The following is a 260,545-nucleotide window of genomic DNA, read 5'->3' on the forward strand; positions in this document are numbered from 1 at the left end:
ACGGCAGCACTGCAGAGGTGAGGACCGGCACCTGTTTGAAAGAGACAAATACACACAAACACACACAACAACAGACGAGAAACAAACACAGAGAGAGGAAAAAGTGGTTATACAGAACTTGAGGACATTACCTACATGTAAATATATAAATAATTATAAATTTGTTGGGTTTTCTTTAACAATGTCAGAAGGAGAGAGGCACTGAGGCACCGTCTTCCGCCCCCCGACGCTCCTGCTGTGCCTCCTCCTTCTGACAGGAACTGCCTACAGAACAAGTATGAATGATGCCTGAGTGGACACACACAACTCACAAGTTCCTGGCTCTGTCGGCTCCTCTGCAGAGGGTTTCCCTAAGAAGGTGGACCTAGCAGGGTCACCGGGGGACGGGGAGCTGTGCCTCACGGCCCTCACTTCGTCGGAGAAACCCTCATGCAGAGTTCAGAAACTTGTGTGTTGAGTATGTCGCTGTGAGCCTCCACCATTTCCTGGTGGGTGCAGCCTGAACTGTCTAGAGACAGACCAGACCAGCTGCACAACACAGACACTTCAAACCTGAGGACAAATCTAAGAGAACAGAAAAAGGAAAGGAAACTTAGCTTAGAACCATGCAGCGCTACAGGAGACGGCAGCACTGCAGAGGTGAGGACCGGCACCTGTTTGAAAGAGACAAATACACACAAACACACACAACAACAGACGAGAAACAAACACAGACAGAGGAAAAAGTGGTTATACAGAACTTGAGGACATTACCTACATGTAAATATATAAATAATTATAAATTTGTTGGGTTTTCTTTAACAATGTCAGAAGGAGAGAGGCACTGAGGCACCGTCTTCCGCCCCCCGACGCTCCTGCTGTGCCTCCTCCTTCTGACAGGAACTGCCTACAGAACAAGCATGAATGATGCCTGAGTGGACACACACAACTCACAAGTTCCTGGCTCTGTCAGCTCCTCTGCAGAGGGTTTCCCTAAGAAGGTGGACCTAGCCGGGTCACCGGGGGACGGGGAGCTGTGCCTCACGGCCCTCACTTCGTCGGAGAAACCCTCATGCAGAGTTCAGAAACTTGTGTGTTGAGTATGTCGCTGTGAGCCTCCACCATTTCCTGGTGGGTGCAGCCTGAACTGTCTAGAGACAGAGCAGACCAGCTGCACAACACAGACACTTCAAACCTGAAGACAAAAACTAAGAGAACAGAAAAAGGAAAGGAAACTTAGCTTAGAACCATGCAGCGCTACAGGAGACGGCAGCACTGCAGAGGTGAGGACCGGCACCTGTTTGAAAGAGACAAATACACACAAACACACACAACAACAGACGAGAAACAAACACAGAGAGAGGAAAAAGTGGTTATACAGAACTTGAGGACATTACCTACATGAAAATATATAAATAATTATAAATTTGTTGGGTTTTCTTTAACAATGTCAGAAGGAGAGAGGCACTGAGGCACCGTCTTCCGCCCCCCGACGCTCCTGCTGTGCCTCCTCCTTCTGACAGGAACTGCCTACAGAACAAGTATGAATGATGCCTGAGTGGACACACACAACTCACAAGTTCCTGGCTCTGTCGGCTCCTCTGCAGAGGGTTTCCCTAAGAAGGTGGACCTAGCAGGGTCACCGGGGGACGGGGAGCTGTGCCTCACGGCCCTCACTTCGTCGGAGAAACCCTCATGCAGAGTTCAGAAACTTGTGTGTTGAGTATGTCGCTGTGAGCCTCCACCATTTACTGGTGGGTGCAGCCTGAACTGTCTAGAGACAGACCAGACCAGCTGCACAACACAGACACTTCAAACCTGAGGACAAATCTAAGAGAACAGAAAAAGGAAAGGAAACTTAGCTTAGAACCATGCAGCGCTACAGGAGACGGCAGCACTGCAGAGGTGAGGACCGGCACCTGTTTGAAAGAGACAAATACACACAAACACACACAACAACAGACGAGAAACAAACACAGACAGAGGAAAAAGTGGTTATACAGAACTTGAGGACATTACCTACATGTAAATATATAAATAATTATAAATTTGTTGGGTTTTCTTTAACAATGTCAGAAGGAGAGAGGCACTGAGGCACCGTCTTCCGCCCCCCGACGCTCCTGCTGTGCCTCCTCCTTCTGACAGGAACTGCCTACAGAACAAGCATGAATGATGCCTGAGTGGACACACACAACTCACAAGTTCCTGGCTCTGTCGGCTCCTCTGCAGAGGGTTTCCCTAAGAAGGTGGACCTAGCAGGGTCACCGGGGGACGGGGAGCTGTGCCTCACGGCCCTCACTTCGTCGGAGAAACCCTCATGCAGAGTTCAGAAACTTGTGTGTTGAGTATGTCGCTGTGAGCCTCCACCATTTCCTGGTGGGTGCAGCCTGAACTGTCTAGAGACAGAGCAGACCAGCTGCACAACACAGACACTTCAAACCTGAGGACAAATCTAAGAGAACAGAAAAAGGAAAGGAAACTTAGCTTAGAACCATGCAGCGCTACAGGAGACGGCAGCACTGCAGAGGTGAGGACCGGCACCTGTTTGAAAGAGACAAATACACACAAACACACACAACAACAGACGAGAAACAAACACAGAGAGAGGAAAAAGTGGTTATACAGAACTTGAGGACATTACCTACATGTAAATATATAAAAATAATTATAAATTTGTTGGGTTTTCTTTAACAATGTCAGAAGGAGAGAGGCACTGAGGCACCGTCTTCCGCCCCCCGACGCTCCTGCTGTGCCTCCTCCTTCTGACAGGAACTGCCTACAGAACAAGCATGAATGATGCCTGAGTGGACACACACAACTCACAAGTTCCTGGCTCTGTCGGCTCCTCTGCAGAGGGTTTCCCTAAGAAGGTGGACCTAGCCGGGTCACCGGGGGACGGGGAGCTGTGCCTCACGGCCCTCACTTCGTCGGAGAAACCCTCATGCAGAGTTCAGAAACTTGTGTGTTGAGTATGTCGCTGTGAGCCTCCACCATTTACTGGTGGGTGCAGCCTGAACTGTCTAGAGACAGACTAGACCAGCTGCACAACACAGACACTTCAAACCTGAGGACAAATCTAAGAGAACAGAAAAAGGAAAGGAAACTTAGCTTAGAACCATGCAGCGCTACAGGAGACGGCAGCACTGCAGAGGTGAGGACCGGCACCTGTTTGAAAGAGACAAATACACACAAACACACACAACAACAGACGAGAAACAAACACAGAGAGAGGAAAAAGTGGTTATACAGAACTTGAGGACATTACCTACATGTAAATATATAAATAATTATAAATTTGTTGGGTTTTCTTTAACAATGTCAGAAGGAGAGAGGCACTGAGGCACTGTCTTCCGCCCCCCGACGCTCCTGCTGTGCCTCCTCCTTCTGACAGGAACTGCCTACAGAACAAGTATGAATGATGCCTGAGTGGACACAAACAACTCACAAGTTCCTGGCTCTGTCGGCTCCTCTGCAGAGGGTTTCCCTAAGAAGGTGGACCTAGCAGGGTCACCGGGGGACGGGGAGCTGTGCCTCACGGCCCTCACTTCGTCGGAGAAACCCTCATGCAGAGTTCAGAAACTTGTGTGTTGAGTATGTCGCTGTGAGCCTCCACCATTTCCTGGTGGGTGCAGCCTGAACTGTCTAGAGACAGAGCAGACCAGCTGCACAACACAGACACTTCAAACCTGAGGACAAAAACTATGAGAACAGAAAAAGGAAAGGAAACTTAGCTTAGAACCATGCAGCGCTACAGGAGACGGCAGCACTGCAGAGGTGAGGACCAGCACCTGTTTGAAAGAGACAAATACACACAAACACACACAACAACAGACGAGAAACAAACACAGAGAGAGGAAAAAGTGGTTATACAGAACTTGAGGACATTACCTACATGTAAATATATAAATAATTATAAATTTGTTGGGTTTTCTTTAACAATGTCAGAAGGAGAGAGGCACTGAGGCACCGTCTTCCGCCCCCCGACGCTCCTGCTGTGCCTCCTCCTTCTGACAGGAACTGCCTACAGAACAAGCATGAATGATGCCTGAGTGGACACACACAACTCACAAGTTCCTGGCTCTGTCGGCTCCTCTGCAGAGGGTTTCCCTAAGAAGGTGGACCTAGCAGGGTCACCGGGGGACGGGGAGCTGTGCCTCACGGCCCTCACTTCGTCGGAGAAACCCTCATGCAGAGTTCAGAAACTTGTGTGTTGAGTATGTCGCTGTGAGCCTCCACCATTTACTGGTGGGTGCAGCCTGAACTGTCTAGAGACAGACCAGACCAGCTGCACAACACAGACACTTCAAACCTGAGGACAAAAACTATGAGAACAGAAAAAGGAAAGGAAACTTAGCTTAGAACCATGCAGCGCTACAGGAGACGGCAGCACTGCAGAGGTGAGGACCGGCACCTGTTTGAAAGAGACAAATACACACAAACACACACAACAACAGACGAGAAACAAACACAGACAGAGGAAAAAGTGGTTATACAGAACTTGAGGACATTACCTACATGTAAATATATAAATAATTATAAATTTGTTGGGTTTTCTTTAACAATGTCAGAAGGAGAGAGGCACTGAGGCACTGTCTTCCGCCCCCCGACGCTCCTGCTGTGCCTCCTCCTTCTGACAGGAACTGCCTACAGAACAAGTATGAATGATGCCTGAGTGGACACAAACAACTCACAAGTTCCTGGCTCTGTCGGCTCCTCTGCAGAGGGTTTCCCTAAGAAGGTGGACCTAGCAGAGTCACCGGGGGACGGGGAGCTGTGCCTCACGGCCCTCACTTCGTCGGAGAAACCCTCATACAGAGTTCAGAAACTTGTGTGTTGAGTATGTCGCTGTGAGCCTCCACCATTTACTGGTGGGTGCAGCCTGAACTGTCTAGAGACAGACCAGACCAGCTGCACAACACAGACACTTCAAACCTGAAGACAAAAACTAAGAGAACAGAAAAAGGAAAGGAAACTTAGCTTAGAACCATGCAGCGCTACAGGAGACGGCAGCACTGCAGAGGTGAGGACCAGCACCTGTTTGAAAGAGACAAATACACACAAACACACACAACAACAGACGAGAAACAAACACAGAGAGAGGAAAAAGTGGTTATACAGAACTTGAGGACATTACCTACATGAAAATATATAAATAATTATAAATTTGTTGGGTTTTCTTTAACAATGTCAGAAGGAGAGAGGCACTGAGGCACCGTCTTCCGCCCCCCGACGCTCCTGCTGTGCCTCCTCCTTCTGACAGGAACTGCCTACAGAACAAGCATGAATGATGCCTGAGTGGACACACACAACTCACAAGTTCCTGGCTCTGTCAGCTCCTCTGCAGAGGGTTTCCCTAAGAAGGTGGACCTAGCAGGGTCACCGGGGGACGGGGAGCTGTGCCTCACGGCCCTCACTTCGTCGGAGAAACCCTCATGCAGAGTTCAGAAACTTGTGTGTTGAGTATGTCGCTGTGAGCCTCCACCATTTACTGGTGGGTGCAGCCTGAACTGTCTAGAGACAGACCAGACCAGCTGCACAACACAGACACTTCAAACCTGAAGACAAAAACTAAGAGAACAGAAAAAGGAAAGGAAACTTAGCTTAGAACCATGCAGCGCTACAGGAGACGGCAGCACTGCAGAGGTGAGGACCGGCACCTGTTTGAAAGAGACAAATACACACAAACACACACAACAACAGACGAGAAACAAACACAGAGAGAGGAAAAAGTGGTTATACAGAACTTGAGGACATTACCTACATGTAAATATTTAAATAATTATAAATTTGTTGGGTTTTCTTTAACAATGTCAGAAGGAGAGAGGCACTGAGGCACCGTCTTCCGCCCCCCGACGCTCCTGCTGTGCCTCCTCCTTCTGACAGGAACTGCCTACAGAACAAGCATGAATGATGCCTGACTGGACACACACAACTCACAAGTTCCTGGCTCTGTCGGCTCCTCTGCAGAGGGTTTCCCTAAGAAGGTGGACCTAGCAGGGTCACCGGGGGACGGGGAGCTGTGCCTCACGGCCCTCACTTCGTCGGAGAAACCCTCATGCAGAGTTCAGAAACTTGTGTGTTGAGTATGTCGCTGTGAGCCTCCACCATTTACTGGTGGGTGCAGCCTGAACTGTCTAGAGACAGACCAGACCAGCTGCACAACACAGACACTTCAAACCTGAAGACAAAAACTAAGAGAACAGAAAAAGGAAAGGAAACTTAGCTTAGAACCATGCAGCGCTACAGGAGACGGCAGCACTGCAGAGGTGAGGACCGGCACCTGTTTGAAAGAGACAAATACACACAAACACACACAACAACAGACGAGAAACAAACACAGAGAGAGGAAAAAGTGGTTATACAGAACTTGAGGACATTACCTACATGAAAATATATAAATAATTATAAATTTGTTGGGTTTTCTTTAACAATGTCAGAAGGAGAGAGGCACTGAGGCACCGTCTTCCGCCCCCCGACGCTCCTGCTGTGCCTCCTCCTTCTGACAGGAACTGCCTACAGAACAAGTATGAATGATGCCTGAGTGGACACACACAACTCACAAGTTCCTGGCTCTGTCGGCTCCTCTGCAGAGGGTTTCCCTAAGAAGGTGGACCTAGCAGGGTCACCGGGGGACGGGGAGCTGTGCCTCACGGCCCTCACTTCGTCGGAGAAACCCTCATGCAGAGTTCAGAAACTTGTGTGTTGAGTATGTCGCTGTGAGCCTCCACCATTTCCTGGTGGGTGCAGCCTGAACTGTCTAGAGACAGACCAGACCAGCTGCACAACACAGACACTTCAAACCTGAAGACAAATCTAAGAGAACAGAAAAAGGAAAGGAAACTTAGCTTAGAACCATGCAGCGCTACAGGAGACGGCAGCACTGCAGAGGTGAGGACCGGCACCTGTTTGAAAGAGACAAATACACACAAACACACACAACAACAGACGAGAAACAAACACAGACAGAGGAAAAAGTGGTTATACAGAACTTGAGGACATTACCTACATGTAAATATATAAATAATTATAAATTTGTTGGGTTTTCTTTAACAATGTCAGAAGGAGAGAGGCACTGAGGCACCGTCTTCCGCCCCCCGACGCTCCTGCTGTGCCTCCTCCTTCTGACAGGAACTGCCTACAGAACAAGCATGAATGATGCCTGAGTGGACACACACAACTCACAAGTTCCTGGCTCTGTCGGCTCCTCTGCAGAGGGTTTCCCTAAGAAGGTGGACCTAGCAGGGTCACCGGGGGACGGGGAGCTGTGCCTCACGGCCCTCACTTCGTCGGAGAAACCCTCATGCAGAGTTCAGAAACTTGTGTGTTGAGTATGTCGCTGTGAGCCTCCACCATTTCCTGGTGGGTGCAGCCTGAACTGTCTAGAGACAGAGCAGACCAGCTGCACAACACAGACACTTCAAACCTGAGGACAAAAACTATGAGAACAGAAAAAGGAAAGGAAACTTAGCTTAGAACCATGCAGCGCTACAGGAGACGGCAGCACTGCAGAGGTGAGGACCGGCACCTGTTTGAAAGAGACAAATACACACAAACACACACAACAACAGACGAGAAACAAACACAGACAGAGGAAAAAGTGGTTATACAGAACTTGAGGACATTACCTACATGTAAATATATAAATAATTATAAATTTGTTGGGTTTTCTTTAACAATGTCAGAAGGAGAGAGGCACTGAGGCACCGTCTTCCGCCCCCCGACGCTCCTGCTGTGCCTCCTCCTTCTGACAGGAACTGCCTACAGAACAAGCATGAATGATGCCTGAGTGGACACACACAACTCACAAGTTCCTGGCTCTGTCAGCTCCTCTGCAGAGGGTTTCCCTAAGAAGGTGGACCTAGCAGGGTCACCGGGGGACGGGGAGCTGTGCCTCACGGCCCTCACTTCGTCGGAGAAACCCTCATGCAGAGTTCAGAAACTTGTGTGTTGAGTATGTCGCTGTGAGCCTCCACCATTTACTGGTGGGTGCAGCCTGAACTGTCTAGAGACAGAGCAGACCAGCTGCACAACACAGACACTTCAAACCTGAAGACAAAAACTAAGAGAACAGAAAAAGGAAAGGAAACTTAGCTTAGAACCATGCAGCGCTACAGGAGACGGCAGCACTGCAGAGGTGAGGACCGGCACCTGTTTGAAAGAGACAAATACACACAAACACACACAACAACAGACGAGAAACAAACACAGAGAGAGGAAAAAGTGGTTATACAGAACTTGAGGACATTACCTACATGTAAATATATAAATAATTATAAATTTGTTGGGTTTTCTTTAACAATGTCAGAAGGAGAGAGGCACTGAGGCACCGTCTTCCGCCCCCCGACGCTCCTGCTGTGCCTCCTCCTTCTGACAGGAACTGCCTACAGAACAAGTATGAATGATGCCTGAGTGGACACACACAACTCACAAGTTCCTGGCTCTGTCGGCTCCTCTGCAGAGGGTTTCCCTAAGAAGGTGGACCTAGCAGGGTCACCGGGGGACGGGGAGCTGTGCCTCACGGCCCTCACTTCGTCGGAGAAACCCTCATGCAGAGTTCAGAAACTTGTGTGTTGAGTATGTCGCTGTGAGCCTCCACCATTTCCTGGTGGGTGCAGCCTGAACTGTCTAGAGACAGACCAGACCAGCTGCACAACACAGACACTTCAAACCTGAGGACAAATCTAAGAGAACAGAAAAAGGAAAGGAAACTTAGCTTAGAACCATGCAGCGCTACAGGAGACGGCAGCACTGCAGAGGTGAGGACCGGCACCTGTTTGAAAGAGACAAATACACACAAACACACACAACAACAGACGAGAAACAAACACAGACAGAGGAAAAAGTGGTTATACAGAACTTGAGGACATTACCTACATGTAAATATATAAATAATTATAAATTTGTTGGGTTTTCTTTAACAATGTCAGAAGGAGAGAGGCACTGAGGCACCGTCTTCCGCCCCCCGACGCTCCTGCTGTGCCTCCTCCTTCTGACAGGAACTGCCTACAGAACAAGCATGAATGATGCCTGAGTGGACACACACAACTCACAAGTTCCTGGCTCTGTCAGCTCCTCTGCAGAGGGTTTCCCTAAGAAGGTGGACCTAGCCGGGTCACCGGGGGACGGGGAGCTGTGCCTCACGGCCCTCACTTCGTCGGAGAAACCCTCATGCAGAGTTCAGAAACTTGTGTGTTGAGTATGTCGCTGTGAGCCTCCACCATTTCCTGGTGGGTGCAGCCTGAACTGTCTAGAGACAGAGCAGACCAGCTGCACAACACAGACACTTCAAACCTGAAGACAAAAACTAAGAGAACAGAAAAAGGAAAGGAAACTTAGCTTAGAACCATGCAGCGCTACAGGAGACGGCAGCACTGCAGAGGTGAGGACCGGCACCTGTTTGAAAGAGACAAATACACACAAACACACACAACAACAGACGAGAAACAAACACAGAGAGAGGAAAAAGTGGTTATACAGAACTTGAGGACATTACCTACATGAAAATATATAAATAATTATAAATTTGTTGGGTTTTCTTTAACAATGTCAGAAGGAGAGAGGCACTGAGGCACCGTCTTCCGCCCCCCGACGCTCCTGCTGTGCCTCCTCCTTCTGACAGGAACTGCCTACAGAACAAGTATGAATGATGCCTGAGTGGACACACACAACTCACAAGTTCCTGGCTCTGTCGGCTCCTCTGCAGAGGGTTTCCCTAAGAAGGTGGACCTAGCAGGGTCACCGGGGGACGGGGAGCTGTGCCTCACGGCCCTCACTTCGTCGGAGAAACCCTCATGCAGAGTTCAGAAACTTGTGTGTTGAGTATGTCGCTGTGAGCCTCCACCATTTACTGGTGGGTGCAGCCTGAACTGTCTAGAGACAGACCAGACCAGCTGCACAACACAGACACTTCAAACCTGAGGACAAATCTAAGAGAACAGAAAAAGGAAAGGAAACTTAGCTTAGAACCATGCAGCGCTACAGGAGACGGCAGCACTGCAGAGGTGAGGACCGGCACCTGTTTGAAAGAGACAAATACACACAAACACACACAACAACAGACGAGAAACAAACACAGACAGAGGAAAAAGTGGTTATACAGAACTTGAGGACATTACCTACATGTAAATATATAAATAATTATAAATTTGTTGGGTTTTCTTTAACAATGTCAGAAGGAGAGAGGCACTGAGGCACCGTCTTCCGCCCCCCGACGCTCCTGCTGTGCCTCCTCCTTCTGACAGGAACTGCCTACAGAACAAGCATGAATGATGCCTGAGTGGACACACACAACTCACAAGTTCCTGGCTCTGTCGGCTCCTCTGCAGAGGGTTTCCCTAAGAAGGTGGACCTAGCAGGGTCACCGGGGGACGGGGAGCTGTGCCTCACGGCCCTCACTTCGTCGGAGAAACCCTCATGCAGAGTTCAGAAACTTGTGTGTTGAGTATGTCGCTGTGAGCCTCCACCATTTCCTGGTGGGTGCAGCCTGAACTGTCTAGAGACAGAGCAGACCAGCTGCACAACACAGACACTTCAAACCTGAGGACAAATCTAAGAGAACAGAAAAAGGAAAGGAAACTTAGCTTAGAACCATGCAGCGCTACAGGAGACGGCAGCACTGCAGAGGTGAGGACCGGCACCTGTTTGAAAGAGACAAATACACACAAACACACACAACAACAGACGAGAAACAAACACAGAGAGAGGAAAAAGTGGTTATACAGAACTTGAGGACATTACCTACATGTAAATATATAAAAATAATTATAAATTTGTTGGGTTTTCTTTAACAATGTCAGAAGGAGAGAGGCACTGAGGCACCGTCTTCCGCCCCCCGACGCTCCTGCTGTGCCTCCTCCTTCTGACAGGAACTGCCTACAGAACAAGCATGAATGATGCCTGAGTGGACACACACAACTCACAAGTTCCTGGCTCTGTCGGCTCCTCTGCAGAGGGTTTCCCTAAGAAGGTGGACCTAGCCGGGTCACCGGGGGACGGGGAGCTGTGCCTCACGGCCCTCACTTCGTCGGAGAAACCCTCATGCAGAGTTCAGAAACTTGTGTGTTGAGTATGTCGCTGTGAGCCTCCACCATTTACTGGTGGGTGCAGCCTGAACTGTCTAGAGACAGACTAGACCAGCTGCACAACACAGACACTTCAAACCTGAGGACAAATCTAAGAGAACAGAAAAAGGAAAGGAAACTTAGCTTAGAACCATGCAGCGCTACAGGAGACGGCAGCACTGCAGAGGTGAGGACCGGCACCTGTTTGAAAGAGACAAATACACACAAACACACACAACAACAGACGAGAAACAAACACAGAGAGAGGAAAAAGTGGTTATACAGAACTTGAGGACATTACCTACATGTAAATATATAAATAATTATAAATTTGTTGGGTTTTCTTTAACAATGTCAGAAGGAGAGAGGCACTGAGGCACTGTCTTCCGCCCCCCGACGCTCCTGCTGTGCCTCCTCCTTCTGACAGGAACTGCCTACAGAACAAGTATGAATGATGCCTGAGTGGACACAAACAACTCACAAGTTCCTGGCTCTGTCGGCTCCTCTGCAGAGGGTTTCCCTAAGAAGGTGGACCTAGCAGGGTCACCGGGGGACGGGGAGCTGTGCCTCACGGCCCTCACTTCGTCGGAGAAACCCTCATGCAGAGTTCAGAAACTTGTGTGTTGAGTATGTCGCTGTGAGCCTCCACCATTTCCTGGTGGGTGCAGCCTGAACTGTCTAGAGACAGAGCAGACCAGCTGCACAACACAGACACTTCAAACCTGAGGACAAAAACTATGAGAACAGAAAAAGGAAAGGAAACTTAGCTTAGAACCATGCAGCGCTACAGGAGACGGCAGCACTGCAGAGGTGAGGACCAGCACCTGTTTGAAAGAGACAAATACACACAAACACACACAACAACAGACGAGAAACAAACACAGAGAGAGGAAAAAGTGGTTATACAGAACTTGAGGACATTACCTACATGTAAATATATAAATAATTATAAATTTGTTGGGTTTTCTTTAACAATGTCAGAAGGAGAGAGGCACTGAGGCACCGTCTTCCGCCCCCCGACGCTCCTGCTGTGCCTCCTCCTTCTGACAGGAACTGCCTACAGAACAAGCATGAATGATGCCTGAGTGGACACACACAACTCACAAGTTCCTGGCTCTGTCGGCTCCTCTGCAGAGGGTTTCCCTAAGAAGGTGGACCTAGCAGGGTCACCGGGGGACGGGGAGCTGTGCCTCACGGCCCTCACTTCGTCGGAGAAACCCTCATGCAGAGTTCAGAAACTTGTGTGTTGAGTATGTCGCTGTGAGCCTCCACCATTTACTGGTGGGTGCAGCCTGAACTGTCTAGAGACAGACCAGACCAGCTGCACAACACAGACACTTCAAACCTGAGGACAAAAACTATGAGAACAGAAAAAGGAAAGGAAACTTAGCTTAGAACCATGCAGCGCTACAGGAGACGGCAGCACTGCAGAGGTGAGGACCGGCACCTGTTTGAAAGAGACAAATACACACAAACACACACAACAACAGACGAGAAACAAACACAGACAGAGGAAAAAGTGGTTATACAGAACTTGAGGACATTACCTACATGTAAATATATAAATAATTATAAATTTGTTGGGTTTTCTTTAACAATGTCAGAAGGAGAGAGGCACTGAGGCACCGTCTTCCGCCCCCCGACGCTCCTGCTGTGCCTCCTCCTTCTGACAGGAACTGCCTACAGAACAAGTATGAATGATGCCTGAGTGGACACAAACAACTCACAAGTTCCTGGCTCTGTCGGCTCCTCTGCAGAGGGTTTCCCTAAGAAGGTGGACCTAGCAGAGTCACCGGGGGACGGGGAGCTGTGCCTCACGGCCCTCACTTCGTCGGAGAAACCCTCATACAGAGTTCAGAAACTTGTGTGTTGAGTATGTCGCTGTGAGCCTCCACCATTTACTGGTGGGTGCAGCCTGAACTGTCTAGAGACAGACCAGACCAGCTGCACAACACAGACACTTCAAACCTGAAGACAAAAACTAAGAGAACAGAAAAAGGAAAGGAAACTTAGCTTAGAACCATGCAGCGCTACAGGAGACGGCAGCACTGCAGAGGTGAGGACCAGCACCTGTTTGAAAGAGACAAATACACACAAACACACACAACAACAGACGAGAAACAAACACAGAGAGAGGAAAAAGTGGTTATACAGAACTTGAGGACATTACCTACATGAAAATATATAAATAATTATAAATTTGTTGGGTTTTCTTTAACAATGTCAGAAGGAGAGAGGCACTGAGGCACCGTCTTCCGCCCCCCGACGCTCCTGCTGTGCCTCCTCCTTCTGACAGGAACTGCCTACAGAACAAGCATGAATGATGCCTGAGTGGACACACACAACTCACAAGTTCCTGGCTCTGTCAGCTCCTCTGCAGAGGGTTTCCCTAAGAAGGTGGACCTAGCAGGGTCACCGGGGGACGGGGAGCTGTGCCTCACGGCCCTCACTTCGTCGGAGAAACCCTCATGCAGAGTTCAGAAACTTGTGTGTTGAGTATGTCGCTGTGAGCCTCCACCATTTACTGGTGGGTGCAGCCTGAACTGTCTAGAGACAGACCAGACCAGCTGCACAACACAGACACTTCAAACCTGAAGACAAAAACTAAGAGAACAGAAAAAGGAAAGGAAACTTAGCTTAGAACCATGCAGCGCTACAGGAGACGGCAGCACTGCAGAGGTGAGGACCGGCACCTGTTTGAAAGAGACAAATACACACAAACACACACAACAACAGACGAGAAACAAACACAGAGAGAGGAAAAAGTGGTTATACAGAACTTGAGGACATTACCTACATGTAAATATTTAAATAATTATAAATTTGTTGGGTTTTCTTTAACAATGTCAGAAGGAGAGAGGCACTGAGGCACCGTCTTCCGCCCCCCGACGCTCCTGCTGTGCCTCCTCCTTCTGACAGGAACTGCCTACAGAACAAGCATGAATGATGCCTGACTGGACACACACAACTCACAAGTTCCTGGCTCTGTCGGCTCCTCTGCAGAGGGTTTCCCTAAGAAGGTGGACCTAGCAGGGTCACCGGGGGACGGGGAGCTGTGCCTCACGGCCCTCACTTCGTCGGAGAAACCCTCATGCAGAGTTCAGAAACTTGTGTGTTGAGTATGTCGCTGTGAGCCTCCACCATTTACTGGTGGGTGCAGCCTGAACTGTCTAGAGACAGACCAGACCAGCTGCACAACACAGACACTTCAAACCTGAAGACAAAAACTAAGAGAACAGAAAAAGGAAAGGAAACTTAGCTTAGAACCATGCAGCGCTACAGGAGACGGCAGCACTGCAGAGGTGAGGACCGGCACCTGTTTGAAAGAGACAAATACACACAAACACACACAACAACAGACGAGAAACAAACACAGAGAGAGGAAAAAGTGGTTATACAGAACTTGAGGACATTACCTACATGAAAATATATAAATAATTATAAATTTGTTGGGTTTTCTTTAACAATGTCAGAAGGAGAGAGGCACTGAGGCACCGTCTTCCGCCCCCCGACGCTCCTGCTGTGCCTCCTCCTTCTGACAGGAACTGCCTACAGAACAAGTATGAATGATGCCTGAGTGGACACACACAACTCACAAGTTCCTGGCTCTGTCGGCTCCTCTGCAGAGGGTTTCCCTAAGAAGGTGGACCTAGCAGGGTCACCGGGGGACGGGGAGCTGTGCCTCACGGCCCTCACTTCGTCGGAGAAACCCTCATGCAGAGTTCAGAAACTTGTGTGTTGAGTATGTCGCTGTGAGCCTCCACCATTTCCTGGTGGGTGCAGCCTGAACTGTCTAGAGACAGACCAGACCAGCTGCACAACACAGACACTTCAAACCTGAAGACAAATCTAAGAGAACAGAAAAAGGAAAGGAAACTTAGCTTAGAACCATGCAGCGCTACAGGAGACGGCAGCACTGCAGAGGTGAGGACCGGCACCTGTTTGAAAGAGACAAATACACACAAACACACACAACAACAGACGAGAAACAAACACAGACAGAGGAAAAAGTGGTTATACAGAACTTGAGGACATTACCTACATGTAAATATATAAATAATTATAAATTTGTTGGGTTTTCTTTAACAATGTCAGAAGGAGAGAGGCACTGAGGCACCGTCTTCCGCCCCCCGACGCTCCTGCTGTGCCTCCTCCTTCTGACAGGAACTGCCTACAGAACAAGCATGAATGATGCCTGAGTGGACACACACAACTCACAAGTTCCTGGCTCTGTCGGCTCCTCTGCAGAGGGTTTCCCTAAGAAGGTGGACCTAGCAGGGTCACCGGGGGACGGGGAGCTGTGCCTCACGGCCCTCACTTCATCGGAGAAACCCTCATGCAGAGTTCAGAAACTTGTGTGTTGAGTATGTCGCTGTGAGCCTCCACCATTTACTGGTGGGTGCAGCCTGAACTGTCTAGAGACAGAGCAGACCAGCTGCACAACACAGACACTTCAAACCTGAAGACAAAAACTAAGAGAACAGAAAAAGGAAAGGAAACTTAGCTTAGAACCATGCAGCGCTACAGGAGACGGCAGCACTGCAGAGGTGAGGACCGGCACCTGTTTGAAAGAGACAAATACACACAAACACACACAACAACAGACGAGAAACAAACACAGAGAGAGGAAAAAGTGGTTATACAGAACTTGAGGACATTACCTACATGAAAATATATAAATAATTATAAATTTGTTGGGTTTTCTTTAACAATGTCAGAAGGAGAGAGGCACTGAGGCACCGTCTTCCGCCCCCCGACGCTCCTGCTGTGCCTCCTCCTTCTGACAGGAACTGCCTACAGAACAAGTATGAATGATGCCTGAGTGGACACACACAACTCACAAGTTCCTGGCTCTGTCGGCTCCTCTGCAGAGGGTTTCCCTAAGAAGGTGGACCTAGCAGGGTCACCGGGGGACGGGGAGCTGTGCCTCACGGCCCTCACTTCGTCGGAGAAACCCTCATGCAGAGTTCAGAAACTTGTGTGTTGAGTATGTCGCTGTGAGCCTCCACCATTTCCTGGTGGGTGCAGCCTGAACTGTCTAGAGACAGACCAGACCAGCTGCACAACACAGACACTTCAAACCTGAAGACAAATCTAAGAGAACAGAAAAAGGAAAGGAAACTTAGCTTAGAACCATGCAGCGCTACAGGAGACGGCAGCACTGCAGAGGTGAGGACCGGCACCTGTTTGAAAGAGACAAATACACACAAACACACACAACAACAGACGAGAAACAAACACAGACAGAGGAAAAAGTGGTTATACAGAACTTGAGGACATTACCTACATGTAAATATATAAATAATTATAAATTTGTTGGGTTTTCTTTAACAATGTCAGAAGGAGAGAGGCACTGAGGCACCGTCTTCCGCCCCCCGACGCTCCTGCTGTGCCTCCTCCTTCTGACAGGAACTGCCTACAGAACAAGCATGAATGATGCCTGAGTGGACACACACAACTCACAAGTTCCTGGCTCTGTCGGCTCCTCTGCAGAGGGTTTCCCTAAGAAGGTGGACCTAGCAGGGTCACCGGGGGACGGGGAGCTGTGCCTCACGGCCCTCACTTCATCGGAGAAACCCTCATGCAGAGTTCAGAAACTTGTGTGTTGAGTATGTCGCTGTGAGCCTCCACCATTTACTGGTGGGTGCAGCCTGAACTGTCTAGAGACAGAGCAGACCAGCTGCACAACACAGACACTTCAAACCTGAAGACAAAAACTAAGAGAACAGAAAAAGGAAAGGAAACTTAGCTTAGAACCATGCAGCGCTACAGGAGACGGCAGCACTGCAGAGGTGAGGACCGGCACCTGTTTGAAAGAGACAAATACACACAAACACACACAACAACAGACGAGAAACAAACACAGAGAGAGGAAAAAGTGGTTATACAGAACTTGAGGACATTACCTACATGAAAATATATAAATAATTATAAATATACAAGAACAAGAGAAATAAGAAAGAAAACTTTGCTTCAAACCATGCAGGGCAGCTGTCTAGAGGTGAGCTTGTGTGATTCTTATTCTGTCAGTGAATAACCTAAAAACAGAAAAAAAGAAAGAAAACTTACCTTAGAAATCTGTAGGGTTGTTTCCTCTGAGACATGTTGGAATCTGTAAACAGCTACTCCAAAAAGGATCCAGGTGTTTCAAAATACCTCTTTGGTGAATGTTTCAATTCTGCTAACATAAATGCTGCAATTAATTAACTAAAAGTCATTGCTCTTCACCCCTATTTATAGACTTTTGCGGATCAACGGATTAAAGCATCATAGGACCAAATTTGTTGTAAGATTCTAAATATATGTGACGTCATCATCCTGTAAGCCGAATAGGGCTTTGGACCTGATGTCACAGGAGGCGGGCCACGCCCCCCGCCGCCTTGACAGTAGGCCAGACAAAGGATACAGCTTCAGCTATGATTCGTACGTGTTTTGTACTTGGTTGCAACGTTAGATCTCACGATCGTGAAGACAGTTGTTCAGTCTGACGTCAGTAGCCGTGTCTGGGTCTAAACTCCGCTGCAGGTCCATATATCAAACGATGGCATTACTGAGAGTTGAAAAACTGTCTAAAGTCTTTCATCTTTAATAAAATGATCAGCGTTCTGCTCTACCAGGTGTAACAATTGAGTTTAACATCCAGGCATCCATGAAAACGGAATTTATGACATTTAACGGAGTTAGAAGTTAGCAGGGAGTTAGCTCGCTAGCTTCTATCTAAATAAAATATAGCATGTCCCGACTGCGGGGTTTTGGAAACAAATTAAAACGTACAACTCTGCTATCACTTCCAGCATAAATGAAGACAGAAAACTAAACAGCAGTGACGTTTGTAGGGTTACTGAAGTTGGGCTAGCTGGTATATAATGATGTGCTACGTGACCGCTAGCGACACAGCTATGTTAGCATAATATAAACAAGCTAACTTTTTTTCCACTCGATAAAGGTTAATGTGAGTGTTCTCGGTGGTCGTTTATTGCATTTATGGAGGGAGTGATGTATGCTGGGTAATGGCACAGCTAGCTACTGGGTGACTTTATTCACCCGCTTCGGCTGTTATCAGTCCATACAATGGGCGTTATTAGCACAAATCAGTCCCATAGATATGGGCCATCTCCTGCTAGATTGTTCAGAAGGTTGTTCTCATCCATCCAGATGGAGGATCACTAACAGGAGCGTGGAAGACTCCAGAATCCACTCTGGCTGGAATCCGGTGGATACAGCAGTGTTTACAGGTAAGACCATTTAAACGGACAGCATTTATAGAATGACTATTAAAAGTCAGCGAGTGTCAGTAATGTTAATGTGGTTATGTTAGTAATACACCGAGTGCTAATATAACAGCTTTAAGATGCATTTGTAGATATTATTACGTGTTTTACCGTCTTTATGGTGCTAGCTTAAAGTTACGGTGTAAACGTTAGCTTATATTGGAGTAAAGCTGTTACTGTTTAAACGATGTTAGCACAGAAATATTAGCTTCTGTCATGACTGATGAAGTTACTAGTTAATAAAGTTTTCAGTAAAGTGTTTAATCGCAGCCACAGATTGACAGCAAATATCTCGATTAGCTTCAGTGCATCTATAATAAACATGTGCAAGTTTCAGTGCTTCGTTTAAACTGTATGATACTTATACTGACCCAGGGTCAGTGTAAAATACAATCCTAGCTGTGTGAACAAAGCCTGGCTCCTTTAATCCTGCATGACAAACCTCAGGATGCAGGTTATTATTACTCTTTCCTGCTGGCACACCTGTCACACCTGAGAGTCAGCTAGAAACTTACAGTGACGTGGACCATCATGCAAAGACTGCCAGACTCTGTAATACTGCAAATGATCAGTGACTCAGGTTAACACTAAACTTTAAACGGTACCTCTGTGTGCTGAACATTTAGGATTGAGTCAGGCTGCATCAGCTGAAGCTGTTATTTGTATATATCAGTATTTTTTATTCAGGTGTGGGGAAAATACGTAAGACTGCAGTGAAGCGATGTACCAGATTAATCCCTGGCCAAAGGTATCGTACTTAAATCAGACTACTGATCCAGCCACATCAGCCTTTTGTGAGGTCTGTTTAAAGTTGACTAAAAGTCAACTGCAGGTTCCTGAGAGGTGAACTGTGAGCACAGAAACACATGTTCATACATACAGCTGCAGCAAACTTACATTAATTTTAAATAGATTTGTTACTCTGATGTCTGTCTCTGTGTTAGTCCTCTGACAGACTGGTGACCTGTCCAGGTGTGCTCTACCTATGACTACTGGGACAGGCTCTAGCCTCTGTAATAGAAATTTTCTGTTATTCTCATTTAAAGTATTTAAGTGCTTATGCATATGCTTAGTTGTGACGCTGTTACTGTTCAGTGAAAGTTTCTAAAACTAGATGAACTTACTTCACCGTCAGCAGTTTGAGAAAACAACTCCCTTTACAGGTGCTGATAAGGCCAAGGGCACAAAACAGCTTAACCATTGATCTGTTAGGTTTCATAGCGAGACACGTGAAGTGTGGTAGGATCAGTTTGTAACTTCCTCCCTCTTCCTTGGAATGCATAATGGAGTAGGAGCACAACTTCTGTGGCAGCGCTGACTGTGAACTGTGATGTTTGATGTGTGCTGGTGCAGTAATAAATAGCTTGATCACAGCTCTTTCTGTGTTGCAGACTGTACAGAATCAGTTTGGTATCATTGTTTGTCTGATTGCTGAAACTAAGAGCTACTTTGATCTGTTTAGATCTAAAGTATCCAAAGTTGAGCTCTAATGTTTCTTCACTCCTGTGTGTGATATGTGATTCCTACATGCTGGCAGAGCAGAGCAGCAGTTTGTGCTCACAGATGGTGACGGTGTGGAGAGACGGTGGTGTTTCCTCAGAAGAGAGTCACAAAGGACACCAGTCCATCTCACCACCTTGACTTGCTGACTGATGTTTGTCTGCACTGCACAGAGTAAATCAACTGACCGAGGTTTGTCCAGTGACGTGTTATGAATTGTATATTTGTTTTATGCTTACAGTTATGTTTTTCTTGACAGAGGTTCTGCAGAGGTTAGACAAAGCAGAGCAAATATGTGCTTTACATTTTACTGTGATTTTCTGGGATATTTGTTGCCTGATGTTCAGCAGGAATGAAGAAATAGAATCAAAGGGAGATGTTTTTGCTGTTTTTGTAATGATGTAAGTAAATCTTCAATATTATTTATTTGCTTGGTTATATTAGGAGTGTTTCTGAGTGAGGGAGAGAGGAGTCATCATCCAGTTTAAGTGACGTAGATCAGTGGATACACTTGTCTCCCCTTTAAAGGAGGCGATCCAAGTCATCCTTAAATGTTAGTGCTTTCAAATACACAAACATTTTTAAAGGACAAAAATGAACATCCAACTTTGACTGTAATACAAAATAAATCTTTGCATGTGTGTTTTCAAACTCTCAGATGGGCAGGATATCAGTCTTGGACTGTCAAACCTGCCGGAGCAGCACTGAATGACCACCGCACATCAGCATGTTCCTGCAACATTCAGCATCTGATCTGTCATCTGTGTGCTTCTGCTTTTTGTAAGTAGAGTTACCCAACTCCAGTAACTCTAAACACATGCCATCCATTTCTAACGGCCTGGTTACTTCCTGTCAGTTACTTTAGAAACCATGTGGTCACCTGACCTAACACTGTTTCTTCTTCTTCCCCTTAATGTTCAAGTGTCACATGTCAAACAGCTGGAGAGGAAACTACACCAGCGTACTGGGATGTTTCAGCAACACGTGCCAGATGCTGTTCCTTCATGGTGACATCACCAGAGCATCTTCTCTTCAGTGCCATCCTCTCCTGTCACCCTCTCTGCACGCAGCTCTTTGAGTATGGGGTAGATAAGGGCGCAGAGAAACCCTTATTACTAATTTGTATTATAATTCAATTTTCATGAAATATTCATATTCAGTATCGGTCCTTTTATATTAATAACCACGTATCCACCCAGGCTCATGGTGGGGCAGGGCTCTGTCCTGGGATGCTTGAGTGAAAGGTAATGTACACCTGACCAGGTATCCAGTCTGTCAGAATTGTTTTCAATATTTGGTTCAAAAACATGAGTGACAACAAAAATCCAACTAGGATTCTTGCATGTGATGAATGAAGTCTGTCTTTGACTGTATTGTCCAGCTGATCCATCAAACCCCCAGCAGGTGAACCTTATTCATGACATAACACGGCAACAATGCAAAAAATGAAACAGCAACAGTCTAAATGTAAAGTGCATTCTAAACTGCTCTTCAATAAATCATATGCAAAGAGTCATTCAGGACTGTAAAACGTGAACTACAGAACCCAGAGTCTTCATCATTAAATCTCTGGTTGCTTCATTTTTCTATCCTATATCAGACACTTTAAGGTTAGGTTAGGTAAAGTTGCATTCTCATGGTGAGGCAAAGTGCTTTATGTGTGTGTGTGCGTGCGTGTCATGAACGGCTATAAAAGGCCTATAATTAAAGAACAAAGCGGGGTTTGAGTTCGAGTTACGACAGACTGTCACTACTTGTAAGTGGAACGCAGCCTCCCTACGGCGGACAGCTAATAACAGGAATCGGACGCGGTCCACCCGAGTCCACAGCAACCACCATTGCAACCGCCTAGCATGACCTTAGAAACATATTCTGTCTTCATAACGATCAAAAACATGAAATGATTTGCAAAGTGTGAAAGTACAGCTGCAGAGAGCTATGGCGGTATCTTTGGAAGCTGTTTACATAGCTAATAATATACGATGTAACCATGGAAGACAGTCAGTCACGTGAGCTAGCGGTGCATGTTTACTACAGTGAATAAGGTGATTGCGTGTACACGCTGCAGGGGGTAAAGACATTACTTCAATATTGTTTTATACTGATATATATTTGCCTTCTGTTGACCATCACCTCAGGTTCACCATTACAGTTTCAGCAGACAGATGCACACTGTCTAAATATGAACACATTCAAAAACTCATGTCTCAGAAATAAGCACAGATGTTCATGTTTGTCATTAGTTTTATTTGTAAGAAAATTATGAACTTCATATTGTGTATCAAATAAAAGAACATTTCACAACTCTGAGTCAACAGAAACAGGTAACAGAAATGTCTCTAATGTGTACAGTGTAGTGTAAGCATTAAAAGATCATAAAGGAAACACTAACATTTATGTGAAACTAATTGTAATAAAAAAATGAGCAGGTGGTTAATAGATGTAAAAGAAAGAATCTGAAAACAACACTTTTTTGGTCTAAGTGATCAAAGTAGAAAACAGAACTGATGTTCAAGAACAAACCGTAGCTGCACTAATATTACACGTCTCCATTGTTGTGGTGAACAGACATGTTGCTTTTAAAACCACATGCAGTGTGTGACCGTGACTGTTCACTGAGACCATGAACGCCACTTCGCTGAAGCCTTCGCCTTCTTCTTCTTCTTCTAAATTGGAAGCAGAAGGAGCACGAGCTGCTTTGATCTACTGAAAGGAAAAAGCAGAATATCTGAGTTGAAACCAGTCAGCTGAAACCAGTAAGACAGGAACAAATTCAATGCAGCGTCTCAGGTGGCTTAGCCTGTTACAACTGTTGATACAAGCTAAATACAGTTAACACACAGTGTCAGGGAGCTCCAGTGTGGGAACTAGTGGCTTTAGGTTTGTAGTCATTTAACTTTCATCCCTTCATTCATTTAATTCAGGAGGAAGAAATGTCAGGTGGGTGCAGGCTGGTTACATGCATTTGGTCCCATGCTGTCTTTAACTTGGTTCACTTTATGGCTGGGCTGTATGTGGGCTTATATCATGTTACTTGGGCAGGAGTACCTGTCCCCTGTTAGACTTAGAAAGTTTCTCCATAAGTAGAGCTTCTAACTCTTCTAGCACATCTGTGGCTGACAGTTTTTTGGTGGCTCTTTTTACCCCACACTGGTTGTGAGTGTGTAAATAGCCCCACTAGTTATTTTGGGTTGCAGTTAACTTGGGAGGAAGAGGTAGGTCTGCCATGACTAGATGAATAACAATTATCTGGGATACATAAATTTCATAATGCATGCATATATCTCTATAAACCTGCCTGAGGGCTGCCATTTTTTACATTCAGTTATTTCTCTGTTGAATCTAAATAATGAATGTGTTACAGTTAAACTGACACTGATCAGTGTAAATGGCTCATTGGGAAATAGAAACCTTTAAATTAAACCCTATCACCTGATATCGAGTGTCAAACAATATCAAAGCTGTAAAAGCTGTTTACAGTCAGAATTTATAAAACTATGATTGTAAATAAATTCAAACAAGTGAGCTTGTTCTTCTCTGACATCTTCTGCCATCAGCTTTGTCTGCTGCTTTGAAGACAATAAACCACAAAAAGATGATTTAGTCACTTTGTCTGCGTCGTGCAGCTCGAATGTGTCGTGTAACGATGTTGAATAGCCGTTGTTATCCCTCTGCTGCGTCAGTAGGATTGTACTGTACAGCATCTCATTGATATGTGAGGAATGCTAATGTAAACAGACTTACATCATTAAAATATAAAGGGCAGGAGATATTTAGATATTTTTATATTTATATTACATTTTATAGCTGACGGATATTACTAAATAGATAGAATTTACTAAATAGCTGGATGAACATGAAAAATATGTCTATAATAACAAATGACCATGAGAGCCAGTAGAATTAATTCAACTGGACACTCAAAAGACGTCCTTAAATGCTCTTTAAGTGGCGGAACAGATGAACAAACAGTTGTATCTATGAAGCGCCTTGAGGCGACTTATGTCGTGATTTGGCGCTATATAAATAAAATTGAATTGAATTAATCGCTTACTTGAGATGAAATCTGCTCAGCTACTTTGAAAACAGCTTCTAACTGGTTCCTCCTTTAACAGGATGACTGCTCAGGGGTAAGGCCATCATGCAGTCCAGCAACCTTTATGGTTCTGCTTTGATTCACCAGGAACTATTAGGGAAACCTTCCAGCGCCTCCTGTGAAAGACACAGGGATAAACACACAAACATTAACATGTTCCACAGTGTTCCAGTTTGATTTTCTCATCCTGTGGACAACAACGTACATGGATGCAGGTTTATTGTTAACTTTTGTAAGGTTTATTTAGTGAACATATCCAGCTGCAGCTCCACTGTGATCCTGAACTGGATAAGCACTTAAGAAAATGTGTCAATAAATGCACATACATCAACTTACTATATTTATCCAAACAGACGGGACCAATAATGCTTCACTGAGTCAGAGACTTTAATGTCTCTTCTATGTAAGAATGTCTCGTGCTGATATACCTGCAAACTTGACAACAAAGGTTTTTCAGACTGCATGTAGCTGTCCTCTATGTCAGCTAACACATTTACATTTATGTCACACTTATTTCTGCTTTCCCATTTTATAATTATTACTTACATTTTGATTATAAACCTTGAGTTTGTAAATGATCAGATTACATAATTGGAATACAATGTATCCAATTCAGGGTCGCGGGAGGATGAAGCCTATCCCAGCTGATACAGGACAAAGACAGGCTGCCAGTTTATCGCAGGGCTAACACAATATGTGTAACAGAAAATCCACTTAAATGTTTGATATTTCTTATAATAATCATAATTATGACTATTATTTAAAGGTTTCTTTATAAATACATTTTGATTTTTTATAACCTCTAAAATATAAACCTGAGCTGTTTCAGATTCTGACCTCTGACCTCACTGCAGCTCCCTCTTGGAAGTACGTCTGCTTCTTGTCTACCCCCAGTGTTGACCGCCTGCCCTTGATATCACGTACTGTACCTGAGGAACAAAAAAGGACAAACACTTGCCTTCATTTAAGAAGTACATTCATACAGAGGTAATCTATGGAAACACACTAGTTCAACCTTTGGGAGAAATCAGTTCCTGTGAAACATTTCTGTAAATGAACATCATGTGGAGAATGAATGAAATGAGTTCTTCAGGTGACTCAGCAGTCCCACACTGACAAATGAAATCTAGTTAAACTATTAAGCATATTTGCTCTTCTGAAATCTGTGTTAAACAACAACAAACATAAATTAGTAACAAAAATACAGCTGAGTAGAGGCTTTACAAACCACCAGCAGCCATAATGCTGAATTTTAATCTTCAAATGTTTCTGAGCCGTCTTCAACCTGCTTTTAACACATTAACACATTTTAACACAGTTCTATCACACACCACACAGAAACTTCTTTTTTTTTCCTCACACATCAGACTTCACACATGATCCTCTCCAAATGCCTGCAGGAGGTTAACATTCATTTAAACCTTTCAGACCTTTTTGATTCACAGATGAACTGAAACAACCTTGAAATTAGCACAGAGCTGCAGAGCTGTATGACTGAAACAATGTATGTATGTATGTATGTATGACTTTTAGGCTGAGCCTAAAAGTTCAACACAGTAATGATAAATTCCTCTGCTGTCTGTGGAAACTGGTGGTTTCTATCATTGCTTCTTTTTTCTCCCCTTAAGGAGCTTTAATTTTGCTAAAGTTAAACATGTTAAGTGTTTAAAATGCAATATTAAAATGATCTGAGACTTTTGCACATCTTTTTGAGGCCTTCTTTGTTTGGTTTGTTTGTTTTTAATCATGTGCTCTAGATGGCAGTGTTTGCTCAGCTTTGGTAATAAGCGACTCAAATTAGATCACTGGATAAAAGAGTTAAAACTACTGTCAAACTGAAACGTTGTCCTCACTGCAAAACAACCAAGAATTTGATTGTTACATTTTGGTCTTCTCCCAGGAAACAATGAAACACATATATGCTAAAAGCTGAAATATAACTCAGAATGTAATATTAGTGTTTAGGTTTCAACACTGTTTTGAAATAAATACCAGCTCTTTAGTATGTACGTGGATCTATTTACCCTTGTGACTTTATATGTCTACATCACAGAAGTAGACATGCTGAATAAAGGCCTTTGAGTATTATAATCGTCCTGAGCGGGAGAAGCGTTGCAAAGTGAGACCTCATATCCACTCATAGTAGTACGAAATCACCCAAGATGTAAAAGAGTGATAGGATCAACTAAATGCAGTGGGCAGTAGTCTGTTTTGTCTAAGTTTAAAAAAAAATAAAAGACCACAATACTACATTTTGCTCTACAAGGGCCTGCCTGATATACTCTTCTCAGAGACTACATCAGGTAAAAACATAATTCTTTGTCTTTACATTCATCAGGTCCCAATCAGCCCAAATAGCAAAGAGAAATTAAAAAGGCATCAAAGAGTTCGGGTCTTAGGAGGTTAAACACACACAGAATATTGTTTTTTTGTCTTAATGATTAATACAAGTTAAAAATCACCTAAAAGTTGCAGGAAACAACATTTTTAGCCCTGACTTCAATGAGCTAACAGATTCCACACACATCAGGTGTGAAGGGTTTTTCCACATCTGGGGAGCATGAACACTAAATGCAGTTTGGCTTTGCTTCGTCCTAAGCATGTTCCTGATGGCCTGTAAAACTATTAGAACGACTTTTAAATCTCTCCTTTTATACACAGGGAGCCATTGCAGCGATTTGATGACTCGTGTCATATGGTCCATTTTCGTGGTGTTGATTGGTTTTCAGTTGCCTACTGAAAAAAATAAAATAAAATATATAAAGTTTTTCTGTAACTTTTTTCACCAGTAATCCCTTAAGTCTTGCAATATTGTTAATTAATAGGCTATCTTAGGAGTGTCAGTTTGTCCTGTTGCCCTGTTTGCATAGGAGAATGGAAACAGGGCGACGGGATGCATATTTTAAAAATGCTTTATAGAGAAAGTTATAATTATTTTGAAGTTTCTTTGCAGAGAACATGTCCAGCCATCCATAACGAGCCATCAGACTCCAAAATAGATTTATCTTAAGAAATCACAGATGGTCAAATTTACAGTAAATGATCAATTAAGTTATGAACTTGCATTGCTTGATGGTGCTGTCATTTTCAGGGAGAGTGTGCTGTACTACTACATACAAGTTTCTTTTCTTTTCCCTCTACAATGTGTTAACCACTGGCTTTGTTATACACAGTTTTTCACCCATTTCATCAATCAAAACAGAGAATCCTCCCCGTGTTTTCTTCATGTATGAAAGAAATACAGCAGTAAATTTTAAGATGCAACACAACAGGCAGTCAAAGATTTATTGTGTCTGTTTGTACACGTAAACCTCCTCAGTTGAAGAACCTCTGAAGTCTCAGTTTGAACTTCTGAAACTCGCTGCTGCTCTTCAGCTTCTCTGGCAAGCCGCTCAACTGCATGAGCGCTTTGTGAGCGTCGTCCATCAGCTCCTCACCGAGCTCCTCCTTCACTCACCCTCTCCAAGCAATTGGCTTCGGACGGCCTTCAAACCCATCTACACCAGTTCCAAGAGGCTGTAAAACACACATTGAGAAAAGCAGTTATTGGTATGTGGGATCTATTCCTGTTCAAAAATTCAAACCTTTTTGTTCCTATTTACATAATTTAGATCCTAAAATGTAGCTTTTGAGCATGTAGCCATCAACAAAAACAACTCTGACATCTTGGGCTGAAAATGTGGGAGAAATAAGGTGTCATGTGTGGCTGTGTGGCATGCAGGATCAAGGATCCATGGAACGTAAACAGCAGCTTTATTTGCTGGAAAAATCCTCCACAAAATAAACGTACAAAAAAAACAAACCAAAACCCTGAACATGGAAACTAAGAACTAAACACTAGGATTTGAGGATCACAGAACTAAGAATGACAGAAACCAGAAAAACTGAGACACCTACAGCACATGGAACAACACGACAACAGGCAAAGGAAAACACAGGGCTTAAATACACAAGGGAGTAATGAGGGAAAGAGACACCGCTGGGAGTAATCAAACATAACGAGACGGGGAGGAAGAAAAACTGAAAACATTAACAAAGGACGCGAGACTGTCAAAGTAAAACAGGAAACACGAGACGGGCGCAGAGACACGGATTTGACACTGAAATAAGGAGAAGCACAGACATGAAAACATAACTTGACTAGGACGCAAGGAACACAGGAGAGGCACAGAGACAGAAACCTAAAGACCAGGAATTCAAATCCAAACCATGAAAAACCACAAATCCAAGAATATAACTTAATCAAGAAACACAAATAGAAGTAATGACAGAAGCTGTGGTACCTGCATGATCTCCACTACAGCCACCACATCTGCCACAGAGATTTTGTCCCCGAGGATGAACTGTTTGTTCTGGAGGAATTTCTCCTCCAACAGGTTGAGCGACTGCTTCATATTTTCAAGAGCAGCATCCATGGTCACCTCCGGGACTTCAAGACCCATGATGACCGGAAACAGAGTCTACTCAAACAGACACACAAAGATCAGTAAGCAGCAGTACGGATCCAGCGTGGCAGCTTATAGTGGCCGGAAGACCAGTAGGTATTTGTTAGCATGGTCAAAATATGACAACATAAAACACAAACATAGTAAGGAATTATATGAGTATGTTATCTTTTGTTCTCCAATGTGTACCTTTCTATTGTTTTTGTATATATTTTGTATATTATTCTCCTGACTATTATTTATATTTTATTTCAGCACAGTTGGTGTGGAGCAGACACAAATTCATTTTACGTGTACTATGATAATAAAGGGTTATTCTACTCTATTCTATTCCATTGTATTCTGTTCTATTCTATTGTAACCTCAGAGAACAGTTGGGCTTAAGGAGAGCTTCACAGAGCTGCTAACATGACTGTAGCAACATTAATAGTAGGAGAAGAAGGATATTAAGTATTATATACCTTATAAAATCAGCTACAGATAAGAACTAATCTAGCAAATGAGCTGATGAAACGTGTCATGTGAGGACGCAGCACTTGGTCAAACTGGGACACGAACCCTGAGCAGGAAGACCTTTTGACAGTGACCTCTGAGGTTCGCGTGCTGCCAGGACAAGTTTTCATTGGCACGAGCTGCTGCAGGCCGGCAGGAAACCAGTGATCTGCCACTGACCCTGAGTATTTCTGCACAAGGTACTTCAGGATTGCAGTACTGCAAGACAAGACAGAACAGAAACTAATGATGCTTTAACGACAGGAAATGTGACAGAAACTCTGCTAAAACTGAAGCGCAGAGTGGCTGGATGGTCATTTTGTTCAATTAACTGCAGAATCATCCATTACTGTTTTTCTGATAATAGCACTATTAAGTGTTAATAGTACTAACAGCAGCATTAAACCATTAGATCTTCATCATTAGTAACTTACTGTGAACAAATGAACCGACCAGACTCCCAAAGCAGCTTCAGGCAGCAGCTTGAAAAAGAATCAAACTATTTGAAACAAAGCTAAGCGGAAACTCGACGCCCTGCTGTACCTCTCTGACAGGGTGAAGCCTCCATCCTTCATGACAGGAATCTTCACCACGATGTTGAGTTTCCCAAACTCACTGCTGTACTGCTGCCCTGACACAAACACGTGAAATTCACAGGCGTGCTGAAGTTGTTTGTGTTGGCATCATGTGGAGAACGCAGAAATAATAAAGACAAAAATGTCAAACTGGTCTCAATGCCAATGGTTTTAATGACTCATAACCCCCCTTTTTCTTCTTTGTATCTGCTTTGAAACAGTTTTCTTAATTTTCTTTCCCCAGCACGTCTCCATTATACACAGTCAGGAAAGGAAAAGTTGTGCATTAAGACTTAATGTAAATCTAGCTTTCTGGGTGAAATGTGAAAAAGAAAAGCAGCCCAAAGGAGCATTTTTGTTATTGTTAATGGTTACAGTACAAATGAAAAAGCATGCAGGACATTTTAGTCCCCTGAACTCTTGAAGAGTCTCTGTGTAGAGTTGCAGAGCTGCAAACTTCCAAGTTCAGTTGCATTCTGTTAATCTCCAAACTGTAAATAATAATTACCATTTTACTGCAGAAAGTGAGCTGCTGTGAGATTACCTGCATTCAGGTCGACATACTTGAACTCAAAGGGAATCCCGAGCGCTTTGGCAAACAGGAAGACGGCGCGGCAGGGTGGCGAGATCAGGTCGAGATAGAGCTCTATCATGTCGGAGAGTGAAGGCTGCAGAGGTTTCGTCTCCACCGACCTTCCTCTGTTTTCTCACTCCTCTTCTATCTGTCCAGAACTCCACCTCTCCTTCCACTACACCTCACTGACTTTTAAGTGGTGCCAGCTATTCAAAGCAGGAGGTCACTGCGACAGAGTGAGCTGAGCTTTGCCCTTAGCTTTGCCACCATTTTTTAAAAATGCTGAGATTATCACTTTTACCTACTGGTGCTTGCAATCGGATGCACATTTTCAGGGCAGCAACTATATAATAATACCAGCCGTTTGTCTTACGACTGAAGTTCCTGACACAACTTCAAGCTAGAAGATTTGGATTTAACACTTTTCTGTGCAACCACTCACTGAAATAAACTGCTGGAACAAATCACCCATGAGGTATACAACTTTAACTCCACTGATTAAGCTAATTGTGATTTATGGCTCAAGAAGGTTGTAAAGTAAAGCTCAGCAGCATTCCTGGTAAATCAGCTGATCTCAAAGCTAGCCACATCAGCTAACGGTTTCTACATAACCACTGGGAGATGTCATATGGAGCGGGCTGTTTAAGCAGCCTTAATAAGCCCACAGTTGTCACGCATCTATAAGCCGTTTTGCATGGAGGAGTCCCAGGAAAGGACAACATGGGAATATTCTTCTCTCTAAAAACCAACTCATGGTTGGGAACTCAAAAGAACATCCATCCATCCTCTTATCAGCTTCATGTGGGGATTGAAACTAGAGGACAATTTAGAATCACCCAGTAACCTACCCCAACTAATTGTATGTCTTCGGACTGTGGGAGGAAACCAGAGTACCTGGAGAGAACCTGCAAACCTCCACACATAAAGTCCCCAGCCAAACTGTGGAGTGAAACTGAGGACCTTCTTGCTGTGAGGCAACAGTGCAAACCACCACGCCGCCACACCGCCCGCATAACTTTCTGTAAATGTAAATGTTCTGTAGCAAAACGACGGTGATCATTTGCAATAGTACCAGAACAGGCTTAAAGAGATGTTTATTTTCACACAGGTGACGGACTCATAACCACTTTTTCGTCCTCACTTTTGACAGGATTTTGTTCAGCTTTCTGCAGAAGCTCCTGTGTCTGATTCCTGAGGGAGAAACAGATTTTACACGCTGCACACATACACAGGACAAGATTAGGAATGTTACATTTACTACCTTAAGATTCTTTGCTGAACGTTAACACCTTACGTTTACGGAGACTAAAACACATTTTGACTATTTGTCAAAGAAAAATGCAAAATATGTGCAGCACACACTAGGAAGGCCACATTAGAAGTATCATGTTATAAAACTGGAAGGAGGAATTTGTTAGCAAACAGCTGCTTATTTCCACATTCATCAAAGTAATATTACCACTCAGTGGTCTTTGGTTTGTCTGCAGTCGTCTTTTAACATCTGCAGATTCACTTCTAAGTGAGATCAACCCATAAAATAGCCCCATCCTTTTGTTCTTCTTCCTTCACTCTTTATTCCTATTTAAAGGAAAATAATTTAGGTGCTGAACTACTTTTCTAAATATCTGGCATTCATGCAGAAAGGGCAGAACGTTTGAGGCCCAGGACACTGGCTTACTCTACTGTGTGTTAAACTTGAAGCCTCATTTAGTGAGGAATGCATTGTTGTTCAGCTACTTTGATGAGAAGTGTTAACAGCCATTCTGGCTCTGTTAGGACTCGGGCCTCGCAGGGCTCTGATCCAGCTCACTGAGCTGCTGAGAGGAAACAGCTTCAATGAAAACAAGAGATCAGCTCCCAGCAGAGTCCGCACTGTTGTTTTCACAAGTCATGAGAGTATGACACACAATCCAGTGAAGAGCGGTTCCAGTACCTGACTGGCATGAGGCCAGAGGTCATCTTCAGAGCACGGCGGTGCTCTCCAGGATCTCCAGCAGCCTCTGCACCTTCCACTGATTCTCAGACGACTTCTCTGCATCCTGCAGATGACAGAAAATGCAAAGCTTTGATAATGACTGACAGACATCTCAGTGGACAGAGGCATAGAGAAAGTTTTACTCAAATATCTGATCTAGTTGAATATTAAATATTCTTAAAACGACTACCCAGTACATTTGTGAGAATCTAACAGATTATAGTTAATCCTTCTCAGTAGTGGATATGCTAATGCATTAAATCAGGAAGGAGGTGCAGGTACAAGTGAGTAAGCATGAGCTTATAAATATAGTTCATTTTTTTCTTCTAACTGTAGGTTTTACTCCATTTTTACTGCTGTATTTCAGCTCTTACTAAAGTCTAACCATGTCTTGTGTGTTTTTAAGATAATGTTTGATATTTTTCTGTTTGACTGTGGCTCAGGGGGTTGGGAAGCATATCTGTAACCGAAAGGTCACCGGTTTGATCCCTGGGCTCTCTGTCCTGGTCGTTGCGTCCTTGGGCAAGACACTTTACCCTACTAGTGTTGGCCAGAGGGGCTGATGGCGCGATATGGCAGCCTCGCTTCTGTCAGTCTGCCCCAGGGCAACTGTGGCTACGACCGTAGCTTGCCTTCACCAGTGTGTGAATGCGAGAGTGAATGAATAGTGGTGTTGTAAAGCGCTTTGGGTGCCTTGAAAAGCGCTATATAAATCCAGTCCATTATTATTATTACTTTTCTCCTCTGGGAGGCAAAAAGACAACTTGACATTTTAAACTTACCTGTAAACATGACATTCTCCAACCTTTCAAAAGAAACGCTGCAAATTCAAATGTTTTTAAAGAAACCATCATTTGTTGTCTTCGTGACATCTGTCTTTAATTTACAAACAAATACTCTGAAAATAAAGAAAATATTATAAGTTCTGAATATAAATCTTTACTTTGTCTACAACTCTTGCACCACTTGATGCGTGTGTTAAGAATATAAATGGGATGTTTGCCTTCTCTTGAACAAACGCAGCTCTCGTGGACAGTAACCAATATTTTCCTGCCCTGCAGCTGCCACACATATCCAGAGTTTGAGTTTCCAGGGGCACTAAAACAGCGGCACTGATACCCTGACTGTGTTTTACCGACAGGATGTGTCCGAGAATGATGGCTGCTTCCTGCTTGACACCCTCCAGCTTCAAATTCTTGCACCTGACTTTCTGGATCTGGTCTGAGAGTGAAGTTATCCTGGCTGATTTTTGACGGCACTCCTCGTGCACTAAAGACAGACTCTGGCTGAAAACAACGGTTAAACACTCGGTTAGAGCGTAGCTCAGTTTAAATGTGTGACGAGAGATGAGCTGAAAATGTGTTTAATAGCCTGAATCTTTTCTTTTAATGTAAGTCTGTCAGTTGGTACTAAAATAAATATGTGTCTGATCCTGTTCTGTGGACATTTAAAAAGACATTTGTCTTCTACCTGAGAGTCTTGATTTTAGCCAGTGTGCGCAGCTTATCCAGCGTACAGTCCTTCAGCTCTGTAGTCAACTGCTGGCACTGTTCTCTTAGCTCATGTACGTTCTGAAAAATGGAAGACAGTGAATGATTTTAGTGATAATTGTGCTTTAATTAATGATATTTAATGTTACTTTTATTTCATAGTCATAAACAATATCAAGCTCAATGCTGGGAGCTGATATATTTCAGGCGTTCTCGTTGCAGAAGCTGCAAACATAATGATTTCATACATCCTATCAGATAAAACATCAATTTTCCATCTTCTTCTTGGGTTTGACTTTCGACACTAAAACAGATATCTTTAAGTATATGTGTAAGTGCAAAACACTGAGACCAGTGCTTGGTCCTCACAGGAAATGGAAGACATGCGCTGTTCATTTCTTATTTGATGTAGAGAAAAAAAATGTAATAAAAAATACTGCGAATTCTCAAAAATCTCAAAAATACTGCTAACTTCTTGGGAAGCAGCAACTTTGAATGATAGGTATAAGTTTGTTTTTTCAGTCCTACTTAAAATCACTCTCATCAGTTGACTGAAAAAACTGAAACTGAGTAGATTTATATAAACTTTCAGTCTCAAACCCGTTCGGGGAAGCTGCTGTGAGCTGTCCGCAGTTCCTGAGAAATGCATACACTATTATATATTGTACATATATTTATTAGTTTCAGGTTGGCCATTCTTGTATTTTGCTCGTTTGTGCTGTTGTGTTTGCACATCTCTGTTGCTTGTGGGGCTCGCACACAAGAATTTCACTCGCATGTGCTGTGCCAGTGTGCCTGCACATGTGATGTGACAATAAAAAGTGATTTGATTTGATTTGACTTGGAAGGCGCTTTAATATGAAACATCCAGCGTCTTAGTGAGGTGACATTACTGTCACGAACAGCTGTCCTCTCACCTTCTTGAGGATGGATTTCTGCTGGATAATCTTAATGAAATCTTTCTCCAGTTCATCTTGTTCAGAACAAAGATCCCTCTGTCTGGCTTGCATGGCGTCTACGTCCTCCTGCAGGGGCACCAGCTCACTCTTCAGAAAGTGAAGCTGCTCCAGCCGCTCCTCGTGCTCAGCCCTGTTTTTCGTAAGTATTTTTTCAGTCTTCAGCTTTACAGTAGGCTCCACGATGCTCTGCAATCGCTCAACTTTCCTGGTGAGTGGACGAGAGAGAATAATGGATGAATATTTATTGCTTGTTGTGAAGAAACAGTGAGATCCTGACTGGACTTCACCTGTCCATCTCCACCTGTTCTGCCACCTTCACTGTTTTGGTGGCAATGTCATGCTCTTCCTTCTGTTTTTCCAGCTGCTTCCACAGAGACTCCATGGCAGACAGACGCCAGTTCACTGAAATCAGGTCCTTCTTCTGCTGCTCCAACTTTTTCACTGAGGGGAGGAGAGGAGTGTACAGGTAGCAAAGAGATTATTGATGCATGCTGGGTAATCCAGGTAAGGAAATCTAAAAAGTTGATTCTGAAACTAAGCCTGTGGTTCATTGTTAAACAATAGTGCTATTTTTAGTCGTTTCTAAGGTTTGGGATTTAATGACGTAACGAAATATGTCTCCCTGAGCTAGAGAAGAGATGACGCTCCACTCGAAGGTGTTTGAAACAGTGTGTAAGCACCACCTGTTCAGTGGGGACTGTGACCACACTGTCCTCACTGCTTCTTACATTTTATTTTTATTCTAAATTTCTCTATTTGACATCACACTGTAAACAGCCCTTTACTAAGTTATTGCATCTATACGTATCCAACGTTTGTACATGCACACACCGGCCATTTCATTAGTTACACCTTGCTAATACTCGGATTAAACTCCTCTTGCCTTAAGCGATGCCTTAATTCTTCGTGGCATGGACTCAACTGTAGCTCATCTGCTATCATCGAAGTTCTGTGCATTCAGAGATGCTCCTCTGCATACCTCGGTTCTGCTGAGTAGTTATTTGAGTTACTTTTGCCTTATTATCAGCTCAACATGGCATTTTCTCCCAGAGAATTCACTGGATATTTTCCCTTTTTTAGCCGATCCTCCGTAAACCCTAGTATTAGCTGTGTGGGGAAAATCCCAGGACATCAGCGGTTTCTGAAATACTGGGACCAGATCACCTGGCACCAACAACCACGCCACATTCAAAGTCACTTAAATCCCCTTTGTTCCCCATTTATGTGCTCGGTTTGATTTTCAGTCGGTCATCTTGGCCATGATGGTTAGATGACGCCTCACGGAGTGTGTGGAAAAGTCTGCTTACTGTGTGGAGAGAGACTGAACTAGAGTTAATCATTCTGACATCGCAACAACAAATCAGTGAATACTAAATGCACTGAGTCACCTCCATGCGAGTGACTGATTAGATATTTGTGTTAAAAAGCAGCTGCAGATGTGTACCTAATAATGTGGCTGATGAGTGCACATGGTTATCTTTCCCTTTTCAAAAAGCTCCTCAAACAACAACAGTGTAAACCCAGGAAGTGCTCTGATGTGCTTCCTGTCCTGTTTTCAGGTACTGAAGAATTAATTTGTAAGAATATCAAATAATCTTTTTGGTCTCATTGATAATTTGCTTTTTTCCTATTGGTGCTGCTGTCAAAATGTTCTCACCCTCTATCTTGTTCTCTGACTTGAGCTTTTCAATCCGCTCACGCATCTCCTGCATCTCCTTGCTGTGCTGTGGCATCAGGTTGTCTCTGTAGCGTTTGGCTTCCTGATGCTCATTCTCCAGCTGTTCCAACAACTCAGACACCTTCTTTTCTTTTGCAGTCAGGATGCGTTTCAGGTGACCAGTCTGGATTTTTGAGTCCTCCTGCAGCACGGCGAATTCAGAGACGAGCTCCTGGTATTCTTTCTCCATCTGCTCTCGTTTAGGCCGACAGCTGCAGGTTGAAGAGGGACACGGCAGGCTCAGGGATTAGAGTCAAGAATCTAGTTTGACCTTTGTTATACATACAGTGTGCATCATTGCATTCACTTGTTCACTTAATTGTTGCTCAAGGCCGCTTTAAAAACATTTACAAGGAGAACTGGCTCCTTGAAGGCAACACTTAAAGAAATGGGGGCGGTGCCTCAAGACTGTTGCCTGGTACTGCACTTTAAATTAATTCTCTGTTATATTTAACGTAAATATAGTATTCTCTCAATTTTATTTGCATACTACACTATTTGCTTCCCAATAATCTAAATTTCGAGATTTAGGTTAGGCAAGTAGACAATACTGAAGGGAAAAGCTCAAAGTGTTTTTGATAAGATTAACATTAATATGTTAAAAGTGGGAAAGAAAGATACAATTACACTCATATTTCACTGTATAAATGAACTCTTACGGATTTATTTCGATAAAAGTTAAAGAGAAATAGACTTACCTATCCAGCTGCTCCTCTAGATATCGAATTTGTTTCAAATATGAGGCCATTTCTTTATCGGAAGCCATTTTATCTGCTGTGCTTGCTTTTTTCTCCTGTGTATTTTCCGGTTTTATTAGTTATTTAACTAGTTTAAGCAGAAAACGATAACTGCAAACAAACCGTTTGGCTACTGTCCTTGTTACTAAGGAACTGACCGCTCCGGAAGTTCTCAAGTCAAACTTTACTCTTTAATTAAACATTAAATATTATTAAATCGATGTTATCTATTTTATCCGATATCAGTGGCATTTTCTTCTTTGTGCATATCTTCATTCCAGTTTATGGTGTTTTTCAAAAGAAAAAAAACGAAGAAGAAAAGGAATAGGTTGTTATAATCGAGTGATGCTTTCAGGGACCGTTTGTCAGATCAGTTTTCACAATCTAACTTCAATATTATGTGGTTGCGTTTATTTATTTATATTATTATTTTGAGGATTTAGCCTTTTATTATTTCTAGTTTAAAATTTATATAGAAATATATGTAAGATTTTCATATTTCTTAAATAAGAAAAATTTATTTTAAAATTCCTGTTTTATTTTATACTTATTATAAATTAACTTTTTTCTATGTTATATAAATTTCTTTTCCATACTGTAATATTTATAAAGCAATACAAACCCCCATGAAACAGTGCCAACACTGTGATCATCATTAGTTGATTATACATACAATACATAGTGACTGCAGTTTATCTTTAACATCTATGCTTTTAAGCTGCTGATGTCATCTTTTTCTTTAGTTTATTCCTTTTATATTTGGATGGATTTGAGTTCACATGTGTTTTCTTTTGTTTTTTCATCCTGTTTTTGTTCCTTTCCTCTCCATCGCTGATTGTTTTCGAATACACCATGTCACATAGACACTGAAATTAAAGGTTTCCCATTCCTAGTGTGGATGGATAACAGCCAACTCAAAATAGAAGAATAAGCCCAGATATTGCTGCATGGATGATATAATAGTAGTTAGACTCTGGTAATAACTACACTTACACATCAAATTGTAGATATGAAGAATAAAACACACATATACGGTCAGACAGTATGTCAGATTGACTTGATTTATTGTCGAGGTCTGTCCTATGATTGGAAATGCAATGAGGTGGCTAATCTCTGTCTTATCTTACCTGTCCTTTCTGTTCTTGAACTTAATCAGTGGTTTGCACCTTGTTGTGAACCCAAGATGATGACATGCCGACCTCCTCAGCAGTAGATGTTGTTTTTGTCTCTCTTTGATCCTCATATTTAAAATCACGGAGAAAAGCTTTACACTCTAAACTCAGCACTTTGAATCAAGCTCAAACATCATGTTTACTTTATTTGTTTGAAATGAAGAAAGAGGCCTCACCTGAAACTGCCTGTTGATTGGTTGTCTAATTAGTTTTGAGGATCTGAAAATGTGGCTCTGTGTATAAAATGAGTCCAGTTCCTGATCAGTTTCTCTAAAGTATGTACAGACAAAACTACACAATTGTGTAGTTATCCAACAAATTATAGACTTAACTGTATGACTCAGTTAATTAGATTGGTTGTGTACTCATTAATCACTCATCCATTAACATTTTGTAGGAAAGACTGAAGACAATTGGTGTGACTGTCTCACAAAGGGAGATTTAAGTGGGTATTTTTAGAGATATTTTCCAGTTGGTTGCATTTCCAAGTCACCACCAACAGAGGTCAGCAGAGACGCTGGGATCCTCGTTATTCCCCTTTGTGTTCACAACATGTTTGTGTGCATGTTAAGCTGGAAGCAAATATTTGGACATATTTAGGAAATAGTTTGATGACTGAGCCAAAATGAGCCTTTCTTTAAACGTTAGTGCACTATTACTGGAACTGGGAATCCTTTGTTAACGTTTCAGGACTTTCATGGATCATTATCAGCTGATGACATTCCAGATGATTAGTTTTCTGTCTCCTCAAACACTGATGGTACCCAACAACCACCCTGGGGTCTGAAAATAAAGTTTACTGATGTTTCTAAAAGAGGCAAACACCATAAAAAGATATGAAAGTACTTCCGGCTTGCTATTTCAACTCTCTGAACCATCCCTGACAAATGGCAGTCAAGAGAAGCAGTGAAAGTCATGACAAAGTCATTACTGAAGCTTTTCACATAAACTGCACATCAGCTTATATGGTACGTATATGAAACAGTAGCTGGAGAGCTTGAAGGAGGCATGGTGCTCAGACAGGTCTACAAGGAAGTGTTATAAGGAAGAAATCCATCCTTAAATTAAGTCTAAATTTATTGCTGTCTTAGTTATTTCCCTCTTGGGCTTTTTGGCTTTACCACCACCTCTTTCTGTAATATGCAGTTCTGCTCCTGTGTTTCAACCTGTTATCTTTCTGTTTTGTTTTGTACAAGTATACAAATTCCATCTTTCCAATACTTGACCTGAATTCTTTCACGTTCTCAGAAAACAAACCTCCAAGTGGGAAAAAGCTTAAAATATTTGGAATCAACACATATGTGTAAAAAAAAAAAAACAACAATTCACTTTATTAATTTCTTTTACTCTCAAACTCACCAGGTTTTAAGAGTTACTTACCAACAACCTTCCTGTGTGCATTTTGATAATTTGAGAGGAATTTTCATTTTTAAAAAACACCTAAAGCTGAACATTTGTTAACGTTCATTGTAACATTGGTTTACAAGTTCAACACTTCAGCGAAAGAAAGAAAGAAAGAAAGAAAGAAAGAAAGAAAGAAAGAAAGAAAGAAAGAAAGAAAGAAAGAAAGAAAGAAAGAAAGAAAGAAAGAAAGAAGCGGTTGATAAACTGAGCCGTCTACAAAAGGCCTTCTTTGAAGTGTCAAACTGAAAAGCATCACTTCTGTTGTGAAACGTGTTTTATTTTTAAAACAAACACAAACACAGTCTGTTCCTGAAAATAACAAATCTGATAAATAAAAAGCAAACACATCGCAGAACAATCAAACATATTTTCACAAAGAAGTCAATAAAAGTAAAAAATAAAAATAGAGAAGTGTATGATGTGAAAAGTATTGAAATGGGACCCTGAGGTCAGAATGTTTTCAAAAAGTTAAAAAACATATAGTTTTGTTGTTGTTTTGTATATGCTTCACTGGAAGCTAAACCTGCTGAAGATGAGGAAGTAGAGGAGGGCATCCATTACTTGGAGGGTTGGTGGTTCAATCCCTGGCATGCCAGCGTATCCTCGGGCAAGACGCCGAACCCCAAGTTGCTCCTGACTCATTTGTCCAAGTGTGAATGTTAGATCAAAAACACTTAGGTGTACAAAATTTCTTGTGTGAATAGTTGAGTGGAACAAGTTGTATGAAGTGTTGCAGTAGAGTAAAGAAGTTGTAGTCAAAACCAGTTGAGTCACCATTTACTAGCATTAGTACTTTTACCAAAAGAGCCACTATAACGCCACTTCCAAAGGAAAGTAAGGTTTAATTCAACTGTGTGGCCTTGCTTAGATCCACTGCAGATTTCAATCATTCTAGCAATCAAAGGTCTTGAACACCCACAAGCTCAAACTTCTTTTTCATCCCAGAAATTACAGGAAACTGACATTTGCTGATGTAAACTTATAATGGGAAAACCCATTATTTGACTGCAAAGGATGCTGAAACCAAACATCCTTAAATGGAAATCAAAGATTAGCAGCAGCAGAACACTTTACTCTCCCCGTTTTGATCTCCTTCCTTTCTGCTTTCACCTCTTTGGCCCTTTTGTTGTGGCGAGGGCTGCCACGGGTCGGCCGGGGTCACGCCAAAACGAGGGAACGAGGCTTAATGCCTTCGAACCCACTAATAACCCCCACCGCGTCCTCTCTAGCCCCCTTCAGAGCAATTTTTCATAGCTCTCCGCCCAGTCAGTCCACGGTCTGGTTTGCATTAAATGGACACATGTGCTCTTTGTTTTGAGAAGTGCGGCTGACACGGACCTATAACCAGCCACATGAAAGATGGATTTCTCAGGCAGCGGCTAAACTTTGTTCAGGGACTTTTAACAGGAAGCGTCATAGCGACAGGAAGCGGATGATTTGACTTCATTAAGAATGACGGGTAGAGTATGCCTCCAATGTGGAAGAGTTGATCTGAGAAGAACTTTATAAGCGGGTCAGCAGATAGATATAAATCTAAAGCCAGTAGATGCTGCAGCTCTACCTCATATATCACATGTCAGAGCTCTACACCCGCATGTTGCTGTAAAAGAGAGGCGACTTTTCTGTCCATGACCAGGATTTATACTCTGCAGAATAATAGCTCAGTGTTCAGCTCGAGAGCATGTGGAAGTTGATGGACACATGAGCTAAAGCTGTGACCCAACAATTTATCTAACTACCAAACCACCCTAAAGCACCAAACAGCCATGAAATGTTTTAATGAAGCTCCTTAGGAGGGACCTTGTAGACTCCAGCACCAGCCTGCTGGATTCAAGCAGTTTTGCATGATTCACAATTTAAAACAACCCTTGTTCATCGACTTCCAACAAGAACCAAGACAAGGAATCACAGTTTTTTAAAGCATTTTCACTAAATGTCTCCATCAGAGAGACTGATGGAGACAGAAGAGATAGACAGATAGGTGGATGTTGGGCATAATGCACAAAGGAGGTCTTTTGTCTGTTCCAGAGGTCCGACTGATGAGCTAAAGAGTGTTTGCAGCTTCTCATCATGTGTCAGCTGGGACGGTCCCCCACAGCACGCCTGTGTTTAAGAAAAGGGATGCGCTGATACCCATGTGAGCAGCAGGGAAACTAGCAGGAGGGGAATCTGGATTTAATCCAGCGATCTCTGGATCTGAAGTCAAATCTCTCCCACTGAGCTATACTCCCTCTCTCCTTCAAGCCACTTTGAAAACAAAACACTGTATAAGAGACAGACTGTGCCCATTATGTCACCTGCTGGTTTGTGAATATCTCAATTTACCTGACAAGCAGACCCACTGAGCACCACTGTGAGCTTATCAGCAACTTCTCAATCGCAATTTAGGTCTGCCCTAAAGCGTATCATAATTTACCAAACATTGCGTTCTGAACGCAGTGGTATCCAGCTTCAATCTCACCTATCTCATCATACAGTCGTTGTCTTACATTATCTCTGTGTGGTCTTTCTTCTCTGGGGCACAGAATATGTTTGAAAATCAAGAGCCTACACGGATGTGGGCTCTGTCATCCTGAATGACAGAATTTGACTCTATTATCAGAAGGCTAGGTGCTCGTTCACTGCATCTTGACGGAAGCATGTGCTGATCGTATATTAGCAGAGGTGGGTAGCAACTATTTACATTTTACATTTACTCAGTTACACTTACTTGAGTAACTTTTTGAGAAAAAATGACTTTTATGAAGTCTCACTACTCTTACTTGGGAAAAGATTCTTGCTACTCTATAGAATAATAAACACATTTTAACCATAAATGCATGAGACACAGACTCAAACCTACAGTGTTTTAATGTTATTCTATCTGCTGAGCCTGTCGTGCCCTTTGGAGAAGTAAAGTATCACCATGTATTGTCACTTGAAGTACTTTACTCTATTCTAACATATATTTATATTACCTTCTCTAAATATTAGTTTCATAATGATTTGGAAAAGTGTTTCCTCTGCTGAGATTTATTAATTTGTAATCATCTTATTTATCTGTAGTATTTTCATTTTGCGTTTCAGTATTAAACTACATATTTTTGTCTGTCTGAATATCTCATTTTTAAACATTAAATCAGATGTTGTGATCAGTTACTCAGTACTCAAGTAGCCTTTTTCACCCAATACTTTTTAACTCTTAGTTGAGTAATTTCTTGGATGGCTACTTTTTACTTGAGTAAAAACTACGTCGAGGTAGTGCTACTATCACTTGAGTACAATTTCTGGCCTGTGTATATTAGTAACAGTGAAAATAGAAGGGGGCACCTGGATTTGAACCAGAGACCTCTTGATCTGCAGTCAAATGCTCTACCCCTGAGCTATACCCCCACATTCTGGTCTTTTGCCTGCATAACACCACCCACTGGTTTATGAACTTTTCAATTAAACTGACAAGTAGACCCAATTCCACAATAGCAAAATGCAAACACAGCACAGCAGATTGCTTGACTGTAGCCACGTTTTTCCTTTAACTTGTCACGTTTCTGTATTTAATTCTTGAGCAGGGGAACCAGAGACCTCCCACACTCTGCAGATATCGTCAAAGAATGTTTCCAGCACCTTGTTCTCTCTGTGCCACAAAGAATAAAGGCAGCACTGACAGCAAAAGGGGATCCAACAAGGTACTAGGAAGGTGTACTTACTAGGGCACACCCACCAGATGATTGTATTTATATAGTACTTTTGTAAATCCACATCATGAAATGCTTTACAGAAGCTACAAAATAAAAACACGGATAGGTAAGACAACATTAGGTCCAATAAACTGTAATAAAAACAAAAGATTGCTTGAATTATATTAAAAGTAAAGCAAAATGAGGGGACTTTCCCATAAATATGTGTTTGAAGACATGACTGTAAAAGAAGTCACTTTGTGGGACATATTTATAGAACATTGTTAAACGTGCAAAAGTGTTTAATTAAAAGATTGAAGTTTGGATAGCTTGTTGTGCTGAGCGCAGCATCTTGAAACGTTTCGCCTTTGGTGTTGTTTTGTCTGATCTACAAGGTGTTCGAGTGGCTGCAGGGCTAAAACACTATTTAAAGTTCGAGGGAGACGCCATGTGTTTGAGTGACGTGGGATAAAGTCTGGATAAAATGAAGCTCACAACCTCATTATGAATAGAGCCACTGTTGGTTCGGGATACGGAGACGATAAGAAGAACAGAATACGATCAACCTTTAAAGGATCCTTTTGGAGCCTGTTTGAGTTATCACACAGCTGAAATGTTCCTTCATGATTTGCTATCTGTGACATTTGCATAGCTGCAGGCATCACAGCTCATTTTACACCTTCAGGGGAGTTCGTGAGCTGCGCTTAATTTACCTAAAATACAGGAAATAGTTTCCAAAATGTAAGATCAAACTTTCAGTAGCCGTGAAGGAAACAGCACTGGTGCATAATGTCACACCCTGCTTCCCTTCAATCACCTGAAACCAACAGGAAGAGTTTTCTCAACTCTAATGAGTCTAATGTGGCATGCAGGAACACACACACAGTTACCCAAGTTCAAAAGGTTCTTAGCAGCGAGTTTCCAAGTTTGGGGTTTCAAGACTGTCAAGTCAAGACAAATCAAAGCCCTGAATCATTTCACAAGCATCGCCTGCTTGTATAATGCGACTCGCTGCTCTATGCTATTTTAAATTGGCTGTTGCAAAGAAGTAGTCTGAGTGCAGTCACAGATCAGTGTTGATGAAGCTTTGATTTTGTCAGTCGTCTGTGAGCTTCAGAGAGGAGACACAAGCTTACTTCTCGGTCCTGGCTGCTGTCACATACATCTATAAAAGATGGACGCAATCACCTTGATGTAAACCATTGGTTTTGGAAACATGAGTGGCATCCTACCTCATGCATTAACTTCAGCTCTACCAGATAGTATTTTATTAGTGACATTAATGCTAGAATCTCACTCTGAAGAAAACAAACGCCACAGCAGGTCAAAATATTCATAAGATAATTAACAGAGATTATATGACCTCCTATGCTCCTAAATTTGAGCCTTTTGGATGAAATAAATTCACCCTTCTCTGCAGTTGTTGTGAAGGAGGAAATGGCCATAAACCAATGAAAGATAATCTTTTTTGCCATGCTTATTTCTACTAAAAGGTTGAAGGGGCCTTGTTTTTGGCGACAGTCTCAAGTGCACATTAGAAAAACTGCAATTCTTTGCTGGTTCCACACCAACTTTATTTTTCAGCCCCGTGGTTACCATGTGGATGCAATCTGCAACTTCTCCACTAGCTGCCACTAAAACCTACGCACTGCTGCTTCAAGGTGTCATTGCGCAACTTCTTCCTCTCCCCTCCATCAGCTCAGTTTTTAGATTAAAAAGTTATAAGGCATAATTTATTTTTCTTTTAATTGAAGTGCTACACTATCATCACCTGTTCCAGGGGGAGTGTTTCATGAGCCCTGACAAAATACCTCATCCTTGCAACAAACAAACAAACACTCAGGGGGCATCTGGATTTGAACCAGAGACCTATTGATCTGCAGTCAATTGCTCTACCACTGAGCTACACCCCCAGCTGCCTGAAGGCACTGAAAAACTTAGCATCAGGTTAGCAGTTTATTAACAGAAGGGTAAAGGTGATCACTCAACTTGATGGAAGTGTGCATCAAAAGCCCTCGCAACACATCCCATCATAGTTACAGTTGAATTAGCATAGAGACCTCCTACGCTGCAGTTAGACACCAAACCCTGAGCTATATCCCTCGTTCCCAGAACCCACCTGTACAAAAACCGCATGAAAAGTTAGGCCTAGTGCCCGTCACATCACCCACTGGTTTATGAACCTTTCAATTCAACTTATAGGCTGATCCAACAAATCCCAGTGAGAAACTTAGCAACACTGTAAGCTTACAAACAACTTGTCAATCAAAATGTAGATTTGCCCCAAGACGTACCCTCGTTCACCTGTTTTTTGAAGGTTTATCACACATTTTGAATCTAATGGGATTATTTATATAATTTACAAAATGATCACCATGCGATATTTAGTAAGACCTGAAACTGAGACTGTACTTCCACACATCCACTTTTCAGAACTTTTTATACCTTTTTATCTACTGTGTGTGTTTATTCTTGGTTTCTATCACTATCCGCCTCTGCCTTCACTGACAATGGGGCTCTTTCTTTTGCCAAGTACAGTTTCCATAGTTAGTCCAGGTAATCTACCATCCCCCACTCCATTTACCCGAGGAAAGCTACTGATAGCAGCTGGGAAAACAGCATCCTTGTCCTCTTTTTATTCTGCAGTGGAGGCTGAGCTTTCCTGCCAGTAACCAGTAAACACTCCAGTAAGCCAAGAAAAACACCCTAAGATCAAGAAAAACGTCCATAGATTTTCACTGTTACGCTTTAGAGGGGCGGTGACAAACTGGCTGCTGGGTCTTTTTATGCTGTAACATACAAAAACCCTTCAAATATGTATTTGTGTTCAGGCAGATGTGATAAGGGAACAACAACCATCGCACACATGCAAACAACAGCTCAGCATTATGTCACTGGCATGTCACGCTGCACAATTGTTTGTGTGTCTATTTTTTATGGTTTTTGCATTTTTACCAAAAGGAAAAACACGGAGCTCCATCAGCATAATCAGAGCGTGTGATAATAAACAGATTGAAGCCTCCGTTCAAAAGGCACCAGCTGCTGGGTCAGGACCAGATGGGAACCTTTTCATCTGAAAACATCCTGGGCTTGACTTCACCTTTACAAAGAGATGGCATAAATAAGGATTGGACATAAGCCCGGAACCAACGTGCAGCTGTTAGGCTGTGATGATTGTTATGTGTGTCAAATATTTAAAAGCATGATCGTGGATGTTGTTTTCCTTAATGTGGATGTGACATGTTTAACCTAAAATGCTGAATGAGAAATAAGTAGGTTAACTTAACCACAGGTTCATAATGTGGACGTTAACTGGTAAAGTAGATCTTAGTAGAAAAAAAGCTGAACTTTACTGAATTTAGCAGATTTCTGTTACTTTAAAAAAAAAAAGCTTATATACTGTACATGGATCAAAATAAATTCAAATTTTACAAAAAATGTCTTGGTTTGTGTTTCATTTCTAGCAGAAAGTAAGCAAAGCAAGGAGACACTGGTGGGTTGGGTGTGTTGTAATGCCTACATATCTCTGTCCTAACTGCCTCACAAATTACGTCCACTGTAATACTCACACTTAGAACTAGGGCTGAACGATTATGGAAAATAATCTAATTGCGATTTTTTGCCCCAATATTGCGATTGCGATGCGATATGCGATTATTTTTTAAGGTCTTTGTCTTCTGTATTATTAAACAAAGACAAGCAATACATCATATAGTATGGCCAATACTATATTACATTAATTTTAAACTGTTCTTTCCTGGAAGACAGACCTCTGTTATGATGACATGAGGTGATGCATGAATTGATGACTGACATTTTTATTTAACTTCTTCAATCACAACAGTATATTTGAACATACACAATAGTTTATTTTTAGCTTACAAACATCTGAGCATAAAGTGCTGACAAGGAACCCTGGTGTAAACATTAAAATGAAAGTCAGTACAATGTGCAGATTGCAGAAATATACATTAAAAAAAATCAGTGGCTTTACCACACTCAGTTTTTCGACATCTGTGAACTTGCTTCTCCCAAAGACAAGAACTAACAGACTTAAAAACTCCTTTGTCCCACACGCCATCAGACTGTTTAACTCCTCTCTGGAGGGGAGAGGGAGGGGAAACAGGAGGACAAAGGAGGGAACAACTAAGCTGTAGTGCCTCTTCACCTCACTGTACAATACCTTGTGCAATACTTTTGTAAATAGTCAACAGTGCAATAGACTCAATACTTGAAATGTGCAATTCACTTGTATTTTTATTTTTTATTCCTATTTATTCTATTTATCCCCTTCGTATATTTTATTTATATTGTCTCTGTATTTATATATATGTGTGTGTGTATAACTCTGTAACTTCTGTCGGTGCTGTGCTTTTTTGGAAATCGAATTTCCCAGAGGAACCCACCCGAGGGATTAATAAAGTTCTATCTTATCTTATCTTATCTTATCTTAACTACTAGACAGTCATTCAATTAAAAAATAATATTAAATAAATAAAACTAATAAATAAAAAATACACACATCTTACTGATCTCTGCAGTCAGTAACATTACACATAAAGTGCAAACATAATAGCAATTGTATAAACACACACACAAACACGCCTTTAAAATTTAAAGGCGTGAAATTGGACGGTCTAGCCTTCTGATTAGCGTCACCGCTGTCTCGGTGGAGTTTAATAAACTCGGCCGTCTGCTTCTTGCTATCTAAAATATAACCAGACACTGGTGTAAATTCTCGACTGTCTCATACTTCTGTTTAATAAGTTTTCTGTTTGACGTTTAGTCAGCTGTGTGAAAACCAAGGAGGAACCCACCCGGGGGATTAATAAAGTTTTATTTTATCTAATCTAATAACTTTAATCTCAGCCAAACCGATTTACTCACGAACAAACAAAACACTGAAAAAAGCCCAACAATAACATTTTTAGGTTGTCTAAGTGACTTATATATTACGTTTAACCCGAGCAGCGAAACTCCGCGGTGATCTGAAAATGATGTGCCGGGAGTTGTGCCGTTCTCGGCCGCATCAGTAACCCTCGAGCTCCCGGCTAGCTGTCGAGCTGGTGGGTAGCAGACGCCTCTGAAAACGTCGAAGCACTTTTGCAAATATGGGATATCTTGATAAACCGAGCAGATATTTGATGTTTACACAACTACTTTCTCGCCTGAAAATATGTTAAAAGTTTATTTTGTGACCCAGAAAGATTAGTATGAGTAATTTTAAAACTTAGTAGCGGCCGCCATTGCTGGAAACTGGAGTTTGGCTGGGCCGCGCTATGAATTCTGGGATATGGTAGTAATTTGGACAGCCTTCGGCGCGTCGCTGTGACGTAATCGGTCTACAAATGCGGCCTCAGGAGGATGCAGCCCATGAATTTGGACATGTCCAGAGTATAATCGCAGCCTTTGCGGTTAGAAAATTGCACTTGATCATGTCGCGATATTATCGCAAATGCGATATATCGTTCAGCCCTACTTAGAACCTATTAAATTATCCCTGTTTTAGAGGAGAAAATACAAAAAGCACAATGATAAAAACCTTTTTAAGTTAGAACTGGAACAAGTCGACTTAGTGTGGAATCTGAAAATAAAATGAACTGAAAACTGTTAAAAAAGACGACTAGAAGTAAAAACTGATTAAAAGTACAAATGTGAAAATAAATCTGAGGATTCAGAGGTGGACTGGTTTGGTGACTCATGAAGCGCATCACTGGATTTTGTCACAGTGTGTTACTGTTTCAACATCCAACCAGACAAAATTATAAATGATTTTTATGTGTCACTACTTTGAATTAATTTCCCTGCAATAATCCTTAGAAACTTTCTGTCAGATAGAACTGTGAGCCCTCGGACTGGGATGGTTCATGGGTGAGGCGTTTCAGGCATGTCCACTCACGAGAGGTCTGGCCATCTTTTCTTAGATTGTTGCTCCCATGACTTAGACCTGGATAAATGAATGGATGAATGGATGGATAGACAGATGCATCAATAGAACCAATTTCTTTTTGCGCAGATGACTAATGACCTATCATTAAAAGGGAAAACATTTTTTCAGACGGCAGTGTTAAGCAAAGAAATGAGACACATAGGAACCACTTGGGAAGGTTCTGAACAGAGCCAGGAAGACGGTTTTCTGGATTTCAAGAAAACAATAAAAAGAAAACAAAGATGAGATGCAAGAGGACAGAAGCTTTTCTGTGCACACTGGTGTGTACTGAAATATATCAGCTGGCTCTTTCAAAAAGTTTGACAACTATCAAATTCATGAAGACGCATCTTCTGTTTATCTTCAACTGTTTGTAACACAGTGAACTAACCAGTAATGCCATCCAAGTACAACAGAGTCCAGCCACTCTCACATGGCTCACATCTGCAGCCACTAGAAAAACTACCTTGAAGCAGCCTGTGTTAACATTTAGTCCTGGATGCTGGCATTTAAACCTTTACTGGTGGCTGTGTTTCTAATTACATGCATCAGCATTCTGCAGCACCTTAATCAGCATTTTAAATGAAACGCCAAGTTTCCATTGTTTCCTTTGACCAGTGTCACTCCAGCAGATTCCTGTTCATATTTATTGGACTTGGCAGTGACTTGGATCCTTTTGAGGCGTATTTCTTTTTTAATTGAGAGCTGCTGTCATGTGTTGGAGCAGTGCCACCACTTGTAAAAAAGAAAAATAAAACACAGAGGAGCAAAATGTATTGGGACCATCTGTGGGGAAGTGCTCATTCATGTAATTCACACAGTGACACTGGCTAGCTCAGCACAGGTTTATGTACAGTTACCAGAGCTGTTTTAAGTATGCGCTAACTTTAGACAATAACACATTTGTGGAAAGTACGGAGAGAATGAAATAACAGACCTGCTGGAGATCAGGAACACTCTTCTTTCAAACACAATAAAAATATATGGAGCGTGATCAAAACGCAGTAGATCTGAGGTTCAGCTACAAACTCTCAGATGCCTGCCTGAGGCAAAAATTATCTCATTGATTTGGTTCTGTCGTAATAGATGGAGACAAATATGCAGCTTTTGAAGTCCAAGTAAACTGGCAAACTTTTAAAAATAGAATAAGTTAAAGCACCAGCGACACCGAACTATAAAAACAATGGTTTTTCTTTGTGTTTGGGCTTATGGCCTCAATCGGGGCTGAAATGTTTCGGTCAAGAAGTGAAGTTGTTCTTTATATTAAAAGCACCACAGGAGCTTTAAGTTGTCCAGATCTTATCCTCTTCTCCATGCAGACATGATGGTTTCTTTAACCTTCCTCCATCTCGGTCGTTGTCTTCATGGAATCCTGTTTAAGGGCTACTGGGCTAAAATGAGCCAGTAGGAAAGCTGATCCACTGCTTATATCTGGGAAACCATACATCATTCTAGTCACTTAAATCTAAATTTAATAACCATCTTTCTTTTCCTTTTCAATTTTCATCTTTCTGTGGATGGCAGAACTTAATAGATAACATATTTTTCAGTTTTTGCCTATCAAAGCATTTCTTGGCACCACAGATTTTATCAGTTCCATGTCAAAAGCTTGTTATCTCCGACCATGGCTTTATATCACATGCTGATGAAGTGCCAGTGAGTAAAAACATGTGACCGTATTAGCAAAAGTTGAGCTCCGGTTTGCAGCGTAAGCACTTTTTCTAAATAAGTGGTTGTGGGGAGAAAAGAGCCCATCTTACTCTAAGACATCAATTTGTACCCTTGAAATTCATGTTTCAACACAGCCTTTCATTACTTCTATTCAGTTTAATGTTTCCCCCCCAAGTTTTTAGTCATTTTGAAAAGCATTTTGCAGGCACATGTGACAGGCTGGTGGTTATATTATTTACTAGAAAGCCTGGGAGTCAAAAATATTTCCAGCATTTTATGCCTTGCTGGTATTTACGGTCATGTGAAGAAAGAAATTTTCACAGGAAAGCATTCCTACAAAAACGTAGGACAGTATCAGCCATTTGGAGCTAATCAAACACACCTGACTAATTGAAGTTTCACTACCTCTAAAAAGTAAACATTTAGACAGTTTTTGATTGTCTGAAGCTTTCCAGTCTATGTTACAACAACACCACAATCTTCCCAGAAGTGGACGTCCCAGCAAATTCACCCCAAGATCAGACCGCACTCAGAGAAACTGCAGAAAACCCAACAGCTACATCCCAGACTCTACAGGCCTCAGTTTGCATGTTAAATATTAAACTTTGTGATAGTGCAAAAAGAAAAAGACTGAATTTTTTGGAAGAGTTGTTAGAAGAAAGGCTCTTCTCACTAAACAGACCACGGCAGCGCACCTTAGGTTTGCAAAATTGCATCTAAATAAATGTCTTGATCTGTGCTCAATCATCCAGGTAAGTAAATCCTAAAAGGTTGATTCTGTTCATCTGGACCAAAAGCACCACATACTGTGTCCCAATTACATTTGCACACAATTTACAGTACTTATATGCTTTGTTTAGTGAAGACCAAACACAGCATATAAGCACAAACACCTCATACCAACTGTCAAGCTGTAGTGGAGGTGTGAGGATCGGACAGCTTGAGTCTAATCTCGTCTGGATACCAAAGTGTTCTGTAGACAAATGCGAGGCTGTCCGACAGTTAAAGCCTGGCTAAAACTGGGTAATGCAACAGAGCAATGATCCCAAGCACAGCAGCAAATCTACAACATAATGGCTGAAAAGGAAAAGAAGAAGATGTTGCAAAGGCACAATCAAGGTTTTGGCAGGACCTTAAGAGAGCTGTGAATAAACGAATGTGTGGAAACTTCAATGAACTGAAGCAGCAAAGAATAGTGGGCCAAAATTCCTCCTCAGTGATGTGAGAGAACGATAAAATATTTACTTCAAGTTTTTACTGCTGAACTTGGTTCTACAAACTCCTGGGATTCACAATGTTTATCGCCGGACTGCATAGAGTGCGTAAAATACAAATTTATTTTGTAAAATAACTGGACTTTTGGGTGTCCCCTGAAAGTTTGTGATGCTCAAAAGAATAAAGGTTTCTTACATTGAAAGACTTCGGTGTTATTCATTATAGGATTTGAAATTTCAAATGTTTGTTTTTAATCATAATAAATGTTACAGTTTAATTAATTAAACTGTCAGTTACAGTTTAATTTGTCACCGTGGACAAAAACAACCGTGTCGTGCTGTGGTTCTCTCTATATATACTCTCATCAGCCCAGTGCAAGCTTTAAATCAGCCTGTTTACGTAATTCATCTGCATGCAGTAACATTAATTACAGTCTCCTGTCCAGAAATGAGTAGTGTTACTTTCTTACAGAGCCTTTCCTTTTTCTCTGTCATTACACTTGCAGATAACAGGCCTGATGTGGTGCAGGGCTTGCAGTTCCCTGTCAGCCAATCAGATTTTATTGAAACCCTTTTACACGTTCAAATAGCCTTCAGAAACCTGACAGTCATTACACAGAAAGGCACTGCTAAATTCTTTACCGCTATTAGTGGTTATAATTACAGAAGTGTTCTCACACCGGCTCACAAAGAGGTTTTCCTCACGAAGGGAGTATTTTTGCGTCAACACACACACTCACACACTCCTTGAATTGCTATAAAAACTTCACCTCACTCATACTCCTCCCTAAGAGGTCAAGTATTATCATACTAAGTGTCCTTTCATCAAACTCTATTGGGCAAATATTAGCAGTACTGGAAAGTAACAAAGTACAACAAGTACAAGCTAAATTGTGCAACTAAAATACTTCGATTTCCATCCATCCATTCACAGCTTATCCAATTCGTGGCTGCAGGGGGCTGGAGCCACAGCTGTCACAGGTGTCACAGGGCTGCCCTAGACAGGGGTCACTGTAACTTCAGTTACTAATTACTTTACAAATTCAGATTACTCATACAAAATTCTATTAATGGATTTAATAGGATTAATCTATCAGTGTTATATTTAATGCTGTAATGTAGTAATGAACAATGTATTAATGATGGGTCAACTATGACACCACAAGGAGAGAAAACCACATGCAAGCACGCTTTTTATGTAAATTGTTAGCTAGAGCTTTACTGCTAGCTACATTAAAGTGAAGCACGCATGAATTTAATTAGTTTGCATTTATGAAACAAAACTGTTTTGGAATAAAGTTTGCAGTCAATGAAATTGACCATCTTCACCATCTACACTGCAGACTTCTCCCACAATTCCACCCAGTGCTTCCTGCAGAAGTTCTCTGATGACTCTGCAATAGTCGGCCTCATCACTGATGGGGACGACAAGGAGTACAGAGGTCTGACCCAAGACTTTGTGGACTGGTGCCAGCTGAACTACCTCCAGATCAACGCCCAGTAAAACCAAGGAACTGGTGGTAGACTTCCGCAGGCACAAGCATTCTCCACTGCAACCACTGAACATCCAAGGTATGGACATTGAGGCTGTGGACAGCTACAGGTACCTTGGTGTTCATCTGAACAATAGACTGGACTGGACTCATAACTCAGACGCCCTCTACAGGAAAGGGCAGAGCAGGCTGTACCTGCTGCGGAGACTCAGGTCGTTTGGGGTGGAGGGCCCACTCCTGAAGACCTTCTATGACTCTGTTGTGGCTTCTGCTATCTTTTATGGCGTGGTCTGCTGGGGCGGCAGCATCTCTGCTGGGGACAGGAAGAGACTGAACAGGGTGATCCGAAGGGCCAGCTCTGTTCTAGGATGCCCTCTGGACCCAGTGGAGGTGGTGAGTGACAGGAGAACGGCGGCTAAGCTGTCATCCCTGTTGGACAACGTCTCCCACCCCATGCAGCAGACTGTGACAGCACTGAGCAGCTCCTTCAGTGGGAGACTGCGGCACCCACGGTGTGGGACGGAGAGATTTCGCAGGTCTTTCCTCCCCACTGCTGTCAGACTCCATAATAAAGACTTTAACTGATCAAGCACACACATCCATACATATGCAATAATACTAAGTGCAATAATCCTTTCTGTCATCGTTGTATTTTTACTCAGTTGTATATAGTATTTGTATTTGTATTCTATTTTTATCTTATTGTATATTTATTTTATTTTATTCTACTGTATATAGTATTTTATTTTATTCTATTCTGTACAGTTGTGTACTGTATTTATTCTTATTGTATTCTAATTTTTGCTACATAACTTTTGCACTGTCCACTTCCTGCTGTGACAAAACAAATTTCCCACGTGTGGGACTAATAAAGGTTATCTTATCTTATCTTATCTTATCTTAAATTGATGTTTTTTGACCTGCCTATATGATATTATTTGGCTATTAAGTTGTTCAATTACACACACACACACACACACACACACACACACACACACACACACACACACACACAAACAGGGCTCTTATTACAATAAACACATCATTTCATATTAGTTGTCACAAAATTGCATTAAAATGCTCCAAAGCGGGCGACGTGGCAGTCTAGAGGTTGGGTTTGTACCTCCTCCCTGTGTTCACTCGCCCAGTCCAACTACATGCATGTTGGGTTAATTGGCCAGTCGTAGCTGGTCATATGTTTGTCTTTCTCAATGTGTTAGCGCTGTGACAGACAGGTGACCCGCCTCTTGCCCCATGGCAGCCAGGATAGACTGCAGCAGTGTTCACAACCTTGAAACAGTGGACAGAAAACCAGCTCAAATAATCAGAGGTGTGTAAAAGCAGACATCTATCAGTTATATCTTTTGGCACACCAGTCAATCAAAGGAGGCCTGTCCTTATTCATACACAACTTTAAGCTTTATTACAATTAAAATGACTCAGTTATATATGTTTACAGACTCTACACTGAATCCAGTGGAATCTCTGGATAACCTCTCTTCCTTGGGGTACATCACTCATCTATAAAGGTCATATAGGTCCAGTGTTATCACTTACAAGTCTACTTTTAGACATGTTACGCTTTAATAGAGTATTAAAAACCATGTACAGACACAAAGTTTTCATTTGTTTAGTTAAATGTTACAAACTTTGAGGTCCAGTCCTCACCAGTGACCCACTAAACCCACCTGAAGCTTCTAGAGTTCTGGCTGGACCCCTTCCAGGTGTTTGTAGCTAATGTAGTAATAACGTTTCCATGACATGACAGTCAGAGGTGAGATTGGCAGCAGTTCCACTGCAGCCACTTCCAACAATAAGGGAATTTTGTGAAAGTAAGGACACCCTGATTTACAGGTTTTAAATCTTTAGTAATAACACTTATTGGAAATGAACTCAGAGTCTTATTTCTTAATGATGCACTCAGAATTATGTCATTGTATAAGTGCTTACCCTAACCTAACACAATAATGTGCTGGCACAATCACCCATAATGTTACCAAGAAAAGGGGGTTTGGTGTCAGGCAACACAAAAAGTTTAAATCACACCTGCTTTGCATGTGATACCATTACATTCCACCAGAAGGCCGAACACAATCCTAAAACTCTGATGTTTTATGATATTCTTATTACAACATGCTGATGTCAGCCTTTTTTTTATTACAATGCGATGATATCAACAGTTTTTATAGATTATTAGTGCTGATGTCAGGATTGGTACTACGGAAATCTAGTAGTGTATTAATCTTTGTGTGTTATTGTGAATTCATACATTTATGTGTTGAAAAATCAGATTCTACAGATCTCAAACAAAGAAAATGCTTACGTCGCCCAATGACATCAACATAATCTATTGCGTTACATTTAGGGCATCATCCAATGGAAACTAAAGCTTTTTCCTAATTCACCTGACCCTGACCTTTGACCTGTGACACTGAAGAATTACATATTGAAATGTTTTTATTTTATTATCTTTGCACATATGGTCGGAGCCAAATTGGCTGAAAACTTTGGTTCTATAAGCTGTAACGTAAATGAGGTTTGAAGATACATTCATGCATTGTGTGAATTTGCCAACTTTATGGCGCCAGTGTGATCTTGTAGGTCTTTTTTTTTTTTTTTAATAAAAAGTGTGCTGTACAGTTTTCTCCATATGGTATATGACTCAATAGTATACTGATGTGAAGTTTGAGGATAATGTTTAAAAAGTGGGATTATTAATTTTCACATTTGCTGTAGATCACTTTGACTTTGACCTTGAACATATTTTCAGGAAGAATAAATCAGCTCTGGCTGTTTTTGGTTTTTACCATCACACAGAATTTAAAAATGATATCTTGAAAAGTGTTAACTGCGAACAAACAAACAGACAGACAGAGCCGATTACATGCTACCTGCGTGATTATGGAAATTAAGTTTTAAAAAAAATTCTCCCACTCACTCTTATTTCATCTTGTTTTCAGAATAATCGCATTGCATTTTTTCTAAAAGTACTGAATAGTTCCGCTGTACATGTGTTTGAGTTTATAGTTCATGCACTTTCCCCACTTAAACTTAATCCTGGGTTAAACTTAATCTTGTCTCTGAAATAAATAAATAAAAAATAACAGGTGGGTGAAAATCCCAAAGCCATCAACATCATCTGTTTTGCGTTGACAGGCGTGGCAGTGAAAGGGTTACGAGTCACATGGTAGCGGGTGGTATTATCAGCCCGGGGCTGTAGAAAAAAGAAGAAGAAAAAAAAGAAAGTCTATCTGGAGAAAAAAAACTGAGAACAAAGAAATCTGTCTATATAAGTTGCCCCAGATCCTGCAGCGGTGTGACTCCGGGCTCTGCACTGCGCAAAACAGCTCTCCTGTACACCACCCCCACGGCTCCGATGGCTGCAATGATGCGGACTTCTCTGGTCGTGTGCTGCTGTGTTTTTGCGCTGCAGTACTTACAGGTCATGCTTTGTCTTCCAGCGCGGGGGTCCAGCAGGTACAAAGAGGCACCGGTGAGTTGGAGCACGCCTGTTTTTTCCCCATTTTTGTAACTTGTCGCCGAGTCGAAGCATCCGTGCTTTTGCAGAAGTTTGTAAACTTTGAATGAGTGGTTCAGCTCTGACACTGTTGCACGTATCAAACATGACTTGTTGCTTTTCATTTTGAAGGACTGTGCAGTGTTTGCTTTCTTCATTCTTTCTGCTGCTACAATCGGCCCCAACGCCCCCTAAAACACACACGGACACATGTGCACACAGTCGTGCACAATAGCCCGCTTTACCGTGCAGACTTTAGAGTCTGCTCCAGAATAAACACGCTATTAATTGTTGCATAAAAACGGCTTGACTTGAAATTACTTCCAGGTTTTCTTACGTGTTTCTCCAGCTGCAAAAGTGCTCGCACGTGCACGCGCGTGGCTTTCAATCATCACGACCAATGACCTTTGTGTTGTAATTAAGAAAATGGCTATTTTAGGGGCGCACAGCAGTTGACCTGTCACTGTAATTAGCCCGAGAGCTGCTCTTACTTTGAAGAAATTACTATCATCACTGTTTACTTTTTGTCTGCTCAGCAGCAGCATCCACGAGCGTGACTGCAGCCAAACCTGACGTCTTCTGCATTGCATGCACGCAGGGTGACAGCAGAGTGTTTTGGTTTTGACTCAGATGTAATGAGGATCTGATGGTTTGGGAGGAGGGAGAGAGAAAATAAAGGTTGCAGGGTTCCTGCAGTCTGTCTGCAGGGCAGGAAGCTGTAATAACAGCTCTTAAAGGCATTTTGTCAACAACACCATAAAAGTGAGGGGTCCTCCATATGGCCCCGGCATGATGGCGTCTTTCTGTCATTGTCATGTGCTGTGGTGGCTTTTCTAATTTAGCAGTTGTTTGGTCTGTTGCCATTATGGGGGACTTGACCACATGCTGCAGTGTTGTTTAATGTAACTATTTATTCTAGCATTGTAATTTAAGATTCAGCTATGTTTACTACTCCTTTAATCCGTGTTTTTATTTACACGGCTCCTCCTGCATCACGTGACTCCTTTCTAGATTATTTAACTGTTATTTACTCAGTGAAGGCCTGTTTAACACGGATGCTTGTTCTAAGGAATGTCCTGTTTATAGGTATACAGCAAAAACGCATTTTATCAAAACAATCTGGCAGCTCGCATATGCAGTTACAGAGAAGAACGTAATCCTTACCCGGAATAATGATTACATTCTGCTGATTACAAGTTAACAAGAATTTTTTAACCTATTTTCAGATGTGTAGAGTAAATAATGTGCATTATGTTTTACACACAGTGCAATTTGGACAAAAGTTGCACAGCACAAGATGTAAAGATTTCCTGACAAGAGATTTCCAGAGAAATAAGAATACTTTAAGGCAAGTGTATCTGTCAGCTGGGAAATAACAACCAATTGTTTCATGAGAAATGCAATGGCGAGTTTTGAACTTTAAAGCAGGGAAAGCTATTCCTGTAAAGGTCTTAATCCAAGCTAACACCAGGTCCTTGATCAGGTGAGAACATGCCAGGACTGGTCTACCATAACAGCAAGCTAGTTTGGTAGCAGGTTCATACACTTTGTTGTACGAGTCTTCAGGACTCGTGCCAGTGACTGCTGCCCTGGCATGATTTACTGGTATGGTTGGAATACAGCATTTATAAATATGTTGTCATTGGTTTCCAATTGCCTGTAACTCCGACTGAGCTCTTGATAACTACACTGGTAGCACGTCCTCTCCCTAATATTTATCCTGGAATGAGGGCCTTTTATTTATAACCAGGAAGTGATATTTTTCAGGCACGCACAACATAAACAGATTTCACTCATATCTGTTATGTGTAGTTATTTAAGAATTAAATAAATGAAATTATATGACAATGCAGCTTAAAAATAATGTTTTATTTTTACAACAAGATTACCCATTAACACTCTGCCTGACTCGGCTTAGGGCAGCTGGTTACTGTGTTTGTGCTAGTCCAAACACAGGGAAGTTGCAGAGTGCCCTCTGCTGGACAAACTATGCAACATCAGCTCATTATATGTTTGAATGGTGTTTCTCCCGGCTCTTTTTTTTTTTACATAAAACTTTCCTTTTTCAGCTGTCACAAATACTAACAGCGATATCAGCAAATACCATCAGCAAGTAAAGAGTAGGGTCCAATTCTTCATCGATTTCTATACAGTCTGAGTACTTTTTGCAACGAGCAGACAGAATACGTTCATTGCTACACAACTGGAAACTAGTCTAAACAGTCATATAATCTTTAAGCATTTTCAACATTCAATATTTTAAGTTAAAGCAAGAAGTAACTTTCTAATGGCTGTTTAGGGTGCAGCAAAAATCAAGAATTCAAGTGAAAAATTAAGATAACATGAATCTGCTTACAATAATAGAAGATACCCAGTATTTCTTTTCTAGTTTTCTTAATAGTAAACAAGATTTTTTATTTAAGCAGTGGAGCAGTATTGTCTAAGACAGAAGAGCTATCCATGATCTGATGTCTGCTCTACTTTATGGTAACTTCCTCTCACTGGTAGAGGCAAGTTCTTTAGCCACACTTTTCTCCCACTGAATTACAGGAGACATTTAGGATGATGTAAAGAGGACGGTTCAGCAGGACCCGATTACAGCTCAAAGTGTGGGGTCTGGGTCTGGGTTATGCATATCTTTGTTACTGACTGCGTGTTACTGCTAATTCGCCTTGTAATCCGAAGGTTGCCGGTTCAAGCCCCGGGTTGGACAAGCTCGGTCATTGTGCTTGGGCAAAACACTTCACCCGTTGCCCACTGGTGGTAGTCAGAGTAAAGTATAGCTGGCTAAATCCACAAAGAGCAGTGAATATTGAGCTAGCAGCATTGGTCAGCTGATCACAGCCTGACATGTTAACCTGCTGTTGTGCTTCCATTGTTTTGAATAATTTCACATATTGTTTTCCACATTCTTTCAATTCTTTCCTCTTTTTTAATTTAAAGTAATCAGACATCAGATCACTGCAGTGTTGTTATGACACATTGTCACGGTGTGAAGAAATATTGCTATACTAGCAACACATTGTCAGAACTATGTTGCACCTGTGGCGAAAATGGTTTTATGACTCCTGGTCATTTCATGGGAAACTGTAATCTGCAGTGTTGTCACTTTTTTTCTCTCTTTCTCTGTTTTTTGACAACAGAGTGAGCGATCACACAAGCCCGGGCAGGCCCGTGTGTCTGTGACATTCAGGGCAGTGGGATACATAGCGCCTGTTTTCTCTGGGGTAAGGGGGCCGTAAGAGCTAACTGTTTGCATTTCGCTTTTGTCAGCAAAACCGGAGTGCCCCTTGGTTTTCCCGGTCTGTTTTTTTCCATCACGTTGATGCCATTCAAGCAAAGGGATTGGCCGGGGAACCGTGAGAGCAATGGTGACATCAGAGCCAGCCTAGGTTCCCATCAAGCGGATCTGGGTCACAGCTGCAGCGGGCTGAAATTGTCGAATGAGACACCACAGGAAGGGGATACACTTAAAAACTTGTTATTTAAGAGGAGGAGCCTCATTCTGAATCCTTTACTGATAAGGTGAGAGGAGGTGGAGGGTATCAGACCTTTATATTTCCAGTTCAGGTTACTCTACTGACTGAATGCAATGTCTCCCAGAGAATTACACTGTATTTGTGTCTGTAGTGGGGCAGTAGGTGTGCACACACAAGATCAGACTTCATACTCTTGGACTGTTGCTGCAGGAGGTAGTTTCACTTTGCAGCCTTGGTGAGCTCGTCATAGCGGCACATGAACCAGTTGCCCACCTGCAGCAGTTTCTGGTTAGATGCAAGTGTAGATGCAAGAAAGCTGGATGACATCGAGGCTGTAACCTAAGCAGCGTGCCTCGAGGCAAACATTTTATGGAAAGGGTTGGGGGAAAAAATCGATATAGCAATGGTATCGTGATATTTTGAGTGGCAATACAGGAACACCAATTATCATTATTTTATTAAAATATTCTGGGATTACTATGAATAACAGGGTTCATTTCATTCATCAAATTTATGAGTTAATGTTAGCAAATCTACATTAAATCGGCTCAACAGAAAAACCTCCAACACAGAATTCTGGGAGTCGGAGTTCTGGCTGAATTCTAGGGCATCAAATACGTATGTCACAAAATGACACCCAAATCAGTTCAGAACTTTTATATAATGTGTTATTTATGGATTTTTGGTTGATATTTTGTTCGTCTTGGTTCAAAATAAACTAGAACTAAATGAAATTAGAGATTATTTATTTGTTTCTAAGTGAGGAAATCTACAAATTCAGCGAGGCATCAAAAAATAATGTAATCACAGACTGATATCAGACAGACTCCATCTTTAGTCTTTAGGTGTTAGTGAAAACAATAACTGAAATCTGATAACTTTATCTCATTAGATAAAACAGATAAAGACAAAGTTTTACTTTGAGGACATAATTTGCAGTTGAAAAAATGTGATTAAGCAGTAATTCACCATAATGCACTCAGCATGTGAGAATATATTAAAAATCGCAATAATATGTCACCGAGAGGGAAGCGTTGCAATAATATTGTAATGTGGGAAAAATCTGTTGATTCTCACTTATAAAGTATTCATAATAAAGTCTTTAAGACTCTAAGATGGATTTATGGATTTCTGTCTCAGGTGTTTTAGGAGCAGGTCTCACCTGTTGTTTTGTTGTCTTAAACTAAATAAAGAACAACTGAAAACTCAATTTACACAGTTCGAGCAGCACTGCTCATGCACCCAAAAAGGTTATGAGTGCATAGCCTACATATAAAAGTATATATAGCGACTGTATATAGTGATGTCACCCACTTGTTAGTATTGGCATGCAGCGTTTCAGGTTGGTGCTAAAGCTCAAACTGCGTTACTGTAAAAACAAATCTGTTGAACAATATTTGGATTTTACTGGTCCAGTCCCCAATAAAACTTGAGCCTGATTAATCTGTGGTAGGAACGTGACCAATCAATCACATCTGTTAGACACAGCGCATACGTTCTTCTCAAGAGTTAAACACCTTCTGGTGCCAGATTTGCTGTTTGTTCTGTTAGAACCGTACACTAAGTAGTCGTGACTGATGCAGGCTGAACATCAGTCGGTGGTGAAGTTCTGTAATTGTGAAGCCTTGAGCACAGCATTTTTGCAGTCGCCATCTTGGTGTTTTGAAACCAGATGTGATGAGCGAGGGGCGAGAAACAGGGCACTGCACATGCTCATTGGCTAATAATTTGTGATTTGTGAAATGGCAAAAAAAGTGACCACAGTCGTCAGGGAAGAGTTTACAGAGCTCATGGATCACATGAGCTGGAGTCATGTCTCAATGAAAGGTGATGCCCCCCGCTGGCTGGTAAAAAAGTTGTCATGCCCTTCCCTATTGGCTTCACTTTTCAGGTCTGTAGGCTATGTGCATCTTTTCTACTGTCTATGAGCCAAATTATAGAAGCTTGCAGAGCAGTAGTAGTAGCATCTAGCTAGAAAAGAGGAGGAGAAGATTGAAGGCTGAAAGGCATAACAAAGATTTTAAAGATTTTTAACCCACAGCAGCTCAGAAACAGGTAAGGAAAAGAATTCAGGTAGCATAGCATAGCTACTGAAAAGGCCACTGCTTATTGGACATCCAGGACTCTTTAATGTTATCGTTTAAGTTCAGTTAGACTGCACACATGTTGTGTTTGGCCCTTCTTTGCCGTACGTGTGAGGTGTTTCTGTAGCTTACAGCAATGCTCAGTTAAAATTTATTTACACAACAAAAGTTAGAAACAGTATCAGAGCAAGATCAGCAACAGCCAGTGTGCATGCACTTGGCAACAGCGGGGCAGAAGAACCCCCTTTAAACAGGAAGTTTGGTGCCTTGCTGCAGGATTTTTCCCTTCTCTGGAAAGAAATCCTGTTCAAACTATAGTCCAGATGTTGAAGCCTTGTACCTGATGTCCTCACTTTAACTCTGGCACGTCTTACTTGTGTCGTTTACTTTTCTCTAAAAGCCGAATAGCAAATCACACCACAGTAACCTTAAAGAAAAGCCAGCTGATTTTCCTGGTAGTTGGCTCTCCTGGGGGTTTTCTCTAATTAATAATCACAATCAGCAGTGAAATCATCCTGCGGCCAGGCGAACAGGAGATCTGCGAGTCTGAGGTCATATGAGGAAGCCTTTTGGGTTTTTTTCTTGACAGGAAAGATAAGAGATTCAAGCAGATGCCCAGATGGTTTGTATCACCTTCAACTGCCGGGTGTTTCTGATCATCAGAAGATAAATTGGATTAGCGAAGTAAGAAGGAAGATAACAAAGTATTTCTTGATGAAAAATTGTTATACTCCCACCATCCCCACCCCCACCCCCCATCTAGTACAATAAATGTTCTCCTACTGTAAGCAATCCTTTTCCCCGTTGTTTCAGTAAGAGCACACCCTTCAAATTGAATCCTTATCTGTCTCCTCAAGTAAACACTCACTTATGACTTACTTCCTGTTATCTGGATTAGGTTTAGACTGTTTCTTTTGGATACTCAGATATCATGTTGATGAAAAAATCTTTACACTTCTTGTTTTTCTGCCATAAAAAAGACCATTGTTTGAAGCACTGGCAGCATCACCTGTCGCCTCTTTGAAACTTTTTTTTTTTTCACCCTGGGGTCCTTTTTCCTTTTCACCAGTCTGTGCTACTCTCTGAGTTTCAAGAAGATGTTTTCATATCAAATTTAATAATTTCCTTGTTTTATGTAGCCAATTTCCTTTATACTTAAGCTGCAGTTATAGATTTTCTACGGTCCTTATTCAAAACACATGTTGTGTGGACGTAATTCACTCTGCTGTACTGAAGCAAAGGGTCTATAAAAATGTGACTTTTTCAGAAGAATCTCCCCCAGATGCATTTTTTAATAAAAACAATGTCTATCCTAAAACTACAGTTAACAAATCTGGCAAATATATACAGTAAATCTTGAGCCACTCCTTATTTCTTTATATTTTGCTTCCAAGGAGACTGGCTGTCCTAAACTCTGACTATAAATCATCGAAGCATAAAAAGACACCGAATTTAAGTGATGAAATAATGTTGTGTTTTCCAATAACAGACGACTGAGCAAAGTAACAATTTCAAATAGTATCTTTTAGCACTTTGTTATAGCAACTCAACACAAAAACACATTTCCCCCCATTTCTTTAGCTGAATCTATGAAAAATGCCAGCGATAACACAGTTTAAATTAGGCATAAAATAGTATATTTTTCATGGTATTATGGAGTGTGGTTCAGATGCAGAGAAAAGTGAGTGAGTATCTACGTTTGTGCTTTTTTGGTTGGTAATTGTAACATTTTTACTGTGTTAGACTTTTATTCAGTATTTTAGAGGTGCATTTCTTGACTCCAGCTGTGTTTGTTAGCGTTTGAAAGGTTTTGTCTGCTGTGATGGTGAAATAATTATATAAATAGTATGAAATTGAACAAAAGAGTTAAATTTATAATAGGAACTCTCCTTCGATCAGTGTCTATGCTCTGTGTCTGTCAAAGACTATACAAAAGGACACTAAGGAATGTCAGTGGCCCAGCAGAAACCTGGCTTTAAAATTTAAAGTTAAACCAGTCATTAAACATTCACAAAAAGCTGAAGTATAAACATATAAACTAAAGTAATCACAGGTACATTCCTCTGGTAATTTCCTTCTTCAGTTAAAAAATATGAAGTTGGAATAACTACTCCAGAAGTAGTTGCATGTGCTTTCACTAACAGCTTTCCCAAATGTCTGTAACATATTAACTGAGGGACCTCTCTGCTCGTGTGAAGATGTGCTGTGGATGAAAGTGTTTTTCTTCTTCAAACGAGTGGAAACCATCTCCCTGGAGGTTCTCTGTCACATCAGTGACCCGGCGGGGGGTTGTGGTGGATTTGTTGTCAGACTGGAGACGCTCTTCAGACGCACCGTGCCCAGACTTGTCTCTCTGTGCTCTCTAAATACCACTCGCAGATCTCCTGCACTGCTTCTTGCAGATCTTGTCAACACTGTAACCAGAAGCTAGATGTGTCCGTGCATGTAACGGATGACCCCCTTCGCCGCCACCATCGCACACCCCCTCCACATGCTCTCAGCGTGAGTGAGCACCTTCGGGCTTTTTGGAGATTTCGTGTTTCATCGCTAACTTGCATTCTCAGCAGAAAGTGACAGATTAATTGTCCTGAAGGTAGTTTTTCATTTCTTTCTCAAACATCATCACACACTCTCCTGGCAGGATTTCCATTGTCTGTGTGTGCACACCTGCAACATCCAAGTCTCATCAGCAAAGTTGTGGAGGTGGCATCAAACAAAGCGGTCTTTCATATAACTGAGCTCAACCTAAAATGTTGGTAAGACAGAACACGTTTATCCTAAAATATACCCCCAAAAAACTCATTGTTTTCCAAAGATTCTTCTTTTAGGTTAAATATATGCTGTTTGGAGCTGCACTCTGAGTCTGAAATTAACTTTTTATCTGCTGAAGATTAAAAATCCATCAGCTTGTTTTCTAACTGGGAAAAATAATACGTCAGATTCTGTTTCACTGCATTTCATCAACGACATCGGCTAAGATATCATCTCGAGTACAAACTAAAACACATTTAGGTGAAGATAATACCTGTGCTTGGGTTTAACCTTGAACGTCAGTGAACCTGTTAGGAATCAGGCACATTTATGACTGCGGGGTCACGCGGGTCAAACAGTCCATTTGACACACAGCTGGGGAGGCTTAGTCTTCAACAGGATTTCTTTGAAATGACCAAGCAGTGCCCCCCACACCCCAACCCCGTGTACCCAGCGCCAGATATAGTTTTACGACCCTGAAAGCCGACACTCGCTCACCTCAGCACTGATGTGATTGGGATCAGGTGGGGGGCAGCTTCAGTCTAAACTGTCTCGTTTAGAGCCCGGGGTTGGCTGGTGTCCAGGTGATTCACAGTTCAAATCCCCGTCATCAACACAAACCACAGAGGCTTCGTGTTGTCCTGTCAGCAAAACAGCTATCGTTATTATGTTCAAACACCTGAGATGATAACGACCAGGGGTGGAAAAACAACCAGGCAAAGATTGTAACTTATATCACAAAATACCTTTAAAGTTTTTTGGGGGTTTTTTAAGTTAGCCTATGTGAGGCTTGGGGATGGTTTGCACAGAAGACATTGCCCCAGAGCTGCCTAAAAGTTAGAACAGGCCATGACCTCTTATGATGATGAAAAGGTGTTTTAAATTGAGTTTTTATCTGTCTGCGTTGCTGCATTGTGCTTGTAATTATCACTTGCACAGATAAACAATCTCAAGAACAAAAACACGAGCAAGAGGTCAACCTCAGTGACTCCAATTTACCGAGGTGAGGCCTAAAAGACGGATAGCAGCTGCAGTCATTTGTGTGGATGTGTGTCAGTTAAAGCAGCCACAGCGCTAACTTTAAGCCTCACCAGTCTCCAAATGGATGAGTCATTACAACAAAAACATCCATACAGTTAATAAGGCGAAGGGAACTGTACATGACGACAAAAACCTTTTTTTATGCCGGGCTGCAAACATATGTTTCTTCTGCAAAGTTGGACATGTTAACATGGGAATCTGTGGCGATTGACTCACTTGTGGAGACAGCCTCAAGTGGCCGTTAGAGGAACTGCACTTTTTGGCACTTACCAGCTGTACTGTTTTACTGTTTCTGCTTGAGGCGAACTGGCAGAGAGGAAGTGAAACATCAAAAGTGCAACAGAATGACCAAAAAAATGAAAACAAAACCTCAAAGCCATGATAAAAAAAAATATGTGATACATTTTGCATAATCTGTAATTGAACTAAATGAACATGAACTCACAGGCTTTGCCAAGTAAGATATGTTCTGTGCTTGTAATGTTTTCCTCCAGTTTAAGATCAGCAGCCATTAGATAGATAAGTTTCAGAACACATCGTATCGTGATAAGGGTCTTGTTGTTTATCTGAAGTTTTTGTTGTCAGTATGAACTGCAGGAAGGCAGATAATAGCGCAGAGACAGAAAGCTCGCATCAGACTGGTGCTCAAGGAAGAGCAGAAAGAAGCCGAACAAGGTGTAAGCTTTCCAAGGGTGCCTTCGAAATCTCATGGGGGGGGGACTCTGTTTAAAAGGCCTTTTTGTTCAGTCGTAACAACACTAACAAGCCATTTAAAGAAAAGCTGCAGGACATGAGTAGAAACATTCCCCTGAACACGAATAAGGGCTTTCTGCAACAAAACAAGCAGCTGAAATCTCCTTTAAACAAAGTGAAACGCGGGAGGTGGAGGGCCGTGTATGCGTAGTGTTTGTTCTGCAATCCAGATCCATCAGTCACTGCGTTTCTGCAGTCTGGAGCACATTCCACAAATCCTGCTGGGTTTTGTTCCCCATAACCTACCTAACAGCGACACAGTAGAGTCCTGCAGAGCAGAGCGAGTCAGGCTCATTTAAGCACAGCACATGCACCGCTGTGACCGTACTCAGATAAGCATTCTTCGTTTAATTATTTTGCTTTTACAGGTTGTGTGGCTTTAATGGGAATTCATGTTGGGCTTTTGATATAGTAAAGGTTAGACCTGGCTTTCTGTCAGCACTGCAAAACCTCTGTAACATCAAAGTAATGATGCACGACGGGTTGAAATACATTTTGGCCTTTTAATTTTGCAATCAGGTGACATAAAGTTTTGCAGAACCCGTTCACTGGATAGCTTTGTTTCATTATCCTGCACCTTAAGTGTAAATAAGTAGCGTCTTCTTTCTGTGGCTATAACTGCAAAATCCTCAGTCATAATGAAGCATTTAATTTAAGCAGGTTTAATGCTTCATGTTTGATTTATTTCCTCTGTCAGTGGTGAAAACTCTTAAGGAGAACTTTTTTATGCTTTTCCTTTCTGTCTTTTCTGTCATATAAAATGGTTTATTGTCATATTAATGAACATGGCCCAATTGTCAGAACGTGTATTATTATTATATTTATCTTGGTTCACCCCTCAGTTCATCCCCAGTCTCAAAATGGCGTTTGTTAGCTCCTCTCGCCCTTCCTTTAAGCCACAAATTCCCAAAAAACATAGCCATGTATGGTGACAGTAACCACCAACACACCCAGCTGAAGTCTATCTGTGTTTGAGGTCAAGGTTACCTCAGTGCAGTGCTCTGCTGGGTTGCACATTCTCACGGCCGTGAAAGAGGACAATCAGCATTAGAGGAGGCAGGAACCAGAAACCCTCAGAAGGACACCAATGAGAAGAAGAATTAAAACAGCAAAGCTGGAAAGACCGCAAAGGAACCAGAGCAGATCAAAAAACCAAGGTCCAAACAGCAGGTTAAGAGTGAAGATGTGCAACCAAGTGCAGTGAGTCTAGGAGCAAAGCATAGCAGTTCCACTTTCTGAGACAGGAGTACGGGTAGCCTCACACAGATTGCTGTCTCTTCATTGAGTTTCTCTTCCTGAAGACATATTCAAACTCCACTGCTTTAACTGCAGTTTGGCCCTTGCTCTCTTTTGCAGACTCAGTGAGCTTAGCATAGCAACACTTAAGCCTGGTCTCCACCTGCCGCAGGTTCTGGGTCTTCTGATTGGCTGCCTAAAGCATAAAGTTTAATAAACAGCAGGTAGGTGGAGCCATTGTGGCAGAGATGACTATATTAGCAATATCCCTTTCCTGTGACATAATTCAGATCAAAGAGTAGAAAAACTGCATGAAACTGAAGATTTAGGGCAATCTGAGTCTTGTGTTAAATTGACCTTATCATTTTGAATTTGGGCCATGTTTAGTCTGAGCACCAACAAACGTAACACATATTTTAAACTGGTTTTAAACTAACAATGAGTCTTAAAAACCTACAGATCTCCCACCTTTTATATTAATTGTGCAGCAAAAGTCTCATCTTGAAACATCCCACAAGCATGTAAACTGATAACCAAATGCTAATTCCTAAATGCCAAGGAGAACTAGTGCTCAAAGGGAAGATGCATCCATCCATGCATGCTTCATTATTTCATAAAAGGACAATATCCGCAAATGTCGGAGCTGCACTGGCCTGTGGGAAGATTCACGGGCACTGATAATGGAGGTAATTTGTTTCATCTGCACGTATATCGATAGTGTCTTTTCCCACAGGTTTTTCTGAGTGGCACCGGAAAAGGAAATGCACATCATTTTGTGATAGGATGAGTACACCCAACTGTTCCCTGCAACTGCAGAGCTGCAGATGCAGTTTTGCTTTAGGCTGAGGACAGAGTGAGATGAGGAGGTGCAGATGGGATAGATCCACTCTGTAATTTGCTTCTGTGGAAATAAGCAGAGGCATTTCCTCTTGATCTAACAGGGGGGAGGGTGGTATTAATGATAATGGGACATTCTGAGACCAACTGGCTCTTAAACTGAGGAAAAATACATGACTCAGTGACCTGATTATGACGTTATGCTGTCATTAACCTCGGGGTTCAAAATGATGATGATTCAAATCCAGAGAACATTGACCTCTGCCTCAGGGCTTTCTGTAGTTTGTTTTTGCTTCTCTCCCTTCTTATTACTTATTTTCTTTGTCTTGTTTCTTCCTTTCTTCTTTGTTCTTTTTAACTTTATGTCCCAAGTCATCATAGTCAACTTATAGTTGGATTATCACTCAGTTAGCCTCACACATTCACATTCCCTGCACCACGAATCATAACCACTTTTGGTGAATTTGTAGCAACTTCACAACTGATAAGATGCACATATTATAGCAACAACTGTGTGTGTAGAGCCAAGCATTCACCCTCTAACAGCAAACTTTAGGTCATTCAGACTGAAACATTAGCGATTGCCTGCAGAGGCAATGAAAAATGTTGTAAGGCTTCTGATAAAGCCAGTAGATATCAGAATAAAGCAACACTTCCTCTTCTATGCGTCCATCAGAGTTTAATTTAAGACTATATATGCAGAGCATTTCTAAAAATCTGGTTTTGAGATTGCATATCAGCACATGCCTCTGTTGCTCTCCACAGGGAGAGTTTGCCTGCATGCACTTGAGAACTGCGCAAATGGGATTTGCAAATACTTCTTTGACTAAATACTGAGTAGAAATGGAAACCTAAAAGGGGGGCAGCTGTGGGTCAGGAGGTAGAGTAGGTTTTCCACTGATGAAAGAGTCAGGTTTGAAAAGTCACCAGTTCTTTCACGTGCTAAAAATGATTGGTTCAAGCATGGGCAGCACAGTGTGGGACCACCACATAGCTACAGCACACTTAATCTAAGCTGTCATGTTTCTGCATTTCCATCTAACGCCATGACATCATATCTGGCTTCACTAATCTCACAAACAGCTGCAAACAAAACAGCAATTGTAAAAATACGGGCTTATCTAGTGGGTCATCAGAAAGGCACCATCTTAACAACTGGCCTCCCGCTGCCGTCATCTCAGTGAGGCCTTGTTCTGCTGAAGGTCTCTTCCTGTTAAAACAAAGCAGATCTTTTTCACTTCCGCACTGGCCTTTCCGTTAAAGTAAAACCTGCCCTGTGGCTGATTTTGTCGTGAAACTGAATTGAAGTTTATTACAACCACAACATTTTTAGAAGTGCAATGACATTATACTTTAATTGCCAAGATTTTTTTTCTTTTTTTGTCTTTGATAACATCTGGAGGAAGTTTCTGGTGTTTCTGGGCAGTCAGTCTTCTGTTATCGAGCAGCACATACTAAACAAACATCCGATAATTCTTTCTTCAGATATATGAAACAGTAGTTTGGAAACAATCAAATATTGTTATTTGTGTAATTGTGCCTCTTATTAATGCATCAATTCTAAATAATTGCCAAATTGGATGCAATTACATGACAGACTTCAGTCTCCCTGTTAATTAATATGCATTGCTCCATTTAACTAAAATAAACATAAGCTTAAAGGTCAATTTTGTGTGTTGGGCTGTGATATCAATTGCAGGAGAAACTGGGGCTCATGCAAACTCTATATTGCCGTGAGGCCTATGTAATCAGATTAGGTAAGTAATTGTGTCAGATTGCTTTTAGTTCAGTGGGTTAAGTTACTACTTACAAAAAGCTGCCAAGTAATTTGTATTCACTGACATGTTCAAAGTAATCTGATCCAACCCTGCCTACAGCAAACTACTAAGTACTGACCCACAAGGTCACGTACAGACATGCCGAGTTGTCCCTGCCTATGAAAGCATGACGTTGTCTAAATGAACCACGTTGTTGTTTCAGGTCTCTGAAAACTTTCAGGAGCTGAAGAAGAGAGCAAAAGCACCTCAAACTCAGGAACTGGTTAAAGAGCCATACTCATTGACAAACAGCACATTGAACCATCCCCGCTGTGGCGTACCGGACTACCCCACCAAGGAAGAGTGGCGGCACCGGGGGCGATACCGCCAGAGACGCTACACCCTGTATGGACAACGCTGGGACAAGACGGACCTCACCTATAGGTACACACTGGGGCCCTTAGCTGTGTTGTAACTATATGCTGTGTTTGATCATAAATAAAGCTTACAATAATAAAACGTGAACTTCTACAGTCCCGAGAGAACTCCGTGCTGATGTAAGCCACGGGATTCATCCGAAATGTGCAGCTGAAAAAGCGTCCTGCAGTGTTACCATTTGGTGCACGAACATACGATTGTTTTTCTGCTTCAGCAGGCGGCTTTTTCAGACGAGAAAAAAAACTGTTTTCTCAAACCCGAACAGCAGATGGACGCAGTTAGAGATTAGATGGTGAATATGGTGGAGTATTTAGGAACAATGAGCCAAATATAGAGACTGAGAAAGTAAAGGAATTGTAGCGTCTTAGTAAAGTGTTTGGACAATGATCACAACACTTCAGTGCAGCCTGGTATTGATCCTCCAAATCTCGAAACATCATTCTTCCAAAAGATATTCATTCAAGTGGTGAAGGAGTAGAAAGCTATGACTGTATGGATGTGGGTGATGTCCACTCTCATCAGCATAAAAATACTTCATCACTGGATAAATGTGATCACTAAGAAATGCTTTGCAGTGACGTTTCCCTCCATCAGCTTTTAAGTGATGACACATTAACCTGTTTTCAAGTTAAAGTACTGTGTGTCATTATACCATTATACAGTTCATGTCTTGTGTACCTTTAGCTCATTTTTTAAAAACCTCAGGACCCCAACTTTTTGGTTGCAAAGCATTCAAAAACAGGAACTTCACTAATCTTTCAAATGAAACCTACTCCCTCTTACTTGTACACCCAAAGGACTAATTACATGCAAACAAAATGCAATGAATTCATCAACACCTCCCATGTAAATTGGGAAACAGGGGGCACCTGGATTTGAACCAGAGACCTCTTGATCTGCACTCAAATGCTCTACCACTGAGCTATACCCCCTCAGCCAGTCACTTTATGCAGAAGCTAGACATAGGTTTCAGTCTTGGAAAGTGAAGGTGATGTTGCTGTGCCTTACAGCTGCATTCTTTGAAATGAGCAGCTCCAGAGTTATATAGAAGTTTTTGAGAAAATAACCTAGTTCTCATTTCAAGTGTCATCACTTTAAGTTAATTAATGTCATGTCTCGTCTACTTAAATTCGTGTTGACTCACTTCCTCGTTCCCATCTCCACTGGGAGACGAGGAGTTGAGCATGTGCAATTTGGGAAACGATAATGGGAGAGTCTCCCAGTTAAAGAAATATACACAGTAAGGCACAAGCATATGGTTTAGGGGAGAGGTTGGGAACTCAAGGCCCAGTGAGCCTTGGGGTGCTCCAAGGAACAGTCCTTATTTAAACATATAGTTCTTATTTAAACAGGGGGCATCCGGATTTGAACCAGAGACCTCTTGATCTGCTGTCAAATGCTCTACCACTGAGCTATACCCCCACAGAATGGGCTTGACTGTTTGCAGAAGATGGACATAGGGTCCAGTCTTTAAAAGTGAAGGTGATGTGGCTGTGCTTTAAAGCTGCATTCTTTGTAATGACCAGTTGTATAGAGGTTTTTCAGAAAATGAACCTAGTTCTCATATCAAGTGACATCACTTTAAAGTCATGTCTCTTCTACTTAAATGTGTGTTGACTCACTTCCTCATGTCTCTTCCATGTTCCCATCTCCACTGGGAGATGAGGAGTTGAGCATGTGCAATTTGGGAAATGATAATGGGAGAGACTCCCACTTAAAGTTAAAAAAAATATACACAAAAAAGCACAAGAGTATGGTTTAAGGGAGGAGTTGGGAACACTGGCGCTTGAGGCCTGGAGTTCCCCACCCCTGGTATAGGGCATGGCCCCTTTTTCAATCAACCATTGTCCATTGATTTTTTAGTCAGATAGGTAGCATTTAAATAGGAATTTACTAAAGTAAAATAATCCTCATGTATCTTATACTTTGTGCCAGCCCTTGTTTTATCCACTGTCTGCAACATTGTCTTAGGCTTCTCCTTTAAGAGAACTTTCTTCTGATTGGCTGACCCCAACCAAACAAAAGGTTACGCCCAATTCGCACCACCCATTATGGCCATATTTGGTGGTTGCCATATAGTGCAGCTTGGAAAGTTGTTTTTTTTTTTCAACTTAAGCAAATAAATGAAATGAAAAACAGCTCTTACACAAACAGGGGGCACCTGGATTTGAACCAGAGACCTCTTGATCTGCAGTCAAATGCTCTCCCACTGAGCTATACCCCCACATTCTGTTAGCGCTATTGACTGTATACAGAAGATGGACATATGGTCTTTAAAAGTGAAGGTGATGTGAATGTGCTTTAAAGCTGCATTCTTTGTGAGGTCCGGCTCCAGAGTTACATAGAGGATTTTGAGAAAATAACCAAGTTCTCATATCAAGTGACATCACTTTAAGTTAATTAATGGACATCGATTTAAAATCATGTCTCTTCTACTTAAATGTGTGTTGACTCACTTCCTCATGTCTCTTCCTTGTTCCCATCTCCACTGGGAGACGAGGAGTTGAGCATGTGCAATTTGGGTATTGATAATGGGAGAGGCTCCCAGTTAAAGTTTAAAAAATGATACACAAAAAAGGCACAAGCATATGGTTTAGGGAAGGAGTTGGGAACTCCAGGCCCCAAGGGCCGGTGTCCTGCAGGTTTTAGATCTCACCCTGGGTCAGTACACCGGAATCAAATGATTAGTTCTTTACCAGACCTCTGGAGAACTTCCAGACATGTTGAGGAGGTCATTTAGCCATTTAAATCAGCTGTTTTGGATCAAGGACACATCTAAAGCCTGCAGGTCTGGAGTTCCCCAACCCTGGTTTAGAGGATTGCTATCTTTCGATTAACCAGTATCCATTGGTTTTTCAGTCAGATAGGCTGCATTTTATCCACTGTCTGTGACATTATCTTAGGCTCCTCATTTAAGGGAACTTTCTTCTGATTGGCTGACCCCTGCGAAATTCGCACCACCCAATATGGCCATATTGGGCATAACTGCCGAATGGTCCAGCTTTGAAAGGTTGTTTTCAACTTAAGCAATTAAATAACTAAATCAGTCTTTATTCAAAGAGGGGGCACCCGGATTTGAACCGGAGACCTCTTGATCTGCAGTCAAATGCTCTACCACTGAGCTATACCCCCATGTCCTTATTTGCTGCCTGTCATAGACTGTATATAAAAGATGGACACTGCGTGCAGTGCAGCATTTTGATTGTGGTCTTGATTGTTTTCCTTTAATTTGTCATCTAAGCATTAGCAGAGAGTAACAGCAGAGCTAAAAGAGAGAAAATACACATTCAACATATGAACATCACTCTGTGTTCACATCTTGTTCCTGCTCTTGAGACAGACTGGATTAAGGACATAAGGAAAATAATCAAAAATTACACAACCTACAGAGCACTTTCAGTCGTCAACTTGACCTTCAGAAAAAGGGGTGGTGCTTTTCTTTAATCTAAAGCCGTGGCACCATCGAGCGTCTGGCGGTCTGGCTGCTGCCTCTCTGTCTGGCTCACCCGGTGTCCCTTTCATTGTACTCATTCTTCAACCTAACACTATACGAAGACAGGCAGAGCGAAAGCAAGAGGTAGGAGGGTGATTTTAATAGCAGCACTGGCCACAATCTAATTAGATTCTGCTTCACAGGACCAGCTCATGGTGACACCTGACGGAGTGATGTGGTTTACCAGGATCAAGGCAACACCCAACTACGTCAAACTCTCACTGTTATGACCATAATAAGGCCCTCGTTCCTCCCCAGCCGTTGTAAATGAGTCTGATATGAGAGTGGAGCCATGCTAATGAGGCCCTGTGTTTATTTTTTATTCAGAACCAGCCAGCATTTTGAGCTTGTGAGGCAAGCTCTGGCATGACACCGAAGTCAAGCTGGCTCAGCTGAGAGCGCTGTTGTTGTAACCGCTTGAATGGTTTTTAGATCAACTGAAAAGGAGGTCTCAGGTGGCTGCAAAAGGTTAAAGGATGGCAGGGCTGCGTTAAGGGAGATAGATTCCACGAGTTTGCTTTTTTTATATATGTTAGACTTCATTCTTTAACTTTCTTATGTTAAAAACATTTTGTCTACTGCAAGGAAGCAAAATAAGTTGTAAAAGGTTCGCTTAAACTGGTCTGCAGTGACAAACGTTGCACACACATGGAGTAATGACTTGTCAGTCATACAGTAAACCAAACCCTGCTGCTTTTTGACTGTAAAGGAGACAGAAAAACATCATAAAACCCACAGGGAAAGTGTTTCCTGTGGTCACTGCTTCACTTCAGGACTTCTAAGGAAACAAGAAGTCGTCCCTTTAGGAAGAATGCTGGTTTAAGTCACTTCAGGTATATCTTTGGCTTTTAACCCAGAAGCTGCATCCATGTTTATACAGTTTATGGTATTAAACAGCAATTTATCCAGCTGTTACAGAGCAACACCATTCATTTGGAAACAGATCGACGCAGTCTAAAGTTCTCTCTTTTTGCACTGCTCTCCACCAAGTCTGAGAGCATGGGCTGTGATAGTTTCACCTGCTTCTTTTAAAGTGCTCCAGTCACAGTCACACACTGGTGATGGCAGCTACATTGTAGCCACAGTCACACTGGGGCGCACTGACAGTCCAAAAGACTGAAATATGTATTTTAAAGGGAATAATTTATTATTTAGTAAGTACCTAAGTACCTAGGTCGTATTTAGATTTATTTATATATATCTTCTAATGTATAAAATATTTGAGCCATACAGGTAGATGTCTCTTAACAGATCAATACCTGTACACTTTGTATCTGTAAAAATACACTCTAAATTCAGAATCAGACACTTTTCATTTTTCAGTAAACACTCTGTTGGTATTTCTTTTCCCACACATCGAGGTTTAAGAATTTTTTTTACGCTATTTGGAGGGCAAACTAAAAAGGCAGTTATTGGGATGAATGTCTGGAGTTTTTACTGCTTGTGTGTCTCCAAATTAAGACCATATTTTCCATAAAACCCCCAAAGAACAGGAGCTGATAACGACCACTGTAAATAATGGAAACGTGTCCTGTCTTCTCGATTAGTTCCTTGAAGCAATGCACTAAATTCTTAGTGATGGGCTTTGTCAGCCGTTAATGTGCTCGGTTTTAAGTTGCTGTAGTTGCTTTGATTTGTTTGGTACAAATGGTTGCAATGGTTAGTTTCAGATGTTGCTTTTCTGCTGGTTTTAGTTGCCGCCATTGCCGTGTTCAGTTGAAGGCGTTACTGTGGTTGCAGCATTTGGCTTAGCTGCTGTAGTTGCCATATTTCACAGTCGCTTGAATTTTAGTGGTTAGTTTAATTTTTTTTGTAGTTTAAATGTAATATTGGTGTAGCTTCAGTATTAGTTGCTGTAGTTTTACAACAATTAACAGCAACTGTAGTTTTGTAGTCTTTGGGTAAGAAAAAGTTGCCCAAAAACAAGTGCACAGATGTCATGCTCAGAGCGAGAGAGGTCTGTTGCAAAAGCTCTGTCTCCTTTGCCTCTCCGTCTGTTGTGCTGCACATCCAGCAGGCCCTGATGACATGACCTCAGGGACTTGCTGGGGACGTATGGGTGAAAAATTTCTCTGATCCACACTGGCGCTTGTCCATGCAGAACTCTAAAAGTCAAAATCTTAAAGTGGACTCTAAAGGCAATGGGGAGCTTACTTTATCCAGAAGTCTCACAGCGGCAATCTGAACAACCTGCACGTGTTCCAGGGAGGTTTTGTTAAGACGTGAACAATGAATTGCAAAAACCCAGACGTGATGAAATAAAGGCATGAATAAATGAATCTCCACTTCAGAATGTGACACAGTGGAATTCAGCTTGGCAATATTTCTCAACTGATGAAAGCCAGAGTGAGCCAGAGACTTAATGTGAGCATCCAAAAGGAAGGCTGAGTCAAAAGTTACACTAAGATCTCTCATCGCTAGAAAAAGAATTTTGTTGTTGTGGAAATCATCTCAGCCACCATTATTAAAGTCTGGCTACAGGATATCTTAGGACTCTTACAATTGGAGAAGATAAAATTCTCCATCAGAGGCTCATCGGATAGATTTTTTACTTAAATACTTAGAAAAGTTACCAGCACGAGAAATCTCTCTGTAGTCCACCATATGACAGTGTACAAATTTTTCTGCTATTCCCAGCAGTGGCTGTTCTACCTTATAAGAATACTCTATTTAAAGATATTCCAGCATTATTAGTTTGTTTCGACCGAGGAGCAAGTAATCATTAATATTAATATTAATATTGTTACTATTGGTTAAGATTTATATCAATATTGATTAATGTTAAGACCTTGTTTTTTGAGGCTAGCAGATGTTAATGTTAATATTAAACTATAAGGATACGTAGTACTATCTTATTGTTGATTTCTTTTCTTGTTTTTTGTTTTGTTTTTTTTACTTTGTTTTGTTTTCTATGGGTCAATTCATTTTCTCTATAACATATTCATTTTTACATTATTGGGAGGGAGTGGGGGGTATTCAGGTACTCATCCCATTTATGGTTTTTTTTGTATGTTATAAAAAAGGAAAAGATTATTACTTCTATATGTACCTATGTGTTTTATGACAGTTTGGTATTGAAAAATAAAAGAAAGAATAATAAAAGTTACACCAAGGTTCCTGATATAAGATTTTTCAAATGTGGTAGGAGGCCTAGAGTTCCTCATCATTAAGTTGGATAAAATTATCTGCCATCCAACTTTTAATAGATTCAGCATCATCTGCACAGCACTGATAGGAAATAAAAGTGCTTGAAATGTACTAAAGAGGGAGTGGAAACAACAGAAACAACAAAAGGCCCCAAACCAGAACCTTGTGGCACACCGTAGACAAGAGAAGTGGAAGAAGACAGCTTAGCTTAAACAGTGGAAGAGTTAGCCTGGTTTCATCCACTCATATGTCACATTAATGAACATTTTAGATTTTAATGTCTTTATACAATAGGAAGTTTAAAACCATAGTTTGTGGCTTGAGAGGACTCTTTACAGTGAAGCTATTCATTATGAACAGTCAGGTTGCGCGGTCTGGTACCACTGTGCCAAAAAATGTTATATAGCCAGGAGCGCTACATACAAGCTAAGCACGTCCTGACAGCTCTGAGCAATCTTCTCTGTGTATTCACAGAGTTCTAAAAAACTTTACTCATGTAATTCAAAAAACCTCATGTAAGTCTAGATCATACTTTACAGAATTCAAGTACCATTCCTGTTAAAGTTCTCCACTTAGCACCGTACAAAGTGTAGCAACACATGGACACACATTTGTGTCTTCTTTTAGAGTACTTTCAGTTAATGGGGTGTAATCTCCTTTTTAAACCCATGGTAACAACCAAATTCAGGTGTTTAACACTTCTGCACTGTGATGATTGGACAGTCAGGCCAGCTTGCTGCTTGTTTTCAGCAGTTATGCCTCTCTGCAGATGTTGCTGTAGTCCAGTGGGTACTTAAGCTGGAGATGTTTAAGTGTGTGGTTGCAGATGTTTCTGTTTTCGCAGTGGTTGCTTTACCTGTTGCTTTTGCCATTTATAGTTGTGCATTGCAGTAGTCACAGCAGGTATTTTAGTTGCAGATGTTGCTCTGTTTGCATGAAGAGGGTTCATGTATTTAGTTGAAGGTGATGACGTTGCTATATTTAGGTGCAGATATTTCTGTAGCTGCAATGAGCAGTTTAGTGGCAGATGTTTCCTGGTAGTTTACTAGTTGGTTTAATTGCTGTAGTTGCAGTGGTGCAGTGGTTAGCACATTTGCCTTACACATTAACGCTTCCTGGCTCCTCCCTGGGAGGAGACACAGCACCAGCCTCATGGGGTACTCAGTGAGCTCCCAGGGCCGGTCCCATGGATAATTGCGAGGGTTGCGTCAGGAGGAGCATCCGGTGTAAAATCTGTGCCAGGACAAACATTGCTATAGTGACCTCTCGGGATATAAGAACGCATCCGAAAGAAAGTTTCAGTGACTGGGTTAGTCAGAGTAATTACTGTGTATAGTTGTGTAATCACAGTGGGTAGGTTATTGACAGACGTTTCTGTAGTTTGCTAGTTGGTTTAATTGCTGCAGTTTCTTTAGTTTCAGTGGTCAGTTTCGTGTCAGTAGTTACTGTGTGTAGTTGGAGGTGATGCTACAGTTTTTCTGGTCGGTGTGGTTGGAAATGTTGCTGCATTCAGAAGACGTCCAAAGCTTTGCTTGCCAGAGGCTGTTGCTTCATACCAACCCCAGACAGCTGTGCATTTCCATAATATGTCACAGTAATCTCATTTACCGCAGAAGCAACATTGAGATTTGATGCAAAGCCAGTGTTGGTCCATATGATTTATGAAGCGTTTCAGTCTTCTTGGTAAAGCGTGATATTTTGTGGATTTTTGGTTTTATTTTGTGGGTTATCACACTGGGTGGTTTTATCTAAAAGGAAAGGGAGGAGATTTTACCGCAGTGTTTTGTTAGCAAGCCTGAGGGTAGAAGAACACCTCCCCACTAAAGAGACAACTGAAGATATCTGATTAAAAGGGGGATGCAAGGCTGGTGGTCTCACTTTGCTACTGTACATCCTGTGTGTGCGTATGTGTGTATGTAACACCTCTATTCATTTCCTGCAGGATTGATGGATTTCCTTGGCAGTTTGGAGAGGAAAGGGTTCGAGGTGTCTTTCGGGATGCAGCAAAGATCTGGAGTGACGTCACTCCGCTCACCTTTACCGAGGTCCGTAACGGACACGCTGACATTCGCATCGACTTCAGAAGGTGGGAAGAATTGCTGAAAAAAATATTAAAAAGATCAGGAGCAAATGTCAAATTACACCATGTTGTGAATTATAGTTAATTAGGCCTAAATATAAAACGTGAGCATCGTTACACCTGAGAAATACAGCTGCATTTGAGCTAGAATAATACAGTTTATGATGCGGTTATGCCACAAATCATGGTTAATAGACATTGCTTTAAAATGGCACTCAAAGGACACATTGCCTCCTTTTTCTTTAATATCTGTTGCCTTGATTCCCGCTCCTTGTGTTTTTTCCTCGCCTCCTCCACTTGCATCTCTGGTGGGAGGGAGTAAAGCAAAAAAAAAAGAGAAGCAGAGGAATTGAAAATGTGTAATTTGGTAAAGAAGAGTTTTTTTTCTTGCTGCCCCAAAATGCACAAAGACCCAACTAATCATTGTACAGGAACAGCATCCAAGATGTGCTAGCTTCAAAGTCAGGGGGCACCCGGACTTGAACCGGAGACCTCTTGATCTGCAGTCAAATGCTCTACCACTGAGCTATACCCCCATCTGCCAGTCCTTTGCAGAACTGACTCATATCTGCTTTCTTTGTAAAGTCCAGCAGGTCACCTCTGTATGCAAAAAGATAGTATAGAAGTCCATGATAAAACCTTTGCTTTGTAATTGCAGTAAACACTCTACACTAGTTCAGGTTAATACAAGATGTTTATTTCATGAATTATGTTCTCGTGCTATCATTTATTGGTTGATGAATGAAAACAATTTCTCAACATATCGGTAAATACCTAATATTGACCGATAATGTTGCCAGTTAACCTAATTAGTTGTAAACTGTTCCTCCATTTTTCTTGCTTTAGCACTTACTTTTGCCACCTTTTATTGCCGCCGTCCCAACTTTTCGAGACACGTTGGTGCCATCAAAATCAAAATAAGATAATGCTGTCTCACTTTAAACATTTTCTGAGTTCTATTGTGAATAAAATGAGATTACATTGACATTTTTAGAGTTGTAGTTGTAGTTGTGAGTTAGATCCAGCATAGATCATTTTGAACTAAAGACAAAGATCTTTGCTACAGAGGGATTTCCAGAATCACAAAGATGAAAACACGAGATTACAGAGCAAGAAAAGACGAGGAGATTATACCAGAGATATAAAACTGGACTTTTGTGGGGATCTGTGTCATCCTTGGAATTACGTAAATTCTTTTGTAAAGCTTTGATTGGTTATCAGTGGAGCGATTTTTATGTTTTTCCTCTTTTGAATCAGGTTGTGTTTTTGCTTTTGAATTGCTTTTATCCACTCTTATAGAACCAACTACAGATGAATGATAAGATAAAGGAAAAACCAGCATTAAATGCCCCAGTAACCTTTACGGCCACCAGGTGCTCGATTATTCAGGTCTATGAGCACATCTGGAGGGTTGATTACCTTTCTTCCCAAATATATTCTCTTATTTTTTCTTGCGTTAGTAGTGATGGAGAGTGAGGTCACACATTAATCCAAGATGTCCCATTGTTGTTCATTTATGACTACAAAGACCAAAACATACGGTTCATTTTCCTCAAATATATATAATCAGCAAATCGTTTAGTGATCCCTGTTAGTGATGCCTGGGGCAGTTCAGCCATAACTTTAGACTTTTCCTGCTCATACATGCTTGGAACGATCTTGTTACCAAAGTGGACACGCAACAGGATGTCATAGCGTGGCTCAAGCACGTTCATCATATCTTTAAACCCCTTGTTTTGCACAACGGAATATGGCCTCATGTCTGCAGCCATAAACACCTTTTTTAATAGCTTTAGCCCGGTCGGATTGGGCAGCAAAGGGCTGCTTAAATGCCGCAAACTCCTCTGCTCCTCCACTTGGACCGCTAGCGCTGGCCATAACTATCGCTTGACAGACTGACCACGCGCACCATACACACATTTTTATTTTATTTTTCGAATCTTCGGATCACGTGCGTGCCGAACCGTGGAGTGGGAACTGTTCAGATCACGGATCAATAATGATCCGTTGCACCACTAGAATGCACACATTAAAGGATATAGGGAACTACAGGGATCTAGGAGTGGGGGGGACACACAACACTGAGGGACAACAAGCAAAAGAAGAGACGAGCAGTACATTGTTAATTTATCCAAATGTGCTTATTCTTTCTGCTAGTGTTGAATCCTCCCTTAAAGCTGAAGCTGACAGATGAATGTTTAGAATCTTTTGTCTGTAAAGCTGTTAAAAGGTTTCTGCTCAGTGCCTTTATTGCTCATCGGAGTGTTTGTTTTATAAAAACCTGCAGTTTATGGCATGGAGACAACCTTCCCTTTGATGGCCGGGGTGGCATTCTTGCTCACGCTTTCTTCCCTAAAACACACCGACAAGGTGAAATTCATTTTGACGCTGATGAGTCATGGACACTCGGAAACCACATGGGTGAGTGTATGGCTGAGTTTATTTTTTATTGCTGGAAGCTGTGCATAAAAACTGTGAAATGAATAGAATTACAGTTGTGATTACTGTCTGAATATCTCCATTGTCTGCTGCTGTCGCTGTCACTTGTTTCCCAGCAGAACATTTGTTTCAGTAAATAGCTGCCATGTTTTGTGGAGTTGCAGAAGGCATTCATCTGTGGCTCTCAGTAATATCCAGCCTATTGTTATGGGTTTTTTGATCCCCGTATACCATAACAGGAGCTTGGTTTTCATTGCTAGCAATAATTCATACTGATGATTTAGTTCATAATTTTTACTGACAGAATTATTGGGCACAGCAAAGGGACAGAGGGGGTCAGTGGTTAGAGGATTTTGTCGTTGCTTTATCCAGATGATGTGGTTCTGTTGGGCAGCTTGAAGTCAGGTGTTAAGAACCTTGATTGGGAATTTGGTTAAAGTGTGAAGCCGTGTGGTTCTCAGCATGAAAAGGATGGGGTATGTACTCTGGGTAGAGATCTTTGGAAAAAGTGTCCCAAGAGGGCAAGAAAGAGTGGAAGAGATCAATGGAGAGGGTTGTGCAACATTTACAATGATGCAGATGGTCTAACGGTAAAGACAGATGAACATGAAAGTAGAATTGTAACTTTATGGTTGATTTAAGTTCCTGGCCTCACTTTGGGTTGTGACAGAGGGAATGAGTTTGCAGATAGCAGCAGGAATGAGCAAATGAGGGCATCTGCTACGTGCTACATGAGGTAGCGTGTAGCCTCCTTTCAGAAGAGCTGGATGACATGCCCAGGGGAGAGAAGTTCCCTGTGACACTAAGATAAGATAAGCAGCTGAGGATGGATGGGTGGATGGATGGATGGATGACTTTTGGACTGATGGACATTTTTTTACTTGTTTAATCAAATTATAAAGTAGTTTCCAGGAGCTTCCATAGTTGTCAGGTACATTACTTTAATATATGGGCTGAACTGATGTATATCTAAACTTTCATGCTGCAGTTTTTTTAGATAATAGTGTTATCGCTAAGACCAAAACAAAGCAAGGCATACTTTTATATGAGAAAAGTACGAAACTGACAAAAATAGTCCATGTTGCTGTCAGTTTCTTAAACCCAATGTTTGTGACAGTCCAGAAAATAAGTTCACTGTACCACAAATGAGGCAGTAAAACAGCCACGTAAATGACATAAATGTGTTTGTACTGGAAACATGATCAACAACATCTGTGTATTGTTTTAGACTCACAGATGTTTTTGTTGTCTTGTTGTGACCAGCTTTGGCTGGGGAGACAACGTCACTTTTTCAATCATGTTTTCTTGAGGTCATACATTCATAGAGTGCTTGTCACACCTTGCAGCTAATTTAATATTGCCAGTAAGAAGTATGTCGCTGAATCGTCCAGAGTACCCAAAAGAAACTCGTGCAGGCGTGCAGATTCAAATCGAATTCCTTATTACCGTGCACTGCTGCAGCACTGATAACGTCTGTGTGTCGGTGAAATGTGTGGCTGAGAGTAGATATGAGTCAGCAGGGAGAGGTACTTTTTATGACTCGTTCAGGAGCGTTGGCACTGGATGGGCTTAGGTAGCAAAATCCCCACCGTGCAAGCAGGTCAAAACAAACAAAACTATCTTCAGACTTTGTTTGAACCAGGTGTGCCCCTCCATCCTTCCACCCTGCAGGCATGGACCTTCTCCAGGTTGCCGCCCATGAGTTCGGGCACGTCCTGGGCCTGCAGCACACCCGTACGAAGGGAGCCATCATGTCCCCACACTACTTCTTCGCCGACTTTCCACCCAGAATAAGCAATGACGACAAGTGGGGCATCCAACACCTGTACGGATCTCGGAGAGTTCGAGCCCCCGAACCCCAAACCACAACCGCCACCACAACCACTACCACAACTACCGCTACCACCACCACCAGCACCACCACCACTACTACTACTACTACTGAGAGCAACGAGATCTTCCCTACTGGAGTAAGTGAAACCGATGCAACAATCACAGAGTCATGAAAATGACCTAAATCTACACAAGAGGTGTAGATTTAAACCTTTACCCTGAAGCTTTATGCAGGCATTCGTGGTACCCAGAGGATAAAACTTTTGTTAGGATTTCATTATTTGCATATGTTATATCTGAATATACTATATCTTGACTCTACTATATTTCTGCTGTACGACTCAAATTAGTTGTCATTCAATTTAATAAACAGTTGAATAGTTTCCAAAACAAGAACCATAACAAGATAATGGTTTTTCTAAACAGGACAACGTTAGCCTAAACAAGTTAAAGTTTACCTAAACAGGATCATGATAGCCTAAACATATTATTGTTTTCAAGATCATCAGGGTTGCTGATAGTCACGTTTCTGGTTTATGAAACACACTTTTGCATTCATGCTCACACTGCCCAAACAAACCTTACACCTTATAAGGATTGGCCTTAAAAAGGCATTTCCGGAGCTTAAACATAGGAGAATGCAAAAAAACAAACAAGGTTTACATGTCTGACAATCTGACTGTAAGAGCTTATTAATCAGATTCCTCAGTAAACGCAGCTGATCCTGCTTTGATAAGACTTAAGCTGGAGCTGACGTGTTGTTTCCAGCTGTTTATTAAATGCCTGCACTTTCATAGCGTATGAATCCAAAAGTGAGAGAGTCACGCACATTTATGCATGTGGCACAGTAAATATCAATCAGTTACTGATTGGTGATTAAAGGGAGTTTAACCTTCTCTGTGTCAGGAGAGACTTTAAAGCGCCCTGAGGTGACTGCTGCTGTAATTTGGTGCTATATGGATAAAACGAATGAATTGAGTCATATTGAATTATTCGTTACGCTGAGGGAGGCCCGGTCAGGACCCAACACTGGGCCAGGTCGGCTTTGACGCAGAGTCACAGTTTTACTGTTAAACACAGGTTGAGGAGCTTCAGTCAACTGTCCTATTCTCAGTCTTCACCTCTTCACTAAAGTCAAAGGTGTTTTTTGTTGTTTTAAAACTCAGAGTCAGTGTTTCCAGTCGAATCTGACAGCATGGCAAGCGCTAATGAGCTACAGGCAAAAAGCATGAAACAATCCAGAGGTCACACACAAGAAAACGACTATGAATGGGAGGAAGAATGAACAGACGCAAGCAGCACTGCAAAGACGATGAAATGATTTGGCCAGTTGGGAGGGAAACATATACTGAGGAGGGCAATTGGCTAATTGTACACAGGTGTGGCCCAAGAAGAACAAAGGTATAGTTTAAGACAAATAGAGATTTCAAAATAAAGTAGAAAGTGACTAATAGAACACAGGTGAGTCTGATCAAGTTACAAAGGATGGAAAGCTGCCAAACAACAAAACAAAACAGCAAACGATCGTCACATCATGACAGTGTATAACTGAGACTTATGTTCATGCATGCTTTGTTAAAACTTTTGCATATTGCCACTGATTAATTAGCTTCTTAATAAAATGTATTAGCTTGCTAAGCTGTAGATGTCTGATAAATTATCACTATATGGACAAAATAATCAGTGTATCAACCAATGAACTATTTGGGGTATATACACAGTGGCACCTCTTGACTATTTAAAGAGCATACCTGATTTCTTTGTGTTGGTATTGCTCCAACAACAGTATAATTACTGTTGTTCCACGACCACCTAATCAACCACTAACCAATCACATTGTTGTGCTTTTTTATTTTTAGACATACTGTATATTTAGGGGCTCAGTCTGCATTAGGGAGTTCCAGCGGATAACCTACATGTGTGTTTTTAATGGGACATATGGCTTGTTTTGGGAAAACAATGGAGCTCGGTTGAGTTTTATGGGATTTTTCAACAAGCCTCATCCTGTGAATGGCATCGATTTGTGCGGTCAGGAGACGCTTATGTTGCAAAATATATTTCAAGGCTGCATGCCAGTCTGACAGTGCGTGTCTTTGAAACTATACCACATTAGACATGAGTGTTTTCTTTCATCAACAAGATAAATGGGGGTCAAACACAAAAGTAATCTTTTAGTCTCGTGAGAGTTTCTCTCAGGCGAAGACCGGGAATTGTTTCCACTTCACATCACTTCTTTGTGTAAAATTTGTAACTGAGAGGATTTTCACTTATACTGAAAATCCCTGAAATTCCCTGTGATCGTTTGTGGGAATAAAAGTAGTCTTCAGCCTTACGAAGCACAAAGACCCACTTTGCTTGTCTTTTCAGACAATAAAACGGCTCTTTAACACTTCATTACGTGCAGCATAAATCTCTCAAACCTTACATGTAAGTAGATGATTGCATGTGGAAATGAACATTCGATCTGTCTTTTTTCCAGCCCGATGCCTGCAGGACAGAGTTTGATGCCGTATCTATGATCCGAGGAGAGCTGTTCTTCTTTAAGTCGGGCTACGTTTGGAGGATCAGGGACGGGCATCTGGAAAGCGGTTACCCGGCACTGGCGTCCCGTCACTGGCGGGGGATTCCCAACAACATCGATGCCGCCTTTGAAGACAAGTCAGGGAATATTTGGTTCTTTCAAGGTGAGCAGTAAAGACATTTGAGCTGCTCTTAAGTGGTTTATGGTTTTATGTAAGCGCAGTTCAGGGGAGCGATAATTGTACAGAAACACAGAAGTAAAGCATTCTGCCCATGTATGGGCATGTTTAAATAGATGTAAAAATGTTAATTAACATGGGTCTGTGATGTTGCTGCAGTCGAGTGTACCAAACCACCATAGACTCCCAGAAACACTGTAAAAGCTGTTTTTATAATTATACGTAATTATACGTATAGCTACGTATAGCTAAATAAAATAACTGTTGCTCTTATCTTGACAAACGTCAGCTGCTTGATCAGCGTCTGCTTTATGGACGGGCCAGTCAAAAAGTCTTCTGACATCCTTTTTTTAAAAACATTTAATGTCTACTAAAGTTAACTTAACCTATCAGTGGAAGAAACAACAGGTCTGAAGTCACCATCAAGATGCGTTTAAGAAATCTCAAATGAGGTTGAAATAAGGCCAGGCAGTACTCTCGTGTAATACCACACTGGACCACAAGATGGCGAAGCGTCTTAGTCAACTTGACACATGGCTCAGCATACAGCGTTCAGAATTCACGTCATACTTAACCAATTCATTTTTGTAGCTAGAAAATACATTATACCAAAAAAATGAACGTACATTAATTACAAGTCATCTTATTATATAAAAATAATATTAATTGGAGCCCACCGTCTGTGCAGGTGCAAACTACTGGGTGTTTGATGCTGAGAGGCGGATCAGGGGGCCGGAGTCCATCAGGAATTTGGGCCTGTACGAGTCTGGGATCCAGGCAGCACTGCGCTGGGGCCAGGACCCCAACTACAACACCTACTTCTTCAAGTCAGGCAGCTACTGGAGGTTCAGCCCCCAGGACAACCGAGTCGAGTCTGCCCCGCGCAGCATGCAGGACTGGATCGGCATCCCCAGCGTCGTGGACGCCGCTTTCCGAGACATCTACGGTACGTGCGCGTGTCTCTGAAATAAAATGACATTTGGAGCGCTACATGTGATTGTTGAATTAAGACGCAGGAACGTTACCATGCTATAAATATGATAATAAACAGTTTAAAATACTTTACAAGCTTTGTAAGTTTTAAAAATAACTCAGCAGTGGTTTTAACAGCTTTTCAGCTTTGCAACAAACAATGATTTTCAGCATTAAGATAATCTGATTCAGAATCACGCCGCAGTCGGGTTTCATGTTTTACACGAGCGCTATCAGTTTATAACGATTCCTTTTGATTTCAAGCAAATCAAACTAAAAACACAAATGCATGGAGAGAGTAAGAGAGGCTGTAAGTGTAACTGTACACACAACACAACAAGGATAATTTTATCTTCAACATGTCATTTATGAATGACCCAGTTATCATAAAAGCTGCTGCATGTGTTCCTGTGGATGTTTTGCTCTGCACGCTGCTTGTTTTCCTTGTTCTGCTGCTTCAGGTTTTCACTTGCTTATCTGACATCTGGCCAAGAGCGAGCAGCTGTTGGGCCAACGCGGGTACATTCGCAGTGGCGCTGATAAAAAATGTTTTGTTTGTGCTCTCTGTGTTTCAGGCTACGCTCACTTCATCCGAGGACGGCAGTACTGGAAATTTGACCCTGTTAACATGAACTCTTTGGAGGGCTACCCTCGCTACGTCGGCGTGGATTTCTTCGGCTGCAGAAACGGGCGATTCTGAATCTGAGGATCTTTTTGTTTTTTTGCAATGGAGTAGTCTCTTTTTTTGTCTGTTTGGTTTTTTTGGAGCAAAGACATTTTTATCTTTGGAGAAAGATTCAAAGGAGACGAAAGCGTCTCCTTTGAATCTGTTTATCTTTCATTTATTGATACACAGATCAAGTACACCTTCTTCTCAGGAAAACCAAGTTGTATTCCCTCAGACTTGGCACTTCCTGTGCAGCTATACTCATATTTATTTTGCACATTTTTGTCACAGTAAGGCTGAGTTCTGGGCCCTTGTCTAACGATGTGTGCTGTGAACTGCACACTTCTCACCTCCTTTCTCTGAGCCGAAAAGTGAGATTTTGGTCCGCAGACTGTCCTCCTTAGTCTGTGTTTTCCATTCCAGCAGTTGTGTGTTTTCATCATGGACGGACTTCTGCTAACCCTATGAGGGTCTGAAGAGCGACATCAAACTTTGTACATGAGCTGCTGTAGGTGGCGATCAGAGTTTTGTTTGAACGATGAAACCCAGGAGCCACTCAGCAGGAATGTCAGCGAGCAACAATTTCAGCTATGCTTCCCTTTCTTACAGACATGATTGCACATGTAGTTGATTTTCCTGCCAACCTGAGTCCCATTAACCATAATTCAAAATCACCAAATCTATAAAAAGATGGACAGCCCACCAGATAGTCCCATTCTGAAGCCTCGAGCTGAGCATTTCTCAAAAGAACGCAATGTTACACAATCTCACAAGCGTGAACATTGATCGTCCTTTATGACTGCAGGGAAAGGTATCATTTATACCCCGTGTTGTATTCTGTATGGCTTTAATTTGGCAAACGAGGCCATGAACTCATTAGGTTAAAATTATATTTGATGTAGCTTTATGTGCATCTCTTATATACAGCCTACGATCAAAACACACCCAGATGTGAGAGACATTTGGCAGTTATGGCAAATGTAGTGTGGGCCAGATGTGTCTCAGATAGGACACAGATTTGGTTTGGGCAACATCTGGCCAGATTCACCATCACTGCTGGACCAAAGAACATTTGTGCCAAACATTCATTGCTGTTAGATACCAAAAATATAGTGCAGATAGCATTACCATAATATTATTCATGCATTATTCAGTGAGTCCTTTCAGAACTGATGTTTTCAGACACCTGAGTCATGATGATTTATGCCACGTTTCCTTTGCACTTTATCTAATTTAAATTTTTATCCGTACGAAAACCAGAAACTTCCAAGATTATAGCATTCGAAGTTTCTAATGTTTCAAGCTCCTATTTCAATTCTTTTCCTTACACCAATAGAAAGTTTTGATAAAATTAGATACACAAAAGTGAATGAAACAAAAAGCCAAAGAATGAAGAATCAAAAATTAACACTGTAACCACTCGAGTTGCTTTGACAGATAGAATCCACATACCGATACACCTCCTACAGCTTTTTTCATGTCAGCCTTGCTAGAGGTGAAGCTAGCCACAACCAAAGGTAGCCATGATGTGACAGTTAGTTGGTCACTTTCAGCCAGTAATAGTTGCCATAAATAACGTGTATGTTCTTCTTTAAAGTTTGCTCAGAGGTCTTAAGCTAACTCAGGTGTGAGTCACTGAATAAATATAAGAAACCCAGCCTCTCCTCTGGGTCAGAACATGTAACACCAGCAACGTTTCATCAGTGTCCGCTCCCCTGCTGTTTGAGACGAGGAGGTTTTGCCTTTACTTTTTATATTTGAACAAGAGTTTTTCAGATACTTTTCTTCCTGGCATTAGTAAATATTTTATGTTTTATACAGTGCAGGGTCTTTAAAAAGGCAGAAGAAAAGCGAATGCCATTGCTGTACATCACATTTTGATGTCACTCTTCCAGCATGATGGTGTAAAGTTCTCACTTTCTCAGCGTGCAGGCACCTGTTGCAGGAAAAGCTTCAGGGCGCCATCTAGAGTGCAACACTGTCAGCCACCTCAGAGACCGTGGTCACTCTTTGTGCCATCTTTGAAGTCATTGCGTCACCATCTGTCACATGGTGCTCTTTTCTGTTTCATTAGTAAGAGGTTTGGGAATAGCAGCGGCTGTGGAGATCAACCTGGTAAATAAAACGTTTTTAAAAAAAATAGGATTTAAAACTAAATTTGAGCTGAAAATTTTGTTGCAGCAATAAGAAAGTTACATTTGGTTTCGTCTGCACCAGAGTCATTTTCAAATACTATGTTGGTACAGTCTGAAATATTAAATAAACAAAAGTGTTCGAGGATCAGCCTGAGGTGAAAATTTACAATATTTAACATAAAACTGTAAAGAAAATTCTTTCCATCAATGCCGGAAAGTAAAAGCAATTTAAGGACATGAAAAACTCTGGTTGCGACTCCTCTGTAGGTCAGCGCCCCCCAGGTTGAGAACCATTGCGCCATCATTTCCTTTGCTGCCTCCTGATGCAGCGCTTGAAGGCTCAGTGCAGGACACTGGCGAGTTTTAACAGCTCTCATTGTTGTTTGAATCATTTCTGCAACCCGTGAACTCTGCTTTCAAACATATTTATACACAAACAGCTTAGGAAAATGTTCCTGTATATACATGTCTTTAATATTGTTTTTAATCTTTTGTAGCCTTTACCCTGTTCATTGAAATGTATGACCTGCGTATTGTTTTCTGTTTTTTCTAAGTTACTGAAATAAATTCATAACCTTTTTATCCGTCTGGCTCTGGGGAGATTCAAGCTCAGAAACTGATTCAGACACTTTAAAACAGAAACTCACATTCTATAAGATATATTTCTGTAAAAGTAATTACAGTTTTAACCCGTAACTCAGCCTGACATTTTTGTGCTTATGCAAGCCTTAAAAACTCCTCACAAGGATTTTAAATAATATTGCTGGAGTTTGTTTGAAGCAGCCTTCTCTGCAAGTCAGGGATCTTACATCACTCCAGTGAAACTCCATCTGGGAAAGACCGACCAAAAGTACAACAAACATTAGAAATTATGCTGGCAGGGTAGGGAAGCCAAACTCTAATACTGTGTGTTTGCCAGGAATAAAGCATGATGTGGATTGCAGACCTCTGTGTCCAGTGCAAGTTTGTTGCACAACACAGAATGGCATTAAATTGTTCACTTGAGCTTTCCCTGATGGTCATGTATGCTTTTATATAAAGTTATTTAAAGTTAAAGACCAGAGCTCGACATTTCCAGGTAAAGTTATGGATTATGTAACACTTATTTAAGAATAAAAATAGATAAAAAGTTTTTATCTACAATATTAAAATATACTGTAGATAAAAACAGAAATATTACTGAATCGTATTATAATATTGCAGACCTGTTTAAACTCTTTAACTTTAGTTTTGTAATTGTAAAACTGGAAAATGTGCTTTGTAGAAGTCTTTAGAGAGATATTAGTGTCATTATAAAAAAAAACTGCCCGTCACACTTTCGGTTTAGATAACAGTCCCACATTATTCTCTTGTTAATATTACAATAATATTACAGGAATTCGTATAGCTGTTAACATAAACTTTAACTAACAAAATAAATATTAGATAAAAATCTTAATAACATCACGACTCAAAGCAATTGTGTAAAAAATTTTAAAATGCATTTTTGGTCTTCAAAGCGAAGACTTTGCGCTAACGGTTTGCTGTGTTGTTGGGGTGGATGGTGTTAATTGATGAGTGGATGCGATTGTCAGGTGGTGGGAGGGGGCGTGGCCTGTGCTGTTCACTCGGGGAGTAAATCATGGCTGACAGTGAAGCAGGAGCAGCAGCAGCAGCAGCAGGGATGGCTCACAGTTTCACTCAGGAGTATTTTCAGATCCCTGTGGTGACCCGAGCGTACACGACCGCCTGTGTCCTCACCACTGCTGCTGTGGTAAGAAACAAATCCTTCAATTTACAATCTGCCGATCAGAGGGGAAAACCTGTTTTGTCCTCAAACTGTGCAAATTAGAGATGTTGCCTTTTGTTATTCTTGGACTCTTACAACATTTTAACTGTGAGATTGTGAGTCTTAGTCAGGAGATCTAAGCACTTGCTGCACTTTAAGTAAAAGTTATGGAAACACTTGAGTGGTAAAGTTAGGCACCTTTTAGCACACAAGTGTTGAATCTAGTTGTAGCCTCCTCATGTAGAAAGTGTCAGTGAGATCGTGGTTATATCTGAAGTACTTTATTATTTAATATGATATGAAGTGACAGCAAGTCACGTGTAATAGAAAGTACCTGTAGTATCAGTTGATGTGTTACCACTGAACTTGGTAAATAATTTCAAAGTGAAAGCAATAAAACTGTCATTTGAAAAGAGGTTCCATGCAGGCGTTTGGTGTTTCCTCTAGACAGAGGAAAGGGGAAAATATTCAAAGGAAAAAGTTAGTTACAGTGATGTGTGTGTGACACTGGATACTAAGGAAGGAGAGAAGGACTTGTACTGATTGGCCAGGCAGAGAGATCGAGCTGGAAAGGATGTGCAGCAGGTTAGGATGTGAGTGAAGAAAGGAGTGTGATGAGAAGATGGAGGGGGCACTCTGGGGAGCTGATGAATGAACTAAGTAGAGGATTAGTAAGGAGTAAGTGAGAGGATCTTCTGTCTAGAGGATACACCAAACACCTGCGTGGCACTTCTTTTCAAATGACAGTTTTATTGCTTTCATTTGGTCCAGATGACATACCTGTGCAGGTAAAGAGAGGGTGTCTAGGGGAAAAGGAAGTGGACTTTTTGACCAGAAATGTAGAAGAAGTTTACTGTTACTGATATGGGAAGGAGAGAGAAGCTAGGCTAAGGAGAGCGGTGACAATCAGCGAGTAGTAGTATGGCTACAGGCTAACAAAGAACATTACAGATGTAATGTTTGCGTCAAGAGTTTTTTATGGAGCAGTGTTGAGAAGATAAGATAAGACTTTATTGATCCCACGATGGGGAAATTTTTTGCGTTACCTCAGCTCAGGTACAGATATCAGAAGGAAATACAAATAAGTCCAATCAATGAAAAAATAAGTAAGACAATACACTAGGTCATCAGAAGCAAGACAGAATACATGTGTGTGGATGAGAGGAAGACAGGTGTAACAGTGAAGCTGCAAGGAGTAGAGGTAGCGAAGGTAGATGAGTTTAAATACCTGGGGTCAACGGATGGTGCACAAAAGAGGTTAAGAAGAGAGTGGAGACAGGGTGGAGTGGGTGAAAACAAGTGTGAGGGGTGATTTGTGAAAGAAGGATAGCAGCAAGAGTGAAAGGGAAGGTTTACAAGATGATAGTGAGACCTGATTTGATACGATAAATGGTTTGGAGACAGTGGCACTGACCAAAAGACAGGTGGCAAAGCTGGACATGTGCAGAGCAGGAAGAGTGGATATATACTCAAAGAAGATGAAGATGGAGCTGCCAGGAAAACGGGGGCACTACAGTAATGAATGATCCATGGGTTTCGTGAAGTGGGACATGTGAGGGTAAGCGTGACAGAAGCAGATGCTACGGCTAGGATAGGATGGAGGAAGATGATTGGTTGGGGCAACCCCTAAAAGGAGCAGCTGAAAGACCAGGTATAGAACAATTATCAAAAGGTAAAAGAAGAGCAGCAAACATCTAAAAAGCTTTCAACACACCTGCTGGTAAAATGCTGCCCCCTGGTGGTGGTGAAGGTTTTATTTAAATTCTGCAGAGGGTAATGACAACAAGGACTTTTTAAGTGAACTTCCAGTTAGTTATAGCGAATAATCATACAAGCTACCCAGAATTAATTAATTTTAGGCTGTATTTTACTTTTTAGCAACTTGAGTTCATCAGCCCATTTCAGCTCTACTTTAACCCAGAGCTCATCATCAGGAGATACCAGGTACCATTTACCAACTATTTAACTGAAACTTTGAGTTAATTATGTGTTATATCATCACTGTTACACTCCTCTTCCCTCTCTTTCTCAGATATGGCGCCTGATAACCAGCTTCCTGTTCTTCGGCTCTCTCGGATTTAGTTTCGTGTTCAACATCATCTTTCTGTATCTTTTTCTGTATCTTAATATGAAAGTTTACCGAATTGAAGCTCACATTATGGTGAAATCTGCAGCAGAGCTGAGCAGACCTTAACTGAAAGTAAGCTATCGATACTGTCGGATGCTGGAGGAAGGCTGTTTTCGGGGCAGGACGGCGGACTTTGTTTTCATGTTCCTGTTTGGAGGGATCGTGATCACTGTATCCTTTAACGTGTTTAGGCGAAGGATGAGTGATGGGTAAACAACCACAGCTATGGGATGGCATAAGATGAAGAAAATCTGGAATAAGATCCTTTGACTTTAACACAAGCTCTCTTCTCTGTCACTGAAAGTCCCACTGTATGTCGACTTGTGTAATTTGCCTGGATTGGCGGCATCCAAACTAGTTGTGAAATCCTGTTCCCAGATTTTCCACGGATAATTTAAGACTTATTTCCACTTTGATCAGAAATGTCAGTCAGAGTTCCGCAGACGTCTGCAGGCTCCAAGTGTGTAAAGTCAGTCGCTGTACAGAGTGCACCTCTTTTTGATGATGCGCAGCAGTTTGCTCAGATTCCAGGTTAATGATGCTGTTGTGAGTGGGTTTACCACAGACGTGTCTCTGGGTGGTTGTTAAACAGTTATTGTGCAGGTTTATGCAGTCATGCTGTGTTTCATGGGGAGTTTGAACTGCAGGATTAATTCTGCTATAAACATGTAACATGGTTTGCTGGAATGACGGGAATGTCATAGTTTGGCTTTTATTGTGGAGGGTTTAGCATTCATTAAACAATAACATTGTCTCTACCTGCAGAGATGAGATGGAAAAACTTGTTTCTTCTTTTTGTTTAGCTTAATCAGCTACTGTGGGGTTATATTCCAGTTCTGTCTGACTAACAGATGTATAAAACCCTGTTTCTTCAAATAAATAGCTTTCTCTCTTAAACGAAAGCTCCAACTGTTCAGGTTAGTTTGTCCTCTTAAACTTTGACTCTTGATGAATAGGTGAATGTTTTTATTTAACCTGAAGTCCCGCAGCTGTTCGGTCTGTTCGCCAACATCTTCTTCCTGGGTCAGGCCTTTATCATCATGCTGGTGTATGTGTGGAGTAGAAGACATCCGCTCATACGTATGAACTTCTTCGGCCTCCTGAACTTTCAGGCCCCGTTTCTTCCCTGGGTGCTCATGGGATTTTCATTGCTGCTCGGGAACTCCATCGTGGTCGACCTGCTTGGTATGAGACGACTCGAATTCTGCTCATTCATTTAACACCAGTTAACATGAATGGTTGGCAAAAGGCGCTTTTTAGGAAAAGACCGGCTGACTCAACCGACTAACTAATTCTTCCCCTTATCCGATCCAATAGTTTATTTGAAATTCGGGTGTCTGACTTTATTCTCTCCTCAGGTATCAGTGTCGGTCACATGTACTATTTCCTTGAAGATGTGTTTCCAAACCAGCCGGGAGGAAGGAAGCTGCTGATGACTCCAGAACTTCTGTAAGAACCAGTGTTTATTCAGCTGAAGTCCAACATGTGGAAACTCTTTTCTTAGAGAGATGACCAGTCGAGGCACAGTCTGAAAACTCGGTCTCAATACTGGTTATACCACCTATACACCTTTTATATTTTGCTAGGAAAATGGGAAACTGGTGCAGCAATTTATTGAAACGTGCAAATATACATGGAAATACAGCATATAAGCCAAAAGTGTTTGTACAATTATAACAAGCTTGAAAGGCAGTATTTGGAATGACCACATTTATTCTATGACAGTCTGAACTCTGTGGGGCAGCTCTCTCTTAATTTCTTTCAGTAGTCTTCAGGAATAGTTTCCCAGGCTTGTTGAAGGACATCCAAATCTCTCCCTTCTGTTGTTCTCTGTCAAAATGATCCCACACTGCTTCAGTGTTGAGGTTCGGGATCTCGGGAGGCCAAACCAAGACTGACAGTGCTCCATTATGTGTTTGTTTTTTTTGTTTTTTATGTCCAGGGATGCTTATACTGCACTGGCTGTGTGTTTGGGTTCATTGCCATACTGAAAAATGAGGCTGCCAATCACATGCATTTTCAGATGGTATTGCATGGTGGATCAACATCCTACTTCTGAATTCATAATTCCATAACTATTGACGAAATTCCCAACACCACTGGCTGAAATGCAGCCCAAGCCCTGACAGAGCCTCCACCATGTTTTACAGATGGATGTACACACACACACACACACACACACACACACACACACACACACACACACACACACACACACACACACAGTTCTTGTGTAGTTCGGCATACCTCAGACTTTCCTTCCTGTTTCCCATTCTTAAGAATTGCTTTTCCGATGAGGCTTCAGTGAACAGTAAATGATCAACTGAAGGATCAGATCTCTCACGTCCCGTGTCAGGTCTTTGCTGTATTTTTTCCAATTCCTTAAATACATGACTTTTAGGTACTGTTCACTTGTTCAGTGTTCTCAGATTTTCTTTTTTTATGGACATACTGCACACCATGCTGAGATGTGTTTTCAGCTCTTTGGGAATCATCTTGTTAGTGAACTCTGTTTTATGCCTCCAAAACTGCAACATTTTCAGTCAAAGAGATGTGAACAAATTATGTGTTTTTGTAACAGACTGCTAGTAACAAAATGCCTAAAGATAACATTTACAATTGGTTCTTTGCTAAGTTGTGGGTTATATGTACACACAACATTGGTGCCTTAAGTTTTGTGCTTTTTTTATGCTTAAACAATTCAGCACGTCATTGTTAAGTAACTTAGCAAACCAAAGAGAAACCTTAAAATGGTCAGGTACAAGGACTAGACAACAGCACTTTAAGATAAGGCACAATAAAAAAAGTCTGACTCCTTGGAATCCAAATATGAAGAAATGTGAGGTGACTCAAGAGTTTTGCACGGTACGGTATGAGGTGAAAATGAACACAAGCGTCGTTTTGTTCTCTCCTAACAGACGGGCCATGTTTGATCGGCCAGAGGACCCAGACTACCGTCCCCTCCTGGAGGAGCAGCAGCAGGGTGGAGCCCTGCAGCCGAATGGGGAGCAACACAACTGAGAGCCCAGAGAGCTGTGAAAAGTCAGACACAGACCGCCACAGGACTGTAAAGCTGTATAGACTGAATATTTAGCTTTGTTCAGCGTATTGTAACCACAGAGATTTCATTTGCCTTAACAAGAAAAAAGGACCAGAAATGGAAGAACAAGCTGAAAACTTTTCACTATGGATGGACATGGAGGGTCCACAGTTTGCTACACCAACAGCTTTACTCTGTACATGTGCAGGTTTTATACTTCACAGCAAACTGGTTGAGTGAGATGATGTGGATGACGAGCTCAGTCAGAGGGACGCTGTAATAAGGTCAACAGTAAGGAGACATTGGTTAAATGCCACAATTGTTTGGGATTTTTCTTACACTGATGGCAAACATACCGCGTTGTCATCAGTTAATATTTCACCTCAGTCTGCTCCACACATGATGCAGGAAAAGGAGAAATGAGCACAAATATAAAACAAGAGCACCCAGAGTGCAACTCCCCCCGAAGGGCGAGGGATATACTGAAACATTGTTTCATGAAGTTTTTATTCCAACATGCTGATGTCAGCCTGTTTTTCTTACAGTATCATGGCATCAGCCTGTTGTAGCATCGTTGTGACGTTGCAAGCGTCATGTTGAAAAAATAAAAAGCCTGTTGCACAGCTCTCTCCGTGCCCTTTCATATGATATGATATATGATGTATTACTCGATATGGTTTCTCCTCAGCTCGCATTGTTATTGGTATCTACCATCACACAAAATTTGAAAATTATATGATGAACACATGGAACCGATTACATAAATAAAATAAAAAAAGCAGGAAAAACTCTGTTACAATACTGCAAATAAATTAGGAGAATGGCAATAATTCTTTTTAAAGTTTGTTTTTGTTATTTTACCAATAAATACCAATTCAGTGAATTTCTGATCTTGGTTTTCTTCTTTTTATAGTTGGGAAAGCTGATTTTGAGTCCAGGGTACGCCGCAAACACGTTTAATGACAACATCTCTTACCGATGTCCAGTCTTTATTGGAAAAAAGGCTCCAAAACAAAACTTGCATTGGTGCCTACATGCAAGCTTAATGTTCTAAACATTACCTGAGCTGATTTCTAGGAGGAGAAAATGGATGGTCGAGAATTGTTAAATAATCTTTTGAGCTAAACAAAAATGAAAACACTGTTGATCAAGAGAAAAACTATCTAGATCAGGGGTGTCGCACGCATTTAGGCCACATACAGCCTCATTCCTTTTTAAGGCCAGGTAAAACAAATGCATACGAGGAAAAGCTGTAAAACTTTAAATAAAGCCAGAAGTTAAAAATCTATGCACTCTTTCATATTTTCCAAAGCCGCTCAGTGGGCCGGACTGGCGTCTTTGACAGTTAGATTCTGTTCCCCAGTCCTTATGTTTGACACCCCTTTAGCAGGCTGGTTCTGGCCCCTGTCAAATCTGTAATTTGAACTGTGGAGCATCTTGATTTTGACCTCCTGCTTTCGTTTTATTAAGCAGATGTGTAATCTCAGGTGAGGACGAAGTGAAAGGAGCAGGACTGACCCGTAACTCTGCTCTCTGCTTTCCTGCTGCTGCCTGACTGAACTGCCGATGGCCTGAAAGCCGCCTGCACACGCTGCACTTTCACCCACCGCCTTTGTGACTCAAACACTGGGAACAAAATGGAAACTGCTTAGCACAACAACACAGCAACCAGCCTCAGTGGGACCCCGACAACAAAACAAGCACTTCATCATCTTGTGCAACAGTGCTGCTCGTAAGTATCAAGTCTGGGGTCAGACTGTTTTTTGGTTTGAATTTTGTGTTTACAGTAGGGTTTTTTTTTTTAAGCTTTCCACATGAAAGGACATTTGGGGAATAATTCAGAAATCTCCAAATTAATTTTTTAAATTGAATTTTATGGGTTTTTTTTTGGATAGAAACTCCAAACATTAAGTGTTACATAGATAATCTTCTATGTTATGCAGCCGTCCTGGCTGGACAAGCCCACGACCATCTAGGAGAGGCCTTAAAACCATGACTGGAAAACATTTAAGCTACAGTCAATTTGAACTGATTGATAGGGAATTTTTTAGGAATTATTTTTTTGGGGGGGGAGACTGGCACCATTTGGCTCCTTTTACCCTGAAATTCTCCAACAGAGAGCATGCAGAACCCACAGAGCCACAATAAAGACATAAATGAGAAGCATGTTGACTTTTTAAACAAGCTGTAATGATCCTTTAAATGATCGCTCGCTCCATCTTTTTAAGGAGACTCAATTAAAGCCGATGCCTGGGAAATTTCAGCTTTATATAAACCTACAACAAAATAACTTGATTTAATAGCAATAACAGCAGCAAACTCACTGATAAACTAAACAGAATACCAAGTGCTTTATTGTTTTTTGTCTTTTTTATTACTATTTTTTAAGAATTATTAAAATGTACAAAAAAAGACAACAAACACAACATAATATATTATCTGAGACTGGTGTGTGTGTTTCCCTCCCTCTGTGGTCAGGTAAAGACAGTCAGTGGTCAAAGTGAGAGAGCAGCTTCTCCACGCTGAGTGTCAAAGGGAAACACAAAGGAGGCGAATTTCCTACCAGGGTCTTTGCCAAACTGAACAGAATTATCAATATTAATCATAAAAAAATAACAACAACATGGGGAACAGCTGACGGAGGTCCGGGCAGAGCAGGAAAACCCTCCATCCTGTGACGGAGGAGCTTCTTCACGGCCGATGTTGCAAACCGAGATGATGTCATACTGCGATGGTATGAGCGCTGTTCCAGTAGGGGGCACCAGTGCTGCTTTGTTTACCACGCAGGAGCCGTGTTCGCGAGTCGCCTCATTCGCCTGTGCAGCAAAGAAGAACAGAGCATCAGTAGAGGTATCCAAAAAGGTTTTTTGTTTAATCCACACTTCTTTTTCTCAAAACAGAGAAATAAAATATTCACATTTAGAATAATTTGGCTGAAATTTAACCATCGGTGAAAAGTCTTTCAAGCAAGACACACGAAGACAAACGTGAGGGTTAAAGCGACCTTGTATTCATGTAAGAAACCACCATTAAAAGCTGGGACCGTTAACGGCTGCAAGATATTCTTGTAAAAAATAAATAAATAAATACTAGCATTTAACCTTTGCTTAGTTTTAATGGAAAAACTACGCTCAACATCAGGACTTCTGATTCCTCTCTGGATCATTTGGTGTTTTTTTCAGGCTGATGCTGGCCAACGTCAGCCTGCATGATAACAGGGACAGAATCCAAACTATCGAATGTAGTGATGTCTCGTTTTCAGTTGATGAGGTTGGATCATTCATCCACGTTCTGGAGTTTATTTGATTCAGTTTATCAGCCGACTCCTTTTTTTTTTTCTCTCCAGCTAATCAAATAATGATTTAAAATAACAGGCCACACCCACCTTGTGTTTCTGTCCTGGTCTCTGATCTTCTTCTCCATCTCTGCGTCTGTCAGCGTCTCCAGCAGGGGGCACCACTGGTCAGCATCACCTGTGTTTCTGATTGCTATCTCCACTGTGGGCAGAGGGTTTTCACTGCAAAAGAAAAACCAACAGAGACTTTAATTCAGTTTCCTTTACTACAACGACCGCTTCCTGCTGCAGCTCACACTGTGATGTCATTGAGTTTAAATGTTTTCCAGTCATGAGGTTCAAAGACGAGTACCGGACACAGTTTCCGTTACACCAACTAAATACAGTTTTCTGCAGCTACGATGTTTGTCATGTTTTTGATCATGAAACAAATAACATTCCTGACTTTGCAGATATTTTAAAAACATCACAAGAAGTCGAAAACTGATGTAGAAACAAGCAGAAGATGAGGCACCGAAACGGCCTGAACTCATGTTTTTGTAACTGTTGACCGCCGTCGTGAGCAACCGCTGGCAGAAGCAGCTCGTTACCACACTCCCTGATGCTGAACTCTGTTCAGTGTGACTCTTCTTTGCACTGTTTGCAGTGAAAACACTTCATCAATCACTCTTCGTTGCCATGAAAGAAGCAGCAAAACAAACGGTCCTAAAGTAGTTCTTCCACAGCTGAAGTCCAGCTGTGACAGAGATCAGCGCTGCCGTCTGGGTTTCAAACATTTCATCACTTCTCGTCTGACGGCAGCAGACAGGCGGCGACATTTCAGCCGAGGGCAGAGGAAATGCACCCACCCAAAGAGACCCGAATCCAAAACCCTTCCACTTCTGACCGGTCAAAGGTCGCAGCCAGATGGCCACTGCACCAACAGCAAACACACACCCAAAAATTTCAACACTATCTGCTGCTCTGGGTTTCTGCAAGCTCAGAGTTTAACTAAAGACTTTCAAATATCAGAAAATAAATGTAATACTTGTAAAGATGACAACTCATGAAATTACCCAGTAAGTGCACATCGTTGCTGTGCAGGGTTCCTAGCATTCAACTGCACGAAATAACACTGTTGAAAGGGTACGCATACATTTTGGCTACGAGCTGCAGGCAGCCTAGATACCACATTATCAAGGAAGTCCTCAATTTCACGTGTCAGTGTTTGGGGGAATTTTGTTCACTGCTCCTCTGGATTTAAGGAAACTGTCAGGAGGTCATAAAATGACACTACAGCCTATAACATCATGTTAATGTTTTTCCCATAAATTGTATTAAATGACATACCAATTACATTTTGAAGGAAAGGTGCCGTTTTATCAGCTCACTATGGTCTTTTCAGCTTTATATTATCTTTTCTGCACATTTCCACTTCTATATTTTTTAATCCTTTGACTTAACTACAGCAGCTTTGCATGAGTCACATACTGACTCAGTCTGAAGCCTCACAGGGGATACTTATACATACCTCAGGGTTCTGTAAGTAATTAATACGTAAAGAAAGGCATATCCTTATCTCCTGAACTGGATTGAAATCATCTTTAAATCCAAGTCGGGTGAATTGGCGTTTACAACATTTAGCTTTCAATGAAGGCTCTGTGATGAAACGCCGCACATCCTCAGCTCATGGATGCGTAATGTTCAGCAGAATAAAATCATTTTATCAAACTATTAGACAGATATTTATTAAATACCAAAACTAATTATTTCTCCAACAAATCTTCTGTTGCTTTCTCGCCTTGCTTAGACTGCCTCTGTGATCCCGTACCTGAAGGCGTACGTCCTCTGGTGCCAGCTCAGCTGACCGCGGATGCTGTAGGCGATGGTAGTGACAAACTCCCCGCCGAGGCCGAGCTCAGAGCAAAGCTTCAGGGCAAACTTCTCTGGAGAGTTCTCCCTCTCAGACATGTCCCACTCAAACTGGTCCACCAGAGAGATGTTCCCAACGTGGATGTTAAGCTGGAACAAGAAGAGAAGAAGACTGGGTAAACTTTTCTGTGCTACAGGTATGAACACGTCCGTTTACGTGGAGTGAGCATCACCTTGATGATCACCCTCTGGTCCGTCTGGTCCTCCAGGAGGCTGTCTGTCGGATAAGACTCGATCTGCTGTCGGATGGCGGAGGCGATGGCGGGGACGAAGGCCAGCGGGTTGAGGTCCAAGTCGTCACACAGGATCTCAGCGAACATCTCGGGTGAAATGAGCTTCTCTGTAAATTCCAGGAAAGGAGAACAAGTTTATAGTCTCGTGCTGACTTACTAAATTTCCAAGCTGAGAGGATGTGGTGACGTTACCGTTCATATTCCAGGTGAACGCATCCCTGAGCTTCTGCCCCTCAATCTCCATGTCCAGGCGGATCGGAACGAGGACTTCGGACTGAGTGGCATTTTCATGGATCACTGCTGGATCGTGGTCATCAAAGCTGGGAAAGAACCACCCCAAGAAATAAGAAATTATAACCAAAGAAAATAAAAATCAACAGTTAAATATCCGGATGGTCTGAAAGATATAAATGATAGATTTTATTTTTAAACATAAAACTTTTATCTGTAAGTTAGTCTTTGCTCTAAAATTTAGTTCGTTAGATCTGCTTCTGTGTGCAACGACATTAAGCACTGAAGATGCAAATTCAATATTATTAGAAATTATTCATAACAGATATTAAAATAAAACCTTTTCATTAAATATAACAAAACTTTAAACAGAAAAAATCACCCTTCTTATCCTTGCTAAAAGAGAAGATGTGTTGCTCTTTTCATCAATCGGCACAAGTCAAATGTACCAAAAATAAAAAGAAATGCATGTTTTCACTTTATTGGAAATACATTATTTAAAATCTGTTTTAATCTGCCTCACAATTATTTATTTGTGTTTATTTATGTTCCTTTTTAAATGACCTGTATTTGACAGATACAATCAAAGATATTAAGAAGGAATCCCATTATTATTATAATTATTATTAAAACATAGAAACTTTAGCCAGAGATCCACAGTATAACATCTTCTACTGGAGAGAATGTGTGTTGATTTTCGTGCACTCCAATACTAAATGCTCTTCAGTCTCTCCAACAGCTCGATGCTCACCACAGGGGGAAGGTCCTCTTCTTGTCCCGGCCCAGTCGGCTGCGGTTGATGGTGGTGGAGCAGGGCACGGCGTCCAGATGATGGGAACTGTTGGGCAGCGTGGGAACCCACTGACTGTTCCTCTTTGCCTTCTGTTCCCTGGCGGGAGACAAACACAGAGAGATTAGGATCTAAAGTAAATAAAGTGCGATGTTATGTATTTAATGGAGTCTCTGGAATTGACTCCTATCCGGGAGGCCTGGAAAGGGTTAGCCTAAATGGAGCTTTAGGACTCGACTGTCCTTGAGGCCTTTTAGCAGACAAAACAAATGACAGCTCTAGCTCCTTGTTGACTAGATTTTCTTATCTGCAGGGTTGAGGCAGGAGGAGGTGTATGAAACTCTGTAAGAGCACAGCTTCACAAGTGGATCAGCATACCTGGTGCAGCACATCTTTATAAAAACGCAGCAAAAACCAGTGAAAAAGCTAATATGACAGAAGTGCCAGCACTTCCTCTAACAGCCACTTTAGGATGGCTTCAAAAGTGAGTCAGTCAAAGGATTATCATGTTAAAAGAATAAGCTAGCATGTTTACAGCCAGTGTTCTCGGTCTCTCCGGATAGTTTCTCCTCCTGTTTGTAAGGGTAGTCTCTGAACTGGACCGCTCTCCTCTCCTCTCCTCTTTTAATGCAATTGTTTGTTGTTTCCTTAATAGATATTAAGGTGTTATTTACACATTTATGTATTTACGTCCACACGATTCACCCAAAACATAATCTATATTTTTGTGTTATTATCTACGTGACTGAAAACAGATCTCTCATCTCTAACAAATAAATAACTAAAATTATAATGACACACAGTAGGGGATGTTGTCCTGTTTTGTAAATTTTATAAGTAATGGGGGTACCTGAGGTAGGCGGGAGGCTCAGTGCTGATAGAAACCGCTTTGTACTTTTCGTCATTTCCTTCAAGAATCTCCTCGACCTCAGAAGCCTTCAGCAGGGTCACGCTGGTGGCCAGCTGAGTGTAGCCATGGTCTGAATGAGAAGAAAGAGGTCGTTCAAATCAACAAAGAAGCAGCAGCCAATGAACTGAAGGTGAGATTGAGCGGAACAAATAAAACAATGTGTCAGATTAAATAACCTTCACCACATCTGTAAATAAAAAAAGATTACAATCTGTAATTCTGCAAAAGCAAACAGATGAACATGAACACTTCTGACATTTAAATGAGTTATTGTTGGAAAACTGTCACCATCAAGGTACTGGTCCTGTCACAAATCCTTTTGTGGGCAAAATCACATTCAATGCAAGAAAGATTAAATGACATAAGTGTCACTTTATTTCAGTTTAGACAAATTATGAGTGCTGTGAGAAAAAAATAAAATGTAAGCAGAAGTTCAGCTTGGTTGACTCAGACTCTTTGTGTTCTACCTCTTCAGTGCCCCCTGCTGGACTGCAAGCAATTTCTGTATAAATCTGGAAAGACCCTCAGAGGAAACCGAGCTTTTCTCTACTGACCGTGTGATGACTCCACGATTTTCTTTCGTTCTTCTACCGATGCCAGTTTTCTCCATAATGACGGGTACCTTTTATACAAGGAGCCTCTAAACATGCGAAGGTAGTTTCCCACCTGGACAAACAAAGACATGGACAAGGCGATCATGAAGAGAATCTCAATAACAAGTTTTCACATTTAGGTAATTTCTTACTATAAAAAAAAGAAGTTTTTTTGTATTGTAGTGCATTTTGTATATTTTATACTTTTTATGGGGAATATATTATGCCCTGCCCTTATATCGGGTTGTTCATATGCCAGAGTAACGCCAAACCAAAAGAGATTCAGGTCTCATTATTGCTGAACAGTGCAAAAGTAAATATAGCAGCAGGAAATGGACTGTTTCGATTTATTCTCCAACCAGAAACCACAGGTAGAAATAATGATGCTCTCTCACTCTGCATAACACTGGGGTGTATATGTATGTTATTGGGATTTGTAATGGCATGCTTCCTACTTCTACAGATGTTTTTATTTTTATTTTTTTTTATTTATAAACAGGAATTGGCTCATTTCTGTGTGCCAGAACCTAAAAGGAAGTGTAAAACACAGGAAGGCAGCAATATGGTGATATAAGGTATTGACAACTAATACACGTTTTGCATTCAAATAATTTAAAACCATTGTTAAATTAACCAACAATATGTTGGTTAATGGCTAACAAAGGAATAGATAACAGAGACTGTCTTGATGCATGCTCAATCATCCAGTAAATCCCAAAAGGTTGATTCTGTTCAACTGGACGTAGCGTTTTCAGTGGGAGAAACATTTCATCACTCACCTCACAGCCCATTGGTCATTCAGTGGGCTATTGTGCAAATGTGCTGTTTATACGTTTGGGGAAACCTGCAGTCAGCTGAGACTGAAGAAGTCACTTGGATGAGTGACAAAACATTTCTCCAACTAAAAACACTACGTCCAGATGAACAGAATCAACCTTTTGAGACATAACAGAGACAGTATTCGTTTGATAAACACAATTTTTTCTCAGCAACAGATTCCTTCAACCTCGCTGTCTGAGGGAACGCTACAGGAGGTCATTCCTTCCTGCTGCTAACAGACATATGGACAACTCAATTTCCCTCTGGGATTAATAAAGTCTCTGATTCTCATTGTGAAATGCAATCATTAAATGAAATGACAGCCCCATTCTGTCATTTTAGTCACCAAACTGTCATGATCCCTAAATATGTAAATATTAAATTCAATCAGGACTATTGATTGACTGACAATTAGTAGTTACACCATTTCTCTGGATATTTTTTTGTCATTTCTACCCTCCATTTGTGCCAGGAAAACAAATATGCATTATCAACAGCTGCTTTTTTTCCAGCCTACAATGTGCATGTTAAAGACACGTTTTTAAAGGCCTTGTTTCATGAATGCAGAAAAATCTTAAGCGTCCAGAACAAACTTGCAACTGTTCATGAAGATGTTTCTAGCTAAAAGCTGGAAAGGTAGGATGTAGGAAAAGTACTGGAAAACACCTGCCCTGCCAACAATGAGCCCTACAATTTTACAACGGTGCGACGTTCATTTAAGCTACGTAACTCCGAACAGACCAACAAACCCGTAAGAACACTGAAGTGTCAGGTGATACACCATCTTGAATTACAGACCCAGAAACGACACAAATCGAGTAAAATTATCTCTTTTGTTATATTAAACACCGCTAACTACCCAGCTGATTACTAGCAGTTCGGGAGCAGAAACCGAGCAAACATCCGGGTGCAAGTTTTCAAGTTAAATGTCAATCTGAAACACCAGAACATAGGTGGACTTTCTTCCCCGGTGGTAAGGTTCTAAAATTATTTAGCAACAGATCTGAAATCAATGAATGAGCTTCAGCGCTACTGGCGTCGTTAGCTAAACTATGCTAGGCTAAGATAAGCTAACGGATTGGTCACCAGATTAAACGAGGCATTATCCGTTCAAACACGTATATATTTACAACAACAGACTGTCGAATACGTTAAATACTGACCTCCGATCCGATCATGTAATAGTCTCCATCCTCCTCGAGCTGAAATTTTACCGGTTTTTGTCCAAACGTTTTGCTCAGCGCCATACTGAAATAACAAAGCTCTGTGCCACTGCGCAGGCGCACGTGACGACGAGCTCGTTCTGTCCCAGTTAGATGACGTAGAACATACGCGTCGAGCAGCCTATTTGAATTTTTTTATGTTTAGTGAGACAATTTAAACAGCTCTGTTTAGGTGTCACCGCATCGAAAATCATCCCAAAAAACACAAAAATAAATGAAATAATAATTTTCCATTGACATGCTATGAAAATGCTACATTTTACAAAAGAAGACCCTAAATATGACCATGGTAATAATCATACCTCCTGTATCTTACACAGGAGTTCATGTTTAGCATTTTTGAGTGTGTTAAACAGCTTTATGACATCAGTCTATGATTTCCAGTTTGAGATGACACATGTAGAAAGCACTCAGGTGCATCTCATCAAAGAGGACACAAACACCTCATACTAGCTGTCAGCATGGTGGTGGAGGGCTAATGACTTAGGCTAGTTTTGCTACCACGGGCCCAGGGCCCCTTACAGTCTTTGAGTCAACCATTAACTCCTCTGTATGAAATGCCATCTTTGCACAGCAGCAAATTTACAACACAATGGCTGAAAAAGGAAAGAATCAAGGGGTGGCAATGGCTCAGGCCACACCTCAACCTGACTGAAATGCTGTGGTGGGAACTTAAGAAAGTTATAAAAAAGAGCGGGCCAAAATTCCTTCACAATGTGAGAGATGGATAGTCATTTAGGAGATAAGGTCTTAAAGTTATCGCTGCTACAGGTGGTTCTACAAGTTACTGAAGTTTTTCCACACAGTGCTTCTAGATTTTGGCTTCATTATTGTTAAATAGAATTTGACATGATGTAATATGTTGGTCATCAAAAGCTCTGTTTACCTCAAGTTTAATACCCAGTAAGGGCCAGATCAGTTTTATGTTCCGATACCTAAAAATCGACCAAGGATGTACTGTTTTAAAAAAAACAAACCACAGAAATCATGAAAGTTTATAGAGGTTCTCCTTAAAAATAAGCACAAAAGAGACACAGAAAGTCCTTTTACTTTTATAAACTTAATGTTTATTCATATATACATGAATATATTAATCTATAACCAAGAAAGGAGAGAATGTACAATGCAAAACAAAATCTTTATATACAAATTAATAAATAAACAAAGACAATCAAGGACAGTTTCTGTTTTCTACACAGGTTTTGTGTTCTTGGGGAAAGTAAAACAAAGAAGCAGTTAGAAAAAGTTCTGAAATCTTTTTGTTAAAATGGGAAATGGCACCCGAGCACAGTTCAGGGAACAAAATAAAAGAATTAAAATACACACACACACACACACACACACACACACACACACACACACACACACACACACACACACACACACACACACAAAAAAGCTGGTTTCCAGTTTGTTGTATTTTTTCTCCTTGTAAACGCAGCCTTTTTTCTTTTTTTTGTTCAAACTCGCACAGAATCAGGTCAAATCACAAAAAGGTATGTCACTGTCAGCACGGGCTACAACGAAACACAGACTGGTCCATCACGTCAACCTCACCAGCACAGAAATGCTCGCAGGGTCAGGAAATTTGACACAAAGGTCCGCGCACTTACACAAAGAGATGGAGCTGCTGCAGAAAACCTGCTTTCCGATTACTCCAAACATCCAGAAAAAACAGGACTCAAAGTGTGAAAGTTTCGTTCCAACCAAACAGTACAGAGAAGGAACTGATGCTGCATTCAGGTCACGTTTGGAAAAGTGAAACTCTAAGGCTGGGGATGTTCTGTTTTGCTTATTGTCAGCCGAATGTGGATTTATGTGAAGGGGGAAATGGTTCAGAAGCAGACTAACGCTTGGACGTTTTGATCTTTTCAGTGATAGATGTTGACAGTAAGACAAATAGTGATTATAACACAGCCTTATTGTTTATAAAAATGATTGTTTTTGTCAGATTTGTTCTCTCATTTATATTTATGTAATCAATTACTGACATGTAGGAGACAAAACTATTTTTCACAGAAATAGCATGAAATTTTCAAGGTCCTGTTGTGTAAAGAGGAAGGGAGAAGGCTGCATGCTGCACTGATTGGCTTGGATGATATCACAACAATATGTTGGTTAGCACCATTGCCTCACAGCAACAAGGTCCTGGGTTTGAATCCACTGACTGGCCAGACCCTGTGCCTTCGTGGGCTCTCTACGGGTACTCTGGCTTTCTCCCACTGTTTGCATGTTCAGTTAATTGGTGTCTCTAAATTGGCTGCAGGTGCAACTGTGAGCGTCAATGATTATCCATCTGTTAGCCGACAAACTGGCGACCAGCCCAGGGTGTACCCCGTCTCCCCCTCTATGTTAGCTGCGATAGGCTCCAGCGACCCTGATAGATAACCAGAAAAGAATGGATAAAAATCCCAACAGCATGAGGTAAAAAAGAACAGATGCTGCTGTGACTATGCTGAGTTGAGGCCATGGAACACATGAAAATGCCATCAGACGCAGTCTACGAGTGAAATATTCAAATATATGTTGCTAGTTTTGGTTTTAGAAGAAGCTGTGTGTACTATTTTCCTCTAGGAAGTTGAGGCTAAAGAGGGTAAGACTTCAAACTTGAGGTCAGGTCAGCTCACTAATAAAGTGTAAGCGGGTCCTCTGCAAGTTACAAACTGCTTAGATGAAAGAAAAAGTTAAACTTATTCCAAAAGTGGCAAAACTGCAGTTCCTTTATTGGCCACTTGGGGCTGACCCAATTTCACCCGCATAGAAATGCCAGTTTTGTAGCTGTTTTCATTACTAGAAATTGGTCATAAGATCTCAAAGTCTGGTGTGACACGTCGTGTAATCCAGCCTGTGATGTTTGGTTGGAAAAAAAGATTCAGACATGCCAAACAAAGATTTTAAAACATGAAAAACATTTTCATGAAAGTGCAGTTTTTACGTCAGCGCCTGACAAACACGTCTGCTTCAAGTTTCTCGGACAACAGTCTCCACAGGGAAATGGGTCAACACATTTTTTTTTTTTTCCATAGTGTTCTCCCCTTTTTTTCTTCTAGAAAACAACAGTAAACAAACAAACTGTGAAAAGGCAGAGGACCCGTCTGTTCAACCTTTTTCTGTCTTTACATGTTTTGTTTTGTTTTTTTTGGCACATGTAGGGTCAAGCCTGCCGCCTTTGCTGCTCGCCTGAGAGATGAGCAAAGGGCGGATGTTCACTAAGACATCATTAGAAGGGAATGAGACGTTTGGGTTCACAGTGCTCGACAGGACGCGCCGATCAACAGGCAGAGAGGGCAGAGTGAAAGGGTCGAAGGTCACAGTGTTCAACAGCGAAGGATTTCACGCCACAGCGGTAACAAACAACACCCACGACAGCCGGACGCCGTGCCTCCAGCTCATCATCACCATATTGCTATCACTCTTTTCTTTTTTAACAGGCGTTTCATTCATTTGATCGTTTGTACGTGACCTTCATGCAGATGAAAAAACAAACAAAAAAGGCAAAACATGGTCGCAGCACAGGCCAGATGATTTGTTGTTGTGGCGATATTAATAACACATCAGGAAAAAGTCCAACCTCAGATTTTAGCGTGTTTCCGATGACTTAATCTTTTTTTTTTTTTAATTTCCCATTTCCTCCACTTCCCAGAATGCTTTGCAACAGATTTTGATGTTTTCTTTTCACCAGTGTGAAAGAAGACAGACATACTCTGATGTCATTTATTGTATCTAATGGCCAGCAGTGGGCGACGCCTGCAGCTGCAAATAGACTTCTATTACAGAAAATGACCACACTACTCACATGACCTATGACCTCAGGAAACAGTTTCCTCTTAAGTTTATGGTCTCAATTGTTAGATTCAAGTATTAGTGCATATAATATTGTGTAAGTCTTTGGAAACCATGGTCCCCATTAGAGGTGGTTGTCATTCCCTAGCCTATGACGGTGTCTCTTAGTCGCTCAGCTGATTCACCCCCTGCTACTGATGGCTCGTTACAGTGGGTATGTCCATCTTTAGTATACAGTTTATGTTTATCACCTCTGCACCGCTTTGTATTAGATCTGGCAAATGTTCTTGGTTAAGCCACATTAGTCTGGCATCGGTTTAGCTGTGATCAGATGTGTTTCTGCTGTAAGAAACAACTCAGTTTTGTCATTTAGCACCTGCGGAAATGAAGGAAATACCAACCACAAATATTTGAAGCAAGTCACCAAAAATTGCTTGTTAAAAAACCAGCGCTGAGTGTGTTTAAGGTTGGATTTTTACCTTTAAAGAAACAGAGAGCATAAAGAGAAGAGTTTGTTCCCCTGTGTTCAGTCTGGCAGCGTCACAGTCTTTCGCCTGGGCGCCTACGCACGAAACATTCAGGAGCTCTTCTGTACGCTAACAGGAACAGAGAACCTAAAAATCACCCAAAGCTACTTTTTCCCCCCCACATGTGCTGTTAGTTAGAGCCCAGAGAGGAAAGACTCTGCTGCCATCACAGACACGTAAAAAACCACAGATGATACCGCAGCGCTCACCTGGCCCATCATGGCACATTTGGAAACTGATGGTTATGAAAGCCAAGCCGCCATGTTGGAAGCACAGCTAAAACAGAGAGTATCGACTCTACCGGGCAGAGCGGCCCTTTTTACTTATTATTTCTGTAATGCCTCGTGTCCCTCAGACGTTTCTGTGTTCCTACATGGCGGCTGGTGGTCAGGAGGAAGAGAAAAAACAAAAACGTGAGGTGCAGCTCATTATGACGTCTTCAGAAAGATAAGTAGCAGCACCATATCAAAGAGAGAGATGCAAACAAATGTACAAAGAGAAAAGAACAAAGCGTCGAGTCTGTTAACAAAATCTCGTGGTCCGTTTGAAAAGAATATACTGCACAGATGGTGTTAATCGATATATACACTCAGTTTTTTTGTGTCTTGTTCTCAGCTCATGTTTCTGTCCCACTCTGTGGCATCCTTCTCCATGTAGTGGTTACGATTCATTAATTAATAATAATAATAATAATAATAATAATAATAATAAAAAGAAAACAGTGGCATGTGATTCATGGCTGCGCCCACTGGTTTTGACACCACGTCTCTGTTTCAGGCCACGTGACCTTTTATTTTTGTGTATGTGTAACATGGCAGCGTTCAGGAGTTTATAGAGTCCAGATCTCTCCACGCTCGCGTCAGCGTCGCTGGTGTTAAAATGCTGAGGCGGCAGAGAGCGAAACCTTAAAGTGCTGCAGTCCTGCAGGCACTGTCGACATCAGGGACCACCGGGGCAAAAGCGGTGGCGGCGGTGCGCTTGAAACAAAAGCTCCCTGAAAAAGTAGAATCACATTCAGACACCTTTCTGTCCGTTAGTGTTTGCTCCACGCAGGAGGGTGCGAGCATGAAGACCGCAGAGTGATCACACAGGGACGAGGCTCTGCAACATGGTTTAAAAAAAAGCAGGAAAAAAAAAAGTGTTTTTGTCGAAGGTGCAGAAACGACTGATCTGACCAACTGATGTTAAGATGTAAACAGCTGTAAACGAAACGTAAAAGGACCGGGAGATCTGATGCTTTTCCATGAGCCGGCTGAAGCAGCCAACACGCCTCGTTTGTTTGTTCCTTTTAACGTCCTCTCAGGGTCCCGACGACGCGACAGTTAAGTGTTAAGGTGCTCCTCTGCTTCCCGAGGTGCGCTTGGTCGTTCCTCCTCTTGCGTGTCCAGTTTTTGTCTGAACAAAAACTCAAGCACCTGAGCAGAAGCTGACGAGTGGAGGCCAGAGAAGGTGATCGAGGAGGAGGAAGAGGGTGAGTGGAGGAGGAGGAGGAGGAGGAGAGAGGAAGTCTCCTCAGAAAATCCCTTTGGCGATTTTCAGTCCCTTCTGTTTCATGCGAGGCAGCGTCGAACTGGCCACGTTCTTGGCCCGCATGGGCCGTGCCAAGCCGCGCTTTTTCAGCACAAAGTCATAGTTGGCAGTGGAGTTCATGGCGTAGAAGACGTTGGCGTTGTCCGGGATCCGGAGCTCTGCAGGACGAGGTCAGAAAGAGAGAAGCAACAAGTGGTGATTAACGAGTTTAAGCAGTGTTATTCTCGGGGGACATGAAAGAAAATCAATTCTTTATCTTTCACCACATGAGAAACTGTAAATATATGCAAGTCAACACATCGGCCATTAAATTCATTTTAAATTAACAACAACTAAGACAAAACACATGTGTACTATTAATTACTCTCATATTTTTATGGAAGTTTTCACTGTGCATCAGGAACTTGTATCATAAAAGCAGCGTAATATTAAATTCACTGTTAAAAACCAATAATGAATACATGAAACAAAGAAATGATCACCTTTGTCCTCAGAGATTTTCTGCATCAGTTCGTAGTCCTCGGTCTTCTCTCGCTCCAGATTGTGTTTGATCATGGCCTTCCTGATCACCGCCGGAGTCTTGTCCTGACTCGTCACCTGAATCACAGACAGAACATCAACATCTGTTCCTAACTATTAACCATCACTTTACACACAGAGAAAACTCTGACTTCACTGCCTCTTAAAAAGCCTGAAAGCTGTTTTTCTGCCCTCACCAGGATGCTCTTATACATGTTCCCGTTCTCCACGTCCAGGCTGACCCTGATGATGCAGCAGTCGTCCACCTGCTGGTTGTACAACGGCAGCGACAGAGTCGAGTAGTTCGACACAGCCGACACCGAGCGTTTGTGTGAGCGCGAGGCCGACAACGGGGTGGAGGAGGAGACGGAGGAGGAGGAGGCGCTGCTGGAGCCGGAGGCTGAACCAGAGCTCGAGCCCATCCCGGACGTGTCCAGAGACGACAGAGACGTACATTCCCAGAACTGAAAGGTTATCAGAGGGAGAGGTTGGTGGGAGAGGCTGAAAAATGAAGCCAATACTGAAGAAATAAAAACCTCATGCAGTTCCTCTAAAGATCACTTGCGGCTCCAAAAGCAAGTCAGTCCCCATCAATGCTTCATGTTAAAGTTTCCAACTTTACATGAACATGTTTACAGCTACAGTAAGCGATTCTGGTATCTGTAGCTAATTTTCTTCTTAATAATAAGGGGAATTATTATTGGACAATTATTACTGAGCAGGTTTGCAGCTTTCTAAATCGAGTACCCCACCCCACCCCACCCTGTCTGGTTTGCAGACAGTCATCCAAGCCATTTCAGGTTTTCAGTGTGAAATGAACAGAAAAACATAGCAGCCGTTACCGTTGAGGTTGTATCTGCAGCTGGAGCTTCTCTTCCCAGTGCTGAGACAGTTAGTTTCACCGAAGGAGTCGACGTCTGGAGGAGGACAAAGGAAAACAAAACAGAACCAGTCATCGCGCGGCCCCAGACCACTCTGACACGATGACAGCCATTATTTTTCTCCACACAGGACACAGAGATCACGCTCAAATAAACTGAACTTTAGGTGGGAACAAATGTGCTCTGTGAATAATCCCTGTGACTTAAGGACTTAAGCTCCCAGTGTGGCTGTGCGCTGGGAGTTTTTCTAAGTATAACACTGTGGAACTCACGTCTGTTTGTTGTAACTGTGAGTGATCACCAGGGGGCAGCGTGGGCTACTCTTACTCATGTTTGTAGAATTTCAGCAGTGAAGTCAAACCCAGCGTTAAACTACATGTTTATAATTCGTAGCGTTCATATCGTCTTGATTTTGAAGGCTAAACCTTGGTGTAGTCACAATGTCACACGACTTCAGTACAAATGACTACAGGTCCCACCCAGGCCTGGTTTTCTGTTCAGTTTCGGTGTGTTTTGGTCCCTTTTTTGATTTTACTGATTTTCTTTTTTGTGTTTACATTTTTCCATTGTCTAAAGTGTTTCCTTGTCTTTATTTACTTTTGTTTTGTGTGTGTTTGCCCTTCATTATCTGACTCTCCTTCTGCCCTGTTTTGAATTTCGGTTTTGTTTTCCCCGCTGAAGTTTTCTTGTAGTTTGTAGCAGTTAACATTGTCCAATAAAGGCTCGCCCTTTTGTATTCAGCCTGCTTCCCTGTCCTCCATTTGAGTCCTTCTTTCGAGTTTTATGCTCAAAGCAAAGACTTCAAACATGAGGAAACGTTTCCAGCAGATCCACTGTTGTTTTTTTCCCTCCTCACAAACAGCTGCTTAAAAATGTGCAGCTTTTTCTACCTTTCTCTCGTGTCCCTCCGGTGAGTCTGACAGGAAGCTGGCGTTCACATCCTCCAGGTCTGATCCGCTCGAGCTGACAGAGGTGACGCTGAGAGCGTCGCCGCTGTCCCCCCCTCCTCCTTGGTACGGCCTGTAGTGCGAGTGGTCGAAGGACTTGGAGTGAGAGCCTGCGGCACTGCTGCAACCGGCCTCCGTCAACTGTCGGCTGCAGATGACACCGTAACAGGAGGGTTATGAAAATAAGACTGGTGGTCAAGTTTAAAACAATGGTATTAACGCTGCGACTTACTCGCTCCAGCGCTTCATGATTCCTCCGTTCTTCTTGCCTCGGAGCGTGTTGCTCGCCGACTCTGACAGAGGCTCGATCTCACAGGACAGATTGTAGCTGCGGGAACAGGAGGGAGTCAGGACGGCAAGAGAGAAAATGGGAATTCAAAGACATAAACTCAAGGATGAGATAGGATAACACGGTTAGCACCGATAACACTGAGCTGGGTCATTACACCTGCAGATGTGTAAATTTGGTGGGTTTCACCACTGCTTCCATAAATAATTCTGTCATTTTTAATGGTTTTGTATTATTTTAAACCCCTCACCGCCTCCTCTGAAATGATATTTTCACCATTTTCATCAAAACGCAGATATTTTAATCCTGACGGCAAAACTGAGGACAAACTGAATAACCCACGCTTCATGCTGGCAGCCAGTGCTGTGAATCATTTCATAAACTCCTAAAAATCTTGGAACATGTGAACATTTCATGTGTTCCTGCCAAAACTTGAGGGTTTATATATATATATATAAATATATATATTAGTTGTTTTTAAAGCACGGCACCAAGTTTTGTTAAATTCCCCTTTTCACTGTCAGAATTAAAGGATGACTGCAGATATCCAACCACCATCAAAATAACAGCCAGATTTCCTGCTTTCCTCCGGGGTCAGAGACAGAGGGAGGAGCCTGTGATGACTGACCTCTCTGCCTCGCTGTATTTGTCCACGCCGGCGAACCACTCCCTGAAGTGGCTGTCCTGAGTGAAATTGTAGTTGTTGGAGGCCAGCTGGAGCAGTTTGATCTGAGCGATCACCTCAAACTCCTGCAACAAGAGGGCAGAGCCGAAAAAAGGGTTTGACTTTGAGATTTGGACCGCCAGATTATTTTTGATGATGACTTCAAACAAACAAAAAGAAATAATTCACCTTTCTTCTCTTCTCGAAGTTAATCAGACCACCCTGAAAAAGAAGAAAAGAAATTATTAGCAGTGATAGAAAATAAAAAATACAAACCCAGGAAGAGGGTTTAAAATCCAAAAATCATCACAGTAACGACTCCCATCTGACGTCTGACCTCAGTGTAATCCTTCATGGCAGTGTCCATCATCACCAGGTCCGTCAAGAAAGTCCCCAGGTAAGGGATCGTCCCCTGCATCACTCCCTGTTTACGGAACACGTGGAGATGAACATGCATTTAGAGTGCAAGTAACCATTTCTCTAGAACAACGTTATTTAAACCAGTGCTGCAGGAAAAATTTGATTTTCATCAGTAAGTAGTCCTGCAATCTGCAGGAGTTTAGGCTAATCACTGCTTGTTGAAATTTGTAAGAAAACTTCCAGAAAACTAAATTTGAAGAGCAGCTGCCAATCCCCCATTCAAAATGTGATTGTACTCCTTAAGTGGATTTGATATAGAGTACTGGTTGCAGCAGATGTGCCTGTTAGCATAAGAAAAATAAGTAAATGGAGGCTGACTCAGCGCCTGAAGCAGTGCTTTGGTGGAAAAGCATCAAGCAGATAGCATGTGGTCTCACCAGGTCTCTCTGCTGCTGGTGTCTCCTCTGAGCGCGTTTAGGGTTGATTTCTAAAGTTGCAAACTTGGAGGTGCCCTCCTGCAGAATAAACAACACATGATAAGTTTTTCTGGATGCTAAAAATCACAAATGTGCAAAATAGAGGCCAAACACTAAAAATACCCAACCCTCCTTCCACCAAGGCGCAATAAGTGAGTTTTGCTCACTCACTTCTGCAGAAAAACAAACGTCCCCACAACAAACATCCCTGTGCTACATAATTCAACATCAGACACAGTTTATCCCATATTGTCTTCCTTTAAACGACTTCTGAATACACACATTTCTCCTGTAATACAGTTAGATTAATTTTTGTTGTGCGTTTCCCAAAACCACAAAATGACAGATAACACACTAAACAATAAAACATATATAAACTGAAAGAAAAATAATCATTCTGACTGACCCAGATCAAAATGCTCAGTTTTGGTCTTTTCTAAAATATAATGTTAGGCAACTTTGAACATAGCTGTAGTCGAGCTATAACATTTAAGATGCAGGTGTTTCAAATGTGGTCTTCAGTGACATCGCTTTAAAATGAGGCTCTGAAGCGAGGACGTCTCATTCCGCCTCGACTCCTTCTTCCTCATGCCTCGTCTTCGCCTCCTCCGCTCGTATCTCTCGTGGGAGGAACTGAGACCAGGGAGAGGAGTCGAGGACGTGCAATCCAGGAATGAGAAATGACGCACATCTTACAAGCTAACTCAACTCAACTCCAACCTGACACATTCTCCAAGCTTTAGAAACACTATAACTATTTCATTCCTGTCATTAGCGATTTTTAACCAGGAACCTCCCTTCAAGGATGTTTTTCTCCAAAAGCTTTTTAAACTTCATATACTTCGTTTATGTGTTACAGCAGATTAGATCTTTAAAACCTGTTCTGAAATAAAAAATAAAACATCTGCACGACCTCAAAGTAAAAACTGGGAGAAAATCCACCTCCTTGCCGTTCCTTGCGCATTCCTCAGAGTGATGTAATGCCCGGAGGCCTCCGGAGCTTCGTGCAACTCGAGCCAACTGAGTCGAGTCAACGCGGCCTGTCCCGAGCAGATAGACAGAGGCGACGCCCTGAGGTCTGCTTTCACATATTGGAGCCGTTATCTACACCTGCCAAAGGGTTCCTCCCTGTGACGTCAGCAGGGATTCCCTCAGCGGACGCCGCGGGTGTTAACTAACTCAGCATTACATCAGAAAACTTCTCAGGTTAAAAATAGGTGATTGCAATTATTTACAATGATTATGAGCTTTTTCCTAAAAATTGAGCAGTCTTTATGAGCGTGCAAATGTCAGAATGTGACAACTTAAAAACTTGTTGATTGTAAGGACAGCGCTGCAGCATAAGTGCAACTAAGTCCTGTTTCAGTCTAAGTTTCTTGTGCGATAAAAGCCAAACATCCCTACTGCTCTTCAGACCTTCTGTTTACAAGCAGCAGCCACTCAAAAGCGAGTTGGTGTAAAAGGCGGAGGAATTAAAACAGCTTGTTTCAGACAGAGGACGAATGCAAAGCCCCAGTGCAAGAAAAATAATCATTATTTTGACCTGTGAATCATGCAAAGCTTGTGTAGTAAAGTCAAAGAGTAAAGACGAGCAGCGGAAAGCATGTGCAGCCTGTTGATCTGTCATCTCATTTCCTGCTCACTCAAATATCTTGAATTTATGAATCAGCTCCTGCTGACCTTCCACTGAATGCGTCAATACGAGCAAAACACTCTGACGGTGTCAACAGGTCTCTGCATTAAACCCACTATATCGCACTAATGATGACAGCAACCTGTCAGCTGCACAGAGCCCACCCTGGACATCGTATATGGATCCTGTTGTCCAAAAGTAACAGAACAAGGTGCTCTGATGTGCAGGAAGCTTGGCTGCAGCTGTTGTGAGGAAGGATACTGACAGTAAAGGGTCACCTAGCCGTGCATCCTCCCGCCGCCTGCTCAGCTGCCACGTGTTACTGTTATGTAACTCATAAACGGATTTGTCTGCGTATTATTGTGAAGATGGCTTTTCCTTCAGCGGCTAAATACACCTCCTCCGTTTTCACTGTGCACCCCCTCAGTGTTATGTTTACATCTGTTGCTGTGACTCACCTTCACCAGCAGCTCTCGGCTCAGGGAGTAATTGTTGTCGTCAGAGAAGATCTCGGACAGCTCGCGGAAGGTTCGGAAACTTTCCCTGTAGGCGGACAAAGAGGTCAGCGCACAACAATCACTCTGCAGAGCCTGCAGGCGGGCACGAAACCTACCGTGACACTTCCTCCCAGGTCCTCTTTAGGCGGTGGATTGCGTTGCACTGCAGGGCGGAGAGGATGGCTCGCAACGAGGAGAAGTTCTTTAGTATTCGACACTCCTGAAAACAGCAATCGTTCAGTCAGAAACAAACCAAAACGGCCGTCAGTCCCAGGAGCACATGAGCTCAGCAAACCAGAAGTCTCACCCGGGCAACTTCTATCCACCTCTCCAGCAGACGGGCTCTCTGGTTGGGCTTCAGTGCCGGGTTGCTCAGGCAGGTGGTGATGACACAGTTGGTGACAGAGTTGAATTGGGCCACGGTGGCTCTGATGGTGGGAGCCAGGTGCTCCTTACCTTTCTTATCCCGCTGAGACCAAATCCCCCCCAGGCAGTGGTAGGGAACCACCTTCTTGAACAGATCCTGAATGGACGCAGAGAAAGAGGGGAGTTAAAATCGATACTTATTTCTAATTTAAAGAGAGGCGGTGCAGATACGATCTTAAGAATCAACACCACCAGGTAACTGTGCTGAAAGGGACAGGAAAGATTCTCACCGCGTCCATGAGCGTGAACTGCTCTGCCACCATGATGGGGTCAAACGACAGGAAACTGAAAGCAGGAAGCTCATCCTCAAAGCCGCTCTCTTCCTGCGTAGCAAAAGGGCAGCCGATGTGTTCCCCTAAAGAGAATAAAAAAATATATATTTTTCACACAGCTGACTCCACCCGAGCTCAACCTTAACACAGCTCCTGCACTTTTTCTGAGCCAACACTTTCTTTGTTCTTTACAGCAACAAATATCTCAGCGTTTGAACTGAAACTGAACATCTAGAGCCACCTGAAATGTGCACAGCCTTCAACTGGTTTATTCTAACACTTCAGGTTTTTATTACTGTGGGACCACCATTCTGATATGTTAAAGGAGTCCCTGCCTGCTCTGGTGTCCCTCTCTTGTCCTGCCTTCATACCATCAGGATCAGGCTCACACTGCTGTCTTCGGTGGAAGTGGGCCAGCAGGTTGCGGGCACGGCGCTCCAGGTCCGAGCCAGGGAAGTGGAGGTGAAGGTAAGCGAGGAGCTGATGTAGACACTCGTAGTTGGGAGGGCTCCAGAAGTCCTCAGAGTACTGGTCCAGCCACGCGCCCAGGATGGACGAAACAGTGCTGAAACACACAGGAAATAAAATATAAGAAAAGAGCCTCCTTAGGAAACCCACAAAGCAACAATATGAAAGTAGAAAAACAAAATTTATAGAAAGACATTCTCACATTTTCAATTTTAAGGTGCGCTTGAGAGAATTATCTACTACAGTATGTTAGTGTTTATCTGAACTGGTGACTCTTATGGTCAGGTTGTTTTTCCATCCTTTGTTATTTCCATTCTTGTGATTCAAACTAAATCTAAACAAATATGGTTTCTGTTACACAAGAGTAAAAAAAAAAAAAGCCCTGTTTTACTGAATTAATGAGCCATCTTGAAACCCTAAAAGAGCCTCTACTGCTTAAAGCTCGATGTCATTAACATGAATGACCCTCCACTTAGTTTAATACAGCTTTATTTTGGCTTAGATTTGAAACAATGGGACCTTTGAGTAATACAGCCTTCATTCAGGATATAAGGATGACGCAAATAATGCATAATGCATTATCATAAAATGCATTCAGGGTCACTACATGGCTACAAGATGGAGGAGGTGGTTTTTACTCATGAAATCATGTTCCCAGTGCGCGGATTTGAGTATCTGAAGATATCTCATTTATTTAGAAAAAAATTAAAACTGCACAATGTTTCCATGAAGTTTAAAACAACAGCTACCTGAAGTCAATGGGAGCATTTCTCAGAAAACACTGTCTTGACTTTAAGGATTTAACTAAAGCTCTTTTAAAAGAGAATAAGAAAATGAATAAGTTGTTTATTTTTCTGTGATTTATCACATTTTTAGGGCTGCCTGAACTCAAACAGCCCCCTCAGTCTGACAGGTATCCAGCCACGGGGAAGAAAAGGATCCCTTTAAGCCGGGGAGGAGGGGGGTTGAGGCTCGGTGCTGTGAATGTACTCTGTGATTAATGTTGGAAGCTCGACACTGAAGGTTGCAGCACGCTTACTTTCTCAGCTCTGTGCAGTCGTCCTGGGAGACTCTGTGTGCTGTGGCTGCAGGCACATTTTGGAGCTTGGCATACCTAAAAACAGAAAGAAAAAAAACACCAGTTTCATTTTATGAACCAAACTAATGAACAAAACAACCAAAAAAGAAAGAAGCTTCAGTCTGAGTTTTCATGTCAAGGTTTGATGGCTCTCTCTCTCTCTTTTGTTGTTGTCCCTAATAAGCTAAACATTTTAAAAGCACAGGGGCATTAGTAACAGTGTTTTGTAATACTGAGCAATATTTAAAATTATTCTGAACAGAAAAACATGAAACACTCAGAAAATGTCCTGAGGCAAACTTGAACCCACGCCCCTGCAGTAGCCTTCAGCATGTGGGTCACATACGGTGATACTGCTAAACTCATTGAGCCTTACTGTCATCGGCATCTTTTTATTTTTTATTGCAGTTTTATTATTGTATCATATTTATTTTTTACTACATTTTGCTTTGCAGTAAAACAATTGTAGCAAAAGCACAGGAGTAGTAAAACTAGTCGTAGTTGTAGACCTCTGACCACTGCGCAGGGTCCATCCACTAAGTGCACGATGGCCGTTTAAAAAAATACAACTTCACAGCACAAACGAACACATTTACTACAAATCTGCTGTGTATGTGCGGTTTTTCCCTTCATCACAACTGCTGGGTGGACATATTTTGTTTTATTGGCTTTTCAGGGGTGTGGTCCTTTTGATTGACAGGTGTCCAGGCGCAGGCGGTTGTCCCGGGCCTTATCTCTGTTAATTCGACTCACTTAACTGAAATATTCAGCTGTGTGTGCTGTTGGTGCCTTTTGGATAATTTTGCATTGAACAGCTGAATTAACCATGATATCACTCGGGGTACCAGGTTCAGCTCTTTTGAGAGAAATTCTAGTAATTTATAAGTCTGTTAATTAATGTTACGTCAGTCCTCTGTATACAGTGTGTAGGCATGATGGGGTTCATTTACAGTGTGATCATTTTGGCACTTTTGGTCCTTTATAATCTTAAGAAATATTCCCTTGTTTCTTGTAATTTGGAGAATTTATTTCTAAGTAAATCTGCTATTTTAATCTTCTGATATACTGAATTTTTTTCTCTGTTTGTTTTATAATAATGGATCTGAGCATGATTATGTGTCACAAAACAAAAATATTCAAGTAAAGTGTCTAAATTTTGTACTTAAACACAACTTCTAATGTATTCACATTCATTTCTGATTAAGAATTTAAATCAGAAAAGTCTGGAAAAAGCACAAATCTGCTTTTCCACCTGGTGTGTCGTCTGGTGTCACCGTACCTGTTGAGCAGGAGATCGAGCACCTGCTTGGTGGTGGCGAAGGATCGGTAGGTACAGAGGAAGATGGTGACGTAGGTGGAGTCTTTGCCCTTGAACGCCGACACCATGTACTCCACCAGCCTCTCCAGAGTGCCGGCCTTGATGGTCCGCACCTTGCAGGTTTCGTAGAGGCTCAGGGCGGAGTCCGTGTCCACGCCCAGCCATCGCTGCCCTTTGCTGGCCGACTGGTGAAGCTGCACCTTCCTCAGTGTGATGGTGAAGATGGCGTCCTCCTCGGCCTCCTCGCCGATCTCCTGCGTCGAGCTCTGAGAGGCAGACAAGGAAAACAAAACATTTTACTCCAACTGTCGACTTCGTTTGGGTGAAATTTTGTCCCAGGATCCACGGCGGTTTCTTCATGCTGGAACAAGCGCTTCAAATAAGTGTTTAAGGGACCAGATTAGAGGGAGCTGAAGGCTGAGAGGAGCAGCCATCTTTACCGTGCAGAACGTGGAGTTAAAAATGTCCGGCATCTAATTCTGGGACTAAACCCTTTAATTATGACCATCTGTGTGACCTGGCCCTCTCCTTTCTGCTCGGTCCCTCTCTCTGAGTCATACTTCGTGAATCATGTGCGTGCACAAACAAACAATAGCTTGTTACCAAACAGAGCTTGCTGGATAACTGGGTCGACAATACAGGCTGCAGCCTGCATTTACCCAAACGGGGAATTAACACAAGCTGCTTGTTGCCTGAATGAGGGCTCTGTGGGCCGCTGCAGGTCACCACCCACAACAGTTTGTTGTTGTTTTCTCCTCAACATGAAAAACGAAGATGAAACAAACCATGAACTGTGATGCTGACGGGGATCATCATAAAGTAAGGATACGAATTCCACTTCACCTGATGCCTCATCAGCACCGCTCGTGGTTACACAACAGAAACAAAAGTGTTACCTCTGACGGCTTATGAGTAAAATTAGATCTTTAACACTAATTTCCTTGAAAACACCAAACTCTAGCTTAGCTGCCTACAATGCAACATGCACTGGGATAGTTCTTCAGCTGGCCTGCAGTGCTGTTTCCCCATCTAGCTTGCCCAGTTTTAGAGATATCAGCAATAAGGATGTCTGCCTCTTGAATTTAATTGACCTAAATGGACCTTTGGAGGATGACTTAAACATGTAAGCAAAGATCAGCTCCCAAGCAATAAAGATGAGAACATAATTAGATGAGTTCATTTTCAAAATAAGAGCAAGAAGCACTTTTTTCTAGTTTTCTAGAAACTTGATCACGGTTGGATAATTTTTCTAAAATGCTCAATTGAACAACCAAATATACCTGGACTGTCTGTGAGTGGGGAAACACCACTGTAAAATAAACATTAGCTGTTTGAGGGGCCAAGAAAGATGAACATATTAAAACCTAACAGGAAGAGCCACGGTGGTGTGAATCACTATGGAGGAATGGCATGCAGTGCCACAGTCGTCTGTCACGGCCACTTATCGTGGATCCTCAGAGAATTAGTCATTCAAGTCCATTTCCAGCATCTCAGCTCGGGGCTGAGAGACGCTCAGCACCGTTTGGAGCTGTAATTAAATGTCAACAAACAGCTAACATTCTCTGAGTAATAATACAAAGACTAAATTGGGAGAAACTGTGATATTTTTCACTATTTTACGTGTATGGAGTGAAACAGTAACAGTTAATGGCCAAAAAACAATGAGCATAACCGTGAGCTGCAGCCCAATCATTTAGTGTTATGTCAGAACCAGCCTACTAACAAACAGATTATGGACAGAAGGCGATGCCATTTCACACACTTGATAACCAACAATGTTTTCATAAACGCAGAAAAAAGACTCAAATCAAACTGGCTTTAACTGGGATATCTAACCTCTGCCCAATAAACAAGAGTCCTGTACACAGAAGGTGACCTTCAGTAACCCTGAAGAGACCCTGACAGCTGAGGGAGGGTGTATGTGACAGATAAAGAGAGGAGACAAACCCCTGGACTGCTGTAAATCCTGCTGGATATAATGGCCGAGGCACAGCTGCAGCTGAGAGGCTCAACAGCAGGAGCGGCTCTTATCAGCCAAACCGCAGAGGCCGCGCCACCATCACCTCCGGCCCGAAAAATGCAGCGCTCAAGGGCAGCTCCTCGCTCTATCGGGCGAATCGATTCCCAGAATAATGCTCCTATTCATGTTCCCGTAAGTGTTGCCGTGCAAACCAAACAGTCCGTGCTAGTAGAAAAATAAGTGAGAGGCTGATGCTCTAAAAAGGGGAGTTCAATGCCATCTCCAAATGGCTTCAACAGAGGAAACTACCAAGTGTGAAACACCACTGTCTATTTCAACATGACTAGAAGCTGAATCTAGACTCAAAATGTCGGTGAAAATGAAATCTTAAAGTTCATTTGAAGGTTTCTCCAGTGAAAACGGACAGAAATGCTCGTCTCAGTGACTCGTCTGGGTCTCAGCTGCACAGCTGATATGTTGAACACCTTGTGAACCATCTCGGAGCTCAGCATGTTTTAAAACTGAGGCTTAAATCTAGAGGTGACTCTGCTTTTGCCATAAGAGATTTAGTCTTCAGTCTGAAAACTGGGGTGTTTTCCTACGAGAGCCATGAAGCAGGTGACAGCGTTTTCAGTTTTCCTCTTAAACTGAAAACAGTTTTACAGTTTGAACATTTGGGCTCGATCACTCTCCTTGTAAATAAAATGAGAAAAAAAGTTTATTTCAAATCAGGTTCAGTTGCAGTTTGACTTAATCAGCATCGTTTACTGATGTAACAGCTCAAAAGCACTGATAAGACATTCAGTGGGGGGTTTCTCATAAAATCTCATAAATCCAGAAGCAGCCCTTTTCGTTTCACTTACATTTATCTTTTCCTCGCATTCCTTCAGCCTGACTCGGTGTTTCATCAATAAAATCAACACCACACCGCGTTTTAAAATCCCTGCTATAAACAATTAATGACACGCCAGACAAAGCAGGGTCACAGTTAGATGTTAATTATAGAAATCACACTGAACCAGAAGCACTGATTACTTTTATTTATAGAATCCAATTTACCCACTGTGGTTAAAAACAAAACTAAACAAACTGCGTCACAGTCATTACAGCAGAGGAAGGGGTTTTGGTTATTTTTAATTTACCGGCAGCTCTCCTGAACATAGCGATGCAAATTTAGTCTCTTAGTGTTTCCACTGAAAACTACAAGATGTTCAAAGTGAATTATACAAATTATTTCTTTTATCCTGATGTGTCACGATGTTCAGGCATAGTCAATTCTGGGAAATAACTTGATGCTTATTAATATGGCATACAGATTTTATAGTTTAAACAGAACCTATTCTGCTTATTTCTCTGAGTCGACATTCATAATAATCCTTGATCATCTCATGCTGGACCTTCCTGTCTGAAATAAGCCATTTTAGCTCTTCTCTTTTAAAGATCATCCTCCCTTTAACACGGCTTTCTTTCATTGTTTAGCCCACTTTGATCACAAAGCAGGACAAGGTGGCTAATGCACAGAACATGTACCATATATTTCTCTCTCTGTAAAAAAGCTGTAAAGCTTATGAAAATACAGTTAAAAGTCCAAAATGTATGCTCTCAATCACATTTTCCAAAGCATGAACATACCCTAACCCAGTGGCTCCCAAACGTTTTTTGCTAGGTCATCCTTTGTTTTACAAGAAAATCTTTGCAGTGATTAAAACATATTCAAAGTGAAGTGGCTGTCTACAAGTAACAGACAGTGATGATGCTGCTGCTACCATTTTAAGAAAGAACTGATATAATTGTAAATATAATCTGGAGCATCTGAGCTGAATAATATTCCTCGAACACTGCTCTGAATCAGTTACACTGACAACAATATAAATGACACAACTACAGAAGGGTCCACAGGAAATGTCTGGCATCTAGAAACAGCCTCCTCCACACTCTACATTCACCTACACCGTCCTGGCTGTGAATGACCATGAATGCAAAGTGGGCTGGAGGAATGTGAGGCGAGTAAAAGTGTCAGGACAGAGTCACGAGGCAGGGAGGATACGTTTCCAGAAGGAAGGAAAAGGAAAATTAAGCCACATAATCCTTGTTTTAGACTTGTTTTAATGCTCAAACAAACTGGTTTATATTAAACACAGTGGTTTTTTTTCCTTGGCTTCCTTTGGCCTGACTGTTGCCCGGTGTTCCAGTACAGGAGTCGGCTCAGCCCTCACATTAAATGGTAATCTTACCGCACGAATGTACCAAAGCAAAATCCTAGTAGATTTACAGAGGGCTGAAACAAAAGAGGCTTGTCCAGCTGCTAAGGGTCGTTTTTAAGGATTCCTGCTGGCCAAGAATACCCAAGGAGGCACTTTGGTCAAAGACTTTTAACAGTTTTTAGTTGCTGGGTAGTTTTTAAACTTGTACTTTTAAATAAGGAGGTCAAACCAGCATTCGTGATGGATGTTTTCAACCATTTTGAGTCCCTGTCTTCCTGCTTCCAAAAAACTCTGGTGTTTGTTTTTGTTTCCATGACAGATTTTGAGGTTATCTTCTACCCTGATCCAAAACATAAACTTAGATTATAAACTTATTACCACTGACAAAATGACCCAAGCTGAAAGTAAAGGCTCTCTCACGGCTATTACCAAGAAGGCTGCAGAGTTTCAAGATTTTCTTTGAGTAAAACTTTATTTAATCTGTAAATATAGATGGAGAAGAGCTTCTGACTGCATCAGGATTAGGCACAAACACCTTGAGTGACTTTAAGGGTTACTCCTGCATGACTCCATCCAAAAAGGAAAATCACCAGGATTCTAATTTTTAAAAAAGTAAACCAAATGAGAAAAGTTTTTATTGATTACACAGTCAATTCAGGAAAGTTCACGTATTTTCTATTAAAAAGGCAGCACAGACTCTTGCACTGCCTTAACTACATGTGGACCAGATATACTTACATGCACAGTCATCTATCAAAGGGTGAAGGAAAAACAAGGAGGCGACAATTGGTGCTAAATTCTATCTTCAGCAGGCCGAGGTGACTAGCTCCTTCCTGCACCTGCCATGGCAGCTAGGTAAGTATGACTGATCATGAAGGATCGTGTAGCTTTTCATGATTTAATAACGTAAAACACACACACAAATGTATGCACTCAGCTGTGTGTGTTCATGTTAATTAGGGATGTGCATAGAGCTGTTCGATATAACGATAAATATCAGATGACGATATAAAAAGTCTATCGTTTCATTTTACGCTATCGTTTGTTTCGTGGTGTCGCAAAATAAACTGTTTACGGCAATATTTTTTCATCGGTCACTGTAGTGGCTATATTAATTTCTTAAAGTTCTCTCTTTCTCTTATATTTTATATAACCACACTACGGATGGACAAGCGCCTGTTTTTATGCGTTGTCGTTAGCAACAACGACGGTAACAGCATCGCGTGTCCGCTTGTTTATGTTCCACATAAACCTTTCACAATAAAGCTCAAGATCCTGTTGAGACTTTTCAAAATAAACTGAATCACGTGAAAGAGCAGATTATTTACGGATGAGAAGTAAAAAAGAGCCGTCAGGTGCTAAAAAAATAAACCTTTGACTCAAACGTTAGAACAGGCTTTTCCCTGCAGCACGCCGTGTAATAAATACTCACAAAGAAAACGGCGGCGTTTACAACTTATGTCTAAAAATGTATAGCTTCATGCTTCGGTTAAAACACTCCAGCTACATGACGCGCAGCTGGAAACATTTCCCGCAAGACGAGCTGTCCGAGATTCATAGAATTTACAGAAAATGTAAAATTTTTGTGATTTATATCGTTATCGGGACGATAGATGTCTTATATCGGGATATGAGATTTTGGTCATATAGCACAGCCCTAGATGTGCATAAATACTCAAACAGACATTTCAAAGCTGCTATCTTTACTCATCTCACACTGTGTATGTTTTCAACATTATACATAGCCCAAACATTTCAGCAACATTTAAAACACGATTCAATTAAAGGTTTCATATAGCTCTGAAAATATACAATAAATGTTTATTTGTCTAATTAAATCTGTGGATTTCAAGTGTGATCAGTATTAAACATTTTCTAAAGGGATTCTGTGTTTTTAGACTCTGCAACTAGTCTAATTTCATAGCAAACATCACTAATGCTAATTAGTTTATAAAACAACCATAACATTCTAACTGAGAAAGGCATACCATGAGGTAACAAGCTTTGGATCATAATTTTCCTGCTTCCCAACAAGTTTTTATGTCTCCTGATCATAAACATAACCTTTGTTAACAAAGCTCTTAGCACTACCAAAAACAATGGCCACACTTCTAATGACCCAAGCAGACATAAACAGGAACGATTCTCTATTGAAATTAAAAGTTAGAAGAGTCGAGAGCATCAGCATCAACTCCCAGCCTCTTCACAGCAGCCGGCTGACCTTTTCATTAGTTCGAAAAGACAATCACATCCCAAAATTTAAAAAAAGAAAAAGGTTTATCTCAAATAACAAACCTCCTTCTTTCTATCTGATAGTGTATAGGCTTTATAAATACAGCTAACTGGCACAGGAACAGGCTAAAATAAACATAAGGGCTGAAGTAAACCTTGGGGCTGCGCCAAATCCCCCCCAAGGCCAAAGAGCCCTCTGGGAGTGTGTTCGGAGGAGTGAAGCTACAGGGCTCATCAACAGCAAACACACCTGCTTCGAAAGTGACCATTAGAAATCCCCTCTGAGGCAAAGTCTAAATGCAGATCAAGAGAAACTCTCAAGAGAAAACCTGCCCCCTCCCCCAAAAACAATCAACAGCTGAACAAAGGCAACGCGTCCATTTCAACTCCACGGCACAAGCCGGTGACTTCCCCTCGCTAACAATGAATGCTGAAAGGCGGTGAGATCATTTGGAAGCGGGGTAAGACACAGAAGAGGGGAGGAGGGTGTAGCCGAGCTCTTTAGCTGGTAAACACTGAGGCACTGAGGGGGTCTCTGCGAGCAGAAGGCTGGTTTATGCGCCAAAGTCATTACTCATCTCCCACTGATGCTTCTGAACAGCTAAAGTGTCGGGACGCAAATGCAAACATACAATATAATTTCCAACTTCTCTTTAAAATAATTTGTCCAAGAGCTGATGTTTTAGTTTTAATCAAGCACCATGAACACTACAGCAGGTAGACATGCAGATACTTTCTTGGATAAGACAATAAATGTAACCAGGTGCTGGCAAAGTCACGAGGCGACCAAAGACTTTAGTTCCCATCCAGTGCAGCAGGTAGATATTCAAATAACTTTCAGCTGTTGGCAGCAGAGAGAAAATGAGATGACACTGGGATGTATCACCCGATAAATATTTAGATAATATAAATTTAAGTCACAAGTATTAGTGAACAAAAAAGGAGCTAAAATCATAAAACAAAACTTCTTCTTATCAATAAAACAAAAATACATAAAGACACGCCCCCTTACTTCCAAATTACCTTTATTCCAGCAGTTTCTCCATCATTTCTTTCCCAAACTAACAACAACACAAACGGTCTATTTTTATCCCTGTGCTTCTGCTGTCCAAAAGCTGACTTTGGAGAGAAATTAATTTGACAGACCAGCCGTGGGTCACAGAACTTCTGCTTAGATTTAGGAGATGACCTCAATCTACATTTCCTGTAATCAGATTTTGTTTTTATTAAGTTGGCTTGTTTACAGTGTCAAAGAAGATTCAAAGTGACGGCAGTGACTGTGGATCAGCAAACGATGGAGGATGGAGTTTATTTTCTTTCATGTTTTTTGAATTATACTTTCTACTAATTTCACTCAAATTTATTTTTTTTCTATAAAAACTAAAATAAGACCTTGATTTAACCCTCGGCTTAGGACATTTCTGCCCATGTGAGAGAGAAAGGTATTAACCGAGCCAAGCTGGCTTGCTCATTTTAGCGTTGCCATTATCAATCACACTCACAGTTTAATTGGGAAAATGAGCCTCTTATGCTGATCCCGTTCAAACAGGGCTGATTTTCATATCCATAAATCATCGTTGATGCAAATTAAATGCTAATTAAATTTGACTGTAAAACTCCTCAAATATCAACACGACTTGGATTCAGTCATTTATGTCACCCTGAGTCAGACAAGCCCGACTCAAAGTCCACTCTGTTGTTGACTCTGGAGCTTTTGCACATATCTATGCAGACGTTTGGTGTCGTGGAAAGTTTAAACGCTGACATTTCCATTGAGCAAGCTCGTTCTGCTGATGAGGACTGTCTGATACGTGGGAAGGCTCCAGAACAAGCAACGTTTTATTTTTTAAGACAACCTGCAGTTAGGATTTCTTGCTTTACACTCTGGGAGTCAGAGGACATCTGCGCTAAAATCTAAAATGTATTTTGAAGGATATAACAAAAGATTTCAGTAATTTTGCATTCCCAGACTTCAAGTCTGTATCGTGAAGTTCCCTGCTGATGCAAATAGCATTGACTCAAGGTCTGCTCACTAGCTTATGCTGGAGGTTTTCCTGTTACTATCACAGTCACTTTTTTTCTAATGATAATCTTTCAGCACGGCTGAAACCTGTGGAAGAGAAGAAGAAGAAAAACCATCCTCTGTGACTCTTCACAACCTCATAAAAGAGTTACGGTCAGGTAACTAATACCAGCAGCGATCCACCAGAAACATGTGGTTAGGCTACAAAACCAGCGTGACGGAAATCCCAATTAATTCTCAAGTGATAACGAGAACTTTGATCATTTTGTCCCGCAGGAGGTTTAAACGTTACTTCTTACAAGCAAAACCTCTGAGCTGTGTCCACGCACAGCGCATTAAAGACCTCCATCCTCCCCCTCTGCTCCCAGTTAATCCTGCCGAATTAAATCAAATCCCTCCAGAACCTTCTCTCCTGCTCTGACCCACTTTGTAACTCGCTCAGTAAAACAAAATAGCTGCTTTAAACGCGACAGGGTTGTAACTGCTTTGTGTCTTAAAATAAACTTCACCTAAATCCAAACATGAACTCACAAGTTTTAAAGCCTACAGGGGGACACCAGCCAGCCGGCTCATTTTTCCCTCTGTATGTTCTAACGCCTACCAAAATAAAGCAACGCAATATTGTTTCCGCAAAGATTATATTGATGTCAAAGTTTTTCTCCAGGTTTAGATAAACATGCTGCAGCAGACAGACAGCAAGTGCAGAATCAGGCAATTTGAGCAAAGTTGGAGAACCGAGTATTTTTCCAGGCGTCTGGCCTTCACATTCCAGTTTCTGTCTGCTGCTGCGATCCAGCCCTCAGCCACTCGACTTTCTCTCTTCAAAATGAACCCAGAAACAAAAGCTCCTCTGTGCCGAGTCGGACGGTCCGGCTCCTGATTCTCACAGCGACACTTAACCAAAGTTCCGGCTGTCGGGGCTTATCTTAAATAAGAGCACATCATAAATGGCATCCCCGTGACTCAGGCCAGAGAAAGCTGACTGAAGTCACTTTTTCTTCACTGTAAATCCAGGTCATGTGGATATAATTAGACAATGAGACATGCACAGAGGAAACCGTAATCCAGCATTGTGCACTGTCCAGTTTTTGGTTTATTCTGATTGTGTTTGAGATCATTTCTTCCATGTGGGGCTAACCGGTGCTGCGCTGCAGTATCATAACATACATCTGGGACTGCTCACAAGCAAGGCTGAGTCACTGTTAGCTCCGAGGACAATCAGATGATGACAGAAAGAACGAAGTTCATGGAAAATGTTTCAGCAGCTCGGAGTCTCTCAGTTCGCCGTCACTCTGCGCTTCTAAAACTAAAGACTCCTAAGTACTCCCCGAGGGTAGCTGCCCACTGAGGGGTTACCCTCACTGTCAAGGGCTTTCTGTCTGTTTGCATTCACGCGGTTACGGTGCGACTGGCATAGCAACAACTACAAACACAACAAGATGGACGACTGGAGGTGTGTGTCTATTAGGGATGGACTGATCTGATATTTGATTGATTATCAGTCCGATCGACACATCGGTTCAGTTCTGTGTTGTTCTGTTTACTGCACCACGTGTCAGCAGCAGCAGCCTTTTTAAGTAAAAATAAAACATATTTTCTGTTGCTCCTGTAGGGAAACAATGACAACGTCGTGCTGAACACTGTCCAAGGTAAATGGCATTGTTTTTCTTCCTTTGAATACCCCCTTAATTAAGCTTGGAATTCCAATTTCCCTGCTTTGTTCTAAAGTTAGGGGATATTTTTGGTTAATAGACGGAAATCCCAGATTTTATTTTTTTTTTAAATATGTTGATAGCTGGTGCTGCAATAACATGGAGAACATTCACTAAACACTAAGGGGAATGATCTATGAAAAAGTCCCTGCACTTCCTTCCTTCCTAAACCGAATCAGATCCTTTAAGCACAAAGGTGAACAGAGTCCCTTGAACCAATTGCTCTGGGAGTTGCTTCGCTGCTTCTCTGATGTTCTCTGCAAACTGATTTGTAATTGAATGAGCTGACAGTTCAAAGTGCTCACTGTTTCTCTTGAGACGGGCTCGATAAGCAGCAGTCTTTGTTCAGCAGAGTTTTATGAAAGGTTCGGCCCCTGATCCTGCTGATTTGCTAACGGACTGCATCGTTGGTAATTATGACTATTTTTAGCTTGAATGCACTGTTGTATACCGTTTGGCTTATTGCATCTGTGGCCAAGAGGGCTTCTTGGCTCCTGTGAAAATTAGATTATACAGGGTTGGAAAAAAAAAAGAAGAAGCAAAAACACGGTTACATAAAGTCAAACAAAGCTGGTAAAGAAAAAGAAGAAACAAAGCACGATGCACAAACAGCCAAAGTACACACTGTTACACAGAGAGACCGCTTAACTCTTAATGCAATACATTTGTACCAATCAAATGGCAAAAAAATAACAAGAAACCCTCTGCTAACTGAGGTTAACAAAGACTATCCTCTTCAGTTACACGTGGACGAGTTGTGGTTGTATGCACAGTCACCCCTCAGAGGCCCATTTTGAGCCAGGAAAAAAAAACTCTGCATGAGTGCAACTGTTTTATTATAGGGTAGAAAAAAAGCAATTCCATCAACCTTGCCATATCAGTGGGTCAGTTCCTGCAGAAAGATACAAAATGTTGTAGAAATAGGTCGATAAATGTAACTTGGTCAAGCACATCAGCTTCAACTTCAAATTTAAGCAGGCATGCATCATTTTTGTGCCTTTGTTATAACAAATCCGATTTTACAAAGAACCAAAATGCCCATTAATCGCCCAAAACAATCATCCAGCCGTGACACAGCACAGCATCACTTTGTTATTAGCCTCACACTGCAGTAACTTCATCTCGTGGCACACCTCCATTTCAAAGCCACTCGATCCTCTCAGCTATACGATACAGTGCATTGAGGCTGATGTTGCTGGTTACACGGAGTCAGAGGGATCAACAAATAGCTCAATCTGACCGCCGGCAGCACCACATTAGCCCCAGTGACCCCCTCATGCTGCAACACAACCTCAGCATCAAATAACATTCATGTGCAGCAGGAGGGGAATAAAGGCAGCGGTTGTGGAGGAAACCCCTCAGCCTCCGCAGGAGGGGGATTAGGTAATTGTGTTAGAGCAGAGGATTAGATTAGAGCAAAGGGACGAAGCAGAACAGGTTAGCAGGGGACGGGAGACCAGCAGGGGCACACTGAGGCAAATGGGGGGGGGGTTTAATAATGAACCTCTGATACCAGTCCAGTCTGACCGAAGACACCGAAAAGTAAAAAGAAGAGAACATGTAATCCAGGTACACAGACTGGAATACATGGTCTCCATGGTGACACTGCCATCCAATCCTTGGCTCCGTTTAAGACCAATAAATATGATTACTCATCCTGCCCTCCTTATGTGATCGAATGTTCGAGATGTATGGAGCACAAGGCTGGAAAACGTTTATTTAATCCAGAACAAAGGCAATTTCTATAGATAGCAATGAAACCATATCTATGAGGCTGGGTTTAAAGAGGACAGCGAGGCGGGGGGAACATGACAGTTAGAGATATGAAAACAGTGTAGTGATAGAGAAGCAAAACACACGTGATCTTCATATACAGCAGGGACAATTTCCTGTTATTAACTGCTCTAAATTTGCAGAGCAAAGAAAATATTTGCATACCCATAAACCTCTATTTAATTCACAACAGAACACAGAAAGCATATCATAAATATATCATTTTACACAGCATTAAAACTTTGGCACAATTGGGTTTGTAGTGTGTTCAGTCTTCTAAAGTCAAACATGTTAACATGTTTCGGTTTAGTTTACTAAAGAATAAAATAACCCTCCATGTGTTTGAAGAGTGAAGCATTTAACCTGCATTCTCTCTAATGGCCAGCAGGGGGAGACTTTTCTAGTTGCACAGACTAGTCAGATTCTTTATGAATAAAGACCCCTGCTGCTCACTTGACCTATGACCCTAGCAAACGCTTTCCTGATGAGTTTGTGGTATCAATCGTTAGTTTTACATCTTTTAAAATTGTATAACTTAAACTGCCACACAGACTCAAAAACCATAAAGCATCAATCTCATTAGTTTGTTCCATCTCATCTCAAACCAGCAAGATGGTGACAGCAAAAAAGTTCAGCCTGAGGCTTTAAAACCTCATTAACAAAAACATGAATGTGGTCACACATAGCTTCCTGCAGAAGTCCTGCAGAACCACGCTGGCTCAAAGAAACGTGACAGAGACTGAAGTTACAGGAGCACCAGCCAGTGGCGTCCTAACATTGTTGAACTAGCAGGAAACTGCTGTTGTACTTCAATGAAATAAGAATAATTTGTTTAATCAACTAACATCTGTAGTGCCAACTAGTGGCTATGTCCATCTTTCATGTACAGGCTATGATTTGAGCTCTACTAGCATCACAATTCAACTCCACGGGAACACAAACAAGAGTGATTCTTGATTGTCCATCTGAGGTCTAAGTGATCAACCCAACCTCTAAAAACTAGGGCCAGCATAGTGAAGAGTTGGTTTTATTGCTTATGCTGACTTAGACCACAGAGGGTTAACATTAATGTGTTAAATCTACTCTTTAGCCCGCCTAGAAATGTAAATACACACCACACAAACACCTCAGCAGCTGTTACAGGTCTGTTTGTTAGTAATATGTAGTGAAAACACAATACAAATTAATAAATGATGAATAATGTGAGATGCTGTCATCTTTTAATGGTAGAAATATGCTGTTTTTCTTGTTTTCATTTCAGTAAAAATAACAGCTGCTTAAGATTTAACGGCTCCAGTGATGCAGACATATCAGAGCACAAGTAATAAGTGAATGCAGACAATGACGTCACCACTACAGCGGGGATCCAAAGACCCCAATTTAATCAAGCATCCACTCAATTAAACCTGGACCGATCCACGGAGGCCCAACCCAGAACTCAGAGGCTCACGGTTCCCTCGGAGGGTGTTTTGGATGTAAAACACTCTAAAGTCATTCTGCTGCGTGTGTGCTTTTACTTTTAGATTCACTTTGATCGTGACCTGAACATGTAAAAGCATCTGATTCGCTGGCTGCAGCTTCTATATCTGAAAACCCGCTTGTTTCTTCGGCTTTCTGTGAAATTACACTAAAGTATTTCTGCTTCAGATTGCTGATTGGACAAAAGAAGCCATGTGTAATCTTTATTATGACAGCTATTCTAACAATGAAACAATGACTCAAACAGCTGGGGTAATGGGGTAATCTACAGATTAATCTGTAATTACAGTAATCATGGCCACATTTAGAACTGCAGTGGAGCTTCCTAAACATGATACAACTAACTAAATGGATTTATATCTGTCTGTTAAATTAGATCAGAACCAAAAACAAAATCTTAACTTCGCTCCTTTGTTGGGTGACTTTGTTGACCCATCAATGAATCATGTTGCTGCAGTAACAGGCCACTACTTCCTGTAACAACCAGTGAAACTGTAAATCACACGATTGATTCAATGTATGCCCGCACATGTGGAAAAACCCCTAGAAGTACAAGCGACTGATGCAGAAAGCATCGTTCTGTAAAAAACAAACAGAACGACCACTCTCAGTATGAAACATGCAGATATTTCATAGCATTTGTGAGGTTTGACTCAGCGACACCTGCACAGGAGGGTTTCAGTATCAAAGAGAATCAGAGGGAGGGAGGGGTGATAACCACAGGGCTAAAAGCTTCAATAACAACATGAAAAAGCAAGTCATCCTGTAACTGTACTCTCCTGCCAAGCAGCACCGCAGCATCATATTAGATTTCCCTGTATTGTTATGTTTGTTATGAGGCTGTATTAACACTGTAAGCTGCAGCCAATCAACAGCTTTATACTGATAATCCGTTTACAGGGCTTAAAAATACAGGATTAGAGCGTTTATGGCACATTGCATCACCTGGGTGACTCACCAAGTTGAATGTAAGCTTATTTAACGCAAATTTAAACATGTTTTATGGGCATAAAAGTAGATAAAGCTTTGAAATACGTGGAGATACAGGAGAAACATCATAAATCTCTATTTTAACGGTAAGAAAATGTTTCTTTAAGAGCACAAGTGTTGTGTTATTCCTCCAGAATCGCCACCCTGAAGCCTGAAAACCTGTTTGGATCCGCCCGATCACCCTCCTTCATGACAACACAGCAAACCGCATCAGCTAACGGACCTCTCCTTGCCTCCTCACCCTCCTCACCTCCACCAGCGGCAGGTCAGGGTCCAGGTGGGTGAAGCTGTGCAGGACCACCGGGCTGCGGTCTTCGACCACCTCTAGCCTCACGCCGTCCCAAATGTTCCGCACCCTCCACGAAGAGTCAAACATCTCGAGCAGCTGGCCCGGCTTGACGCTACGCGCCTCGGCTTGCATCCCCGGGAAATAGACCATGGATGCCCGCAGAGTTCAGTCACACCCCCGCGCTGACATTTCTAATGTTTTTTAGGAGTCCCACAGACACACACTGCCGCTGCCGCCTGAGACTAACGCTTCTGTGTGATCATCGCCTCTCTCAGTACAGTTTATCACGGCCCTGACTCACACCGGGGCTTTTCTAAACCCCGCCCCCACCAACCGGTGCCTTCAGGGCTGTCGGATAAACCAAACGCACAGGATGGCTTTAGCGAAAATTACGTTACAAGTTTTGTCTTGTATTTAATCCCACGCATTATACTTTAAAAAAAAAAAGAAGTTAAAACTTTAATTACATTAACGTGAATACAACTTTGCAAAATTTTTGTTAAACATCTAACACGTACTTTTCATGGAAAAGGAACAAACTACTTCTTTTCATTTAGTTATTTTTTATTTACATAGATGTAATGAAATGCTGTTAACCATACTTTAATGTTTATAACGGTCGTCACCATATCAGACTTTTACTTTGTGCTAAAACAAAACAAAAACAAACTAACACTCTACGGTTGTTGTTGTTATTTTTTAATCCAATTATAATAGTTTTTCTTTTTCTTTTTTCCAGTTAGTTTACAAAGTGAGTTTGGTCATTTCAGGTAATTTTTTCATTGTTGGAAATTTTTTTACTTAAATATTTATTAGTTTCAGCCCTAGCTTTAGTTTGTGTTTTTTTGTTGGGTTTTTATTTTTCTTAAATATTATAATCTGGAGATTCTCTATCAGGGACAAAATTTTTATTTTTATTTTTATTTAACCTTTATTTAACCAGGAATGTCCCGTTGAGATCAAAGACCTCTTTTTCAAGGGAGTCCTGACCAAAATTAGAATGAGTATTACAATAGAAACACAGTTTGTTACGGCAGTGGACTCACAGATGTGCAGACAGCCTATTATCTCAATAAGCACATTCCCCAAAGCCTCATCATTCAGATTAACAAACTAGAAGTAATGCTATTTAATCTGCATTGTAATTTTATTGTGATTAGTTTTCTAAGGTCACAAAATAATTTCATTTACTTACAAAAGTTTATATTTGCTTTTAACTTTAATTTCAAGTTTCCCACATTTTATTTTATCACACCTAAATTAAGGTAACTATAGTAACCTGGGCGACACAAGCACACTATAAAGTTGTTATGTATGAAACGGGAGTCTGCGAGACGTCCCTGAAGGCAGCACTTACTCCCCCGCTCTTACTCATGTCTCTGGGAAATGATGGCGCTGTTTGTGCCTTCACTGTGGCAGGAGGACTGTGTGGGAAAAGAAAACAGTGGAGTCTGCTGGAGTTACACGTTTACCGTGAGCCCAGAGCAGCTCAGCAAACACGCTTCCCCCACCTGATCCTCCACTGTTACACTGAAGCACAGCTTAAAGGTGGCGTAGAGTTTAAACCAGTACATGCTCCTCTAACACCTTTCGAAAGGGCAACTTTCTGCTTTTCACTTAGTTTTCCAAAGATTGATTATGCATTAATATAAAAAACTAATTACCTGTGAGTGTGTTAACTCGTTATAAAAGTCTAAGTCACACTTCAGCAGTTTTACTGAGATTATAGCTCTATAAAGACATCATTTAAATATAATTATTTAGGGTTTTGGGGTTTTTTTTGGTCTTTTTTAGGTGACTGATTTGAGTTTTAAACATATTTGTGGAAAGATGATAAATAAGTATGTATTTAAATGGGGAAAAAGTCTAATTTTGTGTATCTAAAATCTGCATTTTTCAACTTACATTTTAGCGTTTAAGACATTTTTATTCCATTTTATTTTGATTAATCAAATGTACTGAGCTTTTACTTTACACAAGTACTATATTATATTATTTTTATTTAGATCTTCACTTACTTTGCTTTTTAAATTTTACTTATTAGATTTTTTTCCATTTTTGTAAATTTTACCCAACTGATCTATTTGGCTTTGTCACTGTACTTTTTCTAGTCTGTTTAAGCTGTTTTGTCATAAGCTGCTGTAATTCTTTGCCAACTTTTAGAATAAACACATCCTGTCTGATCTTACTATACTTAGAAAATACAACAGGGAAAATCAGCAGGTCCTCAGCTGAAAAGATAGAAAAGAATAATTTTTCCAAAATAAATGAGCCAAATTACAGATTAATATCGAAATAGCTCACTGACCAAACTTTTCAGCTGCAAACAATTAGGAGCAAATGAAACAAAATCCTCAATGGAACCACCTCAACACAAAGATCTCAATGTTATACAATGTTATCCTGCACACACCTTGTCAAAGCACTGCTGCTCACCATGAAAACAAACAACCTGACTTTAACAGTCAGAAAGCACCTGAAAGCACCATCAGGAAGTCCCTGTTAGTAAACTGAATTAGTTTGTGTTGTGGTTCAACAAATGCATCTTGGGGGAATTTTAGGCTAAGACTTCAGAGAAAGAACCTGAAGACGTCTAACACCGCCTCCTACTGGTCAGTGTCAGGAACAAACGTCTCCAATCACAGTGAGAACAAATCTTTTAAATTCACCGCAGCCTGCTTTAAACAGCAGAACAAAACCATTACCTAACTGTTACATTATTAAACCTTAATTTTCATTCACATGTTTTTCTTTTTGGATTTTTTTGAAACAACCCACTGCTTTTCCACGCCAAGGCTCTGACAGGTGTGAAAGCATTTTAGAACATTTAAGGAAAACATCTGCCGCACCAGCTGAAGCTGAATGCAACCACAAGCACGTCCGACCTCGCCGACCTGTCCTCGCCAAGCGGCTGCGCATCATAACTCAGAAATCTGCAGCTGCCCGACATGAAGAAGACGAGTGAGGGAGCAACACGGCTTTCTAAAGGTTTATACAGATTTAAGTTTCCAATAAATCAAGACAGCCATGGTTCACTGTGGAAGATTACAGTCTAGTGATTAGAAGTGGGAAAGGAGATATTTCCAGACATATTTCCATTATTGTCACCACACCAATGAGCCAGGTCCTGTAAAAGCAGGTTTCCTGATATAACATGTTTTAAGTGTTTGAAGAAAGGTTTTGGTTTCATTTCACTTCATTTCTTGTACCTCTTGGGCAAAACAGTGGTTAACTTTGTCCCCTCACAGCATGAAAGTCCTGGGTTTGAATCCTCGGGACAGCTGGGGCTTTCTGTGTGGAGTTCTGCAGGTTTTCTCTCTGCTTCCCCTCACAGTCTGAAGACATGCATTGGGGTTATGATTACTGGTGATTCGAAATGGCTGTGTGTTTCTGTGTGTTAGTCCTTCGACAGACTGGAAGAAAGAGGATGCATGGATGGACTTCATTCCTTTATAATTGGACAAATCACAAGTATCCTTGATTGCAAATAATAATCAATAATCAAACCATATGAGTCCATATGAGGCTCTGTGACCTCATAAAAAGCTCTGCATGCTGCATCTGATCGTGCAGGCTATATGATAAAATGTGGCTGTTGCTGTTTCGCTTATCACAAATCTCCAAGATGTTTATTTGAAAGCTTTTTATTAAAGTTTTTGTCTAAAAAAGATAGAAATTTCCAATTATTTAAATGTTTAAATATCCACACTTTCCATATTGTTTTAAAGATTTTAGTACCAATTTATTCCCAGATCCTCGGTGGCCTGTCCAGTGCTTTTCTGCCAGGCTGCAACAGAAACACGAGGCTTTATTTATTATCATTAATCAGAATCAGAGAGACTTTATTTATCCCCAAGGGGCAATTAAGATACAACAGAGCAGCAAAAACTATACTGCAAACACAGCCTGAAAAACATCCTAAAGTCTGTTGAACACAAAGCCTGACCCGGATGGTAGATCGGTTTGAAAGATAGCGTCGAGCAAGACGTGACTATTCCCCGTTTCATCTGCACAGAGCACAGAGCAGCAGAAAGAGTGAAAGTCACAGAATAACAAGCACTGGTACTAATATCTGCCCTACAAAATAACCCACATGGGCTGAATCCCAGAAATCTGACAGAGCCTGGAGGGCCGGCCAACTCTGAGTCTGCTGCGATTTAACTGAAGCTCTTTTTCCATCTGCTGGAAATCAACACCAGAGGATGTTGTTGTGCTGCTGCTGCGGGCCTGGCTGATGTTTTACGGCTCCCCGAGGACGGTGACGCTAACAGCCTGCATTACGTTCTTATTTTCTCACACAGAAACACTCGTGCTTTTACTGAGAGACTGCACCCCCTGACCTACAGAAGAAGTTTCACAGAAGTATGTGAGGAGGGCAGATCCAAACATCACTAACCAAAGACAGATTCCCATCACGACGAGGGTAAAATTAAAATTAGGGCAGTGACATCAGCGGCTTATTTTAGTCCTGCTGACACTGAGCAGTGCAGAAAGTTCTTTATTCCTCCTGTCAGGAGGCCATTTAGCAAGGCATTAAAGCTGGGTGGTTATCCTGGGTTGCTGCCAGGCTCTCAATGTTTCCTGCAGTGCTTCACGAACAATAAACCTGAAACAAATAAAAGCCAAAGGGAGAGCCAGACATAGACTGGATATCGAGTTATGTAACAAGAGGAAAATAACAAGCCCATAAATCACGATAAACTGATTAATACAAGAAAAAAATAAAGATTCATGTTCAAAACCCTCCTCCTAATGAAATCAGCTAAATCTGTAAAATTCAACTTCAGTGACACAAACACCAGCGTTCACAGCTGTTGATTCATGGTCTGCAGAACTGCACAGAGCACAGGTTTTCTTCTACCTCAGATAAAGGCTCAGAGCTGAGGACAGACAGAAGCCTAAAGAACACATTCAACCAATCTTGGCACAGTTTAATCGCACCTGTGAGCTGCCTTCTATTATAAATAACAATAAAACCAGTAAAATCTTTTCTTATTTCTGTAATCTGAAGGCCCGAGTGAGTGTGAGTCATACAGAGAAAAGGTCTGGCTTCCTGTACTTCCTGTCGTCTGAGGTTGACAGCTTCTAAGCAGCACAGACAGCTGAGGTCAGGCGTCTGTGCTGCTTCATGTCTCTGTGAAGCCAGCACACTGTAATGACAGCTAATGGGAGCAGATTATAGAAAGCGAGGCCTTTATTCTTTCATTTCACATGTAGCGATTGGTTCTTGGTGCAGACATGTCGTGCTGTGAAGTCAGATTAACTCAAGAGCCGACCTGAGCGCTCCCACTGTTGCAGCAATATTATGTGGCTGTTGGACATATTTCATTTTAAACATGCAGGATGCGTATCTGTACCACATCTTTAAGATATTTGGAGCATATTTTAAGTAAGACCTTTTTAAAATCACTCACAGGCTTAAACGGGTTGATATTAATCTTGGTCAGTGTGCTAGTGATCCCTGTGAGTCCAAAGCTTGAAGCCTAAACAGTTTTTTCTACTCTTGACTCTGTGTGATGTCACTAAGAGTCAAAGATCCCCTAATATGGTTATCCCAGGCACAGAAGCCCCACCCAGCCAATCAGAAGACAGGGACCTTAAAAGAGACAGGAGATTGCCTGTACAAAGGCCGAGTATAAGATAAACAGGGATTATTTTAAACTGCGAATCATGCAAAGCTCATGTGGAAAGGTCAGAGCAAAAACATGGAGTTGTAAAGAACCATAACAGGTCCCTTTAACAACAGCATCACAAACTACACTTAAAAACTTAAACGTAAGACTCCAAATCCTTCACACGGCCAGCAGAGGAGTGCAGCCCACACTTGGGAAAACTTAATTTAAACAAGAGCAGAATTACAGATAGAAAATTATTAAAAATGGAAAGAGCATCTGACTGGTAAAAAGCAAAACAAATAAACAAACAAAAAGCTCTCACACTTTAAAACCTCTCCACTCCAGGTCATATCTGTTAATCAGAAGAATGTCAAGCGTGCCACTGTGATGTGTCACATGCATCACTTCAAAACAACTCAAGTTTCTACTGAATTATTTGCATAGTTTAAACAGCCGAACAGTGAGCTGTTTGGCTGTTTTTTACTCTCTACTTCCAAGTGAGCAGATACCAATCCTGCTTGTTTTTACATTCACCAACAGAGTTTAAAGAAATTGCAGCGAGCACACCCAGATCATTGGCACAGATCATTAATTCAGGTTTATGACTCATAAATATGGCTATCACTCATAATGCATCACTAATATAAAAAGGGTGTTCAAAACAAGTCGTGGTATTAAACTGTATTAGCATTAACGGCAAAGTGTAGCAAAGGTTAAACAGTAAAATAAACACAGGTAACTAATGCTGAGTCAGTGCTATTTACACCGGGGGGCTAAACTGGGGAGCACTCAACCAGAGTTTAATTTAAACTGGGACTTATTTTGAAAAAAAAAAATTCCAGTGCTTTCCCTGGAACTATAAACCAGTATCCGTCTAAACGTGTCTTCCGCTTCACTACAACTTCCTTCGCTGTTAGAGGGTGGCATTATTTTACCTGCAAGGAGCCAATGTGGCCAGTCCTTCAGTTCAAGCCCAACACTGAACTACAAACTCAGCCTCTTTACACTTAAGAGTGAAGGCAAACATTAAGAGCTCCAACCTGTCTTTCTTTTCTTCCGACTGTCCTGTAATAATCCTCGCCATCCCAGGTCCCGGCCAGCAGTCCACAGATCCACCGGCTCCAGCACCACATCACGGCTTTGCTGACAACCAGTCCCAAAAAACATGAGGATCCTGGAGGAGCAGAACCTCAGTGAAGGCGACTCCAGGGCTCCCACTCCCCTCTTCACAGATTGGCCGAACCCCAACCGCCAACGCTCAGCTCATGCATGTTTACTTTAACAGCTGTGTCAACAACACGAGGAACAACACTAGAAAAAAATTAACCTATGCCAGGAAAAAAGGAAAAGGCTTTCTAGAAGAGGCTCACATCTGTCCGTGTATGTCAAAGGTGGAGAGAGACCGCTTGGTAATGACCTCCACAACAACAACAACACCGTGAGGCTACGACGCTCAAATGTCCTGCTGTTACCGCTCTCAAGAGAAAATGAAACCTCAACATGATGCAATAAAATTCGAAGAAATTTCCTGCTTAACTGAAGGAGGGGATTATCTCCAGGTAGTTTACGTGTTTAACAACGTCATCTGAAGCTATGTGAGCGTTAGGCAACCTGTAGGGACGAATGAAAACAGACTAACAGGAACCGTCTTAAGAAATTCAAACACCTCTAACTGAAAACAACTTACTGAACCTGTTCCTCTGACACCTCAGGGCACTTGTTGTCATCACCTTGATCCAGAGGAAGAGGTGTTTGTTTTTTTAATTAGTGTTGTTTGACTCAGTTTGCAGATACACATATTTAATGCTGCAAAAAAATATAGAAGGCCTGCACTTTTTTTTTTTCTCAGAGGCGAGTCCAAAAAGTAAAGAAACAAAAATCCAAATAAAGCACAAGAACTCAGGGAACAAATAAAAAAGTCTGATTTCTGGACTACCTTCCTGGTTAAATCAAGATAAAAAACAATAAATTAATAAATGGGAGACAAGCATTTACTGGTCAATAAGTGAAGGGAACACTCAGCCATTACAGTAAAAAACAAAGCTAAACTTCAGTGCTATCAATCTCTCCAGTTGGTAAGCAGAACCCACTGTGAGCCCATTTCAGCTGCTTTGGTGCAGATGGTCATGACAACAGGTCCACTGGACAGGCAACAACATGACAAACCCCACAAAGGGAATGTTTTAGCAGCTGGTGGCTACAGCCCATTCCTCTCCTTATCCCTCCTGACTGTTTTTCATCTAAATGTCCCTATCACTGCAGTCATCATGCGATAGTATCTGCAGATAATTCAGGTTTCACAGGTTACTACTTCAAGATGGAGATGTGAGGAGAGCTGGACAGGCTCGCTGGTTCATGTTTCTGACCAAAATGTCAGATTCAGACTCCACGAAGGGGAACACGGGTCCCGGCGTCCTTTAGCAGGACCTGTGCTCGCAGCTCAGCCCCACGCAGCTTGATCGGCATTCGGCAGACAACACCACAACTGGCAGCTTTGCTTCTGGTACCCTGATGTCTGATAACATTCACCAGAGCGCCTCCAGACTCTTTCACACCCGTCACGTGTGCTCAGTGTGAACCTCCTCTCTGAAACTGAATATTTTTAAAGTAAAAAAAAAAAAAAGCATTTAACTTACAGCACTAAATAAAGAGAAGATTACATTTTTTCTTATGAAATAAACAATAATTTGTTAAAGAATGTCTCTGGAGCTGATTTAATGATCCATTAACAAACAAGAACAGATAAACTAGTAACTGTAACAGCAGATTATTTATTATTTTGTTGGGTGATTATTTTATATTGTGTGTCCTGTGCACACAAAATACATTTTTTGGCAACATATATTGTTTTTTAATGAAACCCTGCCTGGATATGTGCTCTTTATTCTACGCATTTTTTATGACTAGCCGGTAAAGACATCTTACAGTGCAGCATTACAGGGTTTTATGGGATCGTAGTCACACAGTTTTCATGGACTTGGAACTGTCAAAGTGCACAGAGCTGGTTGAAAGAACTACAGAGCACATTTGCCGCATGGCTGATTAAACAAACATAAACAGCGTGTTCTCTGTACAGATGATGAAAGCTTGTTTAACTGCTTGAGCAACAGAAGTAATTTTGGTATATCTAATCTTGTAGTTCAAAACAGAAAAGAAAAACAAGAAAATAACTTATAAATCACAGATTAATTAGACCTAATTTCTCAAGAATTCAATAATAGGTTTTGTTTGTCCCTCCGGAGCCTCTTCTCTTTTTACTGCAGCAAGAATAAAAAACAAACAAACACAGGAGAGTTTCCCAGTAACAGACACATACAAGAAGAAGCTTCTGAGAGCTTGCCAGATTGCGCTGCCTCTAACAGCCTTTAGATGTATCCCCTGCTATTATTTCAGCCAGTCGAGCCATTCAGGTGCTCCTCCAAGCTCCTGGCATTTAAAAATGCTCTCTCATGCCAACTGCAGCCACCTGGGGACGGCAGCTCTGCTCTGAGGCATCCTGACAACCGTCGCACGGGCTGAGAATAAAATAAACCAGCCTGTGTTTGTTTTGGAAATTGTATTGTCAGAAAAATTATTCTGCTTTTTTTTTTTTTTTTTTTTTTTAAAGATGACTGATCATCAAACCGAGTGTCGTCTTTAAATTCGACTCCCTTCACTTTAATGCCATGTTTGTTGTTTTGGTTTTTCTTTTGATGTGACACATTTCTGTCAGCCCAAGATGTTTTTCAAGGCTTTAACCTGCACAAATTAAAGGCCGTGTCTTTTTCTGGTCTTTCTGAGAGCCGTCACAATATCAAACACATTTGGCAACCACACAAAGTTTCAGTGGTAAGTTTAAGTCAAGCAGTTTGAATGAAACTGTCCAAACTGCACAAAGTGACCTTGTAACAACTTCTCCACGATGACAACCAAATCAGATGCTAAATGGCTCTTATAGTGCTGTTCTTCTCTAAAAGCGCTCTATACTACAAGCATTATTCACCCATTCAAAAACAGATTTAGGATCACACTCCTGTGATCGAGTGGAAACCTCAAGGGAGATCCTCTAGTATCCACTAGAACAGGGGTGGGCAACTCCAGGCCTCAATGGCCGGTGTCCTGCAGGTTTTAGACGTGTCCTTGATTCAACACAGCTGATTCAAATGGTTAAATGACCTCCTCAACATGTCCTGAAGTCCTCCAGAGGCTTGGTAACGAACTAATCATGTGATTCAGGTGTGTTGACCCAGGGTAATACCTAAAACCTGCAGGACAGCAGCCCTCAAGGCCTGGAGTTGCCCACCCCTGCACTAGAAGCAGGCTTGAAAGGTGATTCAATCCCATAGACTCCAATGTCCAAGTCCAACTTTGCAGCAGCAGTAACCATATTCACACCACAGTGCACAATCCTGTTGTGGTCCCTAAAGCTATGTTCAGCCATCATGACAGCCTGTGATGATTTGGTTATAACTCACCCATCTGGATTTGGCAAAAGCTTTGACTGAAAAGTGTGCAGAGACAGGTAGCTGCACTCAATCACGGCCTTCTAGGTCTCAGTTCTGCTAATTCAAGTCAATGAACTGGACCTTTCAAGTCTTTCTGTGATGCTGGTGACTTTTATATCATTTTAATGCAACTGAATGACAAATATTACACAGGACCTGAAATTAATTTCCCCAAATTTAGGGAAATTGCGCCATATTGCTTTTTACCAGGGGGAAGAGGGTACCAGTCTGAAGAGGCTACTCATTGTGAGCTTAATTGCATGTCTTATACAGTCACCCATTGTTCTTCTCCAACTACAGCATGGCTGTATTCTCTGCTCTGTCCATCTTTATCATCGTAGGTCTTTTCTCTCGTCCACTGTCAGCTCAATATTTTACAAATACAGCAGCTAAACTAACATCAGGGTCGGCCGTATGAGGATCCTGAAGATTCACCTTGTCAACATTAACCTCTCCTGGGACTGCTGTTTTTTTCCTGAGTGCACTTCTTGTCAGTTGACATACATTACAAGACTTTAAGATCCTTTTGGCTTCTCTTGTATTCACAAGGGCCCATCACAGAGTTTTTACACCTGATGCCCTTCCTACTGCAACCCCAAAGGGATGTGTGTCACCTCCTGGGATCAAACTGTTAGGCAAACATGTAAGCCACTACACATTTACATAGTTTAAGTGCCTCTGAGTCTGGAGCTACAGTAAGTCTGTGCTGATTTGTGTCCATTTCATGCCTAAAGTGAGAATTTTCCACTTTTAAAAAGCCCAAAAGGTCTACAACTGGAGGCTGGAGGAGTTAGCTCCAGAATATCAAGATGGCAGACGAAGGAAAACTCAACCCTTTTTTTTATATCAAACATTTATCCTTCTTGTCAAAACTTGCACAACCAAGCAACACAACCATCAACATTTTATTCCGGGTTGTGCCTGGAAACAGGAATGTTATTTTCCGTGGTGTTCTGCTCTTTAATGAGTCCGGGGTATAAACCATCTTCCACTTGAAAGAAACCACAGCAACAGATGGAAAAGCAAAGAAAAGAAACTCCTGCTCTGCTGTGCCACTTTATTTCAGTCCAAATGTCTCCGGTGTACTCCTGCCTTTCCATATCACCTCCACCTCCACATCCACCTGCACACCTGCTTCCAATTTCCTCTTCGGGTCCTTCAGCGAGCATACCCACACTTGAGTTCCTTGCCAAATTGTCAATCATGCTATCTGAGCTGTAGATTTCCAGCCTTCTGTCTGGCCAAGTCGCCTTGTTTTTGCTTCTTCTTCTTTCTCTTTTTGGACCCATGCCTGCCTGCGTGTGCCCCTCAGGACTTCCTGTTTAATGACCCACATCAGAAATGGATGATCATTGCTGACGGCTTCATGGTTGCAGTGGGAGCTAAGAGCAAAGGACTAATAGTACACTGACTGCCTGTGAAAGAAAGTCTGGATACTGTTGTCCAACAACAAAACGCTGCACTCATCGTACTCATTAACTGCTGAAAACTGTCTAAATGTTGATTCTAAATATGGCTATAATATGGCTCAGATCCTCAGCCTTGCTTAGTGAACATTATCAACACGTCTGCAGATGCTTCCTTCAGAGTCGACTGATAGTTTGACAACTGACAACATCTGACAGTTAAACTTTTTCTTCCTGATCACTGGCTGTAAGCAACTCATCAGTGTGCTGCACATCCTTGTTTTCTAACCTGCTTCAGAAAACAAATGTTGTTTGCAGGAACAGCTGATCACAGTCTGTCAAAGTTTACAGTTTTTAACTAAAACAGAAAATATGGAAATAAACTGCATCAAACCACTCTAAGAAAGTCTGACAGTAACACATTGTTTCCCATAAAACAGGAGAATAATGCATTCTGCATTCAATATTTGCTGTTTGCCCATAAAATACTGCTACACTCTGTGAACAGCTTTGCATGCTGGGGTTAGGTTAGAATAAAGACAGCAATGCCCCACAAATACAGAAAGCTATTGTCTTTCTAGAAGAAACACTAGGGAACACAAGAGGTGGTTGTGATTTTCAAATACTGGAATAGACGTTTTATTAAGAATAACACTACCAGCCAACAGGCCAATAAAGCATGGTTTCATGGAGTGGTCATACTAAATGTTCTGTGAACGGTACACACTACAGCCACCAAACAGCTCTGAAATCTGCCTGGTAAAGCTAGCAAGGCTATTACAGCACAGTTATTCCATTAAAATTAACCTAATCCCCTCAGAATCAGCTGTTTTGTTTGTTTGGGGATATGTGTGGAATCCCAATCCAATGCAAAATGGCAACTACACAAAGTTGCAGGCTCTTTAGAAGCATCTATTAACCCTTTAAGACCTACCATAGAACCAAGTCCGCCAGAGCTTATAGTATATTTTTACATGCTGTGGAGCCATTTTTTGGAGTATTTCAAGTTGCTATACATCAATACAACCATTATAGCCCAAAATTTAATAATATGTATTCATTAAGTGCATAGTAATTACATAAATTGCAAAAAAGTGCAATAAACTACAAAAAAATTTAAAATCGTTTTTGTTTTTTTAACATATATTTCTAGTTAGAGAAATTTAAGAGGTTTATCCCTCAAAACTGTAAATACAAAAAAGTTGCACAAACTAGTTTCCCACCACAGGAAATTTATTTTAAGTGTCTTCATAGTTTTATTTTTGAGATACACCAATTTTCATATACTGCAGGAAAAACAAAAAAATATATTATAGTGCAAATTTGCAAAATAACAGCATATGCATCAAAATAAAATATTTCCAGCAGTGCAATATGAGTCCTAAGCATCCCAGAAACGACACAGAAAGTCATAAAGTCAAACATAACTTTTAAAAACACAAGTAGAGGCTCATATGGCCACGAAGGTAAAAAACTACATTTCCGCAATGTACGTCACTTCCGGTTTCGGGCAGTTCATGCCGGACATGCGATAGTTCACGCTGATGGACGTAGGAAGTGTTACAAACAGCTGATCGGATCGGCAAAGCGTGTTTCTGGAATATTATGTTTTTGTTGCTGCAAGTGCTTTTTATGCAGTTTTTGCAAAGCTATATGTGGAAGGAAACTGTGACTTAGGACAAGCTGATGGCATCAGATGTAAGTACAACTCCTCCGGTTTCATATGCAAAAAAAATTATTGCGCTAGCTTACGTGGTTGCAGTGCTACGGGATTTAAAAATAGTTACGCAAAATGGAGCGTGTCCGCTCCGACCGGCTTTAAAGGGTTAATAGGTCAAAACTCTTATTCGCCTTATAGTTTCCAGTATTATTGAGCCCACAAAATGTCCTAAATACAACAGATATCCTCTTCATATTGTAGGTTGAAAAAAGCAGCTCTGGTAAAAGCTGCAAACAAATCAATTTTGAACTTTGACCATCAATATCATGGGTTATCTAACAGTTTTAACAAGAACACTGAACAAATTTAATGCCTATGAGGTACAGTTACAAAAATGGCACTAACATTAGAGCAGCCAAAAACACCACATAGACAAATTAATTGAGCTAAAACTTAATCTTACAAAATTACGGAGCAGGATCACTGACTGCTCAGGTGTTTCGTGCATGAAAGTCCTCTCTGGCATTAACAGCACAAAAACTGTGCACCAGGAGCTTCGTGGCATGGGCTTCAATCCAAAGGTGTAACGTGTTATTTGCCCTATAGAGTAGCTCACAGTTAATACTGAATAATGTTTTGTTTGAAACCCTCACCTGTATTACACATGACATTTTTGGCTTTTATTAATACTACCTAAACCCTTTTTCAGTACAGCTGGATGATACAGTAGTAGAGAGTTGCCATCCTTAATGCGAGCAGCGATCTAGTCAGTGAAAACATCAGTGTAGCCTTAAATGAGCAATTTCATATAAACTCTGTTGAACCCTTCAACAAATTAAAGAGGAAAAGGCCCAGTACTAATTTGAGTAGGTAAAGAAAGTCTATTACAAGTCTACCACAACTACTTACAGTCATCTGAGAGCAGTGTCAGGTCCAGTGGGATCTCCGAGTATAGCATTGTTGCTTGGAATACACAGTGTTTTATCACACACATCACTTTTTAGTAGAGGTGGATGGAAACACAACTAGAGCTTCAGACAACCTTAACCTGAGGTCTAATGAGTCAAAACACCAGTATGGACATGCAGAGCCTTTATTTAATTTAGCATACCATTACATGTGTGTGCTGGTGCATTGGGTGTGACTTTCTAAGCCCCTAAAACCATTTTGTTAAAGTCATTGTAACATGTTTGTTATAAATTTCTAGTCTCCATGGCTAACCCTGAAAACACAAAGTGATTTCATTAGTTTTTCTTTCTCAAACTTGACAAAAGACCAGAGTCAATTCTCTATTTTTTTAATAATAAAAAGACTTTACAACTGCAAGTCTCCACTTTTTTTCAGCCACATCCAGCCGTAACTACACCAAAAGCCTAACAGCAGGGAGCGCAAGTGACTTTGTTTGACCCCAGAGAAGAATTCGGGCCACATGAAACACAATCCGGTGATACAGCTGAGCCACTAAGTGAGAGTTAGAGAGAGACGATCAGCTGACAGTACATATCCACCTCTCACACTGACAGCACAGCAGAGGATCACATCTAATTAAATATTTTTGTTAGAGCAGATTTCCTACAACAACATTATGAAAGAAAAACTTTCTTGTCCTTGATTAACCTTGAAAACTGCGACTACGTTGTCGTTTCCAATCACACACTGGAAACATTGAGACTTTGCAGTTTAGTTCAAACATGTTCAGTATTTCACAGGTGGAGCAGACTGCCAAACAAAGGCACAGGAGGACGGTTTGTGCAGCCAACCTACCTGCACACGAACGCACCATCACACCTAACTTCATTCAGTTTACACTTGAAACCTCAAACAGAAAGACTGGATAACTCACGGTCAAAACTATGTGGACACCCCTGTTACATTAATTCTTGATGTCTCCCCATTTTTTAAGATGTTGTCCAGGAAGATTTTAAGCCGCCTGCAGTGATACTAAAACACAAATCTATTAGTGACATTCAGCACTGATAATAAGGTGAAAATTTCTGGCCTATGATTGGTCTTCCAGTTAATCCCACAGATGCTGGATAAATGGGGTAAACAATTTCTTTGGTTCTTTGGTGCATTGGCTTCGTATTGGGAAAACGACATGTTTAAAGTTTAAAGGGCCACTGGGCTTGCAATACGCTGGAGGATAGCTTGATGTTGTGGCACAAAAACACTGATAAAGCTGGTGTGGCTTAGCTCAAACTGTGAAAAATGGCTATCTGGAATAGTTTTTGCTTGGGCTGCCAGCTCACATTGTTTCCACAATTGTCATATTACATCCATACCTGCATGTCTAAAACTGCAGCTTCATTTTAGCCAAGAATCTATCATTTAAATAGCTGCCAAAGACTAACTGCAGGTGAAGACCCAAGAACAGAATAATTAACGACTTAATACTGAAAAAATAATAATCAAACTATTAAAACGTATTACTTAAAAAAAATCCTTCTGTTGAAGATAAAGCTCCCGCAACCCTCATACCAGTTTACGTGCAACTAAAGAGAACTCCCTGTAAACCATTTAAATCATGAGCTTCTTTCAGCCGCACATTTTATTAAGAGCAACACATTCACTACATTCACCATGGGATCATTACAGACACGACCAAACATGTCAGGATTTCAAGGGGCACACCTTTATCTGCAGGGAGATGTTTTCCTGGGTGTGCAGAGTTTTATATCAGCAGCAGCCCGACACACACACACACAGACGCACACACAGACGATGCTATGTCACAGCTCTGCAACAATGAAAAGAAAAAACTTGGCAGTAATAAACACATAAGCATCCGTCCCCATGCAAACAGATTCATGTGAAGAAACAGCCTGAAACCATGTTTTCAGAGTGTGACAGACTCTGAAATACAGCCAGAAGCAAAACCTGAAGGCAAACTGACAGATCAGGTGAAAAGGCAACGGAAACATGCAGGTCAACAGGTGAACATACGCAACCTGCAAACCTGGGCTCAGCACATTTTGACAGAACCTTTAGTAAAGGGGTGCAGACAAACCCCAGGGTTTTTATATACATATATATTCCAGTTAGGTAATACTTCGTTTTTTCTCTTTGCCCACTTGCTAATTTGTTTCCTTTTTAATTGCTTTTCACCGTCCCTTTCACTCAGCCACTAGAAACCTTTCAGTTATATTTAGGCACAATTCATTTTTGGCTTAAGATATTCATCTTCACACAACACTAGTTGTGTTGATATATTATAACCAGGAAGGTATGGCCCTTCTCATTAATGCTAAACCGGACCTCCTGCATAACTGAGACAGACCAGCAGCTTTGATGGAATAAAAATAACCTGTCCCAACAAACAGAACCAAAAAAGTCACTCCAATTACATTAACCCAATAATGGCAGCAAAAATGTTCTCAATTTGACTGCTTGTAAGTCACAGGACTTGTCCAAAAGCTCTAAGTGGCTGTAACTGCTCCAACGAGTCAAACAAAACAACGAAGACATAAAAGAGCAACGCAATTAACTTCTCTGGCCAGAAAAAGAAAATAAGTAAAAGCAGAGAATGGTGAGTGTTATCGTTCTGCGTCCACTAAGAGCTTCACTTGTAAACCACACACACTCAATACTGTAATCATTTACAGCCATACAAGTAAACAAATTAATAGATGTATACAGCTTAAGAAACACACCTGTGTCCATTTTAAAATAATCTACAGACGTTAATACTGCATTAAAATACACATTCAGTCTTCTTTTTACAGTAAGCATGCACGAATATATGCTACAGTATCAAATATGCAATTAGTACACAGGAACACACTCACACACACTCAAGCAATTAAAATTTAACTAGATACATATACAGTATGTATGAATGCACTTATGTTCCTCTCCACACACACACGCTGCATCCACACACACACGTACACCCAGCCAGCCTGGCGCAGTATCAGAGCTCACCAGGTCGTCCAGGATGGTGACGGGGAAATCGAACATGCACATCTTGACAGGCTGAGCGAGCGCTCTGTGCAGGCTGAACAGGGATTTGGCTTCCATGCTGTGCCCTGAACGCACCGTGCAGCCAACGCTCGACTGCACGCAACCACAACAAAAACACAAATAAAACCAGAAGAAAAAATGAAAAAGGAGGAGCTCCCCAGTCTGGCTGCTCGCTTCGCAGTCCTATCACAGAGGACTGCAAAGAAATCCACCTCAAAGAAACCCCTCCACCTCCTTTTCCCCAAACACCAACAACCATCCACTCCCCTTCCTCTTCCTCTTCCTCTTCCTCTTCTCGCCTTTCTTCCCCTCCTTCTCCTCCTCACCAAGGAGCGTCTAACTGTCAGCAGCTGCTCTCTCGTCTTTCCGTCCGTCCTCTGGGGGTATTGCCCAACACCACTCAGCTGTTTTGCCACGACCGCAGTGCTCTCACATTCAGACGGAGGTGCTCGGACTCGCCACCGAACCAAAGCACACGTCTGCCCGGAAAAAATAAAACCTCGCCAAATGAAATAAAATGCAGCAAGTACACAGAGGGTCCTCCGAGTTGCTGTCTGACTCGCTTCTGCTTCATTATGCTGCAGCGATTTAATCAGGAGAGAAGGACCAGCTCTGTTTTGCTCCTGTAGTGCCAGACGGTCTGTGTGAGCCCATTAAAGATGAAGCAGGGTGACTGCTTCAGAGGCTGATGTATGAATCAGACTCTCTTCTCATTAATGTCGCTGGTAAATGTGAAGGCACGCATTCTGCTGAGTTACCAGCCCTTATTCTAAAACTTATTTTTCTTTTATGGGTTTGATGAGAGTCTAAAAGTCTGAAGATCTTTTCAACAGGATGTTAGCAAAGTCCTTTCTCTCTCTCTCTTTTTTTTGGGGTTGGATTTTAGTGTTAAATTTTATGTTTGATGGTCTCTTTGCTGTGCTCCTTCACTGCACGTGGGCAGCACTGACTTTTGCAGATATTTTCAACAATGCAATTTTAGCTTTATTGCTGCAGAATTTACATTAACTCACATTTAACTTGACTTACTGCAAATACAACCTGAAACTAAAAAACAGCATGTGTGCCTCAAACCTGCAACATGCAGTTGATGCCTCTAGTATAACAAAGACTTCATAGAAATTTATGGTAAAAATGACCTAAATGTTCTCTTGACCTCAGTAAACATTTTCCTGATGGGTTTATGATCTTTGGCACTAGTCTTACTGAATGCAACAATTATTATTAGACTCAAAGATAATGATACCGCAGAATGCTTTAGGGCGTGGCCACTTTGTACTTAAAAAAACATTATTGTTGTCAAATATACAAATTTATCAAACTGGATGTCAAATAAAAGGACAACAAAACAAACTAATCAAAATCTCCAAGCCCATAAACTGGAGTTCCTAAAATGGAAACATGAGGATGGCTCCAAAAAGTGTCCCCATGTCACGATCTAACTAAACATGTTTACCTGGTACAAAACATTGGTTTTGGCCTCTATGCAGAGTTTACCCCTTTCCAATGACTGTAGGGGAAAACTGGAGTCAGGGGCATGGACACTATTGACTGGGCCTCATTGTCCCTGAACTTGACCTCTCAACTACATTTGTGTTGTTGGTGCCTTTTGGAGCATTTTAATGTCTTTCTTGGACAGTATAAGCCATCCAAAAAATTGACTGAGTAGTTTTTTACTTAGCACTAATTAGCAGGTATTTGCGTCATTCTACTTTTATACCTGTAGAGTGTGTGGATGGAGTATGCTAGAATTAGCTGATAATTAAACTCTCCACCCTCTCCAAATATGCTCACTTCTGGCTTCATTAAACCAGCAAATGTTGAAGCTTTGAAGCTAAATTACTGAGCAGCACCATGAAAATGTCACCGATTATCACTTGAAACGAGGAGGTGTCAGACGACAGTCTGTGAATCAGCTCTATCTGACAGTGGAGGAGACACATGGGCCGATTATCTGCTCGTTTATTGATCCATGAGGTAATTACAAGCTTGTTATTGAAGCTGCGGGTTACAAACAAAAAGAAGTAAAAGTAAAGTATTCAGTTTAAACTAGAGCGGAGCGGCTGAGATAAAACAAACCTTTTCAGGACATATTCTCAGAGTGTCTTTCATGTTTTTATTTGCTGTGTAGGTGCAGGTTTCCCCACAGCAGCAGGATTGATTCAGAGCCCACCGGGAACCATCTCGCCTCCAGCTGGACTCCGTATTGACATTCTGATATAATATCTTTGTCGTGTTTGCAGCCTGAACCTTAAGGCTTTAATGTGCTTCTGCAAAGACTCAAAATACCTCTTGTGAAAGTCGCTGTATGTAGGTCACACGGCTGTTACCCTAAATGGCTGAAATGCTGATAGAAAGGAAGCAAGTCTGCTTTGACGTGAAAAAACAGGGTTAGCGTTGTGAAGACACGTTTTGTTTCTGAAAGTCTTTCATTTTTTCTCATGCATTTTTTGTAGACCTATCACATGCATGTGATTCGGCAGATTATGGTATTCTGGTAGAAAAGATATGCTCAGCTGGCTTAGATCAACAGCACATTAAATGGTTTTATTCTTGTATTTCTGGTACAACTCAGACAGTAGTCTCCAAAGGTTTCACACCTCCTGCAGATGTTCCACAAGGATATTCTCCTGGTCCACTTTTATTCACCTACAAACTGCAGCCATCGAGCTACAGGCAGTTCTTTTTCTACACTTTAGAAAAAGAAATCAGGAGATGAACAACCAAACTTGGCGCACAGGTATATGTTAGGCCCCTGAAGGTTCTTATTTACATCAGAAATTATGATGTAATCATGGTGCCTAGCAGTCATAGCCAAGAGCCTAACGTATTATTTATATCAACAAAACTTCCGTCCATCCATTTTCTTCCACTTATTCTGGGTTTCTTCCAGGTCACAGGGGTGTATAAGTGCACATGGCACCAAGAAAACCCTAGACTGCGGGTCGATTTTCTAATCACTGGGAACGCCAGGCAGAGGCTCCCATTTCCGAGATCTTCAACTCCCACCTTCAGCAGAGCTTTAACAGCAGTCCGAGAGAGACTGGGGACACCGAGTCCAAATAAACCATGTTCAGCACCTCCATTGTTGAAGCTGCTGCACTGAGCTGCAGCCACAAGGTGCTCGGTGCCTTTCACCGTGCTAACGCCCACACTAAATGGTTGACTCCGGTGGTGAATGGAACCATTAGGCAGAAAAAGGAGTCCTATCGGGCTTGGTTAACCTGTGGGACTTCGGAGGCAGCCGATAGGTCCTGACAGGCCAAGCGGAGCGCAGCTCGGGCAGTGGCTGGAGCAAAAATTCATGGGAGGAGTTTGGAGAGGCCACGGAAAAAGAATTTCAGACTGCTTCGAAGAGATTCTGGCAAACCATCAGGCGACACAGGAGGGAAAAGTGGTGCTCTACCTAAACTACACCGCACTGTGTATAGTGCAGGCAGAAAGAATACTTTACCACATCTGCTAAATGTATCACATCTCATGCATTTCAGAAAAATTCTAATCAGACATAAGTTTGTTCTAAACTCTGATAAGACTGAGTGCATGTTAAAATGATCCAGCCTATGGTTTATATTGTATGTTATATTCATAGTTACAAAAGTGAAACTGTTGACTCTTAAAGATATTTATGGTGGTGTTGTTTATATGGAAAAAAAGCACTTGATTCTTTCTGTTACAGCGTACTGGTTTTATTTCAGTTCAGGGGTTTATTTCATTGAAGTATAAGTTTACATGTATCTGCAGTTATTCTTACACATGCTTATTTAAAACTGTGAACATGTATAATGTGTCTTTGTATTATTTGTCTGACTCTATATTATTGCACATCCTTTGTGCACAGGTCACTCTTGAAATAATAATCGCTGGTTTTGAGGAACTTGAAGAATTATAGCAGGGTCTACCTTATAGTATAAAGCATCCTTAGGCAACTGCTGTTGTGATTTGGCACTGTATAAATAAAACTGAATTGAATTGAGTAGAAAATTTGAATTGATTTAAAAAGTGCTGAATTCAATGATCCTCAACATGGAGATTTAAAAGTACAGCAGCCAGTAAAGATGAGGAACTGCCGCTGCTTTTTAAAAACACTATTAAGAAGTAAAAGAAGTAGCAAAGAAGCTGAAGGAAAAGAGAGCGAGAGGGCCTGAAACACCACTGGGAACTGCTTTCAGATGCAGAGACCGTCCCACGGATGAATACTGTAGGAGAGCGGTTGTCATGGAAACAGGGAGGCAAAGCTGGCTCTTCATAGGGCTATATAAGATAGACCTCCTCCTCCTCCTCCTCCGTCTATAGATACACAGCCAGGACAGGAAGCCAGAGTGTAACCTGCAGCTCGGCTTCCTGCGGACTCAGACAAAGACAGGACGGGCGGTGCAGGTACACGAGAAGTCAGTTCATCCGAGACACGACTACAGGGTGCAAACCTGTTATTACGGCTAAACGCTGCTTTTAGACAAATGATTACAGATTACAGAACAACAACAACAACAACAGTACTTGTTCTGACTTCTTAACACGAGACTTTCAAGGAAAGATCAAAAGAAACATGTAAACAGGAAAATATAACCTTTATGTTTGTTTGTTTCTATTCTTTGCTCAGCAGACTGAGCAAAGAATAGAAACAAACAGAAATTATCTATTGAAAACTGGCCTGTAACCTAGTTTAAATCAAGAAGATCTTTAAGACCCTGTCAAGGACAGGGTAAATCTGGTCCTTCACACTTTTTAAACTGATCTAAATATAATTTTTTGCTCCTCACAACTTTCAACAACATTAATGGTAATAATCTGCAAATTAATAAAAATGTTTTAATCTTATCTGATTTTCTCTGAGCATAAAAAGAGGTCGTATCTATTTGATATGAGATCATTTTTGTTTTGTAAACATCAAATTTGTCATTTTGATGTTCGCATCCACAATCCAGAGGGTTAGGCTTATTGTGCTGCTGACAAGAAACAGGCTTCAGAAAGTCAATGAACTGAAAAGAGAACTACAGAACAATATGTGTCTTTGAAGCTAATTTCAAAATGATGGAGATGTAAAGACAAGTTTCACTTTTATGTGCAGGCAGTTTTATAGCTGAAGGTTTGGCTAAGATTATTTTAATGACACTAAACATTCACTTTTTTCATTTTTTTTATTAAACCAACCCTTTCATATATTTTCTGTCATGCTATACTTATTTTTATAGAGCTATTCTAGTTTATTTAAGCTATTTCGTTTTAGGCTATATTCAATATTTTGGCTGCTGGGATAAATAAACATTGTTTTAAGTTAATGAGGAGGTTTGGGCAATGTGCTCATCCTATGAGATACATAAAGGATATAGCCATCATAACATGCTTCAGAAAAAATGATTAGGTATTTTACGCTCACTCTTTCTCTGTCAGACAGAGCTGAACTGTAAAAAAGCGATCTACATACCTACCCTCACCTATAGTCACGAGCTTTCTCCTAAGGGTGGCTGGCTTCTCCCTTAGAGACAGGCTGAGGAGTTCAGTCATTTGATAGGAGTACAGACTAGAACTGCTACTCCTCCACATCAAAAGGAGCCAGTTAAGGTGGTTCGGGCATCTGACACGATGCCTCCTGGGTGAAGTGTTCTGGACACGTTCTAGCAAGAGGAGGCCCGGGCCAGATCCAGGACATGCTAGAGAGATTTTATCTCTCAGCTGGCCTGGGATGCCTGGGTGTTTCCCCGGCAAAGCTCGAGGAGAAGGCTAGGCTGGGGAGAGAGAAGGAGAGATCTGGGCTTCTATGCTTAGATAGATGAGCAGATAAGCGTGAGAAAATGGACTGATGGATAGATGGACAGGATGGTTGGAAGTTATGGAAGGCAAAAAGAATGTGTGGCAGGTGATTTCACTTAGAAAACACAAGAACCAATCAGTAATGAGAAAAAGATGTCAGGAGGTGGAAAAGGAAAGGGGTGAATCTTATGTGTTCAACTTCCTGCACAACTATGACACTGTCATATTTAGGCTGCAAAGAACTTGTAAACATATCTTCAAGGTCAAAAATTAAAATTCATTATTTTGCTTTTACGTCAGGATTTATTTGCTTTTACAAAATGTTCCATTCCACCCCTTAACTGTCACATCAGGCTTGTGAAACAGGTGGTTGTGAGTTGGCTCCATGGTAGAACTGTGATCAAATATATTCCTTTGGTTAACTAAATGTTATAAAAGTTAATTAAACCATTACCCCCTAAAAAGTTAAGAGCTTTATGTAAATCAAACTGTACTTGAAAAGGCATTAAATATGAGTCATTTGAATGATGTCTTCCTATGATGAAGAGAGAGAGGTGCTAAAAGGAAAGCAGAACATTAGATCAGAATGACTTTAAGGTTTTCAGGCTCATGTGCAGACCGGTGCTCTGATACATATGAAATACATGAAAGGTTTAAAAAAATATTTTGTACAGTTGTGAGACAAACATTTAAGTACTTATGTAAAAGTTGGAATCGTGCAAAGGTTTTAGCATTAAAATGTACTAAAAATACTTGAACATACTCATAATGCAGAATCATATTCATAATATTATTGGATTAGAATCATTGATTCACTCCTTGGTATATAACTTAAATCTGATTGCTGGAGACAGCTTACACTGCTCATTTAATGCTTTGCAGATTTATCTATAATATAACAGCATCATATATTGGCAGGTTTATTTCTGCAGAGTGGCATGGAGTGCAAAGTACAAAACCTGCATCCAAATTATAATGGGGTAGAAGAAGAAAGTAGTATAAGGATAGGCACCGAATGCAATGGTAATCCAACCAATCACAGCTTTGAGTTCCTTTTTTGGGAGCAATCAGGCTGAAGTAACAAATAATTCTTATTCTTAATGTCAGCAGCCTGATTACACATTGAAATAAGAGTTTAAGGTTACTGAAATACCCAGTTTGTTCTTAGTCTTTTGGAAAACACAGCAGGAAGGCGACGCCGGTTGTGCAGGACAGAACGAGGATTTCACTCATAATTGTAGGGCTGTGCGATATGACCGACATAAGACATCTATCGTCCCGATAACGATATAAATTACAAAATTTTAACATTTTCTGTAAATTCTGTGAATCTCGGGCAGCTCGACTTACGTGAAGTGTTTCCAGCTGGGCGTCGAGTAGCTGGAGTCGAGTGTTTTAACCGATGCATGAAGCTATACATTTTTAGACATAAATTGTAACGGCCGCCGTTTTCTTTGTGAGTATTTATTACACGGCGTGCTGCGGGGAAAAGCCTGTTCTAACGTTTGAGTCTAAGGTTTATTTTTAGGCACCTGACGCCTCTTTTTTGTTTCTCATCCGTAAATACTCTGCATACTTTTTCACGTGATTCAGTTTATTTTGAAAAGTCTCAACAGGATCTTGAGCTTTATTGTGAAAGGTTTATGTGGAAAATAAACAAGCGGACACGCGATGGTGTTACCGTCGTTGTTGCTAACGACAACGCATAAAAACAGGCGCTTGTCTGTCGGTAGTGTGGTTATATTAAATATAAGAGAAAGAGAGAACTTTAAGAAATGAATATAGCCACTACAGCGACCATCAAAAGTGTAAAAATAATATTGCCGTAAACAGTTTATTTTGCGACGCCACAAAACAAACGATATATCGAACAGCCCTACATAATTGTGACTTAAAGTAGATCCGTGCCAACTGTAAACTGTATGTGTGACCATGTGCACAAATAGAAAGTTGACTTTTTCTCTAAGAGTGTAGCCTTGTACACTTCAGAGCTCATCCTGCTACTTTTTTCGGCAGTCACATGATCAACAAACACCAGTGACCCAGTTCCTCTGACACATACATGCCCATGCAATAACAATCCCTCCTCTGAGTTTGACAGATGATGTGATATGCTTCATATCATGAGCTGTTTCTCTCCTTCTCCCTGCTTTACATCATTCTGGTCCAAGTTCATATTAGCTTCTTCTGTCCAAAGAGGAAGGAACTGGCTTTTTAGCAGGATTTTTGAAATGAAGCCTAAAGCCAAAATGACTAAATAAGTTCAAGGAGCCTCTATGATACTTGGATGATAAACCATGGAAGTAATTCTGTAATAATTCTCATGCACTTTAAATGCATGTCTTCAGCTGTTTTTCATGAGCAGGACAGTTTCTGGAATCTTTCTGTTGGGCTTACTTTGTTTCTTTCAGCCTCCTTCACTTGCATCAGCGTCTCTTTTGACCTCATACTAAGAGTTCCAGTGAAAAGACACCATTTACTCATTGCTGTCATGCAACAACAGTAAAGCTCATTAGTCAACGATGTCCACTTACTTTTGAACCTCAGAAAATGGGGGGTGGTGTATAAAATGCCTGCCTAACAAAGTTAATGCAATACCTTTTTACCCTCCCTGAATTAAAGCGGAAAGTCAGTACTTCCACTATGGAGGTGTATGGAGCAAAAACTACAAAAAAAGAAGTGTCACCGTTCAAAAACTCATGGCTCTAACTGTATACAGATAGGAAAGAAAATACTAAAAATATAATCTATCTATCACATATGATTCCTAAGAGCAGAGACAGGCATACAAAGAAATTTCCGGACTCTTCTGCCTGTTCTGTATCCTGAAATCATCTTGTTTCTGGCCTGCAGAGTCTCTGGATGGAAAAATTTGCCTTCACTCAGCATGAACACGCCTGCAAATGATTACAGTGTCTACACACTCAAATCTAATCCTGTCACAAACGTGGACAAATGTTGGCAGCCCTGACACAAAAATTCGAGCTGTTTGCTGACCGAACAAAAACAGAGTGGGGCAAAACAAGTGTCATCAACGAGTGGAAATGTTACACAGCTCCTGCACTTTGCAACACTATTCATACACTTTGCCCAGCAGTGCAAAAAGGCTTCTTCAGAAAAGAGATTTCAAGGACAAGCCCTTCCTCTACATAAATGAAAAAAAGGAGAAAAGAAAAGAAAAACCCCGAGGACTAAAAACTGGAGAAAAAAAGTCTGATTCTTGTCACATTCCATCAGACAAAGAAGTCCGATATGCTTGGAGTGAAGTCAAGCTCAAGAATGGAGTGGTTTGTGCAGAAAATGGAGCGACAGAGAGGCTTACAGCTTTATCTGCGATTCCTACAATAGTACAAAAAAACCAAAACTGGGAGTGCAAATAAATGTTTCAGAAGCAGATAAACATCAATAATACCAGCAGCAGGAAGCAGGATTTACATGGAGGAGACAAAGAAGAATAAGGGTGTTTACAGTAAAATCCAGGCAGTGAGAGCTGAGGGTTAAACGCAGCCTTTGAACGGAGGCGGTGGGAAGCCTCACATCCATCCTGCTCGCCTCGCAGACAAAGCTCAGCAGTGACCTTTGACACAGATTCATCGGGTTTACTTGATGATTTCTAGCATGGAAAAATTATAGAAACAACACAGTGAGGCTGTAACCCTGTCTTACAGTTATGAGCTGGGACTTTTAATAGAAAAGACAAGAAAATACCATGACAGCATCAAATCACAGCAACCTCTCCCACTAAAAGAGAGGCCTTTTCTTTTAGTTAAATCAGCGGGAAGCTGCAAAATATATTTAATCCTGATAATGAACATGACACGGCTTATTGAGACTAATTAAGATTCTGAAAACAGTGCTTCTAACTATAATTAATGGAAACACCGACACAAGTCCAAACAGGCTTGCAATCAACTTGCCCAACATATTCTTTTTAGCTAGACTTTAGGCCAAAGTTTATATCGAACTCTGGGCCTCTCTGAGCTGACTGGTTGTAACTGACTGACTTTTATACCATTATTAGAATCATAAAATATTTTTACAAAAAGTAACACAAACACCTGCATACAATTCAGATTTTCCAGCTCACGCCTTTAGACACCAGGAGAGTAAACACTGCAAAAACAAAATTAATCAACAGGAACAATTTAAGGAAACTGATTAACTTCCCACTGAGTGACTGAAAGAATTAAAATCAGACACACCTCCTCACATCTCTGACGGTAAGATGTAACATTAACGCTCTGTTTATGGAAGCAAACAAGAGGAAGTAACTCCACCAACATCCCGTCAACACCACCTCCTGCCCTCCGTTCTTGGACAGATAAGATTATGAGTTCTATTGGTTGAAGGACATTTCCTGAAGCAAGTACCAAGAGGCAACAACAAGCAGAAAACTATCACTAAAAATAACTCATACTTCAGTTTATAAGCCTAGGAGACAAACAAGCATCTGCCTACTAGTTTTAAAAACTGTTCAGTGAAATTTTTGGCCAATAATGTAACCATAGACACGTCTTTATTAGGATTTCTTATTTGCCACTTACATTTTAAGTGAATTTACTGAGGTATGTTCGGTTTTTATCCATTTTCCAACTTTAAACCTTCAATATCTAATTAATCTATTTGTCAGTTTGTTTGAAAAACTGTTAAAAAATAGGACAGTTATTTATTTATTTTTTGGTTGTTTATTTTATTTTATTTTTTTTTACTGGAGATAAACATAGTGGTGAAAAAATATTGGTTGAATTGGTATTTTATAACAATTTTATCCATCCAGGACTTCATTCAATTCATACCTAACATTGTACAATAACAATTTATTTTTCCATGTAACAAAAGTTAATGTAACAAAATAAAAAAGACAAATGGCGGCATCAGGAGCGGATGCCTGACAAACTGTTATTTTAAATGTTGGTATTGGCCAAAAAATTCCCATTACAGCACGAGGGCTTGTTTGTTTACCTGGAACAAGAGCGAACATAAATAACACAAAAAAAAAGAAAGAAAAAATACATTGGTATCGCCACGAGCTTAATAAAATATCTGCACAGAAATCACAATCAGCGCATCCCAAATATTTTATAATGAAGATTTATTTGTTCTCCCAGGCACATGGGAGGGAATAAAAAACAAGAAAACAAAGAAAAAAACATCAGATATTATTTATTAGAATTGACCTGTTTAACAAGCAGTGACTTCCTAAAATTTTATAAGATTTGTTCCATAGAACAGAGGTGAATGTAAATATTAATAAAAAAATGAAAAGAAAATGTTGGCATCACAACTAGATATACTTTGGATTATTATTTTTGCCTGTTGGTATCTGCCAGAATTTCACAATTTGGTGCATCCCTAATAGTTTATAATTAATTTGCCTCCCAGAAACAAGGGTAACCCTGAATATCAACAAAACCAAAAGGGACTGAAAAAAATATCGGCATCAGAACCCGATATCTGTCAAAAAACATTGGTATTCATCTATGATTCCACAGTTGGTGAATCCCTAATCCTACTATAATGATTGTAAGATATGTGGTATATGTGTCTTAAGTGCCAGGTGGGCCAATCTGAACAAAACTTGGCACATATATAATATATATATCAAATATAAACATGTTTTTTTTTTTTAAATGTTTTTATATTTTGATTTGTCTTCTACATTATGTTCACAAAATTTTGTATCTGTGAAGAAATTCCATTTCAGTTGGGTAGGTGAGATGTTTAGAATTTTTCATACCATAATTACTGGTGACTCGAACAAATAATATAGTACAGATCTATTCTTTCCAGTCACGCAAGTGGGAATTAATAACAACAAACAAACAAATAAATAAATAAATGATTGGGGGGATCAGATTTAGATCCTAATTATTTTACAAAATGTCTTTATTGACCTAAAATTTCAAAATCGTGCAACCCTAGCTTCACAACATTGATAATGTCTTGTCGATTTAATCCCCCCAAAATCAAAAACACATTTAATTATTGTAAATGCTATGTCTTACATCTTTATATACAGTCTATGGCTTAAAGAGCAGCAGGAGAGAGAGTGGCAGAGAGAGGCAGACTTTAAGCCGGGGAGAAAGAGAGAGGGGGGGGATTATTATCATTAAAAATGTGCTGATCACCTGCATAAATTCGCCTTTACAGCCCGTTACTTCTATCAGATCACATCTGTGGCAGGGGTGCAGCACGCGCCCCATGTAGCCTAATTACGATACGCAAATGAGCTCAGGTGTGCATTTAAATACGAACCCGCTGACTTCACGGCTCTGTGCTGATTTCTTACCTGTTTTTCCAGCATGATCATTCTCTCAGTATCATGACCTTCATGGAGTGAGTATCCATGCGAGTTCTGCTTCAGCGCTAGACACACTCCTCCTCAGCCAGCATCTCCACGGACGAGCGAGAAAAATGTAAAAAAATAAAAGGTACTAATGGCTAACTGGCGTTACCCTTTGGAGGTTAGGAGACCCCTGCGATGTTTTATCCTTGAGATAAATGTCCTTGGTGACTTCAGCATGTCTTCGCAAGAATAAAAAAAAAGGCGGGGGGGCATTAAAGGAGTGTTTATTCATGGAGGAAAACACATCGGTCAGTGAGCAGGGAGGGGAAAACGGGCAGCTAACGTTAGCGTGCTAGCGTTAGCCGGCTATGATCAGATTTTTATTTGTCTCCTCGTGCCTTCATCCCAGTCACGCTCCAAAAACCGCACGGGGACGGTGTCCTCCAGCTCAGGCGCTCCCGAGCGAATCCCTGCCGCCGTTACTCGACGGCGGCATCCCAGCGGAGCGAAGAGTCCGAGCGGAGAAGGATGCGATGTGGCTCGACCAGTGAAAATGGATGATGCTGGTAGTACTGCTGCCGCTGCTGGCTGAGGGGGATTCTCCGCTTTCAGCAGGGCAGCAGGACGGTCCTCTGCTGCTGCTGCTGCGATCACAGAGAAAGTCGGAAAAACGACGCTCCTGAATGCACCACACGTAGACCGACGCATCCAGGGCAAAACAGGCGCTCCTGAACACACCTCAATTCAATTCAGTGCAATTCAGTTCAATTATGTAAATATTTTGCATTTAAAACACATTTATCAATTATTTAAAATAAAACAAAACTAACAACGACGATCTAAACACAAAGCCGTGTAAAACCTATGGCACGAGGGCCGGAAATAGCCCTTTAAAGGGGCAAACTTGGCCAGTGGATGTCTGTGTTAAAACTGCAGAGAAGTTGTCAGAAGTCCAATATTATTTACTGTTCAGTTCAATTTAATTTATGTGATATCCCACATAATTCCACAGGTCTGGAAATATATATACTTAATTTATTCCAAAAATTGAGAAAAATCCTGTCATAAAGCAGCTACAACACACACAAAAACATTCAGCTCAGTAAAACAAAGGTGAATGAGGAATAATGTGAATATTAGCAAAACAAAATAAAAAGACAAAAAGGTATCTCTTTGCTATTGTTATTCAGTATCAGTTTTAGATCATTTTGCATCTATTTGTGTCTGTTTTATGTTCTTTATGGTTGCTTTTACAATTTAATTATTGTTTCCATCTTTGCAGTGACTCTTAGTCTCCACTTGGTTATTTTTAGCATCTCTTTATGGCGGTTTCGCATCCTGTTGTTTTCCATGTAGTTGTAATTTGCAGGTCTTTGTAGTCCTCTGAGGTCTGTGATGATGTCATGTTTGCATCTCTTGGTTTTACATCTGTATCTGTCTCCATCTCACCCTATCCCTATTCCCAGCATCTTCTTCTGCGTGCCCTCTGCACTACACCCATGAACCTCCTCTGGGGTGTTCCTCTTTTTCTCCTGTCTTACAGCTCCACATTTAACATCATTTATCTAGTAAAGTTACCATCTTTCATCTGCACATGTCCAAACCATCTCAACCTGACCTCTCTAACTTTATCTGCTTGTTTGTTTGTTTTTGTCTCTTTACAGTTATTTTATATCTCTTTGTGGTGATTTTGCCTTTCTCTGTTCATCATTTAGCAGTTTTGCATCTATTTGATGTCTTTTTACCCCCTTGGTTCCCTTTTCATTGCACCTTTTCTCAGGTTTTGCCTTTGCGCGCCACTGGGGGCGGCACACACCCTGACGGGCTCAGCTCAGGGCGCCCAAACCCTATCCCTCGTGGTGCATTCTGGGACTTTATGTAAAGCCAACATGGCAGCCTCCTGCGCCAGAACACTCACTAAGGTCGGCTTGTCTTTTCTGGAGTCTCCAGCAGCCCGTCGGTCCGGCGCCTTCTCCTACCTGCTGGGGAATGTGGGCGCGCACGGATCCAGGAGGGCGTACGGCACCGGCGGAGCGGGGTTCCGGTCCAAACTGCTCTCCGGTGTGCGCCAAGGGGGAGGCAGGGTGCTGGGCTGCGCCTTCCTGCTGGGTGGAGGTTTGGGTTTATATCAGACTGTGAAGCTGTCCGTCCAGCAGCACCTGGCCGAGGAGGAGAGGAAGGTCAGTGAGGTAAGTGGGTGTCTTTGATCATCACCGTCTGCCTGAAGTAAGCTCACCTGCCTGAGGTGTGTGCAGCCCGGGTCACTTGTCAGACCCCAGCGGCTGCGGACATCTGCCACTTCTTCTGAATACTGCCTTTTATTGTGTTTCTACTGGAGTAGAAACACAATAAAAGCTTTCAAAATGCGCTGTTGTTTAGTTTTAAAATTAAGTTTACAGATTTGTCTGTAACGTTTTGCTTTTACTGGATCTGCTCTGTATGAACTACAGGCGGTCTGCTTTACGGTGTGTTAGTGGCTGGAGAAATGCTGTGGATCACTGCTGTCTGTGTGTCTGCAAACGTTTCCAAACTCTGGGCCTGGATCCCCTTTATCTGTACGTGCACAGCTGTAATAGCCATCAGCAATAAACCTTTGCAGTCACTGTGCTTCACAAACGTTTGCTCTTGAAGCCTTGAGGTGTTCTTGCACGTGGATATATAATATATATATATATATATATATATATATATATATATATATATATATATGTGTATATATATATATATATATATGTGTATATATATATATATATATATATGTACATACATATATATATTTATTAGTGTCGCAGAATTGTGCACCTCACCCTCCTTTCTTTCCCACACACCTGCACTGAGTAGGAGACGCTCTGTATCTCATTGTACATGTGTATAGTGACAATAAAAGGTATTCTATTCTATTCACCCACCTGCAATGTGTTGCAGGTTTAACTTAGCATTTATAAGCAGTATTATCACCTTATCAAGCACCACTAGCTTTGCATAATTCACAGTTCATAATAATCCTTATCTCATACTTGTCTCTCATGCTCCCCCTCAGTAGCTATATTCAGGTCCTGCCTCTTTAAACACCTCCTGCCCCACACCCCTTATTAAAAGCCCACTTTCTTTTGATTGGCCAGCTTCCATTAGCCTGTTGTGGAGTAGTATTAGTTCTTTCAGATCCATAGACAGTATAAAAGATGGACAGAAAAATAAGCTTGCATTCTTTTTAGCAGCCCTTTGCCAAGCTGGGGGTGGCAGCTCTTAAGTGTCCACATACTTTAGCCTCATAGCGCTCTCCTTTCCTCTGCTGCCTCCTTCCAGGCTCCAGGAGGCAGTCTGAAGCTGACCCTGTACCAGTACAAGACCTGCCCGTTTTGCAGCAAGGTGCGAGCCTTCCTGGACTACCACGGGCTGCCGTATGAGATCGTGGAGGTGAACCCGGTGATGAGGAAGGAGATTAAGTGGTCTACCTACAGAAAGGTGCCCATCCTGATGGTGGATGGTGAGGTGGTAAGACATTTGATGTCATCTTAAATCTTTGAGAGGGGGGGGGGGGCACTGTTGAGAGAACAAAGTTAAGACTTGTTATGTTTTTGTCAAACATTCAGACAGATTTTAATTTCTGGCATGCCTTCATAACCCTCACTCACCACAATTTATATATTTTATATTATTTTAAGGATATTGTCTTAAAATCCCAACACTAAGAGCAGTCTGAGGACTGGGCTTCTGGCTCACAGGAGTCACTTACTCACAGAATTTGTATGACAGAAAATAAAGAAAAGCATGTCCGCAAAAAAAAGAAGAGAAACCTTTGTCCAGTCTCTAATTAAGTACCTAAAAAATGTGCCGGTTTTTCCTGTGAAACCCTTCATGTCCTGCTCTATTTCCTTTTTTTTAAATCTGCAGCAACTGAATGACTCGTCTGTCATCATCAGCTCGCTCAAGACCTATTTAGTCAACAAGTAAGTTGTGACTTCCTTCACTTGTTATTTCATGAGGAATTTTGTTTAGATTTTCTGTTAATCACTTCGAATAAAGCTCTGAGAAATAATTTGATAGTGTAAAATCTATAAAATCTCAGGTGGGAAACTCTGTGGTTCAAATACATCCCACCCTGATCAGAGCATTAAAACTAAAATGCAGAAAAAACTATTTTAAAAGTCTTGTTATTAAAAAATGTTATTATAATGTTATTATTGTACTTGATGTATGTGAAGTTTATTTCTATATTTTACTGAGAAAATATTATAATTTAGAAAATATGCTGATTGTTATTCGACTAGTTAAATCCTTGGTCTTGTGTTCTGAGGGCAGGGTTTCTTATTTTGGTTTCCAAAGAAGTAACAATGCAATACATTTAAATAAACCTCACAGTTTGGATGCTTGGGTTAATATTTTAAGAAAAACATTTGTAAAATTTCTGTGGGGGGGTTAAGTGACCCACTGCAGCAAGTGTGTTGTTATTTAATACTAATTGTAAAAACATAATTTAATGTTTCATTCTTACTTCCTTTGGTGTGGAATACACTTGGATGTGATTTTTATCCAGCTCAGTGTTCTTGTCTTGAAATGGCATCAGTAAGCCAGTGTGGCCACAAGAGGAACTGCAGTTCCTCTTGTGGCCACATGAGGCTGGATCCAAAAGTGAGCACGTCACTATAGATGCCCCGTGTTAAATGGTCAAACTGTACACTAGAAATATATTGTCAAAAAATAGAGTGGATAGTTTCTCTCTTCATAACAGTTCTTAGTGGGGCTCATCCACCTGGATAAATGAGTTGGAGGCATCAAAAAATCTTTACCTTTGGGGTTTTTTTGCAGGAAGAAGAGCATGTCCGACATCCTTCGCTGCTACCCGGAGATGAAGTCGGTGAATGACAGGGGGAAGGAGGTGATCGAGTACAACAACAAGTACTGGCTGATGCTGAGCGAGGGCGAGACCGTCGCAGTTTACCCACAGAAGGAAATGCAGAAGTAAGCCAAGCCCTGTTTCTCACACGCAATTATTAGCGGACTCTTATTTTGAAAGGTAGCACGTGGGTGTAACCCAAAGACTGTGGAGCATTATTGCTCTCAGGCTTGTGATTGGTCAGCTGATATGAAGCCTCTACTTTTAGCAATGGGAGATTTCTGTTTTCATCATTCTAATGAAGATCTGTGTGATGAGCATCTGTTGGAAGGAAAAATCTTAAATCTGCATGAAAATGTGGTGGTGGTGGAGTTTTCTGCAAACTAAAGTCATGTGGTCCGCATCAGACCGCGACTCCATCTTTTCTGTGGATCGTAAATGTTTTCTGCTCTGATTTCAGAGAGGAGATGAAGTGGCGTCAGTGGGCTGACGACTGGCTCGTACACCTCATATCTCCCAACGTGTACCGAACCACCAACGAGGCCCTGGCCTCCTTCGACTATATCGTACGTGAGGGCAAGTTTGGTACTTTTGAAGGCTTCTTCGCCAAATATGTTGGCGCTGCGGCCATGTTTGTCATCTCCAAAAGGCTGAAAAGTCGGTATGTGGTGTTAGATAACAGGCTATCGCGTTTCTGGTAATTTTAAGGTTTTTGGGGACGTGAGGTATTAATTTTCACTCCTTTGACCCAACAGACACAATCTCCAGGACGACGTCAGGGAGGATCTCTACAAGGCTGTCAACGACTGGGTGGCAGCCATTGGCAAGAATAGGAAGTTCATGGGTGGAGATCAGCCCAACCTGGCAGACCTGGTGAGGAAACGCAGCTTAGGTCCAGCTCAGGCTTGGTCCAGGGTCCAACTTAGGCTTGTTACTAATTTAATGTACGTAAATTAGCCTGATTAAAGCTTCACCACAGACCGATAGAGATAGAAAGAGGTAGTTTTCAGGTCTGAAAAGTGAAGCCAGTGTTGAAGCAACTTAAACCTGTTTTCTGTAATGGTCAGCAGGTGCTTGAATAATACATCTTGTTCTGCAGATGTTTTAGAAAACACGCACTGATGGCCTCAAATACAAATTTTAGGTCTAGATTACTAATATTTTGTCCATGTGCCTGTTCGTTGTGTATCTCCAGCTGTTGATTTGCTCCACCTCACTTAAACTCGGCAGGTGTGATGCTGACGAGCTGAATAAGTGCTGTAACAAGTTTAATGTTGTGTGGATGAGCTGTTCTCATCTTATTTTGGCTAAAAGTTGGTTTCTGTTATCAGCGTTTCCCCTGCGGTGACTACTCCTGCTCCACGCTGCATGTTGGGGGCGGGGCCTACATACACGCTGATCCATGTTGGTTTGATTGACATTGTGAGGACATTCAATCCCATTATTGCCCTCTCAAGCCTCTTACCACTAAGTTAACCCTTAACATAACTTTAAAACTAAGTCTTAACCCCCAGAAGCGAGAGCTCGCCACAGTGTGTGATGTGTTTGCAGACCATCTATAAAGGACAGTTACAAAAATAACTTGGTTACACTCCCCCAGATGGAGGCGCTGCATTGGTGCCCAGTTTGTTCTACGTTTACAAAAAATGTGTGTACTTTCCTTTAAACATCTGTAGTTCAAAAGGATCATTTTCTTGCTGGTGTTCACATCAATGTGAGTGCCATCAAGAAAGTTACTCTTTGTATTTGTGCTTGTTTTAAAGCATAATGTTTATTGTTACTGTAAAAGTAACACTTTAATTACACAATTTTAGTATTTTTATTTTAGTTACTTTATGTAACAAAACCAGGCAGATAGCACTGGATGGAACACTTTACTGTGTGACTGACAACCATTAGCCAATGAGCATGTAGATCTACCTCACAATTCTAACATCCAATTTAAAAACACGACAAAATGGCTTCACTATGTCCATCCTTAGTATACAGTCCATTATATCCACTCCTTTATGACATCACAGAGATCCAAGAGCAGAAAAAACCCCTGAAATACGGCATTTCGACCAGTCCCTGAGCTTTTGGCTCACAGGGATTGCCTAATTATTTGAAACTCTGGTCATGTTTCATACAAGCAGCCACAATTTTAACAGTGAGTAAACTTTAGGAAAAAAGTTATTTTTAATCTTCAGGCTTTGCACCTGTGCTCTTCTGTTACAGTCAGTGTTTGGAGTCCTGAGGGTGATGGAGGGCCTGCAGGCGTTTGATGACATGATGGCGAACACCAAAGTGAAATATTGGTACAGACGCATGGAGAGCGCCACGCTCAACCACGAGGGTCTTAACGCTGAGCCTTATAAACACTGAACAGTAAAAGCTCCTGAAGGACGGCAACCAGAAGACGACCACCGCCAGGTCTTGTAGTGGTCACTCAACTTCCTGAACCTGTTAATTCTTGTGAGTGGGTTTTTAATTGACTCCATCATTAACAGAGCTGCTTTTGTGGATCAAATCTGCTCGTTTAAAGGTCTGTCATCTTTACTGGCCTCTAGTGGTGAAATAGACGAACTGCAACAACAATATCACTGAAACACTTGATCTTGTTTTGTTATTTTTAAGGAACAGAAAAGTCACATCTTCAGAGTACGGTTAAAGGAGAAATCTGCACATATTCATGCAGCTAGTCTTCTTCATCCACATATTTTTGAATTACTTTAGGTTTTTTCCATTCTCATTCATCAGGCAGTCTACAGTGTGGCTATGAACAAAATTAAACTGATTTCCAGGTCGAGACTGGTGTGTGAAGGAAAGACGTGATTGTTCCCTACGCTGGTTTGTCCTTTTGAACATAGGAATTTAGAAACTGGCTGTATAAATTATTTCTTGTAACACTGTTTATTTCTGAGCTAGAGTTTTACGCCTACTTATCTCACATGGGAAAATCTTGGAAATCAAAATCGTCTGTGCTCAGGACTGCAGAGTCTGAGGCTCGTTTCTGCAGCTTTGTGTGGAAAAACGGTTCATGTTCTCTGTATTTATTTCAGATGATTGTTCCTCTGATGCAGTGTCGGTCAAGCCATGACGAATCGATATGTTCTGCGACTGTTTGGGTAAAAAATGTACGAATAATCATCGAGCTGGCACCGAATGTGTTTAATATGCAATATTTCAGCCGCAGCTGAAGTAACTGTAATAAAAACGACTCCGTGTGCATAGATGTAAAAAGGTCAAATAAAAAAGGTAAACATGAAGGTTGTCTCTTTTTAAACCACATGTTGGTGCAGTTAATGTGTTACAGTTTTATAAAAATGTGTGTTTCTGATCTAAAACCCGCAGCACAAGGGCCGGTGTCCTGCAGGCTTTAGATCTCACCCTGGGCCAACACACCTGAATCAAATGATTAGTTCATTACCAGGCCTCTGGAGAACTTCAAGACATGTTGAGGAGACAATTTAGCCATTTAAACCAGCTGTGTTGGATCAAGGACACATCTAAAACCTGCAGGACACCGGCCATTGAGGCCTGGAGTTCCCCATCCCTGGTTTAAGGGGTAAATTAGGTTAGAGTTTAAAGCAGGGGTGGGCAACTCCAGGCCTCGAGGGCCGGTGTCCTGCAGGTTTTAGATGTGTCCTTGATCCAACACAGCTGGTTTAAATGGCTAAATTGTCTCCTCAACATGTCTTGAAGTTCTCCAGAGGCCTGGTAATGAACTAATCATTTGATTCAGGTGTGTCGACCCAAGGTGAGATCTAAAACCTGCAGGACACCGGCCCTCGAGGCCTGGAATTGCCCACCCCTGGTTTAAAGGGTTAAGCCACATGCTTGAATACCAGTTTTTACTGAATTACACTTCAGTCTCACTTCATCTACTTTAGGCATTTAAAATCTTACGAAAAATTGTTTCAGGACATTTTAATGCAAATTAAAATCTTATTTGTAGCATAAGGAATTAAGGTCCTTTTAGGACCATGTCCCCCTATGAAGGCCTTCCTGGAAACCCTAAATCTTAGACTATTCCTCTGTGTCAGCACCTTCACTTTGTCTTATGGCGTTCCTTTTGGGCTCGCCATATTGGCTTCCATCTCAACCCATCCTAGCAACCTTTTCTGTCACGTCAACCGTCTGCATGTCCTTCACTAAATCTATGAATCGTCTCTCTAGAAGGTATATCCACCATTGTTCCTCTGCACTCATCCAAACTGCCCGGCCTCCGAAATACTTATTTCTGATCCTGGTCACTCCCAGTGAAAATCTAAGCATCTTCAGCTGTGCTCGGCTCTTTTCCATAGTGCCACCATCTCCAAACTACACATGACAGCAGGTCTTGGATCTTTGTGAAGACAAACATGTCGAGCCCCCTACATGCAAAGTGGGGCAGGGAGCAGTCACTGCAGATAAAACACTGCAAACAGACAACCTTTAGCCAAAATATAAGAACAGTTCATCCAAATGACCTCAAACTTGGCAGTAAACATACTGTAACCCTCTGAAACACAGCTGCCATGTTTGAAGAGGTTCAGTTAAATGGAAGCTAAGATACAAAGACCACATCTCTCAGAGAAATAGTAAAATAACATCTACAGTTTTGATCTTGTGTGAGAAGACAAGCTGCACATTCCTTCCAGAAATCAAAGCCCCAAATTGCATTCATTCATCTTCATCAGTGCATATAAACTTCTGACAGCTGTACATTGCAAATTTGCTCAAAATGTCATGTCAGACAGTTTAAAATACACAGAACAAGCCCCAAATAATCTGATTTTAGAAGATTAAAGCAAAAAAATAATAATAATAATAATGTGACAGACTTCTACAACGCGATGAGCAAAAGCAAGAAATCCAAAAGGGAAATTTTCCACTAAGTGTTGATTGATTTTATTTCATTTAGTTTGCACATTTTCAACAACTGTAGACTGCACTAATTCTGGTACCAATACATTTGTTTATTCTTCATCACATTCAGAAAACAATCACTTTGAGTTTCACTTTACAAAACAGTCTGCGATCATTTCTGGATCAAACCTTTGGTTTCTCTCATGGACAATGATTTAAAACAACACTTCAAACCATGAATTTTTGCTCCACACAGTGAAAAAATAAATAAAAAGTCCAAATCATTTGACACAATTTGATTTGAACAGAAAATATTAAGGCTGAATAAACAGATTTCTACCTGCTCTGCTAAAACGTTGCAAGTAAGCAGCTTCTCTCTCTTCAGGATGATGAAACTTATATTGAGAGCTGTAAACAAAACGACGACACTGGAAACCTCACTGACTTGGACGCATTAAAATCAACACGTCCTCATTTTCTCATGTTTTACTCCACTCAGAAATCAAAGCAGGCACATCTGGCCACCTGAGCAGATGACCCGAATCTGCTTCTTCAGGTCGGATGTTAACAGAGCAGCCTTTAAAGGTAATTTTTGTAATTTGCCCTCTGCGGGATCTAAACCCCTCACCACCAGGGGGCAGCATTTTACCAGCAGCGTTGCTGAAGTGTTTAGAGACGTGTGCGGCTGCTCTTTTATTTTATCCATTTCCTCTACAAGCTTTGCCTTTTGTCAGGCTGTGTTTACCTGGTTAAATAAAGGTTAAACTTACTCACTGCACCATCTGGTGGTATAAAATTGATACTGCACAGCATTAGAACCCAGCCTGAGTTTAACTTCAGCAGATCTCTCTTCATCTCTAAAATAAAGTATGATAAAGTCAAAGCAGTTCTGCTGGTAGCTTCAATTTTGGAAGGTTTTAAAGCATTTTTAAAAACAGAGGGATTTTCAAGAAGAACCTTTAAAAGCATCAATCATTTGATTTTTACTTCATCGACAAATAATTTTGTTTCACTTTCTGATTTCAGTAGCTTTTAATCCAGTTTTTATTAATCAATCTCACCACATTTTGTTCCAGTATGTCAGAGATCTGAATGATCAAATGTTGCCAGCTGCCTACACAGACTCTGCGTGAGTAAGGCGATAGACGCGTGAGCAGCAATGGTGGAAATGCACCGAAGTATCGACAAATAAGACGACATTTGCCGGTGTCTGCGCAGCTGAAACACTTTAAAACTGGTCAGTTATTTTTGTAATGGAGATTTTGCTGTTTTTGTGCCACAAAAAGGAGAAAAACAAGAAGGTAAACTATTAAAAATTATTATCTGAATCAGCAAAATAATTTAACGTGAAAGTTAAGGCTGTGAAAGCGTCTCTCTTTAGGAGGAATGACTCGACACACCTGGGAATTAAAAAAAACAAAAAAAACAAAAACACAACCCTTAAGAAAAGCTCAAGAATTTCAGCAGAAAAGCAGCCAATGAAGTTAAGGTTAAAAGTACCCCACAGGTGTCTACAGGTCTGCTTCAGGTCAGCAGAAGCAGATGTGACCTCAAAAATGTGACCTCACAAACGCAGAGGACTCGTGAGGCTTCCAGTGTGTGTCGTCAGTGTGTGTCGTCAGTGTGTGACGTCAGTGTGTGACGTCAGTGTGTGACGTCAGTGTGCTCATTTAGATAAAAACTAAAACCACAGGACAACTTTTTCCCCTCTTTCCACTCACAGATGCTCTCAATTCATTTCTGCCTGACTCAGTCCTACAATGGCGTCGTCACCCAGCGCAGGTCCTCATCGGTCAAGACCTCCAGAACCCGGAGCCCAGCTGGCCTCTGGGCGGACTGATCTGTCGTCTCTGCAGCGATGTCTGAGATAAAACACAAAAACAATCATTTCAATAAAAGCATAACACTGCACTGGTACTGTGTGTAATAACAGACAGCATCTCATCATTAAGCCCCTTAAAATGTTGAGCTGATGTTTAAACTCAGCTCAGTGAGAATACAACTTAATTCCAAAGTTTTAATCCAGCTCAGCGTCACCCAGTTCAGTTCAAATATTACAGAATTTCTCAAATCTGTGCCATTTTTGCTCCGTCTGCTTTCAAAGTCAGAGTCTCTAAAATAAGACTTGTAGCTGAAGTCAAACCTTTTCTATAGCTTCACTTTTAAGTGCTCAAGTAGATTAGGCCACCAGTCTGTAAACACTCCTCATAATCCAGACAAGATCTACTTCACACCCGTTTCTGTAAACAGTACATCGGTTTTAATTATGTTCCCTTTTGTTTTACAATCATTATTTACCCCCCAACTGTTTTACTGTTTGCCATGCAGCACTTTGAATTGTAAATCAACTTCTTTTTGGCCTTTATTTAATTTTATTTCTGAATAATTCAGCAGTTTGAATTATAGGAGGTGCAAGAAGGAGAAAAAACCCAAGCATGGAATTACAGAGTTTTATCAGGGAAGGAAATATTTCTCTCTGGGTTTACAGCAGATCGATATTAAAGCCGTTAATCTGCAGGTTTAGTTTCAGACGCTTCCCTTTATTTGCCAGTTAAATTTCACATTTACCAAACAGCTTATTAAACTCTTACTGTTTTGTTTTTTTATATAGATTACAGTAATGAGCACTGCTGTTGTTGAAGCATTTTCTAACCATCGTGTGGTTTGTTCGCTCAGTCGCAGCTTCATGGCTGCAGACCTGTGATGACCGAAGGGCTCAGCATGGTTCTCGCTGGCAGTGCCTTGGAAAACCGCAGGGAGCCTCGGACAGCCCGTCTACCCGCAGAGAGCGTCTGTTGATGGAGGCTGTGTCCGCAGTATGAGTCAACTGGTCTGGTGGCTACTCTCATTTGTGCCGTTGTCGGTCCATCAGCTCGCCGTGGAGTAGAGTGAAGTTAAAACACGCAAAGAGCTAAAATGAGGGAACCAGTTTAGCTCACGGGGTGAGCAGGCGACCATATGCCAGAGTGGCCAGGGTGTGAATCTGACCCGAGGAACTTTACTGAATATTTTCCCTTCACTCTCGACCATCTAATATCGGCAAAAAAACATTAAAAAAAAGAAAAAGAAAAAAGAAGAAGAGCTGAAGTGAAGCAGACCATAAAAACAACGTCTCCACTGCAGATACTGTCTGCAGTTTTCAAGCTGGATGTTTATTTGATGCTTTTCCATGTTTTCCTGCCGCTCCCTTCCCTGTTGCGTTTCCCAGAGGACTGCACAGGAACGTGTTTGTGTACACTGAAAAGCCCTCTCTTTAAATAACTACAAACTGACACCTGCTCATCTGCCTTCATCTCACAGCATCCCACCATCCTCTGCATGTCACAATACACCCATGAACCGCCTCTGTAGTCTTCCCCTTATCCTCATGCCTGGCAGCTCCATATTAAACCTCCTTTGTCAAGTATGTCCACTTTCGATCGTGGCTCAAGAGTTGGGAGGTCGCCTTATAATCTGAAGGTTGCCGGTTCGAGCCCCGGCTTGGAAAGTTTCGGTCGTTGTGTCCTTGGGCGAGACACTTCACCCGTTGCCTACTGGTGGTGGTCAGAGGGCCCGGTGGCGCCAGTGTCCGGCAGCCTCGCCTCTGTCAGTGCGCCCCAGGGTGGCTGTGGCTACAATGTAGCTTGCCATCACCAGTGTGTGAATGTGTGGATGACTGGATGTGTAAAGCACTATACAAATACAGGCCATTTACCATTTCCCTCCTCTCGGATGCAATCGTGGTACCAGAGAACTAGCAGGAGTCACTTTTCATCAGTGTTATCAATCTTTTTATTTGGAAGAGCAGAGACTGCTTGGGATTCACTCATGTACTCGTAAATTCCTTTACAGTCTGCACATGTCTGTTTTAAGGATTCATTGAGCTAACATCCAAACCTTCACAACATGTCGGGGGGGGGTCACATACCTCCAGGAACTGTTTGAGTCTGATGACTGAGCCCATCTGTCCACTGCTGGTCACCGCTTCAATCCTGCACAGGAACACTTCTAGGTTAAACCTCTCACATGACTGCTGCAGGTGAAATGTTTACTGTTAAAACGTGCTTTCTACCTGGGGAAGTATTCCTCTTTCAGTAGCAGGATGAGCTTCCAGAACTGGCTCCGATACTGGTTCATCAGAGCGTTCCCACAAACCTGAAGGAAACAACGCTCAGGAGTTATCCACAGCTGCTTTCAGCGACAAAGAAACTGAAGTTTAGATTTAGGTTTAAAGAGTTTCAGGGACTGTGGTCATTTCACCTGACACTTTTTCATGGTTCATGGGCCGGTAATGCAAGCCGCTGATTGTTTGAAGCAACAAACACACCTGATAATGTGCAGGATGTGTCCAGACTCACCTCTAGAAAGTCAAACAGCAGAGTCGCTGTGACGTCTGCCAGAGGCTCCATGTTGAGCATCTGAGCCAACCAACGCCAGCCGTGGTTCAGACCATGAGGAACGGGCTGAAACAAAAAAATAAATAACTACATTTTTGAAAAAGTGAGGGACTTTTAGACATTATAGGCAACTTTAGGTTTAGCCTTGGACAATTCATTGCCATGGTAACTAAGATGCTCCAGAGTAAGTTACGCCCAATGATTGAGACCAATCAATTCTCCTGAAAACCTCCTCGATGCACAGAAATAATATATCTTCTCTTCCCCCGTTATTTGTTTGTTTTTTCAAACTGCGTCTTTAGTCTTTCTCGTTTCCTAATAAGAATCAGGAAGAAATCTCTGCCTCCTCAGTCTGAAGTTTTGCTTGTTTGACATTATAAAAGCAGGAAGCGGGACCGTTTTTACCCCTTGTTTGGAGCTGTAGGGCCACTTCAGCTGGATGATGGCGGCGTAGAGGCGAATCATCCCGGACATCCTCTTCAAGAAACTGTCCTGACCTTCGACCCCAGAGTCGTCTACACGGTAACCAAGAATCCTCTGGTATTCATCCACGGGCGTGCCCTCCTTCATCGGAGGGTAGTGAGGGATTGCATAGGGGCATTTCTTGTGCAGGTGGGCGAGGATGAGGTCTCCCACCTGAGGGTGCAGCTCCCAGACTCCAGAAGCCACCACGGCGATGGGGAAGGCCGCTTCGTGGTGAGACGCCACTTCCTCCTCTCCTTGTTTCTACACAGCCAAAATATAAATAAATAAAAGATATTAAAAAAATAATAATTGAAAAATCACAGCTTCTTCTTGCTTATACAAATACTACAAAATATATCAAATTAACAAAGGATTACTTCACAAACAAACAAAAACAGACTTCTGTGTCGAATCATTCGTTTTGTGCGCACGCTCACCACAAACTTCTCCGCCAGTTTGTAGCTGGCGAAATCGAGACCCTGCGGATGTTGTGAGGTGGATACCGATTTCCCCCCAGACACGACCGGCCGTCCCGACAGAAGCTTGTCGATCTTGTCGAAGATTTCTCGGAGCTGCGATCCGGAGTTGCTGGCGATCTGACTGACAGGGATGGTGGCAGCTTTCTGGAGCTCCAGCTTCAGTTTCTTTGTCTGGGAGAAATTAAACCACTCGAGTCATAAACAGACAGTGAAGACGTTTCGTGTGTGTCAGCTTGTGTTTGAGCTGCTTTTTAAAAATGTTTTAATGAAAGAATTAAATGAAGTTTTGAAACTGAGATGATTTCACACCATCAGCTCCTATGATAAAGTTATTACGGCTCGAAAATGGTAGCCAAAATAATAATAATAATTATTATAATTATTATTAAAAAATTAATAACCCAACTTATATTATAAGTTGAGTAATTATATATTAAAAAATAAATAAATAAAAATCTATACTATTAAATCCTCCGAATGTAATTCAGTAATTTTATTACGTGTACTTTTCAGTTTTAGCATCTTTTTTTTTCCCCATTCCCATGTAAATTTTGCTATTTATTAATTCATTTTATTTATTTTTCCTTCCCTTTCAATTTAACCTCTGTGCATTTATTTATTTTTATTTTATTTATAATTTGATAAATATTTTTATTTTATTCCATTTTATTTATTTATTCAAGGACAAACAGCTCTCTAGACTTTGAACAACAGAGTGCTGTGTCCAAGGAGTGCCACAACAGGGGGCAAATAACAAATGAAAGAATCAATTTTATGAATTCATTATACAAATATTTATGTGAACTAATTGAATTGCAACAGTATATATTTTTTACTTTCTTTTTTGTATTTATTTTGGCAGTTTTGGTCCTTGGGTAATTGGTGAGCCTATAACTCAGATAACACTCAGTGTCAAAGCTAAATTTGAATTTTTAATGACCAAATGCTGTCTTTAATACTTTTCAGCTGAGTGGGTCAGGTGGGAACCCCTCATATCAAACATGGAAACATGCTTTGAGAACAATGGAAAGAGGCCAGTCACAGAGTTATTAAAAGAGGACGAAATTTCCTTTCGATGTCCCTGAGAATTCAGTGACCTGCGGTGTTAAAACATTTCTCATTTGCACCAGTAATGATACATGAACCAGGACTGAGATCTTTAAGGTCATCACTTAAAGAATTCCTAGTTCAAAGTCCAGATCCTAAAGTAAAAGCCTACACAGACACAGAAACCATCAACCAAGTCCATCATTTCATAAATTATGGATTAATGGATTCACTACTTAAAGAATTAATCTATTAAATTAAAATATTGCTGGAATGGTCTTTGTTGGGACCTTTGTAGGTAAAAACCTTTAAGAATGTCACAGTCCTTCCTCCGTCATCTCAAAGTCTTTCATCTGAATGTGAACAAACCCACCTGTCCGTCTTTTGCAGAGCTGAGCTGTTCGAAGGACTGAGCGCACCGAGAGGCCGCCTCCTGCAGATCCTTGTACCACTTCAGCGTGACGTCTTCAGCGCTGTTCTGCAACCCTGCAGGAAGAGGTTCAGTATGAAATGGTGAAAACACTCAGCAATATATCTGGATAAGGGGGGGTAAATAAATAAATTAGTCAAAATCCATACTTTGGTCTATATTTATTCTCCAAATTATTTTATGCAAACAGGATGTTTTGTTTTGTGCACAAGCTGCTGACAACACCTCCAGCTGTACAGATGCATGACGCAGCTAAGCCTTCTCCTTCATCACCTTTCCTCTGTGCCTTCTCTTTGGCCAGCTGTGCCGCCTTCTTCTCCCCCTCCTGCTTCGCCAGCAGCTCCGCCTGTTTCCTGCGCTCCTCCTCCTGCTCTTGCTCCTTCTTTTTCTTCTCTCGAACATTGGCCGCTTCCTCCTGCATCAGCCGAATAAGCGCTCTCATCTCGTGCAGGGCTCGCTCTGCCACAGTCATGTCCTCCAAGCTGGGGAAGTTGCCCTGAAATAGGCAGAACACACGCATTTCATGAGTACAAGCAGAAATTAGGAGGAGCATAAACCTTAAAAATCTCGATGTAAACCGACCTCTGCAGTCTTTCGCACCACCTCCGACACCTGGGAGCACAGCTGGTTCCCTCGGGTGCTGTAGGAGCTGAGGCTGGCCGGTGGGAGGTCCGTCTTGGTCTGGGTGGAGGGCTCAAGCAGCTGGTTGAGCTGCAGGATCTCCTCCTGGATGCTGTTGAGGCTACGCAGTCTCTCCCTGCCCTCCGCCTGCCTTTGCCTCTCGAGTTCTGCCTCCCGAAGACGCTGCTGCTCTGCCTCCCTCAGCCGTAGGTTGACGAGCTGACGGACAAACAAAAAGCATGAACAGCACAGGAACGAGATAACTTTTTCTACCCCACTGAGCACAAGAAATGCCCCTGTATGTGCAGGAGATCATTACTACAGCAGACTACCAAAAATAAAGAGCATCTACTTCTCCTGCTGCAGAGCTCTGCACATCCAGCATCTCACAATCTGTTTCACACTTTGAAACATGCACAATTTTTGTAAGGTTAACAAGCAAAATTAAAGACTTCAGTAAACAACTTGACAAACAGGGGTTTAAGCTTCACGTTTCCTGAACTTTCCACGTACCGTTATTCTACGCCGCTGCTCCTCCTTCAGCTTCTCTTGACGCCCGATGCTCTCCTTCGTTCTGCAGTACAGGAAGTGGAAAACCAGACCAGGTGTTTAATCGCATGTAACGTTTCAGACATTTTTAAGCATTTTAATCATTTCGAATGAGTCATGATTTCCCTTACTCTCTTTCCATCATGTCCCTCATACTCTGGTACTCCTGCCTCTGCTTCAGCTCCATGAGCTCCTCAAAGCGTTTCAGCTGCTCTGACTCGGCGCTCGCAACCGCCGCTACGAGCTTCTCCTGCATCTCCTGCCGCACCCTGAGGGCCAACTGAGTCGATAGATAGAAGACAGTCTGGTGAGACCCTTACCAAGTATATAGTACGCAGGGGTCAACATGCAAAATATATAACTCTGATCAGCCAGCCAGCAGAGGTTAGTATGAAGAAGTTTAGACCCATTTCCAGTAATGTGTAAGCGTCTAACATTACATGCTTTTCCATAAACTGTAACTGGAAATCCTGAACATATTCATATGTTTAGATTACATGTTAGTTTCTAAAAACAAAAGCTGAAAGCAAACAAACTAAAATAAATACAATAAAACAAGTTGCTACTGACAAAAATCATAAGAGTTAAAAAAAAAAAACAACAAAAAAAAAAACAACAAAAACATTTGAAGTTAGGTTTGCAAATAAAATTAAATGTAAAAAAAAAAAGATGATCACTGTTAAGCTGTTTTTCAGTAAAAAAAAAATTAAAATAAAAAAAACACTGTCAAAAACTTGAACCTTAGCCTTTTCTCGATGCTCCTCCTGAACTTTGATGATACAGCCAGCCATCTCCATGGCTTTGGGAGACAGGAGGGAAATGGCAGGAAGTGACGTAGGACTGGAAACTCCACTGACATCTGCCTCTGGACTTTCATCCTTCACCTTATCACTAAGACTCTACAGAGCATCAGCATGAGGAAAAAACAAAGCAAAAACCATCAGGGTCAGATATTCAGTTAAATTGGAAAACTGTTTTACAACATGACACATAAGAGAGACATTGAGGACTTGCCTGTTCTCGCTCATTCTTTACAGACGCTGCTGCAGAAAATGCAGCTGTCCTGGCGCTGACATCGGCGACAGATCCGGTAGAAGAAATAGAGACTTCTGAGAGAACAGGGCTGGAGTCTCCGGATCTGGAGCCCAGGAAGGATGATGACTTCTGCAGGGGAGCCGAGCTGAGACGCTCCAATATGACACCAGCGATTGGAGACAAGCTTGGGGAGTCTTTACAACCTGCTAAAAGAGGCTACAAGAACACAAGCGGGCTTCGTTTACAGATGGTTTATACACAGAAACTGTATGCATCACTTATGTTGCCATATCCTTTCAGAAAGTAGGACTTCTTAAAGCCTGAAATGATTTTAACAAAACAAACACACTGGATTTTCCATGTAACACCTTCATGAGGAATCAGTGAGTTCATACCTCTGCTTTTATAAACATGGAGTTCAACAACAGAAATCTGTTTCAAATCACCCCTGACACTCGTCCCCTGCCTCCCCTTTCTTGTGTGCTGTCCATTTCTTTGGATGGTTTAAAGTCCTCTACCTTCACTACCTCTGCTCCTTACATCCTCACTGTTGCACCAGTCTCCTTCTCAAACACACACATTCCTTTTCCCTATATCGCCACCTACTCCCTCCTCACTAGCCTCACAATGTCATCCCTGAACCTCACAGTGTATACAGACTCTTGCCTGACCTCATCTGACAGCCTGCATGTCACCACCGCAAACAAGAAGAGCGGGATTATAGTTGACCATTGTCCACTGCCCTTGTGTGAAAATGTGGAACCGAAAATGGAATTCAGCCTCCCAAACTCGAAAAGCGCCATAAAAATCAACTTTGGTCTTTAAAAAAAAAAAAAAAAAAAAATAGAATAAAAACCTTTCAAAGAAAGTCCTACTGGTCTTTGCGAGATAGATAGATAGATAGATAGATAGATAGATAGATAGATAGATAGATAGATAGATAGATAGATAGATGCTTCACAGTTTATAAACGGAAGTCACGAAGTCACATTAGTTATCTGTCAAATAAAAGTAGCAATAAAAGTAGTCATTTGATGAAAATCCATAAAAGGATGTCTGAAGATTAAAAATAAAAAAAGTACGCAACTATACTACGTTATTTGCGTAAATGCCTCTTAACACTTTGTTTTCAACCACTGTTTATTGATTAGCTTCCGAGCTGACGTCTTACTGCCTGATCTAAATGATTAAATTGTCACTTTGAATAAAATCCACCCTTGTAGTGATTATTCTAAACAAGCGTAGCGTGCTAACTTTAACTAGCTACCGTTTAGCTAGCTTTAGTTGTTTGTTTTTTTTAGCTACCTGGCGGCAACTCACCTCTCCCCTTTCCAACCAGAATGGGTCGAAGGAGATTTTCCCCTTTGGTGAATTTTTTAAGGCCTGTAAAGTTTCCCATCGTAGACTTTCAGAAGGCATCGCGAAACACAAAAAACTACAACTGATTAGCAGTAATGCTAGTCAAGTTTGAATCCGCCATATGGCGTTACATAAAATACAATCCGAAGAGAAACCACCGGACTTTACTAAGTTCCCATCTGGGACCTTTATATATTTATTTCTTTGCTATCTGTATAATCACACATCACAAAATGATAGAGATAACTCTATTATGCACTGTGATAATTTCTTTATTAGGTTCCCACAGTCCATTTTGCTAAGAAAGATTCCTAACTGAGTGACGTGACCCGAGGTTCACTTTCCTTTATTAAGAAAGGAAATTAGAAAACGCCTTCCTATAGTTCACAGCTGAACTGCTGTAAGAAAATCTGCTTCTTTTCCAGTTGCTTCGCGTGAAGAACATAGATTTATACAAACTCTCTAAATCAAGATTATGAGCTATATTAACTGATCAAAGTATTTTCAAGGTTCAGTATAACTCAGTTTGGATTGATAAGGTCTATTCTTGCATTCGAGCCTGTAGGATTATCATGAATTAATGTTTACTGTGATGTTTGACTTCAGTCATAGAAATCCTAAACAAGGGAGAAGAAAAGGGTTTTACTGGCTCAGTACTCAGCAGGAAAACATAAGAAAATAACATGTGTTTCATTACATGCAGTCGCAGGGTTCTCTAGTAATATTTCTATAATTTCTATACGACTATCCAGTTTACTTAATCAGCATTCTACCAAGAAACAAGTTCATTTCTGCTGCTTCATAAAAATCCAAGTAGTACTGATCATAGGACTGGAAACTGAAAATAAAAATAAAAAACTTCTAGAACCAAACATCATAACCATAACAGGTATAAAACATGCTTTTTAAGGCCAAAAGAAGACTGCACTGCCGCAGACCGTTAGCAGATCAGGCCCTAGATGTTCCTTCTTTTTTAAACATCCAGTCTTTGTATTGATATGTTTCACAGACTGTTCTCGTTTATCTGACACGCATAAAACAACAGGGTAAAACATGCTGTGGTGAACTAAAACGCTGGTTTTTTAGTCCAATTTCTCTACATTGTAGTCTTACAATGTAGATATAATGTTCCAAAAGTACCTCCTAACATAAATGAAACAAGTCTGTTTTTCTTCTTTTTTTTACATTGACTTTAATGACACTCTGGTGTAAAATACAAAATGCTATAATATAAACCACATAATTTTTTATGTTTGTAAATCTGAAAGAATATTGTAAATCATAAAAACTCTTATTGGAGTTTCTTATCTTGGCTTTGCAGTTGCTAAGTTACTGGTAAGTTATACATAAATAAAATGTTTGGGCTACTAATAACTGAGAATTTATCCATAAATTCAAATTTATTCATTTCATACAAAACATGAAACCTTCAAGTCAAAAGCAGACCTTTAATAAATGCGGTTTATGTCCCGTACGATAGTTCGGGAGGATCACTGCTGGTCAGGCTGGATAAATTTTGCTTGTCAGCTTCCAAGCAGAGAGTCACCAAACACATTTCCGTAGGAGGTTTTGAGAAAATGGACGTAGTTCTGCAGGCTGCGGTTTGTCGAGTCCGACTGCTCCAGCCGGTCCTTCATGTTCTGCAGCTGGCTCTGGAAGCGCCGCTCCATCTGGGAAACAAAGGCAGGGATACACTTCTACATCACAACATCACCTTTTTTTCTCTGACCATCTTTGAGCATCATTATCATGTGATGTATCAGTTTCAGTACCAAAGCTGCCTTAAATCTGCCCAGATTTACTAAAAGGACAAAACCAGTGAAAGCAATAAGAGTCTCTGTGTGTCTTTGGACAAAAAAAAACAGGAGTGATGCGCACATTTACACGTGTCACAGCAACAGTAACTTCTTCAAAGCATTTATGGGTGAGGAGCTGATGGTAATTAATGAACAATGAACCAGAGTAACAGAAATATATAGAGAGAAAGTGAACAGCTGCTGTCAGCCTGCAGCAAAGTTTACAAAGACTTCCAGATTTCCAGAGTGAGAAACCGAGCTGGGAGTTTGTCTTCATGCTTTTTCTTCATCCTGAAACTCTGTGAAACAGCGAGCAGCTGAAAGGATGACTGTCTTCACGTTTATGATTGCTGAACAGGTGGTTTAATGAAGGACCGTGATTGGCTTTTTACCTGCGAAGGTTTTTATAGTGATTATAGTAACGAGCGCTGCTGCTGGAAATTTGAAAACACATTTACGTTCACAACACCTGAGCTTGCTGTCTCCGTCATGTTGCCACTTGCTGCGTGAGGCTGGAGCTCCTCAGTGAGCTGTGACGGAGGAGCTGCTGTGTTTTAAACTTTTTTTTGAAAGGCTAGTTGGCCTTAATCTTAAAATATTTTACATGAACATGTGGTCCTAACTATGTTTTTATTTGCAAATGAGCGAAACGTGAAAAGTGGCTCCCGCTCCACCTTTCTCCATGTTTGCCACAGGTTTCAAACACCTCCTCTGCTGACTGCTGTAGAAAGTTGGTGGAACTGTTGCCACTGACCCAAATGGGCCAGAAGGAGCTTTCCTGAAATACTTTTGTGCTGGCCTCTTGGTTTTATCGAAGCCTGCCTGCATATGTAGAAGCATTCAGCGGTGACTTACTTCCTCCTTGTTTCGCTGCAGTTGGCTCAGCTCCGTTTTGGCTCGGCTCAGCTGGCTCTGGAGGTCCAGGGCTTTAGACTGAGACGATCTCTCTTTGGCTAAAACCCTCTGCATGCTGTCGTCTACCTGCAGGCCGAACGTGAAAAATAAACATATGAGCACCGAAATCCTTCAGGGAAAAACTGATGATTTAGTTTCTTTGACCTTATCTTTAGTGAGTGTGTACAAACACCTAAATCAAAGCTTTAGTTTTTACCCCAGTTTAACTCAATGATCAGCAGTCAGTGTGGACGTGGACACAGCTCACATTGAGGAGGTGTAAACTCTGGATCATCAGTTTAATACAGAACAGAAACACCAACCAAAGTTTTGAGCCTCACCCACATTAGCAGCACTAACACTTTACTAACAGGATTAATCGCGCAAATATATAAAAAAAAGTCTGATTTAATTGACTTAAGGACAATTTTGCTCGATCACAAGTTAACACATTTGTTTCGCCATTTAAGTTAAAGATTGCCTGCTGTGTTCAGCTCTGACTGACCCACAGACCAATGAAGGAGAGATGGAAATCATTAGATTTTTTGACCACATCAATGTGAAATTAAATGTACTGATTTATATTGCCTGCAATAAGTAATGTATGTAGTAACAAAGTCGACTGACTGATTTTCTAATCTCAATTGCAGTCTAAGTTTTTACTGCTTTAATTGCAGACTTAACAGCAGTCTAAACACCTTCTGCATCACCAAGTTAATGCGTGCAAGCTGTGTGTCAGTGTTTGCACTGCAGGACTTCACTCAGTGACGTTAGTGAGATACAGATCAGCAGTGTGCATAAAACATCCATCCCTCCCTCCCAATCCGGGGACAGGTATAAAAGCTATTAAATCAAAATAAAAGAATTAGTGACACTGTGGAGCCTCCAGCTGATTTTAAACCAAAACTCCAAACGCAACCTGCTTCAGAAAAGCTTAAGTGTTCAGCACCAGTAACCATGGCAATCTCTTAACATCCTCCAGGTCACTGCTGAACACTTTAGAGTTTGGGAAGTCCAGGATCATGAGTGATGCTACCTGTCAAATCACTTCTCTTACATGCATTTCCTTTTACAGTTATTCTATTAGGAGAATTTTATTGGGTGAGGTAGATGTGAACCAAACTCCACTTCTAACCAGTTCAGCAGCATCTTGGTAGCTGTTAAGAAGTTGAAGGAGAGCCACCGTCTTGATGCTGAAACCTCTGGCTTTAAACTCATCGCAGATCGCTAACCCATTCACCCGTCTGGTGTGTGATGTTTTGTGGAACTGTGAGACCTCCGTGACTCCACGTGTCTGTACCTGTTTCTGTACGTCGTCCAGAGTTTGCTGCAGTTGTCTGGACAGGACGCTGCACTCGTGACTCTTCTCCTCCAGCTGCTGCTGGATGCTGTGGATACTGGCTTCCTTCGAAGCGAGAGATTGAGACATCTCTCTGTTTTCTGCCTTCAAGCCCTCCAGCCTCCTGCAACCAACACACAAATCTAGTGTCTCAGCTTGGAAAAGATCAGATATAATACAGATTTATCTGTATTACTGTTGTTGTGATTTGGCTCTGCAGTATATAAATAAACTTGAATTGAATAACGTCCATTAAATGCAGTTTCTCTGTGACTGTTACCTCTCGAAGTTGTACACTTTCTCCTTCAAGACGTTGTTTTCCTCCTGCAGCAGCAGGTTCCTCTGCTGAAGCGTCTCCAGCTGAGTGCCTTGCTGCTCCACCTGCAAAGGAAAACGTTTAGTGGAACATGTCAGCCATGACGGGTTCCTGGGGACACTCTGCATGGATTATATTCATCAAACTTGTTAATCTTTCCAGATTTTTAAGTATGCTGGGTCTTTTGGGTCTGAATGAAACCTCTACCTTGTGCCTGACTTCAGAGAGGGCGGAGTTATTCTCCATGTTCCTCCTCTCGCGTGCGTCAGCCTCCTGCTGGGCTTCTCGGAGCTGCTGCTCGGTCTTCCTCAATCTGTCCGGTAGAGTCTCGAGCTCTCTGAGCCGCCCCAGCAGCTCCCGCCTCACCTGCTCCTTCTCCCTGTCCAGGCTGACGTGCACGTCTAGCGCCTCCTTCTGCACCGCCTCCAGCTTCAGGCAGTACTCCTCGGACTCCAGGCGAGCCTGCTGGACCTGCAGAGAGGTTTATCACCCCGACACGGGTTCGATTTCAGCACAGAGACTTTAAAGTCATTTTTAAAAGTTATAATATGTAAGAACAAAGTACCATCTGACTTTCATGTTAAATCTGTATTTAAAGTGAGCGTATCTGTACCTTCTTCTTGTACTTCTCCACCAGGTTTTCATACTTCCTGATCGACGCTTTCAGCTGACGAGCTTCAGACTGAAGCCCTCGCTGTGTCTCCTCAGAAGACGTCAGCTGACTCTAAATGTGAGGCATGTTTATCATAAACTACACATAAATACATTTCCCTTAGACCACAGAAGCTTTGAAACAACATTAGCTGTTGGTTTTTCTTTAACAGTTTTTATTTCATATCAACCAAATCCATAGCGTGCTGCTAACTCTCCTGAACATACCTTGAGACTTTGATTGTGCAGCTTGGTGGAGGCGTTTTCGGCACTGAGATGATGCAGCTGATCCCGGAGCTCCTCCCTCTCTGTCCGACTCTTCTCCTCCGCTGACTGAAGCTGAGCGTGCAGCTCGATCACCTGACTGTGACATAGACAGGTATAAAAGGTTACTTTACTCAACAACCACAATTTTCTAAGTAACATTGCTTCAGTTTCTGGCCATAACACAGATGCTGCAGCTCCAAAGTGTCAGTAGCCTCAGTTTCAGTACCAGTTTGTGTCAAGTGACACCCTCTGGGCCTGAAAAATGGAGCCGATACAGAAGTGCCAAATAAATAAAAGTAAATAAAAAAGCGCCGGATACAAAGACGTTTTTGTTTTTTTCCGGCTTTTTCCCTCCTTTATAAAAACTGTGTGATGGGTGATTTTGTAGGGTGGGAGGGTTAGCAGTCATCTTACTGCTAGTGATTTCAAGAAGCAGAAAAAGAGACACCAGAGAGCTGATTTCCCAAGTCCAGCATGAACAGGAGGAACATAGATTATACCAGTCACAGATCCTTGTTTACCTACAGTAATGAACAACCTTAAGTGAACGATATCAGCTGCTGAGGTGCACGAGTCCGCTGCCACCTGGGCATCTCTACGGCCTCGTACACGTTCTGCTGTGGTGGGATTTTTCGACAGGGTTACAGTAAAAAAACACAGTCAAGAGTCTGTGGTCCAACCAAATGACCCCACGCTGCCCACCACTTCCACATCCTTTTCTCCTCATTTCTTAAATTGGGTTTCCATTTAACATATGTTAAGGGAAGGAAATTCCCTGTAAAAAAAAAGTTTAAAGTCCAGTAAATGTATGCTTGTCTGATATAAGCACAGCTGGTTTCACCTGCCTTGCACACTGAAGCATCTCCAAAAGTGCTACAGACTAAGCTGCAGGGTTGTCAGTGTGTTGCCACCCCTCCCCCACCCCCGAGGTTTCTCCTTTAATCCTGGAAGGTCTCGGTGTGTCGGAGCAGCCCCTGCGGCCTGTCCTAGGATCCTCATCCCACAACATCATTCCTCCACAGACTACAGCTCCCCTGCTCTGGCTCCTCTGTGCGACCTTAGAGAGCTCTCCTCCTCATGCGACCTGTGACAAAGACATTTAAGAAACCTCTGCATCCATCTCCAGCTGGAAAGGTGAACGCAACTCCACCCTGTTTGTCAGCATTTGGCTTTTCTCTCCAAAGCCACTTCCATTTCCTCCTCCCATGGAACAGTCGGCTCTGCCACCATGGCTATTCTGGAGGACGTGGACCAGACCAGGATATCTGGCTGATATCTGGAGGAACTGAACCAGCTCAGTGCGAGCTCAGCCGTGCCTGGGGAATCCTCCAGATATGGACCATGTGATGGCCCCGCTGCCCCCAGCTCTCTTGCTAATACTGGCTCAAAAAAAGTTCTGTTTGTTGATTCCCCAGACTGTCCCATAATTATAAAAACAACATTTCTTACATATCAAATAAGGAGACAGACATTTCTATAGTAGATAGTGAAAAAGCAGGGACTTTTGTCATGTAATTGTTTATCTGTTACTTAATTACTTTGGTGTACTATGAAATAGAAATGGGGAGGGTTCCTTTATCAATAAGAAAAGTTGTCCAACTTATGAAAATACAGTTACAAAGTCAAAATCTATGTACTCCTTCATATTTTCCAAAGCTGTCTAGTGGGCCGGATTTGAGTCTTTGCAGGGCCGATTCTGGCCCTCAGGCCTTATGTTTGACACCCCTGCCTTACACATCTCATTGTTGTCATCTTCCAGGTCTCCAGCAAACCAGACAAAGTTGGACTTGAAATTCCTTATAAAGACATAAATTTCAAACTGACCACGGCCGCCTTAATTTTCAGGGTGACTCACATTTTGTCCGATGATGCTGGGCTACATTTATCGATTTATTTACAGAAACAAGAACTAAATGAGTGTTTCCATGAATGCACTCACTGTTTGAGAGCAGAGATTTCCTGTTCTAGCTGTCCTTTAGCCGCTGCCTCCTTGGAATGACGGAGGCACCAGTCACTGGATGTAGAGAGAGCCTGAGCCAGCTGGGACTCCTTTAAGAAAAAACAAAAACACTCACACACTTTCTTCTTTTGTTTTTGACCTTATTTATTATTTCAAGTGCTCCTCATAAACAAGTCACCTTCAATAAGGTGAACAGGTGAAAGAGAATGAACAGAGTAAGCAGGAAGTGTCTGTATGCCTGTTACAGGCTCAGTCAGACTGCTGTTCCTTCAGCAGGCAGTCCTCACCTCTGTTGCTTGCGTGTTTCACTGGAAACTTGCCACTTGGCCAAGCGGCTCTCCTTTGAATCAGATTTGCATAAACCACATGATCGGACAAGACACCGCAGAGAAAACTCATTTGCATGCAGAAGAAACCACACAGAGGTGTGACGGTCACACAAAGGAACCAACATGTTTTCTCCACCACCTTCTCCATCTATAATCTACTGCAATACCAGAAAATGATGAAATACTGTGAAAAGATTTTTAAAAATATGGATTGGAAAATAGCTTTTAGTTCATCACAGGATGTAATGTAGGTAATGTGTGACTTTAGGAAACCAGTGACCAGGTTTAATCACACGAGCTGCACATACTGACCTTTTCCTGAAGTTTGTCCGCGAACCGCCTGGCGGCCTCCTCGGCTCGCTCTCCCTGCTCGGTGAGCAGGGCCAGACTTCTCTCCTCGGCCTCCCTCTGCTCCCTAAGAGTTTGCAGCTCCTCCTGAAGCACCTGGAGCTCCTTCTGCTGCTGCTCCTGGCTCTGATGCATCCTCTACAGAGAGAGAGAGAAGCAGGAAAGCTGGTTTAAAGAGTAATGAATGCTAAAGGGTGAGTTTAGGATTCTGAATTACCTTCACTGGCAAAGTGTGCACATCAAAAGACTCTTGTTGTTACTTATTTGACATGCACTGTTATGTGGACAATTTACAACAGATACATGAAAGAAAACATATGTTCAGAACAAGGACGAGAGAAACAAAGCAGCTAAAGTGCTGCTATAAACTTTAAAAAGATTGTGCCAGACTTACTTGTCCTGGGAAAAGCCTCTTTTGGCTTAAAGAAAGAGCTTCAGTGTCTGTTTTGTAACTGAAAGGTGTGAACACTTGTATATTTGTGGCCAGTCTAAACCCATTACTGAACCACACTCATGAAACCTGAACATGAGCGTAGTGGAGGCTTCATTGCTCCAGGTTTTAGTCACATTTCCACAGAGATCATCCATAATGAAAACTGTAGTCGCACAAGTTTCCCTTCTGTATCAGATCTGTGTGACTCAAACGTTCACAGAGCGTGTCAAGATATCTCAATCGTACAACATGTAATACATGCAGCCTCGCATGCCATGCAAAAAAAATACAGGAGCAATGCACACACTTGGCACGATAACTGAGAGTCAAAGAAATATTGTTTCATGTTCTTACACATACGTAAGTCAGCTCTTACTCACAGATTTCAAGATTATGCAGCTGTAATAAATCAGCCCTCCTCTTTCTGAGCTGTGAGATTGATCCAGAGCCTCGCATTTATCCGCACACAGTCCCAGAGGAGTTTGCCTTCATGTTAGAACATACTGATTCTCCTTCAGCTGGCGCTCACTGACCCTAACTGCTGTTTCTGGGGAGAAACATGTGCCAGTGCCTACACTCCATTATTATTTCAGTAGATTTGTTGCTCCCTCATTGGGTCAATCTTTTTTTGACCTGCTAGTTTGTGCTGTTTTCAGCAGATTGCAGGAATTGCAATGGTCATTTGGTGTTAAGTTGGTGTTGATGTCTGGAACAGTGTAAACACTGGATGTAGTAACTTCATCCTGGGGGTACAGGTATTAAGATTAGTCATATATCCTGTTTACTGAAGTTCACAGCTAAACAGGTGGAATGAATTAGAGTTTGGAGGAAGCCACACAGTGGCTGATGGTCTGGTTGTGTTTTTACTTTTACTTTTTTATTCTTTACAACCTTCATTTTATTATATATTGTATATTCATTCAGTGTAACTTGTTTTCAGGCATTTTTAAACGTAGATGAAAATAAAGTGTTACAAGTATTTGCTATGGCACACCCCAGGTTTTGCACCAAATATGTCTTTAGATTCCTTCATGTGGCATTTTTGGCAGTTAAATTGCAGAACTTTGCACTCTCACTTGTGCATTTTTTTGCGATCGCATTAATTGCATTGACTAGTAAATGTGGCCTGAGATATCAAAAGGGTTTTTAAGTCTTTGGTTGTAGTCTATGTCTGCTTGTTCCAGTGTGTTAATGCATATGATCGCGTTCTGTGTTAACAGACCTGAATCTGAGCGGCCAGTCGGGTCTTTTCTGCCTCTGCTCGGCTCAGCTGAGACTCCAGGTGGCTGCGAGTTGACTCCAGGATTCTTGAAAGCTCCTCGGTTGTCTTCACATTGTCCTGCAATGAGAGAGGGAAGCAGAGGATGAGCGGGAGAGATCATTAAGGGTGCGCACGTCTGTCTGAGAGGTATCAGTTAGTTGTGGAAAACCTTTTCAAAGTCCAAATGCTCTGCAAGCTTTGAGGCCTCTTTCTCCTTGTGGGTGAGTTTGGCCAGAAGGCGCTGCAAAAGAAGAAACGTCTTCTCAGAAATTTTCTCTGATGTAAAATGAGGTAAAAAGCGGGTGATAATCACTCACCATGTTGTCTGCTTCACTGTCGGCCAGTCTCTTTCTCAGGGTGTCTGTCTGTTCTGACCTCACCAGTGATTCCCGCTGTGGATACAGTAAAAGTCAGGAGTGAATGAAGGCACGCTGACAGTCCCACTCCTTAATCTCCAAAAGTTGATTCTGTTCATCTGGATGTAGCGTTTTGTGGGAGTTTCGTCACTCATCCAAGTGACTTCTTCAGTCTCAGCTGACTGCAGGTTTCCCCGATCTTATAAACAGTACATTTGCATAATGACTGAAACCAGCCCACTGAAGGAACAGTGGGCTGGGACCGTTTGTCTTCTTCCTCTACCTCATGTTCACTCCACTCTCTGAGGAGCTGTCGGAGGCCGTGGTGTGTGTTATCAAACATCTCGATCTTTTCCAACAACAACTTCTGCTGCCGTTCCAGAGAAGCTGCGTGCAGTTTTGATGGCGTCTTGTCCTAAAACATAAATAAACATGCACATCCAAACATGTCCTAATCTATTCCTTCTGCCTCATTTCTTCATCCACTTGATTTATCAGTAAAATATCTTCCAGTGCAGGTTTTACCTTGGCAAAGCTGTCCATAGTTTCCTTCAAAGCTGTCAGCTGATTGGCTACAGCTACGCCGTCAATTTCTGCTTCAACGAGGGCTCTCAGGAGCACATCTGCCCCTCTGTGTTGACCTCGAGAATCTGACCTGTAAACAAAGCAGACCTGAAATATCATTGTGTGCATCAGCAGAAAGTATATTGGAGTAAAAGTTGGCCTTATTATTCTCGTTTCCTCTACTAGAGTATCGTTGCAGGAGTCACTGAAAGCTGAAACTTGTATTTCCTTGTGCTAAATCCACTTGTTCTCCTTCTCTTCCCCTGACTGCCAACACTGTGTGATTCCTCTGGTACCCAGTCCCCGTTCCAGTTGACCTGCATCAATCACACCACCTGTTTAAAGGTGCAGCAGTTATTCAGGGCACCCTTGATTCTGGGTGAGCAGCCTTCTGCTACGCCATCTTTCTCAGTGTTGTGCTGGTAACCATGCACACTGGTAGTTTATCAGGCATTTGACATACTAATCTCTACCAATACAGGTGCGTATAGTTCATTAAGTCCACAGGTGTCAAACTCCAGTCCTTGAGGGCCGGTGTAGTGAAACTTTTCCATGTGTCCCTGCTGTAACACACCTGAATAAAATTAGTAGGTCATTAGCAAGACTATAGAACTTGACTGCTGGCCCTCGAGGACTGCAGTTTGACACCGCTGGTTAAGTCCATTAAATTGTAAAATAAATAAAATTAACTAAAACACCTTAATCTACGAACATTAGCTCCCAAGAGGTAACTAACTCACTGTTAGTTCTCCTCCTTTTATTGCTTTACAAAGATATGTGTAAAAACTTGTTGCCACCCATTAAAGAGACTTCTGCAACGCAAAGATTACAGTAGAAGACTTTTGTAGTAAAAAGTTTTTTTGGCAGATTTACCAAATGAAAAAAAATCTGATTTAACTGCATATTCTTCCATTGCAGCTTTTACATTATAGGAATAGGAGAAATGGCACTCATCATCATTAATTTCATTATTCATTTTGCCTAATCATTGCTATAACATGAATTCGTTCAGCATTTGTTTCGTGCTCCTGTGAGAAGATTCAGAGAAACTGTACAACTAAACCAGTTTGGTTAAACTTCCTCTGGATATGAGGTCAGTAGTACAAATGTTTGTGTGTCAGACTGCTGAAGCTGTACGTACTTCCTCAAACGGCGAAAGCTCTCTTGCTCTCTAAGTAGGATGCTGAGGTCCTTGGACACTGCATCCAGCTCTTCCTCCTGCTCCTCTGCTTCGTTCTGATGTCTGATCCCATTTTCTGTCTGATGCCGCACTCGGCTCGTCTAATCACGACAAACAGAAATACGGTTCAGGGATCAGCCTCAAAGAAGACAGAAATAAACTGAAAACAGCTGCACCTACCAAAAGAAACAAGGTACATGTTCATCAAAGTATCCTCGACTGTGTCTTAGAAAAAATAAAATTATGTTTAATCCTCAAATTAAAGCCAAAAAGGTGGTCCTGTCTTAGGCTCTCTATGATTAATACATCCCAGTCAGTGAGGGGTTGACCAGATGTGTCTGTCATATGCAAATATTATTTAGGAGGGGAACTCCTTGCTCTCTATGATGTGCAGGGTGTTGTGGGAGTTGAAGTCTTTTAACGCCTGCTACGTTAGCCACTGTAGCAGTTGTTCTTTGTGTGATTAAGTGTTTGTGGGTTAAAATGTATCCAACTCCTTTTATTCAGCTCACTATTTTTATTTTTTCTATGTCTGTGGATATTTATGACATTTTTCTCTTGCTCTGGACATCATTTTTAAAATCCTCAAGTCCCATGGTTGTAGTTTTTTTATGTCTTGCTTAAATTCTACTTATTTTACTTCATTTCTACTTTTTCTTGTAAATGGCCCTATGTTGTGCATATTGTGCCATCAGTGGCAGGTAGACAGCATAACAGAAAAACATCGCTCGAACATGTCAAAATAAGGAATATAAGCTCAAAGTGATATGTGAATACTCTTTGCGTGGGTAGTTCGGATGGTCCATGGTAATGGATATCAGCTACCTTTGTTAATTTGTAAATCAGCCCTGAAATGAGAGTATAGGTTCTGGTTGTAGTCTTTTTGATACTTTCGGTACATCTGTTTTGTTAAAGAAACAAGCTGCTGCCAGAAAATCTTTCCTCTCCACAGATCCCAGTACATTTAACAGAGATGAACAGTAATAAGAGACCTGGCACTTGTGGGAGTCCACATCTCTTCTGCAGGACAGCCTTCCCGGAGGAATCCACGGCTTCCGGACCTTTGGTCTACCTCCGTCGCCCTTCACCTGGGCACCTTTTTCCCGACTCTTTAGAAAAGGTAAACAGATTCAGGTGAAACGCTTCAAGACTTAACGTAGCGTCCTGTTCCTCTGGAAACTCTTTGAAAGCTTGCGAAAAGGTGGGGCGAGGGCTGTCTAGAAGAAAACTAACAAATCTTTGCAGCAGAAATACGACATGTGATTAACATCAGCAGTATTTTCCCCGAATCTATAAAGTACAGTAACCTGTGGGGTTTTGCTGGGACTCCTCCTCATGTGAACATGTATAGGTGTAGTCTCCAGTACGTGGAGGTGAACCGGTGGCGGCGACGGAGGTGAATCCCGGGTTTTCATTCTCATAGACCCCGTTTGGGCACATTAATGACCCGTTAAAATAAGTATTAAAAAGCACATTTTTATCATGATACACAGTCTACTTCCAAGATGAATCTCGGCTTCTCCCAGTAAAGAAAACGGTTGTTTGGCTTGACAAACGACCGGCCTGATGATTGGCTCGGTTGCAAGATCCCGCTTTGTGATTGGTTGAGAGGAAAGTTTTGTGCAAGCGTTGTCCGTGGTAACCATTAAAAGTAATCGTGAAGTCCACGCTGCCTTTAGGTGGTGTCGGAAAAAATCCAAATAAATTAATACCCTTCTTAAATGGTTTCACGCTTCAATTCTAATAGGAATAATCTATCTCTTAAACTTTATAAAATGAGATCAGTTGTTACATATTTATAGCAACAATGGAGCTGCAGCAGATACCTTTGTTATGACGGTTTCGGGAATTCCGTTTGAAACCATGTAACGTGAACGCAGCACAAAACCGTTATAACAAAAAAAAAACCCAGACCAAAAAAAATGAACATATTGTTAAATGCTTTACTTTTCAAATTCAGATCATGTATACTGGTGGCTTTTCTGCTAAAGTAAATAGCCGTTTTCCAGTTAAATAACACCGCAGTGCTCGACGTCTGAGATGAGCTAGAGATGAATCCACTTCCTGTTTATTTCTGTGGCACTTCCGAATCTTAAGCTAACACGTTTATACTAGCCAGCCGCTCCAAAGTCCACCAATCGAAACGATATAATAAATGTACACAAAAATTTAGTGGTCAGAGATTTATATGTTTTATCATTTGTGCTGATATCTGACAGCCAATTATTGATTCTCGCTCCATGCGCCGTGTCAGCTAAAAACAAAGCTGCTAAGAGTTTCAGTTAGCTTAGCTTGTGGTTAGCCTTCCATGTGCGCGTGGCTGCTAACAAACATGCTGGGGCAGTACGTTTTCTTTATGCTCCTGTTTTACCCCAGTGCCCACAAGCTCGGTGAAGCGTGTGTTGCGGCTGCTGCAGCGGAGGCACAGGACCGAGGAGCTAGCAGCACGAACACCCTGATCCTGTGCAGGGCTTGCGGACACGAGTTAGCACTCGGGACGGACATCCGCTCCGTGCCTAGCCGGCTGGCGCTCTCCAGCCGCAACGACACGCTGCTCGGGGGTCGAAGGGTTAACGTTCAGCTGTTTGAAAATCCCCACGGACACCGGTTTGAGGTGATCACGTTCAGAAAAGCCGACGTTACTCAGCACTGGCCGTCAGACAAGCGCTTCTCCTGGTTCCCGGGGTTCTCCTGGACCGTGGCCACCTGTCCCAGGTGTAACACTCACCTAGGTGGGTAAACCTACACATCAGGGTTATTACAGTTAACTAAACTCATGTGTGAGAAAGCTAAATCGAAACGTCGATCTACTGATCGAGGAAATAAAAACTTAAAATAAATTAGAAATAAACAACTATAATAACTCTGTTTTACGTCTTTATATGTTAGTTGTATATTTTTGTGCTTTACAGTCATATAAACAAGTTAATCCAATATATTTTAACTGTATATTAGTAGTAAAACCTTATCTAAACAGATGAAAAATTATTGTTTGCAATCTGCCAAACTATTTCCTATCTGCGTATCCTGGATAATCTTGACATTTTGAATGACCCGTTTATGAAATGTTTTATTATGCCCCAAAATGAGCGACTGAGCCATTAGCGCACCACAAAAAAAAGTTTTCCAGGGGCAGAGCAGAGGGTAGTTTTCCCATAGACTTGTAAAGGACCAGAAGTCCCGTTGAGGCCACAAGATTTACCCCCTGGTGGCCTTTGAAAAGAATGCAGGTTTAAGGCCTTGTGTTATACCATCTGTGCCACAATCTGAAACATGAATTTGATCCCTTAGATGACTGCAACTCAGTCACATATAGAGCCCTACCTGGCCACAACTTTAGAGATATGACTAGGCCTTCTTTTAAGATGCTTGTTTTGAACAAATTTATATAGGTTAGATGTTTCCTTAGATACTCACCCCTTACTTTTTAAAGGTACGGCTGACTGCATTTGTATGTAATGAACGTTGAGACATGCACATTTCTTTCAAGTGTGTTTTTTATCCAAGCTAAAGCACTTGAAGTTATTAAATACAGATCTGGAAAATAGTTCATTTTTAAGTCGGGATTTAGTACATCTGAATTCAGGCTTTTATGGTTAACCTGCACTGACATGTATCCCACTTCTCTGAAACACCTGAACAAGTTACATCTTGCTTTCAGGTAACTGATTTTGTCACTTTTCTCTAGGTTGGGCCTTCCAGCCAAGTGACTGGCCTGACAGGATAACAAAAAGCAAATTCAAGGAATCGGAGCACACCTTCTTGGCTTTAATCACCCATCGCCTACTAACAGAGGACTTTGCTTCCAGCCTGCTTATGACTCCAAAATCCTTCTCCAGCTGACAGACTTTACAAGTAGTTAACCCTGGTGCCTTTGCCACTACCTGAATTATATTTTCTTAAATTTGAATGCACCCACACATTTATACACAGTAAGTTTTATTATCGTAACAAAGCAAGTTGTACACCTCAAATTTAAAACAATTTCTTCCCCCCCACCCCAAGCGAAAAAGGAAAAGGGGTGATTAAATGTAAATTCTGAGATAACAGGTCCATTTTTTAAACCCATGAAGCAGTGGGGGGCAAAATTTACAAGCTTGTTTTTTTTTCCATTTTGTTCTTTATTAAAAATGTCATTTCAAATCTCATGGATATCTGTAAAACAATACAATGAAAAAAAAAAGTCCCATAGAAATGGTGTCAAAATAACCACTCTCCCCAATATCCAACATACTCCTGCCCCACCCTGCCCTCCCTCTAAACATTACAAGTCAAAGGAATGAGCTGGTACTCATTAAGCACGTAGGGGAAAATAAGTTTTAAGGATTCAACATCCCAAATGAAAAAAAATAAAATAAAATTAAAAAAAATGAAAGAAAAAAAAATATTTAGAGGTCTGCTAGCGCTAGGTCACTACACCATGGCTTTAATCAATTTACCACACAACCTTGAACAGAAGAACTTCTGTGTGAATAGTCTTCAAATCTACTTAGGATGCCGTGCTGATTCTATTTTTTAGACTTTTTTATTATCATTTTTAGATGACTTGAGGGGGATGGTACTCAAAATTCAGGGCAAAGTGCCATTTGCCTTAGATGAGTCGAGGGATAACAAAAAATGGCACCAACAAGTGAAAGAGGCTTCAGAATGGAAAATGAAGCACACACGGATTAAAAAAAGAAAAGAAAAAAAAAGTAACAAAAAATAAAATAAAACCTTTGCTCCCGAACATGAGTGGAAAAACTGAACAGGGAATAGAAGGTTGAGGGTCTTGGTAAATGGTGGTTTTCTTAGTCATCTTCTCCCTCGTCGTCCTGAAAGAGCGAGACATCACGCAGTTAGCAAGTGAAGAGGGAGGGGAGGTGACCCCGCACCACTCACATCAATTTTCTCAGCTTTTAGTAGATTACCTCTCCATCTTCTCCATCATCCTCTTCATCTTCCTCGCCATCTTCATCTCCTTCCTCATCAATGTCCTCCAGACCCTCCTCATCCTCTTCATCTTCCTCACCTTCACCCTCTTCATCCTCCATATCAGGAACCTAGAGATGAGGAAATCTTAAGCATTTTCTTGCTCTGGTACTTACATTGTTATCATTTCATGGATTGATGAAAGATGTGAGAACATTGTAATACAGACTAAACATCATAAACATACCAGGTAGTACTGCAGAGGGTTTGGCCAGATGTCATCCTTGATGACCTCCCCGAGCTCATCAGCGCCCGCGTCGGCATGATCAGTGAACCAAGTGAAGAAGCTCTCTGGTTCTTCGTGTTGCCTCTTCCTTCCTGCTTTGTTCTGTGTCTGGCTGGAGCGCTTGGTCAGGTCCTAAAAACATCAGGAGTTACCAAACAGTTTGTGACTGGTACAGGAAAAAAAATTCTCAGCACTACCCATTATCAGCACATTACATTTAAAACTAACAATGTGAGATATAAAAGTCACAAACTCACTACAATTCTGAATAAAATCTATAAACTGTAGATTTAATAGCTCTGGGTTATGAAAATAGAGTAGTCTTTAACCTGCATTACTACTTCTTTGCCAGCAGAGGGCAACTCCTTATGATCACATTTCTGACTTATCTCTGGTCTCTGTAAACACCTCACTGATGAGTCTATGGTCCCAGTTGTAGGTTTAAAGTCTTATCCAAAACAAAAAATTAACTTCATTATGTCAAACAGGAGTACTGTCAATCGTGAGTGTTTAGTCAATGAGCTTGCTCTGGCACTCATAAACATGATAGGTCAAAGTGGTGATCCACTCATTTACTTTGGTTGACAAACTGAAAGCTGTGCATACCTTTCCTGATTTCCATTTGATTTCTGTTGACTTTGAAGATGGGTCTCCGCTCTCATTCAGATGGAACTCTTTGGAAAGAACTTTGTTTTCGAAGTACGGATTTTCATCAAAATACTAAAAAAAGGAAAAAGAAAAATTAAAAATGCACCCAGGTAAGAAAACTTGCAAATAAAGGAAAAAATAATTAAAAAAAAATAAAAATAGTCACTAAAGTGTTACGTGAAACCATTAAACACTTACAAAATCTATTCTGTAGCCTGACTTGATGTCTTCAAACTCCGTCACCTCCACTCGGCTCAGGTAATGAAGCGCTTCCTCATCTTCCTCCCCCAGTAGGGCTGATACTGTAGGAAGAACATATGGTTATACAGATTTAAAACTTGATTCACTGTCCACATCACTCACACTTGGCACTGTGATGCCATTTTTAAATATAGACAAATTAGAGTAATAAAATTTCTTAGATTATCTGCTTACCCTGTGGATGGTTGACAAATGTGGTGACCCAGAAGTTGGGGATTTTGGCGATCAGTTCTGACCTCTTTTGAAAGAATGGCTGACGGAGTTTGTTGTATTTCTGTTCTACTTTGAGGATCTCCTCACTTGCTTGCTCATTCAACCTGAACAAGAAAAAGAGAAGTTTAAAATTTGCACAATCCAGGTAACCAAGTGTAATGTCAACATATAGATAAATGCTATATTTATTTACATATGCGTGTCCAACAGTGGACAGTGTTGTGCCCAAACTTTATTTGCATTTTGGATTTATTGATTATTTAAAAAGGGTTTATTGTCTCATATGCTTTCAGTTTACCTTTTGGAACATCATCCAATTTAGCTCAATTCACATTCATTTGAGTTGTACTTAAAATTGAAGGAAAACCATTCAATTTAAAAGAAAAGTTTCATTTTTCTTCAATAGAAGAAAAGCCCAAACTCTGCCTTACACCAAAACAACCCAATTTACATTTCGACATATGCCTATTAAATCCCTCACTAAATTATATTTAGATGTTTAATTATATTTAATTGATATTTTACTTTATGCTCTAGTGTCATTTTCACCACAATGAACAATGCTGCCTTGCATTTCAATTTATTCAACCCTTCCACTTTAAGCTATGTCATATTTAATATTCTGGCTGTTCACTATAATAACTGCATCTTAATGCAGTTCAGTGATTATGCAGGTTTCCAGATTGTAGCATGTTAATTTAGCGACATAGTTCCTCTTTTCATCAAAACATGTAGCAAACATCACCGAGATTTCTAAAAGGCAGAAAATCTACCCCTATAAGGACACGTTTAGCTTAAAAGGTTTATTACCTGTCAATTTCATTTTGAACTTCATCAATGTGTTCAATAGCTTCTTGCTGCTCTTTCTCTGTGGGAAACAAAAAATTGTTAAAAGATTATTATATGCAAATTACACACAGCAACAGTCAAGTAGGACCTCGATTATCCATTTATTTATTTTTTACTTTTAGTCAGTCCTTCATACAAACTTATTTTACAGAGAAACTAAGTTTGCCATTATCTGAAAATTCTTTTTACACCAAATGTAATTTTATACCAACACCTACCGGAGCGCAAATAAAACCCAACTTAATTCTGCGTTAGTACAGTGTAAGTAAAGATATATGCCTGATTAAATCCCCCGGAGGTTAACGTAAGGTAAGCGGCCAATAGCTGCAGCTCTAGCGGCTCAGACACTCACCGTTTCCTGCCGGCTGCTACCTATAAGGCCGCGTGGTTTAAATGTGGGACATCTGAGTGCACACACACACACAGAGCCGCGATAACATGAGGGACCAAAACCGGGGACAGATGCCAGAATACCCCCCATTACTGTGAAACCGTCCCCCATACAGTAGAAATCCTGTGTGTTTTCGTCCACATAAAATAATTATCCGGTTCACCTGACTGCGTGACCAGTTGATTTAAATGCATCTTTAGCGGTAACAAAACACAGCGTCGTCTGCTAGCATTAGGTAACGTTACAACAACAACACACAGGCTGGCTAACTGCTAATTGAAACGGCCAACTTTAACCCTTTTAAAACAAAAAATAATTAGCTGCAACCCTTTATCGGATAGTGTGGAGTGATTTTACTCCCAAACACAGAAAAATATTCTTTCAAGATTACACACGGACACTCAGTTAGGAGCCTTCGACATCACTGGCCACGCTTGATGATGCTAAATTAAGGAGCTAACATGGCCTCTCAGCACCGGTCTGAATTGAACAACAGAAGGCAAGAGAAGCGGCATGTTAGCTGCGGAGCTAGCCACCGTTAGCGCAGCGCGAATACACGCAGCAACCGCCGTGGCCAGCCATGAAGAAGCTCCCGTGGCGTGATGCAAAAATCAAAGCAGTGCACAAAATAATTAGCAGGAATAATGCACAAAGTGGCAATGCAAAAATATGTTAAGAGAAGAAAGTGAAAATGGCGGTGAACAGGAGGCCGCCATTCCCCTTACCGGAGGTCTCATCCGCTCCGTCATGGTTTGAGTTCAGCTCCTTTTTACTCACTTTTGCCGCCGAGGCCGACATGTTTTCGCAAGCTGGGGTAACTTACAGACGTCTGAGAAAATATCTGGTAGCTTTGAATCCGGTTTCTCCTTAAACAGGAGAACGTTTATTCGGCGTAAAGTTCAGCGTGCAGAAGCCAACAACGTGCTGCTTTCCACACAATGTAGCTGCCGATGAGCGAGGAAGTCAGAGCAAGCGCCGCTCACGCGCTCCTTTCATTACGAACACGCCTCGCCGAATGGAGAAGACCAGCTCCGCCTCTCAAAATAGGTCTTACTACTTGGCTCCAATTTGCTGATTTACCGCCGTCTCTTCTCTTAAAATAACACCAGAAATGAGCAAAACCTGCAATTATCACTTTTATTAATGTCATATTCGATTATGAAATTAACTTGTTGTAATATGTTAGATTTACTCAGGCCAGGCCGAAGCTGCCGACTCACACTTGCGCACTTAAAAAAAAAAGCTGAATGTCAGTTGGAAGAGCCTCATTCTGGTGGTCAGTGCTAATTAGCTGTTAGGAACGATTTGACTCCAGTTCAATTGTTTTATTTAGTTATGAATACAAAATATATTTTGGTTGAGGTTATGGCCAGAAGGTTGCTTAGTTCTCCACTGTGCTTGTAAACGAATGTATGATAATATATTTGTATTTGCTGGTTTAGTAAGGAAAAAGACAAGCTAGTTGAAGTGTAACTGCATAATTACATGTCTTAGGTTCCTATTTGCTCATCTACTGCCATATATATATATATATATATATATATATATATATATATATATATATATATATATATATATGTGTGTGTGTGTGTGTGTGTGTGTGTGTGTGTGTGTGTAATTTCAGATGATCAAATTAACCGGTCATTTGTTGTGTGTACTTCAGCCAGTGCTTCTAACTTAAAACTAACTGTAAGTTGGAAAAAGGAACCCCTTACTGGTGATCTGTGTTAATTAACTGTTATGAATGGTTTTGACTCTAGCGCCATTTATTTTATTTAAATTTGGATTTGAATAGAGAATATATTTTAGTTAAGGTCATGCCCGGGAGCTTGATTAGTTTCCTACTGTGTTTACAAATGAAGCTATGATAAAATTTATTTGTATTTGCAGTTTTGGCAAGGGGGGAAATAAAATACAGGTAGTGGATGTAAGTAAGTAAGGTCCCTATTTACTGATCTACTGCCATCTGTTCGCTTTGAATCCCAACCAAATAAAAGTGTAAAAAACAAAAATGAATAATAGCTTAATAATATCATATTTGATCATCAAATTAACTACAGTCATCTGTTATATTTACTCAGGCTACGGTTAAGCAAACTTAAAATAAAGCTGTAAGTTGGAAGAAGGAGCTAGTCTGTGCTAATTAGTATTAGAAAATTAGCTACATTTTTAAAATTTAAATTGGAATAAGGATGATATTTTATTAAGGCTATGTCCAGTATCTTCCTTAGTTATCCACCACATTTATAAACAAATCTATGATTAAAACGTATTTGCTTGTTTAATAAGGAAACATTAAAGCTGGTAGCGGTGTACCACACCTATTAGTGTAGTCTCTTCTTCTTCTGAGCTATTTTTTGTAAATGTTTAATTTGATAAGAATAAAGAACATACTTTAGGTAAGGTTATGTCCAGTAGCTTTCTTAGTTATTCACTTTACCTATAGACAAAGCTATTAAAAAAATAAGGTTTCCATTTGCAAGTTTAAAGAGTTGATAAACAATGTACCATGTGTAACAGCCTGATTACAACACGTGTATGGTCCCAAACTGCTCATTTATTGTCATCTCCTCTACAGATCACACCGCAAATGAACAAAAACCTCCAAAGAATTAATTGTGGTCATCAATTAGGTTTATTACATCTGAATGGAAGTGGAAAGTAGAAACTTCATTCTTGTATTCTTGTTAGTTATACCCAAAGTAATTTTGTGATTTACGTATAAAAAAATCTTACAATGTAGTGATGGTTTTGTCGAGTAACTGTTGTAGTCTTCACTGTATAAGCAGGGTTTACGACTACAAACACGTTTGGTATGCATGCCAAAAAGTGTCTGTCTGCCAGAAAGTTATTGCCAATGTTTCTGTTTGTTATTTATGCCTAATACCTTTACTGATATTGGTAAATAGACTGTAGTCGACAGGATTTATGAAAGCTTTACTTATAAAATGAAGAAATTACCTGTTTAGTAAGTATATTTAATACAGAGTTATTGTACCTTCTATTGTTCTACATTATAATTAATCCAGTCCTTTTTGGCTACTTTACTTAACTTTTTAGAACTGCTATTTTATAACTTTGTGGCGCCCTCTTGGACAGATCTCTTTTGGAAAATTGATTTTTAATGTAATTTACATTTTATATTTGGATAAATAAGGCATATGAAATAGTTACTTTGCCAAAAACCTACCTTTTGATAGGAATGTTCTTTCTGGCTCAGAATGACTCATTATAATTCATGAGACATATGTTGGACAAATTATAGGCCAACAAATCATTTACAGCACTTTAAATACTCACAATCTTTTTAAAAAAAAATAAAAAAAATACTAGAAATCACCTTTTGGCATGTACACGTTTTAATGAGACAATTTCAAGCTGGTGGATGTGTAACAGCCTAATTAGGGCAAGTGTGATGGATTGTCTGTTCAAGTGTGTTATTGTGTAGCTACGTTAATTGCTTTCAATTTGACAGGCAGTAAAGTGGGAGACCACAACCACAGAGCTGTCATGCGTGACTGTTAATCCACGCTGTCAGTAAAAAACAGCCAGACAGGCTACATCATTATATCCAGGAACTCATTTCCCACCTCCTGCTATCAGTGTAGTTATTTAAGTCTCTCATCTCATTCTTGTTAGAGGAGGTTAAACAAATCTCCTAAGCACCGCAGGCTCTTCTCTGCTTTGTCCCAAAGAGAGCACCAGCAGCTCTGCTTGCCTTTTGGTTGGTGGCAGAGCAGGAACATGTGGTCATGCAACGGCCAATGCCGAGCCCTGAGAAGGCAATCGGTGCTGTCAGAGCAGCAGCAGCAGCAGCAGCAGTGCTGGCACTGGAAAGGAACTCTGCAGAAAGAAACCCATCTAAAAGAGACAGGGGAGGGAGGGTTGGATTTGATTACAGACCGGAGGATGAGGATGCAGTGGGAATGGCATGTTGTAGAGGAAGAAAGAAGAAAACAAACAAGAGGACAGGCTGTTTGATCAAGGTCTAAAGATGTAGGAGCTGCATCCCAGGAAGCAGGCAGTCAGTGTGTCTGTGAACGCACCATCACATCAGGGGACTTGTTGTGGTTCAAGGATAGTGAAGGTGGAGAGGCGCAACCTGAGAAGTCCCCTCCCGCCACTTCCACAGAGGATGACAGATTAATCCTTATTCAGCAAGGAGCGAAGAATCACCCCGAGGTGAGTGAAGTGCAAAGTCATAGTGTTTCCATCTGATCTGTGCAGGTTATTCACACTTAATCCATGTCTACTTTCGCTCTTGTTTTGGTCCAATATGTAAATGAGTTGTGTGTGTGCAACCCTCTCTCTGGTGAATTCCTCACGTTACACCACACGTTCCACTAAACTCTGTCTGTGTTCAATCAGCATGCTGCTCCAGTCCCAGCTGACCTGTCTGTGATGAAGTGAGGCTTGTTGTCTCTTGATGTGATGTTGTTATCCAGGATCAGATGTTGTCCACGGCTCAGCAGATGCTTCAGGATAGCCGCTCTAAGATTGAGCTGATCCGACTGCAGATTATAAAAGTCGCCCAGGCTGGAAGCAGCAGCAGCAGTGGTGTTGATGGTGGTGGAAACCCTAACAGCTCCACTCATGGAGGTCAGAGTGCTGGGACAAGTGAGTCCCCCTATAATACTCTGTTCTTCTACTTTATTTAAGTGTGCAAATTACCTTGAAAGAGGCGTGAAATCATCTATTATATTGCCCGTGGCCAGTCACAACAATTCTGTCAGATTTTCAAATAACTTGTCTCGTTAACCCAGAAGGAGCAACCGAGTTTCCAGTGCATGCAGATATGTGGTTTGAAAATTTAGCGCTTTAATGAAGGTTTTGCCAGAGCTTCCATTTTTTGAAAGGGGATTATCTGTTTGACTAATTTTTTCCAACAACAGATCACAATTCAAAAGCTTTTCTTGTAAGTGAAAAAGTATGCATTTTTGATCCAGAGATACTGTGACGTGAGTACTTTAACATTTCCTGCCAACAGTCTCCTGTCCCAGTTATGATGAGAGTATATTGCACTAGTGAAACTGCTCTGACAGGATTATTAGAGACAGAGTGTAAGTGTGACATTTAATTCTAAACTGGCGATACGTGCCATTTGTGAAACTCTGAAAGTAATGTTTAAAAAAAACGATTCCTGCCTGACGGAATATGAGACAAGTAACTCTATACCATGGCTCCTCAGGTCCCATTTCCTTTCTTGGACCTCTGACCTCTTTTCCTCTCATTGATTTCTTAAAATGTTATCATCTACAGCTAATAAAGGCTCTCTTTACTACAGCAGGCAGTTTCATTCACTGTATCCAAGTGTCAGCAGAATGTGTAAAAGCAAAGGCTGACTCTAGCAAATGATTTTCTCAGTCCATCCATCCATCCATCCATCCATCCATCCATCCACCCATCCATGCGCCTCCTTCACCTGTTTTGATGGGAGACTGATGGATTTCCAAGCCAGTCAAGAGACATAATCAAGTCCGGTTGGATATTCCTAAAACACCTCATAGGAGACGTCCAGGAGGTATCCCTAAACATTAGCTCCTTTTGATGTGGAGGAGTAGCAGCTCTACTCTGAGACCCTACCAAACACCAGACACCCTTTGTAGAAAGCTTGTGTTCGTCATTTGAATCCGTGACCTCATTATTTTGGTCACTGCCAGCAGCTTGTGGCCATAGGTGAGGGCAGTAATATAGATCGACACCTTTGCTTTCAAATTCAGTTCCCTACAGCAGACCAGTACAGCATCTGAAATAATACAGCAGCTGCACAAATCCCCCTTTCAACCTCTATTTCCCTCCTTCCCTCAACAAGAGCCCCAAGATACTTCAACTACGCCTTCAATTAAGACAGCAACTCGTTCCCAACCCCAAGTGAGCACTCCTCACTTTTGACTGAAAACCATCACCTCAGACTCAGAGGGGCCAGAAAAAGTGTGATTCACTAAGTCACAGGCCAAACCCAGAGACCAAGACAATAATAATTCATTGACTTATGGTTGAGTTGAGACCATACATTACATTGGCATTATTGTTGCGGTAGCAACCTTTCCATTGATGTTGCTTTGGTTAAATTTATTGATACCTTTAATTCTCAAAAATATTCCTAAATATATTTCATGTTTCAGGTGACAACAACAGTCATCCGAACCAAGTTATATTGTTAAGTAGACCTCCATATGTATCCATATTAATTAAAAATACCCTTTTACTCTTTTTTTAAAGCACTTCCTCGTCTCACTCCAGTGTATATGTCAGACATGGTGACAGCGAATGAACCAGTACAACCCCTCTGGTCATCCAGCATAAATCTACTAATAGTTAGGTACTCCTTATTCACAGTGGGTCGCCACAGCGTGCAGCTCCACTTTTTGAGTGTTGTACAGTTTATTCTATTGCACAATGATTCTCTCTGTTCAGTATTGTATTTTTTTTTTGATTGTTTACAGTTTTATTTGGTTCACTTTAATTATTTAAAATGTCTTCGATGTTTCAACCACTGTTTTAATTTGCCCATTTTTGTTACATTTTGTTATGTCTTATTATCAGTAATTAGGTCAGTCATCCGTGAAGTGTTCTGAACTGCATTTACCTCTATGCAAGGTATATAAATAAAAGAGAGAGATCTCTAGTGATCTGATGATCCCTGTCAGCAAGCATTTGGTGAGAGTGGGAAGAAAGAACTCATTTTAATAGGAAGAGAACCAGACTTGTAGGGGTGGGGGCAGGGAAACAAAAGAAAGAAGAGAGAGACAAGGACACAACACCAATTACAGGAGAGAGAAGACTCGAGTTAATGCAGTAGTGGTGTGTAAATGCATGGGCATGGTAGAATAAATGCTACCTAAGTGCATCATGGGAAGTTCTCCAACTGCCTGAGCCTATAGCAGCATAACTAATGGATGATTCAGGGTCACCGGATCCAGTTTGCAAACATCTACTTTTAGTAGCAGACTAATGAAAATTCAAAACAAAATAAAATCAATTGAATAGAACACAAGTGTAATTACTCTGCAGCTCTTGTCAGTCACTGGTTTTGATTAATTTTAAGAATTACGTTTAAACCCCCACCCCAAAAAAAACAAGCAGCAAGAGAAAACAGGATTCTTTCACTTCTGGGTTTATTTAGTATGCAGTGTTCTTCTTCTTGTATCAACATAGCAACATTTGAAGGGTCTTCCCTAGCTGCGATGTTTTAATCCTTCCTTTTAGAGCTTTTCTACATTTCAAAAAAGTGTCAGCTGAATGCCAGACACATAGAAAATGTAGTGTTTTTAACTCAGTGACATTTAAGACAAAAGGGTTTACTTCTTATTTAGGAATACTGATAGCAGGTATCAAGACTCTCTCTTTCTCTTCCCTCTCAGGGATATCTCCCCTCACTGCGAGTCTCGTGGATGCTCGCTTGGTAGAGTTGCAGCACTATGTGCAGAGGGAGTCAGATGCATTGGTGCTGGCCAAAGATGTGGTGAAGGAGCTTGAAGGGATCTCATCGTTGGACCGGAAGGCCCTGGCTGAGGTAGGACTCTCAGTCACATTTATTTTAAAGTACGTCAGAGGAGAAAGGAGTTTGTTTTAAGGCATGTCTAAAAAATCTGAAGAATTTTCTAAAAAAAAAAAAAAAGAAAGAAAGAAAGAAAAAAATTGAGACTGGCTGTACTGTGCAGCTAAAACTGCTTTTTCAGATAGAGGATGAACTGAGGGGCGGCACCAAGGTCCAGTATCAGATAAAGAAAGATGATTTTGAAGTGTGATTCATGCAAGACTATTATAGTATAGGGTAAGAAAAAACATGGGGCTGGAAATGTTAAATATTAACTTTCATGTTTGCTCTGGTTTGTGTTTAGTTGTGTTCTGAGCATCACTTTCACTGATTAGCTAATATAATAAAAACACAAAATAAAGCAAAATAAATAAAAATATAAAATATAAAGTCTGAAAAATATATTTATGTTGGAAGTAAAGCAGCACAAACAATATCCAAAAATACTAAACAGCCTATATTTAAAAGGCCCAAACAACAATATAGTCTTTATCTTCTTTGCAGGCTCAGGCTCGGGTGCAGGAATCCTCCCAGAAACTGGGTCTTCTGCAGCTTTCCCTGGAGAAATGCCTGAAGGAAAAGAAACAGGAGCCTCTACAGCAGCCTGCAGGAGGGGGACCTCCTTCTACCCAAAACCCCACAACTGGGTGTCCCCTTTCCACCTCGCCATCCGTCTTCTCCATCAGACCTGCCTCCTTAACCGGTACCAGCACAAACTATGCTTTTTCTGAGCAGTACCTACATTTAAAAGTGTACTTTTAGAGACAGCTCTGTTTGCAAATTAATTTACTAGATCATACCTCAGATATAGGTATAGTCATGGGTCAAATGTTTCAATAATTTGACCCCAAAAATCTGTAAGAATATACATAACACAGTTTTTAGTGAAGGTTGCACAGTGCATTAAGTATGAATTAGCCTGTCAGCATTATCTAAAGCTAAAATGGACAGTGCATGAGAGGGGGGAAGGAGAGTGTGTCGGCAGGGTGGAGTGAGTGAAGACGTGTGTCAGGTGGGTTTGTGGCAGGATAGAAGCGAGCGTGAGAGGGAAGGTTTATAAGATGGTAGTGAGACCTGCTCTGATGTATGGTTTAGAGATGGTGGCACTGAGAAAAAGACACAAAGCAGAGCTGGAGGTGGCAGAGGTGAAGATATCGAGGTTTTTTATTGGGAATGACCAGGATAGACCGGATTAGAAATAATGACATCAGAGAGACTGCTGAGGATGAGCGGTTTGGAGACAAAGTTAGAGGTGGGACTGAGAGGATAAACTGGAGGATAAACTGGGCAATGGATGTTGAATGTGGAGCTTCCAGGCACCTGATGTAATAAAGGATGACATGTAGAGGTTTGACAGAGGGGATGCCAGCGAGAGGCTGAGATGTAGACAGATGATCTAAATTGCGACCCCTAAAAGGAGCAGCTGAAAGGAGGAGGAGCCTGTCATTATTAATGATGGTTTAAATACCTGAAATTGAAATCTCTCTCCATGACTACTTTAAGATTGACTATCATACACGTCACATCACCAGCAGCCTAAACCATCAATACAATTCTTGTTTATGTCAGATTCTGATCCCACCATCTACTCATACAGCAGACCAGGAAACGTTGCTCCAATCTGGTCATTCTGCTCTTATCGAATTTATCATAATCAGGTTGTTTTTAATCTTTATTATAGTCTGTTGGCCATGGTTCACTACTAAACATAATGTGGTGATCAGAAGTGGAAAATTACAATAAAATAATGTTAAAAACAAAATGCGTGCATAAATGAACCCACTCAGTCATTTGGAGATTATGAGACAGACCTGATTTTCACGTTTTAAGGGATTATTCAGCTTCTCGTTTTATTTTCTTTAGCTCCATAATAACCTCCTGCTCCTGGAAGAAACTAACAAACAAGCTTACAGAGGAAACTGAATTTCATGAAGGAACGGCTCTCTTTAAACACAAATCATTCACTTATTACAGAATCATATGTTTAATTATAGACACATTTTATGTGTTAGTACATTCAGAAGACCGGAAGATAACTGGATTTAACTAATTGCAAGTCTACTAATTAAACACTATTTTTAAGTAGTTATTCCCAGGAAATCTGTGTGAAATTATTACTGACCTTTAAAAATCAAACACCTACATCTCAAAGAAAGCTTTGTTTTTTTCCTCTCTAACACACAGCTCTTTCTAGCGGCACCATTCCTGCCCAGTGTTGGAACATGGCTAACCATACGCTGACCTCTGGCAGTGGATAATCAGACATGTAATCTGCTGGTTTTGGACAGTTCACTTGTAAGCCCATCTCTCCCTGCTGGAGACTAAAAAGACAAAAAAAAGCCTCATGATGATGATGTAACGAGGAGACAAATCCTGGAGTTGCTCTGTATGCGGCGAGCATTCAGATCGGGTCTCACTCGGGGTGATTTTGTGCTTCACAGCTGTTAGCAGTACGGAGAAAGGGAGAAAAAGAGGATGTGAATGCTCAGCGAGCAGCTCCAGACAGCGCTGATTAGAAGCATGAGAGATTTATTCATGCAGAAAAAGAAAAGGTTTTATTTTAAAAGGCTCCATTCATTTTGGTCTTAAATGCAATTCATTACTAAGGACTTGGGAAGGGGAGGCATTGTTACATAATGTAGTGATTAAGTATTTTGTGAGAATATAATCGTTTAGTGATCATTTCAGGATGTTTTTAGAATCTTAAAGTTTGTTTTGTTTTTTAAAAATGTCTTTAGGCAAACTTGAAGTCCGGCTTCTTGGATGTGAGGATTTACTGAAACCTCTGGGAGATTCAGAGCAAGAAGACCATCCAAACCCTGCAGAGACACCAGCTGCTCACAAACCAGACGGACCTCCAGGTAAGCAGACATTTTGCATTTTTAAAATGTTTCCTTGGACACGAGTGATTTCATCTTAGTTGGAACAAGGAAATAATTAAATTGACGTTTTTATGTTCATTTATAGTGCCACATTTTTGCTTTTGCACTCTACTAGGATAGCTTTGCATCATTAACAATTCAAAATAATTTTTATTTAACTTACACTGAGCCTTTGTGCAGCACTTCAGGTCATCTTCTGACTCAAACAAGCTCAAACAACATCCTAACTTCTCCAACAAGCCAACTTTCTTCTGATTGGCTGTCTCTTGCAAGCAGAAGGTTTGACAATCTGGTCACTTTTACAGTGTTTTCTAAATGGATTCAGTAAATGCAAACACTTTAGAGCATACTCTGCACAATAAAAGAAAGATTATTAAACAGCTTTATTAATTCCAGCTCACGTGAGATTACATTTAGCTGCATGAATAGTGTGACTCCCGGTCTCTGTTTTAAAAAGACATTACATCAGTATGAGAGTGCCACAGTGTCACAGCCGAACACTGAAATCTGGTGCCGTGCTCAATGGGTTAACCTACTTTTTTGTGAAGTATGGAGTGCTTTTAAAGGTAATCTATTACAATAAGTGAGCTTATTACTTTAAATTATATCATATCCTCTGTCAAGGATGTTGAAAGGTCCTTTGTTAAATGCCCTGACATTTAGTTGTTATTTTCCTAAAATAGAAGATAAATAAACCAGCATGATTTCATAAGCTTGATCTTTTGGAAGGCGAACCGTCTGGCTCCAGTCAGATTCACATGATACTCTCAGAAAAGTACTTTTGTACCATTAAGAGTACGGTGGATAATTACTGGGAGGTACCCTCTAAGGTAGTGCTGCTGGACCATTGACAGGTGTTTCTTATTCATTAAGGTACAAAGCACCTTTATGCGTTGCAGCTGCTCAAAACCAGCCTTGAACCTTCAATGTAAAGGTACAAAAAATAATATCTAGAAAAAGTTGCGTGCAGGGGTACGCATTAATTTATTGTTTATTACTCATTCATCCATATTCTACTGCTTTGGTGGGTCCAGCAGACTAACCCCAGTTTCTGAAAATAAAAACCTTTTATAGAAAGCTCTCAGGTTGAATGTTGGATTTTCAAAATTTAAGACTTCAGTTAGTAATACAAAATTTATCTGGATGATTTAGTGTCATATTTTCAGTATAAAAGCCCCTGATTAGTTAGACAAAGTTGTCAGAATTATTAGAATTATGTTGGATTTACAAATTAAAAGCACCTAGTAAATAAAATGAACATTCATGTAAATCTTCACTGCTGTAAAAATCAAGCCTGTTCAGGACACAGCCAGTAAAACGTAAATGTTTGTCTCACCGCAGAGATCAGTGGTGTGCTCAGGCTGGACGGCAGAGTGGTCGGCCGGACGCGCTGGGCATCCGTCAGCAGGCTGAGCTGGGACCAGACGTTCTACATCCAGCTAGAGCGGGTGAGTCCCTACACACCATCAGATACTTAGTTAACCACGTTAACTGAGGAGTGGGAAAACAACAAAGTAATAGTCCATTTTTATTTCCTAGCATAAATTATGTCAATTTATCAGACTGTTGCTCATCTCTTTTGTCTCATTCAGTGAAATGTTAATACACTAAACACAAAGTGCACATTCAAAATTACCATCAGATTCATGAAACATGTTCACTAGTCATTTTTGTTCTGACCACAGAGCTCATGTTAGTGAATCAGAATCATGTTTCTCACCATCTGCAGTCTGCCACGTCACACAATCAAACATATTTACCTCAAGCTGTGGAGACGAAAGCAGTGAGGATGGTTTAAAAGAAGCCTGCACCAGTAAAACAAAAAAATTCAATCAGAATCAGATTTTGAACCAAGGAAACTGAAACAACAGGTTGGCATGAATTAAAGCAACTGGAGTTTAAGCACCAGGGGACTGTCAGAAACCTGGGCTTTGTTCCAGAAGCAGGTTTAGTGAAAAGAGTTTATTAATCCTGAGATCAGGGAAACTCTAGGTTTTCTGTTCCAGAAAGAGAATTAACGTAAACTCTGACTCAGTTACCATGTAATCTGTGTGATCTACACGTCTTTACTGTCAGGCTACAGCTGAATAATTTGATTTACAAATGAAATGTAAAATCTGCTCAAATTCCAGTGGTATATATTAAGAAGTGAATTCTGTAAAACCAGGCTTTCTTTGTGTTAGCTGGCTCGACAAAACGAAAAACCCCAGTTGAACATGGGTTATGAACGGTCTGTGTCAAACCAGGATTCTGCTTCAGGCTAAAAGGGGGCATTTCATGTTTCACATGACTTGTCTTCTGCAAAAAGGGATCGCTCTTAGATCAATCATCGCTCAAACATGCTGTAAATACAAGAATGAGTTAAGAGGAGACGCTTCCAATTTTAAACTGAAAGAAGCATAACTTACCGCGGCCACCCTTGTAAAACTGACTTTAAACTCATCGTTGCTCCCTAACCCACCAGTCTCACTCCGTAGTACACCCCTCGGCTTCATCTGTTAATGAAAATTTGGGTAAATAATGACTGGACGACGCAGAAAAAATAAAAGGCCCTACCCTTTAAATACTTGCTGCCGTGGTGAATTAAGTTACCCGAGCTCCACTAATGAGGGCTTTCTTTCATTACTCATGGCCTTAACTCAGGGTGACGATACTCAGAGTTGATTGAACTAACTCTGATCAGCATTTCTGCAATCAAAAATCTCAGGGCTACCAGTCGCAGCATTAATTAGCTCCGAGTTTCTGGAACATCATGTCAGGGCACGCTCATGTTTGGCAGCTTTTACTAAACTTTTTGATCATATCAGTTATAGTGGGAAGTTAAACTGCAGAAAAACAAAGTAGCACATATTTTCCTCTCGTTTTCCCCATGATTTAAACCGCTGCGACGGCGAGCCAGCTTTCAGCATTTGTGAGTCATTTTTCATGTTCGCTCTAATCCACACCGCCCACGTTCAAACTGGCCTTCCTGCCCATTTACTTCCCTCCCAATCATCCTGTTTCTAATTACAGAAATGAGGCGCTGTTTGAATACTGTTCAGTTGCTGTGCAGCACACTTCAAGGAAACAAGATCCATTACAATGTGTTCTTCTTGTTATGACCTTTGTCTGTGTGACATTGATGCAGATAAAAACAGCATCAGCAGCTTAGTACATGCTGTAGTAACACTTCATGTGCTGACAAGAACAATATAGCAAGCACCCAACCATATAGACTGTACAAGGGCGCTGTGCAGGTCAGAGAGTAATCAGACTACACACATGTATCGCAATGAGCAGGAATAAGAACCCACATGTAGGAGGCAGAAGTCAGAAAGCCCCAACAAATAGCATGCTTTGATGGCCAATGAAATGAAGTCCAAATGAGAACAAAATCCACAAAAGCAAAGAGGTCAGCAAAGGGCAGGCACATCAAAAGAGGGAAGATACACAGATACACAGAGTGCTGATTAGGATCAGACACAGGTGAGGACAATGAGACAGACAGACATCTATCAAAATAAAACAGGAAAGGAACAACCAACCATTTCTGAAACAAAGAAAGACTAAACATGAATGGACTAATTCGGGGGGAACAGAAGGACAATGATAAAGAAAGCTGGACTAAAGAGAAGAGGGTGGAAACAAGAAGACTAAGAAGAAACGAATAACAATAAAAGAAACCAGAAACACCCAAAGTCACTGTAAGAACATGAAAGTTAAAGAGGAGCCAAAACACACAAAACAGAAAGCTATTACCATGAAAACCTTAAAGTATAAAACTGGAACCAAAGACTGAATAAAGATAATAAACAACAAACACAGAAATCTAAAGTCCAGTCTATAAACCCCAAAACAGAAACCCAAATATGTTAATTAAGAATTCAAAACCCCAAAACAACACAAAGCCAAAGACCATGACAGTATGAAGAGGCTCCTCTCAGGGACATATGAACTGGGAGAAACAACATAAAACCAAAACACAGCCCCAAGGTCTTAACGAGTTCCTTTGGAAAGAACACAATTAATTGAAGCACACTTCTTGACTATTTTGAGTTTAGTTCAGAAGAACTGGGACAAAATAGACAAAGTCAGGAGTAGAAGGATCTCATCAGATTCACCTTACACTGTGTGCCCTCGCCCAGCCCAGCCCTCTCTGTTTTTCACCCGGCACGGCTGCAGTAGGTAAGTGCTTCTCTGCACAGCACATTAGGCGACTTCCAGCGTAATGGATGGTCAAATGAAAAGTGGAGATGAGAGAGGGGGAATAAAAAAATAGATGCAGCTAAATGGTGAAAATACATCTCAGAGAGCAGGTCAGTCAAAAAGTCCAGTTAAAACAAATAGATTAAGCTTTTATGCATTGTTGTAGTTTAAATTCGGTGAGTGTGAATGAAGTCTTACAATACTTTGGCTGGATGCTTTACTATAAACATAACCATCTGAATGCTTATAAGACGTCGGCTGATGGTTTTGCATGTCAGTGTGGGACTGATGTGTTCCTGGTGAGCTTTGATTGGCACTTTCAGCCTTAGCACACATTGACAACTCAGTCAGTGCGATCTTTTCTGCAGTTATGGATACAGATGCTCTGCACATCCTCTTATTTTGAGTGCAATTCTTTTGCCATGAGGAAGAAAGAGAAAATCTGATGTGGTTGCAACCTTAAATAACGCAGAGCCAGTGATGGAGTCGAGTTACCGTATTGAATTATTGTTTCACTCCACCCTTGGATGCTTCTTTACACTTCTGTGCTGCTCTGAGATTTTACTCTCAGCGAGCGCCTCATTTTGCCTCAACCATATAAGCCACGAATCCCAGCTTAAGAGATTAAAATATCACCAAATAACCATGAAGAACGAGAACAAAGGGGTCTGAAAATAATTAATAAAATTCCAAAAACCATCACAACAAGTCCAGCACCATGAAAATTATATCTAATATAATAGTTATTCAATAAATGCTTAACAATTACAGTTAAAATCTACAATCTACACATGTATAGATATGACCTTTAAAATAAAGTAGCTGATTGCCTGATGAAGGTCTTGTATTAAAATCTTGTAGATGAATACAGTTTTGTGGGCAGTGAGTAAAGCGACCCTGACGTATCTGCAGCCATAATAAGAGCTGCTTGTAGCTTCTTAAATATGCAGGAAAGGTGCTTCAGTGCTTCATTTATTATAGCAGAGGATACACTGAGCCATCATTAATGTGTTTTCCATTTCACATGATAATCTGAACCTACAACTGCAGGTAATAACCACAGATAAATTCTGAACATTACTTTGCTGTGACAACATTTTTAATGTATAAAAATCATGATATAAATAAAGATTAAGAGCTATAATTGCAGTCTTTAGGGTTATAATGGAGTTTTTCCACTTTTTTCACTCATCTTTTCACTCTATAAGCTATTTCATTCTTTCTTTCTTTTTTTTATTACAGCCTTTGTTATGTTCCTTCACGTCTTTCCTTGTTTTTGCCACTTTTTCCATGAAGTTAAAGTGACTAGTAAAATGAGTTTTTTCCTCATCTGCTGAGCCCTACTCCATGTTTCACTGGCAGGAAGCCATTAAATTCTAGTGTATCGTGGGTGCTGTTGTGCATCATGATGAACCGAACCCTCCTACCCATTACTCCAGCAGTGAACATTCTTGCGCCATAGACTAAATTGTTGTTGCAGTTCAGTCTGAGAGCAGCAGGGGTCGCCCTCTACCTGCAGGTATTAGTTCATCACAGCCTGAGCTAAAGACATGCTTAGTACTGTAGATGCTTGTTTGTTTCAAGAACTTGGTTTCCAATTTGCAGTACAGTAAGAAAAAGAAGAACATCCTGAAATTAGCAAAGAACAATTAACTTTGCTGAAGATATTGTTTGACATTTTGATTTTTAAAAACATCAACGATTTATTCACTAACAGCTGCAAACAACCTTTGGCTCTATTAATTAGAAACACTCAGTTAAACTGAAATATAATAAGTAACTTTACTCCTCTCACCAATCCACAGTGAAACTTTAAAGACTCCAGCAAATACTCACAGGCTTCCTTTAATCTGATAAAAACAGCCTCACAACAATGAGTCAGTGATCACAAACATGATTGAACCTCTTCTAAAGATTCTCAATTGCAACAGAAATGAATCACAACATGTTGCTACTACCATTTCAGTCATGGTGGTGCTCACTTCCCGCTCAAACCTTCAGTCTGTGTTTTCTCTGCTGGTCCTCGCTCTGCTGGCAGTCCCGGGAGCTGGAGGTCGGTGTCTTCTGGCGGGACCAGAGGGCGATGTGTGCAGTCAAGTTCCTGCGACTGGAGGAGATGATGGAAAACCCAATCATCAACCAGGGGATAACTTTAGAGCCACAGGGCCTCCTCTACACTAAGGTACATACAACCACCTGCCTTGTGTACGGTGCAGTGGCAAAGAACAACAAAACATAGATGCACACATACAGCATAAAGAGAGCAATCGGCTTAATCATATTATACTAGATATACACCAGAAAAAGTTGTAGTAAATGCCGACATTAAGCCTGATAAGTCATCCACTAAAGTTAGCCTCAGCATCAAACCAAGTTCCTACAGGTCACATCCAGAAAGGCAGGAGATTTTAAGATTTTAAACTAAACACTAAACCTGACAGGAAGTCAATGCAAAAAGACTGGAGGCGATTAACAGATGAAAAAACAGTGGATTACAATAATCCAAGTGAGAGGAGATGAAGGCATGAACAAGCATCTCCAAATCACTTTTTCAGACTAAAGTTTAACAAGATTTACTAACTGGAAAAAACAAGAGTGGGTCAGAGACTTTTTGTGAGCATCAAACATCAAGGACTGATCAAAAATGATCCCACGGTTCCACATGTTAGAGTTTACTGTGAATGACAGGGACCCCACTAGCTGCTTGAGCACTGATGTTCTCAGGAGCAATTATTTGTCACCTAGCCTTGCACCCTGATTGCATTAAGACAGTCGATTGAGCTGGATATCCAGTTCGTGAGGTTTCAAAGAGAAGTACAGTCGAATGATCTTGGCATAAAAATGATAAGAAACTATTTCAAAACTGCTGATAATATGACCTAATGAGGATATACAGTGAATATAAAAGAGAACTTAACCAAGAAAACTGAATGATAAAGAAGCAAAATCAGACCAAAACTCACCCACCGAACCCAAAAATCAGTAAACCAGTGAGGTAAACCAAAATCACTGCCATGCTGTTTGACCTGTGGATCAAAAGCTGATGATCAGCGGTTTCAAAGGCTGATGAAAGCAAAGACTTGGAACAGTCATTCTTATCTGCAGCCATCAAAAGTTCATTGGAGACTTTAATGAGAGCTCTTTAGTGGAGTGTAACTCTCTGAAACCAGACTGAAAGAATACTGTGCATCTCCAAACCTTTTCTCTTGTTCTGGAAGGGTTATAAAAGGAGGTTTTTAGATGTGGTGGCAAGTGGTAAGTGGCAAACTTAATCTGCTCAGTCTTTTGTTAGTCATCCAGCCCTGAGAGGAGGGAAAATCAGATGCAAACGTGCTTTAAAAGTGTTCAGTGAGCTGTTTAAAGTCAATATTATTTCATTTTAACATTCTCACATTAATCCAACACACTTCAGAGTCCCATAAAGAGCTGCATGTTGACAGATTTCAGTGTGGTTGTAGGAAATCTAATATGCTCCACATTATGTTCTGATTCAACAAAGTAGAGTCTTATCGAGGAACAGAAATCTAACATTGGGTGAGCTTTGGCACCACACTCACAGCTTTGAGCCTTTCACTGTGACACTTTGCCTTTTTTCTGTCTCAAATTAATCCACACATTAATCAGATAGTGCCAACTATCACAGCCAATAAGGTGCAATATTAGCCATGCTTCTTCATCCCAGTTGGATAGAAATGCAGTTAATTTCTCAAAAGTTAAAAGAAATCTGTTTGATTTGTATTTTACAGCTTCGATTTATTGACACTGTGCTCGAACGGCAGCCAAAGCTGAGACGTCAGCGGTGCATCTTCACTAAAGAGAGAGGTACAAACACAAAAGCCCCCAAACAGATTTATTCAGACTGAATTTGTGTTTCTGCAGTGAAATGATGATTTGATTTGTTTTCTTTGTCAGGGAAGAACTTTCTCAGAGCAGCCCAGATGAACATGAACTTTGCCACTTGGGGTCATCTGATGATGAGCATCCTCCCTCGCTACAGCTCCTTCACCACATTCAGCTCATCTTTCTCTGCGACCCCTGACCTGGTGGCCAACAATGCCCCCCATGCAACTGAAAAGGAGCCTCAAACTACCACTTCACTGCCAAGGTATGAACTAATCATAAGTTCATCTCACATTGTGATAGATAGTTCTTATTGTGTATTTTAGCTTGATTTTTTTTATTTTTATGTATATAGTACTGTGAGGAGATAAAACTTTTCCAATGATAATGTCAGTAGTTTGCCTCCAGGTCCTGGCCTCTCTTAGTATTTTTTGACTGTCTACTATCTCACTACATTTTTCAACACTTGTCTCTGTGGGGCTGCAGCGAAGCTCCAGTAATCAGACTGAGCATCACTGAGGATCAGCCCTCTCCCAACATCCTCGACCAGGAAGAAAACACAGCTGGCATCATCAGTGCAGTGCACCGAACATCATCTGTGCCCACACTGCAAGAAAAACTGGTAAGTCATTAGCAATAGTTGACATGCCAGTGCATTCAGAGTTTACACATTTATATATGTAGCGAGAGACAAATTAGCTTTAGAAGAGTGAAACCGTAACCAGTAACAGATTATAAGCACTAAGAGTAAGGATCTAAAGCCACACTGGCAGCTTTGTGATGTGATAACGGCCAAAAACATAAATTTTTCTGCTGATATCACAGGTTTAAACAGCAGCTTTTAGAAGATCTAAACATGTTCTTATTGAGCTCTAATTTGCCATTGAATTTTTATTTGCAGTCCTCCGTAGAAGAAAGCGAAGATCAGCCTGTATCTGCTCTAAAGTACACACACACACACACACACACACACACACACGTCTTCACACACTTCACTCCACGTCCTCTTCTAAAAATTAGGAATTAAGCACCATCCTTGTTTTCTATTTTTGTTCTTTTTTTCCCAAAAGGATGCAGGTGGAAGATTTTAAGTATATCTCAGTTCTTGGCAGAGGACACTTTGGGAAGGTAACAGTTTGAAGCTTTTCTGTAAAACACTGTGACTGAGCCAAGCGTCTTCTCTTGTTTGTCCTCAGCTGATCAGGGTTAGATTTGCTGTGAATGTTTTCCAGGTCCTGCTGGCAGAGTTTAAGAAGACCGGAAAATTGTATGCTGTCAAAGCTTTGAAGAAAAGAGACATTGTGACTCGTGATGAAGTGGACAGGTGAGTGGAAGGAAAGACAAGAATGCTTTAAATCTGCATGCAGGTGCACGTTACGTGATTATCAATAAGAAAGCTCAGATTATAGATCAATGGGATGCGTTTGAGTTTTGCCTTCACTCAGTGTCTGTTATGGCCTATAGATAAAGGCCCAAACTGTTTTTGTATCTAGTTTCTAATCGTGCTTTTTAATGCTGTAAAGTTGGACATTTAAACACTGGAGTCAAGGGGAATTGACTTCCTTTTGGAGCCAGCCCCAAGTGGTCATTAGTGGAACTGCAGCCATGGACGTTATTACTGAGCTTGACAAGAAAAACTCACTCTTTGCAGCTCTGAGGATAATAGCTGAGTGATGTATTTTTTTCTGCAGTCTTATGAGCGAGAAGAGGATCTTTGAGATGATCAACGCGTCCAGGCACCCGTTCCTCGTCAACCTCCACGGCTGCTTCCAGACCAGCGACCACGTCTGCTTCGTCATGGAGTATTTACCCGGCGGTGACCTCATGATCCACATCCACAATGATGTGTTTAACGAGGCTCAGACCAGGTGTGCATAAAAAGAGTAAACATACTGCCTGAGGGATTTCCAAATATTGATTTGTTTTCTTTCCCTGACAAAGAAAACAAATCAAATCAATGTATTTTTTAAGGTGTTGTTATCCAACATCTCTGATCTGTTGTTGCTATCATGTACAGGTTTTACTCAGCATGTGTCCTGCTTGGTTTAGAGTTCCTGCATCTGAATAAAATCATCTATCGGTAGGTGATAAGTGCCAAAGTGATCTCACGTTACAAGAAAACATTTGGCACCCTTCAGTTTGTGTACTCTGTGTTTTACACAGAGATCTGAAGCTGGACAACCTGTTAATGGATGCAGATGGATTTGTGAAAATCACAGACTTCGGACTTTGTAAAGAAGGTGAATCCATTCAGCACACCTGTCTGTACTCTAATTTCTGGCTCAGCACAAGTAGCAGTAGCCACATTCTTACCTTTTATACTACTACCCAAACAGAATCAGTTTTACGATTTAAACTCTCCATACTTCCATCTGAGAGGACTGAAGTGTGTGATGTATCGGCAGGGATGGGACACGGCGATCGGACCTCAACTTTCTGTGGGACTCCTGAGTTTCTTGCTCCTGAAGTCCTGACAGACGACAACTATACGCGAGCAGTGGATTGGTGGGGGATGGGCGTCCTCATCTACGAAATGCTTGTTGGAGAGGTTATTCATATATAACCTCATATTCAGTTCAGCTTTTGCTGAAAGCTTTTAATATCATAGTGATCAATGCAAAGTTCCACAGTTCATCTCAGTTAAGCCTAACTCAGCATCTTTCCGCCCTCCTGCTAGTCTCCGTTCCCTGGTGAAGATGAGGAGGTGGTGTTTGACAGCATCGTTAATGACGACGTGCAGTATCCAACCTGCATTCCTCCCAATGCTGTCGCCATCATCCAGAAGGTATTTGCCTTCATTTGACCTCTTGCGTCCTGCATTTCTCGATTATTTTTATAAGTCACACATCAAGTTGTGACAGGATTTTAATTCATTTTGGCCATTTATGAAATGTTAAGTACAATATGCATAGATAACTCTTCCATAAGGCAATAGAGACTCATTGCTTTATCTAAATGTCAACCAACCAGCTGTGCAAATAGGGCGCTATGAGCCACAAAAACCCCAGCATCTATTTTTATAGCCATTTTCCCATCTAGGCTAATAAACACACATTATCACATCAGCACCTACAGCATGTTTAGAATCACCCGTAAAAAACATCTCTTATGACTGTAAAAGGCAGCTAGAGTTCACAGAGAAAACTCACTTCATCCAGGAGTAGGGATGGGTATCGTTTAGGTTTTATCCGATACCGGTGCCAAATCGGTACTTTTGAAACGGTGCTGGTGCTTAAATGGTGCTCGAACTGGTGCTTAAAGAATGGAGAACACAAACTTTGTCCAAAAACCTCTCATGTTTTTATTTTTAGCAGTCTCTTTTTAGCTGCAAAATGATAAGCACTGTCCAGCCCCACGCACGGGGCGATCCGCGCTAACTCACTAATGGAGATTTACCACACCCGCAGTAGATGTGCACGGTGTGAGGTCTCGCAGTAAGCTATCAAATACGGCGCATTTCTCGGCTTTTAAAAAAACGCTATGCGTCGCCGGGTGTTTCATCAGATTCGAGGTGTTACCTCTTTTGCACAGTATCACCTTAAAGCACTTGTTGCAGGCTGCTGAGTTTGCCTCTTTTGCTGTGAAGTACAGCCAGACTTTTGATCGCTTCGCCTTGGGCATTTTTAATCTGTAGCTCTGCTCTAAAAGAACATAAGTACCTGGGCCCGCCTACTATCCTTGGAAAGGTAAAATGATTGGCTAGAATCCAAAGTGTATGACAGCTCAGGAAAAAAAAGCACAGAAAGAAAGCACCGAAATGTGCGCTGCTTTTCGGTCTGTTTATGTCAGATTATGGCACCGGATACCGGTACCCATCCCTACTCCAGGAGGTTCATATGTAGATCCTTTTTGCAATGAGGTGATCGAACTATTTTTTTGCATAACTCATATTTACTTCTGAATAATATTTCAGAAAGATTCTGGTGAAAACGTCATAATGCACCACACACTTTTTAGAACCTAATCCTAGAACCTGTAATTACTGATTTAAATTTGAGTATAAAATACGGCGAGTAATGTATTTCAACCAGAAACCTGAAAACATCCGTGTTTGTTCACAGCTGCTGAAGAAGAATCCACTAAAAAGGCTCGGAGCTGGAGAGAGGGACGCAAACGAGGTCAAAGGAGAGAAATTCTTTGAGGTATCGGATCCATATCAACTGTTTGTCTTTACTTTCTTTCCACTGAACTACTCTCCGACACGTAAACATCTAAACAATATGTAAACAAGCTGAGTAGTCGTTATAATCAGTGTCTACTACTCCTAATTCAGCCTGATGAGTGATGAAGCACTGATTAGTACTGATTAGACGGTGACTTAACCTGTGCAGACACATCAAAGCTCTATAAGCACCTCTATCTCCTAAATTATTGATTGATGAGTCAAAGTACTAAAGCTAACCTATTATTGTTGTTTTCTGCTCCATGTTTTTATTCTCTGATTCTGCTACAGTAGCTTTGCATGATTCACAGTTCAAAATAATCCTTATTTATCTCAAACTGGGCCTTGTTGCAGCCACTCCATTCACAAAGTAGTTGTTTTAGCTGTTTTTAGCATTTTTTTCTTACTGCCTCACCCTCGACAACACAAAGTTTGAACTATTTTCTTGATGACATCATACACTGCCAGGATTAGAAAAAACTGCCTGAAACTGAGGAGGTAGCATAGTCTCACAGGGATAACCTGTTTTTTTTTTAACTTTGTGGCTCTTTTGCAGACCATCGACTGGGAAGCCCTGCTAGCGAAGAAAGTAACGCCGCCCTTCCTGCCGTCGATCAAGGAGCCCACTGATGTCAGCAACTTCGACAGCGAGTTCACTCAACTCCAGCCAACCCTGTCGCCTCCCTCCAAGCCCTTCAGCCTCTCCGCCGAGCACCAGGAAGTGTTCGCGGACTTTGACTTTTGCGCCTTGCATGGGTGAAAATTAAACTGACGTGACCGCAGGGGTAAATTACAACCAGAATGTCCAGGTTAGTGTCCACACTGGCAGGTAACCCACGTTTATCATAACCACAACCCTCCTATGGCAAGCTACTTTATTTATATATTTTTAGATAAAAAGCATTAAAATGCATTAGTAGGGGTTTACAAGAACAATGACAGGACTTTTATATTTTTATATTTTGGTCTGCTGTTGTGTTAGTTGATTGGTTAATCAGTCAATCATTAAAATCGATCAGTTATGAGTCCTTTATTGAGTACAGAAGATTAGATTAGATTAGATTAGATTAGATAGAACTTTATTAATCCCTCGGGTGGGTTCCTCTGGGAAATTCGATTTCCAAAAAAGCACAGCACCGACAGAAGTTACAGAATATTATATATATATATATATATATATATATATATATATATATATATATATATATATATATATATATATATATATATATATAATACACACACACACATATATATATATATAAATACAGAGACAATATAAATAAAATATACGAAGGGGATAAATAGAATAAATAGGAATAAAAATAAAAATAAAAATGAAACATTTGCAGATTATAACTACAGCTGTGAGGATTGCATTCCTTTTACCATTTAATTTCAATCCCTTTTTAAGGTCTGACTTCAGACTTGTGATTGCCAGTGGCCTGTGATTGATACCTTTTGACAGCTTAGAGATTGTAAATAAAAACTACAAAAAAACGAATGAGTAGGTTAAACGAATAGTTCAATATTTTGAGAAATAAGCGCAGAGGCTCAGACAGTGATATCAGTCGATTTCGAGACTCTGCACTTTACAGATTTGGTTGCACTTCATTTTACGCCGCACTGATGAGACTTAACGAGATGGCAGTAAGTTCAAATCGTTCCCTGTGAGTGCCAAGGCTTCCATTTGTCATCCATTCTGTTCAAATCTTCTTTGGATTGAATTTTAAGGCATGCACAAAGGGAGGAGGGTGTAAGCATGTCAGTCTCAGGATCATGTCTCTGCCTTAGAGATACAGCGAGGAGTTTAGTCATTCAGGAGCAGCTTAGAGTAGAGCCATTACTCCTCCACATGGAAAGGAGCCAGGTGAGGTGGTTTGGGAATCTGACCAAGATGCTTCTTCAACACATCCTAGTTGAGGTATTTTAGGAATGTCTAAGTAAGAGGAGACCCTGGAGCAGATCCAGGACAGGCTGGAGGGAATAAATCGCTTGGCTGGCTTAGGACTTGCCTTGCTGTCCCCCCAGAAGATCTAAAGGAAAAGGTTTAGTCTGCTGGCTGGATGGATGGATGGATGGATGGATGGATGGGTAGGTGGGTGGATGGATGTCAAATCCCTTCCAGCCTGGATGTTGTTGTGAAGTTTGTAAATGTAATATAATTATCTGATCAGATACAGGTCATAACTCTTGGATGATTATCCATGGTTGCCAATGTCCATACTCATATTTATTATTTATTTTCTCGTCTTACTAGTGTGCCATAAAATAAAGTGCGAGCATAAATCTTGCTTGATTCCAGCTCAATGAAAGTTTCCCAGCCTGTCTTGATGCTGACTAAATGTTTCTGCAGCTCCATCATGTTCAAACTGATCCCATGGCTAAAAACGCTGACTGTTCATGCTGTCATTGATCTGACAGCACAACAAAGATAAATAAATAACCAGGCAGCATCATTTTTTTGTGTTTCTGACTGAGCAAACAAAGTGATAGTGACCCTTTATAATCTCTGCAGAGAGCCAAAGTTTGCCCGGACCGCCAGCCTGCTCTCACCTCCTCCTGCTCGTAGTTTATTTCGGAGATCTGGTGAAAGGTTGAAACAAATCTGATAGAGACAGACACGGGATGCTTGAAGAGTCTATACCTTTATCACCTCTAGATAAATATGCTATGTGCAGATCAAAAACAGGAGGTTCAAAATATAGTTCTGAATTTACAGTAGCTAAACTCTAATAATAGATTTTCATTTAAACTGTTGAGAGAAATGCTGAACTACAAATATCCTGGCTTGTGTCAACTAAGCCCTCACATGTTGTTATTACGACTTCACCTCATGTCGCTGTTATTTCCTCTGCGACACTACACGGGTTTCTCCTTTAGCGGCTACGTCAGAGGGTTGTGCATAAAACCAGGCATGTGCAGCTGCCTGCTGTGGCGATCCTTGTGAAGTAGCTTTGTTTTACACTAAGTGGTTTTTGTAAATTTGCCTCTAATACAGCAACAATTTGGGTTCCTTCATGTTTATTTATAAATGAATGAAGTGAATAACTGTCACACACTTCCCCAACTGTTCATTCTCACTTGATCGTGCATCAGTGCCAAGCAATTACCACATGCATGAAAGACGAAATGTCTCATGTATGATGACATGATATCACAACAAGCATGATGATATCACACAGGAAAGCTACAAAGAGGAAGACCGCTTTGCGGTAACTTACACAAAAACACTGAAGAAGACTCAGATTAAATCGACAGCCTGAAAATTAACCAAAGTTTTAGAAAATGTGTTTGAGCAGCAAATAGATCCCATCGAAACTTTATTAAAATGAGTAAAAAGAACACTAGATTATTCCAAAGGAAAATCATGAGCCATCCCAAAGCCATCTGTCAAGTCCTGATTTTAACACTAAAGAAACCAAAGCTAGGAGATAATCAAAAGTAACAAATTTAGTAGTAAATGTAGGTAAAAAGCTGACTTCATATGCTATTACTTGTTCTGAGCAGCTACCTGTCCCAACACTTGTTTCTGTTCCTCTCCTGTATGCCACGGACACATTCAACCAGAGCAGGTTTACTATTGAAACTATGATCATTTACATGATAGTGAAGTTCAGATTTTGTAGTATAGAATTAATTTGGTTAAATTTCTCATCTCTGGTACTTATAAAGTTTGAAGTGGGCCTGTAAATGTGGACGTCATAATTAAACAATCATCTGATTCTGAAGGGGTCAGATGGGATTACCTCCTGGTTCTTCCTGATGCATATTTATCATAAATGTGCTTGCAGTTTGATTATGTCCACTCAGATGATAACATGGATAAACCTGGGAGCATAAAGTCATCTTCATAGCCTCTTCAGGCCTCCTGTGCGCTGGCGACAGATAGAGCTCGCTTTGTGGCCTTTGCTTATCATTTTCTTCTCCTGCAGAGGTTCAGTATGTGCTGCCGTCTCTATGCATCACTGTGACAGGCTTTGCCCACTGCCTTGACCAAACAGATGAAACAAGCTACTCTGACTTCTGGTTTAAAACCTTTTTTAAAAAAAGTGTTAATTTCAGTCCAACATGTGTGAAGTCATTCCTTTGTTACAGCAGTAGGAAGCGCATGGCACTGTGGTGAACTCGTGCACTAGAAAATCCTGTAATCACTAGCAGTATAAAAGAAGCCATAGATAATCTATTATAGCCATACTAGTGATAAAGTATCTGTATTTTGAATTTAGTGACTCATATTTAGTGAGCTCTACTGATATCAAGGCAATAAAAAATAAAAAGAGGAGGAAAAAGCCCTGATTTTGTTCATGTGCTCCTAGAAATCCTGGAATTTGCCTGCAGCTGGTGACGAGCTGGGGTTCAGATGAGGCCTGGGGCTTTAAAGTGTAACTTAACACTAAATCCATCGTTTGATCAGCAGCATTTCATATTCAGTCATGTTTACTGTACAGGTCACTGATCCGGTTTCAGAGAGATATTGACGGCCTAAGCACGAGACATCCATGAATATTGTTTTCTGGGCTAAATCTGGTCAGTGTGTTACAGGCTTAAAAAGACTGACATCCAATAAAGTGAAAGATGAAATGTCTTTTTTGGCTATTACAAAGACTTGAATTCACAGTCACAGTTACTGAGGCCAAAATCCAGTCGAATTAGGTTCAGAAGTGAGCAGCAGATTACTCTAGCAAGCTTTCAAAACTGCATACAAGCCATTAATTTGAGCAACTCGTTGACAAAATTAGAAGTTTACCCAAAGGGTGAATGGGATTTTCTCCTGATTTGTTTTTTTTTTTTCAATAAGGAAAGTCAAAGTTACAACTTCAAACCTTCAGAGCTTCTTTATCACATTTGTATTGTAAAAAAAACAGATAATTACAAAGATACTTATTATGACACACTGAAGGGGCTTTGTGTCATGTTCAAGACTTGAGTCAGGACCTAAATGCGGCTTGCTCACCTGCTCAACCAGGTGAGCCGTAATGTGCCAAAGTGGAACTCTACTGGTGACAGCACCAGAATAAAAATTATCCAGGATTGGGAGGAAAAAGGGTTTATTTCACTGATTCTAGGCATCTTTTTAACAACTCAAGAGTTCCTATTTTACCTTACATTCACACCTGTGGTGCAGTAGTTAGAACTGTCACCTTATAGGCTGGGTTTTAAATTCAGGGTCAGTAGTTGTGCATTTCCCTGTTGATCCTGTATCTGTGGACGCCAAGTCCGAGCCCTGCAACCCTGACATGGGTAGAAAAAGAAAGATGGCTGGATGAATTCACATGCTGGGACATAAAGACTTCTAAAAAAGGCAGCTTTCCACCTTTCACATCTCAGTGCTGTTCAAGTTTTGTTTTGTTTTTTTAACTGGAGTTAAAGCCCCCAATAAAGAAAAATCTGCATCACTGCATCAACTTGGCACTGGAGGGCCTGCTTTCCCTCTCTCAAATATTGTTTTGCAGTTATTTAACCATAGCACACACCATTTTGATCATATAAAGGGATGTATTCAGGGTGTTATGTTGCTCTTTAACAGCTCTGAAGGCCACCTCTGAGCAGGACACTGAACGCTGCACTTGCTGTCAGCTAATTTAAGAAACCATAGCAGGGCAGTCAGGTGGTTTAACTGTTGTAGCACTTTAAGTTTATGCTGCTGAATATTACATGTTACTTCTGTGTCAGTACTGTATGTATTTATGTACTCTATGTATGTACGTGAATCCTGACTGGGAATGTCAGTGTGTACAGATGTACTCTATAACGATATGCATATCATCTGTGTTTTAATGTACTCTTTGTTGTCAATAAATACAAACAGAACATTACAGTTAAAACTTGGTAAAAAATGAACTTACTGACATCAGTTTACAGGCAGGTACCAAACATCAGCAGGTTTAAAGGCATTTAGTGTAAATAATGTGGGGTCACCACTCTCATCACTTAACAACAGAAACCTTCACAGCAGGGATGTCAAACTTCTCCCTTCTGTCAGCGTTACAAATTTCACACATGGACCAGATTGGAGTCTTTGCTGAGCCAATTCTGGCCCCCGGGCCTTATATTTGACAACCGTGCTTTACAGAGAGCAGTGACCAAACCTGAGTGTTTCAATCACATTTAGTGCTTATTTTTGTCTTTTATTCAACTTTTTAAAAAAACCCCAAACAACTTATGTGCCACTTGTACACTGATATTTTAAACACCACCTAACTTCAAGGCAAGAGAGCTCAGTTTGACATTCAGAAAACACTTAACATGGATCTGCTTTTCCTTCTCTTCCTCTTTCTGACTGAAGAGTCAAACATAACTGAGAGCCAAAAGCTGAGATTTCAGACTGCTCTTAATGCTCAGATTCAAACTGTTCTTCTGTTCTTTGTATATCCCTAATATATGATGATGATGCAGCGTGGTTTGCTTTGTGACTGGTGTCTGGTTTCAACAAGCAAAGACGATAGCTAGACGAAGAATAACTCTTCATTAAGTGTTCAGATGTCCTGTTTATGGGGGAAAGTGTTTAAGACGAGCCTTTGCAAACCAGTGGTCACATCACATCAACTAAATCCAACTTCTATACACAGCCTATGCTCTTTTAGCTTAGAAGCCCCGCCCACTGGGTGTTCAAACCTTCTGTTTGCAGATAACAGCCAAACAGAAGACAGTTGGTTTAAAGAGGGAGGAGTTAAAGCAGCTTGTTTCAGACAGAGAACGAACTGAGAGGCTGTACCAAAGATTATTTTGAGCCTTGAATCATGGAAGGCTAGTCTAGAATCCAAGAATAAAAATGAGCCCTTTAATGTGCCGTTAACACTAAGTGCATCTTTTGGTTCATAAAATCACAGGCAGCACTAACAAGGTGCTGAGACTGAAACAAGGTCCAACTCCAGTTATCCTTTCCATATTAAGAGATGTGCGGACTATCAGGTTCTTTTATTTATTTACGTCCGCTGACCTTCTCAAAGTGTAGCTGGAATAATCAAACGGAGCCAGTGACACACGTCAAAAACACCCCCACATGCAAACCCGTGACATCAGCTGTTGCGCATCACACGGTGAAACACCAACACTGAACGTGTGTTTCAATGTTAACTGTAAATACGGGTAAAGGGATTGTGTTAAGGCAACAATGCGCACAGATACCTCTGAGGTTTGGATTAATTTGTTACATGAAAACAAGTCCGAGTTTCCAGCCAAGAACAGGAACTGCTGGGAGCACCAGAGTGATTACAATCCTCCTGAGACGGTCTGCTGTTTCAGTCCAAAAAGTTTCCTTTTGATTTTTGTATCTGGATAAAACAATTAAAGACAAACACTTTCTCATTCTCCTGTCTTCATCTTTGTGAAAATACAAAACCAGTCAGAGATTAGTTGACTCCAGCCTCTGTGGGGTCAGACTGGATTCAACGTGTTTCTGTGGTAAACCTTCTCCCACATCACCGTCCTGCAGATGCAGAAGAAATCCCACAGGTTGCAGAGGACGCCACGGTCGAACGGATTCTCCTCGTCCTTGCAGGTCTTCAGGTATGAGATCCTGTGGCGGGACATGAACTCCCAGGTGGTGCAATTGATAGAAATCAGGTACAAGTGGGAGCCTAGCAGCACCACCACAACCACGGAGAAAATCCCGACTATGCACAACGCTGCCAGCAGAAAGCCATTCACCCTGAACCACTGCTCCCACGTAAGAGCAGGAGAAATGCCTGACCTGAAACACAAGGAAATTACACAACAGGAATAAACTTAGATCTGTTTGGCTATAACAGAAGTTCATCATAAGAAAAAAAATCTGGATTAATTCACTGGTTTGTCCCATAAAAGGTTGTTTATAAGAAAACTAAACATAATTTAGCAAGATTAAAATCATCATCAGTTTGGTTGTTCACAGAATTTGCTGATAAGCAAACAACTGAACATCATAAGCCTGTTCTCACCCTGAATACTGACTAGTAGGTATAGAATGCATGCTTCTTTTTTTAATCTTATATACAAACAAAGCAGAAGACAATGATGAAATGCAAAAAACTGCAGTTCCTCTAAAGTCCACTTGAGGCTTGCTTCAGTTTAAACAAACTGCTTGCCTTCTATGGATAGTCTGCAACCATAGTGAGGTCACCCACTGCTTCTGGATGCCATATTTTGAAACTGAAATCAAGGTTGAAGAAGTTATCAGCTTCTTGACGGTTGCAGAGCACAGCCACATATGCATCTGTTAATAACAAAATACTAGAAGCGCAACCACCAAAACTGAAGCACAAACTTTTAGTCAAATCCATTAAAAATGCTCGAAAAAGGCATCAAAAGCATAAAAACGCTCAAACTGTTCAGTTCAGAGGCCCAATGGAGAACTAGCTGCTACAGCACACCTGGATTAACTGGTGAGTTCAATAAAAATCCCATTTACTCATTACTATATTGGACGAACTTCAATTTTTAGTGTTGCCACAGAGACCGGCACACAGCAAAACAGCAACGCAGTGGTAACACAAAAAAAAAACCAATGACTCTTTAAAAATGACAGCGTTGGTCACGTCACAGTGGTTATGTCCAGCGCTTATATACAGTCTATGATTTATCTTTGATGAGAAGCCTGCTGCCTGACAGGACAAAAACACTAATGGTTTCTTTTTTGGTTGATGGGGACATCGCTGTAGGCCAGAGGGAATACATGCATGTCTCAATGTTTAAACATCTGCTATAAAACTAAGCGGGATGTAGTACATTACATTACCTTGATAGAGTAATTTAAAATATTACATTTTTCACAGGGCAACACGAAATATCGGTTATGTATTTTTGAGAGTGAATGAATTAACAAAATCTGAAACAGAACATGCTACATCATCTTTGTTGTCACCAATTCTCCTGACTAAAGGCACATTTCAGATTTTATTTAGATGTATAAAAATGGGTGTTTAACAACCACGCTGCCAGCTGTTTGGCTGCCAGCTGTTTGGCTGCCTGTACTCAGAAGCTTGCAAAGTGTAAACTGACATGTTTTTTTTAAATTCATTCTTCTGTGTCCAGGGCAACACTGGTTTCAATAAATGTCATGAAATATTGTTGAAAGGTTTGCCCACATTACCCCAAGTGTTTTCTTTTATGCTTTACTCAGCTGATAATCTCTGATTATTACCCAGTAAAGTTTAATTACCACAGAGCTTACTTCTGCCTCTGTGTGTGCACATAAACCTCTGCTCCACAGCGGTGCCTTTAACTGGAAACCTTAAAATGAAGACGACTTGAACTTTATAAGTGTGCTTAAGCAACCTGTCACAGATCATCCTTACACAATTTAACCACTCAGTTCAGTGATGTTCTCCAAAAGTCACAATTCTCCAAAAGTCACAAGTTACCCAATTCCTTCTAAAGATAAAGCGGCAGAGCAGAGTACACTCAGTACAAGATAAGTTTTCACTGAGTCACTGCTGGAAGGCAAATTGAGGCCACAAATATTCCCAGCAGATAAGGACATTTATCTTAGAGGCTGGAGACGGGCGGAGGCATTTAGCAGACGTACAGAGCGACGTGAAGGCCCGACAGCAGGGTGAGCAGCTGCACCAGCAGGTAGATGATGAACCAGCGGTGGTTCCTCTCTCCCACGCAGTTCTCAATCCACGGGCAGTGGTGGTCGAAGCGATGGACGCAGCGTTTACACATGTGGCAGTGCTTCGCTCTCATTGGCTGCTGCTTGACACACATGGAGAGAAAATAAAATAAAGGTGCTGTTACTAGGAAAGGTTGATCGCTCTCCAGATTTTTTAGATGGTTTCTTTTGGGTAATGCAACCAAAAGAGAAAGTTAAATCCTTCTACAGCTGCACTGATTAGTTGATTAAAAGAAAATCAATCTGCAGCTCTTTCTGCAATTAAATCAGTGCTGCAAACAGACTCGCAGACAACGCCTCAGGGCCGTAAGAACATTTGTTGGGCTGTAAAAGTCCCTGATAAGGAAATAGGGGTAAGATACATGGGTGTGGCTGAGATCAACACAGAGAACATTTTTCTGCCACTGAAAAAATACAGTACAAAAGGTTTTGACTGAGCTTTGTCTGGCAAAACTTTCTTTTTCTCTTTCATGATGGAAACAAGCTTCCATACTTGAATGAACCAATGCACAGGGGGAATTTGGTTAATGCTGGCCTACAACTGAGTCTTTGCAAACTCTGACAGTGTCTGTGAGCCAGTTTGCAGGGCTTATTTAATTATAGAAGAAAAAATAAAATGAGACTTAATGTAGCAAATTTAAAAAACACAGTTTGGTTGTTAACCAAAGAAAATGACTGGACATCATAAATCTTTAAACAATGACAAAGGTGAGTCTGTGGCTCTTCTTGACTGGCAGGTGCAAAGTCTGAACTTCAAAGCAGAACATGTTTATAGCCTGGTGAAAAAAACAGTTTTAACCTTTTTAGATAATGTTTTTTATTTGTTTTTTTTATATAACTTAAACTCAGAGGTGTGGACGCTTTGATTAACAGGCGTGCCAACAAATAAAAGCTGGACAAAGCTGCGGTGACATTACCCATTCGATTTCACATTTTAAGACCTCGGCGTGTTTCATACTTGGGCAGATTTCTGGTGCACAAAGGCGTGTTAAAAGCAGAGCCAAAGCCACAGAAATGGCCTCTATTCCAACAGATACTTCTTTTTATTTACTTTTTGCTTTCCAGTAAGCTCAGCTACCATGTAGCTTCCATCGTCCCATCAAATACTTTCACGCAGTCCAACCAACAGTCAGCCTGAGGTCCTGTCCACACACACAGGTCATGTAAGTGGTGGTATTAGGCTGCTGAAAACTGAGCTTTTCATTAGCTTTTTGTCTCAGGAAAAATTAAGACTTTGTTTTGCAGTGTCACCTTTTTTGTGAGATGAGACTGTGTGTTGTCTTATTGTTTGTTAGTGATACACCTAGGCTTCTGATTGGTCAACATTCCTGTATGGTTAGAGTTATGTTACCACCTGTTGCTGTGGCACTTTTGACAGTTCATGGCCTCGTTTTGTTTTTGAGTTTTTTCTTGTGACTTGTGATGCAAAACAGTGTTGCTGTTGACGGGGTCTTATAAACAAAAGAGGAAAATTCCAGTTTTTAAGAAATCCTCGTGTACGTGTGGATGTAGCCTCAAATTCACAATATTTTGAAAGCCAAGTTTCTTTCAGGAGGAGGATGTTTGTGTCTTTGGCACCATTTTAATATCAGCTGCTTCTCCTGACATATGATGCAGAAAGACACCATTTAAACCCAACACACAGAATTTGATGAGTTGGAAATGCGGTCACGTCAAACTTGGTGAGCACTGGAATTTGGCAGCTGGCAGCAGCTGGCAGCAGCTGGTTACCTGCAGCAGGCAGTATCCACAGCGCCTCAAACGAGGGGTCGATGACTGAGGGATCATCGCCTCCATTTCTTCATTCGGACTCTGAGCGCCCTGTGTAACACAAACAGACGTCAGTCACAAGTGTTCACACGCACACAGAAACACTGCAACCTTTCAGCATTAATCACAGGTTAGTACAGGTTTTAGTCCATTTGCTGATAAGAAAACATCACATCACTGCTGACCTCTCCGCAGCAGAGAAAAGGCAGTTAGTGGTCACCACTATTACAAAACATTATGAAACCAACCTTTCACAAAGTGTTTTAATCCTTAAAGAAGGTCAATTAACTGCTTCTTATATAGTGCTTTTCAACTCTATTTGAGCATTCAAATAGCTTTACACAACATGTCTCATTCATCCATTCTATCTAATGTTCTCACTGACTCTGATAAACGCATCAGGAGAAACTCAGGGTCCAGTATCTTGTCCAAGGATACTTTGGCATGCAGACTGGAGCAGCCAGGGATTGAACCTTCTGCCTGCCTGCCTGCCTGCTGAGCCACAGCCAGCCCTCAAATTAGGATCTACTTTGAATTTGTAATCCAAGTCTTTTTAATTAAACTCACCTTGACAGTGTCATTGAGCACAAAGCCGGGGTCCATCAGGGAAACGGCAAAGTACAACAGCACTGACAGAACGACCAGCAAGAAGAAGAGAGCCGGCAGCAGCAGCTCTCCCTGCTCCTCACATCTCCGCAAGCCTACACACACACACACACACACACACACACACACGTAAGAGCTAACAAAAAGTAAGATATTCTCCAAGATTTATGTAGAAATGTGGCAGCTAAATAATCTTGCCCTCCTGTGTAGAGAGAGGGCAACCCTAACAGCGGAAAGGACTTTGGGTCATAGCATACATCCACTGTTTTCATAGTATCAGCTGTTGCCTTCAGAGCGGAGGTATTCTTTGACTTGTTGCAGAACAAACAGATTTAAATTCTCACTTGTTCCTACCACTATTAATTTTTAATTATGTGATTTGTTGGGGTTTCAGGGTGTATGTGTTATCTATGCTGCTGACTACAAAGCACACTACCCCTCAGGGATAATATACTTTATTTTAATCTTGATATTGAAAATGTACAAGAGACAAAAAAACAAAACAAACAAAAAAATCTTCATATTCGTTGAGACTGTAAAGTCACAAGTTGTTAAAACAAATGGGAAATTACTTTTTTCTTCATTATAACTCTACTTGTATACAACTTAAAAAAAAAACCATATTATTATATGGGTTCATATGAGTATATTAAGGCCACTGTACATCAGATATTGGATTTTATTTTTTTATTTTTATTTAAAATTTTATTATTTGAATATATATGACAAATTATTCAGTCTGGAAAGGCGTTGCATTGAAATATTTAATTTAAAAATATTTAATTATGATATGACCATTTTTAACCCCAAAAAATATATATTTATTGGAGGTTTATGTATCTATTTTTATTTAGGCTCATTTCTTGTGTTTTTAAATAAAAATATTATAATTTGTGGAGTAACTTGTAACAGCAACTGACAGATACATGTCAGGTGGTAACAACTACATAATTTCCCTTAATAAATGTAGGTAATATAAATAATAAAGATACTCGAAAATGCTCAAGTAAAATAAAAATCCTTGTAATTGGAGCCCAACTACCATTCAGCTCCATCCTGTTGCTAACGGCTAAAAGCTAGCTGGTTGCAGTCTGAGTGACTTACTAGTGTTGTGCAGGAACAGAATGACGGTTATGATCCAGGTGAGCAGTGTGTGAGCGACCCGGACCAGAAACCCGCTCCGAAACACGTTCTGCACCATATTAATAAAAGCACCTGTCACCTGTCACCGCTGCTAACGAGCCAGCTAAGAAGGTTAGCATTACCGAAATAAACACATATATATTAAATAAAGACCGAGAAACTTTTAAATATACTACAAAGCAAATGTAGAAATGTAGAAAATAATCTGGAGTCGATTACAGGCGTAAATACGCATTCAATCAAAAATAAAACAACCGACTTCTGTTTTTATGTTGTTCATTCAGTCTACTTCCTTGTTTCCCTACGGCGGCCTGTATAGGTCAAACCGTTCGAACTGACCATGCGCAAAAGGTTTTCGCAATAGTAAAATACGTCGGCTAATGTTACATTAAAGCACCGTTTATTTTAAAAAGATTAATTTCGAGTTTAAAAATCGTTTTTTCCCCATCAATAAAAATTCTTAGAAAACAGTGACGTCACTTTTTTCTCCCTTTTTGTGTGTGTAAAAAAGGTTGACACGAGCATCTGTTTCATTAACTCACAGGTAGTTTTGCGGGTAATGGCTAATCCATTTCTGTAATTAAGTGAGCGCAGAGAGTTTAGCCTGCTCTTTATCTTTGGCTGCCACCGAGAAGCTTCTAGAAACTGTCTGAAGCTTCTGGGAAGCAGCTGATTATCGGAAACTGCACAGGAAGTGTCAAGAAACGTTACTGTTAGAGGGTTAATGTGCCACACACTTACTTACAAATATGTAAGACTTAGTGGGAGGTTAAATCAACATCATTTTTATAAATTTGAGGTATTTATTTTTATTATATAGCACTTATTGAAGATGTTGTTATAAAACAATCTGACATATAATCAAAATGTTGTGTAAGCCACAAATCATCTTGCTGAGAGCGCCATTAAATTATCAAGTCAACAAATTTATATTAATATTAATAATATAATTATCGGGGGGGGGGGGGGGGGGGGGGGGGTTGGTTTGGTGGGGGTTTTTTTCCCAGTGGTGGATATAAGTAGGTGCTTTACTTAAAAATAAAAATGCCACAAGGTTAAAGAAAAATGTCCTGTGTTAAGTAATCAAAACCGAAAGTATTCACTATGACACAATGTCTCTTTTCAAGATTTTATCTTAAGATTTGCAGCTTCCAAGTGTTTTTGTTTGCAAACAATAATAATTTGTCACATGCAAGATAAGAAAATAAAATACAGTCTTTTAATTTTGTTCCAGTGTGCACAGGGTGCCAATCCTTCTTTTCTTTTTTCTTTCTTTTTGTTTTTGAAACATATGATAGGACAGAGAACAGGACAAAACCTGATACAGACCAGAACACTTACAAGATAACAAATACTGGTATAAACATTCAAATGAGTGTAGTCCATGCAGGTGTGTGTATTACTCTGTTCAGTGTGAAAGTCTTTTCATTTCTTCTTGTTTTACTTCCAAGGAGCCAGACTTTCTTCTATTTTTTTAGGTGCCCTTGAGCAATAGTTTTCCAAGCTTTTTGAATGCCCTGCTTTTTCTCTCATTTACAGTCCAGTACTCGTAACTGACCGTATTCAGGGAAATCATGAATATTGACCTATGAATCATTCGTGCACAAGAAAAGCAGAAGAAAATCATTGGGAACAGGTTTTATGAAGTGATGAATCCAAATCTAAAATGTTTGGTTTGAGTCAGTATGTAAGTGTCTACAGCCTCTGTCATGGTTCTGAGCTTCATTTGAAACTGTGAAGTTTGAGATGTGAAACTGGGTGGGAAAAGCATCAGATTTTCACCATGACAATGATCCCTAAAACACTGTCAGTGCAGTAAAAGCATGCCTGGATAGAAACACACCACTTAAAATATAAAGAAATTAGAAGTGGCTCAAGACTTTTGCACAACACTGCACATAATTACATTATACTTTCTGAGGAAATTGCGACAGGCCCAGTTACCACAAAAACTGCTAATTAACTTATACCGCTCCACCATCGAGAGCCTTCTGACCTACTGCTGTACTGTGGAGGACAAGAGAAAACTGTAGTGGGCAGTGAGGGCGGCAGAGTGGGCAACTGACACTTCACTAATCCCCCTCAGAGACATTTATACTGGCAGACTTCAACAGAAAGCCAGTATCATCAGCAAGGACCCCTCGCACCCTGGACACTGAAAATAAAAGGAATAAAAGAAAGGAATTACAAAGCTCTTCTTCAAAACATGAAGTTTTTCTGAAATAATCTCATAACATCAAATCCTCCAGGAAGGTTCCCAGGTGTGAAGTGACCCTGAAGAATCTGTAGCCACAATCAGAGCTAGTTAAAATCTCTAAAAAGAAAAAGAGCTTCAATGTTTCCTATATAACTGAACTGTTTGTGAAAGGAAAGCTTGTGATTCCAGATACTTTCACAAACCTTCCCAAGAAAAACTGACAAATGAGTTCAAGGAAAAGTGATTGGGAAAAGGGAGGTAGGAGGTAATATTTTGGACTAGTTGTCTGGAACCATGCAGTTATCACATCTGCCAGACACTTCAGGGTCACTTCACTCTGTAAATGTTGCTGATCGTAGCCATTGTGTGCATTTATATACCACGTAATCACTCAATTCTTGTTTTGGAAGCAATGAAAAGATCCACTTTTGGATATTACAGATGCACCACCCAGGCATGTGCAGTTTAAAAATAAGAAGCCTGTCTGCTGAGGTTCCACTTCTGTTTTCATCACATGCACGATCTGCATTAGGAAAACCCTCCAAACACCACAAATATGTAAGACTACCAAACTTCTCAGTCTGGAGGAGTTTGCTGTTTGGAGCTGAAGTGTACCCCTCAGCCTTTTTGAGCTTCAGTGTGTGAATTTCAGGGGAAAAGAAAAAAAGAGAAATGAGACAGATTTATAATTTCCATTTATTTGCATCGAAAATGGTCCATTAAAACACTAAGTCGGCATTGACAACATCATTTAGAGGCTTACTAGCTTTAATTAAAGTGCATTATGCCGTCTGTCTTTTCACTTTCTAAATACACATGCTCTTCTTTAAAATGAAGAAAGAAAAAAAAGCAGAAAAAAAAAAGCAGCCCTTTAACCTGAGGTGAACATTAAGTAACATTCAATTAAACAAGAATTAGGGCGACTAAACACATCAACGATCTCATTGCATCAGCAAAGTTTCTTTTCCCGCCCCGTTTTCACCATTTCAGACAACTACACGTAGTTATCAACATTAAGGCTGATTTATGTAGTTGTTATGTAGTTTCCCTTTCTAAATAAAACAATAAATACAGGACGGGTGGTAATAAATACTCCGGTCAGTCAGTCACTCAGTCATTCATTCAGGGGTGGAGAGAAATTCAAACTGTGTGCAAAAATCTTCCCGTCTGGGACAATCATTTCACTCCGTGCATTTTAATGCTTTATCCACCAAGATTCACTCAAGAGAAGAGCAAAAATATTTGGTCCTTGCTTCTCATACAGTCACCGTTCAGCTTCTCTTTAAAGGTAATAGCAGCAGTCACGACATCCTGAGCTCACAGAGTCCATAACCTCCACCTCGTCGTGTCCTTTCTAGTCTTTCATCAGCTGACATTCACAGAATGAAATGGCTCCGCGAACCTCTGGAGGGGCCTGAAAGCCCCCGGGGGGGATTCCTAGCATGAGCCTTGGGAGGGTGAGGGGTGGGGGACTAGGGAGCCTTATCTTGAGGTCACTCCCAGCTGTGTCTTCAGGTGCTCGTACACAACATAGCTGATGCTGACGGCAGGGATGACTTTAAGGAAGTTGGGGGCCAGGCCTCTGTAAAGCCCAGTGGGCCCCTCGTTCTGCAGGATCTGCCTGAAGAGGCTGGACATGGTCACCTGCTGTTGGCCGCCATCTACTGCAGCTGAAAGGGTTAAAAATGGACAAGCTTAGACTTGTGTTCAAATACAGTTACTATCCAGTTATTTTTAAGTTACTAAATGTATAAAACCGTCTGCTACTGATGGAGTAACAGGTCAGTATTGAGGCCTCACCTTGTGCTTGCATGCGGGTTCGGACCAGAGCCAGGGGGTAACTGGCGAGCTGACCGCAGGTACTGGACACTGTGCCGCAGGCCAGCAGGACGAACACACCGGGGTCTGTGCTGTTGGTGCCGTACTGCTGGAGGTAGGTGTTTTTTAGCGTCTATGGAGAGAAAACAAAAAGGTCAATCTACAGTCTCAGTTTGAATTTTATTTTGTAGGAGTTCTGGGGATTTCCAAACAATGTATGCTTGTGACTGCTCACCTCGTACACTGCGAGGTCAATGCCCGCATAGGGCACGATGCCCAGCATGTTGGGGACGTATCCTTTGTAAAACGCGCCGAGGCCTTCTCTTCTGAAGATCTGCTTGGCGCAGTCAGTGATGCCAGCATACTGGCCGGTCTTCCTCAGAGCGAGACGGGTTTTAAGCACCTGGAACAGATTCAGTACAGATAACGTCAGCTTTGACTGTACAGTCGCGACAGAGGCATCACAACGCTACAGGATAGATCTAATTAAAGAGATAATCACCTCCATGGGGTAGATTGTGCTCTGGGCAATCACTCCTGCCAAAGATCCTGCAACAAACCGCTCCAGGATGCTCAGAGCTTTCTTATCACTGCCGATTAAACGCTTAATCTGGAGAAGCAAGTTGAGAAAGAACAGATTAGCAAATGACATCAAGAACACTGTGCCTCGTCCATTAAACCCGTCCCTTGATAAATCCATCATACCTGCTCGTAAGCCATGAACTTGAGGGCCGACTCGGGGGCAATTTTGAGGATATTCACACCATTTCCTCGCCACAAGGACCTCGTACCACCTTCTTTGATCATCTGCATGAGTCCGCTCATGATGCACATGTTGTTGGTTCGGGATCCGTAAACCTGGGGGAGGAAGAATATTGTATTTGATTAAACTACTACACTAATTATGGGATGACTTGGGCATGGTGCCATGTGGGTCATCATGTTTTTAACCAAATCTAAGCCAACTGGGTGAATATCTAATCAATAGGACAAAGTCTCCTGACGCACACCATGGGGATGATGACACATTTAGTATGGGTAGTTTGAGCTTGGATGACAGCGAGTACTATGAAGCCAAGGGTGTGACAGCGGTTTGAGAGCAGTCATTGGTCATTGCCTGGACTCTGGTCCCTTGCCGTTACACACTGTTAAACGTTAACTTGCTTGTGAGCGTTAGGTGACGGGCGCTTGAGCAATTTCAAACCATAATGGCCACAAATACTCAGAGCTAAAATCTCAGTAACGTTTAACATGTCATGCATCAGCGGACACTTTAAATGCCCGACAGCTTTAGTCATAAGACCCACAAGCGGAGAAATTTCCACAACTTCCTCTTCACAGGCCCATCATGTGCCTGCACTTGATCAACAGCTGCTTCAAGTGTATTAAGAGGTCCAAGTCGATCTTACCTGCATCGTGACTTTGAGTCGATCCAGGGGGGCAGTGCAGGTCCTCGAAACTGCTCCTGCTCCTCCACCTGCGACCAGATGTCTCCACCACATCCCAGTCTGCTTCTCCTCAATGGTGAAGTCATCGGGGACCATGAGATTCTCTCCAACATCGAATATCTGATCAGAAGATGACAGGAATGGTCAGATATAGAGAGCAAAAAACCCCTAGTAGAGGTTTTAGTCATTTTGTCTCGGCAACTAACAGAAATTACTCTCATTATGGAAACATACATGAAGAGATTACAAAGGACAGAGTGGAGGTTAGTTTCACATGGACCACTCTTGAACATTTTGGAACAGGACCCATTTTGTGTCAAGCTTCTATTCTTAACCAACATGTGGTAAAAATCCTTTGTGTTAACATCTGAACATTTCTCTCATGTGGGCCACATGATGGTGAGCTCATGTGTGACTGCAGGTTAAATGTGTAAGCATCCCCCCACCAGCACAGCAAATGTCAGAACACGGGGATTGTTTTCAAAGGAAGACATGTTGAGAATATAGGTCAGGGATCTGTTTAAAACCTCTAGCTTTCCCCCCTTTAAAAGAAAAAACAAAACAAACCTCAAGCATTTTGCCTTCTTATTCTCTCTCTGGGACTCTTATGGAGATAAAACTGTGCAGGTTGACATCTGACCTGACTTTCTGCAGTCTGAAATGATCCAGCACTTTACATCTCTGCTCAGCCTGAGGCCGGCTTGTGCCGCCAGGCGAGTCTGCTAGTCTCATTAGCTCTAAAATAACTTGTTCTGCCCCTGAGATCAGAATGTGTTCCTCCGGGAGCTGTGCTATATTACATCTCCAGTCTGCACCTGCTCTGACCGCTGCTGCTGCTCTCCTTTACATAACAGCACCGAGACAAATCCTTCCAACATAATCCTGCAGGAAAGAGCCCAATTCCTTTCATGGCCTAAGAGCTTAATTGCTGACGCATGGTTTGTGCTCATGGCCTTTCTGGGAATTTGCTCTTTAATTGACCCACTCAACAGGAGGGTGTAAGAACTTTTGCCTTTGCTATGTTATTGTTATCGCATATGATGATAAAGTTATCAACCAAGAATAGCTAAAAGTAGGACATGTGAAAGGTTATGCAAGAGCAGAATTTTCTACTTCTCTTTCATAAAGTTAATTTTGGCACATTAATGATTTGTCTCTAGTTTTAGGCTCTAAAGGTCAAAGCAGCAGATTTGTTCCCTTTTTTGGGCAAAACTTTTGGTTTCAGTGTGAAGTACTAACCGTGGAGTGTTTCCAGTAAAGGATGATCTCAGGAATGTTCTCCGTCTTCTCCACCATGGCATACTTGCTCCAGTCTTTACTGCCGATTGTTATCATGCCGTTCTTATCCATGCTTTAAAATAAATAAATGTATAAAATGATGAGACATTGTTTCCTTAAAAATAAAAATAAAAATAAATCAAAATCAAAAATCCAAAAAATTAAAAAGATATATACATATATATATTTTTTTTACCTCTTAAGGACTTTCTCCGCATGTTGCAGAGAAATATGCACACCAAGGTCACGGAGCGACTGCATGAACTCTTTAGGGTCAACGCGGCCTTTAAAAGGAAGCAAAGACACGTTGTGAGAAAATGCGTCCTTCACACTTAAAGCTGCGGAAATGACACAAAGTGAAATTCGAAACCACTCGAGGAGTTTCGTGTGAAACAAAGAGCATGACTCTATCTCCTGCCACATACCTGCATTCTTCCTGTCGAGACTCTTCACCACAAGCTTCAGGTCTTTCTCGTAGTCTTGTAGATAGTGAACAAACTCCTCAAAGTCCAGCTGTCCGTCCGAGTTGTTTTCTTCCCTTTTTAATGTTTTCTGTGAAGAAGAAATAAAACCAGAGTCAGACAAGACGGCAGAATTTGAATAATCTGATTTACTGATTCCAATCCAGTGAGTCAGCTTCATGGAGGAGTAGAAGGTGACATTTAGCAATGGTATGCAGTAGTCATCTCCCCTGAGAGTTTAACAATGTCTTATGAAACAAGTACAGCAAGTTTGAAATGTACCTTGTAACTGATGCCTCCCAAATGATTAGATAAGTGACCATAAACCAGCCCTGGAGACCCACTGGCGCATTAAAGGTGTCCCCTCAGCTTGATTTTTATTACCCAAAGGGCAGCTATGACCATTTGCCAGGCCACAAGCCTCTTGGCTTTCTTGAATGACATCTATTTCTCCTGGGCCTATTAGGGTATTAGGTAATAACACCCTTGTCCATCTTCACCCTCAACTGCAGGCTGACCCAGCCAACTGCTTTAATCCATGTCTAGGTTGAAACTTGCAGGGCTAAAATAAGACCGGGATATACTGCTATCATTGACTGATACCGCCTGACCTGCTGCCCAGACCGCCTGTAGGCATATGACTGAACCCGATACCCAAACTGCAGATATTTGCAGCTTGCACCCTACTCCCTGCAGGAGTGCATCAGTGTGACTTAAAGCACAGCTAAAAGGGCCATTTTGTGCCAGTTCATGAAGCCTGAGATGCCAAAGACAAACTGCTGCAGACTTTAAGTCTTTGCATAACCTTGATTAAAACACGTTTAAAAACACAATTATGAGCAAATCCTAATGAGCCCCAGCCTCTTAACCCCCCAAAAAGGCCCATAGATAAAATGTACTGGATAAGGCACTGGGCACCTTTTAAAACTTGAAATGACGACAGATTTTTTTTAGAGTGGTTTCTAAACCTTTTCTTCCCAATAATTTAATTTGTGTTGACAGATGCATTTAAAACAATCACATTGTTATGAAATCGTGAAATTAAAACATGAAAAGTCAGTGGTGGGTCAGCATTCCTAGGATTACAGATGCACCACGAGTCATAGCTATATGGGATCTGCCTGCCCCAAAACCATCAGTTTCAGAGTAGTAAAAGACCTCAAGGACATCAGGGAGAAACGCATGACCTAGAAACGGGAACAGCTAATTAAACAACTTTTGTACTTATGCACACGATTTACTTTTTCTCAGTTACATATAGCGAATGATACCGGCTTCTAGCTGCCCTCTTTCAGTGTAAGCGCATGGCCGGAATTCCTTTTTAGGGTGGATTTTCCCCATGTAAGCTGAATGGCAGTCTTTTTCAGCCCGAACCGGCTCGGTTAAGTTTTAAAGTTTGCAGTAACAGGCTTAAATCAACAAATATTGATTACTTTTCAATGTCATTTAGGTTAAATACAGATGTTACGTTAAAGTTGCAGCAAAAATGCCCGGAATCTTCTCGTGAATTTTCTCGAAACCGGTCTTTTTTGCGGCCTAGTCGTAAGGCTTTTACTACTGCGCGCTAATCTTTCCGGTCGCCGGAGTGAACGGATTTGTGGCGCTCAGACTAATCAATGTTACGAACTAGGTTATTCTGACTGTGTTAGTTAACTTATTTCCTACCTTTCGCCATCGTTGGTAGGCTGAAAACTCTTGGGACGGCAGGAACACGCTGAGTTTGTTAAAAAGAGACTTCAACTCAGATGGAAGTCCGTTAGACTCGAAATATTCCACTTCAATCGGGTCCGAGTTAGACACGGGGACGTAAAGGCACAGGCCGAGCATCTTTGGTAAATTAAAACTTCAATAAATAAATAAATATCACAAAGTTGCGTCTGCCCTGTCCGGGACAATACTGAATGCCGGTAAGGAAGGACCGGCTACTAAAGAATGTCAGAAGTCCACGCCTCTTCCAGAATAGCTACGTAATTGGTCCGTCCCTCGTCAATGAAGACAAAACGTCATTTTTACTACGGACGAATAACTGAGGCCGCCCATTGATGGGCTGGACTCGGTCCCGCCTTTTCCTTTCTTTTTTTTTGTGTGCGAGTGAGCGAAGGAAATTGACCAATCCTGTGGCCGGTTTAGTCTGCAATTTGAAATATTAACCAATCCTGTTTTTCCTTCCATTGGAAACTGGCGGCCACGGGGTTTACATTACGGCCTATGTGCAAGAAGCTCCGCAGAACGTCTACATAAAATAAAATAAAATTTGAAGCAACTAATTATTATATGACCACTTAATAGATTTTAATTCAATATAATAATTAACAAAAACATAAATAAATCTTTATTGATTGAAAATATAATAATAACAACAGAAAATCCACAAGTAGAATATTAAATTATTATAATAAGAAGAAAAGTATCTCTTTATTTGTACAGAATATTTTAAAAATTATTTTAAAAAAATATGAAGAATGAATGATAAAGAAGAATTCAAGGTAGGTAGTTTAATAATTTTAAGGAGAATATTTATTACATTTTATTGTACGCTGAATAGATTAGATATGTATTGTCAAGAGTATTCAAATTTACATTTTGTTTCAATCACATGCACAGTATGGTAGTTTTTGCCACATTTTCTTCTATTGTATTTGACATATTTCTTGTGTAAGTGGTCCATTAACTATGTGACCTGAGTATTTCCATTCTGTGCTACAATACATAAACATAACTACAACAATGGGGAAACTTTTTTACTGTACTGCATTGCATATATATTACAGTTTTAGCTATGTTTTTAGCACTGAGATTTTATGTAGCTCAATTAAAATGTTTGTCAGGGGTTTCCAGCCCCCACGAAAAAACCATGACAGGACAAAAACACTTGTTTTTGCTCCTTATCACAGATGCTGATTACCTGTTTACAGCTCCACTGAGGAGGCCACAGCTTTGTTTTGCTTCTTTCATTCACAAACAATGGTCTCATGACCCCCCAGACTTATCTTATATACCCTTTGCAGGAGGCCTGACTTCTATAGGCTGCAAACAAATGGATTAAACTCCATACACAAAGTAAATTGGCTGTATCTCCAGCAACTCCAAAGGTAGAAAGCTTTTTGGAGATTGCTGCATATTAACTAAACTTTATTGGTACTTTTACTTTACTGGAGAGTCTGAGTATCTCTCCACTATTGAAACCCTGTGTCTGCAACTCATCCCCTCACATGATGTTCCCTGCAAAAAGTATTGCATCACTTTGTTTGGCTTGTGGTTGGGTTTTCTTTTGGGGGGGGGGTTGTCCTCTGAGGCAGGCAAGCTGCTGGCCCATGAAGGCTGGACAAAATGAATCACAACAAGGACGAGCGCCAAAAGCCAAAAAAGGAGCTGAAGTAAAGCCAAGAGTGACCTGCTGAGCCCTTGAGGATGAGCAGGGCTCAGGCAGTGGAAAGGTCTCAGTTTTGATGGAGACAGCTTTCCACTGTATTTTAAGCCGGGTTAAGTTTGACCTCTGCCTACGTGAGTGTTTACTAAAGTCTTTCTCTTATAATACTTCTGGCTGGGATTTGGAATGACTCTGCAGGCAAATATGTTGCTATAAATAGTGTACATAGTATTTTCTTGTGTCTTTGGCCAGTTGTATTTGTTTGTCCGCACTAACTGGGGGTGGGGGCGTGGGGGTATTTGTCCGCAAAAGTCTGGTTCCGTTGGGGTTCCCACTGTCTTCAAGTGCTTGCTAACAGGGCATTGTCTGATTATTGGGACTTTTTCTACAATGCTGTATAGTGTCCTGCTGTTGCTATACAACATACTGAAATTAAACTCCCAGCTTAAAAATCAGCATCCTTCTATCTGAGACAGTGTATTTTATAGAGCATATGAAGACTGCCAAGTTACGTATAGTTGTTTACTTTAAATTAGAGCTGGGCGATAGAACGATAACGATATGTATCGCGATATAACTTTTACTCGATAGAGAAATTAAGCTATCGCGATAGACCTCGCCGCTCTTGTCCTCTTAAAAAAAAAAAAAAAAAAAAAGGTCAGCCAATCCAAATTAAGTAGCGCAGAGCCGAACCAATCACAGCCGCAGCGTCACGTCGCGTGACTTGTTACGTACAGCACAAGTGCCAAGCCGCACGTGTGTTTGTTTGGGAAGCAGCCAGCGGGTAATGGAGGAAATGAGTGTGCCGACTAGAAAAATCAACCGAGCGTGACCGAAGAGAAAACAGATGATGGTTCCAGTGCCGGAGAGATTGTCGAACGGAAGAGCCAAAGAAGTTCCGTAGTTTGAAGGTATTTCGGCTATTTCAAGTCTGACAAAAAACAGAGTAGCGTGCACTGTAAATTGTGCCGAAAGCAAGTCTGGAAATACAATAAACTGGTGCATGCGTCACACTGTGCGCCACGTTATTGTTTCGGTGAAATGAATTTCTACAATACTGTTAATTGTACTCTCTGCAGTGTTTAAATGCTTACATATACACACAGTTACTGTCCGTCCACACATACGACTCGGTTCTGCTTCTATGCCCCAGCTTTGTTTACTTTTTCCCACCGAGGCTTCTAGACTTCTGATTGGCCAACATTTCTGCACGGTTAGGAATCTAGCGCCACCTGCTGCTTTGGCATGTTCATAGCAGCGTTTTCCTTCATTTCTGCCTTTATGTGTGGACGGGATTATTTTTAAAACGAAAACGGAAAATCTCCGTTTTCAAAAATACCCGTGTACGTGTGGACGTAGCCTCAGTCTCTGACTGGAAGCGCTAATTCGTCATTCGGCTTTTGTCAGACTAAAGTAACTGTTAAAACTGTTTGAAAAGCTCAGCTATACAACAAGGAGAGATTGAGAATTTCCTTTTAGTTCTCAGTTTATTTGATATTGACAAAAGTTAGTCAGTTTTGTCTGTTCTTCTGTAAAACAAACTAAGATTTATTTTTAGAATTAATATTTTGTTTCTAAGTGGAATTGACAATTTAGTCTGTTTCGTTTGTTCTATTTTGAAACTTAAACGCTTTAGCGGCTGCCTTTTGTGTAGTTTGCAATATTTGCCTTTATCTATCTGAAAAAGTTTCATGTTCCTTAAGTACATCTACCCTGTTGAACTTATTATGGGAAATAAATATTTAAATAAAAACAAGCTGCTGATTATTTCACATTTTACTTGTGAGCAACGGCACATTTAAATCTTACAAATATAGTTATTTGGCTTATATCGTGATAGATATCGTTATCGCCTGAAATGAAAAAAACATATCGTGATATGAAAAAATCTCATATCGCCCAGCTCCACTTTAAATGTGTGCAGCACTCAGAGGTTGAGTCTCTTAACCTAATGAGTGTACCAAAGAAAAGAAGCAAGGTTAATTTTAAGTTAAAAGCATTTTGTACAACAATAGTTGTTCATATAAATAATTTTATATGAAACTCAGAAAAACATCACAATACGAATGGCCTAAATTTTCCTTTAGAAGGCTAAAGTACTTCTACACAGTATTTACATTATGAGACAGAAATCAAAGTTTGTATTGATGGCAACACGACTAAATTAAGGATAAGACGTTAAACAGTCCCAGTCTTTGCTTCTACTCTTCCAGAACTCTGTCTTACACGGAAAAATCACGCACAAATTAACAAATGAAACAATTATGCACAACCAGTTTAGGTTATGAATGCTTATGAGGAAATTGCACCTACGTCCAGAAAGGATGGCTGCAGCTGCACGAGCCTTAAACATCTAATATTAGCAGCGGGTAGTCACAGGAACGTCAAGCTGCCCAGAGATGTTCCCGCAGCCTTTAACTTTACCCTGCTTGGCATTTCTGTACTTTCTCCTCTGTGTCAGTGTGATACAAGAGAAGCCTGGGATACTCCCTACCAAGAGATATCACACATTTTGTCCAGGCCACCTCAGAAGATCTTTGCAGAGTAAATAAGCTTTTTTTCTCTCCACTTTTTTTGGTTTGAATCTGTGACACACCAAAGGTACCAGGGCATGTATCACAACATCGCTTAAGAAGACTCTCCTGACTTTTCAAGCAACACTAAGCTCCAGCGCCCCCACATGCTTTTTTCAGCTTGATAAAGACAATAAAAAGATACTTTATATTTATTTGAATTACATTGTTTCAGTTCAACGTCTTTTTTTTAGGGCAGTAGTGAGGGAATTGAAAATTCCAATGGTGCTCTAGCAAAAGTACAGATTCATGGGACTGTTAATGTTCAACTTTGAACCTTTAATTTAACGATGGTGTGATCTCTGATACATTAGCTGTGTTTAGACTTTGATTCTTGTGGATGCGTGACATGGTCTCCAGTCTTTGTGTGGCAGTGAACCGTGTAAACAAAGTATTACGATTCCCATTAGTCAATGTTCTTGTTCAGTTTTTGATCAAATATTAATAAAACCAGTGTCTGTGTGCTGCATGAGACACAGGAAGTCAATTAAAAACCTTGTGTACAAGTACTCTTAGTTTCCTAGTGACATATAAGGAGTTTATTCATTATACAATTTGCTGGACTGAAACCGCAACAACCACTTTTAACTTAATTAGAATTAGAAGTTAGTTTTATTTTGACATGTGATATTAAACTCATCTGGCTTAATCCACTTAAGTTGAAGCAGCAACATATATACATATGTTTTAAAATGAAAGCAAATGTCTCTACACAGAGGATGCTGTATGGCAGTCGTCTTGTTCATGTTGCTACAGCCTTAATTATAAGTAAAATAAAAGCTTAAAAATTAACTGGAAAAGTTGTAGGGACAATTACCCATAGTCCCGATTGCAAAATGAATGAGGAGAAACAACCCTTAACTCCATATTTGGAGACAACAGATGCTTAAATATATATAATTTTTGTCCTGTCATTGCCAAGATTTGGAAGAACAATATTTGAAAGCCAGAAGTCACATTTTCTGATACCATAGGGTTGGGGTTATTTCTCAGACCCCACAGGGTAACTGTGAGGGTATCAACAATAATGGCTATGCCTGTATGACAAAATAATAAACAGCAGTAACAACAGCACTGGTGGTAAGAGCAACAATAACAATATGAGGCTTTAATGCACGCATGTAACTCTGAGGTTCATGAACACGTCAGTAAAAGTTCACTAGAAGCATAAACACGTTAACGTGGCCACTGTCGTTGGATGCCCTGCGTCACACAGCAGCAGGTAAAGACAAACAGGACTCAGCAGGAGCACTTTAACCCGCACGGCTGCACAAACAGTCCGTATCTGACAGCAACAGGTGACAAGTGAGGGGGCGTTTAATCATGAGTAACTGGGAAACGTCACAGGGGGACAACATGATAATCTGTTGTTGCCTTCCTTGGAAAAGGCTTTTTATGTTGCATTGTTACTGATCGTTATCATCTGCGATTCACATTCCCATTAAGTCACAAGATTTACGACCTAATTTCAAACACAGAGGAAACATCTTGTCCTTTACAAATCACCTGGTACATAGCAGGTCTTAAAATTGTGTAAATTCAACCTCGGATGAACAAACCTCGTAACATATTACACCGCGTCATTATTCTATTTAACAAAACTTAAGCAAAAATGCAGAAACGGCGTGTGAAAAATAAAGTACACCCCATGATTCAAAGCTTGCAGCACCACTGTTCATAGTAAAATGTGAAGGAATTGTTTTCTTAACACTTTATTAGTTTTATGTGTCACTTTGGAAGATTTTTGATCCACTCTTCTTTTCCTGCCACAGAATTTCAGTCAGGTCTGGACTTCAATCATTCTGTTGCAGATTTGTTGGTGTGTTTGTGATCACTGTCCTGTTGCATGAGCAGACAGATGGCTGCACATTTGGCCAATTTGCTGTTTATTTATTTTTGACAAACATTATGCTGTGGATTATAGCCACACATCTTCACTGTGGTTTCATCTGTCCAAAGGACATTGTTCCAAAAAGATCTTGTAGTTTATTCAAATACTATCAGCCCTTTAGAGAGAAGAGGCTTTCTCCTGGAAACCCTTCGAAACAAACCTTAGAAAAAGTTTTTAAAAAGCCATCATTCTTCAGTCTTTTTTCTTTAACTGTACTGTCAGGAACCTTAACATTTAACATGCTAACTGAGGCCTGTAGAGTCTAAGACGTAGCGTTGTGGGGTTTTTTGGGTTGGTTTTTTTTTCAGTTTTTCGGAGCATTACACAATTTGACTTCAGGGTCAGTTTGCTGGGATGTCCACTCCTGGGAAGATTAACAGCTGTCTTAAATGTTTTCCACTGTAGAAAGATAAACTTAGCCTCAGAACCCTTCTTTCAGATCACTGCTGATGTCATTCAATTCAGTTCCCTTTATATTGTAAAATAAAGACCTGGCAATAATACAGAGAAAATAGAGAAAACCCCATATGAGCAAGCACTTTTGTGACAGTGGGAAGGAAAAACTCCCTTTTAACAGGAAGAAACCCAAGCAACCACGAGTAAGCCTGCAGTCTGAAAGCAAAGTGCTCTGTTGGGGTGATGTGCTCTCTTTCTAGATCCTCTCAGTACTCTTGCGGCAGCATTTTGGATCAGCTGAAGACTTTAGGAAGTTTTCTAGGACATCCTCCTCAGCATTGAGTTAACACACATCTGAATGCTTCAGACCTGCAGCCTGTCCTGTTATGCTTTTATAGAGTTGGTCACGCTTCCTGATGAGCATTTAATCAAATGCTTTAGGACAGGTGTGGGCAACTCCAGGCCTCGAATGCCGGTGTCCTGTAGGTTTTAGATCTCACCCTGGGTCAGCACACCTGAATCAAATGATTAGTTCATTGCCAGGCCTCTGGAGAACTTCAAGACATGTCGAGGAGGTAATTTAGCCATTTGAATCAGCTGTGTTTATCTAAAACCTGCAGGACACCGGCCCTCGGGGCCTGGAGTTGCCCACCCCTGCTTTAGGACTATAAGCACCTCACTCCTATTTACCCTCTTAATTCCTGTTGAAGCAGTCAGAATGGACAGGTTTTCAGAGCTTCTGCCTTTGGCCTGGTGTGATATGTCATGTGTTCATCTGAGGTTGCATTTATCCAATTTTAACACTTGCTAAGGACCAGATATTTTTTTTAAATGACCATTTACTGATACATAAAACGTCAGATGTGACAGGACATTAAAAACACAAAAAGAACATGGAAATCACATCAGCTCTAGTACCTTAAACCCTTCAATAATGCACCGTGGTATCTGTCACTCTGCAAACAACACCAACAGTTTGTTAGTGTGACCCCAGCCTGACCTCAGGACACCATCTTCTAAGACTGTCTCGATGTTTCATCTTAAAATCTGGAGGTAGCCATGATAACATGAACCATTTACTGCTTGGGAACATAAATGTAGATTTTTGACTGTTGACAAACAGTTACTGTGAGGTCCAGGTATTTTACTTTATTTCAGTAAGCTCCCTAAAGTCTACCACGAGGTAAATCAGCTGCACACATACACGGATTTAATAGAGAACTTTAAATACAGGCTGAATTTCTTCCAGATCTGTGCTGCCCTCTGTTGGCTGACTGTTTACTGACTCTTCTCATAGATGCACACGTTTCTTCGTGGCATACATTAAACAGCCTGTTTAATGTCAACATATCCTGTTTAAAACAGGATATGTTGACCTGCAGCCTGAAGTGCGCCCATGCAGACACATTAGCAGGCAAGTAAGTCCTGACTTTGATATGACACATCTTCAAATAAACCGAAAACAACAACCCAACAAATCTTTGTGCGAACTTTATTGAAACCTCCTACGACCTGGCGTTCACATATCAGCCTAATCAGCCCAAATATCAAGGAGAAATTAAAAATGCATGCCGAGGAAGAGGAGGTTAAACTTGGTCAACTTTATTTAAACTTTCCAAAGGTTTTAGAGAGTACGGATTAAATAAATAAATCAGTGAGCTGTAAAAATGATTCATGATGTCATCAAGTTTTCTTCTTTTGGTCACAGTGTCTGAAGGAAAAATGCAGAACTAAGGTGAAAAAGGGGAAAGACTGCGTAAATTTTATTTCCAAAATATTAATGTATTTCTAAAAAGAAAAGTTTTGATCCCTGGATGTTCATGGTTCAGTGGTTATTATTAGGTTTTTGCCACTTACAGCTAAATCTGCAAAATCTGCTTAAAGTGAAGTCTGAGCAGCGGTGCTGTGAACCCATCCAACCAAAGGATGCCAGACTTTATAAAAATTTATAAAACCCAGATGGGTTATGAAATCACTGAAAATAATGAAACTAATTAAGTTGCACAAATCTATTTTTTTTAAATGTAAAAATAAATTAATATTTATATAAATTTATTTATTCTTTCTTTATTAATGTGTGCTATTTGCAGGTTTGGGGGAAATATTATCAGGTACTTTCAATCCATGTAAAATTATCAGGTGCTAACTGGTGTATAACTAATAAAAACAGACACAAGGAAAAAAAATGCAACTTATATTTAACAAATTCAATTTGAATTCATTAAAATCTTCCGCGTAAAGTTGGTAAGTTTTGAGTTTTTGGATTCCAAGTCCCTGAAGGTAGCATCACTGTGTCGGTTTGTACCGCACGGTGGCGCTGTTTCACGTTGAACGCTACAGCATGACTGGCATGAATGAAAGTCCAAAAACTTTAGGCAAGTTCATCAGCTTGAACCAGTGTAGCACCGGAAGTGCCATGACTCACCTTTAAAAAGTCTTCCACAGATAAAATGTTTCGTGTTCATGCGCCCAAATAAATCTATTACATCTATATTCGTTTCACTTTATATCAGTTATATATATTTTTAAAGCAGAAACCACAAACCTAGCTAGTTAGTGTTTGAATAGCATCTTGATTAAGTTTGAACATCTGAATGAGTGTTGTGAATTTATTATAATGTAAAACTGTTATTAGCAATCACATGAATTCATTTTTAAAATTGCACATAAATTTGCAAGTTTTATAGTTTTTTTTAAAAATCACTTTAAAACATTTCTGAAAAACCATCAATCATCTATTTCATTACAACAACAAGACAACATTATTCGGCTTATTTTTAAGTAAACTTTAATCTCTGCTTTTTCATTGTACTTTCCTTAACTGTCACTCACACAAGTTGAACAATTAGAGCTGTTATTAATGTATAATTATTTGTTTAAATGATTAGTCAGTGGTTCAGTTACTG

General features: G+C 41.2%; 13 protein-coding genes, 3 long non-coding RNA genes, 7 other non-coding genes and 1 pseudogene across 33 annotated transcripts; 8 read left to right on the forward strand and 16 right to left on the reverse strand.

The window, feature by feature from the left end:
• Window positions 1-17,576: 17,576 nt before the first annotated feature.
• On the forward strand, window positions 17,577-22,365 carry LOC147317985 (uncharacterized). The gene is made up of 5 exons (XR_015131915.1): window positions 17,577-18,274; window positions 19,848-20,002; window positions 20,255-20,363; window positions 20,469-20,590; window positions 20,733-22,365. It is a non-coding gene; the product is annotated as an uncharacterized LOC147317985 (long non-coding RNA).
• A 2,326-nt stretch (window positions 22,366-24,691) lies between these two features.
• LOC147317986 (glutathione S-transferase theta-1-like) lies at window positions 24,692-30,116 on the reverse strand (annotated as a pseudogene). The gene is made up of 5 exons (XR_015131916.1): window positions 29,963-30,116; window positions 29,387-29,474; window positions 28,910-29,062; window positions 28,190-28,366; window positions 24,692-27,422 (listed from the first exon to the last, which is right to left on the reverse strand). The product of XR_015131916.1 is annotated as a glutathione S-transferase theta-1-like (transcript).
• Window positions 30,117-31,062: 946 nt separating this feature from the next.
• LOC147317987 (uncharacterized) lies at window positions 31,063-37,213 on the reverse strand. Its single transcript, XM_086315415.1, has 8 exons — window positions 36,832-37,213; window positions 36,074-36,345; window positions 34,704-34,857; window positions 34,375-34,621; window positions 33,438-33,538; window positions 33,103-33,253; window positions 31,926-32,031; window positions 31,063-31,183 (listed from the first exon to the last, which is right to left on the reverse strand). Exons 1-7 carry the CDS (start codon window positions 36,897-36,899, stop codon window positions 31,954-31,956), a joined length of 1,071 nt encoding a protein of 356 aa, XP_086171541.1. The 5' UTR covers window positions 36,900-37,213; the 3' UTR covers window positions 31,063-31,183; window positions 31,926-31,953.
• A 5,533-nt stretch (window positions 37,214-42,746) lies between these two features.
• On the reverse strand, window positions 42,747-42,818 carry trnac-gca (transfer RNA cysteine (anticodon GCA)). Its single transcript has one exon. It is a non-coding gene; the product is annotated as a tRNA-Cys (tRNA).
• A 2,125-nt stretch (window positions 42,819-44,943) lies between these two features.
• Window positions 44,944-45,015, reverse strand: trnac-gca (transfer RNA cysteine (anticodon GCA)). The gene has a single exon. It is a non-coding gene; the product is annotated as a tRNA-Cys (tRNA).
• Window positions 45,016-56,489: 11,474 nt separating this feature from the next.
• On the forward strand, window positions 56,490-91,347 carry LOC147317990 (stromelysin-3-like). The gene is made up of 8 exons (XM_086315416.1): window positions 56,490-56,902; window positions 71,088-71,308; window positions 79,885-80,028; window positions 82,310-82,443; window positions 84,133-84,431; window positions 86,774-86,978; window positions 87,682-87,939; window positions 88,541-91,347. The coding sequence occupies exons 1-8, from the start codon at window positions 56,786-56,788 to the stop codon at window positions 88,663-88,665; spliced, it is 1,503 nt and encodes a 500-aa protein (XP_086171542.1). The 5' UTR covers window positions 56,490-56,785; the 3' UTR covers window positions 88,666-91,347.
• On the reverse strand, window positions 72,163-72,234 carry trnac-gca (transfer RNA cysteine (anticodon GCA)). Its single transcript has one exon. It is a non-coding gene; the product is annotated as a tRNA-Cys (tRNA).
• trnac-gca (transfer RNA cysteine (anticodon GCA)) lies at window positions 72,653-72,724 on the reverse strand. Its single transcript has one exon. It is a non-coding gene; the product is annotated as a tRNA-Cys (tRNA).
• On the reverse strand, window positions 73,455-73,526 carry trnac-gca (transfer RNA cysteine (anticodon GCA)). The gene has a single exon. It is a non-coding gene; the product is annotated as a tRNA-Cys (tRNA).
• On the reverse strand, window positions 74,363-74,434 carry trnac-gca (transfer RNA cysteine (anticodon GCA)). The gene has a single exon. It is a non-coding gene; the product is annotated as a tRNA-Cys (tRNA).
• On the reverse strand, window positions 80,487-80,558 carry trnac-gca (transfer RNA cysteine (anticodon GCA)). The gene has a single exon. It is a non-coding gene; the product is annotated as a tRNA-Cys (tRNA).
• A 1,016-nt stretch (window positions 91,348-92,363) lies between the features above and the next one.
• LOC147317996 (derlin-2-like) lies at window positions 92,364-103,887 on the forward strand. Its single transcript, XM_086315418.1, has 8 exons — window positions 92,364-92,520; window positions 94,414-94,479; window positions 94,568-94,641; window positions 94,741-94,834; window positions 95,653-95,848; window positions 96,022-96,112; window positions 97,582-99,435; window positions 102,788-103,887. The coding sequence occupies exons 1-7, from the start codon at window positions 92,389-92,391 to the stop codon at window positions 97,682-97,684; spliced, it is 756 nt and encodes a 251-aa protein (XP_086171544.1). The 5' UTR covers window positions 92,364-92,388; the 3' UTR covers window positions 97,685-99,435; window positions 102,788-103,887.
• Window positions 100,031-107,788, reverse strand: smarcb1a (SWI/SNF related BAF chromatin remodeling complex subunit B1a). The gene is made up of 9 exons (XM_086315417.1): window positions 107,649-107,788; window positions 105,628-105,739; window positions 105,014-105,143; window positions 104,125-104,262; window positions 103,335-103,462; window positions 103,083-103,249; window positions 102,809-102,999; window positions 101,089-101,220; window positions 100,031-100,519 (listed from the first exon to the last, which is right to left on the reverse strand). The coding sequence occupies exons 1-9, from the start codon at window positions 107,730-107,732 to the stop codon at window positions 100,480-100,482; spliced, it is 1,122 nt and encodes a 373-aa protein (XP_086171543.1). The 5' UTR covers window positions 107,733-107,788; the 3' UTR covers window positions 100,031-100,479.
• Window positions 107,789-108,752: 964 nt separating this feature from the next.
• Window positions 108,753-167,844, reverse strand: LOC147317998 (ral guanine nucleotide dissociation stimulator-like). 7 transcript variants are annotated; one of them, XM_086315425.1, is made up of 18 exons: window positions 167,207-167,844; window positions 123,338-123,642; window positions 122,020-122,094; window positions 120,848-121,077; window positions 120,471-120,595; window positions 120,122-120,337; window positions 119,931-120,034; window positions 119,776-119,860; window positions 117,646-117,723; window positions 117,186-117,272; window positions 117,038-117,070; window positions 116,813-116,934; window positions 116,128-116,223; window positions 115,839-116,043; window positions 114,910-114,984; window positions 114,265-114,531; window positions 114,031-114,145; window positions 108,753-113,706 (listed from the first exon to the last, which is right to left on the reverse strand). In XM_086315425.1, the coding sequence occupies exons 1-18, from the start codon at window positions 167,225-167,227 to the stop codon at window positions 113,531-113,533; spliced, it is 2,415 nt and encodes an 804-aa protein (XP_086171551.1). In that variant the 5' UTR covers window positions 167,228-167,844; the 3' UTR covers window positions 108,753-113,530. The 7 variants fall into 7 exon arrangements, with proteins under 7 accessions (XP_086171551.1, XP_086171549.1, XP_086171552.1 ...); XM_086315423.1 differs by lacking the exon at window positions 167,207-167,844 and adding an exon at window positions 155,125-155,436; XM_086315426.1 differs by lacking the exon at window positions 167,207-167,844 and adding an exon at window positions 152,113-152,207.
• LOC147317999 (uncharacterized) lies at window positions 137,689-146,302 on the forward strand. Its single transcript, XR_015131917.1, has 4 exons — window positions 137,689-137,727; window positions 137,884-141,026; window positions 142,340-142,461; window positions 144,743-146,302. It is a non-coding gene; the product is annotated as an uncharacterized LOC147317999 (long non-coding RNA).
• ptges2 (prostaglandin E synthase 2) lies at window positions 167,167-175,304 on the forward strand. Of its 3 annotated transcripts, none has more exons than XM_086315429.1 (8): window positions 167,167-167,348; window positions 168,984-169,392; window positions 170,510-170,698; window positions 171,098-171,153; window positions 172,013-172,165; window positions 172,501-172,701; window positions 172,796-172,913; window positions 174,258-175,303. In XM_086315429.1, exons 2-8 carry the CDS (start codon window positions 169,093-169,095, stop codon window positions 174,402-174,404), a joined length of 1,164 nt encoding a protein of 387 aa, XP_086171555.1. In that variant the 5' UTR covers window positions 167,167-167,348; window positions 168,984-169,092; the 3' UTR covers window positions 174,405-175,303. The 3 variants fall into 3 exon arrangements, with proteins under 3 accessions (XP_086171555.1, XP_086171554.1, XP_086171553.1); XM_086315428.1 differs by having other exon boundaries at window positions 167,232-167,253; window positions 174,258-175,304; XM_086315427.1 differs by lacking the exon at window positions 167,167-167,348 and having other exon boundaries at window positions 168,568-169,392.
• Window positions 175,305-175,892: 588 nt separating this feature from the next.
• On the forward strand, window positions 175,893-187,108 carry LOC147318001 (uncharacterized). The gene is made up of 3 exons (XR_015131918.1): window positions 175,893-184,893; window positions 185,019-185,782; window positions 185,875-187,108. It is a non-coding gene; the product is annotated as an uncharacterized LOC147318001 (long non-coding RNA).
• gle1 (GLE1 RNA export mediator) lies at window positions 176,897-187,405 on the reverse strand. Its single transcript, XM_086315431.1, has 14 exons — window positions 187,193-187,405; window positions 185,852-186,088; window positions 185,578-185,736; window positions 184,969-185,117; window positions 184,802-184,862; window positions 184,250-184,507; window positions 183,941-184,163; window positions 183,611-183,723; window positions 182,149-182,361; window positions 181,652-181,972; window positions 181,208-181,312; window positions 180,922-181,004; window positions 180,778-180,841; window positions 176,897-178,732 (listed from the first exon to the last, which is right to left on the reverse strand). Exons 1-14 carry the CDS (start codon window positions 187,289-187,291, stop codon window positions 178,664-178,666), a joined length of 2,154 nt encoding a protein of 717 aa, XP_086171557.1. The 5' UTR covers window positions 187,292-187,405; the 3' UTR covers window positions 176,897-178,663.
• Window positions 187,406-188,255: 850 nt separating this feature from the next.
• LOC147318003 (outer dense fiber protein 2-like) lies at window positions 188,256-201,621 on the reverse strand. Its single transcript, XM_086315430.1, has 17 exons — window positions 200,233-201,621; window positions 199,918-200,034; window positions 198,887-199,026; window positions 197,707-197,836; window positions 197,465-197,596; window positions 197,143-197,217; window positions 196,995-197,066; window positions 196,787-196,903; window positions 195,096-195,269; window positions 194,434-194,543; window positions 192,456-192,591; window positions 192,190-192,300; window positions 191,784-192,047; window positions 191,541-191,641; window positions 191,222-191,384; window positions 189,883-190,008; window positions 188,256-188,901 (listed from the first exon to the last, which is right to left on the reverse strand). The coding sequence occupies exons 1-17, from the start codon at window positions 200,344-200,346 to the stop codon at window positions 188,755-188,757; spliced, it is 2,229 nt and encodes a 742-aa protein (XP_086171556.1). The 5' UTR covers window positions 200,347-201,621; the 3' UTR covers window positions 188,256-188,754.
• On the forward strand, window positions 200,843-203,640 carry LOC147318004 (uncharacterized). The gene is made up of 2 exons (XM_086315434.1): window positions 200,843-201,657; window positions 202,614-203,640. Exons 1-2 carry the CDS (start codon window positions 201,234-201,236, stop codon window positions 202,766-202,768), a joined length of 579 nt encoding a protein of 192 aa, XP_086171560.1. The 5' UTR covers window positions 200,843-201,233; the 3' UTR covers window positions 202,769-203,640.
• seta (SET nuclear proto-oncogene a) lies at window positions 202,848-207,486 on the reverse strand. The gene is made up of 8 exons (XM_086315433.1): window positions 207,210-207,486; window positions 206,055-206,112; window positions 205,206-205,348; window positions 204,969-205,072; window positions 204,729-204,842; window positions 204,084-204,254; window positions 203,836-203,967; window positions 202,848-203,739 (listed from the first exon to the last, which is right to left on the reverse strand). Exons 1-8 carry the CDS (start codon window positions 207,280-207,282, stop codon window positions 203,716-203,718), a joined length of 819 nt encoding a protein of 272 aa, XP_086171559.1. The 5' UTR covers window positions 207,283-207,486; the 3' UTR covers window positions 202,848-203,715.
• Window positions 207,487-208,145: 659 nt separating this feature from the next.
• Window positions 208,146-230,239, forward strand: LOC147318006 (serine/threonine-protein kinase N2-like). 2 transcript variants are annotated; one of them, XM_086315435.1, is made up of 20 exons: window positions 208,146-210,666; window positions 210,930-211,101; window positions 213,849-214,000; window positions 214,529-214,727; window positions 216,763-216,885; window positions 218,248-218,354; window positions 223,130-223,273; window positions 224,838-224,913; window positions 225,004-225,196; window positions 225,418-225,553; window positions 225,833-225,876; window positions 226,002-226,059; window positions 226,164-226,255; window positions 226,623-226,799; window positions 226,949-227,011; window positions 227,095-227,171; window positions 227,337-227,479; window positions 227,609-227,716; window positions 228,993-229,073; window positions 229,650-230,239. In XM_086315435.1, exons 2-20 carry the CDS (start codon window positions 210,936-210,938, stop codon window positions 229,851-229,853), a joined length of 2,343 nt encoding a protein of 780 aa, XP_086171561.1. In that variant the 5' UTR covers window positions 208,146-210,666; window positions 210,930-210,935; the 3' UTR covers window positions 229,854-230,239. The 2 variants fall into 2 exon arrangements, with proteins under 2 accessions (XP_086171561.1, XP_086171562.1); XM_086315436.1 differs by having other exon boundaries at window positions 210,930-211,083.
• A 4,620-nt stretch (window positions 230,240-234,859) lies between these two features.
• zdhhc12a (zDHHC palmitoyltransferase 12a) lies at window positions 234,860-242,521 on the reverse strand. Its single transcript, XM_086315437.1, has 5 exons — window positions 242,169-242,521; window positions 241,026-241,159; window positions 240,420-240,509; window positions 238,602-238,768; window positions 234,860-236,789 (listed from the first exon to the last, which is right to left on the reverse strand). Exons 1-5 carry the CDS (start codon window positions 242,263-242,265, stop codon window positions 236,474-236,476), a joined length of 804 nt encoding a protein of 267 aa, XP_086171563.1. The 5' UTR covers window positions 242,266-242,521; the 3' UTR covers window positions 234,860-236,473.
• Window positions 242,522-245,086: 2,565 nt separating this feature from the next.
• Window positions 245,087-251,323, reverse strand: slc25a25a (solute carrier family 25 member 25a). The gene is made up of 10 exons (XM_086315438.1): window positions 251,075-251,323; window positions 249,374-249,500; window positions 249,145-249,232; window positions 248,910-249,021; window positions 247,632-247,790; window positions 246,928-247,080; window positions 246,725-246,832; window positions 246,458-246,625; window positions 246,205-246,355; window positions 245,087-246,074 (listed from the first exon to the last, which is right to left on the reverse strand). Exons 1-10 carry the CDS (start codon window positions 251,234-251,236, stop codon window positions 245,887-245,889), a joined length of 1,416 nt encoding a protein of 471 aa, XP_086171564.1. The 5' UTR covers window positions 251,237-251,323; the 3' UTR covers window positions 245,087-245,886.
• Window positions 251,324-260,545: the final 9,222 nt, after the last annotated feature.

Source organism: Aulonocara sp. 'chitande type north' Nkhata Bay, linkage group LG12, assembly GCF_057382095.1.
Source record: "Aulonocara sp. 'chitande type north' Nkhata Bay isolate Kocher_YH1m ecotype deep benthic linkage group LG12, A_spYH_male_GT1.1, whole genome shotgun sequence".
Taxonomy (NCBI): domain Eukaryota; kingdom Metazoa; phylum Chordata; class Actinopteri; order Cichliformes; family Cichlidae; genus Aulonocara; species Aulonocara sp. 'chitande type north' Nkhata Bay.

Excerpts from the sequence above, each read along its gene's own strand:
- zdhhc12a (XM_086315437.1), bottom strand. The coding sequence starts at position 242,265 with ATGGTGCAGAACGTGTTTCGGAGCGGGTTTCTGGTCCGGGTCGCTCAC. Across the intron at positions 241,160-242,168 it reads TCTGTTCCTGCACAACACTA|GCTTGCGGAGATGTGAGGAG; the intron begins GTAAGTCACTCA and ends GTGTGTGTGTAG. Across the intron at positions 238,769-240,419 it reads GTGGATACTGCCTGCTGCAG|CAGCCAATGAGAGCGAAGCA; the intron begins GTAACCAGCTGC and ends TGTGTCAAGCAG.
- LOC147318004 (XM_086315434.1), top strand. The coding sequence starts at position 201,234 with ATGTGCGCGTGGCTGCTAACAAACATGCTGGGGCAGTACGTTTTCTTT. Across the intron at positions 201,658-202,613 it reads CAGGTGTAACACTCACCTAG|GTTGGGCCTTCCAGCCAAGT; the intron begins GTGGGTAAACCT and ends ACTTTTCTCTAG.
- ptges2 (XM_086315427.1), top strand. The coding sequence starts at position 168,937 with ATGTCTTTTTACCCCCTTGGTTCCCTTTTCATTGCACCTTTTCTCAGG. Across the intron at positions 171,154-172,012 it reads AAGACCTATTTAGTCAACAA|GAAGAAGAGCATGTCCGACA; the intron begins GTAAGTTGTGAC and ends GTTTTTTTGCAG. Across the intron at positions 172,914-174,257 it reads AGCCCAACCTGGCAGACCTG|TCAGTGTTTGGAGTCCTGAG; the intron begins GTGAGGAAACGC and ends CTTCTGTTACAG.
- gle1 (XM_086315431.1), bottom strand. The coding sequence starts at position 187,291 with ATGCCTTCTGAAAGTCTACGATGGGAAACTTTACAGGCCTTAAAAAAT. Across the intron at positions 181,973-182,148 it reads AACTGGCGGAGAAGTTTGTG|AAACAAGGAGAGGAGGAAGT; the intron begins GTGAGCGTGCGC and ends TTGGCTGTGTAG. Across the intron at positions 181,005-181,207 it reads TGCTGTTTGACTTTCTAGAG|GTTTGTGGGAACGCTCTGAT; the intron begins GTGAGTCTGGAC and ends TGTTTCCTTCAG.
- LOC147318003 (XM_086315430.1), bottom strand. The coding sequence starts at position 200,346 with ATGAGAATGAAAACCCGGGATTCACCTCCGTCGCCGCCACCGGTTCAC. Across the intron at positions 195,270-196,786 it reads GACTGGCCGCTCAGATTCAG|AGGATGCATCAGAGCCAGGA; the intron begins GTCTGTTAACAC and ends CTCTCTCTGTAG. Across the intron at positions 188,902-189,882 it reads TGCAGCGAAACAAGGAGGAA|ATGGAGCGGCGCTTCCAGAG; the intron begins GTAAGTCACCGC and ends TTTGTTTCCCAG.
- LOC147317998 (XM_086315420.1), bottom strand. The coding sequence starts at position 138,188 with ATGGTCTATTTCCCGGGGATGCAAGCCGAGGCGCGTAGCGTCAAGCCG. Across the intron at positions 120,338-120,470 it reads AGTTCACGCTCATGGACGCG|GATCTGTTCAAGAAGGTGGT; the intron begins GTGAGAATCTTT and ends GCGTCCATTCAG. Across the intron at positions 117,273-117,645 it reads ACCAGCAGCAGAGAGACCTG|GGAGTGATGCAGGGGACGAT; the intron begins GTGAGACCACAT and ends TTCCGTAAACAG.
- LOC147317996 (XM_086315418.1), top strand. The coding sequence starts at position 92,389 with ATGGCTGACAGTGAAGCAGGAGCAGCAGCAGCAGCAGCAGGGATGGCT. Across the intron at positions 92,521-94,413 it reads TCCTCACCACTGCTGCTGTG|CAACTTGAGTTCATCAGCCC; the intron begins GTAAGAAACAAA and ends TTTACTTTTTAG. Across the intron at positions 95,849-96,021 it reads CATCGTGGTCGACCTGCTTG|GTATCAGTGTCGGTCACATG; the intron begins GTATGAGACGAC and ends TTCTCTCCTCAG.
- smarcb1a (XM_086315417.1), bottom strand. The coding sequence starts at position 107,732 with ATGGCGCTGAGCAAAACGTTTGGACAAAAACCGGTAAAATTTCAGCTC. Across the intron at positions 104,263-105,013 it reads GAGCCTCCCGCCTACCTCAG|GGAACAGAAGGCAAAGAGGA; the intron begins GTACCCCCATTA and ends GTCTCCCGCCAG. Across the intron at positions 103,463-104,124 it reads AAGAGGACCTTCCCCCTGTG|CTTTGATGACCACGATCCAG; the intron begins GTGAGCATCGAG and ends GTTCTTTCCCAG.
- slc25a25a (XM_086315438.1), bottom strand. The coding sequence starts at position 251,236 with ATGCTCGGCCTGTGCCTTTACGTCCCCGTGTCTAACTCGGACCCGATT. Across the intron at positions 246,833-246,927 it reads AGTTCATGGCTTACGAGCAG|ATTAAGCGTTTAATCGGCAG; the intron begins GTATGATGGATT and ends TTGCTTCTCCAG. Across the intron at positions 246,626-246,724 it reads GCACAATCTACCCCATGGAG|GTGCTTAAAACCCGTCTCGC; the intron begins GTGATTATCTCT and ends AATCTGTTCCAG.
- seta (XM_086315433.1), bottom strand. The coding sequence starts at position 207,282 with ATGTCGGCCTCGGCGGCAAAAGTGAGTAAAAAGGAGCTGAACTCAAAC. Across the intron at positions 205,073-205,205 it reads ATTTGTCAACCATCCACAGG|TATCAGCCCTACTGGGGGAG; the intron begins GTAAGCAGATAA and ends TTCTTCCTACAG. Across the intron at positions 203,740-203,835 it reads ATGATGGAGAAGATGGAGAG|GACGACGAGGGAGAAGATGA; the intron begins GTAATCTACTAA and ends TCGCTCTTTCAG.
- LOC147317987 (XM_086315415.1), bottom strand. The coding sequence starts at position 36,899 with ATGGCTTCCGATAAAGAAATGGCCTCATATTTGAAACAAATTCGATAT. Across the intron at positions 36,346-36,831 it reads CTAGAGGAGCAGCTGGATAG|CTGTCGGCCTAAACGAGAGC; the intron begins GTAAGTCTATTT and ends TTCAACCTGCAG. Across the intron at positions 34,858-36,073 it reads GTCAGAGAACAAGATAGAGG|TGAAAAAGTTGGAGCAGCAG; the intron begins GTGAGAACATTT and ends TCCTCCCCTCAG.
- LOC147317990 (XM_086315416.1), top strand. The coding sequence starts at position 56,786 with ATGGCTGCAATGATGCGGACTTCTCTGGTCGTGTGCTGCTGTGTTTTT. Across the intron at positions 71,309-79,884 it reads AAGACGGACCTCACCTATAG|GATTGATGGATTTCCTTGGC; the intron begins GTACACACTGGG and ends CATTTCCTGCAG. Across the intron at positions 84,432-86,773 it reads ACGAGATCTTCCCTACTGGA|CCCGATGCCTGCAGGACAGA; the intron begins GTAAGTGAAACC and ends TCTTTTTTCCAG.
- LOC147318006 (XM_086315435.1), top strand. The coding sequence starts at position 210,936 with ATGTTGTCCACGGCTCAGCAGATGCTTCAGGATAGCCGCTCTAAGATT. Across the intron at positions 214,001-214,528 it reads ACCGGAAGGCCCTGGCTGAG|GCTCAGGCTCGGGTGCAGGA; the intron begins GTAGGACTCTCA and ends TCTTCTTTGCAG. Across the intron at positions 218,355-223,129 it reads TCTACATCCAGCTAGAGCGG|TCCCGGGAGCTGGAGGTCGG; the intron begins GTGAGTCCCTAC and ends CTCTGCTGGCAG.